Source organism: Anas acuta, chromosome 5, assembly GCF_963932015.1.
Source record: "Anas acuta chromosome 5, bAnaAcu1.1, whole genome shotgun sequence".
Taxonomy (NCBI): Eukaryota; Metazoa; Chordata; class Aves; order Anseriformes; family Anatidae; genus Anas; species Anas acuta.
In genome coordinates this window covers 16,584,469-16,853,729 of record NC_088983.1, presented here as the reverse complement: position 1 = coordinate 16,853,729, position 269,261 = coordinate 16,584,469, and the positions used below count along the sequence as shown (strand labels likewise).

The window sequence follows — 269,261 nt, the reverse complement described above, 5'->3', positions numbered from 1 at the left end:
ACTGATCCAAAGCCCACTGATACCAAACTTGAGATTTTAATGTTTAATGCTTCTGCACCCCATATATGCAAATAGTAAGGTCAAGAGAGAAACATTACACTGTAACTGTATTTATTTCTAAAAAGTCAAATACAACCTTACGTCTGTATCTATTTAAACAGAATTTTCAAACTATTTAACTGCACTACCATTTTCCATTCAAAACAATGACAAAGCATTTAAGCTTTCTGTTTTACGATGTTTTTGGTATCATATGCTTTATATATAAAAATATATATATATATATAAATCTAATGCCAAAAGCATGATACTGAGAGTCTCAAGATGAAAAATCTACTACTGAAAATGAATTCTAACATACAACTGTCAGGCGTGAGAGGAAAAAAATTATTCCCTTAGGAAATCGTAATTCCATGCTGTTCTGTACATAAGGAGGTTCCATCTAGCAAAAGATAGAATTCTATCAACATTTGCATAAAGACTATCAAAGCTTCCCTCCTTTCTTGCCCAGTGCCATTTAAAGAATTACACCTCTTGTAATGTAAAATAGTTTTATAAGTTCCCCCTTCTGAATTTGCAGTGGCTGTGCTAGGGGAAAAAAAACAAAGTGCAACACTTTGTTTTTCTTTTCTAACATTTTTCTTAAAGTAAATAATGTAAAAGCATTTTGATTTTGTGAAAGCAGGTGAAAAGACAGGTGGACTTTAACATATCCTGAATAACTAGAACTGGACAAGGAGAAGTATATTAAATACTGAAGCATTTCCTCAATTCAATTCCCCAAATGCAAATAAGGCAAAAAGTGTGTATGCAGGTTAAAAAATGAAGTTTATTGTGAAACACTTTGCTTTCAAGATAAGAAGTTGGATACAGGAGAACTACTCATTTGAATATACAGAATTAAATATTTGGACTGTTTATAGTTTAAATGTATTAATATGAAGACCATCAATATGGTTTTAACTCAAACAACTGATCATGTGCATGTGGTGAGAATAGATTATCTCTTGGAGTTTTTTTTTTTTTTTTTAATAATGTTTTATGAGTAACTATGAAGATTTCCTAGAAATTAAGCTTATTTAATATAGCACAGTACTGGCTTGTAACATAAACAACCATTTTATGCTAGGCCCCTAAAAAAAAAGTTTGTACTTTTCTTGGCTTCTTTTTTGGAATGTTTTAAAGCCAACTTTAAAGCACGTGGTGATAACAATAATCGTGCAACAATAATATTTACAAATACGAGTTCTGGTGCTCCCTAATTCCTTTCCCCATAATGTTTCTCACTAAGACCCCTGTTTGTACATTTTCAGCAGCATGTTTGAAATAGTTCCTTTGAAATAGTTCCTAAATACTTGAAAAATCTCAAGATTTCTCCAAATAAGTGCAACACTTTTTTTTTTTTTTTTTTTTTTTTTTTTAAATTAAAGAGCCCTGTCAGCTTTGTAATAAAAAAAGCAGCTTGGAAATAACAGTACTTGTCTGAGATAGGGAAATAATACTGCTCGTTTATGCAGAAGTTATTTTAAGCCTAGTCCACCACCCACCATTTTATAAATCCATAATAAATGAAGTAGTCCGATATTAAAACACAGAGACATAACTTTGTGTTGGTAGTACTCCAGTTGAGAAATCTATACATGCCTTGCAGTGTGAAGCCTACAAAGTAATGAAGTATGAAAAATAACAGAAGCACATGCTAGCTGAAAATTACATTTAAACTTGCTACTTTTGTTTTGTTGGAGATGTTCAAATGGCACAGAGCCCAAATATAGGAAGAGAGTAAGCCAGCGGTATATCAGATTAGTTCCAAGCCCAGAAAAAAGTGACAATTTATATAGTTCATATATATATAATACCATGCCTAACAAGAACTGTATTCAGGCATGACTGTATTAAAATGCTTTTTCGTGTTGCCTTCATTGCAAAACCACAAAAGCAGTTTACAGAATTATAGAACTAATTGTATCTGGCAAGTATCACTCATTCCTCCTTACACCTTTGACTTCTACAGGCAGAAAACCACAAATTACATTGGATGGACTGTGAGGAAAACAGTAAACATCTGTCTGATGAAGTATGAATTTCCCTTGAATATCATATCACAATTACAAAATTAAGCAGTTTTTTTTTTTTTTTTTTTTACAGTAAGACTTTGGCCTAAAGCTACAATATGGGGAGAAACAATCTTTCAGCTTCAATAGGAATAGGTTCTAAATCAGTAAATAATGTATTTATGAGCATAGTTTGGACATGTTGAGACATATTTATCATTAAAAGAATGAACACCATGAAAGTGAGATCAGATTTTTTTTTTTTTTATTGACAGCTTCTTGGCAGGTCCACACAACTTGAACTTTAGATTTGGGTCATAAAACATGCTCTGTCAAGAATTAGCATTAGTCTTTTCCTTTGGTGCAATTAACACACAGCTTAAATTGTTACCTCTTAACTCAATGACTAGGCAGCTACGCCAACTTTACCAAACTTGACATTCCTCTGAACGTCAGACCGGTGTTTGTACAGTGATGCTGTTTCTCCACAGAAAGGAATATGGTTAGCCCTGTAATCTGACTCACACATTTGTGCTTTTCAGGCACTGTTACTTTATATTCCTCACATATTAGAACACTTAGGTGAAGGAACTTACAAAGTAACATGAAAGTTCAAATCCAAACCTCCATGCTTTAGTGATTACAAAAACATGTAGTTGTCACAGGTTACAGTTAATACAATTCAAGGGGCTTAGAGTATCATTATCTTTTTTTTTTTTTAATATGACTGCTATACCATATAGCTACAGAAATATTTATGATATTCTTACAACAGAGGATAAAAGGCTCAAGTTCCAAGAACTGGTATCAAGTATGTCTTAACAAGCTTTGCCAGCCTACACCTACTTATTAAATGGAGAGTCTTATTTCAGAATCAGTTTATGGCACAACAAAGGAAGGAAAGGTAAAGCTGTGGATAATTTGCAAACAAGCAAAGAAATAATTCAGTGCTTTACAGACTCCTTTTCTGTTTTCAGTTTCATATAAATTTCAATCAAATCTACATTCTGAAAAATATAGCATTTCAAAATGGCATTTGCATACATGTAACATTTTAAAGCCATTACTTGGCTGTATTACTTTAATACATTACAAAGATTGATTACGTGCATGACAAGATTCCTTAAAAAGCAAAACTTTAAACCAACTTTAAAAAAGTACTGCTGTCTCATGTCAAAAGACACATCTTACACATACCAGTGGTTATGGTGACATTGTTGGAAATTTAGCATACAGAAAACAGAATTCTGCCCATTTATGTTTAATATTCTAACCTATCAAGAAACCATTGCTGTAAACAAAACTTTACTGAGAGGTAAGAGCCCTTTCATGTACAGTACTACTTGATGCTGAATGTAAATTTCCATCTAACTACCATTCAGTTCATACTAACTTTGCTACTATTGTGTAATGATGTAACATCAGAGTATTTTGATAAAGAATTTGGGGTTTATCTTCAAAAGATTATTCTTAAAATGCCTGTGCTAACTGTTAATGCATTAAGTGGTATACAGATTACATACTGTACCTACAACACTTCCATATAATTTATATGTAAACAGAATTTGTATTTCAAGCACCATTTAGGAAAACTAAACTTATCTGAATTGTTGCACTAAGTTGAAAGTCAAGTTTGGTCACCCTATTACACACTCACCCTGGGTATCAAAGCAGATGTGTTACAACCAATAGAATAAACTATCCCCCATCCTTTGCTCCCCAGTTTCTCAGCATCAGAAACAGCATGATAAAAAATTTTAAGGTGCATGAATAAAGGCCATTCCTGAAAAAGCTGCAACATTCTGACAGACACTCAAGAAATATTTTGGAAAGAACACCCACACAGACATAAATATTCATTCTTAAAAGAGCTACTTGCACAGGGGTCACTTCAGACTGCAGGAACGCACGTTGGATGTGTGGCACTAGTTTTATGGCACCCAAATCTTCCCCATCTCCCTTCTCCTAGACTCAGTTAACAGCTCTTTTATACTGAAAGGCCAGGAGAAAGGGTTGAGCTCAGAGAGGAAAAACTCCAGGAGAGGTAAAAGAGAAAACCTGTTTAACCCATTATGATATTTTTACAGCAAAAAGTGGCATAAACAGAAGGAGCAGAAGAAAAACTAAGCTAATTAAAAAAAGTAATGGCAATGTATCTGCCAAAAAGACAAAATGGCAAAGCAAAAAGCCTACTTTAAACATGGATCTGAAACATATAGTTGGAAGTGAAAGGAAAACCACAAAGTGTTAGAAGGTCACAAGTCACTGAACATTCAGTAGTAACATTATAATCTACAATACACTGGAGATTTTCTTTTGAATTGCCAAGCATGAATTTATGGATTCAGGTTTCTCCTGCAGAATGGGTCATTTCAAAAGTGGACAGCAGGACCAAAAAGTTGACAAGTTTATGACTCATTCTGAATGACAAGTTATCTAAGATAAACATATTTTTTTTTTCCCATCTCAAGTGTTTTCTTATAATTACTAATTTATGAACACAGTTTATTATCTATTTTAGTATTGGTACTGAAGGACATCAGCTGACATTTTTTTGTCCCCTTTTCTGTTCTCTAGATAACTCTTCAAAACAATTTAAATTTGCTTTTTAAATGCAAGTTACAACTGCTACACATCTACCCTCAGCCACAGGAGTAGTTTAAGTAATTTTAATGAGCTACTCTTGTGAACAGATACTCTGTAGCAGGAGTGCTACAGTTTCCTAAATTAGTGCAAACTTTTTGATATTTGCAGATTTCCTCTAAATTCTGAGCTCCAGCCTCTTTTCATTCCTGCTTCCAAAACTCTGAAATGAACCCTGCTTGTGCAACATCCACACAGTAAGATTATAATGGAGACTTAGTGTTTTGACAATAGAGGATGGGAAAATTGTGATGTCATTTTTTCTCTTCAGTATTCAAGTGGTTTCTAACAGATTCCAGAGACATGTTCATGGCTGCTTGAAGCATGTCTTCTTCACTCATATCACCTCCTAAAGAAAACAAATGCATATGAATTGTAAGAAATGCACACAGACAGGTCTCAAGTGCAGTTAAATGATTTTTTGTTCCTTCTGTTCATACCTACTGTTTCCACGCACCCTCTAGAAATTGTGGTGTTTTTTTTTATTATTTTTCTTTCTAAAAACTATTTTAATTAAAACTATAATTGAACATTTTACACTTAAGTTTCCATGCACAATAGTTAGAATCAAATCATGCACACAAATTTTGGATCACCAGTACTTAATAGCGACAAAGCTTACATACAGATCCCACCACAGATTACAGTTTCTTGAGTTATGTCCCAGCCAAACTAAGCAACAACAAGCAAAGCCAGAACTCATTGTCTGATAATTCACTCCGAAACAGGATATTGACATTCACAGCAGAATAGGCTTTTCAAATAAAGTGATCCTTTCCTTTACCACCAAAGAAGACTAACAGCTGCAATGCGTAGTCTGAACAGCTGCTGGGGTGAGAAAGCAGGCAGGCAGGCAAGGAAAATTAGGAAGCAGTGCATAACACAAAGGTGAAAAAAACCTTATAAAAATTTCAGAGTTGAAAATACATTTAAAAAACAATACCTGGGTCGGCTTCCAGATTGCTTGAGCTTATAGCTGGCTTATCTTCTATGTTCAGGGTCTGATCTTGCTGCGGCAGCTGTTGTTGCTGCCTGAAATAATTATAAATTTATAAGAAAAAGTTAATATCAGACTTGACAGTATGAATCCTGAATCCTACAGCTCATTGTAAGGAAGGCCAAGAATGAGAAGCAGAAGTAGTATAAGCTGCTGTTTGGTCGATAACACACCCATACTTAAAATCTCTTAAATTGTTTCCCCCTGTTAGCCTTCAGGCTTCTGTTCTCGCAACATTATATTCTAAAATGCACTTTCCCAGAATTTGTGCTTTATCCTCTCATGCAAAATCTAACTTCTCTTATCCGTAGCATTTCTCCCTGGTCTTAATTTCCTTCACCACCAGGAAACAGAGACAAGGAAAAGCTATAACAATACCACAAGAATGTATTAAGAACACAAAAGCAAAGCACCATCTAGATGACTTCTATGCGACACTCAGTAGAGACATCACTACCAGAAGTAGTCTTAGAGCAAGAATATTTTTCTTCAAGAAAATGACTACACAAGTTATATACAGGATTTCACATGGAAATACTGTAATGCATTTATTTGCTTCCCTTCTCAAGATTGATACTGCACTCCTAATAGTTGCTCTATTTACAGGTTTAATTTCTTTATAGGAACCATCTTGGAAGAGCAAAATTCTGGTATGCTATGAAAGCCTGTTAAGAGTCAAAAGTTAAGCTGGACCTCAGTCAGAAACCCACCCACAGCCCAAAAGCACTGAACAATAAGACATTTACTTCCCAAATGCAGTTTTAGTTTTCTATCAGCTACTTTACTTTTCAAAATATGCTTGTCTTCTCCTTCGCAGTTCTTCTGAAGAAAGGGAGTCTGTCTGACTGGTGTGTGGTGACTGAGGAACATTTGTTGATAACGAGTTCAAGCACTCACTTCGACGACAACCTAAAATCAGAACAAGACATATCCTATCAGGTACAGCAAAATGAAGTTTGCAAAAAGCATACCTTAAAAAAGAGTCCCCTCCCCCCAAAAAAAGAAAAACCACACACCCCACACTCCTCAAAGTGACTTGTTAGTGAAATAAGCTCCTAAGCTAATTTCACTGCCTTACTCTCTCCTTAGGACTGTTTTCCTTTCCTCCTACCACCCTTTGCCAATTTGTTCTTGCCTCCTAATGATCAATGCTAACATGAAAGTTGCAACTTTTCAAAAAGTAGGAAGCAAGATGGTAAGAAAGCCTGGATTATCCTTCCAGGCCTCAAAGCCAGTCTATTCAGAGAGCCTGAAGCATATCGAAAGAGTGGCGGAAGGTGATTCCAGTAGCTGCTAAAGCATAAGCAACATGAATGCTAAGCCAAATTTAAATGAGCACTGCACCTTGCATGCTGAGTTGAATGGCTCTACGAAGATCAGCTTCTTCATCTTCCATATCAATTTCCTGCCTACTTAGAGCCAGGGCTCTTTGAAAATTCTCCTCATCTTCGTCTAACATGCTTGTTCCATCAAAAGGATGGTTAACTTCTATTGCTTGGTCCACATCGCTTCTGGGTAGCCTGTCAAGTCAATACATTTAAGGCATTCAGATAGTAATCATACTTTGATATTTAAAGTAAATATTTTGTGCTGATTTAGCTACTTATTTTTAAACTTTGGCAAAAAAATCTATTGTGCTAATATATTATACAAATATTTTCTCAGTTCTATACAAAACATGAAAAAATTGCAATCATAGCCTTCAGCTGTAAAATGAAAATACTGAAACCCTGAACCTATGTGCATATGTTGATGAGAATCTGCTTAATAGGAAAAAGTTCAAAAGTAGTAGTGCTATAAAAGCCAGTAATATTTTTATTTGAACCCACTGCTAGTAAGATAGCTACACCAGCAGATAATAGTGCATGTGGTCTCTTCCTAAGGAATCTTTAATGACTATCCTCTGTAGGCTATACATACTTTTCACATAACTGCCAAGTAGTTTACTGTTTTTATTCCATCAATTCACAACACTATAGTTTACCCCTATGAAGTGGAAGAAATAATAATGAACTCATTCCTTTGAAGACAGCCTTATCCTTTTTTTTGGAAATCAGTATGCAATTTATTCACAACGAAAATGGGATAGAATGATTTTAAGTAGTACATAACGTGCTCTTGAAGTTTTACATTAGCAGTATTTATCACAACAGAGTAGCACACCACAACATTTACAGGTAAATTATTCCTGACGGGAATGTTGTATTATTATTTATATGATGTGGAATGTATTTATGGGAATATTGTCCTTTTCTACTAATGATAAAATACAATCTTAATTGCAGATCAATTACCAATAACGATAGTTTGGTAAGGTTGGCTAACCTATTCTACTATAGTGAGAAAAATCATAATCATCACAGAAACGTATGAACTGGAAGGGACCTTAAAGATCATCTAGTTCCAACCCCCTGCCATGGACAGGGACATCTTCCACTAGGTCAGGTTGCTCAAATCCCCATCCAACCTGGCTTTGGACATCCAAGGACCAGTCACATACAACTTCTATGGGTAATCTGCTCTTATCTATTCGTATCACCTGCAGAAGCATTTTGGTTTTAGCCTCCTTTTACATGAGAGAGTTCATGACAATCACTGCTAACTTCTAGAAGACTTCTAGACTGTGCAACAAAGGAAAAAAAAAAGAGAAAAATTATGGTATTTATTGCACACTTAAAAATGCACTGTTAGTTACTCCACTAATTTGGTTTCATAGTGTGCAATAGCAGAAAACATTGAACTAAAGGTACTTCTAATTACATCTTAAGAGGGTTGTCTCCATGTAGACATTTATCATAGAAACAAATCACACTGCACAGTATTAAAATGAAATCTGTTTACTTTACCTCTGTTCTCTTGACTGTGCTGTCTCTTCCCCAATTAGTTTTGGTCTCTGCACCTGCTGTACCCGAATCATCTGCAAGAGCTGATCAGCCTCACAGTCTGGCAGGTCACCTTTTACTACAAATATGGAATAACCTGAAAAAAAATAAATTGTAAGTCTACAGCATTAAGGTGTACAAGTAAGTACTCTAAAATGCACATTTATACGGAATACAATGTGCAATTTATTAAAATGTAAGGCTCTACCTTTCATTATAAGGACTTGGGTTATTTCACTATTTCAGTAACAAAAGTAAGCGTAGTTAACTGAATTCATTAATTTCTAATAAATAACGATTATTACCTACTTTTAATTAATGAAATTTAACATCTGCAAGTTACTATTACCTTCTTGTTGTAATTGAGCCAAGAAAAGTGCAAGATATGTATCTGATATTAGTTCTGGACCCATCAAGAGAGAGTTCAAGTTAAACCACTGTAATTAAGAAAAAAAGGTTTGAGAGAACAAATTAGTATAAAGATTACTCTGTAATCCATTTCTGTACAATGTGGTCATTTTCTATGACGGAATATCCAACTCAGTCTAGTAAAATAAATGATCAAATTAAAAAATCTTTTGAAGCACAATACCTATACTGCTAAAAGTCTCCCTTCAAATACTCTTCATCTAACAGGAGATCTGTAGCATGGAAATTATTGCATGTTCTCTCCCATTACTCAACACTGGTACCAGGGAACACATCAAAACAAAAATCTAAATATAACAGTAGAGGAATCATAAATCAGACAAATCTAAAATACTCCATAATCCTCGTTTTAAAACTGTTAAGAGATTAATGAAGGAAGAAATTTTTCATAAATTAATACTCTATCTTAATGCATTAGTAGGTACAGGAAGCAAACTGAACTCTTTCCGTTACATTAACTAAACATGATGTCTTTGAAAACTATGGTTTACACCTGGATAATTTTTAAATTTAAAACTTAAGTGAACTCTATAATACATGAATAATATAGCAATATTACAATAGCGGACACCAAAAATATACACAGGTGTTTCCAGTCCCCTGCAGACAATTAGTTGGTAATAACACTTCCACTAGGGACAAATATATTCAATAGGTATGGTAAAATATTCTATCTTTAAAATCCCATATATATATTACTATCAATTTGAAGAACTTTTTTATACCACACCCATTCAATATTATTCAATTTGAACCAGAGAGCACCATTTCAGACAGCAGAAGAATTCTATCTCCATTCTCAAAAAAAAGACATTTGTCTACCTAAACTTCTATATATGCGCTCATACATTTGCAGTCAGGCCCATACTGTAAGTCACCTCTGTTTCAGGTTGAGTATCTACCCTTCTGTCATCGAATCACTTGACTTCTCAGTTAAAAAGCCCCCTTCCCACTGGAGAAAGGTAAAAAAACACATCACCAGTGTAGGAGTGGGGAAAGAATTGAAAGGTTACGTAAACATATATGACAGATTACTGACAAACTCTTAACAGAGTATGGAGGAGAATGGTCTAGTGAACTAATTTTGCTTTTACTATAACAGAAAAGAAGTAGGTCAAAGCCCTAAGTCTATCTTTTCTGTCTCTCCTTTCTCATCACTCTAGATAACAGAACCTAGTGTAGCTCATTGCTTTGTGTAGCTACAAGCCGCACGTACAAGCAAAATACATCCCTCCTCCAACTCAAGAACTTTTAAGCTAGAATGGCATCAAAAATGTTCCAGCTGATGTGGTTGTATTTATACTAGGGAACATTCCCATAGCTTTGAGGGACCACTCAGCCTTTTCAATTTCAAATACACAAGAAACGCCTTTAAACAATATTAGCTATACTTTACAACTAAACCAGAACAGTAGTTTGCTTACTCACAGGAATAATTGCATTTCTGTTAAACTGGATGACAACATATGTAGCCAGCACTTAGAAAACCGAATTGGTAAAGTGACTCCCACCCACTATGTTAGAATTTAAGAGCTTACTTCACAAACAGCTTATGACAAAAACAAAAACAACAAAACCCACCATACCAAACCTACTTATCTATGTTGTGCAGAAGCTTATCCAAAACATTAACTGGCTACTTGAAGAATGACTGTACTGGTGTTACAAGAGACCTGCACATGACTTGAGTTATGATGTATGTACCATGCAGGAGTCTGGCCACCCCTTGCCTTTAATAGTTATTTCCTGCTTATCATACAACTGCTTCAGATTGTTTTTGAAAACAGTGAAAAGCTATGATTCTATTTTCCCCAACCTTATCCTTTGGATACCCTTAAATACTAAGGATTATAAATATTCATTAATACAGCGGAACTTTGAACTTTTACTTCCATCTATTGTCCATTTAAACACACGGGCTACTGGCAACTCATTTTTACAATGTCAATAATGCAGTCCATTAAATAAACTTGCATTTTACAGGAATCCTAATCTTTATCTAAGACTTCCCCCTCTTCCATACAAACATTTTTCTGCTATTCTTCATGCAGAAGAGCAAGAAAAGAACTTGAGAGGTCACACAGACTCTGCCTTAGCAGCAACTTCCTATAGGACAGGTTCACTGGGGAATAAATCCTAGGATCTTTCCCCAGGCTAACATTCATGAAAAGCTGCCTGGCATATTTGTGATATAACAAACAATTACTAAAATCATTTTTTTATTACTACTATTAAAGCAAACTGCAGCAAAAACCTGCAAAAGGCCAACACATGGTCTATTTGCAACCGTTTTTTCCACCCCCGCTCTGAAGTCAATTTTTAAATAAAAAAAAGACAGTGTCACCTGTTTTCCTAACTTTCGAACTGTAAACCAGTGTTCCTTATAATTACAAATAAATGATTTTTCATTTCTGTAAAAAGAAAAACAAAAGGTATAGATAAAATTAAATAATATCGGAGTGCATATTAATGTTTAAGTTTTTTGCTACCAGTAATTTAAACTTGCATAACAAAATTTCAGTAATACAACTGCTGACGTTACAGAATACTCATACTGCTTTTGTAACTTACAGTACTTAGAAAGTTGTCCTTTTTATCGCATCCATATTACTGAAATCTCATACCTGTGATGCCACAGATACTAAGATGTCATAAAGGCACACAGGTGAGGTGCTCATACACACCACCAAAAGAAAAAAAATATAAAAGGCAGAGAGTATAAAAAAATAAACATCAGGATGCAACAGACCTTGAAACAGTGACTTTAAAGACACAGAACTAAATCACTGATTGTCAGTGTTTTTCCATAAAATGAAAGCAGGGTGCTAAAAACAATAATAAAAGAGTCTTACATAGGATCGATCCCAAGCCTCTGATACTCTGGGCTGTTGAAGAGGATTAGTTCTAAACCCCAAACTTTCAAGGCATTGCTTATGACCTGTCAAAAAACAACACTTCTTAATGAGTTAAACCAATCAAATCTAATTTAAGCAACTGCAAACATTTTAGCCACTATCAACACTTGTATTTTTCCTCAAAGTTTTGATTTCAAAACATTGCTGGGAAAACTAGGAATCTCATTATTCAAAATGCAACTGCCACGAATTTACATGCTAATATAACACGCCTACCATAGAGGGAGTAACAAAGCTATGATTTAACTAAGACATGTTAATAAACTTACTCCCCCAGTCAAAGCTGTAATTTCAACTCCCACAAACACTAATATCATCATCTCTCTGCTCTCAATGGACTGCTCTGCCCTCCCTCTCTGCTCAGTGCAACGTCATCTTTCTCCACAGTAATAATTTGAAATTTGCGTCCCTGGAAGGTCTCAGCACCAACTCAGGCTCATTACCACAGGTTACTGCTAGTGTTTTTAGGTTGACTATCCCAATTCATTTTAAAGAGCTGTCTATCAAAGCTTTCTGATCAATCTGAAGACTTTAAACTTTGTTTTTACTATATGGGAAATGAACAGAAATATAACAAAATCCAGGGCATTGGTATAGCTTATAAGCTTTTCCCATATCTTAAGACATCAAAATTGGTATTTCCTCAATACTTTAGATTATTTCAAAATCATTTTGAAAGGTAATCAGCAGATTTGAAAATAAAAATTAACTGAACTCTTTTACAAGAGCTCTTTAAGGCTACTTGTGATTATGTTGTAAGAAATTTTAAATCAACAATTCATCTTCCTTTCAGTCAGCCAGTTACATAGCAAGTGAGCAAAGCAATGAGAGGATAAAAAAGGTAGAATATATGGGAGCGTTTTTTCCAGCATCAGTACTGCAGCAACACAATCAAGAATACAAGAAATGCTAAACTGTTCATCATTTTTCACAGAGTAGAAATACAGTCCTGCCCTACATCAGGCAATAAGACAGAGGCTCTGCTCTCAGGGGATTCTGGAACACTGACAAGCACCTCTCAAAACTATTGAGACAGCCAAAGGTGCAAAGCTTAGCTAACAGCTTAATTCCAGAAACAAGCCCCAGTTCAGTGTTCAACACCTTTTTTGGTGTTCTGGTTTAAGTATTTCCTATTACTTACTTGTCCATTACACTCCTTAAAACAAAACATAAAACTTCATTTCTACTGTGGCTGTAGAGCGCTGTAAAAATAGAAATGGAGGTACTTCAGCTTCTTCCAATCTGCAGATCACTGCGATAACCCTGTAACCACTGCCATGTGCAAAATCACATATATTGCATAAAGAAAAAAAATCATACAGTATAGAACAACACTTACTTGAATTGAGAAGAATCCACTATCATCCATATTTACAGAAGGCTGCTGCTCAGCGTGAGATTGGGAGGGAGAAAAGAGAAATGAGAAATGTAGTGTAAGAATAAAAAGGTCAGAAAGAATTCAACTTCAAGAATAAATAACTTCAAATACGTAAACTAATTATTTCCTACTCCGTGAGACTGATTACAATACCCAAATATACTTATTAATTAAAACCTCAAACATTTAAATTAGAAATGCTTAGTGCTTAAAGGACAGACAGGCATGGAAAATTGTTCCCATCCCTGCCACTAGTTTACAAAAACATAAGGCAAAATTCTTGTCCTTGCCATGCCTGACCTTCCTACCTATAAGATGATGATAATATAGCTCCCCCTCCCCCCCCACTTTTTTTTAAAGGATTACTGTGAAGCTATACTAGTAACATTTAAAAATGACAAGTCTGAAGTACTTGAATGGAAATATCTATAAACTTAAGAAACATTAGCAAAAGAAACGAACCTTCTATAACCACAAAAAATAGCAAGCCTGTGCTACACAATATTAGATGTCTGGCAAATGTCAAACCTCAAATTACAAAAATTTTACCTGTAAAAATGTTCGATATTCTTCACTAGACACTCCTCCCTCTGCCATTCTCATTCTCTCTTCCTCATCCAACTGCTGCGCAATGGAAGATAACTCAACAGGGCTAAAATACTCTCCTTGTAGCAAATTATTCAGGCAGTGCTGAGCACACAATGAGCCTTCTTGCTAACATTGGAAAAGAAAGAAACACCAAAGCAATGACAAAAACATGTTAATGTTTGCTCTGAAAAAAAAAAAACATTCAATTTAATTCTGGCAAACTTTTCCTCCACTCCTCCCCCCCCCAAAAAATGTTTTCTTAAGATGTATTATAGTGCACCCTGTAGAATACAACCCCAATCCTCACCCCACATGTATATGACAGGGTAAACCCACTACGGTATTTACTTCAAATTTATTTTCTTCTGGGAAAAGTGTTTTGGAAAACACTATAAAATTGCCTACGGCCTGACCAAATCACACAAGTACTTTTCAACCAGCAGGATAATGGATTCGGCCCTGTTCTAAACCATCACCATATGAAAAGAGGAAGCTTTTTTGTTCCTCCTCTCTAATTCCCAGTAACAAATATTCTCAGCAACAGAAACTCTTGCTCTTTGTTAAACTTTCCTGTGCACCAGGTGCAGCTATCAGCAATCTGCTCTCCACATGTGGTTAAAGAAACTCAGACCATTAAGACTTCAAAGAGATTAAGAAGTATACATCTACAGAATTTGTTTCCTTCCTTTCAGGTTACTCATTCAGTTCAGGTTGCAACCAACTCGTTTATTGCTCTGAAAGTGATAAGGTGCTGGAAGGGTAGGAAATCTCATTTTCCACATGAAATTTACGAAGAGGAACTAGGTAAGTGAAGCTAGTACATACCTATTGGCTGTAAAATCTTGCTGATAATGATGAGTCAGCAAGAGAAAAAAATGAATTTAGCACATTCAACACTGAAAATATTTTTTGGATAAACTATTCAAACACAAAACACTTTAGATACTTTGTTACATATCCAGCATACTGGAGATTGCAGAAATACAGAATTTTTAGACTGTCAACCCAAGTTAAAAATAAATAAGTTATCAATGGTCATCATTTTGTTGCACAGATTAAAACCAGATCTGAATGACTGCATGTTAGGCTCTACCGTTTCATACGTGCAGATAAAATACTGTTTTTTTAAGAGAGAAATTATGGTTTCCCATCAAAAGCAATCTTTCTCTAAGAAATAAACTGTGAGAGCAAGACAAGATTAACATCAGTTTTAAAATGCATCTTTGTTTTAATCAATGCTCAGTTATATTTCTATTAAAAATGTGCATTAAAACAAACAAAAGAAAAACTCACAGAATGAAAACCAGCTGCCCTCCCCGCCCTGCCAAACCCAGAAACTAAGACAAGGGCCTGCCTTGGAGGAATACTCTTTAGACAGCCACGAAAGCAACATACAAGTCACACGCATGAATCTCTCATGGTCTCCCTTACAGCAGGAACCTCAGAAATTCCCTTTATTCCCGATTACAAAACCATCACTCAATCGATCAGTGAGTTAAAGCTGGAGCAGCTGTACAGCCACGGTACAATGCAATTTAGAAGCGTCATCCTCTGCAGCTCCTACAGCTCATCTTCTCCCCATAAGTAATACGTGTAATTCAAGACACAGAAGTTCCGGTCCTATTTGAACCACATCCCTGCTGCTGGCCATGTGATACAACTAAAGCAGGGGAACCTGCTCAAGAATCACGGGCTTCTTCACCAGAGCTGTACAAAATCATTAGAAACAAATCAGTAATCGGATACCTTTGAAACTGAGTTTTATTGCAGGCTTAAAACACAACATCACTGAAAGGGCCTTTCTGTACTTGTACAGAAGAAGTTCTACCTTAAAACTAAAACAATTTCTGTAAATACAACCTGGATGAACTATAAGTGCAGAAGAGAAAACTAATCTTAGAGTTTGTAAGAGATGTTACTTTCATTATTTTTGCACAGAGCATTCTGTATCCTTCCACAAACTGAAATCCTCCTGTTGAAACCTACCCTGATACAAACTGCTGTGCTGCTTTCAGTGTTTTCAATCATTTGAATGCCATCAAAGAAAGGGCCAACTTTTACACTGAGGACTCCTTAAATCCGGACTAATCCTACATTTTTGCGAATATAACTTCCCTGTTACAAGTGCCACATTGCTTAGGTCTTTGTTTAGTTGAAAGTGTATCAATTTCCTTTATAAACACCATATTTGCTCATCCTTATTTTTAAATTGAAATATCTTTAGTGTGCAAATTCAAGTGGTGTGTGTGTATACATTCAGCATTTTAAGTGTTTTGACAGGACATGAAATTGTGTGCTTGATGGGAAAAAAAAATATCCCCTAAGAAACAAGGCAAAGGTTCAGGTGAGGCTTCCCTATAACAACAACAAATACACGTATTTGGTAGTCTAATTTAAAACAGGCACACGGGCACTTTAGGAACTGCATAACCAACTTACTAATAACCACTTACATTCCACATTCACGTGAGACAAAAACACCTAGAAAACCCACAACCAAACCCAGCAGCAGCTATAAATGACATCTGGTTTATAACTTGGAACCTAGCATGCTCCATCACTTCGATATCAGCAGGTTTTAATTCCAAAACTACAAAGAAATTTTACTTGCAAGAACTTGAAGTTTCAGTTCCCATTTCCTCATGCAGCAGGCGAGACAAGACAAAAGGAAGGTGTGCTTGTTTTTCAACTCGTTGTCAAACCTCGACTGGGACTCAAGGTCACTGTAGCACAGGGTGTACCAGCTGAAATCCAACACTTAGCCCCTGAACAGCAGCTGTTTAACATGACAGTGCCTGGCACATTTTGCTACCCAAACCCAGCCTGGAAGAACACTCCAGGTTCTACTGATTTCAGGAAAGAAATTTTAGAAGTTGTGAAGCTGGCTGACTTTATTTGTTAAGTAAGCCAACAAGTATCCATGAGAACAGCATACAGAGACTAGTGTTTCCCTTAAGACAATGGAAGTGTGAGCAAAGTACGTGAAAAACAGCTAAGTTTCACACTGAGGCACAGACAGCTGGCATTTGGGAACTCTGCTACTTCACAGTAGCTTCCAGAAGCGTGTCCTCCAAAACAGGAAGCTGCCTGGCACCCAGGAGCCCAGCAGTAGGATTTCCTTACCAGCGCTCCATTTCCTCGCTCGTTACACAACCCAAACCGAGGCAGGTTCAGCCCAGAAGCAACCAAGCAACCCCAAACCGTCCTGCTGGTCTACACTGGAGCCTCTCTTCAAGGCACAGCGGCGTGCACCTGAACGCACCCCAGGCCTGCTCCTGAAGCCCCCGGGATGTGCAGGGGGGCGAGGAGCTGCTGAGGCCCGGCCCTGGCGGCGGCTCCCTTCCCCACGGGGCACCACGGAGGAGGAGGAGGAGGAGAAGCCGCAGCTCCGCGCTGCCCTGCCCCTGCCGGGGGGACACCCTCAGCCCGCCCCGGGACTATGGGGGGGACCCGGAGGCAGCGCGGTGAGGCGAGGCCCGACCGCCGCCCCCACCCCGGCTCCTCAGGGAGGGCGCCCCCGGCCCGGCCGGCTGCCCCCCGCCATCGGAGCCCCCCCGGTTGCCCGCTCACCCGCTCGTGGAAGATCGCCTCCATGTTTACTGCCAACGGCCGCCGCCTCCCGTGCCCCCCGCAGCCAACCAAAGCTCGCCTCGCCGGGCGCCGCGCGGGCCCCCTGCCGGCCGGGAGGGGGGCGTGCGCTGATTAACGCCTGGTTAATTAACGCCTGGCTAATTAACGCCGGGCTCCCGGCCGAGGGACGCCCTCGGCTCTTCCTGCTCAGTCAGGCCTGAGTGCTGCGCGGGGCGCGGGTTGGAAGCAGCGCAGCGGGGGCAGCTCCCTCGGCGCTCCGCCCAGCCTGCCTGGGCGGCCACGGGGAAGGAAAGTCCTGCACGTTCAAAAAAAAAAAACAACACCTCCAAAACACAACAAAAACAGCTGTAAAACAACAAAGAAAAACCCCTACCAACCACCTTTTGGGCCTTTGATAAGTATCCCCTTGAAATACACCTCATAAATCAGCTATAAACTTCCACACCGCACAGAGTAATAACAACGTAACTGATTTTTGCATAGTTTTTTTCTTTATTACATCCTCTTTTTCTAGAGTATGACTTACAGGGACAAAAGTTTCTCAACAGTTATGGACTTCCTGGACGCAAATTAGTCATATAATTAAATCATCTTCCAAAAAGTATGTTTGGAAATTAAATTGGCAGTGATGGACTGCAGGTGTTCTTTTCTGTAGCTTCATGTAGTCTTAAGATGAAAACCGTAATTGTATTCTTTCAATGCTCCAGACAAGATAATTAATCAAGTGAAAATATTCCTCATTTCATCAACAGTCTTTATTTCCATGTTGTTTCTTCACCAGGCTTCAACTCTCTGTGGGAAGAAAAACAGAAAAGAGACTAAAATTAGGATGATTTTTGTAGAAAAATTACTAAAATATATAAATTATTCTAGAATACCTTGATTTTGAAAGTTATCTTAAATTTTTAGAGGTTTTTGTAATATGCAGAAATAACAGCTAAATGTCACAAGCAACTGCAGAGTGCTCATGTAACAGTGGCAAGAATTATATCATCTTACTTTTTTACTCAGAACTAATCTAGGTGACAGCAGAGCTTAAAAAAAAAAATCCACCTGCAAACTGATAACATTCCTATGATGAGTCCATGCTATGCAGCATGACTTTTATTTCTGTTAATTGCTTAACCCCATGGTGTAATGTAAAATTAGAACTGATACAGATGATGCACTGCATTAAGTTATCTAAATTCTCCCTGAGAAATTTGCCAGCAAGCTCAAACTGTTTACTATATATAATCGTACCCTGAAGTGAAGATACAGCAATTGCCAACATAAACATTTGTGTTAATTTAAAAAATCATTACTTTTAATAACAAATTTACACAAGCTTTGAGTTAATAAGCGCTGTGATAATTTTAAATTTAAGACAGAAGCTTGCTATTATCCACTGAAAATTAAAATTCAATGACTCTTTCCCACTGAGGTTTCAGAGACAAAACAATGGTTTCTATATTTCATGACTAAGAACTGGCCAGCAGCTAACAATTAACAAGCTTTGGACAGGCAAAGATTTTTGTACTAAAGTGAATATACCTTATTTTTCCAAATTACTTGATTTCAAATCAATAATTAGTTAACTAAAAACTAATTAGGAGCTGAAAAAGATTATTTTCCATTTTAAATTGACAAACAACATTAAGATGCAAGATACTTATTCTTCCACCTCTAGAATCTTCAAGGACTTGGGGTTGGGGACTAGGTAAATTCATACCTATTAAAAATACTTCCCTAACTTGTTAGTTCTTCATGCACTTTGTAACTCTGCTTCCCCCAGTTAACAAAATAATGCTAAATGCATGCTACATACACAGTCCCACACATTTTCTCCTGGCCTATAAATCCCCCCCCCCCAAAAAAAAACCCTATTAGATATTTTCCTTGGAAGTATACTTTACAGTAAAGTTTGAAGTGGTATTTTTACTACAATCCTTCGAGATTTCTTCTTATTAGCGGTATTTCAAAGTTATGTTTGTTTGTAAGAACAGTGCTCGCCACTAACAATACTATACTAAGATTTAGTTAATGGCATGCCATGATAACTACGCTGTGAAGTATGGTTAAGTTTTATTATTTTAAGATGACTTTTTCCTATTCTTATTCATCTGTATGTGTTTACTTTTTATTTTGATCTCATGTACTGCATCCTTCAACTAAGTTTATTTAGATGCAAATCAGTCTTAATATTCACAAATGTTTGCTTTTACCTTGCTTCCACAAATAAAATTTATTCATATCAACACTTATAATTGACTGGTGCAATTGATTATTTTAAATCAGTTATATTGGCTAAATGATCAAAAAGATAGAATTACACATACTTTCTTTTCACAATTCAGAGCACTAAGATGGGTCCTAATGCTGGGATATTCAGAGGGCATCAGTGACCTACCTAAAACCCATCAGAAATGCTTGCTGAAACTTTTATCCCCCCTCCGATATTTTGGTAGTATCACCGATTTTTTTTTTCATATTTAAGACTCTTAATAACAGAGAAGTACTTTAACTCAACTTGGCAAAATAACTGAATGTACATATTTAAAAGTCATAATTAAAGCAGACCTTCTATACAGTAAGCTCTTGTTTCGGAAGGTTGACAGTTTTTCATCGTTCATTCTGTCCAGATAGCATCCAACCACGAATCCTAAAGGAACCAGGATGTGAACCCAGTGATCACGCACAACTTGGGCAAAATTCACCATGGCTGCTAGAAAGGAAAGTATAACAGGTTAAGAGCTGCTAATACATCTGGAAATGGAGGCTGTGGCGTCCCTGGAATATTTATTTACACTTACTAGGATCCTACCATAGGATAATTGATATGTGGGCCACTAACAGGTATGTGGGCCACCGAACACCTCCTATGGGATACATGTGGTACTCAGATACATACAGAATTTTCTTAGAAATAATTCTAACCAGCTCTTCGCCCTGGGAAATAGGATTTTATCCTAAAATGGGAAGGGAATCTCTCTTCTCGGATATTACCGGTGAATCAGTCACAGTTAACAGATCAATTTATTCATTAAAACCTTACCATACGGAAGTTTGCAGCTCTGCAGACCATTAGGAGCGCACTGTCACACCGAATCCCAGAGACGCGCGCTCTATTACCATTAACCAGCCGTATGGGACCTGACAGCTGGAGAAAACGGCTCGTTTGTAGAAACCCATTAGGCGAATTTCGCCGGCCTCCCCAAACCACAACCTCCCAGCTTCAATGGAGATTTTACGAGACACCGAAGAAGTTTATGACCCGTTCCCGGCCCCGGGGAGAGAAAAGGGGAGGGAAGAGGGGACAAGACACAACGACCCCCCCCCCCCCCTCACAGCCCGCCCGCCATTACCGCTCCTCACCGCCGCCGGGCCCCGCGCAGCGGCCGCACCAAGGGCAACGGGCGGCGCGAGCAGGCCGGGAGAGCCCACCGGCAGCACAGGGAGCGGGGGGAGCCTCCTCCCCCCCCATCATCTCTCCGGCCGTGGTGCCGCCCGTTCTCCTTCCACCTTCCCTCCTCCTTCTCCCCGCCCCTCACAAGATGGCGGCCGGCGGCGCCGGGGCAGGAGGCGGCGGTGGGGGCGCGCCCCGCGGGGCTTGAGGGCGGCCGAGCCTCGAGGCAGCGGCGGCGGCTCGGGGGCACCGCTGCGGGGCGTCCCCTCGCCGGGAGCGCCGGGCTGGGCCCGCTGCCGGGCGACCAAAGGCTCCAGTGCTCCGAGCCGGGCTCCTTCTCCTCCTCCTCTTCCTCTTCTTCCTCCTCTTCCTCCCCGGTGAGCCCCGGCGGCGAGGCGCGGCCCGGCCCCTCAGCGGCGGGGTCTGCCCCGCTGGGGCTCCCCTCAGACCCCAGAGGCGCGGAGCTGGTCCCTGCGCCGCTTCTAGCACTCCCTTATTTTATTTTTTAAGGTATATGTCTAATAAACTTCGAAGCTCTCTCTTAACAACAAAAGACCCCCAAGGATCAAAAGTTGGTATCTGGAAGTTAGGGGTTGGCATCTGGTATTGAATGCTATTCACCACCATTGCTGTGCATGCTCTCAGAACTTGAGAGAAATCTGAGGAAAAGGAGGGAGATCTAAATAAATAAACATTTCCTCTGGATTACATAATAAAATGCTTTCTTCCCCCATTCAGATTAGTTCTTTCTGAGATCAAGCGCTTGGACAGAAAAATGACATCGATTATCAAGCTGACCACGCTTTCAGGGGTGCAGGAGGAGTCTGCCCTCTGCTATCTATTGCAAGTAGATGAATTCCGCTTTCTTTTGGACTGTGGCTGGGATGAGAACTTTTCTATGGACATTATTGACTCCCTAAGGAAGTAAGTAGTTCAGACACTTTAAATAGGTCTTGTCTCTGAAAGTTTTCAAAATGCTAGTCTGTGGTATCTGCGTGATGATGTTATATCCAAAGTTGTTCTTTTTTGCTCAAAATGTGGTTTATGTGAAGGGGATAATACTGCTAAAACATCTCTAGTAAATTTTTTTCTTTAGCCTTATGAGTAACCTCAATTAACTACAGTTCTCAAACTGTTCAGAGTTTATTTTAGTTTAGATGTTTCATGTTTTTACATATGTTCTGCTCTGCATCAAGTTTATAGGAGGCTGACCTTGGCTTTAAAGTAATTTAGGATGTTTAGCTAAGTTTTAAATGAGAGGCCTTATTGTATGAAGGCTGAAGATAAAGTGGATCAACTCATGCCCCGTATTTCAAGTTTAACAAACTGTCAGTCTGGAAAACAGCTTCTGTTAGTATCCCAGTCCTGTCAAGACATCAACCTGTCTAGTCTTTAGTACTGAACTCTTGCATGTTTATAGTGAGCTTTCCTGATGCAGAAATTGATTGCTGGTAAAAGACTGAAACATAAAAAAATCTGTGAAACATAAAATATTCTGTGTTTTTTGTTATATATTTTTTTAAAGTAAAATCTAAATTTTGTATACCACTTTGCTTGAGTTATAATTTGGCTTGTTTCAATTTGGAAAAGAAATGTTTTGATTTGATTCTTATCAATATAAAGATTATTGAGACTTGGATCCTGTTATTTGTTTTTTCTCATCTGAAAAAAAGTTGTAGTCTGTTTTAGGTTTTTAGATATATAAACATACCTGCACCAAAAATACTTTTGACTCTCTGGTGTCAGAGTATATATTAAGGTCTTTCTAATCAACAATTTAATGTGAAACTTTTGAAAGTTCATAAATGACCCAGGCCTTGAAGTTACATTTTCAGAACTATATCTAAGTTCTAACGTTACTTCAGAATGTTTGGAATATCTCTGACTTTTAGTTATGTTTTTTAAACCTGGAAGGATTTGAATTTTCTTGGTTGGCATTCAGATTGTGCAGTTGTTTGCAAAATAGTCATGGCTGGAAGTGTATAATTACTTTCAGAATTCTTTTCAGCAACTTCTGTTGTCCTTCCTTTGTAGGCATGTACACCAGGTTGATGCTGTTCTCCTTTCTCATCCTGACCCTCTACACCTTGGCGCTCTCCCATATGCAGTTGGAAAAATGGGGTTGAATTGTGCCATTTATGCAACTATTCCTGTATATAAGATGGGGCAGATGTTTATGTATGATCTGTATCAGGTATATTTAATTCATACTTTAATACACAACATCATTGATAAGGTAGATGGCTCAAGTTTTTGAACATTCTTTGCTTCTTGTTTGTTGTAGTCCCGCCATAATACTGAAGATTTCACACTCTTTACGTTGGATGATGTAGATGCAGCCTTTGACAAGATACAACAGCTCAAGTTTTCTCAGATTGTGAACTTGAAAGGTAAAGTTGTTCTGTAAGGAACAGTTTTGATAAACTGCTTCTAGGGACTCTCTTACTTTCATCAACAGTTAAAGTAACTTTTTAAAAGGAGTATGTTTATGAAGGTCACGCATTTTGCAGATCTGAATTCAGTAACACTGTGCCAATCTGTATCAGTTGAACACGTGACATTAGTAATTGTATATGGAGGTGGGTAGAAGTTCCACTTAATGAGGAGGAGGCTGTGCCAAAGCATATTTAGGCACTGTTTTCTCCTTTTTTTGTGTGTAACTTTTCTTGGAGCTAGTTCACATGTCTAAAAAATACTTATTCATACCGCAGAGCTGCTCAGTAACAAAAGAAAGTTTTACAGAGAACAAATAATGTGCAGATACTAAGTTTTAGCATGTGAATGTTTTAACGAGGTCTTTGTAGACTATGAATGAAACTTAGCATAGCTTATTGCTAGGAACTGTGACATACAGATAATCAGCATCTTTTCACTGTTGCTGAATTCAAAGATCATAATGAAATGGAAACGCAGTTCTTGCACGGACACACATAAGCTGATCAGCAGCAGCTTGTCTCCAAGATGCTGTATCTCCCAGCTCCTCAGTGCTGCCTGCTGAAATTCTTGCCCTGTAATTTGGCATCCCATTTCTATTTTTCTTTTCCATTCTTGAAAGGCTGCTGACCCTTTTTCAAGGTATTTGTAGCACGGATATATCTGTGCTACCAACTTTGACATCTGATAAGTGTTTTAGTGAACAACTGTGTCAAAACACCTTTTTCATATTTAATGGAAGTGATGTGAAGTTTCGATGGACGCATCTAAGAAGATAATATGTGTTCTAATCATTGTTAAAGCGGTGCAGTCATGCAGTTCTAGTTGGTGTCATCGATCAAAGACAATGAGTAACGGTCATGGTTGCTCTAGTTTTACTCTGACAAAGATCAAGGCTAGTATGAGTGACAAGAGGCAGCCGTGCATTTAAAAAAGTAAGAAAAGCGACATGTAGTGCTGAAAAGATCAGCCATCCCTCCTGACTGTAGCACGTAGACACCTTTCCTTGGAATTCTTTCACTTGCCTGTTTGTCGTTCTGGCAGATTTCTTGTTTGTGTAACTTACTTTTTTTTTTTTTTTTTTTTTCTGAGTACTTAGGCAGTGACTGATACAGTAAGCATTTTGTGGTGCAGCAGAGAGTGGTCTGCTTTTCACCAGCTGACTTGCTTTCCTGGGATGTGTTTGTTATGTAACGTGCTGCTGTTTAGGTCTGTAGTTATAGCAGCTTGGCAATGCCACTGAGTACTGGTGGGAGGTGGCGTGAAGAAGTGCTCTTCACTTTAGTTTCTTTTTCTGGAGACAGAGTAGAAATGAATTGCAAGAAGTGTAACATCATGAAGTTACTGGTTAGATCACAAGGAGAGAGATGCTACTGATTTTCACTCTTCATTTGATTTTTTTTCCAGGTAGTAGTTGTGGAGTTATTTATTTACTTTTTATTTAGAGTAATGGATTTTAGTACGTGTAATGTACTTAAAATATCGAGAGGTTTTTAAAAGACGGTTCTTTTTTGTAGGCAAAGGACATGGTCTGTCAATCACACCATTGCCAGCTGGTCACATGATAGGAGGCACAATTTGGAAGATTGTCAAAGATGGAGAAGAAGAAATTGTTTATGCAGTTGATTTCAACCACAAGAGGGAGATGTAAGTTCAATGTAGCTATTTGTATTTCTCAGATGTGTTAGGTGTGCATTATTTTGTGTAATAAATAGGTACGGAAGTAGTAGTGCCTTTCCAGAAATAAGATGCTCATTTCACATGCATTCAGATTAATTGATTTTAAACAAGCGTTAGCTCTGGGTTTCCTCATTACACTCAGATTTATTTATTTGTAAGTTTGAAGCAGGAAACATCTGTATTGTGCAGTTTGGAAAAGCTTTTCTTGCAAGTTTAAGAAGGAAAATAATAACACAAAGCTCATTGTTGTGTAGAGAACATAGACATTGAGCAAGAAAAAAAATGTTTTCTTCTACCTTAGACAATAACTGACAGGATTCTTCTCATGTCCTGACTTCCTTCTTTAAAATGCTTATTTAAAAGAAGAAAGACAAGAAAATGAACACTGAAATAAGATAATTTTTCACATTAATATTAATTAATGTCTTGTATTATGCATCAAGCCAAATTTAATCATTGAAACATAGAATTGTAGAATATCCCAAGTTGGGAGGGATGCACAGGAATGATTGAGTCCAACTCCTGGCTCCACACAGGACCTTCCAAAAATTAAACCACATGTTGGAGAGCATTGTCCAGATACTTCTTGAACCCTGACAGGCTGGGTGCTCTGACCATATCTCTGGGGAACCTGTTCCAGGCTCTAATTTGGGTCTGTTCCAGGTCTAATTAAAGTTATACAAAAGAGGCTTTTGGGGAATGAGAAGAGAAGAAAGTAGAAAAATGAAGCTAATTGAAACTGCCTTTGTTCTTACTAATGATCAATTGTAGATATTAAATATAATTTATGCTATGTGTCAACTGCCTCAAAATTACTTGTACATTAGGATTTTGAATCTTTTTAAACATCCTCTTATTCTGGGTCTAAAGTCTTTTCATTAGGAAGCTCTCTGATTTGTTTATATGTGATACAATAGTTTTCTATTATTGAGGAGTTTGACTTCTGTACATGTAAAAATCTGGAAATTAGCCATTTTATTTTTTATTGTAAAATGTAAATGCGGAAAGTGAGTTTTAGCCTTTTTTCCACAGCCATCTGAATGGATGTTCATTGGAAATGTTGAGCAGGCCTTCATTGCTTATTACAGATTCATTTAATGCTACCTATGTACAACCCAGGAGGAAGCAACGGGATGAGCAGCTACTGAGTATGTATTCTGTTTTGGGGTTCAAGATAGCAGTAACAGGATTTATTAGCCACTGTAAATTGTTTTCCTGTAAGAAGCTCACCAGCATCTAAATTAAGAATCTTTATTAAAATTTAACAAATTTTGATGGTACTGATCCTGTAGGCAAAACATTTTCCTAAAAACAAAGAATTGTACCCTATATAAAACTGTTTGAAAATGGGGTATTTTACCCAGGATTGTTTGATTTCTCAAGGAATTTTTAAATGACCTTTTATAATGCAGTCTTTTTTTTTTTTAAGCTCCATTCTACGGATTGTATTTATTTATTTTAGAAAGTAATATCAAGGCAGTGAGATCTTCAGAACTACCAAGAAAAGTCCAGCTCAATTTAATTGGAAATGTGGTTTTGGCTCTGTCTTGAAGTTTAATTTATTGCTGAGTTCAATTTGCTTTTGACTAATGACTGTCAGTGTGATACAGGAAGGGTAAAGAAAAACACCACCACCCTACAAAAATCGAAGTTGTGGTTTAAAGTGTAAGCATTTTGTTTTATTTTTTTCTAGCTAATGTTTTGGAGACATTACGAGGTGATGGAAATGTATTAATAGCTGTGGATACAGCAGGCAGAGTTCTGGAACTTGCTCAACTTCTTGATCAGATCTGGAGAACAAAAGATGCGGGATTAGGAGTCTACTCTCTAGCACTTCTGAATAATGTCAGCTACAATGTAGTGGAGTTCTCCAAATCACAGGTTTGTTTTGTTTTCATTTTTAAAATGCAATTGTGAAGGGGATAACAGGTTGTATGTTTAAGAGGTTTTTTCTTTTCAACAGTTAAAAGAAAAAAAAAAGCTAAAGACTGGGTGTTACCTTGTTCTAGAGTTGGTATTTGTATCTCAGATGTTTTGATCGAGTAAGACAGTGTCTAGTCATTGCTACTGCTGTACTGCTTGATACTTGTTTCTACTTTCTTTTTAATCACAAGACTTGTCAGTATAGAGTGTAGCTATTAAAAAGTACTCATTTCTGTGGTGTTTCCACTCAGCATTGTTTCTATACACGCTGAGAAACCTTGATGTAATCACACATTTCACCTCTGTACTTAATATCAGGTTTTTATGTTTTTACAGAGCTTGTATTCCTATTAATGATTTTTTCTTAATATATATTTTAGGTTGAATGGATGAGCGATAAGTTGATGAGGTGCTTTGAAGACAAGAGAAACAATCCTTTTCAATTCCGCCATCTCTCCTTATGTCATAGTCTTTCTGATCTGGCTCGAGTACCTAGTCCAAAAGTTGTTCTTGCCAGTCAACCTGATTTAGAGTGTGGGTTTTCAAGAGATCTTTTCATTCAGTGGTGCCAGGATTCCAAAAACTCTATAATTTTAACTTACCGCACTACACCTGGAACATTAGCACGATTCCTGATTGATAATCCTTCTGAGAAAGTTATAGATATTGAGGTAAGAATTTGTCCATTTATCTAAAAGTTTTTGATGTGGGCAGAGTATAAGCAAAACTGATTTTTTTTTTTTTGACCTGCTGAAAATGCTTTTAGTGGTGGAAGGAAATCTGAAGTAAGTATGTTGCATATATAACAAGTTAAGGATAAATTTACATAAAAATAGATCCTACATTAGGAAATGCAAATTGTTTTTCAGTGCTGTGGTAGAATTAATACTTCACAGAGATGAGCATGAAGCTGCTTTTAAGTATTTAAATATTTAAGAAATATTTAATTATTTATTATTAAACAACACTTCTTACATCTTTTTTATTATTAAAAATAATCTGCCATATATTGGGATGAGGGAAGAATCGAGCTAAATGAGTGTAGTATATTGCACCAGAATTAAAAAGATAAGTGAGATTTAGGAATTAGAAGAATACAATTAGTTGTTAGTCATGTTTTCAAATTATTTTCAAGTAGTATACCTGTGTCTGCTCTATGGAAAGTGCTAGTAACTTACAGGAGTCCCCTGTGGTTGCAATGATAACTTCAATCCTGATGATGCAGCCTGCTTTAGTTTTAGATTGGATTGGAAATGTTCAATTACAGTATTAGACTTATTTCTAGATTTCTGCATTATCCAGTGCAACCTATATTCTAACTTGTTCTGTGGAAAACAAGAAAGAAAACTTGATGTTGTTTTGCATACTAGTATAGCATTTTGCAAGGTTCTGGTTTTGTTAGTTACACAAAAGTTTAAAAAAAAAAAAAAAGTTCTCATTATAGAGTATTTGCATTTATTGAAGAGAAATGTGTCCTGAGGATGTTTTGTCTAAAGAATTTTTGTAAAGCCAATTGATTTTAATACCTTAAAAATGCTTTTCTGTTAGTCTCTGCTAATTGATAACATTGTCACGATATTGCCGTGCTAAGGTGCCACACAATTACATATTCTTGTTCTGTATGTGACAAACAAGTTGCATTTGTCCTCGGTACTTAAATATAAATATTATCTTACCAGCAGTGTACAGGTGAAATGTTAAAATCACATCAGCTACTCAAAGTAATGTTAATTTTTATTCTATCTGTAAGTTGAGAAGACGTGTCAAGTTGGAAGGAAAAGAACTTGAAGAATACCTAGAAAAGGAGAAACTAAAGAAAGAAGCGGCTAAAAAGTTAGAACAGTCTAAAGAGTAAGTATGTGGGCTGTTGTGTTCTGCTGTTACTGTTAGAGTTGATATTTGTGTGATCAGCTTGATGCATCAACTGTTTACAGGGATAAATGAAAATTGTGGTTTTGATAGGTTTGTCTGAGGGCACTGAGGAGTCAGAAATGGTTGTCTTTAATGTCATTAAGATAGACCTGTTTCATCTGCTTTTTGTGAACAACTTCTCAGATGCATAAATTGTCCTTGCCCTTAGTGTCTGTTACTGTCCAGTCAGTGTGTTTATGTAATACTAAACCTGAATTAGAAAGAAAATTCTTTTCTTCTTGGAATGCCATTTCAGGGCAGATATCGATTCCAGTGATGAGAGTGATGCCGAAGAAGATATTGATCAGCCAACTGTACATAAGACCAAACATGATTTGATGATGAAGGGTGAAGGTAGCCGAAAAGGAAGCTTCTTCAAACAAGCAAAGAAATCTTACCCAATGTTTCCAGCCCCCGAAGAAAGAATTAAATGGGACGAATATGGCGAGATTATCAAGTATGTAGAGAAAGCAGTGATAGTGCTTAGTAACATGTAACAGCTATGAAATAGTTCAAAAATAGAAGTAATAAAAATAGAAACCAGCATTCTCTCCCTTGCTACACTGTTATATGCTCTCCTAAACACAGTAACATTTGAATGGCTTCTGTAAAACAGTTTGTGCTAAATTTCACAGAAAGCAGACCAGTGGTTCTTGGCATGAGTTTACATCTGTTAAGTTGTATTTTTGCTACGTTTTTTTCTTTTATTTTTGAGAGAGAAGATTTTTATTTTTTCTGAACCTGACTTTTTTCTACTTTAAATGATACAATTTTGGTAAATTTACTATGACAGGAAGGAGCATCTTTCAAGCTAGGAAAATTTAGCAATATTTGTAATATTTGTGTGAGGAGTACATGCTAGAAACCCTCACCTTGCTAATGTTCTGTAGGATATCAAAACATTGTTTTGAGATATGAAGGTAATATTTTCCAGATGAGCTGTGTTCACATGTGAAAATATTGAAGCCAAGTGTAATAAAACTGTTAGCACTAATGATTCTAAAAGAAGTCCGTAGTTATAATGAGGATTATTTGTTTCTATACTGTGTAGTGCTTTGCAGTTACTATAAGATTATTAAAAACAAAATGCCTTTCATCCTTTAGACCTGAAGATTTTCTAGTTCCAGAACTTCAGGCAACAGAAGAAGAAAAAAGCAAACTAGAATCTGGCTTGACAAATGGAGAGGAGCCTATGGACCAGGATTTATCAGATGTTCCCACCAAATGTATTTCAGCAACAGAATCCATGGAAATTAAGTGAGTGGAGTAGCTTTGTTCCAATTTTTGGTAACTTCATAGCTAGGAGGGTACTGTTTGAAAGGCCAATGTGTTGTAACCAGCATTCAGCTGTTTTGCCTTCTTTCCAGAAATACTTGTTCAAGCTGAAACTGGTGCTTTCTTTTTTTTTTCTGAGAAGAAAAAAAAATATTTCAAGCGTTTGGGTTTTTTACATTGTGACAATAGGCAGTAGCTATGTTTATTTCTCATGCAACAAGAGGGTCTTTTGTAGAAGTGCTAATAGGAAATGCATGCCAATGTAGTATCAGCCGTTAATAGTGCCTATATTTCACATTCTGTTTTGCTTTGAATTCTGTTTGTCACCTGTGTGATATAAAGGGATAATGGGAAAATTCCAGTACTACGTGTGTCTCCTGAGTCTATCCTCCAAGGTCTCTGATGCTAGAGGATTCTTTGGAGCTACTGCCGAGATCAGTGCTTGTAGGGAAAATACAGTGTGTTGTGGGGAGCTCGTTAGGAAAATGTTGTGTACTGTATTGTTTGCAGCTGTGTATGTATCCAGTGAGTCTTGAGCTTTATGAGCCTTAGTCCATGCTATTAGAATAGCGGTGTGGATATTGTACAAATTAGGTTAAAAAGCTAGCTTGAAATTAAAAAAAAGTCATATAGGATTCTCTTTTCTTCTCCAGGTTAATCACGATTATTTTTTTTTACTAGTCTTTCTGGGAGTATGATACAGAATCTTATGGCTCTTACTCTTAAGAAATATACGCTTTGGTTCCTGTTTGAGGAGAATTGGAAAAGGAAGAGCAAATGATACAATAGTTTGTCAGCACAGATAAGGAAGTGTGTATGTATATATTGCTAGAAAGGATTGAACTTATTCACATACTCTTAAGTCATGTTTTGATAACTATGTAAGTGAATTTTGGGAACTTAGTGTTAAATATATGAATGTGCTGATATTTGGCAATTCTTTATTTCACTGATCCATAAAATGTCTTGTGATGACAACTTTTTCTGATGTAGAATAATTTTAAAATTTTTCATTTTTTAAATCAAAATTTTTGATCAAATTTTGAGTGCTTCAGAATATTTTATTTAAACTTAAAAATCTGTTATTCTTTTTTTTAATTCAAACTAGAGCTAGGGTTACATACATTGACTATGAAGGACGCTCAGATGGGGACTCAATTAAAAAAATTATTAACCAAATGAAACCAAGACAACTGATCATTGTCCATGGACCACCTGAAGCCAGCCAGGACCTTGCAGAATGTTGCAGAGCTTTTGGTGGAAAAGACATTAAAGTTTACATGCCAAAACTACATGAAACTGTAGATGCAACCAGTGAAACTCACATTTATCAGGTAAGCTACAGGATTTTGTTACTTGTGTAAGTAATGTCAACTGTAATAAAGCTGTACTGGCAGGCTTTCTTATTTAGCTGTTTTTTTCGGGAGAGGAGACACAAAATGCTACATGTGTACACTTGATTTTGACACTGGCAGCTTTTTTCTGTCGTATGGGTAGGCATTTTCCTTATGCTTAAATGAATGTTACTCTGAAGTGCTTAAAACAAAACTGGAATGTGAGATCAGTCCACTTTTGCCTGTAGTGCAGAAGGTGAAGTTTATGTCCATTGGAACATCAGTTTGCTTTACTCTTAGTGTTAGTAGATTAATTGTGTTTGTATTTAAAGTACCGTTGTATGCTACAACTGCTTGGAACTCAGGATTCTTTCTCTAATCTCAAGAGGAGAATTAGCAAAAAAAAAAAAAAAAAAAAAAAGAAAAAGTAGTGCTTGGGAATAAACATGTACAATCAGGGGCAAGTTAATGTTAAAGAAATTATTTAAAAAGGTACATCTGCCTACCACCACCTCTTTTCTGCTCACAAAAAAAAAAAAGTGAGGTAATAATAAAATGTTGCACTTCTTTAATACATTGTATTTAGTTTTCATTGTTAAGCTCAAAATGAGAAAACTCGGATAATTTGTGTGAAGCATATGAAAATTCATATGGTCCTGATGCAAATTTTGAAGTTGTTCTGAGGAAAGCATCTCACATGCAGTTTAGGTATTTGGTCTTTCATGCCTTCTGTACTTTTAAAGTTAATAGAAAAACATCAGTAGAATTGTTGAAAGAGGTGCTTTTGCGAGTTCACAGAGAAAAATCTGTTACCTGTGGAAGCAGAAAGCTCCAGTTACTCAAAATTAACTTGTTTGGAGAATCTTAAAACAGCAGTGTTTTCTTTGGTTTTGTTTGTTTGTTTGTTTTAAAGCTCTGAGGATTGCTAGTGTGAAAGAAATGAGATTTTTGATTTTTCACTAAATATTTGTCTGAATAAAAATTTAATAGCTCCATATTTTGTTTCAGTTTTATAAGGGGATAATTCAGTCTTCAAAGATTAAAATTTTTTGTTTTCAATTGGAAGCTGTCTGAACAGATGAAGTACATTGGAGACACTGAATTAAAAAATAAATGGGAGTGGGATGTTGGAATCCTAATGTCTTTTGGGTGAATTGTGTTGCAGATAGTTAATTAGTTGCAATTTCATTTGTACAGTTGCAGCCTTGATTCTGCTATTGTGATCCTGCACAATCTCATGTGGATAGCAGTCTTTCAGAGTAGGGTTTTAATGAGTTCGAGTCCTGGAATGTGCCAGAGGAATCAGGGTAATGTTTTGGTCACTTAGTCTGATATTTACAACATCCCCTCTTGCAATAAGATTTAATTATAATTTTTTAAAGAAGGTTGAATTTTGGAGCTGCAGTTTCATAACCTGAATGTATCTGTGTAAATTTTCCATAGAATTACTAAGGCCAACTGAAGAATCCCTTGGCCACAAAAAAAATCTGATGTTTTAAAAGATTAAATGATTTAAATGATCGTTCCTGCCATAAATTTAACTTGTTTGCAGTCATAAGTTTCTTATGTTAATCACGGAAAAACAAAAGTTTTGTTCTTTGCTTTTTTTTTTTTTTAAGTTGACTGCTGATATCAAGTTTATACCATCTGTGTTTTTTAAGTATAGAATGTCTTGTCTTAGAGATATCAAGTTCTTTCTCTTTCCAAAAGACTCTGAGTCAAACCTGTGCAGAAAGATGGTGAAAGGAAAACTGCTAATTTTGGAAACTTGAAGTAAGAACTCCATGTGTTTTCTATCAAACCAACAGTACTTTTATTTTTGTGCAACCCAGGTCAGGTTAAAAGACTCTCTTGTCAGCTCCCTTCAGTTCTGTAAAGCCAAGGATGCTGAGTTGGCTTGGATAGATGGTGTCCTGGACATGAGAGTTTCAAAAGTGGATACTGGAGTTATTTTGGAAGAGGGAGAGCTGAGGGAAGATGAAGACCTAGAGATGCAAGTGGATATACCTTCTTCAGACTCCAGTGTCATTGCACAACAAAAAGCCATGAAAAGCCTCTTTGGTGATGACGATAAGGAGATGTGTGAGGAGAGTGAGATCATTCCTACTTTGGAACCTCTGCCACCTCATGAGGTATAGAAACTTCCCTGATTTCTTTCTAGTACTTAGAGGTTGATAGTTATGATCTTATTCAAATGAAAGTCTAACTTTGTTCATGTTTGGTTTTCTTTTAGTTAAGCCTGCTACTGTTCTTTCAGATTTTAAGCTTTTCAATAAGGATGATCTGTTGCATTCACAAACAGTGCCTAGCACGCAGTTACCAACTATCTGTGAATGAGATCTTAATGTTTCGTATTTGTAATTAGTACTTGTGGATTTGTAAATCAGTTACTTATTCACTCTTGAGTCTTGTTCTGTTTTGTTGATACTATAGGAATTACTTCATATACTTGAGCAGAAATACATGTCTTGGAAATTCATACACCTCTGCCTCTAGTAGTGATCTGAGTTCATTAATTTAATCTCTTTACCTTATTCTTTACTCTGAAATGAAAATGATTGCTTGTGTGAATAGATATTATTTCATTTTTCAGTGAATGATTAATATAGCTCCTAATCCTAGAATTACAATACTGTTTTACAGTCCTAAATGTAGTCTGTTTCAGGGGCTAGATAAAAGTGGAGACAGCTCTAAAGTCTCTTCATACTTCTGTGACAGTTGTCATGGATCTGTAGTGATCAGCAGTGCAGCTTACTGCAGCTCTGTCCCTGGTTGTAACGTGTCTCAGAAGGGATCTTCAAGGGCAGTTTTCTATGCAATATATGAGTGCAGAAAGAAATCCTTTATTTACTTGACAAGTAATTTCTATGCTATCCTGTCCTGGAAACATCTTGCTGCAAGTAGACAGAAATACAACCTGCTCAGTTACAGTCCCCCAGCCTGTCCATAGGCCATGCTGTTGCCAACACAACGATGAGGAGATATTTGGAAAAATGGAAGACAACAAGTAGCACAAATATTAAATTTTTGTATGTTGTTTAAAGGTTCTTGGTCACCAGTCTGTGTTTATGAATGAGCCAAGACTATCAGACTTCAAGCAAGTTCTCTTGCGAGAAGGTATACAAGCTGAATTTGTAGGAGGAGTGCTTGTTTGCAACAATCTGGTGGCTGTTCGCAGGGTAGGTGTTCTGTATCTTAAACTCTTTGGTAAATAATATTCTAAATGCAAATTAAATTTCTTGATAGTGTAAAGATAATAAACTGAAACATGTCTTTTGTTTCAGACTGAAACAGGGCGCATCGGATTGGAAGGCTGTCTCTGTCAAGACTTCTATAGAATAAGAGACCTTTTATACAAGCAATATGCTATCGTCTAAAGGAGGTTCTGCGAAGGTGTTTTTACTTGAACTTGTAAAGATGACGAGGAGTTCTCTCAGTTTTGACTTTTTGTAGTTTTCTAATTTATACAAGGGAGAAGTAATTCATAAAGAATAGGTAAACTACCCTGAACATGTAAATAACTGCTACTGTCACTCTTCATAAACTTATTGGTACATTCCATGTTCTTGACTCTCAAACTGTTATGACTTGCCATCTCCTACGTAGTACATTCTAAATGAGTTTATGGCTATGAACTGTTCCTCAGGAAAGGTTCACATTGACAGGACATGTTCTGGTTTGATAGATTCCCTGCCAAAGAGTACAAAGTCATTCTTCTATTCTAAAATAAGATTAAACATGGAACTGGTTTTTGTCCATTTTGGAAGAGGCTTGAGTCCTTTTTTGTTTGTTTGTTTTAAATTGAGTTTAAGTGGGCTATGAAAAACATAACTAGAGTTGACTACCTGAATGTTCCCCCGGTGTTCATCTGTCCGTGTCTTAATGTTGTTGCTGTCTGCTCTTACTTGTTTGTTCCAGTACAGCATTTCATATTCTGTATGAAGTATTAATCTGCAGGATCAAAAAATTGCTTTGAACAGGTACACTAAGAAGACTGGAGAAAATTGTCAGGCAGCTTAAAATCTAGTGATTGTGTGCTTCTGAGTAACTTCTGTACAAACTTACTGGATTTGCAATTTCTCGCTTTGCAGAGTTATGCCAACTATAAAATCTTTTGAGTTCTAATTTTAATATTTTCAAAGACTGAAGCCTTTTTCTGTGCACCGCTGTTTGTTCAGAGTGCCATGAACCAAGTTCAAGAAGATCCTTTATCTGGAGATCTGAGTTCATGTGATGTATTTAATGCTTTTGTGCCATGTTTCATACTATTGCATGTTTTGAAAATGGGATTTATTGTAGCTTTTTATGCTGGAAATTGTACTTACTTTTTAGGTGAAGATGAGTACAGTTTTGTGTGGCTGAATTTCTCGGAAATTAATTTATGCATATAAATGGCCTCTTGAGAGTTTCTTTAATTCCATTTTCTTCCATCTGTGAACCACCAGTTTTGGCAGTGGAGGGTTGCCTACTTGTTTTTACATAAAACAGCAAAGTCATATGTGCTCTCTGTGTATACGTTTAAATAACATCTTTGGACAAAGTGGCAAAAAAAAAAAAAAGCCCTGTGGGCTATTAATGGTAAGATAATTTACCTTGCAATTCATTTTTGACTAATAGTTTATCTGATCTACAGATGATTTATACTGTTTAAAATAGTAACTTGAAATTGAAGTCCATGCTTAACAAAACAAAAAAATCAACCAAGCTGCTAGAACTAGATACTAAAAATGTAAAACACTTGAAAATGTAATGCAAAGTGAGAATGTGTTTTGTTACAGGCAATAATCTTGGCTAGTAATGACTAAACAGCTCAACGCTTCTTTGGCAACAGTATATAAAAAAGGTTTATTTTCTGTTACATTGACAACTAGAACTTCTTAGAAATGCTCTGGTTTTGTAGCTGTTTTGGAGCAGTGCTGTGTAAATCTTTATGATACTGGGTGCTTGCTGGTGAATACTATTGTATTACCGTTGTTGATACTAATGAACTTTATAAAGTGCATTCCTTTTTACATAATTGTATTGGCCTTAGAGCTTTTAACTTGGAGGCTTGGGGAGGGCAGAGATCACTTAAGGTGGTATGGAATATTGAAATAAAATTTTAAAACCTTTAGGAAATGGAACTAAAAAAAAAATGCTGTTCTTAAAAAGGGGGAAAGACAAGACAGCATGATCACAAAACTTTCAATCTTTTTTTTTCATAACTTATTGTTTCAAATCCAGTGAAGTTTAACAAATGTTAGTGTTATTAATTGCTACACCTCCATGTGTCCTGTTAAAGGACAAAGTAGCATCATTGCTGAAGAATAAAGCTCAAGTATGAGCATAGCAGCTAATTATTCTGCATTAGTCTATTCTGCTTGAAATAGTCTGGTATGAAATGAGACCTAGGAAGCTGATGTGCAGGACAACAGGAGTTGTCTGAGCTCTGGGACAGGAGAAGGCTGGATTTGTGGGCTGGTGAGTGGGAGGAAGGGGAAGTACAGGACATCTGTAGTAACATCACAGGCTGCAGCTGTGCTGTGAGGAAGGTGTGCTCTTTGGCTACACATTCCTTACTTGGAGGCACTGTGGAACCGAAACAAATTCCTGTGAATGCTACCTAGTCTTCTATCAGCTTTCTGATAGGTTATTATTATTTTGTTGGTTTGAACTGTAATTTATTTTATACAAGAATTGAACTTCTGTCTTAATTTTCAGTTACCAGTCTGGTTCTTGCTTGTCACTGAAATGAAATTCATTTCTGCTCACATCCAAAAAATGTTGGTGCTGCCATGGGCTGTAAGCTTTGTTTTTGACTCCTGCGTTTTCTCCATAACACCTACAATTTAATAGGGAGTACTATTCCTAACTTTTTTCTCTGTTGTGCTTGAGGGCAAGAACATTAACTTCAATTCAAACCTAGCTTTGGTACTTATGACCATTTTAAAAATATATCCTTCCAAGGGTCTTGAATAATTCAGATTCCAAAGCTGTGTTGACGCACAGGAAAGGCTGACACTTGCTGTGCCCCACCATCACATTTTGCAGTATTTGTGGGTGAATCTTAATTTTCATATTCTTTTCTTCCTGTTCCTATACTACCTTTTAATTGCAGTCAAGCACTGCTTATTTTGGAATAAACAAGCAAGGAGATGCCCTACAAAGCCATTCCCTCCCCCCAAGTAATTATTATAGATGGTTCTATCCCAAAACACATTGTGCAGAATCAAGATTGCTTTAGTAAGGCATGACACACATTAGTATTTCAGTTGGGAAAGTGGAGTGTGTTGGTTGGGGAAAACACTGTAACCACTAACACTTTCAGAGACTTCAGCAAAAGAAATTTTAATGTAATGATCTGAAAAATGGTACAGTGTTCTGTTTCATGGATGTTACATGTTTTTGTAGTTTTAAAAAGTTGTTGGTGATGAAGATGATCAACAGTCAAATCTGCTATCCAGTAAACAATTTTAGGTCTTGATCTGAAAACTGTGTAAGGAACTGATGGAAGTTAAAAATCCATTGAAATTTATTTTTTAAAACACTTGATTTTTAAAAATACTTCAACCGGTTTTAGAACTTATCCTCTGAGACTTTCTGATTGTTATGACTCAAGAAGCAAAAAGTGCATCAGTAATACTCACTTGGTAAATGCAACTTGCTGTCGCATGCCTTTTTTGCTGTAAATGCAGACCAGGATAGTTAGCTAAGTCAATGTGAGCAGCACTAGTCTTAAAAAAAATAAAAATACTTTTGAGGTCTGAAATACTTAATGTAGAAGGAAAATAGAGAAGCAATATTTTAAATACCCATTAATTGACAAGTATTTTGTCTTACATGTAGATAGAATGTGAAAGCTTGATAAATATGGGAGGTATGGGAGAACTATATTGTTTCATGCTGTGTGCTGTAAATTGTATTCTCCTTGCTAGGTTATATATTACCACTGTGATACAAAGTAAAATAAATTACAGCATTTCTGTAGAAGAATGTAGTAGAACTTCCAATAAGCCACAGATCTGTTTTCCTTGAAAAGAAGGGTCCGTAGAAGCTCAAAACATTACAAACAAGCTAGTTCAGCATTTGAGCTGTAAGCAGTAATAACCTGCCTGTTGTTGCATAATCCTCTTAGGTGATGCAAGCTGGATTTGTGGTTCAGCAGCTGAATGATAATGAGCTAAGCATCTGCCAAAAAGCATAGTCTGTCACTGCAGGCTGGTATTCACAAATTTTAGTAATGAGTGCAAAGTTGATTTCAATAGCATACTTGTTTTCTCAGATATTACTCATTTTCAGTGCAGGTTTTCTGAAGTGCTGCAAACCTCTCCAAGAGGTATTTCTGTGGGAGTTCCAAACAATTTTGGAAAGATGGTAGTTTCAGTTTAAAAACAACAAACAAACAAACAAACAAAAAAACCCAACACATTTCTGTCTGATGCAGCCCAAGGTTGGTAGCAGTATCCTAAAATTGGGTTTGGAGAATTGCATAAGAAAATCAAAGGGGATGGTTTTTCACGTGGTAGTGGTTATGGCGCCCTTGCTGATATTTAAGGTGAGGTAAATAAAGCCTTGTATTTATTGTCAAAAAGCAAAGGCATAACTTCCGCAGCAAATGAACTATTCCATCTCCAGCGTGGATTTTTTTTAGATACAATTGCAATTATTTCCTTTGTGGCTAATCAGATGTTAGAAATATTTAAGGTGTCAATTACAAAGACTTAACTTTAAAACACAGATATTAAGTGAGAGCTAGCTCTTGGAGTGTTCAGTTTCTTATGGATGACGTCTTTGTTGGTACCTTCTCAGAGTTGTCATTTAACTCAGTTGGCCTTTCTGCGAGGAGCCTGGAGTAGTTGTCTCACCAGGTCTAAACCGTAAAATTGTGACGCCCAGCACAGTGACTTCCTTGGCTGGTTTACAGCTATGTAAATCAGAACAAAAACATGATCTAGCGTGAGCCAGCTTAAGTCGCTGAAAACGTGTCCTGCTAAGAAAAAAAATGTTTAATAGCTGAGAAATTGAAAGCTAAATTTTTATTAGGGCTTGTTTAAAGTTGTAGTTTTATGGAATGCCATTGCAGGTATTCTAATCTGCAGAAACTGCTGCTTCCTCTCATGATGTCTCTAGTTTAGCAGGAAGAACAATCAGCTGCAGGAGTTCCTAGTCGGGTTTCAGTGATAATACTTTCCTTGAAAAGTATTTTACAGTAATTGCCTCAAAGTTGATCTTTCTCTCCCCCCCCCCCCCCCCCCCCCCCCCTAAATCCAACCAGGTAAGCTCGATAGCGTGCGCATCTCAGTGTTACTTGCAGTGTTTCTTAGAAATAATTCTGAAGAACGGTGGGTAATCTCTTGTTATCTTTAGTAATACTCAAGTGGTTTAGAAAAATTGCACGAAGGATTTTGAAAGATTTTTGAAATAAATTGAATGTAGATAGAACTTGGTCGTCCATAGCACTCAGTAATTGTCACCTGTTTCTTTCCTCTATCAGTTAGGATGCAGTGGTAGAAAACAAGCCTTTAAGGGTCACTTTCTGATGACGTTGTACAATGAGCTATTCAAGTTTTATAAAAAAACACAGTTTAGCTAACTGGTCTGCTACAGATGCTTCAGGATGTGAACTTGAAAATGTTTTCATGATGCAGATTCTCTCAAAAAAGTGGGAGGTAGAACATATGACAACATTGCCACCTATTTTGCAATTTTATTGCATGCCTGGGGCAATGGTTGTAGCTTATCCAAGTAATTGTTTTTATAAGGACAATGTTGGCATCTTCTCCTGTTTCCAAGGAATGTGTTAATTCCTTGAGGTGGGGAACCCTGAGCATGGTGTGATCAATACTTGATACATTTTGCTGCTCCTGAAGAAGCAGCACAGCTGGCAGAGCATATTGCCCGTCACCATGCCAGGCTTGGCACTTGAAAGTCTGCCAGATTGCTTCGTGCTGTTGGGCTAGCCACGGATCCATCGGCAGTGTGCAACGGCACGAAGATAACAGGCATTTCGTTTTTTGCCCTGTGTAGGATCACAAGAATTAATATTGCATTTAAAGAGAGTCCAGCCTACTTTGTGAACCCAGTAGGTATTTGCGTTGTATTACTTGCCTAGGCCAGCCTCCATGCTGCAGGAATCTATAGAGAAATTCTGGTTTTGATGTATTCTGGAAAAATATTCTGTTAGCATCAAGGTTTGGAGTCACTCTGTATAGCCAGCTTTTCATGTTTTATGTAATTTTCTTATGCTTCAGTATTTCTTTCATAATCTCCCTGATTTTACTAATGCACAATATTGCAAATGCAGTATAAAACTAGTCAACAGACTTTAAATCATTTGTATATCTCTAAACCTCTTATGCTGATTAAAAGTGTTAAGGCTATTAGTATTTTTTATGTAACTGGGTCTAAATTTAGTTTGTTAGAGTCAAAAACCACTCTGGTATTGCAAGCCATGATCCTAATCTGCTTCCTGGGAGTTGATGGCAACAGTTCTTCCGTTCAGCTTCTGTGTCTGTGAATCAATGAGTTGAGCAGTTAACATCATGTTTGTCAAAGAAATTCATAGCGACTTTTCATAGTTCGCATTTCTCTTCCAGAAGTGTCAAAATACTACTTTTGCTCTTGTATGAAATGGCATTTTAATTACTTCTTGTACTGTTTTCATTAGTTCTCGATGTTTTTGAAATGTGCTCTGAGTTTCGCTGTGCCCATAGGCTACTGCTTCATTGCTGGGAGGAGGGGACTGCTGAAATTTTAGCTTGCGTTAAATTCTTCTGGTTCTTGTACAGAGCACACAAAGAAAACAAAATGCTATACTGGAAAAATTAGAAATTGTGTATAGTCCATACCTTCCAAACCTAATAGCTGAAAAGTATCAGAATGGCAGCCTCATCCTCTGAAAGTACACTTGTTTGTTCATTCTGTGTAGCCTGTTTGTACTGTTTTAACAGCTTAATTATTGTTTGATTGCTTTTTACATAATGCCATCATAAATTAATGACCTTATTTCCTTTAATATTGTGCGTTGCCTTTGGTCAGTCAAGTTCTGTGGTACTAATTGCAAGTTCTATGTGTATGAGGAATTGCTGTAAAAAGCCAACTTAAAAAAATAAATAAATCTGTATTGGTAATTGAGATATTAAAATGTGTAGTGAAGTAAGTGGTCAGCTTTATGTTCAAGGCAACCATCAGAAAGATTGAATATTTGACTAGCAGTCTTGCTGCTACTTATATATATGAGTGCCTTTAAGCTGGTATACAGAAATGAGTAATTCACAGAATTGCTTTTAACACAAAATTCAAGCTTATTTCTGTAATGCATGTGTGTATGATACCAGAAACAGCTAGAGGCAGCACGGTGTAAGCTGTATATACAAGAGTTAATAGTTGTATACCTAACAGTACACAACTTGAGTGCTTCACACTGCTGGTAATTTCACTCCTACATTTGCAAGACTATTCAGCCGATTGTTTTTTAAGAAAGAAATAGCTTCCAAATTATATAGTTATTTCTTTGATCTGTGAATGGAATTTTTCTTTGGTTGTCAGAACGTGTGCTCTAACAATTTTGAAATTGTTTTTGAAATAAGCTTCCTAGCTACTGGGGGAAGAGTTTTTCCTTAAAGTTGAGCAGCTTAAAGAAAGTAAGCATCTCCTTGAGGCTTGGGAAGGATATCGGCCTTGGTGCTCTTGGTTTGGAAGTAAAGTATAGATGAGGTGAACAAAGAGCCCTAGACAGTGTAGAAGGTAAGGAGAAATGACCAAAACTAATGACTTTTCAAGGGAGACGATGTTTTGCTTTGCTTGAGAGGGCTATGGATGTCTTGCCAACTCTTATCTATAAATTAGGCATAGGTTTAAGGTTTGGGAGGGGAGACTTTTACTGGAAGATCTTTCAGTGTCTGCAAGCCTATCAGTTCAGGAGACAAGCATGGTGTATTATGCTTTCCTACAAGACTTGTTGGACTAAGATATTTACTCTTTTATCTGCTGCATATGCTTTTTTTCATTAACTCTTGATAATAGCATTCTGTCACTTAATAATTCATTAGGTTGTTCAACCACTTGCAGTGTGATTAAAAATTTCCCTTAATTCCAGATTTCATATATAGTTGAGCTCCTAGATAATGAAAAATGCTGAAAAATTTTCCTCATATTAAGTGACTTTTCATGATGATGATCAGCCTTTTTTGAAAATCCTTGAGCTTCCTAAGTTTGTTTAAAACAATAATAATTTCTTTAATGTATACTTCAGTAAACCTTAATTTCTTGTTGCGAGTGTTCTGCCATATTTTCTGTGTATTGTAGCTCTAAAATGGTAGATACATGGGTATTGCACTTTGGAAGTCTGCTGTCTACTTGTGTTTGTGCAAATGTAAAATCTCTCCCATCATCACTGCAGCTGCACCTTACTGCGCAGAGCTTTGACTTGCTTTCTGTCACTGATAAGAACTACTAAAGTGCAGTGCTGGTTTAGTTATTTGGAAAACTGTTAAGTGAGCTGCTTGTCTTTGATTCCAAGATCACTTTTGTCATTGCCTAGCTAATTCATAGCCCTGGAAGTGGTGACTAGCCCAGGACTCTTTGTGAACAGGTGAGAATTGGTGAGCAAGGCATCTTTAATGTCTAGTATGGTTGGACAAGTCTGCACCAGCAGAATGGTGGTGCCTCAAGGAAGACACGAGGGAAAAGAGGGAACTGGTGAAGATGGGCAGATCCCAATTTGATTGTCTAATTATGCTTATGTAGCATCTGCAGAAGAATTATTTTCTGGATCACCAGTTTTACGCTATTTGTGATTTACGTTTTTAACACGCAGTGTAATTATCTCCTCCAGCACAGAGTGTTTTCTGTGTTGCATCTGTACAAGTCTTCTACTCTTTGATCTGCTACAGTGCTTGGGAGAAGAGAAATTACTCTTTTACTAACACAGGTATGTCATTTAGTTGAATAGGAGCCTAGGGTTCCTATGCTACCTATGGAAACTGGAGGATGTGTTTCAAAACACGAGAACCTGAGGTCTTTGCTCTGTATCCACTGTGTTTCTTGCACCAGGTCCTGAGATCTTTGCACAATTCTCCCCCTTTAGGAATGTCTGTTCACTGGTGGGATACAATGGATGAGTGGTGCTTTTGTATAGTAGAGGGACTAAGCTTGAGAGAAGAGTATATTAAAGCAGTACGCTTTATTTTTTTTATCCCAGTTTACAAGCCCATATATTCTGACTTTGTCAGGCACCTCAGTGAGTATTTGCAGGACACTGAGCAGCTACCCAAGACTTCTATAAAGCTTTTTACTCAGCAAACGATGCTTTGTTCTTTCTGCTTTGCTAGGCTTTTCAGCTTGTGGAAATGGCAGTTCTGAAATCAGGTGTAAATTAGGATGTATAGAGTCAGTAGCTCGGAGGGCTTGGTGGTTATGTCCCTAAACTTGTAGGGTATAGACTGCTGAATGAGAGAAGTTGCTGTCCTTCAGGGAAATGTGAATGCCTGTACGTGACTTGGCTGTACTGTATTTGAATTCTTCACTCCAATGGGATCTCTTAGGTTAATGGAAGTTACATGACTCTGCATTGCTGCTTATTCCTTAACCTTGTCTGATATAACTAGTAGAATACATGGAATAAACATCCCTGTGATCTAGTCAGAAAATCTCTTGCATAGAAGTCATGAAAGATTGTGTTGTGCCATGTTTGAACCATGAATTTTACTCCTAGAACATAACTGAGGGGGAAAAAAACTATTGCTTTCTGTCTTGCTTCTGATGAAATGACATTCAGAACTGCTAAAACCAAGTCTTTTCAGAACATTGCATTCCTAGCGATAATGTGGAATTTTCTTTAGCTGTCTTGAATGATAAAAACATCAAGGATGTTACAGATTTTTGAGTACTCTTTGTCATATCCAGTAGCTGTAAAAATAATTTATTTCACAATTCTCTTTGCTAGTTACTATTAGCCACATCAGTAAAGAATATTGTAGAAGACATTGTAGTTGGAGATGAAAAGTAATTTCTCTTGCTGCAGTCAGATGAAATTAGAAAAGAAGAGATGTTTGCACAGAAATTCTCTATGTTTAAAAAGAAATTCCAATACAAATGACTGCATGTTCAAGTCACTGCTTCAAATAAAATATTGGCAATTATTTTGTGTTTGTTGAAGACATTCACACACCTTCTGTTAATTTTTTTTTTAATTTCTGTCTGTACTTAATGAAAAACTGTATATGCTGGAACTTAATTTCAGTTTACTGAAGGCAGATGTGCATGTCAGCATAATGAGCATTATTTAAAGATCTTTAAGGAGACAAGTGATTTGTATAGTGAGGTTATTTTTAGAAGGTCAACTTTAAAGGCAGGTTGATCTAATATTCCTGAAGCTTTGTTGGCATGATCTGTGCAACCTTTCTAATACTTACCAGTTTTTTAGAAGTGTGATTAAGTAAATATGTGCTACAATAACACAAAAGAGTTGGCTGCTGATTGTAACAGTTCAAATGACTAGGCCTTTATATCACCAGTTACCTAATGTGAAGTTTATGTGGTGCAATCAGCTGAAACTGTGCAATGCCAAAACAAAATACTGACTTTTCTTTGGCTTTTATTCTAGCTATGATTTCATGCAACGCAAAGAAGAAAGGTGTTCTTTTAGTATCTTTCTGTATGTCCTATTAGTTGCATTTTGAAAGGACATTTCCAATACCCACTCTATACCCACCTGAAATAAAAAATAATAGGGCTGATGTTACTGAATACCAGTCCTGTGTCATCAACTCATTTGTATGTACGTGACATCTGGTTGTGGTGTCTTGTCTATTGTGTCTGTTTCACCAGGTACAGGCTCCTTTCCCACCTCTGTGCTGTGATATATACAGCACTGTAATGCAAAGTCTGTGCTCGCAGGCTTGGGTGTGTGCGTTGTTCCAGCTGTGGACTGAGACTGGAGCCTTGAATGACAAAGCAGGACATGAATGATGTATCTTCATGTATTCATAAAGAAGCTTCTTTGGAAAAGCAGGATGTATGTGTCTCTGTGACCAGAATAAAGTCTATTTTCTCGAAAGCGCGTAATCTGGAGAGATGATATTTTTGTGTTTGAAATTGCATTCTGTGTCTGAACAAATTGTTGTCCTTTACAGTCTTCAAGTAGCTTAAAAACTTTCACTTCTGATACCCCAACTAAAAGGGTGTAATTTTTTCCTTTTTAACTCCCCTTTATGCAGATATTTGAAACTTCCTGCAGCAAATGTTGATTTGCTTTCAGTATGTGTGTTTTGAAAGCATGAATTCCTTAGCTTGTGTAAAACAAACAAAAGAATCCACAAAAAGGAATTGGACTGAAACAATTCTCATAGCAATAGCAACCTGGTTTCGGTATGTATGCTAAAACAAATGGAAATTTGCAGGAGAAAATAAAATATCCCAAAGATGTTCTCCTAGAAGAGAGAAACAAATCTGGAATAATTAGAGGATTTTCCACACTTTTTGTGTCAAAGACTGCTGAAATGCTATTCTACCTAACATTACTTCAGCATATTGACTTACCTGGTGATGTAGGAGCAAAGGTAGGTTGAGGTTTCCTTTTCAATATTAGTAGTAGTACTAGCAGCAGTAGTTGAGCTGTAACAATTTGAAGCTGTGAGATGTGGAGCACCTTGTGTCCCGGCAGCTGGGCTCTGGCAGAGGCCTGGTGGTGCCCAGGGTTTCGGCGGCTTTGAGTGGGGTGCCCAGTGGGTGGCAGCCATCCCCTGCCCCATGCTGGTGGCAGCCACCAGCTCAGGAATCAAAGGCAAGGATACAAAGATGCAGAGAGGCAATGGAAAAGCAGGAGGAAGGGAAGAGCCATGGGTGAAGCTGCTGCCACAGCACCGTGACCAGCTGCACTGCCCACGGGGCAAGCTGGGAAGGGCTGAGTGGAAATGGCCCTGGTCGTAGGAGGGAGGAGAGGAAGGGAAAAGCTGTTTATGTGAGTGTGCTCTTTGGTTTGATTTTTCCCAATGCTCAGATCAGTGGTCAGAAGTTAGTGTTAACCGGCAGTAAATAAAATTAAGACAAGCTCCTTGAGCTAGGCCTTTGTGTCCCCTCAGCGCTGTGGAGGAAACCCTCTCAAGGCCCACTGATCTGAGGGAGGGGCAGAATTACAGGCTTGTGTCCATGTCTGAAATGGCACCTGCAGTTTATGTTTAGCAACGTTATGGCTCCCATCAAGCAGCATATTTGCTATGAAACCTTCAAGAGGCATATGGGGTATATGATTTTTCCCCAGATAAATAAGTTGGACGGAACATAAAATTTCTTGAAAACAAACAGCTCTTAATTTAGCTGTGCTACTTGCGGTATGGTTAGGCAGGCAGGAGCCAGCTAACATCAAGAGCAACAGAGAAACTTGTCATTTAGGAACAGATACTATCAAAGCGTGAGCTGCAACCATATGTGGAACAAACATCTTTACTGTGTCAGGCGTGACTTCTATTTGCTCTTGTCAAGCTGAGCACCGCAGGGCACCGTGTGCTCCAGAGGGGAAGCATATGGAGGGGTTCTGGCGGAGGTCAGCCAGATCCTGACTAGGACAAAGGGCTGGAAGCCCAGAGCGAACACCCAAGGTTGAGTAGACACAGGGATTCTGATGAGAGTTGCAAGAGAAAAATCCCCTTTTCAGCTTTTGTTCAGAGCCTTGGACGTGAGGGATCTACCTGCATTTCTGTGTGACCAGATATGTGGGCTGGTGGGAGTTCTTTGTAATACGGTGTGCCTCACTGACTGGTTAGAATTGCATTATTTACTCTATTGTTAAATGTCAAAGTACATTAGCTGTGCATCTCTTGCATCTTTCATGATACTGATGCTTTTCTTTGGTATTTCCTTTGGCATATAAGCCATTATTAAACCTATTAGACAAAGAGCTAATATTTTCCTGGGATTGTGGATAGAGAGAAGAGTGTGTTTATGGGGGTGGGAGGCTTTAATCTGGCTGCTGGAAAGCCAGAACCTGTTCAGGGGGGACCTCATCCTGCAGGGAGGGGGATGGTGAATTTTGGGTGATGATGAAATGTGGGATGATGCTGGCTATGCTGGTGTACACGCACCCTGGTCTGAACAAAATTCCTTCTTTATCTTTTCTGTTAGCAAAGTAGATGCGTCAGCTCCAGTGTTCCCAAGAAAGGGGAAGAATACCAGTCAGACAGGGAGAGAAAATATGGAGAAACTATGGATTTTTAGAGTGTATTAAATCATCTAGTCATGGCCATTGTAAATGGCCTGTACAAATCACCCATTTTGTTTTGCAACATAAACATAACTGCTTATGCCGATTACAAGAAGAAAAAAGATTGTGGAAATCAACCTGATGGTTATAGTGATGGGATACAAGTGCATTTTTATTTCATGTTGTGGTTAGCATGTGAATGGACTCTTTTTCTCCCAATTTCTTTGCTTGCCTTCTTTTTGCTACAAGATTTTCAAATCGGGTATTCCTTCTGATGGAGCAAGTTTTCCAACCTTAGAGTGACAGTGTAGCAGATCATTTGCTGGGGACCAACATCCATGTTACAGTAAGGTTAGAGTATTACTTTTGTCCCTGATTCCTACTGCCACAGCAGGGAATTAAAATTTGGTGAATAAATTCAATGAGGGTGTGAGCCCTTTTCCCGATACGTTATTATGTGATGGCTCATGTAGTATTAGTGATCTGATTGTACCTCAATTATGTGTTGATGTGTATAAAACTTTTCTTAATGAGCCTCAATTTCCTTTGAAAATGGTAGGGGATTAGAGAAAGGGGAAAAAAAGTGACCAAAAAAAGTCAAACTTTCCTTGGCTCTGAAATCAGAAGCTTTAAACCTACAATGGCATACAGGGGCATTGATGTCAGAGCATTTCCCCAGCTAAAAGCAAACACTTGTCCATTCACCCCTTGGGTAAGGGAAATTGTTAGGGAAAAAAATAAAAAAAAAAAATCATAAAAAATTGAAAAACAAGGCCGCACAGTGTGCGGAGAGTGGACTTAATTGGTTGCACTGGGAAATCATCAAGAAAAGTCCCTTCTTTTGATTTGACTCACTGCAGACTGTCTTTCTCAAGTTGTCACTTGGCTGTATGTGTGGTAGATTGAATGGCATCTGTTTCATTTTGCTGTAGAAATATGCCTGAACATATAACGTGAAGTGTTTGGTTGATCGCATTTTTTTTCTAGCGCAAGGTCTCCAGGGAATCATCCAATAAAAACTGGCAAGTGCTACTGTTAGGAATAAATGCAGAGCCCTTGAAATCAAATGAAGCTTACATGTAATTATAAAACCCACACAGAGATGGAAAACCAAAGCCAATTAGCAAATGCTATCATTTGCTTCTCTCTGGGAATTTAGCTTGCAGTCTCCACTCCTCTTTGTTAATGCTAAACATGAATGTAGACTTGATTGTTGGTAATGCTATCCCATTTTGCCTTAAGAAATAAGATGCTCCATGCTTCCATGTGCCTATTTTGAGACAGAGGTTCCCCAGATCCTCATGTAGTGGGTTGACACTGGCCAGCAGCTGAGCACCCACACATCTTGGTCAAAGCTCCAAGCATGGCACCCTAGGGTTTGCTATGAGGGAAGCGAACTCCATTCCAGCCAGACCCAGTACACATCATTTGGATACCATCTTTCAAAACGATGTCCTTCCTTGATAGAGAAATTAGGTGCTGCAAGTCTGATGACTGATGAAGATAATAACATTTCTGGCTATCTACAGCAAGGTAAAATGAGGCTAGAGTGGAAAAAAAAAAAAAAAAAGTAAAGTACTGGAAAAGGAAAAAAAAAAAAGTCAAAGAAAGAGTCAAAGTTAGCTTAACAGCTTTGTGGAAATAACTTACAAAATGGGCCTTAATCAAATGTCATGATGATTAATAAGAGACTTTCTTATAAGTTTCTAAGGATAAATCCAAAGAGATGAGGTAAGATATGAGCACTGAGAAGAGAAGGGCTCCTGTATTTATTGCTTAAAAATCAAAGTTGAATAGGAGGCAAAAAGAGAAAGGAGGGTGACAGAGAAAGAAGAAAGCTTACCTGATTAATTCTTCCTAATCATTCTGAAAGTGTGACAAAATATCTAATCAGAAAGGCATTGAAATACTGCCTCGGGAATGGGAGGTAATTTTGTTGAGAGATCTAATACTAATTTTCATCTAAAGGTGGCACTAGCCCTTTGCAGTTGGAGTTTTTGTTGAGAGATGGGAAATGCAGATACCAAGAAGCCCTCAACTAATCCAACGCTTACCATTAACCCACCAGGGCACCGATCAAGTTCTGATCAGTTCATTCAGAAAGATTTATGGCTTAATCTTAAAGCACCAGGACCTGGCTGATTCTGGGGCCATACTGAGGAATCACCAAGGATATTCACATAGTTAAATTCCCTAATAAAGAAACTGCAGCCAGAGAATGTGAAGTCGGTTGGGGTGTTAGGTTGTTTCCAGCAGGTGGAGTTGGTGCCAGCAGCATGTTTGGATGGCAGTGAGCTTGAAGTCGCTGGCGGTATGCAGCACTCTTACATGGGTATGGATGAAAACAGTGTTGTCTCGTGCCAAGTCTTACCAAGGTCTCTGTGTGCCAATGTTTTGTTGTCCCAGAAATGTGGGGTTTCTTTTGGTTTTAAACAATTCAATAAGTGCCAGCAGGAAAAGTGCTAAAGTATGAGTTTATTCCTGCTTATCTCTTCTTTTCACTGTCCCAATACTACATGCATTGCAATAATGGAGAGGACATCCTATAAAACCCAGAATTCTCCTCCTCGACGGTTTTGGCCTTCTAGTAAAATACAGAAGACATTTTCTTGCTGGTATGGACTTCCAGACAGGTTCAGCAAATGGAACCCACCATCTTCTAAACTCACAACTTTCTACGGATGTTATTTCCATGGGCGTCATACCTATTATGTTTTTAGAGAGTTATGCCATACTCTGTTTTTTACTTTATTTCCTAAGTGTTAAGTTTTCTCTGCACTGGCTTTGACAAGTTGGAATAATGCTGCAGCTGGGGAGAACCCCAAGGTAAAACCCTCAGGGAGGATTGCAGAGCAGTGGCTGCTTTGTCAGCACCAGTGATGTGCATGGGCTGTGCTGGGCTGCAGGGAAGAGGTGAGAGCAGCACAGCCCCTGCAGCCGCTATCAACAGGAGGCGCGGTGCTATTGAGACCCTTACCGAGCAACACGTGCACGTGAAGTAGCAGGTGATTGTCTGAGCCAAGTTAAGAAAGATGTGCCTAGGCACGTTAAATCCAACTCGAATAATCTTCATCAGTGAGGACAGCAGATTTATGTTCCTATGAACAGGCTGTGTCTGAAATAGCGGACAAGGCTCCCAGAAGGGATTTTCACAGGCTTTGGCAGGCGGCCTCCGGAGGGATTTTCACTGGGTGGGTGTTCCCAGAACAGATCGTTCACATTATTTTAAGGGAAAGTTAAGAAATGAAAGCATTTCCCCTCTAGTCCAAAGCTTGGCCAAGTGTGAGACTGTTCCCTGTCGGGTTCCTGCTCTGCTGACCCGACTGCAAGATGCCCAACAAATGTAGATGAGGGGGGGGAAAATCTCTCACCATCTAATGTTGGCTGGCTCTGTGTAGGTGTCCAGGGGCTATGTGACTTCTGTATACCAATGTGTACATATTCTGATATACCAGTGAAGCTGAACTGGGTGATGCTGGAGGAATGCTGGGTGCCTTGTTCCCCCATCACAAGCTGGGTGTGCTACCACAAGTGTGCGCACCCAGCTATCTTGAGAGCACGTATAAGAGCACTGAACAGTGACTCATCCCCAGGCCCGTCAGCACAACCTGTGCAGGAGGAAAAGAAATTCAGCCATGGCACCGTGCACAGAGGCAGCAGAAAGGGAGGGTGTGTGTCCAAATGCCACAGCCTCCCTCCCTCTAAACACGTGGGAAACTTCTTACCAGTGGCTGCTTTCCATGGCTCTGTCCCCAGCTGGACACCATTTTCTATGGTGACTATGGAGACAGAAGCTCCCAGCCAGCACCACCAAGCGTTCTTCCTGAAAGAGCCCTGCTCCTGCTGCATCTGCATGCCGTGGGTCCAGCTGGGGCTCTGAGTCTCTGCTGTGCAAAATTGGATCTTGTCCTGGTGGGTCAATGCGATTGACCTGCCAGGCACTTTTCAGGATTGGTTCTGAAAACGCCGGTCTGGTGAGGCAACACAGACTGTGGGAAGCCAACAGAGTTTGGGAATTGCTAATGCTTTTCTTACGGGTCTGAGGGAATTTATGAAAGACTTCTTCAGCCTAAATCTGGTGGCTGCTTAATCCACTCTTGTCTATATGGTAAACGCAAACAGCCCCTGGAACAAACCCTTGTCATGTGGCTGAGCAGCAGATGGTGTGTGGCCCATGTCTGTAGCTCCCAACAGTGCAAGAGGTTCCCACTGCAGCATCTGAGAAAAATGCATCTTCTCTGAGCTGTGCATGGCTCTATTTTGTTATAGTTTTAGGAAACCTTGTTAGTTTCAGGAAAAAATAAAAAGTTTGTTGTTTTGTTTCTGTAAGGACTCTTGCTGTGCCATCTGCTGCCTTTTATTCTTGAACCTGGCAGGTGCTGCACAGCTAATCAACGATGAGTGCCTCTGCTTCACCAGTGGAGGTGAGGATCTGCAGCTACTCACCAGTGGTCCTGATGCCTCCTACCTGGAGAAGCACTGACAGGACTCCCCTGCTTCATGAGAAGGGTGGAGAGAGTTTTTCATGCTGCATAGTCCATAATTTTGTCATTGCTCTCACCTCTGCTTTGAGGGTCTGGCACATATGTTGATGCTTAAAAATACAGTGAGCCTCAATGCCCTGCTGAGGGAAGCAGATTTGCGTACCTTGATGCTGGGGAATGCTGGTTTACACAAGTGCAGATGTTTTAATTCTTAAAGATTTGGAAAATGGGGTCCGGGAGGTTACACTTTATCCATGAGGACTGTTTGGTTCCACATGTCATGATCAGTGGACGTAAGGTGAGAGGGCTTCTGCCACTCTCGCACTCACGTTACCTGCGTTCGGTGTCACTGGCTGTGGCAGAACTACCCCAGGTTTGTCAGAGTGTGGGGCACACGGGCTTCTGTTCTGCCCACAGTCACTCAGCGAGACTTGTACTTTAATTTAACCCATTTAAATCCCGATCAGAAACTTGGGAAGCAATGACAGGCCGCTGTGCTCTACCACCCACTGCTGTGGTTTCTCGCAGTAGTTTTATTCCCTGTTTATTTCAGGACAGAGTTAACTGCTGTTTAAGTGAGATTAGTTTTAAACACGTTGCTGGTTGGAGAATGCTTCTGGATAATCAGGTAAAAACAAAACAACTGTCAGGCTTCTGAGAACTGACTGACAGTCTCTCATAACAGTGGCTTTCCAAATGAAACATAGATTTTTAGTGAAGTGGAAATATTAGAAAGTGCCTGTACTTGAACAAAAACAACATTCAAGTTTATTTTTTAACAGTTGTCTTCCTATGTAGCAATTTTTTTTTTATTTTTTTATATTTTGCTAGTTTGATCTAACCTTTATTAGCTTGTCTCCTAACCACTGTGTGGCCTAAGAAAACTTGCTGGACAGGCCAGAAACTGACAGAATGGTGCTATAGAATTTCTGTCCTTTAATTTTGCATGGTAGAAGCCTGATTCCCACTGTGTTATTTCAGTATGAGTCCATAGAAAATTGGCCTTATCCTCTGTTACCTGTACTAGGAGAATCTTCTTAAAGGTACCCACATTAGGTGTTTATGTCAGGGTTGTCAAATACTTGGTTTGGATTCTTTTAAATCTGCATTTCAGTTTGTGAACATGCTGCCTAGGGAGGCTGTGTGATCTCCGAATTGGAGATTTTCAAGCCTCAGCTAGACAAAGCCACAGCCAAACGGCACCAGTGTTAAACACGGCCCTTCAAGTGAGAGATGAGCCTAAATGGCCAGAGGTCCCTTCCGACTGGCATTTCTGTTATTTTGAATCAGAATCACATTCATGAGCTTTTCCCACAGTTGTGAAAACTTAATGCTTACTTTTACATGAAATCATGAAAAGATGAAGGATAACACCCTAATGTTGAGACCTAAAATAGCAAGCGTGGCAGTGCTAAAGAACAGTGGTGTCTAAGGTTCACTTCAAACTAACTTGAACACAGTCTCAGTAAGTTTCCAATTTGGCCTTGAGACCTAGCCCCCAAAAAAGATATTTTAGAAGCTTATTTTAGGAACATTGGACTTGACAAAGTGACTGACCTTCTTGAGTGGGTCAGGTACAATAACAGAGATCCCTCACAGCTGCAGAACCTTAGGATTCAGCCCTGTAAGGATTTAGCAGGAATAATTCCCTGAGTAACATGGAGCTCCTATGAAATCCCTTGCTCTTTATGAAAGTACGTGGGAAAGTAAGGCTCTGGGCTATATAATGTGCTGCGGAATCACCGGCATAACAATTCTGATCAAAGCTGACACCTCCCATCTGTTTCTATATGCAGTCTGTTCAGCATAAATCATACACAGATGGTGTCGTGGTGTCAGCGTCTCACAGATCATGCTGCAGTCATTGGGTGTTAGCTAGGGCTCAGCTGATGCCTAACTTTGCCACTTTACCCTTAATTGTTGAGCATGTTTCATCCATAGAAATAACCTTTCATCCATCTGAAGCCAACTGCGTGCTGGTTTCCATGGCGTGGGTGGCCAGAGAACAGGTTTTTCTACCAGCCAAGCTGTTCAGCTTCCAAAGCTGCCTGGCTGCAGTACCATTGTCAACAAGTTTTGCAGAGGATCAGGGGTTGGTAATGCATACCGACTCCCTTCAACCCATTTCCCATCTATGCCACCCACACAGCTCGATTCTCAGAGCAACACATGCTTTCACTCGTTCTTCTTACCAATTTGTTAGCTGGGGTAGCTCGTCATCTTGCTTTACTCCACTTGATCCCACAGGGGAAGCAGGCCAGTGGAAGAACAGCCTATCTTCACCTAAAAAACCTCCCCTTAGTCAAGGATTTTGAAGGATTGAATAATGATGATGTAGAGCTCAACCCTTATTATTTGTGACTACTGTTGAACATCTGGCATTTTAATAAGAGTTGTTTCTGGCTCAAAATCCAATCAGTTAAATTCTTCCTCTGATTTCTCCCTGAAGTTGCAGCTGAGTATGTTCAACTACATTTGAATGACTAAAGTTCATTTTTCTCCTTTGTGGTTTCCTCTTTGGCTATATCAGGGACCAACTTTGAAATTCAGTCTCTCTGTCACTGTGATTTAGAGCCCAATCAGCAAAACTGGAGCAAGCTCCAAAATTCCTTAATTCTCCTTGAGATTATCAAGAACCAGAGTCTTGTCTATGTCTGGTTCAGAGAGAGGTTGTTGCATCAAAGCTTGGACGTAAGCCTGGACCCGATCTGCACAAGTGGCTGGGAATCATCTGTTTTAATGAAAAATCTCAGTTTTAATGAGACTTCTATCAGACGACTGGGCAACCACTTCTGGCACTGCAGCTGCGGCTCCGTGGTGCTGAGCGACGTTCACTATCGGCAGCTCTGGCCCCAGAGCCTGTGGCATGAGAAAGATTTTGTTCAATGCAGAACAAGTCTTCATTGGAAGAGACAAAACTTCAGGAAATTAATTCCTCACTTCAGCAGCAGCTTCAGCGCTTCCTGGGTTTCTCTAAAGCCTATGAGTAAAACACCCTGTGAGTGTCAACACCTGACTGTCTTGAAAATCAGAACAGCCAAAGTTCAGCTGCTGTCTTCTCGCTTTGACATGCATGTCAGCGTGCTCAGAAGTGAGGTACCACATCAGTGATTTATTTCAAATAAAGCAACAGCAGACAAAACTCCAAAGCAATTTTCAGCCTGAGTAATCACTGCAAATTTGCTCCAAATGTTGAACAGATGGAATCTGTATATGACTTCTCTGAGTATAAACACAAGCACCCTGTCATATTTCAATTGCTGATGTAACAACACAATGTGGCTCTTTCTAAAGGGAAAGTACATGAATTTGGGGGTCTGATTATTTGTTTTCTCAGTGCAGTGAAAGATCTGGTGTATTCACTTGCAAATAACACATGACAATTGCCAATTGGTTTCACTCCATCCAAATATTTGCTCAGCAAAGTGGTAATATGGGTTCTCTGCAAAAGGTGTATCCTTGATATCAAAACCAATTTATGCTTAATTTGGCTCCGCTGTTGCCATATTTGGTTACTTCCAACATGCAGAAGGGCAAGAAAACACGCCGTAGAAGTGGAAGGGGTATGTGTGTCTGTTCCTTGGTTCTCACCTCCTCCTTGGCTGAGTAGGAAGGAGGCATGGTGGTCCTGAAACAGGGCTCTCCTCGTGTTTCCTCACTTGCTCTGTGACCTTAGGAGAGTCTCTTGCCAATTTGTGCCTGTATGTGTAAACTGGGAATAGGTGCTTATCTTCTTTCTGCAAAATATTTTGAGATCTGTAGATGAAAAGTACACAAATTAATATTCTTACTGTTATGGCTTAAGATGGGGATTTCAAATGAGAAGAGCGAGGTTCTGTTCTTCCTCTGCCACCTGTGTGATCTTGGATAACCACTTGTAGCAAAGGAGAAATAAGGGGTAAGACCTTCCTTGTTCTTGAGGGAATGACTTGAGGCCCTGCAGGCTTCCTGTAGGTCATCTAGGACAAGTTGGCCTGTCCCTTCACAGTTATTCACCATGAAGGACCTGGGCTCTCCTCCCTGCTGCCTCCAGCAGGTGACTAGGACCTCACTTTCCCTATGAATGTATGGAAACTCCATCACTATTCCCTCCCTTGTGGCCTGGCTTTAACCTCTCTATACTTTCTTGTTACTCTGAAGGAGCTAGGATGTTCCCTGTACCTTCTTCCCATGCACTGGTATGGGTTTCCCAGGGCTGTTTTCACCCCTCTAAGTGCATGGCATCACTACTCCTTCCCCCTCTGTCTGTTCTAGACCTGAGTGATGGGAGCCATCACAAGCCCCTCTGCCTTGCTGTGCCTCCTGTGCACCAGGGCTCTTTCTTCAGAAAACTTGCACTGCTGCAGATGGGTCCCTTGAGATTTTCCTGGAGCCTTTATCCCAACTCATTACGTACAAAAACCATCCTGAGCAGAAGAGGGACCAAGCATCCAGACAATTGCTGAAGATGATTGCAGCATCTGCTAGAGCCTCATTAGTACCTTAGCTTTTGGATGTAGTTGAAGGATAGATTTGCTAGCTTCATTTGCTTCCAGCGAAAGCTGCTTTAGGCTTACACATGTAGCCAAGAACCTGAAGGAGGATTTAACATGGCAGGCCTACGTGTTAAAGTTTTACATAATGTTTAATAAGAAAACCAGCTGTCATTTGCTTTCAGTCTGACTGGATCTTCAGCAGTTTCCAGTACTTATGGCAAACTTCTTTGCTGCTGGAGTTGCCAAAGGTGTTAAAACCTCATGCACAGCATAATGTTTGGGAATGTGTGATCTTCTGAAAAGTGTGCAGGAATTTCCAGCTTCCGCTCTTTCTTTTTAGATCCTGCTAATATAATCTACATAAATACACAGACATGCACATTTTCACGCCTTAAGCTTCCTTCTACTTCTCTGTGTTAGCCTCCTCCTCTCCTCTTTAATAGATATTTTAAAAGAGTTTTAAGGCAACTCTTTGCCGTTGGCAGATTCTCATCAGCAGCCTCCACTCGATCCAGTTTTATCTGCCTGATTGTTTTTTGTTTTTATTTTAAACTCTCTTCCACCTTGTTCCCTTCACTAGAAAAGGAGAGAAGAGGAAGGATGGCTACAGCTGTGTTCACAGCACAGGTCTCCCAGGGGACTTCTCTTGTGCTTGTGGAAATCAGTTCCTGGAATCTTTTTTTTTTTCCTTTTTTTTCCTTTTTTTTTTTTTTTTTTTTTTTTTTTGCCATCACTGTCACCAAGTCCAGAAACTGGTCTATGAACTTGCTGACTCTGCTCCTGTGAGCTCTGGGTGATCTGATATTTATCACAGGGACTCGCAGTCTCGCCTTTGAAATGTATCATACTGAAGAGCCATCAGAATGTTTATCAGTAATAGCAGTAGCTGAGAAGTGTGTAGTCTTGGGGCTACAACGGTAATTGCAATACTTCTGCTTTGCCAAGTCTGTCCCGAGTGTGTGTCCTCTCTGACATGTGAGCAATTGCTTTCAAACACACAGATTGTCAGATTTTTGTTGCTCTGATTTTTTTTTTTTTCTGTTTTGCAGTGATGGGTGGTGTGTCACAGCTCACAAGTCACAGGATGGCCTCTTGATTCTCACATGATAAAGTAAAGGAAATCACTTTTCGTGCCCCAAAGCCCTGCTGGTCTTTGCTTGCTAGGTAACTTTTTTTCAGTTGTGTTCTGAGTGGCTGTAAGGAGCTTTGTAGGCCATGTCGCAGCTGTGCCTCAACATCTTTAACTGGAACCTCAACACCCTGAATACTCTTTGATCTTTGCTGGTTATTTCCATTTGACATGTTGCTGCTGTGAGTTGGGAACTGCTGAGTTTCATCCCACTGTCACTATTGACTGGATTTGATAACACTTTGCACTTTGATGCAGCACCTTCCCAATGCTAAGCCAGGTAATTCTGCTAGTTGTGCAGAATTCAGTATATAAGAATTAAGTGAAAGCACATTCAAAGACAGTTATATTCTAAGTGGCAGAAAAAAGACACTTGTTTTCTCTCCACTCTTTGTTCTATTGTGGCTTTCTCCATCAAAAATGCAGATTTTGGAAAGTGAGCATGATAAAATCTTGTGGAAACACTGGTCAGTGATATGTTCTGGGATAAGCTTTACTTTTGGACCTTGTGTAACGAGCTCTGTGGGGAAGGTAGTACTAAATGTCACTGTTTTAGAGCTTTATCTTTCCTCAATATCTATGTCTGGAAGGGACTCTCCAGTATCATTAATCTAATTCATATGGCTTGCAACAGGAACAGACTGCTACCCTGCATGTCTTTCAGCAGAAGCTCTGCTCCTGAGGGACAGGGCATGCCTTGTGGGATTGATCTTGCTTAAGTTTTTAAGACCCAGGTCACGAGCAACCTTTTTACCTCTCCACTGGTGCCACTGAGAAAGCCATCACTTTTTCTCTCCCAGTTTGGTATCAGATGGAAGAAGCTTTACTAAAGAGAAAGGGCATGCCGCTGGGGACCTGACCTTGGTCAGGATGTGATATTGTAGATGATGCTGAAAGAGAGCCTGACCAATTGAAATATCATGAGATCTGTGTGATGGTTCATAAGCTATCTGCTCATTAATCTGTGTGAAATTTAGGTAAAAAGGTCACATTGCATTTGATTGTATCACTCTCCTATACTCACAGTACAGTTTTCCAAACCACATAAATTTCTCTGATTAAGTTTTGTCATATGAATACTATTTAGCACCATTGGCGCTTTTTAACTTTCTGCATGTTTTAAACTACTGCAAATTTTGAAATCCTGTCTATTTCATGGAGTTTCACCATTTGAATCCTTGGTTAAAAAATAGATTTTCCTTATACTTACACTTTTGAGAGATGAAGCTGTGCCAGTATGCCTTCACAGATCCTGAAAAAGGTAATTACAGAAATGGGAGTTGCATTTATGCACCAGGAACCTGGGGAGCTGTGCTGTTTTTAGCTGCAAATAGATACACAGCCTTGGAAAGTTTAGTGTGGTGACTCTTGCTAACAAAGGCATGTAGCACATTTCAACCATAGTGAGTGCTTTTCTTTCCTTTCTCATTATAATTGCTATTTTCAGTATTATTTTTTGTCACATCTTCTCAGATGAAACCCCCACTTAGTTTCTTGCTGGTCTCTACTCTCCACAAGTTTATGTGACAATCTTGGAGAAAGAGAGGCTGTAGTGGGGAGAACAGGACCAGAATGCTGCTGGGTAAGTGCCAACTTAGACACGATGAGAATCTCTCTCTCTCTTTGTGAAAAATGCTAATTAAAAATATATATATATAAATATAAAGATTGCTTTTTTTTTTTTTTTTTTTTTCATTCTCAGCAACTGAACTTCTGGATTTTGTTTTTATTATTTGTTTATTTATTTATTTACTTTAGCCAAGTTTATCTGGATTTTGTCTTTCCAAGGGAAAAAAATATTTCAAAAGAGACGAGATTTACCCAGAGAAGTATTTGGCTGAAGCATACTGTCCAAAAAGTTTTGAAGGAAAAGTTATGGTCAGCTTCAGCCCTTATACTCATGAAGCAGCTGGTCTGAGCCCTAATATCGACTGGATGCAGACTGCAGCAAAAAGCCTTCTTCCAACATTTCTGAAGGCTGCTGGCCTTTCACACAGTATTTTTGTCTTAGTAGTTTCTAGCGTTTGGCAGCTTCGCACGTTACTGAAGCACCTCTCCTTTGCTGTACATCACTAGTGCCATGAGTGCTGTATCTATAAAGGTAAGGAAACAATCTGCCTCGGAGGATGAAAACCCAAGGCCCAGACATCAGCTGAGGCTGAGTATTACTTGATGAAGGACTCTAGCATGCATTAATGTGGCCCACTACAGCTTTTGTGACTCTCAGAGTGTTGAAGTTCTGGCAAGTGTGAGAGCAGCCTCAGTGCTGCTCTGACTTGACCTGGCTCATGACTGCTCTCAGAAGCATGCTTACGCTGGTTCAATCTTCCCCAAGGGCTCTTCTGCAAGCATTTTTTCCCCGCAGGGCTTGTAACCCAGGCATTAACAGTGTTAAGAGTTTATCTCACTTCTCAACGTTACCTGGAGATTTTTCCATGCAGAGACAATGTGTACCTGCTTCTTGGCAGAGGTTTATGGCTTCCTTGTGTTGCTGGAGATGTGCACAGGTATTACTTTGAGAGTCAGGATCCAGTCTAGAGGATCTGGTAAGACAGCCATGAGGCCAGCTTCTCTCCGTAGTAAGGAATTTATATTAATGTTTTTGTTTTCATCAAATATATGACTTAGAGTGAAAGGCCACACATGGTCTCTAGAAACACAATCCAGTCTTTGTTGAGTTGTGAGGTCACTGGTGAGGAAGGTCTTGCATTGCTGATTTCAGACGAGGACAATTTCTGCAGCTGATCTTTGAATAGGTGAGCAGATCCTTTGCCAGGCACCCTAAACCACATTTCTGAATATTCAGGAACAAATTTAGTAGCTTGATATTTTTCCTAGCAAATGATGAATTATTTATGATAATTAAAGCAACTGTTTTAGTCCTCTTCCCCCATCATCTTTTTGTAAATCATTTCATTAATCCATCACATCTGCTGAGAGCATTAAAAAGTGAAAAAGGAAAACCTAAAACTCCATTGCACCCAAAACTCTGTTCTACCTCACTGATTGTTCCCTCAGCCATTAGCTGCTTGGTGCCCCAGTTCAGCAGAGAGGGCCTCTGAAAAGATTTCTGTTGTTTTCCAGAAATCTTTCAGTAAGAACAACATCAAAAAGATGACAGGGAACATCCACATATATTATGCACTGTTAATAGCTGTACCCTCTGTTGGCCTTTTTAAAAGCGACACCAGGTGAAGAAATCTGTGACGACCTGCAACAGAGCAACCTACTTAGCTCTGCTTTGAGGTAGGCCTGTTCTTAAGTAAAGGCCTGCTCAAAACTTTTTACAAACTCTATTCAGCAACTTCTTTTTTTATATCACAGAGAAAGCGTTGGGTTTTGCAAATGTCCTGCTTGCCCGCAATTGCTTTTCAGATTATGGAAAATGGGGCTGTGTGAGAAACTCATTTGCTGTTCTCTGATTGCTTTTCACGTTTTGTCTGGACAAAATGTGTTTCCTTTGTAGGACCATATGTGCCAGCACATTCATGTCTGGCATGCTCCTGGCTCTGCATCATTCAGCTAAGAACCATCTCAGAAAAACAACCTGAAAAGATCATTTTAGATGCAAAATCAACCCTTTAGTTCTGGATAAGTCCTTTTCCACTGTAAGTAACTAACCTAATAGAGGTTTTAGGTGGATATTACAAAGGTGAGCCTCATTCCTTCCTTTAACAGTAGAAGCCAGGAGTGGCAGAGCTTCTACCTTGTTTGACTCAGTTACATGTCTGAAGTGGGATGGGTTGAATTCAGGTTACTGCCTCATGCCGTTAGTGCATCCATACCGGAGTTAAAAACAGCATCACAGAGCACAGGACCCACTTCATAAGCTGGAGGCTGCTCTTGTTATTCACAGTAGGGTTTGCAGCCTTATTTCCTGTCATCTCTCCAAGTTCCCTCTGAAAGCAGAACTAATGTCTTCCGGGCAAGCTTCTGCCTGGTGCTTATTGCCCTCTCCATGCTCTGTGGACTCCAGTGAACCGATTGCCCCATCTCCAACTGATGAAGATTTCCTATTACCCTAATTTTGCCAATAGGAAATTAAGGGAGGGAGAAATTAAGGGCAAAAATACCCATGAGCTTTAGGCTCTTTGGGTAGCAAGATTATCTACACTTTTAGGGTTAGTCCATCTTTTGCTGATACACATGCAGTCTGTTTCAGGGAAAGTGTTTGAATGTGAGGCTCTGTGTCCAAATAGCTAAATAAAACAGCATTCAGTAGTGACCTTAAGCACTGGATAGTAATTATCCATATCACTTAATTCCTCCCTGCCATGGTTGGGCTATGCCAGCTGGCAGCCTGTGTGACTAAGGGAAGATGATTCCCCCGAGACCATCCATAGCAGGCAGGATGGAAGATGCTGCACAGCATCTGGCTCCCTCCTCAGCCCTCTGATGTGCTCCAGCAAGCCTTGCTTCCTCAAACTCTCCTTTATGCTCTTATACTGTGCTGCATGGCACACATTTCACACACATTTGCTCTAAAATTATCGCTCTGCTGATGGGGTGTATTTAAATCCCACGGTTCCAGACATTTTGAATTAAACACTATTCCCTTTCCCAATAATGTAAGACCACAAAACATCGACTTGGCCCCAGAGGAGATGCAAGGCCAAGTCTGTGCAGTGTGGATGTGATCCTCTCTGGGTCTCCCGGCCTCAGTCTTGGTCCTGCTGCTGTTGAGCACTATGGATGTAGGCAGAGAGGGGGTTTGGAGCCAGGTACCTCTGCTGGGAAGTGGCAGGTGATGGAGCTGCAGACTGGGTCTTGTGTCTGACCTGGAGCTGAGGGAGCTTCTGGTGGTTAGGACAAATGGGGAAGAGCCTCCTGGAGCACAGAGGCAGTGGCAAAAGGCTCTTCTTTGGGCCAAGAGAAAAGCAGTTTTGTGATTTAGGCAAGCAGATGGCGTAGCCAAGAGGTAACATCCCAAAGGGAAAGCTGGAGCAGCCATTGCCTGTTGGGATGAGATCTGCACTGCTGGTCTACGTCTGCAGTCTAGCAAGAGTTGCGTGATTCATACGCTCTATTTTAGGTGTCTAAAAGATGTTTAGAGCTTAGTGAAGCAAAGCACATGCTACACAAAGTAGGTAGATAGTTACACTGAAATAAACGGCTTTCCTCTTTGTGCCAAGCTTTCTGGGGAATGTTGACAGCCTGAGCCTGTTTTGATTTTTTTTTTTTTTAATTGCATTTGGTGCCAAAATTAAATGCAGCAGAAGTTATTTCTGATAATTATTTTTGATAATTTTCCTTCATGCAAGTCTGCAAGGCTTCTTCCTCACAGAAACAAAAGATGGGAAGTACCTATTGCTCTGTAAATTCAGTGGTTTGTGTTTCTCACAACCGCAGTTACACACTAGCAACAAGTTGCTACTGTTTTCTATTGTTATTTTTGGAACCTAAACATAAATGGTGCAATAGATGTAGAAGGGAAAAACTAGCCTACTGCTTCAGATTTGCAATGTTTTGAAACCAGTTCCTGAAGCCAGTAGCTCATGTGCTGGGCCCTGGCAATACCAGCAGGAACTGGGTACGTGTGCCTGCCTGCCTTGTGGGGAGCTAGCAGCAAATCTCAGCTGACAGGTCTCGCAAATAAGCCAGGCACAACATCTGTACCTCACAACCTGTACCAGCCCCAGCGCGTCCATTTCATGTGACACACCAGAAGACATAAATCTGACATTTTTAGTAGTAAGCCATTAGCCCTAGGCTCTAATATTTGAAAATAATGGAGACTCTTGTCAACTAATGAATGCAAATTTGGGCCCTGTCAGCGGATCACTGAATGCTAATTCTTTATTCGTGGCTTTACCCCTGCAGTGCTGGACAGCACTGAAGATCCATCTGTAACTGATTTAACCTTTGTGACTCTGTTTCCTTGTCTGCAAAATGGCACTGTGGGTGATCACATTTGCAGAGAAGATTGATTGATGGGAAAACCAGATTACAGCTGGGGGAATGTGGGCAACCCTTTTCTTGTTCTTGTTTTGTAATGGCCTCTTTGTCCTTTCTTTTACATTTCACACTGGGTTCCTCCAAAGGAAACTAAATGGGAAGGGCCATAAGAGACAGCTTTGTACTCATGTGTTGAGTATCATCTGTCAGCTGACTCTAGAAGTGTTTTCACTCAGCCCAGTGGTAGGGTCAGCAAAACTCATCAGATGTGCCTTGCTCTCTTCATTGATGCAGCAGTTCATTCCCTCTGAATGTGGCCCATAATGTCAAAGCAAAAGCCATTGCCATTATTTTGCTTGTTTCATGAAATCTGAATGAGAATAATGTTTGTGACTTTCATTCAGAATCTGAATTCTGCTAGGTTCGCTCAACTGTTTCATCAGCATTGCTCAAATATTTTAGCAACTTCCTACTGAACCTCAAGACTATAATGAAACCTGAAACTGAGTAATTTATTTGCAAGCCTTCCAGACAATTCAGAAAATTATCTCCTCTTCAGAAATGCATCCTTCAGGAGCACGGAAAATAATAGCTTTCCATCTCACTTGCAAAGAAGAATTAAATTTCATTTTTAGTTAGAATTTTACATATTCACATCCTTCCTCTTAAGGGAACTCAATTTGCTAATAACTACAAAGCTTTTCAAGCCCCAGAAAGAAGGCAGAAAAGGCCGTAACAAGCAGACCTTTCCATAGGACATCATGGTTAGCTACATAACACAGACACTGCCCAGACTTTGTGCCTCACCTACAAGAACACCTTACCCTGCTGGGCTAGCAAACAGCAGTGTCTAGCATTGTATATTTGTATTTATACAAACATCCACTAACAACTAAGCACTGCATCTACAGAACAATAGAGGGCCAAGACCCCGAGAGCAGCGAGGCAGAATTTTGGTGCTCAGCCCCAAGCCCAGCAGGAGTGGGGTGCGTCTCTCTTTCCTCTCCTTGCTAAGTTCATTCTTAACCTTGGAGGTTTCTGTTACTAAGGTGTTCTGCAGAAGCCTTCAAAAATTATTTTTGCTAGGGGTAAGCAGGAAAACTGCTGTGTTTAAGTGGAAGGCTGTACTGGGATGGAGTTAATTTTCTTCATGGCAGCCCATACAGATTGCTCAGAGGATTGGTCTGGTGGTGTATTGGGTGTAAGTGGCAAGGGTTTTGTACTGTGGGGGCTTCAGAGGTGGCTCCATGAGCAGATGTCTGGGTTTCTGCTGTGCTGGACACAAACTGTTCCAACTGGCTCCACACTGGGCCCACTGTATGACACAGGTGAGACCTCAGCCAAGCTGGTCACAGGTCTGTAAGAACTTATTTAAGAAGGTGCAGAAAATGCCACAGAAAGGCATAGAGGACAAAAAGAATGAGAACCTGCAGAGGGGACACTAAGATGACGAGGAGGTGCTTCTGATGCCAAAGCAGATCTCCACAGATCTGGCAAGGGAAAAGTGGGAGAAAGAAAGAGCAGCAGAGAGAAATCTCCAGGAGTGCTCTGGGTGAGGACAAGAGACTGGAGTGCAGCAGAGAAGTTGAGACTGGGAGAGTGAGCAGAAAAGGTGCTAGCCTAATGTCTGCCTCCTTGTTTCTTACTACCTGAATCAGTAATCAAATATCTATTTTAATTGCCAACATATGAAGTTAATTTTTCCCAAGTCAAATTTATTTTGCCCATCACAGTGACTGATAAATGATCCCTCTGTCTTTATCTCATCCCATGATCTTTATTGTTCTTGGGTTTTTACTTCTGTTTTTCTCTCTTGGTGTTCTCCCTCTTCCTTCTGGGGGATGAGGAGAGAGTTGAGTGAGCAGCTGGGTGGGAGTTTGACTGTTGGCCAAGGCTAACCCACCAGCAGCAGCATCCTTGGAGCACATCCAAAATACAACTACAGAACAGTTTTCTGCCAAAATTTCTCCTCTTGTGGCTGGAGTATTTGCCTGCAGCATACACTCACTGCCCTCCTCTGCTTAAACAGAGCCAAATTCTTTCCTCTCTGTATTGGCTGTCTGCTGCTTTGACTTTCTGCCTTGCCTTGGAGCAGGGATCAGGATGTGGGACATCCCCTCATCCACCTGTGCAATGAGTCTGCTCAGCAAGCCAAAGAGTTGTATGCCCTTTTTCTCTCATGGACTGTTCAAGTGAGTCTTTGGTTAAAGGGCTAATAAGGCAGGGAAATTATTTGGCAAGAAAAGTATTCTGTTTTCTAGGGACTAGAATTTCCGAAAGTGTCTTTGGCATGTAGCAAAGCTACAGACCTCAAAGAGATCATGCGGGCTTGCATCACTGAGTTCAAGTCCTCACTCCAAATCAGCCAAAAGTGGTGATATGAAATTGTCTAACCACTTAGAGGGATCTGTTTCTTTCTGGCTTTAAACAGCAAATCTCAGAAATGGGATCACAGATGACATTTTAGACCAAATGTAACTGCATATTCTTCTTCACCTTCCTTGTTGGCTAGGTTCAGACAGCTCTTTGCTTGATTTGCCCATTTCCAGAAAAGTCAGCTCTACTTTCTACTGCTCAGTGGCATTGTCTGGGGAGCCCCCAACACCCTACCCATGACTGTGTGGTCTGTCTGGTGCTGACTAATTGACTAATCTGTTCCCCTTTGGATTTAGCCCTTCAGTCCAAGTATCAAATTTGACTTCCTTGCGATTGACCCGAAGCTTAAAAGCAGGTCTCTAGAAAGATGAAACGTGCATGTGTTGTATCCTTTAACTTTGCATGTTACACTGGGACAGATTGGAGACTGCAGCCTCTGAGTTAACAGATTTGAGACAAACTTTTGCAGAGACGTAACTGCATCTTCAGAGTTCCCTACAGAGTCTTCTTTCTGTACTAATCTCAACACAATCTTTTACAAAAGTCAGAAGTTTGTGTTCCTCTTAATCCTAACAAGACACTGCTATTCATGATGCATTTCAATACTCTGGTCGCTATCTGAACAATTGTCTCCTCATGGAGAAAGGCAGATCTTTCTTGTATGACCAGCAGTCCTGGAAAATAAAGCAGACAAGGTCCACTAATAAACTACTTTTGCCATACCTAAACTAGGAAATACCTCTACTTAATTAGCTTGATGGATTATAAAATTTACTCAAAATCACCCATAGAGGTGCACTTGGGTTCACGAAAAGGCTCTGTGTGTGTGGAAGATTTAAACTGAATCAGTTCCTCCTGCAGAGAAAACAGATGTAGTTGTTTTCTTCTCTGGGCAAACAAACCTGGCTGTAGCCTTATGAGGATATAAATCACTGTGAAGACTTCCTGGGAAACTCAGCAGTGTAGGCTGATATGGTATCAGCTTTGTGTCTACTTGATCAGCTGTGAAGACAAGCCTGGTGAGGATGTGGTCTTGTGCAACCTGAGACTTTGTCTGTTATTTTTAGGGGGCTGATTTTTTGACTTCTTCATGTCTTCATTCCAAGTTCCTAAGTCGAGTTTAGTCGTTGACTGTAGACCATTAGTTGAAGTAGTAAGGGTCTGTTTTCTATGTGTTTCCTCTGAGTCATGGGGAGTTGGACAATAAAGCAGCAAGCACTGGAAGAAATAACCAGAGTTTCAGCCTCATCAGATTAATTTTTGAAGTTGTCTTTTTAGAAGTTATCAAATATTCAGATACTAACAAAAACAATAAAATATATATTAAACTATTGAGTTTTCTGTTCTTTCAACAGTAACAGCTCTCTGTACAGGTACAAACAAACAGAGAGATTGGATGAAAACCAGTGCAAACAAGAAAATTAAATTTCAGCCACTGGTGATTGATCAGATGAGCATGAACAGTTGGTCCATCTCTGCTATTATTCTTTCTCAATAATAATACATCTGGCTGAAATATTTGTTCTCAGGTTTTCTGTGTGGCTTGAGTCCTGTCTCTGGGAATGTGCAGTGCTGAGCAATGCAGCTGATTATCATTTTTTTTTTTTTTTTTTCTAATGAAAAAAAGGACATCCTAAGCTGTCCTGATGGTGTATGTACATGTTCTGTTGTCCTCTTACCTGACTCTGATCAGGCTATGTAAGGATCAACAAATACACCTGCTCTTGGCCTTTGGCCCAAACCTGTGTTCTGCTCTCTTTAATTTGGATATTTGGGAGAAACACAAAATCTCTGTGACATTAACTTGGTGAGTACTTTTGAAGTTGAATTATTTTGAAAGGCAGAAGTAGGCTGGAACTGAAACCTCATGACTGAAATGCTATTTTCCTGGGTCGCGCCTTGCCTAAGGGTAACTTGGACCCACTGCATTTTCAGTTGATACTCAGAGAGTCAGAATTACAGCTGTGTTGCAGAAACGCAGATCCAACATCACTGCTGGTAAGATTTCTCTTCTGTCTTCTTCATCTTGGTTGGTTGAGAACTTCTGTTATTGCCCTACATATGTCAGATGATTATAAAACCATAATTCTCTGCCACATCCACATGAAGCATGTGGAGGATGTTTACTGCCCTTGGGCTGCAACAGTAATTATGTATCATATGGCAAAGAAAGAACCCTCTGGAGACTGGAATTTCCTCTAAAATATGAAGCCTCTGGCAATGCATGTCACCTTCTAACCATGTGCTAATCACATATGTATATATGAACTTCTGCCACATCCAAATTTTATTTGGATGTTTAAATGACTGTATTAAAGCTTGTTCTGATTTAAGTATTAGTTCTTAGATGTTATTTCTGGCAGTCAGTGCTTCAATTCTCACCAAACAAGGAAATGCTTTTGACCCAAAGTACAGATGGGGAAACTGCGGCAAAGAGTTCCTGTGTGGCTGCCAGCGGGAGGACTTGGTACATAAGAGGCAGCGGAAGGCCATGCAGATGTATGGCTGTGCAGGAACTGTCTACCCAAGCAGAGCTAATAGGTTTTTACCTGAGGTGTGGGGGAATTGCTGGTGCTTATATGGCTTGCAAAAGAGGAAACCAGGAGCTCTTGTTCTCTGCTCTGTTGCTCTACCTTGTAAACACAGCTTGAGGACCTGGATAGTGCAGAGCCAGGGTGATTTAAATTCATTATTTAAATAGATACAGCAACTATATTATTGAATATCAATGAACTGTTTATGTATGAACTTCCATTTGAAACATTACCCGTAATCAAATACCAGGAGAAAAGGAGCCTTTGTGTTTTCATTGAGCTCCATTGTTTCATTTTATCTCACAGTAACTAACAGTTTCCCCATCTTATTTCCTTTGTATTGAGCCTAAGACCAAAGCAATAACTCTGTTAAAAAAAAGCAATGAATTGTAATCAATTTAATAAACAGCAAAGGAAGTGCTTTGACTAAATGAGAAGCTTTTAGCCACATCTCTGGCTCCTCACCTGTGCATGCTGGCTCTGCTCTGTGCTGCATGTCTCAGCTCCCCTTGGTCTCTCTGCCCTGCTCCATCCCTGGGCAGCGCAGGGCCTGTCTCGCTGTTCTGCCAGTATCTGCTGCTTTTTCCACTCTAGGAGTGTCAGCAGCTTTAGTTTATTCAGCTCACATGAGAAAGGCCTAAATAAATACACCTTTGAGACTTTCCTGGAGCTGAGGGTAAACACCAGAAAAGCAGAGTTTTATTCACTCTTAATCTAAGCAGAACTTATCTAGTTCTTGGTACCCAGCATGGAACATTTCAGTTTATGACTTTTTTCACTTACCACTGCCTGCTCCAAAAGCAAGCAGTAAGTTGGTGCCTGTGCTCGGGCCATTTACTTCCTGGGGCTTTCACATACCAGGGCCACATTTCTGGAATTCCTCCTATAAAGCTCCAGTTATCTGCAAGCTTCTGATGTTAACTATGTAGCAGGCATCAAACTTTACTTTTTGCAGACCAGTTAGGACAATAGAATCAGAAAATCCTGAGCTGGAAGAGATCCACAAGGATAATCGAATCCAACTTCTGGCTTTATGCAGGACCACCCAAAAAACAGACCCTATGTCTGAGAGTGTTGTTCAAATGCTTCTTGAACTCCAGCAGTCTCAGTGCCATGACCACTGACTGCCCTGAGCAGCCTGTCCCAGTGCCCAACCACCCTCTGGGTGCAGAACCTTCCCCTTACCCCCAGCCTGACCCTCCCCTGTGCCAGCTCCATGCCGTCCCCTCAGGTCCTGTCGCTGTCCCCAGAGAGCAGAGCTCAGCGCCTGCCCCTCCGCTCCCCTTGTGAGGGAGCTGCAGGCCGCCATGAGGCCTCCCCTCGGCCTGCTCTGCTCGGGGCTGAACAAACCAAGGGACCTCAGCTGCTTCTCATAAGTCTTGCTCTTCAGACCTTTCACTATCTCAGTTGCCCTCCTTTGGACATACTCTCATAGTTTTATGTCCTTCTTATACAGTAGTGCCCAAAACTGCACACAGTGCTCAAGGCGAGGCCACACCAGAGCAGAGCAGGACAATCTAGCTTGACTGGCTAGCTTGACTGGCTAGCAATGACAAGCTTGATGCACTCCAGGGTACTTTTGGCCCTTTTGGCTGCCAGGGCACAGTATTGACTCATATTTGTTTTGCTGTTGACCAAAACACCCTAGATCCCTTTCCACGGGGCTGCTCTCCAGCCTCTCCTCCTCCAGTCTATACGTATACCCAGGGCTGGCCTGTCCCAGGTGCAGAGTCTGATACTTGCTCTTGTTGAACTTCATATGGTATATGATTGCCCAGTCCTCTACTTTGTCAAGATCTTTTTGCAAGGCATCTCTACCCTTGAGGGAGTCAACAGCTCCTCCCAATTTAATGCAATCCACAACCCTACTCAGTATGCATTCGAGTCCTGCATCCAAGTAATTTATGAACACATTAAAGAGAACTGGCCCTAAAATGGAGTCCTAGGGAACCACACTAGTAACTAGTAACTGGACAAGATATTGCTCTTGGGGAGGAGGCTGCTGTGAGCAAGGCAGACTGCAATTCACCAACTGCTCACATTGTGCTGCTGATCTGGAACACCCAGTAGGCAATGACTGGCAATTGTGTCAGCATTGCCTTCAAGACAGGACACAGCCGGTGCTGACTGGTTCTGCCTATTCACTTCTAAAAGCTATTTCTGATAGGTACAAGGCTGCAAGGAGGACCAGCACAGAAAAAGAGGGAAGAATAAAATAAATATGCAAGACAAATGCTTAGCTGTACAGAAACTTCCCTTGGAATTGGTGGTGCTGTCTGGTTTCCTCCTCTTCCTTTACCTGCCCTCAGCTTTTGTTAGGGGAGCGGAAGGGATGTACTGTGTGTCCTGCCTGTGCTCTGTTCTTTCCATTCCCTGAGGCAGTTCACAGTGCTCGATATACAGGAAAGTAGGAAGATGGGTCCTAGAAGGGGTTCTTCACAGAGAGAGTGGTTGTACACTGGAACAGGCTCCCCAGGGAAGTGGTCACTGCACCGAGCCTGACTGAATTTAAGAAGAGATTGGACTGTGCACTTAGTCACATGGTCTGAACTTTTGGGTAGACCTGTGCGGTGTCAAGAGTTGGACTTGATGATCCTTAAGGGTCCCTTCCAACTCAGGATATTCTATGATTCTATGATTCTATGAAGATGAGTTAAGTCTCATTGTGGGCATTCTTTCGATATCCCATGGGCAAGAAGACCTGTGCCACGGAAGGACAGGCACACGGGCAGAGTGGAACCATATTGCTGAGGTTTTCCTCTCAGGTTGTTCAAAGAGATGTAGGTCTGCAGTTTTGGTGCAGGTGTCTTTAGCAGCAATTTATGTTCAGGGCAGGAAGGCAAAAGAGTAGGTAGGAGGTATGAAACATCTCAGCCTCCCAAGAGGAGTATGACCACTCTGTTGCGATACTGCTGTTTGCTGGGCTGAAGCTGCTTGTCCCAGAGGACTGCACTCAAAATTCATTCAGGACTCAAATCTGACTATCTATGGACCTCAACACTGTTTTTAGCAGTGTTGCTAAACTCCATCACAACTGCTCTCTTACTCCCCCTCCTCAGAAGGATGGGGGGGGGGGGGGGAGCTCTTTTTATGAAGACGTCTGTCCTCCCAAACAACCACTAAATGCAGCGAGGCCCTGCTTCCCAGGAAGTGGCCGAACATCACTTGTTGCTGGGAAATAAAGAATAGATATATTTTTTTTTCTCTGTGCTTCCAGGCAGCCTTTGCTTGCTTTTTTCCCTCTTCCTCTTCCCTTTAATTAAATTATCCTTATCTCAACCTGTGAGCCTTTTTTTTTTTTTTTTTCTTTCCAGCATACTTTCTTCTTCCCCTTTTCTTCTCAGCAGTTGTGGTGGAGCTTAGGTGCCCTGCAAGGTAAAACCACCATAGTAAAAAAAAATAAGAAAAGGAAAGGAACTTTTCAGTTTGGCCTCTTTTAAATTAGAACCATATTTATCAGGCCTCAGATATCTTTGGTACGAAAGCATGATTTTTACAGTTTTAAAATGATGAACTCTGACAAAAACATGGTAGGAAATGTCCTTATTACATATTCTCACACAATCTCAGGAGGACACTTGAGAATGATTATAATGATCTATGGAGCTTGTACTCAAAGGCAATAAATTATTTTGGTTCTTGAGCAGAGAGCAGCCAATATTGCATCCTCAAAGGAGGCCAAAGAAGTGTTTTAAATGCTGTCAGTGGTAGTTTTTAATCCACTCAGGACTTTGTTAGTGCTTGCATATTTTGTTAGATATTTAAATATTACAGTGATGAGCAGCAAGATAAAAACACAAAACAAAGTAGTAGTAATAGCTACTGCTGTAATAGATGTAGTTGGGTCAAGGACAGACTAAGTCCATTTACTAGAGGTAAATTGGTAAGAGTTTACACTCACCTGGACTTATTTGATCTAACAGACTTTTGTGGTGAGCTGCCACTAAGGCTCTCAGAAAGTAACTGTAGAGGTAGAAGCCCCATCTGCTTTGTGTTACAAGTAGGCATTTCAGAAAAGCTTATTGTTATCTGTACATGTTTCCATTGCACAAACAGGTCTCAGATGCACACAAGAAGCAAATGCCTTGTAAAGGGAGATTTTTTTCATTACATAGAAATCAGTTTTCAAAAAAGTATATAAATAACCAACAGAATATATTGAAGGGATAGGTAGTAATTATCCTATTCCTACCTCTTGGTTTTCATGCTGCAGTCTTCAAAACAGTTCTTAAATAAGAAGTATCTATTACCCCCAAGGTGAATTGGAAGTAGTCATGCTTTAAAAGCTGCCTAATTACATATTTAATCGTGAGGCTGGAACCTTTCTGTCTCTTGAATGATAAAGCTGCCTAAAGTACATATTGACATAAGATACAGTCTCTTAAGTAAATAAAAGACAGCTTAAACATTTTCACATTGGATATTTGCCAATGAGACCAGAATAACTCACAGGGGTCTCATGGAGAACGTAGTAATAGGATGGAAGGAGGAAAAACAGGAAATGAAAGCAGGAGACCCGAATGCAGAAAAAAAGATCTTTGTTCAACGGCCTGATCTAGCTATGCTTAATGAAGGAAAGTGTCTTACCAATGCTTCTGAATTGAATTCAGATTGGAGAATATTTGAGACAGATTTTGATACTGGTGTTACAGCTTTTAATCCGAAAGGTAGGCTGGTCTGACAAGGAAGTCAGTAACAGACTGCATGGGCTCAGCAAGGGGAAGCCATGCTTGAGCAACCCAATATGATTAAATGACTGGCTTGGTAGGTGAGGACTGAGAGCAATAGGTCTTGCCCACCTTGATTTCAGTAAGGCTTTTGATACTGTCTCCCTAAAGACGAGAAGAAGCTGATGATGGGCTGGATGAGTAGATAGTGAGGCAGCTTGAAAAATGACTGAATAGCCAGGCCCAGATGGCAGTGATGAGTGGAACAGCCTGTTTGGAGGTAACTAGAGACGTACCCCAGGGGCCAGTAGTAGGTCCAATCCTATTCAGCATCTTCATTAATGATGTGGATGATGGGGCAGAGTTTATCCTCAGCAAGTTTGTGGATGACGCAAAGCTGGAAGGAGTGGCTGATGCACCAGAGGGTTGTGCTGTCATCCGGTGGGCACAAACTGGAACACAGGAGATTCTGTCTGAACATCAGGAAACACATTTTTGCTGTGTGGGTGGTCAAGCAGTAGAACAAGTTGCCCAGAGAAGTTGTGGAGTCTCCATAAAGATATTTAGAGATATTCAAAAGCTGACTGGACACAGCCCTGAGCAGATGGTTCTAGGTGACCCTCACTGAACATGTGGGTTGGGCAAGAAGACCTCCAGAGATCCCTTCCAGCCTCAACCATTCTGTGATTCTGTGACCTTTTTCTGTAAGGTGACTGTGAAGGCAGAGAATGAGCTTATAACTTGATTCAAATTTAAAATAAAGCATCTGTGCTGTAGCTAACTCAATGAGAACAATTTATTGGTGTATTTTTTTTTCCCCAGATCAAATAGTTTGAACTGGGTGCATTAAAGGAATCATATACCTGAGACTTTTGGGAGTGAAGCAGCCACCCACTGGAAGAAGAATGCCTAAAATTAGATGTGGCTGATGAACACAAGCATTTTTGTGTGCCAGATTACATGTTATGTAATCATGCTCATCCTTTGCCACCCACGACTTCCCCTGGAAGCACACCTTGGCTTGGGCAACATGAGAACAGCACTGGAGATCTTGCATCCTCCTTCTTCAAAAGGAAAATGTTTAAAGGAATTCAGCAAAGGGTGAATCTCAGCTGGAGCTTGGGGAGGTCCTATGATACAAGGTACAGCAGGGTACTGTGAGGCAGTCTTAGAGAGGGCAGAGCTGTGCACAGGCACTGAGTAGTTCTTTACAATATTACAGCTCTTCCGGACATGGCACTTGGACTGTCCTCTTCAAAGCACACTCTCCATAATTATATTTTTCACTCCAAAGCCGCATGGAGCTTTGGTATAGGAGTATAATCAATAACCTCTGTCTTTTCTGATGTTTGCTATCTGCTGTGACATGCTGTGTAATATGAAAGCTGCAAGTGTCTGCATCATTTCTACTTTAGCTTGGCACTGAATAATCTGATAAATATCTTAACTTGTTCAGTTGTCTTTAGTTTGTCTAAATGCTTCAATCTAGGCTGTGAATTATTTTACTTAGAGAGCATTCCTCCTTTATAAAACAGAGCACCCTGTATGTCTTCCTTCTTAAATGCCTTTACTATGAAATGATCACAAACACTAAAGCAAATCAGCATGACATTGTGGAAATCATCAGGTGAATACTATTATTTCAAAGTTACTTTCAGATACTTTTCCTAACAATATCAGGGATATATTTCTTGTATTTGACAATGCACATCTTGCTGATAAGCCAGGTACTACTAATGAACGCACCCCGCATGTAAGTGACAATCAAGGAACAAAGGTCTTGGGAATGATTAACAATAAAAGCTAAAGATAACCGTTGACTTCAGATCAACCTGACCTTTACCAGAATGCATTTGGCTACAAAGACATGGAGTAACCCCTGTAATCCTTTAAGTGAGGTTACTTCAAACATAAAGAAGCCATAAAAATAGCACTTGAAATTTAAGAGGTTTACAGTGGCCAGCTCCCTAGACTAGGTGTTCTGAAGAAACATCAAAGAAAAATATCCGTTACACATGAAGCCTGCTTAGGCTCTGGAGGTCATTTAACACCTATAGCACAACTTTCAAGCTGTGGAAAATGCACTTCTCTTTGCTATCTTCTACACAACTGCTTACATCTCAGTTCCGTCTTTCCCTCCCCTTCAATAAAAACAAAAGATCTTATACAACATTTAGGCAACTTTCTCTGCCTTCCTTTCTCTCCTGGGTGCTGTTGCACTCCACTGTAAATATGATCACTGCTCTGCTTTTTCACTTGAACGTTCTGCTTTAACTATGTCAAATCCTAAAGCATATTCTATTTTGGGAGCAACCTAGCTTTTGGCATGCTTATATATCCAGTCCTCAACAACCTGAAAGTAGAGTGATGGATAGTGTCCAAGGCTGCAAATCAGCTTAGCTTGGTTGCAGATAGATATGAGAGAAACACGTGTCTAAAACTGCTTGTAATTTTCTCTTGCCAGGACTTCTTAGAGAGGAAAAATGAAGATCTTAACATATCCCATTGAAAATCTCTCTCATACAGGGTATCTACATCTTCTAAATATACTGTTCTGTTGCTGTTGGTGTAAAAAGAACAGGAAGAACAATTTATACCTTACTGCAATACAGCAAATTGGATTGTGGCTGCTAAGTTCAAGTGAAAGCTTCTTGTATATGAAGAGCTTACAACTATTTGGTTGGCAGAATGCCATATGATCTTATAATTAGAAGGGGACTTCTAGACAGTGACAATTCCTACTTCTCTGCTGGTTGCATGTTTGCAGGTGCAGAATCACAGAGGTACTGAAATGAATAGTAAGGGATGAACAGTGAGGAGGGAAGGCAGGGTGCCTCTGCTCGCTTGTCAGTGCTGCCACTGGCTCCGCATGTGACAGTTTTGTTATGGTAATTTCCAGTCTTATTTATTACCTTGATGTCAAAAGGCTCAGGAATGATGGACTAGGGTCCTAGTGTGGTGGGCACTCTTCAAACACAGAACAGAAGGCAATTTCTGAACCCAACCCCAAGCTTGCCAACTAGTAGTAAAATAAGATCCATCAGGATGCAGACAGATAAGTGGGAATACAGGGTGTCCAGTGGAAATGTTATGCTTAGTATCAGAGGCAGGAGGCTCCAGCTACCAACAGCCTAGCTAGCTGGTAACATTTTGGTGATATCATGACAAAAGAGAATTTAAGCATGTCTGTGGAACTTCATAGGGCTGCTATCTTATGTGAGGAATGAGATACAGAGAGAAAATGAGTATTTGGGTTCCAAATATGTAGTTCCTGACATGTGGTCTGGTTAGAGGCATGTGTTGATCCCACTGAGAATGAATACAGGATGAGCTAGGACAGGGTGGGAGGCTGAAGAGCTGAGGGTGAAGAGATGAGAAAGAAAAGACATTCCTGTAATTCTAGAGGAGGAGAAATTGAAGCATTAAGACAGAAGCACAGGAAAATGATTTTCTCAGAGGATTTTGAAAGAGACAGGTAGCTAGAAGGGATACTGGTAAAAGCAACCTGCCAGGCTGAGATGTAGCTGGGGCATGGGGACAGAAGATGAGACCCAGAGTGACAGGGGGAGGAGAATGGCAGTGTTATCCCAACCAAACAGGGAGGAAGGAGATGGGTTGGGAAAGACTAGCCCTGTTGATTTCAGGTTAGTGATCCCATATATTGGTAGGTACCAGAGAGAGAGAGTTGGATTTGCACACAGACAGGCCCAGGTGGGATAGACTAATTGATCTGTCAAATATCTACACACAGACAGCAAGTGAATTGCTTTGGCTAGTAACTGATGAGATTACCTGGGAGCAAGTGTTGAAGGACAGTAGACAGTTGAAGATGAAGCCCTGAGAAGGGGGCTCAGGTGTCTGCTGCTGCAGAGGATATGAAGGAGGAATAATTAAGGAGGGAAGGGGAGAATCAGGAATCACTGAAGCAAAGCTATGACGAAAAGCGTGGTCAGCAGAAGCAGGCAGGTTGCAGTGGAGAGGACTGTCTCAGAGTAGGTCCTAAGCTGTGCCTTGAGCCAGGCAGTTGGACATCCCAGTCCTGCCATATTTTTACCTCAGACACCCTCTCTTTCCTACCACACTAAGTTCTGCTGGACATGTTTTTAGCAGGAGCAGGCATCAGGCAAGGCCTTTTGCAGGCAGAGAGGAGGGCCTGTCCCCAAGACCTGAGCTCGGCCAGCCACAGCAGGCAGCAGAAGTTTTGTGGGAGTGATCACAACAAAGGCCTTGCACTCTTCTGCCAGTACCTGCTGGAAACAGACAGTGGAAGAAGAGAGGGAAGAGAGACGGAGAGTGCCCAAAACAGAGCTGCTTCCCGGCAAGTTTGCCCACAGAAAGCAGCTGTTTTGACCAGGACCAAGGAGAAAGATGAGTGGGCAGAACTATTTGTGGAGAAGTGCTCCTGAAGTGACACAGGACAACATGGGTATGGACAGAGGCTGAAAGGACAGGTTTGGGACCTTCAGTTTTAGTCCGAGTCCTGCTCCTGGTGTGGCTAGTGAATCCTCTACCCTCCTTGCCATGCAGCTACCTGTTTATGGTAAATGCAGCAGTAACTGGATGGCATGAGGTTTAATTAATATATCTGCAGTGCTTAGAAATCTCTGCATGATTTCTCTGTTCTCAAAGTGCAAAATATTCTTCCCACTTTTCAGAATTTATTTTGGAAACTAGAGATTTTTTTCCACTTCCAGGCTCCTGTTGTTGTTTCAGTTCAGGTAAAAAAAAAAAAAATAATAATAATAAAAAAAAATAAAACTAGCTCCATAAATTTCAAGAAACTTTGCTAGTCTAAAGGAACAGTCTGAAGACCATGAGGTTGTGGGGGGATGAAGGTCTTTTCAATTTTCTTGCTGAAAGACACCTTAATCTAGGCAAACTTCTTACATGCATTAAGCCAATAGACTTTCAGTGGTTTCCCAGGTTACAGTTCATTAGTGTCTGTATCACAGAGAACCAGGAAGCACACTAAAATAAGGACACTGCAGATTTCATTGTTGCATGGTGCTAACAGAGAACTCGCTTCTTGCACAGGCGATTAGACAGGCCATGGTACTTCAAGTATTTTTAACTTTGTGATCTGATGAGAGTTTTAGAAATAGGAGAGCTGACATAAAGGATCAGACGTAATTCCACAGTCTGGAGGATAAGGTGGTGCTCTTCCAAGCTGATGGCGTCTATCAGCCCCTGTAATATAAATGATACCCACGGAGGGGGAGGATTAGTTTATTCAACACCCTGCTGGGTTTCTCTTTCTAGAGCCTGCACGCTGACAGGTTTTCTGACAACAGAAGGGATATCTTCAGGCCTTGGAGACCTCTGGAAAACTGGTACTGTGGACATCAGTCGGGCTGAAACATCTACCAAAGTGTGGTCACAGAAAATAAATGCCCTTAGTGCTCTCACCAGCCCACCCCAAGAAAATACCTCATTCAGCTACACAGCAAACTTAATATGCCATTTGAAGGTCACAGGGAGATTGGGGAGATTTTCTGCATTCTTGTGCATTCAGAGGACTCAATCCTGAAAGGTGCTTCCAGAGGGAAGCCCATGGGGTCTGTGCAGGGCTCCAGAGGTCTCAGTGGCCTACTTGCAGATGCAGTGATCCTGGCACACAGGCCATCTTCCAAGGACCAGGGCCACCAGTAATCAGTCTAGGTGATGGCCTCTCATCTGCTACAGTCAGTGCCTGTCATACTGCCTAGTGCTGCTTCCTGGCTCCCTGTGCTCTCCTCCCTGGGTGCATCTCACCAGCTGTCTTGTTCTAGCTCCCTGGGGCATGCAATCTCAATGGTCAGTGTTTAACAGTGTCCAGCATTGTGGGAGCCTGGCTGTCAGAAGGTGTTCCTGGGCTCCAGCACAATATAACCCTACAGCAGCAGCAGTAACACAAAGAGGCAGGAAGGGACAGTGCACATTTTGTGCTTGACAGAGTTGCAAAAGAACTGCATAGTGAATATACACTAGGTAGCATGAGACCGACTTCAAAGACATTAATAAATAAGCTTCATAGTGATATTAAAAGCTACAGGGAAAAGGTGAGCTTGGAAAATGAAAACCGGTTTCCTCAACCCCTTTTCCAACTGCTCTGCAGAGGAGGAAAAAGGACCTTGGTAGAAACTAGAGTATGTTCCTCCCCCAGTTATTTTCCTGGCTTTGCTGATGGATAGCACAGCTCACTGAAGAGGTTATTGGTACATACAAACATCAGTTACCTAAGCCTATTATTACTAGAATCTGTGGGCTAATTAATGCTTGCATCAGAAGTTAATGAAGGACAAGAATTCTTTACTGCTGATGGTCTCACTAAAATGACTGTCTGGAACACATGAAAAAGCTATTGTCAGTGGCAAATTACCATTACAGACAGCTACATGAATATAAATCTCTCAGAAAAGGTGACATGCTCTTTATTTTGTGGGTTTTAATCTGATAGTGTCCCTGTGGTCTCTGTGCAGCATCTCCCTGATCCACCCATGTGGCTCCTTGGTGGAACCCTGCTCGGTCCAATGTCTCATCATTCTGCAGTTCACGGGGAGCCCTGCATGTTTATCTGCCACCCATGATGTCTTCCTTGTCTCTTCTCAGCCCGATTTTTCTGCCATGACTCATATTATCTCTAAGCCAAATACCCAGATGTAATGCCAGCATTTTAGGCAACATTACTGTCGCTGTGTGTTCTCAGTACAGTCACTGCCTGCTGTAAGGATTTGTGCTGCACTCATCTCTGAAGTAGCAGTGCTGCTGTGTACCCCAGGCACAAACTACTTCTCTTTCAAAGGCAGAAAAAAAGTCACCACAGGAGGAGTGACTAACTCTGGATGAATCTAGAAGAAATAAAATGTCCATCAGCCATTAGCACAAACAAGCCCTGCCTGAAGGTTGCTTGATTTGGTTCTGGGGGCTTGAATAACTCCTTGGGAGACTTGGGATTCTTACTTAGCAAAGGGAACTTGAAGGCATTTTCACATTCCATTTTTTCAGCTGCACCAAGAGTTCTTCAGCTGTCTCAGAGGATTTGATTTGATGTGTTTTAATTTCCACATAAATTGTTCTCTCATACACCTGGTATGAGTCTTGGTGACTGAAAGGGACATCCTCACTTTGCTCCACAGCATGTCAGCCATGCTAGGAAGGCCTCAGAGAGGTAAGCCTTTCTGAGCAGACACAGGCTGTGTGCCCTCCACCTGTGCAAGGTACTTCTGTACAGGGTTGCTAACTTGGGCTTTCATCTGTGTGGTAGCTTCATCCCTCTGATGGATGAGGGCCAGCAGGTCCTTGGCCATGGACTCGAAGGTACTTTAACTCCCCTCTGGTATATCAGGCTGGATAGGAGTGTGCACAAACATTGAGTATTAGAGCACAAACATTGCTTGAATTCGGGTAAACTAAGACTAACAGGATAGGGTAGTATGAGGCTGGTCAACAGTACTAATATCTTCAGATGGGATTATATTTGCTACTCATTTTAGAAGAAATGTGCCATAGAAGCTAGATGTCACCAAAAGCTACTGCATTTTTAATTCCTTTTGTCCTCTCTAGAACATTTAGGGAATTGTTATATAAAACAGAATTTATTTTCTTCCAATAAAAAAATACAATTTTTGCTGGGTTCCACTTGACTGTTTGATGAAATTAATTTCACAATGGGTTGTGACTACCTGCCTGGCTGGGTGTGAGCTGTTTCTCATCCCATCAGGCTGTGGTTCTTCTGAGATTGCTACAAATCCCATGGAAGTCCATAAATCCTGATTTTTACCATTAGACTTCAATTAGCTTAAAGTTGTATAAACCTGTCAGGGTAAAGGGAGCTCCTTGTTCAATTCTGTTTGCTCATTCTGTTTTGAGTGCATTCCTCTGGTGAAAACTTCCTTGACTTCATAATGGCCATGGTGCATCTGTACCACTGTAAAGCAGTCCGTTCTTGACATGCATTTCACAACCAAGTATTTAGTCATCCTGATACAGACAGGATAAGTGACTTGTCCAGGATCATGCAGGAAATATGGAGCTGAGCAAGGTACTAATGTGTGGTTTTCAGTAGGCACTGTTCCTTATTGGAGAAGCTGCTGAAAGATTATGCATAAGAGTTTAGGGAATCCTACTTTCAGGCAGTAGTAGATAAGTGGACAGAGCAATTGGAGAAAAGACTGGCCTCCTGCATGGGCTGGGATGTCTTTCTATCTAAATACTGAACAGCACAAAAGAAAAGAAGGAAAAAAAAATACATATATATATATATATATCAAAGAAACCTAATTATAACAACACCATAGATTTTCTACCCCTGCAGGGCTGGACTTACGGGAGGATCAGTTTAGCAACACTGCTGTGTAGATAAAATGCAAATCAGAGCAAGATCAGCCACACCATAAGCTGAAATTGTTAAAACCTGTCACATGCTTTAACAGGAGCTTCAAACCAAGACAAACCGTATAAAATCCTAGTGATGCTTTAAAAACTGTTTCATCGTTCAAAAATGTCATAAATAAAAGGTTTCTTTTTGATAAAAGATCTGGAGAAACAATAGACCGGCATATCACAAAATAGTCAGCTCCTGGATTGTCACTTCTAAAAAGGTGAATGTGTCAGAAATGATAGGGACAAGATGAATGTGCTTGACTAAGGCTGTTCAGGGAGCTCACATTAACTTTACTAAGAGCCATAGACATGTACACGTGAGCACATTCATCTGCAAATGCAGAGCATATGTGGTGGAGAGACTGTGGTAATTGGTTTTCTCATGAAAAACAAGCAAAATACACTAATATTTGTGCAAATGCAAAGGCAAAAGGCAAAACAAACAGAATGTGAAAGAAAACATGAAGATATGATGGAGAGTGGAAAATGCTGGTGGAAAATGTCATGTGTATTGGGCCATATGCAGTAATTATGGAGCTTATAAATTAGTAAAATGAGAAACAAAAAAGCAGTGACTCCAAAGGTGAGATTATATATAAATATATATATTATATACTATAAATATTATATATACGTGTAATATGATATATAACACCTGCAAATTATTTGATGTGATATGATACGATACAATACGATGCCATATGATTCAATATGATGGAAAGTTAATAATTTGCAAACTCCTGACTGGCCTTAAATGCAGAGGTCAGGCAGTGATACACAAGCAAAAGCAATGGAATTTCAAAAGAGAGTTAACAACTTCTTCAAGATCAAAAAGAGAAACCGGAATTATCACCTAGCAAAAATGATTCATGTAATGGAGAGAAGAACATAGGGAGATAGATTTTGGACCACAGAGAGGATGAGTAGCTTTTACATCAAAGCCAAATAAAAGCTGTCTATTGGGAATGCTCAGAAAACCAGTGTGAACTCAACAGAGAGCCATAGACATCAGGTTCCGTATTGCCAGCAGAATAAAATTCCCCGTGACGTGATGAAGGGTATCTTGCAATAGTGTGTTTCCATGTTAGATTCACACATCTAAGGACTGGGAGCAATTCTGAGCCCTTCAGCATTGCCACTAGGAACAGAAAATGGTTTTGGTGAATGTATTGGAGCTGCAACTCTGCTCCTTTTTACAATAAAGGGAGTGGGACAGACAACTGTTGTCTTATCTAGAGCAGCCTTCTAGCATGGAAAGACAGCAACTGAAGATGAACTATGCAAATAATACAGATACCACCTTCTTCTGAGGTTTCATGAGACCAGAGGGCTGAATACAAGATCTTCACAAGTCTAAACGAATCTCCATACCCAGGTCATTCTTTCAGAGAATATGTACAGCCACTACAAACACAAGGCAAAAACATGAAGATGGAAGATGGTGGCATATTCATTCTCTTGAGATGTGAGCACCGGCTCTTAGACCTCTGCCAAACACAGGAGGGAGCGCCCAGCCCAGAACTGCAGAGGCAGACCCGGTGCTGGGGGTTTCCTGCAGTTTCAGGGGACACGCACACTCCTGCTACAAGTAGCTGCTCTGGAAACTACATGGCAGTAAAGCATGAAGGAGCTACTGTTCTAAACTGAGAGGAAAATGCTCTCTGTTGCTAAGGGAAGTCAGGGCTTAGTTAACTCTATTACTTTCATCACAGCTGATGCATATATATGGATATGGAATATGCCTCATGATACGCATTCATGGAATGATAGCTGTAAGAGTTTATTAAGTCCTTTCACATATATCCCCTTTCATAAACATAATCTTTATGTTGTGCTTTGCTATTTACATTCCAGTAGCTGCCATTCTTGACTAGAGCAGCGGGATGTGTTCCTTCCCTGGCTTTAGAGGCTGGATGCTCTCAGCAGCACAGCACACAGCTCAGTGCCAGCTGATGTAGGTTTTACCTGGTCTCTTATGCTTGTGACATTGGGCTGACCTTCTTCCTGAAGCCATTCTTGACTTATCTTCACAAAGACAGACAAAAATTCTTCTGCATTTTGTAACTATGCTACTTTTAGGTAACAATTTAGCTCTCTCTAGGCTAATGAAGTACCATTTGGTGTAGAGGAAAGTCCAAAGCACCACTATCATGATAACTCTGAGTATTTTTGGCTACTAGCCTTGGATTCTCACTCTGAGACAAAATGTACACACATCATAAATATAACTACAATGTAATGGCAACACTTGCCTTCTGCCTCCTTGATACTGAGGAGTTTGAGACTTAAAATAGTGATGTGCTTGCAGTATGGGTAGTATTAGACAGATGGTGTGCTGTTCTCACTTTGTAAGCGTACAGCCCGTATTTCCACAGACCTACGTAGACGAGCACATATCACCTGCTGCCTGGTAGTATGTGAACACAAAAGGTTAACTTGCTAGGTGTACCCTGGTAATTAGAGAATTGTCAAGTGTTTCCTGCACTGCTGGGCTCATTGGTTCATGTAGTTAATTTCCTAGGGTTTGTTACGTATATTTTTATCTCTCTCTTTTTTTTTTTTTTTTTTTTTTTTTCTTTTTTCCATTTAATAATTCTTGCTGGAATGGAGAAATATAACAGAAACTGATGTGCATGTAAAAGAGACTTCCTGCTCCCTTTCTGTTTGTACATGCAACTTGGAAATTCTCGTTCCCCTCATGCATTGTAGTTGCTGCGTTAATTAGCAGCGTAGCCTATAAACGAGGTCCAGTTTTCAGGGGAATTGTTACATTCCCTTTGAGGTTTCTGCTAACACAGAGACTTATCTCTTAAGTGTCCTAGTTGGTTCTTTGTTACTCTATTTCATATTAAGAAGACAGTCAATTTTGTAAGTCATTCTCAATGGTGGCTGCAGTGATATCACTGTTTGGTTTAAGCACCTTTTCCCATTTAACTTTATTAGGCATGTACAACTTTCCATCCCAACTGTGTAAGCTGTGTAACAATTGTTTTGTTCCCTTTATTTGCAGCTGTGCTTGTAAAAATGTGATTTTCATTTCTTCATTTCTGAAATTTTACTTTTATTAAACTTTTGCTCTCTTAGATAAAATATGTAACAAACATTAGAGAGGTATGTAGGGAAATCTACCGTATAAACAAGCAGTTTCTTGTTCTGCAGATATGGGAAAACTCTTTGTTCAGGAAATTCCTCAGATATAGGAAGGGGAAGAAACTCTGCAGTTTCTCTCCACATGCATTCTATTGGTTTTGCTGGGGTTTCTCCAAAAGAAAAAAATATAATACCGGGTAATTACCCAGAAATGCATTGCCAGGGCTCCATAGAAAAGTTTTCTTTAATTCCCACTTCTCTAAAACAGTGTTGTTAGATAAGCCTCAGGAATGCTCAGAGCACTGAGAAAACATTGAGGCACATTACATTTGATTTTGTATGTTGCCCTATGTACAAATTTATCTAATCAGATGGTGATTTCAGAAGCCTGGATCCATCACAGGTGTTAATATCAGCTGAGGTCTGCAGATTCTTTGCTTTCATCTTTCTCAGCTTGTGTGCAGCAATTTCCAAGTTGATCCAAAGCAGCTACTCTTCCTGGGGTAACTGTAAGGAAGAGTTGGATAATGATTATTGGGCAGAATTCATATATTACTCTTGTTCTTTTTGGCACTCTCTTCTCTTTTCTACAGCTTGTTATGTTGTAAGGAAAAGATTTGATTCCTATTAAGTCAGCAAAAAGAAATCCACTGATTTCTCCAGGAGCTAATACAGGTTCTGTGCCCTATTCTAGTCATGACCTCATCAGGGTCCTGATCACAGCATTTGGTGCACTAAAATAATGTTCAAATGTTACTCACTGAAAAAGTTGCTGAACAAATGAATGAATCCTCAGTCTTATGTTCTTTGAAATGTTTATTATACTGGTCTGGGCATCATTTAAAGCTTCAATGTACTGCTGGCTAGCGAGAGCTTTTTGTGGTTGTGTGGTTGTGGTCACGTGTATGTGATGGTATGGACCAAAGGAAAATATCATCCATGTGAATGACTCTGAGTCCTGTGTATTCTGCAGCACACAGGTCTTGTTCTCTCTGCATCTTCTGTAGGAAAATATTTTAATTCCTACTAGAATTGCTACTGTGAGGCCACTTCTGGAGAAGCAGAACAACTGATAGAGATGAAGAGGCTGATGCCTCTGCCTTGAAGCTATTCTTTGTTTTCCTTTATTGTTGCACAGCCCGTCTAGTCCAACAAAGGTAAATAAGATATTTGAAAAGGTAAATGGTTTCTTTATACCTTTGCTTTCATAATCATAAAGGTCTCCTATATGAACTACTGAACAAAGCCCTTGCCTGTGACTAGTTTAAAGATACCTGCTATTATCTCTAATCTCTGACAAGTGGGCCTGTGGGAAAGAGTGAAAGAGAGTGATTTATGTGGTACTTCTTAAAACTGAAGGGCACTCGCTGAGTTCATCCCAGGTTGCTTCCATCAGCCTCTGTGTAATTAACCCTCATTAATATCAGTGTGAGATTGAAATAGCCCTCCCTCCCAGTATTGTTATGGTAAATAGCATTTCAGATACTCTTAATTTGGGAGAAATGTTGGAAGCAATTAAGTTTCTTAGCACTACACTACAGCAGGAACTATGGGAGACATTGCATGAACACAGACGTGCATGACTGGTCAAAAATTAGTGTTTGCCTGGGGACTGACTGTGAATATAGATGCTCTCTGTGTGAGCAGCAGGAAGGAGCATAATCATATGGAGAGGATGAGAAAAATGAAGAAACAGCTTGCCAGAGGGCATGAAGAGGAACACGGGGAAAGACTTTGGGGGTGGAAGGCTGGCCTGGAAGGTAAGTCAGTTGTGTAAGGAACTGGCTGCCAGTGGCTTGGGGTTCTGATGTGATCAGTGGGACAAGATTTCACACAGTTCTGTAAGTAAATCTAGAAAGCCTCAAATGTAGATGAATGGCTGCATTCCCGAGCGTGTAGAAGAAAAACAACAACAACAAAAACCAATGTACAATAGGAATAGGTAAGCTTTGTATAAATTTTAATAAAAAACTTGGTAAAATCTTTATAGTAGATTTTCCTGTGCATCAGTAAGCTACAATATTTGATACATCTGAAGTTAGCAGTGGATTTGGGTCCAGAATGAACTTCTGAAATGTTTGTGCATATGTGCATTTTGCTTTTTACTGGTCAAAACTTAATACACTAAATTCTTGAAGTCGAATGACATCAGTATAGCAGACAGCAGCAAGGTTTGGCAGGATCAGGATTCAAGAGACAAATGTATTTGAATGTAGTTTGTGTACTGAAATGGAAAGTTACTGAATTAAAATGTATAATTGCAAGGGTAATAAGATGAGAAAGGCGGCTTCCAGAAATAGAAAGATACACATATATATATTTAATTTTCCAACTTTCTCTCCCTAACTGCCATTGACAAACACATCCTTGAACAAACCCATGTTTTTCCTTTTGCTTAGAGGGCAAGGTCACAAAGACCCAAAATACATTCCTCTGCAATCCAGCCCCCACCCATCCTCTCCAAACCACAAAGGCAGGTGCTCAGTGATAATTTCTCAGTGTCCATTTCTCTTTTTCAGTTATGGTGAAAATGGCGTGACTAACCGTGACAAAGTAAAATACAAGAATTACTTAGTTCCTAGTGTCAGTGCTTTAGTGAGAAATACATTTCACCACTCACGGCATCAGAAATACTAACCCAGTCTCTGACACAACAACCCTCGCTGCTACAGTGCTGTGTGAGGTTAGGCTGCTCAGCAGAAGTGCATATTCTTTAGCAGCCCATTAAACTTCAGAGACTTAAAGACTTCAGCTTTCTTCTGAGAAGACATGCAGTGAAGGGGAAAATGTCCAGATCATTCAGGAAAACAGCCTTGCCAAAATTCTCTGAGGATATGCCCTCCTGGAGAAGGTGGCTGGAGCTTCCTAGAAAGAAGTACTGGACAAGTCTGTAACCTTCCGAGCCTGGGTTCCCTAATGTCCACTGAAGGCTCCACTCTAAGCCATGTGCAAATTCAGACAAAATATGGATGCTTCTTTGATAGTGATTCCAGGTACTGGGTTTCTGTGGGGCAGGAGGGAACATCCTGGGCAGGGGGATAGTACCGGCCGCTGCTCCCAGGCTCGCACTGAATCACAAGGCTGCAGAGCTCACCCAGGTGGGTTTACACAGGCTTCATGAAAAGCATATAGTGGAGTTACCACTCCCCTATTTCTCAGTTCTGGATTTCCTTCTGTGCTGTTCTTCTGCATATTCCCCTGTAAAAAGTAATAATCTTGCATATAAATTTTAAAAGTAAAGAGTATGAGATAAACATATGTCTTCAGCAGCTCTTTAGCCTTTCTGTGCAACATTTTATCAATATCAAAACCCAGAACTGTAATTATACACCTGGAGAAAACTCTAGCCATAGTTTCGAAAAGAAAGTACTTTTGCCTGTATGGATTTTTAATGTAAATCAGATCAATTATCATTTCATAAGCAAATATGCATGGTCCTTTATAATACATCAGCACCCAGGAAAAAATGTATGAAGCCTCACTGGGAGAAACTCCCTGTTAACTGTACAGATCTTGAAGAAAAGACTAAGAAATTAGAAAAAAAAAGTTCATGGAGAGGCTGGATATTTATATAACAGGTATCGCGACTCATTAGCTGCTCTAAATTGCCAAAAACAAGCAACCCACAAAACCAAGAAACTACTGAAGGATCAAACTTCTCCAAGTTTCAGGATTGGACCTAATCTCCAGCTACCTGGGATTAGAAGAAGCCTTCCTACTGAGATTCAACTTCTTCAGCCTTTTTTTGCAACCTCTGGTACTATTTGGTGCTCAAAACACATGCTGGACTGGCCAGATTTTGTATTATTTTCCGCCTGCAAATTCTCTTCCCATCTTTAATAAATTACATTCTTCAGTCCTTTGCATGGATGGATGGTCATTAATACTCCTACTAAGCCTATACACACACATATATACATACAGTGTGCAAATTACTTTCATTTTCAAAGACATTTACTTGACAGATCTATGGAATGATCTATTGAGACTTGATAGTGTGTTCATGTTGTAAGTAGTTCAAGAGTGAATGAAACTGCTTCAGCCTCCAGAATAAATATTGCATATGACCTAATATCAGATAGAAATTTGATTTCACTTCCTTAACATTCCTCAGGTAGCAAAACAGATAACGCTGAGAAGTTTAAGAAGACAGTAAAGCTAGAGCTAAAATATTTTATCTCCCTTTCCTCTGAGCCTGCACCTCATTATGGTCTGAGACTGTAAAATGTTTAAATCACTAAATAGCACTAGATTTTTAGAAGCATGATGGCACCTTAGTATCCTTGAGTTCACCAGAGAGATCACAAGCATTAATACCAGCAATTTATTTTATCAAGGCAAAGAGAACAGATTTTCAGTGTTTTGGAATCTATAGTACTGATTTCTTATTATGGCTTTTTATAGCAGCCTGTAAGTAAGAAAAATAGCAGCTAGGACTGCTAGGACACTTACCTGCTTTAAGCAAGCCTTTGAAAACCACCTGTGAGCACACCAATACATGATGCAACCCCTTCCACAAGGTTCAAAGCCAGAGGCACTGCATCAACAAACAGAAAACTGAGTCTGGATGAGGTGTAACTGTACTCACATTCGTTGGTTCAGATACCTGTTGAAACATGGGAAAAAAAAAAAAAAAGGATCAGACCTTGTGCGTGATTATTATTCTGAGAGTGACTTAAAGTATTTTTCTTTTTCCTGGAGGACTAGCTTGCTCAGAGACTTGATGATGAGCTGAAAGCTCTTTCTTCTCTATGAGGAACTGGTCCAGGGTCCATCAGAGTCAGCAAGCAGCAACTCAGAAACACAAAGAAAAGCAGAAGGGTAGAGAGATTTTTCAGATAAGAGTTGAAATGGCTATTTGTTCATGAGGGGTACTTGACGTAAAGAGTAGTGTCATATGTACTTACTAGCTTTCTGCCTGCCACAGGCAGTGCAGCAGTGCAAGCCCTGAAGGCTGGGGGCTGCTGCGTTCCCACCTCACGCAAGTGGGCACGACAGGACGTCTGCCCTGGCAGCCCCAGCACTTGGCAGGGACAGGCTGTGCTAGGCACGGAGCAGGAGGAGAGCAGGAGGCAGCCTCTCTCTGGAAGCTTCTGATCTGTTCTGGGGGACAGAAACAGCAAAAACAAAACTGTGCCCTTTCGTTCAGGTTTCATGGCTAAGCCACTGCCAAACCTCAGCACATTTTAAGGCTGGTTAAATCTTCCAGAATACTTGCTTTTCTTTTTTCTTTTTTCTTTTTTTTTTTTCATATAATTTATTAGAGCTTGGAAAGCTAAGATAGAAAATGCAGTTCAGTTACACAATAGCTAGCTATGTAACATTCACCACAATGATCTATTTCTAGCTTATCAACCATCTTGATAATTTAGGCAGGAATAGTATGATAGATTTCCAACAACAAGAAAAACAAATTGCATAAAACACAGCCTGTCTCTTCCCTTCCTTTGTACTGTCAATGCCAAGAGCATAACTAATTCTCTGAGACTCCTTCATCAGTCACAAGGCTAAATGCAACTCAGTACTTTCTTTTTTAAAGGATTGTGAAATGGACGGAAGATCAGTTTTCTCCAGATAAACATTTATTTATCCAGATAAACAGCTGTACTGTTATCCTTGTTCAAAGAGATTTGATATCCATTGATGGGCTTGAACATCATGGTCTGAATGGTCATGGAGAGCAACTAAATTTCAAGTCTCTGATGTTCTTTTTCTGGTCCTGTTCTGAACAGAACATTTTGTGTGGCATAGCTAAGCATATTGTTTCTGTGGTCAGCTTGCCAATGTGTGAAGTGAATATGCTTTTCATTACTATTTTTATTTTTTTTAACTTATCGTGCTTAACACATAATTGTAACATTGGATTTTCCTTTGTTACCTTCTCTACAGACAACACGTAGTTCGGTAAAGCTGCACAACCTCACCAGAGATGGCAGAGATTATTTTATGATGTGAGCACTGGCAAAGCCAGTTATTCCTTCCCATGCTCGAGAGAGGTGATTGTGGTACTTCAGGACATAGGGTGACAGACTGACAATGGCATGCTTTTATATTTACCTGCAGGGTTGATTTAATACCCACTTCAGAGCATTGGGCATTGTGGCTTTGTGTGTTCATTTGTATAATTGGAAGGGGCATGCCATATCTAGCGGCACTTTTACTTCCACTAATGCTAATCTTCTTTTTCCCATAGCCTGATTAAACTTTGTGAGCACCTCAAATCACAACTCAGCGACGCTCATAGCCTGCTGCTAGCAGTAGGATGGATTTGTTTGAGGAACCTAGCATTGCTGACCCTTTACAATACCATTTCAGTTCCCTGACCTTGCTGATAAGAGGACTAGCACCGGTGGCCATCTCCAAGGAGCGGTGCTCTCTCCTATGCCAAAAAGGACCCAACAGACTTAAAATTCCATACACGGCGACCTTGTTTCCCCGTCACAGGCAAAAAGGTTGCCTCTTGTCACTTGTAAGGAAGCAATAAGTAAAAGCACATGCTCAGCAGCAGCACAATTAATTATACATTTTTTAATTTCAAGTTCCCCCAAAGCACGTCTCTGGATGTAATGTTGGACGACTTTCCTTCATGTTCAGCTGCCTCCTCTCTCCACTGTTTCTATGGTAACACCTCTGAAACATTGCTCCTTTCCGAGGAGGTGAACTGCAGAGTGGCTGGAATATCCGAGTGCTTAAATATTTAAATGAAAACAACAAAAAAAGATGGTGGGGTGAGTCAGGCGTGACAGGTAGGTGACACCCACCATCGCTGCTATTAAAGCGGATGGGGGGGTAGCACTCCTATGCTGTACTCCTACTACAAGCCGAAAAGAGCAGCCAGCGTGGAGGGGCCGGGCTCAGCATGGGCTGTCCTGGTGCTGAGCAGCAGCTGAGCACATTTACACCCAAGGCCAGCTGAAATAGCCTGCTGCCAGCCTTTGCAAGGAACTGAGAATGGCAAGGAAGTGAATTTGCAGGAGTGTCGTATTTGGATATATTTGCCAGTGATTAACATTTCTTGTTAAAATCAGTAATAATTACTAATTGTCTCAGTATTTGAGTGTGACGTCTGTTAACATGGAAATATTGCAAAAAGCAGTCCTGCCAATGCCTGAAAATACGCCAAAGTTCGCTCTGACCGTGACTTTTCATTGACTATAACAAACGTCGGTTATCTGGGTTGGAGGAGGCTGTGCTGCAGACGTTGCAGCTTCGTAAGCTCAGAGGGGACTCTCGTGGAGGACGTTCTTCCCGAAGTGCTGCAGCCACATCTGTCTCTCCCCTGCTACACCGACCCTTTTCAAATTCGCAGTGTAAGACTTGGTCTTCAAAGTGGACGTAGTGTTGCTCGTGTCCCCGTTTCAGCTTGTTTCACTCGCGCATCCGATCTACTTTGATTGAGGTTCTTTTGTCTGGTGCCCCGGAGGGACGTGCCTAACACATTTGCTCAGAACCTTCTCCCCTCTCTTGTTGTACCACAGCTCTTCCTTCCTTCCCTTAAATGCCTCCTTAGACAAACACCTTTCACATCACCAGCCTTCTGAACCAGCCTTCTCTGTTCTCCCCTCTCCTGTCTGATCGTAATGGGGAGCAAATTAACCCTCCTTTCTTGTCCCTTCCACAGAAGACAACATGAAGCAGCAATGAAATAAATGACCTGAATTCCTCATACAAAACACTCCATTGAACACTGTAGCTGCTCACTTGATTCCTCTGATTGCCATTCCCTCCAGACTATCGTTTTACATGATTTTATACACTGAATTTGTCTTCCCAGGGCAAGGTTGTTTTCTTCCTACTCATCTATAAGGGAGCATGATTTCTACTAGCTTTATAGAAATAAATGGCAATAATATTCTCCCCCTTCTGACTGACAGCTACATTTCCTCTTAGCTTTAACATAATAGATTTTCAATAGAATAAATTTTCCTTTTTGAAAATCTGTGGTCAGATGTGGGGGAAAATTCCCAGCACTCTGAGCTCTGCTCACTAACAGTTAAAAAAAGATGCCAGCCAAAGTAGGAGGTGTAAATTTTCTTAATGTTATTCACCATCATTTTATTTTAAAAGCTTTGATAGGCAGTCAAACAGCAGTTTCAGTATCAAGATGGAAATTAAGTTTCAGAGCAAGCCCACTCAACATTAGGGAGAGTTGCTATTGCCTCAGCAAAAGGGAGTGAACAGGCTGACCCGTCAGGGTTCCTCCAAGCATATGTTCCCCAAGCCTCCAAACACAGGCAGTTCTCACCTTTTCAATGTTGTGGTTTCAAGGACATCAGTTGCCAGGACATACATTCAGCACTTGCTTTTATAGAGTTAGAAGTCTGCATTTATTTATTTTACTGAGGATGCATGCCTACTTTTCTTAATGATTTTGATGTACCAGTCTAATGAGGGAAAGGAGCTGCCCTGTTGAATCTTTCTCAGCTTCCCCAACAGGACTGGCACCAAACCTCTTCAGCCTCCAGGCTTTCAAGCACTGACATCAACTGAGGCTTTTTTGTGTGAGAATTCTCCACAGCTTCCTCCTGTGTATTCATAAGATCAGAGCAGTCTGTGGTTTGGGCTAAAAACACATAGCTGATTTTTTTTTTCTCATTGCCATGAATCAATTTTTGCTTAGTTAATGACCCTTCTCGTTCTGAGGGACTAGCAAAGGGGCTGGAAACAGATCCCGGCGGGTATGAAAGCTGCCGAAAAGCAGGGTGTGGGAAGGTGTTTCCTCAGTATTTGTTTTGTATTTCACTGTATTTCACAAGCATAGAAAAAAATTCCAGAAAGAAGACAAAAGGTGAACGTTTTATGGAAGTGAATTTCGTTTGTTTTATATGGGAGAGGAACCCGATTATGGAGAGCAAATAAAGGTGTTGTACAGTGATGGAAGAGAGTGCTGCAGCCAGCCCGCAGAGTTTGACCAGCCGGAATCACTCACATTCAGCATGATGCCACCTAACTAGATTCCTCACAGTTACCGTCAGGCACGCTCAGATTTCCTCAGGCCTCTGGGAATAAGGTTTAGAGTCAATAATAGGCTCTAACCCACGTGTAGATTTAAGGGGAGACTTGAAGAGGAGCAAGTGCTGTTTACAGAGAGTGGAACAAATGAAAAGATTTACACGGTGCCTAGAAGGTCAAGAGGTGAGGCCCAAGGTCATGTGGAGCAAACAGAGAAAAAGAGTCAGGGAAGCAGAGAAACAGGCAGAAGAGAAAGTGACTCCGAGGGCAAAGAGGAACAGAAAATGTCTGGCAAAATGTAAAGCCAGTAAAATCAGTTGAGGCTTGGATTTAGTGGAGGTAAGCAAGCCTGAGAAACTGAGAAAGACAGAAATGGTGTGTGTGCAGGGGAGGATATGCTGTGTAACAAAGTCCCTGTAATGTAACCCCCAGTTTGATATGGCTTTATGCATGCGCATGAGTTCTCCAAATCTGGCAAGCGTTTAAGCAGATGCCTATATCCCTGAGAAATCCAGTGGGCGTTAAATGTAGATGCTGTGATGAATTTGGAGGGCTCGGATGGTACGGATTTAAGGAGAAAAATACTGTTGTTTTTTGTTTTTTGTTTTTTCCAACAAACCCTGCTTTTAAGCCAGATATTGATCAAAACCTTATGGGCAGAAGAGCAACAGATTGAGTCCTACCAATATGCAAATGTCTCTCATTCTCCTGCATGTAAATGCTAGGATCTGCCTTTTCCCGGGGTGTGGTGTGGCTGGCAGCTGACATCCTCACCCTGCTCATGTGCCCAGCCTCTATTGCTACACCTCTTGGCGTCTTTGCCAAGTTCAGTGTTGGATCTGAGGAGGCAAGCAGAGAAACAAAAATCTTTTCTACTTGTGAGACATTTTGGTGGGTTTAGAGGTATGAATAGAGCCAACACACGTAAATTAAATGTGTTAACAGCATATGTGGGACATCAAGAGTCAAGTGATCTTATTCTGTTGTAGCTTAAAGTAGATCACATTAAGAGCCTAGATCTGGCTGGTACATTTTATTCTTCTTGTATAGCAAGATTATACGTAGCACAGGTCTCCTTCCTGGGCTTGTTTGAGGTTGTCTGTGGCAAGTAGGGTACGAGGAACTCTTGCTCGTCTCACCCCTGCATGCTGTGGGAGAATCCCTTTTCTGCCACTGAAACTCCCAGGTAAGGCCTGGGTAAGAATATGGCAGCTCGCTGAGTGCTGAGTGTGGGGTGTAGCCGCTGATGCTCATCAGAAATAGAAAGCAGCATTACCCGGGATTATTAAAGAAATCAGCAGTAGGAAGACTCCAAGTTATAAAATGACAAGGGAGGATTCGGGTGAGCTAGAGGAAGATGTGGTTCCTTATTATGATGTGAGATTGTCTTCTTTGTAGCTTTTAAATTCCGGTTCAAGGTTAAGTGATGTATAAGTGGAAGTAAAACAAAGGCCCAAGTAAAACTACAGAAATAACTCTGTATTAAGAAAAACTTCTGCTTTTGAAGCCTGCAAAAGTACAACATGGTAACACAGTGGGAACTGCATAGGGAAAATGGATGGGAGAGAACAATCTGAGAATGAGTAGAGAGATGTTGAGGCTGTTAGCACAGGGATGAGTCTGCTGATGGGTACCACAGTTGGAGTCCCTGTATAAATCCAGAAATAGCCCCAGCTCAGGACTTACCCATTGCAGAGACTCCCAACATTGGATCTGCTTTGTAACCTTTAGGTACGGTTCACCAAAGGACCTTTCACCAGTGCTTAAGGAGCTAACTGGATATTCCTGCCTGAGATAAAGTTCAACATTTAAATATGGATGTGCTAATGTTCACTTTTGTTTTGTCAAGTCATACTAGTGTGTGCTCCTTTTCTGAGGACCAGGTCCTAAACAAACACAGGATTGCTGCCTTTTTGACAGGAAGGTGGTTACTGACAGCACCAAGCTAAGGTGTTCTCAGTGTGTCCCTTGTATGAAACACCTCAAACAAACAACAAGAGCAGGACCAGTCTTCTCTCTCACCAACTCCTTTTCCTCCCAGCTTCATTTTTATGGCTTTCAGGAGATTTTCAGCCTGTTTTTGAGGAAATTATGTTGGCTTTTCTTTGATACCATCTCCTGACCTTGGGAATACTGGGATGATACTGGGATTTTGGCTGTATCAGTTGGAAAACTGGCCTTGCCCAGGCTCCTAGGGCTGGCCGGGTGCCACTCATAAATGATCACCTTGCAGTCCCCAGAGCTTCTCAGCTGGTGCAGTCTCAGCTTTTCTGTGCTGCAACAGTCTTCATGGCAAACTAATAGCATCTCAGTTTCCAGCTACCCTGCTGTGCTGCTGCTGCTTTTCCTACTCCTTTTAGGGGGTGCCATAGAGAATTCATCCAAGCGTTATACTTCTCCTTTGACTCTCAGCAGCATCAATATTTTCTCCTTAGATGAGCTGATTTCATGGATCTCCTGTGAGACACTTCCCTAATTCAAAGCCTTTTGGCTGTTACTCAGTTCGTGATACTAATTGTGCTTGAGATGAAAAACAAGCAAATTTGGCAGTGATAGCTGAAGCTAGCATTAGTCGGTGCTCTTAGCGAGATATTTTAGTATGGGACATACATGAAAGTTAAATTATCACAATGGTAAGCACAATGACAAGAAAGACAGTTCCTTGTGTCTGGCTTTAAGCAGATAAATGCTATTTAATATTTTCTACCTCTGCACTTTGTTTTGATTATATTTCCCAAATACCTCTAATTTCCAACATGTAATTATTTCAGGAGTATTCCTAGATCTGGTCTGGAAAATATTTTATTCCAATTATAATGGAGACAGTGAGCATCTGGAATATTACCAAACCACTCACTGGAAAGGCATCACTCAGAAAACCATGGGGGGCATCCTACTTTTTTTTTTTTTTAATAGCATTAATGGAAAGATCCCACTGAATTTATAGACAATTGTTCTTGTGGCAGTAAGAGATAATGACAATTTAAGATTTAAAAAATGAATATAAATGAATGTAATGACACCTTATACACAAAACATTTTCTTTTTTGCCTCTGACATTATCACCTTTCATTTGTATGTAACATGGATGTCTCAAATCAGAATAAAGCATTGGGATATCATTCCAGTAATGACCTCCATGTGCTCCAACAGACTCTCAAGGTTTGGGTCCTGCCAGCTGATGGGGGAGAGGTAACTGGATCTGAACTCTGTAGCACATGTCTATCAGACATCCTGTGCAAAGAGTTACCTGATACATTCCAGAGCAAACACCAAAATAAAAGTAATTTGGAAATTCTCTTCTTAAAGTTTAGCATTCAAGAGCAATTTTGAGGCTGCCCTGTGATCACCAGACTGATTAAAAATGCTAATCAGAAGCCTGTATGATTAGGAGATTAGTACAGTCTGAACTTTGATCTGCCTCATTTGTGTACAGAGAGAGAAGACAAAGACACACACACACACACACACACACAATTGCTTTGAGAACTGCTTTCATAGGTAGCAGGATTCCCAAAAGTCTCTTCTCCGTCTCTCTCTCTCTCTCCGTTTCTTGCTTTCAGTTCCTCACAGGGATAGCCCCAGGGTTCCTGTAGTCATTAGCTCTTACCTCCAAAACAGACAACTTTTTAACAGCCAGAAAAGAAAAAACAGCCTATGTCCAAAAAGGCAATATTATACTTGCATTCCTGTAACTGACCATGTGCTTTGAGTTGACCCATGTGATTTTCATAGGACCCGATAGAATTGATGAAAATCCCTCACATGCGAAACTTAGGACCTCTAACAATATTTCAACACCATGCTCTTTGGGTCAACAACCTATAGACAGAAATATGGAATATCTGGGTGTCACAGCCTCGCCTCCAGACCCAAATTTACATCAATTCCAGGCAAACTTATCACTGTGTGTCTTAATGTCAGTAACTCTTCAGATTGGGAATGTTGTGGCTTTGATATGGAGCAAAAGGAAATGTTCTCAGTATAAAGAGCAAGTAAGAGAAAAAAATCGTTGAGCATAAAAATCATAGGCAACCTCAGTGAGCTGTGGGAAGAGATGCAACAACCAGGACAGCCTCTCCAAAGCCCATGGCCCTGATCTGCCTTATCAGTGAAGCAGATAATAAGTTTCTGAAATGTGGATACTGAAAAAACAATGATCCTCAGCAATGCCTTCAGTGTCACCACCTTTATATTGCTAGACATAATCCTTGTGCAGAAGACTACATGCTTGTCAGCACCTCAACTCTTATTAACCACCAAGTAAGTGGATGGCAGCCTGATGTGCACATTGCCATTTCAGGTAGAAGGGGAGGCTTTAGTACTAGAAAAGAGGTGATAAAAAGCCACACAAAGAACTACCTCTCAGGCATTACGGCATGCAGTGGCATCTAACCATGCAGTGGCATCTCTACTGACATGGCTAACCAAAAACTTCCGTGGAGCCTAGAGGGTTCTGATGAAAAAAGTCTATTACAAATAATGGTCCTGAGCTAAAAATCTTCAGTTGCAGACAAGGTAACCTAAGTGAGAATAGCCTATTAGGTGTTAAAGGGCCCTTATTCAGATCCCCATGGCTCTGCTGCCTAATTAGACTGTAGGTTCCTCTGGTCAGGGGTGGCTTTCATTATTCCGAGTTCAACTGTGAGATTTCCTACGTGGGCATAGAGAGAAATAACAGGACACAAGCCGACTTGTAATCTTCTCTACTGCCTTCCTCGTAGCAGTGTGCTGTTACTTCTGCTCTCTCAGCAGCTGTAAAGGGAATGAAAGACAAGAAGACCGCGGCGTGTCTTCGTGCCACTCTTCTAACACGCACTTGTCTTCCTCCTTCAAGGTAAATCACTAAGTCAAAGGCCCATCAGAGCCTTGGTGCCCTTTCAGCCTGGACAGTTAAGGCTCTGATTTCTGTACCTGTGTGCGCACAGGCAAGCAACAAGGCTTAGAAACTGCTGCTCTTTGATTGTCCTGCTTGAGCAATCCCTTTGCATTGAGACAACCGGGCAGCCTTCTGCAGGAGTCTGGAGCAACTTCACATCAGGTCTGCACCACAGCACCCTCAGCACTCTGTGACTGCTTCTCTGGGGCAGAAATAACTCATAAAGAGAAACAAACAAACACATTAGCAGGAGGAAGGGGAAGCGCAGAGGATTAGTGATACCCTGTGTGTCAAGGTTTGCTGTTGTAGGGTATTTTTATTATTTTTGATTAGAACTGCATTAGAAATAACGCCAGACACCAAACGAAGCACTGAGGGAGATCCAAGAAGATTGCGTGAGATCCAGGGGATGCTCGTGAAACGCCGTGCGCTGTAAAGCAGAGGCCGCACGGGGAAGCCCGGACGGGGTCCCGGTGGTGTGCCCGGGGTGGACACCCGCAGCTTTTCTGCGTGCCCCGAGGGGTGCAGAACCTGCGCTGCTCCCAGAAAGCCTCTGAGACGTTCTCGCTGGGTAGCGGGGACCGCTGAATTAATGAAAATACCGAATTTTAGCCCCACAAAAAAGAAGAAAATAAACCCTGGTTCGGGACAGCCTGGGACCGACCTCCGCTCCGCACAGGGCTCGTTGTGCCGGCCGCCCAGGTCAGGCGGGCACGGCAGGGAGCGGGCACTGCCGCCCGCAGCCCCCCAGAGCCGCGCTCCGCCGCAGGGGGCAGGATTAATTAATTTGGCCGCTTAATTACCCCCCCGGGGACGCGCGTTGCCATGGGCGCCCGGGCAGCACCCGGAAAGTTGCCGGGGAGAGGCGGGGAGGAGAGGGGCGGGCGGGAGCTGAGGGGCCGGGTGCCCGCTGCCCGCTCCGCTCCTTCTCCGAGGGCAGCAGGGGAGAAACTTCCGAGCCGTCCGGGCGGGCAGGGTCCGCCTGGATGCCGCCTCCCCCCGGCGCCGGCAGCGGGGCGGCCGCCGCTCCGCTCCCTCCTCCCCCGGCGGCCGCGGGGCGTGCGGGGCGCGGGGCTCGGCCCGGCCCCTGAGGGCGCCGCCTCGCCGCCGCCTCCCGCCTCAGCCGCCGCCGCCGCCCGCCCTCCCTTCGCCACCTGCCGCTCCCTGCCTCGCCGAGGCGCCGGGCAGCGGCTTCTCCCCATCGCCGCCGCCCGCCATGGAGCCGCCCGCGGGCCGCCGGCAGCCCTGAGCCCCGCTGTGCCCCGCCGGCCCCGCGCCGCCCGCCCCGAGCCCGCATGGAGCCGCCGCTCGCCCCGCCGAAGACGGCGCTGCCCGTGCTGAGGAAAGTTCGCAGGAGGCGGGAGATGCTGCTGCAGCAGCTGGGCTTCATCTGCGCCATCCTCTTCTTCGCCTGGTGCATGTCCAGCCTGCTCTCCAGGCTGGGTGAGTGGCCCGGCAGCGGGCACCGGAGGCTCCGCGCAGGGCAGCGGGCGGCGGGGTCGGGAGTGTGCGGCCGGGGGTGCCCCGGCTGCCTCCGGAGGGAGCCTGGGGCTGATATTGGGCTCTGGGGGGGTTTGGGGCGGCTCTGCACGGAGCCCGGTCCTCCCCGGTCTCTCCTGGTCCCGCCTGCCGTGGCCACCTCGCCCCGCTGACCCCGAGCCCCCAGCAGCCGCGGCTGCCGCCTCTCCATCGCCTCTCTCCCACCCACCCCAAATCGCAGCGTGGGTTTGACCAGAAATTCGGTGTTTTAGGCAAGGAGCGGAGCCGACTTCGTGTTTTACAGAGTCCGTTGCACCCGCTGTGCGAGTGCCATGACGGTGAAGTGATGCGTTTGTCATCTGCATCGCTCCCGCTCGTGGGCTTTTGGTTTTGTTTTTCCACCTGCTGGCACGGTTTGGGCTATAAACCAGCTACTTCGGGCCCTTTTCCTGCAGCGTGCTTTGCATCTCCCAGCTGTGAAGCCTGAGGTTGCTGGGACACCTCTTGTGCCCCTAGGTAGGACCGCCAGCCTTCCTTGAGGGTTTAATCAAAATCAAACGAAGCCCAGAGCCCATCTCTGCGTTTCATACAACCATTCGGATGGGCCACCTGCTTAAATTACAGTTGAAGGCAAATTGTGACCTTTAGGAAAAAAAAATCTAGTGGAACTTCTCATATTTTGTAATGCTCTTACCCGTAAATTATTACCTGTTTGAGATGTATCTGGGATGACAACGAGCCATCCATACAAGAATTTAATGCCTTACACTATATTAGCATATAGCTCATCTTAAAACTTTCAGCATCTTTTAACTGAGGTTTCAGAATATACTCCTGCTTTATTTAGAATGGTTTGTCATGCCTGTGATTTTTTTTTTTTTTTTCCCCTCACAGTGGTGATATATTTTTGTAAATATACTGGTTTGTGAAGGCAGCGAGCTGGGTTATGGTTACGTTTAGATGGTTTGAGGTTTTTGTTCCAGATAAAGGTTTTCCAGACCTTTTTTGGGCTTGGGTGAAAAATGTCATGACTAATGAAAGTTTTTAATCTCTGTGGTTATCAGCTAAATCCCTGATAACCTAATTTTTGATGGTATGCTGCATCAGGCAGTTTTTTTTCTTTTCAGCCGGCTAATTTACAGTATATTGTATCCATAAACACTGACCATCTGTTCTTCGTGTTCCTTAGAACTGTGACAGCAGACTATTTTAGCAAATACTCTAGCCAAACTAACTTTCCCAAGCTAAATTTTTTTGTAACAGTCACTGTAGCAAACCACAAGCATTCCATGCTGACTGAGCATAAGTTGTAAGATCAGGCATGGAAGATTTCTTGTTATTAGAATATGTTCATTTGAAATAGCTCAGGTTGAAATGGAAGTGATTTAATTAAAGAAATTTGTTCTTCCTATGATTATTATAATTGTATGCCCCGCGTTATCACAAGTGCTCCTCATGCACTGTATTCAGTAAGTGCTATTGAGACTGCTTCAGGAATATGAGTTTAGGCAAAAGCTCCCCTGACTTTTGAAGATGTTTCTCTTTCTTAAGACCTGTGGGGCTTCGCAGTGCTGTTATTTTTCATCTTCCTCAACAAATTATGCAGGGATTGATGTTATCATGTACACCCAACTGTACTGAAAAGACTGGCCCGTTAATTCAGATTAAGGCAAAATACAACTGCAACTTGTGAATATGCATTTTTATGTTTTAGAAGTCAGTGATGTAATATATGCAAGTGCAGATGACTAAGATTATTGCTCATGTCAGCATAGCTGGCCTGGTTTCATCTGTAGGATCTGCGAATGTTGAGTTTCAAGGGTACAGGTTTCAGCATTTGCTTGCTGCAGAATTATTTTTGGGTTGTGGGTCACAGCCAGGTACTCTGATAGCCAGAACATGCTGATGGCTCTGATACCACACCTTCACAGGCCCTTTTACCCTCTGTAGCTAGGAGCACCTGGCATACACATGTAGGCATGTGCCGCTGTGGCACCTTCATTTTGTCACCTTCACCTTCTGATGGTCTGTCCATGGTCCTGGCCAGCAGGGGCATACAGCCCAGTTAAAGTGATAAAGGAAAAGACTGGTGACAGCAGACCTCTAAAATAACCTCTTTGTATTTAATATAGGCCAAGAATCAGCTGTTGCAGACAGACATGTATTGTCAGAGACATGGAGGAATAGAAGATTAATGGCATCACCTAATGGGACACATGAAGGAAAGAACTGTACAGAGCCAGGTAAGATGGGAAAACTTTATGACGTCTTGTAAGCTCTTGAGATGTATTGTGCGAGGCGATCATGATGAAGCTGCAGGAAACAAAAGTGGAAGCTTTAAACAAATAGTAATAAAAGTGGGAAACTTTAAAAAAATAATAAAAGCACAACTATTCTATGTAGAGAGATTTTGTGTGTGTGTGTGCGTGCGATATAATATGATGACTTTATCTATCAAAAGTAAGAGTCAGTATTCAGATGTATGTATGTTTTGGGGTTGTTCTGAGACTTGTGTTGACAATCTGATTTCTCAAGTTTTCTTTCTTTTGGTTATTACTCCTCTCTAGCTGATGCTGTGTATATTGCAATGGTAATGAGAGAAGCACTCTTCTTGATACTATAGGTAGTGAAACATACAGTGTTTGAGATAACACCTGAGCACAGTAATTTGTACTCATTACCTCTGTGAATTTAATCATGCTTTGCTAGTTTAGTGATAAACTCTGTATTCAGAGTAGGAGTTCATATTTTGTGGAGGGGTATGAGGCAAGTAAGATGGAAACCCTGAAACCCATTTTACTTCAAGTTATCTATTCTGGCCAGGGGATAATAATTGATTGAGAGCAGGGATAGATGACGCATTTTAATACCAATGTTAGTCCACAACACTTTCATCTTCCCATCTGTCTTTCCAGTGTATATTTCCTTTCTCTCTCTCCTTGCTTCTCTGTGGTTTGTGGTGTGTGGGAGATGAGACATTTTGCCAATGGCACTAGCCAAATTAATTTAAAGTTCAGATTTTTTTTTTTTCTTTTGCAATATGACTCTTTGATCAACTAGGCGATGACAGCAGAGTCTGTACCTTCTTGCAAATAGTGACAGCATGAGTTCTGGGATCCTTTCAGTCCCAGGCATTGAGGACTTTGGAGCAGCATTCCCTTCTCTCAGTTACATGTTTGTTATAATACTGAGGCAGCTATCGTATAGAGTCAGGGTTACTGCTGTGCTTATGCATTTTCTGAGAGGAATGGAAGAACATTGCTGAAAGTATGGGCATCCAAAAGCTTTAGCTCTATTGTCTTGATGTCCGAGGGCTTCTCTGTACTTCTGTTAAGAATTTGGTGAGTTAGTTTACTGATGTTTGCATCTGTAACCTTATGACATTGTTGGTTTATCTGTCAAAGTTGTTCACAGATGAGAAAGAAGAGATACAAGACACTTTGGAAAGACGCAATTATTCTTGAATATTCAGTTGTTCTCTGCTATTGATGAACAGCCAGTTAATTCTATTCTTTCCCATTCCTATTACGTTTTCCTCTACATATGTGGATGTATCAATGTGATCATGTGTGGACACATACTTGGTGGCACACTCAAAGCCAAGCCAACAAAAACCACAAAGTTGCTGAAGTTGGATCAGAGAGATGACCCTTGAAGTTTTTGATGGGGATTTTCACTTGGAAATGAGAATTTATTTACAACGAAATGATGAAACTGTTAAGGGAAAACGTGTTTGTTGCATAAATTGCAATACTGTGAGCAGTGCTGACTTCTCCAGATGTTTGAAACAAATCATAGGATCATAGAATGGCTTGAGTTGAAGGAACCTTAAAGATCATCTAGTTCCATCCCACCTGCTGTGGGCATGCCCCATCCTATGGTTCAGCTCCCTCCGGTCCTTAAAAACTCTAAGGTCAGTTTAAGAATAACTGGGTTAAATAAATCCAGCTGGATCATTTAATTTACTTCAAATTCAGGTAGCTGAGGTGCACTTTTCAACCCCAAGAGCTGGACACATGGAAGCTGGGAGGCCCAAATATGCTTCAGACTTCTCATGTTTTTAGAAAACTATAATGAGACTTGTGTTAAATTTACAGTTTCTATTCACAATGTTGGAATATGTCTTTCTTTTTAATAAGTGTTTCTCCAGTTAGAACACAGATTTACAGATCAGACATGTCACAGGTTTACAATTGTGGCATTTTTAGTCACTTCCTGTTATTCTGTAGCTACGTACAGCTTATCTCTCTGGATCTTCTGCAGCTGAAGGGGGGATTGTTGCAAGAGTGGCTAGATGTAAGATAGCTACAAATAAGGGGAACGGGGAACATCTGAAAATATCTGAAACTGATGCTTGTTGGACAAGAACGGGTTTGTAAGAACCCATGTTTGTTATTGCTCAGTAGTAACTTCTACAGATTTTTTTTTTTTTGGTTCCTATCTGGTAGCTGGAGATAGGTTTTAGGTCGTTGTACCTTCTCATCACACTGCAAATCTCTATCAAAAAGGAACAAGTAGAATAGGTCTTCTCCATGATAATGCGGCTTGCGTAATCCTGTGACTACATTTGGGGAAAGTAGTCACAGGTTAAGTGACTTGGCGAAGAGACCAAGTGAAGTGAAAGGCTAAGAGGCTTGATTGAGATCACATGGAAAACTGGTGAGAAAATGTGGGTTTTCAGTTGGGCCAAGCAAACTTTCACTCATCCCAGAAAACCACCCTTCTAAATTTAATGAAAACCTCAGGAATGTGTTTAACATTTTAAATGTCTGGTTGTTTATTTTTTTAATTATTATTTTTATTTTTTCCATCTTAAGAACATAAAGTTATTAGGCATATTTGTTATATGAATATGGTGCTCTGTATGGGCTCCCTTATAGGAAGTACTTATTCTTACCCAAGCCATTTTTGTATCTGCTTTAAGCACTAGGGGTTCTACAGATGCATGTGTGTGTGTGTGGTACATAGCAGTTTCCTTGTGTTAGGTGGATGTTTCTCTATATGTGTTTAGGATACAAGAACTTCATACCTCGGGGAACGCAAGTTCTTGCTGAGAGCCTGTTAATCCTTTGTGTCATTGCAGTGCTGTTGCTGCGCTCCCTTTTTATTAGCTTCCCACACAAGTCTGCAGCTTCACTTCTCTTTTCCCAAAGGCTTTCAACAAAGTTAATTTATTTACCACTTCATCCCCTTTTCTTGCTTACATGCAAATAAAAAAAATCCCCAGTTGTCAGAAGTTGCAGCTATAGAAGTTTATAAGACCATGAAAGCCTTTCAGTTCATGACAGTGGTAAGAAATGCTCATCCTTGGTTGAATACATCTTGGGGGGAAAAAAACTCCATAAGCCTCTGGTAGTAATGTTAGAAGCCCTTGGAAACTGCTGTCTGCTAGAAGCTCAGATGGCCTACGCTGTATGAGATTGTCTCATTTACAGGAGTAGATGATTTTGTATTGTGTTCTTCTGGAAATGTTATTAATACTTCTGAGGCTATTGTATCACAATTAAAAAAAACAACAACCTTTGAAGTCTTTGCAATGTTGCTCTAAATAAGAACCCCAGTGCTCTGACAAAGGAAAGGAAAAAATGTTTTTGTGTGTGTGTCTTTGTATGTAAAGAAGGAAGGAGGATGGGGAGAAGGTAGCAATTTATTTGTTAGCAAAATAGAACTAGAGGGGAAAGGTTTGTCTGACATTAGGAGGCTAGAGGGACTGATATTCATGAATATCTTAAAGGATGCTACACACTTTTTCTGACGGTAACTGTTCTACAGTCCTAGGCAGCTAAAGATCCTACTGATCCAATAAAGGCAATGACAGAACTGCAGCTTGGCTGCAGGAAGGAGATGGAGCACTCGTGAACACCAAGCCAACCCCAGTTCTCATCCGGACTAGGACCAAAGTTAGTGTGCTGTACAGCAATTTTCCATTAAAGATTCTGGCCTGAAACTCCCTGTTGGAAGCTCCTCTGCCATGAAAGGGTACAGCTGGTGGTGGCCAGTGCCAGGACAGTGGGCACAAACTGGAAGGCAAAAGGCTCTGACCCTGACCCTTCAGCTGACCACTTAAAGTGATCAGGAAGGGAGAGTCGTTGTCCTTAGTGTCTTCACAGATCTCGTTAGTTTGCAACCAATTTTCTTGCCTTACCCAAGCTCCCGGTTCCATCTGCCATCAGCTCACTAGCTTGCGGTGCCATCTGCCCAGCGAGTCAGATTTATAGCTTCCCTGCTCCTGTGGCTCGCCTCTTGTTTCACGATGTTCCCATGATCTCTGTGTCTTCCAGAACTCCGAGTAATGCTTCGAGAGCTCACCCCGTGAGCAGGGGTGACCAGGCGCTGCGGTGTTTGGAGCCACGTGGCTGTGCTGGATCATGCTAGGCTAGTAACAACTGGTCTGGGCTCCTTTCCGTTGTGAATGTTTTCAAGTCCTCTCTGTATACATCACAGAGAATACTTTAATGACTTGCTGTGATTTAGAAATTTCTGTTAGTCTTCTGACACTTATCAGTGGGCTGCCTTGAAACTGGAAGAGTCTGTGGGCTTTCCTGTCTGGAGGTTTGTCAGCCACGGACAGTTCATGAGCTGCATTGATTTTAAGCAACCGGGGATTTGGTTCCAGCGTGCTCCTCCTATTGTTATCGGTGGGTAATGATGAATTGTGGGTTGGGGGAAAGGCAGAGGTTAGCATTTCATTCTGAGTCATGCTGCCTTTTTACTTTAGAATTAAAAGGCACATTGTAGCAATGCTTTCTGTTCCTGCAGTGAGAGAAAAAGAATCAGTCCTCTACAGCGAAATAAAGTGTGTTTCCCAGCAGCATGTGTGTAACTTGAGTTCAGAGTCAGGATCAAAAGTCATTAAGTCTGTGTATATTTTACACTGCTAGTTATTCAAACCTCAGGGACTCATGCAGAATGTGATGCATTGTAGAGAAACTCCAGAAGTCTCTACGTACCGTAGAGAATACAAGAGCCTGTTACTTTTTCTGCAAAAATCAATGATGGTGTTCTTGCTGACTAGAGGAGACAAGACTGACTCTTCCAAGTAATTTTCCAAAATGACAGAAAAAGCTGCTTTTTGTACAGTCATAGTCAAGACACTATAGGAAGCATTGTTTTCCCTCATTTTTTTTAATAAAAAGTAGTGCTTAGTTAGATGCATCATTCTCAATGTGTGGGATTTACGCCATTTTTTTCTTAATCCTTATAGACTCCTTAGTGTGTAAGATCATAAACTCTGTGTTAAGTGGTGATCTAAACATACTTTTATTGCTGGTGGAATATATAATTTTGTGCTATGTATTTTTTTTAAACAATGTGGTAATGTATATTTATTTTAAACAATTTGCTCATGATCTTCACTAGATCAAAATTCTATTTCTTAACAGAGATAAGTGCCTTAGACCCTCATTTTAAGGTGGTATTACTAATAATTTCACTGTAATCCCTTGTTTCACGAGCAGTCTAAATTGGTAAGCTCAACGTGACCTGAAGGTTCTTTCACTGTGCATTCACACAGTGCCTAGCACAGCAAGACTACGTCTGACTGAGGTAATACAGACAATAACTGTGTTATTTGCAAATATTCCTCCCCAACCTTTCATAATCAGTCAGACTTTTTCTCTGTCCTGATGCATAGAAAATGTGCAGCTGTCGTGGTATGACAGATTCACTGATAGTGCATACATTTTGACTTAAAATATTTCTTTATTCACACATCTTATGTGAATAAAGAAAGAACAGGAAATTTATCAGCCTTAAATATTCTAGTCTTGTGTTGGTCTAAAAGAAAATGAAAATGAGGAAAGTTTTTTTTTTTTTTAAGAATCTTATTTGCTCATATGAATATGGTATTCAGATATATAGGTGCAATGTCCAGCAAATGTGTATGTACACGTGCACAGATGCATGTATTTATGCAGTGGAAGACTCACTAACCAGCTGGCATGTCACTTATTTCTGTAGCCAATTGTTGTATGCTTGTAAGGTTTCTTTGCTTTGTTTTTGTTTTGATTAAAAAAAAAAAAAAGTTGCTAGACTCACTCTTGTCCCTGTAGATGCTGAGCAGTAAACTTTATTGATCGTGATCTCATTTGGATGGTTCCTGTTTGCAGGGGGAGATAGATGTGTGATGATTTGAAACCATTTTAAGTGGACGTGTTGAGGGCAAATGACAAACGTGTAATGGCAAGTTTTCCATGTGTGGCTCCCAGCGTCTCCTGTTCAGAATTCACACCTACATTTAGGTTGAACTTCTCACACTCTTTGCCTGTCTTATTGATGTGAGCATTTGAAGGGCTGGCAGGTGGATGTCATTTAAGTTAATTAGGATTTTAAATTTTTTTTGTGAACCAGGTTAGGAAATATGCTTTGTTTGAAGCTGAAATTTCAAAAATAGCCAACCTTCTCTCTGAGCTGTTCATTTTATAGCAGTGTATTAATACTGACATCCAAAAGAGTTGAAAGGAACGAGACAAACATCTCTCTGTGCTTGGCTTAACCTGCCTGTGGCATCCCCTGGAGAGCTGAGAACAGAAAGCGAACTCCAGGGTAATTTATCCATTTCCCCAGGTCTAGGCGCCAAATTTGCAGGACGTAGTTTACCACACAGTAAATAAGAGTCTGACTAAAATGCCAGTTAGAGATGTAGAAAACAAGCGCAAATGAAGCAAAATGAAATACGATTTAATTTATTACTGTATATTCTTAAACCCAATTAAGACGTTACTTCCTATAATCTTTATTTCACTTGATTTAAACTTATTTACGGTTGGTTTTGCTCCAGTTAAAGCACACTGGATTATAGTTTTTACAAGGTGTGTCTTTGCTCTGAAACATAGAAGTAGGCTTGAAGTGAAGATGGTGTTTGAGTAGAAGGTTGGATTAATCTGACCTCTGATAGGTCCCTTCCAGCCTCTATTTTCCTCTGATCTGGTACATTAACCAAATGAGCTACGTTTCACTTGGAACATATTTGAAATCCTGAATTGGAGATGTCAAAGTTAACAAGACTGGTGCAGCCGTGTCTCCATGTTGTTGCTGAATATCCCACCCTTAAAGTGGGACTATTCGCGTGAATTTGGATCTGATTCTCACTTGTATGACCGTGCAGACAGACCTTTCTATGTGGAAATCTGCTCCGTTTTCCACCCACAAAAAATCTTGCTGTTGGCATAAAAGGCATGTTTAAATTTACCCATCCTCATCTATGGCAATTTCCTTTTCACTCCTTACTTTTCACCTTACTGTCTCTGATGCCTTGCCACGTACTGCAGCTGAGACAGAAAGAGCTGCTCTCGTACTTTGTATCACGCACAACTGTCACCACACCTTGCTCTAGTCTTGGAGGAGACGGGGTGGAAAGGCATTGCAAATCAATCTGTGTGAGCATTAATCCATACCCTGGGGGCTGGTCTAGGGCAGCGTCTTTACGAGACACTGGATTGTTTGATGTTAAAACACTGGCTTTATTACTTGCTAGTGTAATTTAATTGACTGGAGAGAAAGAAAAGAGAATGTTTTTCATGGGAAGTTGTAAGTGGACACTAGCCATGCTTAGATGGCAGTGCTTTGTAGCCAATTTTAGGCTAGCTGACAAGTCCCATTGCAAGACCTTGCTTGAATTGCTTGTAATTTTGGCAGACTTAAAGCATTTGATGCTGATACAGTGAGTGTTCGCTTCACATGGATTGCTAGTTTAATAGGAAGTGTAAAAGACAAGTGTGAGTGCTTTTGTGTGGCCAGCTTGATAAATTTTAAACAGCCTTTAAGCTGTATGAAAAGCAACCAAACAAGCAACCCCATTTTCTTCCCTTCAAAGAGCCACTTGTTATGTTACTGATGCATACATAATTGTAGACTAAAACTCAAAATTACCAGCTTTGAATTTCTTCTGAGTCACTTTTGAGGCCATCTGAAGTTTCTGAAGCATCTACCTTTGAGTCTGCGTTTAGTCCCGTGAGTTGTAGAACACCATGGAGAGCAAAGATGCTGTCTCTGTGCTTTCAGCATCTCATGGTCCATAGCTTGGACCACACCATGTGGAGGATTCAGGTGAAACTGGACAAGAACAGAACTGGGCTGTGGGGAATTAGGTTGTAGAAAGGAACTGCAGGTAGAAAATAGTCACCAGAAGTTTCAAGAAGGATAGAGAAACTTGGGCTTTAGAGTTGAGTGGTAGGAAAACTAAGGTTATCCACAGCTGGAGAATGGAGTTGGAGGATAGGTGAAAGGGATGCAAAACCAAGAGTGGAAGGAGGCTGAATTTGGATAATGAACTGTGGGAGAATCCTGGCAATAGCAGGGCAAGGAGGCTGGCTCTGGGAACTAGTAAGTAGAGAAAGTGATAAAAGGGGTAAGAGAAATGAAAGTGCAGTGAGAAGTTTGGTTTAGGCTGGGCAAGGAGTCCAGAATGAAAAGCAACAGGAGGCTCTGAAAAGAGCTGGAGTTACAGAAGGGCTACACTTTAGCATTGTGTTTGGCACATAAAACTGGAAACATTCACAGTTTTTATATTGTGTATATATATATATATATATATATATATATATATATATATAAATGGGTTGGGCATGCATTTTCAGAGCCTGTATTAGTGGGAGCACCTAGGTACAAAGCTATGTAGAAAGCTCCACCCAAACCAGACCTTGCTGAGCCTCAGTTCTGCCTCTGAACCTCAGCGTTTGTTTCAAGGGCCAAAATGACTGATTAAAAAATATACTTAGGCACAGTGCACAATTTCATTACAGTAAATTTTAAACTTTGTTCTGCTAATATTTTTGACCCTCATTAACTGAATTATTTTATCAGAAGTTACAGAATTTTCTTATACATTTCTGTCACCATATCCATTACTAGATGTGGTTATCCACCTTAGCAGGCTGAAAATATTCCATGAACCTGCTGACAATTAAACTGGCATCACTCCTGTTATGCAGCAAGGCAAACCCCTCAGGCAATAAAGAGTGATGGTTTCCTTTATTCTTTAAAGTTGACAGACATTGAAGACATTATAGCAGAAAACATATTAGCCTTAGAAAGTGTGAGTCAAATTCATTCCTGCTGGGACTCTGCTGATAAGGTGAAGTACAGCAGAGCAGACACTTCAGGTAGGATGCAGTCTATGTGTCTATCTGCTTGCTCAATTGTTTCCTTTTTTACCACATTAAGTTAATGGTTTAACGTTAATGACAGGTGCTGGATTAACGACTTTAAGAGAGTGACATTCTCTACCCGTGCCGGGGAGTGGTGGCCAACGTGCCTCCATCGTTCCTGCCAACACAAAAGATTTAGACTTCGCCTGTTCAGTTTCCACCCATGCTTGCTTTTTAGGCTATTCTCAGAGCTTGCTGACACCTGATGACTTTTTTTTTCCTTGCATATGATGCAGTCACTTGTTCAGTGGGTTGAGGGTAACGTGACTGGATCCATTGTGCGGAGGGATTTGAACCTTTGAATAGCGAGATGTAAAGATTCACAGATGGTGGGAAATTTCTCAACTTTGGGAATGGTGAAGTTAAAATGGATGAAACTATGTTTAGAAGCTCAAAGAGGCTGAAATGGGAAAAAATAGATTATTTTTTTTTCATTTATTGTGAATCAGCATGTGCTTTGAATTTTGAGTTCCTAGCCCAAAATACAGAGAGAGGCATTGTTTGTTAAGGCATCTGGGAGCATATCTGCACTGCTGTACGCTGCCTTAACTCCACCGTGTCGCTGCAGCCATGGCAGCTACAGCAGAAGAGGTTCTGCCCTGCAGATCTGTTGCTGGATGGTGAGATACTGTTTCTGGGTCAATTCTCTGAACATAATTATTCTCTGGTGAGAATCATTTGTTTAAACACTTTCCATGCCTTCGTAAGGGTTGCATTCCTAGCCTGCTTGTGTTGCACTTCTCTAAATCTGTTGGCAGGATCTTTGGCTTCTGTTGTAGCCTAAAATTGTAAGGCTTTTACTCGCCTTAGGCTTTTCACAAGCTTTCCCCTTCCCTGTTGCTGCTAGCCTTCCTCTGCTTCCTTTACCTGCACTCAAACACTGAGATGAATTTCCAGTATCCGTTTGTCTTTTCTTACTGTCCTGGTGCTGCAAAGTATCAGTATGTGAAAGAATCTATCTGGAAGGCTGTAATTCTTTCCTTTTTTGAATCCCTGTTAACGAGCCATGAGTATCATGGTGCTCTCAGGAGATCAGCCTGCCAGGAATGGCTACACTGGGAACAAGCCAGAGCTGGTGTAGGAATTAGTCCTATTTTAGCCATATGCAGAGTTTACTGTGGAGGAAGAAGAGGAAGGTCCCTCTAGAGCTATAGTGTTGTCTGTATAATATAAAATGAACACCCCTGTTGCTTGCAGGCTGGAAAGAAAGGAGGCTCAGCAATGGTTTCTCAGCAATGTGAGCAAACCTGGGCTTGATTCAAAGGGTTTTGAATATTTCATTTTTGAATTTGGCTTGGGGAGCTTTGTATTGACTGGAGCTGACTTCTGAGGGTGGAACAAGAATAAGTAAAAGTAATTCAGATTTGAAGTGAGTTAGATTTTTTTTTTTTAATTCTGTATGTGTTTACTGTGGTTACTTTGTCTACCAGGGTTGATTAGTGTGACAGCACCTGATAGGAGAGTTCTTACTTGGAAAGACTATCTGGGATCATCTCCAGAACTGCTTTAATCTGTGGATATTCAGGGCAACTAAGTTTAGTAAGTACTGCTTAGGTAATTAAAGGTTGGAGCAGGGCTGCTTTCTCTACAAGACAACAGACTGGTAAAGGGAAGTTAGTCAACTCGATTTACTGTTACCTGCTGCACGGGGCACAGTCTGTTGCCACCCAACTCCAAGTTTGCTTTTCTAATGAGCTAAGGGGGGTTGATGGTAAAAATACCATTGTTCTTCATGTACTCTTGGAGGCTGCACAGCAAGCACAGTTTGCTGTTGAAAAATGTATTTATAACTGCTTTTGAAACAATGCAATCTTGACTGTAAAAAGTTTGCTTTTAAAAATTGTAGACTGGCTAAAGAATAATTAGGTCTCTGCTAAACATCTACTTGTGAAATTCTCTTTACTTACCACCTGCTGCACTAGGTGGCACCTATAGATGATTGTAGAAGACCGATTTGTACATGCAGGAGAGAAGTTACATTGAAAAAACAACAGTTGCTGTGATTATACAAGCTCTTCTGGGTCTTAAAAAGTGCTGTGTTTCTACAAGCTCAGTGGCTTTTGAAATTGTTTACATTTTGTGGACATCATTAAATTATTTATAGAATCTTTTGATATTGCTGAACACTTTCAAAATTCAATGTTTTGTCTTCCATTCCTGGCCCTGCAGGGTTGAATGCTACCTAAAATGCCACTGGCAGCACTGGTCTTCTGGGATGAGACTGTGGATGGGATGGGAGTAGTGATGCATGCGTTATGTGCTTCTTAAGGAAAAATTGAGCCTCTTCACAACTAGAATCCTGCCCTTCCATCCAGTAACTGCTTCCAAGTGTTCTGGTCCTACCACGTTGCTGACTCCGGATCAGACTGTTAGAGCTGAGCACTGCTGAGCAGCTCTGAGGGGGAAAGATTGCACCTCTGCCAGGTACTCCTCACCTGGGACCCAGCTGTGATCTGTGGGTCAGTTCCAGCCTTCTTCAAAGGGTTTTCAGCTATGGAGACTAACTGAGCACATCTGAGGACTTGTGGAAGAGGTGAGGATCTCCTGCATCCAAAGCACAGGGTGGAAAATGGCTGTTTGACAGCCTTGGCTCTGTGCCTCTCTGAGCTACGGAGCTTAGCCTTGTGGCATCTCACTGTGCTCAGGCTGTGGTAGGGGATGATATCCCGTGATTTTGGAGGGTCTACAGTCTACAGACCTGACTTCAAACCAATGTCTTTTGTTACAAAAAGTAGATTCTTATCCTTTATTTATTTATTTATTTATTTATTTATTTATAGAAAGCTAGCTTCCATCTCTGTAGTAAATGAAGATGTTTTTCTGCTTGTCTCATTTGTCTTATTTACTGCCGAAGACCAGATTCAGGTTTTCAGCGTGGCAAGAGGACCAGGAAATCCTCAGTTCCAGCTGTGGCTGCAGCAATGACTGCTCTCTGTGATTCTGCCTATATTCCTTCACTCAACAAAGCAAATTTTTTTTTTTCTTCCCAGGGAGCAAAAAATTAATTGAATTCCAGTTGGGAAGCTAGATCCCTTTATCCCTTTTACAAATATTATCCAGTTAGCTTGGGCTCTGAACATGAAAAGCATCTTCATAATACTAAGCCGTTCTCTTCAGAGAGAAGGAAGATGATCCTGGATTCCCCAATGGCAGATTGACACCTACTTAGGTGCCATGTTATAGTGTCTGATTTAGAGTGAATCTAAACATGGTGTAGCTTGTCAGGGAAACGTTTATCTCTTTCCCTCAAATTATTCAGATCATTGCTCTGATATATATATACATATATTTATTTATTTATTTATTTATTTATCCTAAAAATGTAATTTTACAAGCAGAAAAAGGAGAAAAGGTATCTTTAGTATGGGAAAAACAAATGGATTGCATGTTTTAGAATAGTGCATCAAATTAGGTATTTACAGGAGTAAAAAATTCAAAGTTTTACAGTCATTATGTTTACAATGAGTGCATTTATATCTGGTAGTAATACATCTGTGTGTTAAAGACACAGTAGTCATTCTTTTATAAGGGTAATTACTAAAAAATGATCTTTCTCTTCTTAAGGTAAACGGCATAGCAAACCCTTCCGTGACTTGCTATTTTAGTTGCAGAGTGACTTTATGCACTTAATCTTGGAGAGGCAACTTGGATCGTATTATTTAACAGCCATGGATGAAAGCCTCTTGCAATTATGAGATTAACCGGAGTTACACCATGTTTTGATTCCCCATGTGAATATGTGTGTGTTTTGATGGGACATGTGTCTGACTCCCCCCCTCTTTTTTTTTTTTTTCTCCTGTTTGCTTTAGAAAAGGACTCCGTTAGCTGAAACTCTTTCTTAGAATCTAAAAGGCTTAAATTCCACGTGTGCTCCTTCAGAGGCTGCTGTGAGTGCCAGGCAGCTTTACCACTGCAAAGTAACAGAAGCCAAGAATAGGAATTTGGCTTTGCTGGCTGGTGAGCTGCGTGGTCTATGTTTTATGAGAAAATGCTTCAGATCATTTGATTTTCTTTGAAACAAACTTGGGAAAGGGGTGTGCTCCCTCTCTCTTCTGGGAAAAAGTTGACTCACCAATACATAAAGATTGAAACACAAAATTGCGAGAAAAATCATACTGGTGTGCGACATATACAGTAAAGATAAAAATCTTTAAAACTTCTGCCCTCCTTTTTTTTTTTTTTTTCTCCCCAGGCTTGCCAAAAGTTAATGCTAACTGTAAAATAGCTCTGCCTTTATAAAGCATAATGCATCATTTTATTTGTTTCTGTCGAAAAAACTGAACTTTATGATCTAAAATAATTTTTTTTTATAGGGAAAATATCTGTTGATTCCAATGCTTGAAAATAGGGACAGGCTGGCTTTTGTAACACCAGCACAGCTAGTGTTTCTGCTGTTGTGTAACAGCTATTGATGTGACACTAGAATTTAAACTTCAGAAAAAGCTGATTAGTGTAAACCTCCCACGTAGTGTTGAGGACAGGCTGGAGTGACATCGCTGCTAAAGTGAAATGACCCTCACATACATGATTGCACTTCAGCATTACACAAATAGTCCTATCTCTCAAAGTTAATCTTCTAAATGTATGTCTGGATTTAGAGATTTATATTTATTTACTTTTGGTGTTTGGATTAATTTTTCATTTGATTGATTGGCATCTTGCTTCTTTACTGAGAGGGTTGTGAGGCATTGGAACAGGCTGCCCAGGGAAGTGGTGGAGTCACCATCCCTGGAAGTCTTTAAAAGACGTTTAGATGTAGAGCTTAGGGATATGGTTTAGTGGGGACTGTTAGTGTTAGGTCAGAGGTTGGACTCGATGATCTCGAGGTCTCTTCCAACCTAGATGATTCTGTGATTCTTGCTGTGATTCTTTTTTTTTGTCCACATTTTGGAAACTGAGACTATGGGGTGGACTTCTGCAGTGGTAGCAATAAGACACAGCAAGATAGCAGTTCCTGAAGATCTGTTTTTGTCCCAGGATGAAGTTGTCAAGAACTGGAAGTTTGTTAGGCTATCCAAGACTGAAATGAATTCACTGTAGTTTGAAGGACAGATTTTAAAGTATACTTGTGGTGGATTCATGATTTCACTTGGCTGACTTGAGCAAATGTTTTGATTCAATACCACATTTATACACAAGTCAAAAAGTTAAATGTAATTAAAGTGAAGTCAAAGTTGTTGGTCCTTTCTTGGACTGGGACATTTCCACTGCTTTGAGTATTGGTCAGTAAAAATCATTCAAGTTTCAGCCTGTGTTCAGGTGAAATAGGGTATCAAAGAATTGTGCAGGAATCAAGGATTTTGAGTTTTGTTTTTGTTGCTCTTGTTTTCTTTTAAAATAATTCAGTGGTGTGGCCCTGCTGGCCCTTTCTGTGCTGTTGTTAACATCAGTAGGACTTCTGCATGTCCTAATGCAGCAAATTGATCTGCTTCATCTAGCAGGAGCTAGGGTCTCTCTGCTGGTGTTTAAGGACAGACGCATGAAAGAAACATGCATCAGAATACATGTCAGTGCATTAAACGGGTTTTTAGTGATCCTTATTAACTCCTCGCTCTAGCCCAATGTGATGGAGCATGGTACCACTTGAGTTTCACTCTGTACAGACACAAGTCAGGCTAGTGGCAGTAAGAGCATGGTAAAAATGGCAAGAACTGCCTTGACTGAGTCAACCGAGTCAATATCCATCTAACTCCTCACAGTGAAGCTGAACATACAGTCACAAGACAGCCCTGAGTGAAAGTAAGTGGTGACTCAAGTTGTCAATAGCTTGAAACCAGTGTGACTACTGCTAGTAATATTATCTAGAAGTTTGAGGGGAAATGTGTGTATTTACCACATGTATCGCTGTTTTATCAGTAGTGTACATTAGGTGCCCCTAACTGTCTGACATTATTTTTTGACATTTTTTTTGTCCTGACATTATTAAGAACTGTTACCTAAACTGGGGGGGGAGGAGGGTTTTTATGTTTTTCTGTCTCCTATATTTACATGATCTGTATAGCTAGCGTGTGAGCTGACCATCTAATGACCTTTAGAAATGCAGCCTTTGGAGAGATGAAGAGGGATTTGTTAGTTGACAGATTTGTGCTAGCAAGCCCCAGGTTATTTACGGAAGTCTGGAATTTTGTGCTCTTGGATTTAAAGAATACTGTGTAATTCAGATCAAAGGCAAAGCATTAAAATCTTAATTCCACTGAGAGAAATACCCTTTTTTTGGCATTCTCAGGGACATTATTCTTAATTCATGTTAGCAGTGCACCTTACAAATGAGAGAGAGGAAAAAAAAGTTTCCCCTTAATTTTGGAGTAATTTGTTGTGTAACCATTTTTCTTTCGCAGCAGGACTGCCTAGTAGCCTGCAAAGCTTATTCATCATTATAAATAGTGAATCCCTGTTCTGACATTAGATAATAATGATAAAAAAATCCCAGTTTGCAGTCAGGTATGTGATTTCCTCAATCATAGTTTGCAGCCAGGTGTCATTTCCCCTACTAATTACATAGCAAACACATGGGCACGCTCAGTTTTATAGATAAGCACTGAAATATCCCTGTGTCATCAAAAGGCTTAGAGAGGGGGGAGATAAGTGGGAGGAAGGAGGGGAGCGAAGGGAAAGGACATCTCAAAACTGTTTTTGCTGCTTTTTGAGAAGAGTGCTTAAATCAGTACAGACAGAAGATGCTAAACTGAGTTTCTGTGGACTTTTACAACCAGTTTAAAATTCATGTGTTGTACTTTGCAGAAACATCACAGTGAAACTAATTTGGCTGGTGGAAAGCAAAGTAGCCATGGCCTGATTTGTTTCCCTCTCAGAGAGAGAGATTATGAAAATGAATTACTTGCAGGCAATCTTCTTGTGCTACCTTTTGCATAGAAGTACCCTGAATCATGGTAGATGACTTTGGGTGGTAAAATAGAAACTGTAAATCTCTGTGCTTGAGGCTCTTTGCTGTCCCTGGCCTGTGGAAAAGTGCCAGAAAATGGTAGCAAGTGTTGCATGTGGTCCAAAAGCACCGTGTGCCTACCCCCCACATTAAATTGTTGACCTATTTCTGTGCATCCAAAGTTATGGAACTGACATCGGCATCTTAATAAAACAAAATATTACTGTAGTGTGGTTTATAACCCTAACAACAGACATTGTTTCTTTGTTGGTGAAGTAACTAGATGTATTATTAAAAATAAATTTATTCCATTTTCATTAAGATCAATAAGGAAAATTCCCTTGAACAGAAGAGGGAAAATGGGGTGCAAAGGGAAATTTACCTGAATACTTAAAAATATAGACGGATGCTCAGTGAAATCTTTGGTTCTCTGGACCTCAGGTGGAGTTAGATGACTTTGGCAATCTCACTAAGTGAATCCTTAGGTACCTGAACATCTTGACACTTAGGAGAGAAGCTATAAAAACTTTATGCCATGTTTTTGAAAAACTGTCTCTTCTTTCAGGAATTCTGTAGGCCTTTAAACCCAAATGATGCTTGCAGCACTCCCTGAGAAGTTGGTGAGGGCTTCTGAACACAAAAGGCTTGTTATTTTGACACCTACCTCAGGTAGGTCAGGATGAGTCGTCCTCACCACAGAATCTCTTACACTAAACACAAGGAGGTACTGAGGAGGGGGAGAGAAAAAAAGTCTCTGACTGTAAGAGTAACCGTGTTTAAAAATTAGCAGCTCTGGTGGAGCAGGTTGGTAACCGTAGAGCTGTTTTGTCTTGCTAGCAACACTTCTCCACTCATTTTGGACTGGCTTACAAGTAAATGTGCAAAGATGCAAAACTGTTCTGTTGTATGCAACAGGTCTGTAGCTGGGATAGTTACAGTCCGTACCCTTTGCTGTAGGGAGAGGTGGTACTGTTTGAACAAATGTCTGGTGAGATGAGAGCTCCAGTCTGGGAATTGAGGGATCCAAGTTTAGCTTTTTTAATTAAAATGGCCACAGCAACTACGGCTTATGCTGAACTCAGCCTTACTTACTGTGTAACGAGTACTTCAAGCATACCTAATGGATCTAGCCTCTCTAGGGCCTTTGGCAGATTTTAATACCGTTTCTCCCTGCTAGTGGAGGGTGGCGTTGCCCAGGCAGAAGCTAGCTGCTGCTTTCCCCCAGGTGAAATTGCCCAGGGAACCTGCAAGGTAAACAGGGAGGTGCTGAATTCCTGCTGTCTCCAGGGATGGGTAACTCCTGGTGGAGACTCGCTGGATCTTTTCTTGAGACTTAGTTGCTCAAATTCTGTATTACTCCAGACTTAACCCTAAACTTTGTGGTTCTGATCTAACTCAGTGTCACAGGCCTCACTCATGGAGTTGGACTAAAAATACTCTTGTGTCTCAGAAAAATGTAATGAAGTTGCATGCATTAGACTGAAACATTGTGCTAAAGTAATGGAAGCTACAGAATGCCATCAGAAAGACAGCCATAACGACAAAATACAAGGCACTAGGCAATTTTATATAGCTGAAATACACTTTAAATTGTTTCTCAAATTGAACATTGCATTTGAAATAACTCCTCCTTGAAAATATTTAAGGATAAAATTACATACCCTTCAAATGATATACCAAATATTCTGCTACAGATATCAGGTCTACAAATATAAAATAATATTCACTCATTCAAAAACAGCGATAACTGATTTTTTTTTATAATCATCATATATTTGTCTTTTCTGACAGTACTGAGTACTCATCATTTAAAGTTTAGTTTCCTATAATATAGATCATGTTGGTTGTTTATGATGCAAGTAACTCCCATGTAACATTAACCACATGAAGTCCAGACTGAGCCATGCAGACTGCTTACTCTCGGTGGAGATTGGTGTTCCAAGTACTTTGAGCACTGATGGTTGGGTGAATCTGGTGCATCTCCCTTTTCTAAGACAAGCTCCCTTCATAGTTGGTGTTACACAAGAGAAATTCTATCCCCAGGGACAATTCTAAGTACATCTTGGTAAAGGCCCAGCTAACATGGTAGAAACACGGCAAACTTCTTCCTTCATTTATTGCATTGTATTTCTTTAAATTTTGCCCATGACTTTCAATTTTGTTTTGTCTTAAGCTTTTGTGAATTGCTTTTGTTAAGAGACCTTCCTACTACCAATATGATGTTGGAAGAAGTTGTGTATGTGTGACTTTGAGGGGAGTTTATTTGTCTCATTTGTGTTGCTGCAAGCAACACAAAATGTTCTTATGAAACAAGTGACAATGGGTTGTTTGGTGTAACTGGACCTTTCCATTATTCATTTCTTGTTGATTACATGTAGCAAAGAAATTTAGAAAGTCAAAATTAGGGTACTGTGTTTACTTTTACCATTTGTGTGGGGGGAATGTGGTTTCAAAATGCCGGCTGATTCTTTCTCTTGGGGTCTGGCTTTGATGCTGGACACACTGAGTGTTTGGGGACTTTTGCCCTCTCTTTGCTCTTCCAGGACTTGCAATTACTCACTAAATGCTGCTATGGAGTGCTCCAAATTTCCTTTTCCTACCAAGTAGGCATTGCTGAGTCTCACTGAATGGCCAAACTCTCACTAGTTGGTGGCCAAACTAGTCAGGCAGTTCCCTCAGTGAGGCGGCCGAGCCACTGCGCTGCGCTGCGTGTTGCTCAGTGCCCCAGGCAGCAGCTCAGCACCCTGCTCGAGACTGAAACCTGTGCTGGAGGATTCGGTTCTTCAGGAGTCCAAGTCTACAGAGCCCAGGATTTGTCCTTAGACATTGTATCCCAAATCATCTTACTGGTTATCTTCCACTGCGTACCGCTTGGGCTTTTTTTTTAGTGATTTCCTTGTTCATCTACTGAGCGTGCACACAAGGTCCATCAGTAGTAGCATTCTGTATTTTGTTCATCCATATTTTTAAATTCTGGTTTTGGATACTTTCCAGTATCTATATTCTCACCATACACTACCACTGGTTGCTGTGTGAAACATCATTTAAAAAATGCCTGGACTGTAGGCTTTCTGCCTGTGGCACTGCTTACTGGTCTCACGTGCAGTCTGTAACAGCTGAGTAACAGATGTAGCCATTAGACTGCATAATTTTGGGGCAGTGCTTTTTCTACCCAGAGAACATAAACTGTGATAAACTCAAGGCTCTTTTCGTAGCATGTACCTCTTTTTAACTAGAGAACTTGAACTGAGTGTATTTTTCATGGCAGTCGTAAGGAAATTGTACCACGGCGAGATTGATGGGACACCGTCTGAGCATCTCTCCCTCTGCACTTCCAGCCCCCTCTAGTGTTCACTTATATCTTAGCCCTCTTCTGGGGAATGTCCATAACCTTCCAGTCCCATATTTGAACACCGACCTGGTTCCGTTCTCCCGGTAGTATAATAATATTTCTGAAGTTGTATGTTATGATTGAGTGTAGTTGACCAGAAAGCAAAAATTACATCTTTTCTGTAAGAATGCGTGTTTGAAAAATCAAAGGAGAAATATTTTGTTCATTTTCTTTTCTCTAGTCCTACCATATTGTGTGCTCTCTCCTCATTGTGAAAAGCAGCAAGTCCACCTCACAGCAGTCACATGGGTGCAGTGTAACACAGGAAATAGAAAATTGGCTGACCATGTAAACTGATAAAAATAAATGAAAACAGCATGTGAGTAGAGACACTCAAAGAAAAAAAAAAAAAAAAAAAAAGGAAGTATGAATTTTGAATCATAAGAGACAGGCCTGCAAGAACAAGTCATGTTACTGTGGCATAATAACCAAAACCAAACAAACAAAACCCAAAACAACTGAAATAACCCTAGGGCTAAAAAACCTTATTGAGAGATGTATGGTGTGTGTCATGTGCCTTCTCTTTGATGCACAAATGTGTGGTGAGTGACCGAAGCAGGAGCAGAACACACGGCTGTGTTTTGTGTAATGTGAACACTTTGAGTAGTGCTTCCAGTGTTTGAGTACGGGGGAGCAACAGAGGTTATCTCAACTGAATGCTAACAGAACCTGTATAGTTACTGTATCCATCTGTGTTTTTGTTTGCTCTACATATTCAAGCAAAATTGCTATAAAATGTCTAGAAGGTTGTATTTTTGTCACTTTTTTTTCTTTTTTCTGTCCCTCTGCTCTACTAAGGCAGACTGCTGCCTCAGTAACTATAAGTCCAACAGCACAAGCTTCCAAGTGACAAATTACTATTAGTATGTTTTTGCAACCTCATTAAATGATCTAAAATAGCTTAATTATGTAATTCTACATCTGTGGATGTTTTTAAGGAAATATTTTAAATTTATCTGCCAGCCTGATCCCATGCAATACATAATCAAATTATGGTCCTAATTCAGGAGAGCATTTAATTGCATTGCTAATGGGCTCTGCTGAAGTCAGAAATTTTAAGTGTTCTTTAACTCAAAGAAAAAAAAATTAACTTCTGATTTTGAACTGATGTTATTGTGAAGAAGGGATACCCTTTCGCAAACTGTAAAACAATGCTGTTGAAAAGAAATACTGCTTTTATAAACAGGAATAATTTTTAATTATTACCTGTTCCATGCATGCTTTGGAGTACACTCAACATTGACAGAGAGCAGTGCCTTGAATCTTAAGGAGCGAACAGCATGTCACTGCCTCATTTCTTTTGTTCTAAATTTACAACTGGAGTCAGAGGTTCTGCTTGCATGAACCACTGATCTCATCCCAACTGTTTTCTCCTCACCTGGACACTCCACAAATAAGGTAGTATCTGCAGAACTGGTCAGCAGGTATTGCTCCAGCCTGAAAGCTCAGCGTGTTATGTTAAAGTACCATTTCCACGTAGGTGGCCTGCAACATTCTATTCTCATGTGTGAGCACTTCATTTATGAGATCTAATAAAATGAGTAATATTAAGTAATTTGTTCTCACAACACCTCTCCTCTCCCCAGAGGCAGAGTGCTATTATTGGATGTGTTTTGCAAGTAGAGACCTGACATCCAGAGAGCACAGGAGCAAACTTAAGTACATAAAGGACTTGAGGCCATGCAGAAATTGAAACAAGAAAGGTTCAAGTGGGATATAAGGCAAAGAATTTTCACCAGGAGGAAAGCCAGGCATTGAACCAAGTCGTCCAGAGAAGTTGTGCAGTTTCCACCCTCGGAAATGTCTCAAGTAAGTGCATGAGCACTGAGCAATCTGGTCTGATTTCAGAACTTACCCTGCTTTGAGCAGGAGCTTGGACTGAAGACTGCACAAGGTCTCTTCCAGCCTGAATTTTCCCATGATCACGTAATCCACAAAGCCCAATAAGAGAGAAAAATGCCAAAATGTATAGCAGAGTTCTGGCATGAACAAGTAATGAGTATTGTCTGTGCTAAGTTCAGTATCCACATTATTTGCAAATCTGAGGTTTCCCTGCAGGAGTGTTACGGAGCATATCATTCCACTGAGGTTAGCCCAAAATAGGGAACACATGGCCATTTTCTCTCAAAACAATGGCTAAGGGAGATAGCAGTCCTTGTAGTCTGTGTAGCAGTGCAGGAGTGAGAGGCTTGCTTGGGGAATGCATTGTGAACATTGTGAAACAATCCTTGTTTCCATCACAGCTCTGGTGGATTCACAGCAACCTTTCCCAGGACCTAGAATCATGCCCTAATGACAAGAGGGATGTGGGTTAGTGATGGGGCCCTGAAGGTCAGTTTGATGGTTGGACTTGATCTTGAAGGTCTTTTCTAACCTAGGTGATTCTGTGATTGTTGAGTAGTCTGTCATTGAGTGCAGTCCACTCTTCTGGCTAAAATTGTATGACTGCAGTCAAGAAAGAAGTACTGGTGTGCCTAAGGGTAAATGTGGGTAAAAGATTAATTTTTACTTAGCACAATGTAGAGTTCACTACTGCTTCTCTTTCCTGAAACAGGATAGATTAATCTCTGACAAAGAAAGATAGCGAGCAAGCGGGCACCTTACTCTCTAGACTCTTGATTCAAACAGCAAGTTGTGATGGGGAAGGCAGAAAGGGAATTAGTTTTACTTACCCTAGGTACTGTCACTACCACCTCCTCTTCAACATCTGTGTCCAGAACAGAGACAGACTACAGAACTTGGGAAAGACAGTGCTTACTTCACTAGTCCACCTGTGACAACACTATTCCTGCTTCTAGGGCTGGTACTTGGTACATCGGAACGGTGATGGCTGGTGTCATACAGACTAAGCATCTCCTCAGCTGCGGGCTTAAATAACTGAACCTTCATCTAGACCAGAAGCTCTTAATCTAGATCTGTTTTTATGGCTGAAATTAAAGTTCACCATCTATGTTTTCTATATTTTAAGCAATCCAGAAATAATTCCTTGTTCTTCATGGGTTGTTTGAGTACAGAATGAGGAATCACTAACTTCTTCCCTCAACTTTTTTTTTTTTTTTTTTTTAAATGTCTTCAAAACATTCCTCTGGGCAAAACCAGAAGCTTTTTTGGTTTTTTTGCTAAGACATTAGTTTTGTAGGTGTATAACTTTTTAACGCATCTCTTAAATTCCTGCTATATTAACAGTAATAGGAATTACACCTACCCAAAACATATGTGATACAAAATGAGCAAACAAACAAACAAACAAACAAAAAAACAACATTTGGATCTAGTAAAAAAGTAAACAGTTGAAAGAGCACACACCTTTTTCTTATTATAGAACTACCACAGGTATTTTTTCTGTTTTTCACATTGATTTTTCTATTAAGCAAAAGTACTAAATAAGTATTTGTCAGAAACTGAGTCATCTGTGAACACATGCTAAAAGAGACAAGATTGCAAAGTACATTTTGATCTAAAAAGCATTGTAATTGTGAACCATCAGAAGCTTTCCCAAACATCTCTTGAAACAGCATACCTACTGTACTTAGTTGTGAACTAAGCAAGATAATACCTGCTGTTTGTTGCTACTAGAGATTACTAGATGTGCTCTCTTATGGTGTTAAAGCATCTAGCTGAAATTTTGTTCCCAACATAATAATTTTCAGCTGCAAGCAGAATAAGGGGGGTATTTTGTTTATGAAAGGGAAAAAAAAGAGGAAAAAAATATTCTCTATTCTATGATGAAGCACCGAATATTAACCAACAAATTTGTAGATATATAAGAGGCAAGAGGATGATTTGCTTGAGGACACTGTTGCTATTTTGAAAATGAGCTTAGGAATGATGTTGGTCTGGGAGTTGTCTACTAGGAAATTGTCTTTTGATTCTTGATACTGGCCTTCTCTGCTCATCAAAACTGCCTTAGGGCCTAATTCAAAAAAAGCTTAGAGATATTATTTGAGTTAGTTTCCTTCTGTTGATTCAGCTCAACATGCTCCATAGGTTTTTGCTTTGGACATTTTGCTTTAGATTGGGAAAGAAAATGTGTTTCAGAGAGTCATCTTGAAGATATTATAATTGCAATTCTATATCTGAGAACCACTTTTATTGACCAGATTACATGTAAAGTGTTGGCTCTTCTGTTGCAGTAGTCAAGGATTTCTCCATCTAAGCAGGATTTTCTAATTATTTATATCTAAATATTTAAATATATTTAATATATATTAAATTTAATATAAATTAAAATTAAATATATTATTTATATAAATACAATTAAATTTAAATATATTTAATATATACTTTATATTTAAATATATTCAATATATATAATTCTTATATATATTAAATATTTATATCTAAATATACACGGTTTCCTGACAAATTTTCCTCAGCATCCAACATACCAAAGTCAACCAAAGAAATAAGGGTGAGAGACAGAACTCTTCCCGCTGCTCTCATGTTTGGGTGTTACAATTACATACAGTGCCTCCAGCATTAGATGGCATCTGTCTGCTGTTGTTTCTCACGCTTATCAGAAAGAACATGGAGTTCGTTATCAAGACAAAAAGCAATTAGGCCATAAGATCTTTTTGAATCATCTTTTGTAGTAATTTTAGTCATGATGTCATCCAGTTCTCGCCTAGACACAGGAATTAAAGACAATTCCTGTACATCCAACTGAAGAGACCAGAAAGAGTATCAGGACAAGAGGAGTGAAGAGCAGAATCTCTGCACCTGTCCTCTGTTAAATACACTCCTTTGCAGGGCCTTCTCACAACATGTAAATAACGTGTTTTTTTTTTTCGTTTTGAAGTACTGTTGATTCCAGGTTTCTTTGAAAGTCATTTGCCCCTGCTGTCATCCTCTGGGCTCCCTCAGCAGTCTGTCATGGGTATTCTTTTTTCTCTTTACTCTCATCCCGCAGAGGCAGCAGTGACTCACATCTTTCTTTTGAGTTGTCCTCTGACTGTCACCAAAACCTAGCAGCTCCTAACCTGTCTCTTCTCCAACTGTATTGGAAACTTTCCTTTTATTAGCATGCTGTCAGCTGTTGTGAAATTTCAGGACAGACACAGCCTAAAGCTTCATGGTTTGTAGCCAAACACATTTTCTTTTTTAACATGATTATTAGGTAACAATAAGGAGCATGTGCACACACACTACCAAAGGTGTGTTAGAAAGGTCTGTTCCTCAGCAAATCTATGGTTCATCTTTTTCTCACTCTCTTTTTCATCCGAAATGTAGTTACTAATGCTGAGCTGCAGAATCCAACCATTCCCGTGTTATCTCTGAATTTTATTCTTCCTTCATTCCCAACATGCATTACCCCTGTGCTGCTCCTGGGTCCAATACTATTAATGCATGCAGCTTCATTACTGCTATTTTCGGGTATGGTAAACAACTGAAATCTGTAAACACAACAGTGACCTTTCATGTGCATGTTTTTGATTTGTATGTATATTAGTAATAGTATGAATAAATGCTAATCCAGATACATTTATTTTTTTTCTTGACACTGAAATCCTCATATTTGAAACAGTCTTGTTCTTCTGGATATGAAGAAGGCTACTAATGACATTTACCATAGCCTTTGGCTTCATTTTCCTTATAGAAATTATTCATAAGTATGTGTTTGATGGCAGAACTTGACCTTTTTTTTTTTTAAAAAAAAAATCTTTTAAAATGTGCTATTATCACGCTAGCCTGAGATGACTCTGAGTATACATAGGGGCTTTTTGGATTCAGCTGTTTTCTTCATTATTCATGATATGAATTCACAGCAGTATTAAACTGTTTTGCATTCCTGACACCTGGGTAGTGCAGCTCGGGTCCAACACCTTGCCATCAGCCAGACAGGATCATATAGTAAGCACTGGCCCTTCATTTCAAGGGAAACTGCAAGCCACAGGCTGTTCCCAGCCTTAGTCATTGTAGCCGTTCCGTCGTGGTTAACCTCTGTGTCTGAATGGTGAACCCCAGAGGCAGTTGTACAGCCCAGGAAAGGTTTTCAGGGTATTCTGAAAAGATGTGGTGAGGGATGTTGCTTTCACTAACTAGGCTGCAGCAGGTGCTTAGCTCTGGTAGAGTACCAAGCAGTGGCATCAGTCGTGCTCTTTTTGGAACAGCTTGAGATTGATTTGTGATTTAACAGCACTGGTGTGGGCACGTACACCTAATAATTTCCCTTGTGAAATAATGAAGAAAAATGCAGGTAAAGTTACATGCTTCATATACAAAACGTGGTAAACTGCTCTTTTACCAAAATAAGAAGTGGGTTATTTTTTTTTTTACATTTGATAATTGCTTTATGTTTACAAAATGATGTCAAAGTACATTTCTGGGTCTAAGGTATTCTAGCATAATAGAAACATCAGTAAAACAAGTGTAATGTTTATGTCTATAATATGTAGATATACTGCAATGACCCCCCAAAACCCCTATCAGGAACAGAACCTGCTTTTTGTAAATAGTTATGGAGATAAACCCATGTCTGCTTCTGCGACTCAGGAGCACCTGTCCCTCTCTAAAACACCCCATCATCCTTTTTCTTGTTACAGAACAGATTGCCTCAATTCCCATATGCTTATCAGCAATGCAAAATAATTTGTTTATTAAATAAGTTTTTGGAAGTCTTGCTGGTTTGTATCTCATCGTGTCTTAAAGAGTAATGATGCAGAACTGTGCCCAGGCATATGAGATCCTTACATCCTATAAGCTAGTATAACTACTGTAGATTTTGAAAAACTACCACTTTCATCCCTCAGGAAATGGAAATTGCAAGGAGGTCTATGATAATTTTAAACTAAAAAGCAAATAAGTGTTTTAACAGTGAGTGTAATCCAACTTCAAGAAAGATTTCTTAAAAACATAATGTCTTGTCTTTAAACCAAGAGTGGATTAATAAAGCAAGGATTATGTGGGGTTTCCTGGCATAGCACAACCTGCAGTCAGTTAAGTAGGCAAATAAAATACATGATCAGAAAGGTCCTTTCTAGCTTCAAAATGTGGAAATCTATTAAAACTGATTGGAAAAGAGGAAAAAGCACTTGCTGTGACAGAAATTTATGCTAGGATTTCACCTCTCTAATTTTTGCAAGTTTTTGAGGACTTGAACTGGTAGGAAATACTAAGAGGACAGTGTTGTGTTTCTGAATCCAGCATTGGGAGAGCACTGAAGAAATAGTCCCTTATCGTTAAGAGATAACAATTGCTTTTTGGAAGAGCACTAGCTACCATTTAGAAATTGGGTGGTAAAAAAATCTTGTCCAGTGTGTGAAAGTTACTGCTGCTTGATTTGATTTTAAAGTTTTTGATTTGGTTCTTAGGAAATGGGAAAACATGCTGAAATGAACTTGAAGAGTAGCTGAGAAACTGAGTATCCTCCCCCATCGTGTTTGGGGACTACAGATGTTAAGATTCTTGAACATATGAGCAGTCGTATCTGAGTTTTTTTGCTTAATCATTTCATCCTTCCTGAAGCAGGATCGCCCACAACCGGGGAAGGGGATTCTAATAATAGACTAAACGATTTTCACTTTCTCCTTTATAACATCAGAAAAAAAAATAGTAATGGGTAAGCGGGAAGGCGTATTGCCAAGATCCCTCCATGCTAGGAGTTACCTGGGTGTTTCATATGGCCCAGCTTACACAAATAGGCAAAGCATTCCACTGCAGCTTGTTGGACACCTACATACATTCAGCAATTCCAAGGTCAGTTGGACTTTTCTAACCCTGTTTTCGCACCTATTTGGTGTTATTAGATAAATGTTTAGATTCTTCTGGTATTTAAGTAGAATGGGAGCCTTCATTTGAACCACTTTTCTGGCAGTTTGTACTACGTTTTGTATAAAATCATCCTTATCTGACTTTTGTGGTAACTTGGAAGGTATGTTTGATAAACTGTTATGCATGGAAGTTTGGATTTTGACTATTGATTATATGGCTTGAATAATAAAATACATTATTCATTACTATGAGTCCAAAAGTACTTGATCTTTTCTCTCTTTTTTCTTTCTTTGCTTTGTATTTGGATGAATCACATGTGACACACCAAAAGAGAAATTAGAAATTTCCAAGGCAAATTGGATCTTACAGCAGAGGTGAAAGGTGCTTGTCAGCTTACTTTATCAAAAGCATAGATCTAATTAGTTTTTCAGGCTAGTGACAAGAGGTTACAGGTATTTTGCTCACTTAATTTTCTTGCAGAGGGAGTAGTTTCTTTGAAAAGAATTTTCAAAATTGCCTGATATTGTCTTACTTAATTTAATTGCTGGCAGATGATGATGTTCTGGCAACGCATACTTTCAAACTTGAAGAAAAGAAATTGAAAAAATAGGCATAGACTGGTCCTAAGGGAAACTTTAATGACTTACCTACACATGAAATGAAAACTGAAGGGGATAAAACACACAGTAAAATGAATTTTCAATCACCACTTGAGCACTGTGTATGTTTGTGACTAACAGTCATGCTTTTTTTTTCCATTGAAAAGGAACCCTCTGTGTTTCAGAAGAACCTGGCAGGTGGTGCCTTTTGGGGAGCAGATCTTCACAGTTAAGAACAGAACAGAGGAAGTTTACTGGTTTCTTTAGGCTCTTTCAGCTTGAGTGACAGCATTAATTCTCAGTCTGTTTTTAGGGGGTTATCTTACCAGACAATGGGTGGCTTGTGTGCACAGGCATTTTGCATATGGACTCGGAACTTGTGCAAGTGACGTGGCTTTACAGATTCCGTTTCTAATGGCATGACAATTACAAAAATATCTATTTAAAAATTGCCAAAAGTGTCTGGCAGAATTTGAGGGGTAATTAGAAACTTAGCAAGCCTGTGATTGTAAATAAAAGCCCGCCTGCAAGTTGCTTGACCTTTAACCAAACTTGTGACAATGACATAGCAAGAATTTAGATAATATTATTATTTAGTGCTTTAGAAAGCAGTTGTGTTGATCCTTTAGTGTTAGTTTCACCTTTTCTTTTGTACACATTTATAGTGCGATATGACAGTGTGTAGTGCGATGTGCCAGCTTTTTTGTGAAAGTTGAATTGTGATTGGTTTTCAAGAATGATTTTCTCATTATAGGATGGGGACAGCAGACTATCGGACTATCATGAACATGGTCTTGTAGAATATATAGACACCAGCTTCTGGCAAGATTAAATAAGAGTACTAAGTTCTAAATTTCAGCACTTTTGTATGACTACATAGATGCTAGCTTGTGCTCTACCTAGCCAGAGATGCAACCCCTACCAATAGCCTGGGACAAAAAATAAAAATATGAGCACTGTAACATCTGCACGTTAAAAAGAATTGGTGTGGCTGAATGCATCAACATGTATTTTGTCTCTGGCTGATGGAGCGAAAGCTTTGGGGACAGATTTTCTGGTTCAGGATAGGGTTACCTTCTGGGCTGCAAGTGCACATTGCCAGCTTGTGAGCCACTTCTGCATCAAATCTTGAGAAATCTGATTATACATGAATTATGTCTTCAAAAATCAACAATTTAAAATGAACTAGCAAATGAAAAGCACCAAAAGCGTGTTGCAGTGATGAATTCCGCACTGGCTGACAGGTAAATTAGGTGAGCTGGTAGGTTTTGTCCACTTGAAATTTGTATCCATGGCAAGCCACACCAGGTGGTGCTGTTATACGTGAGCTTTGTAATTCTTATTCCTAGCCAGTTAATGCTTTCTTGGGAGGATAAGATGTGTATTGGTACTTTTATTTTTTATTCAAAATTCTCTTAAAAGGGAATAGTACAAGTGGTAAGGGACTCACCTGGAGCCTTGATCATATTTTAGAGATGATTCTTGAAGCCTAGTTATTCTGCTGAGATTTGTACAGGAATAGATTTCTTAACATTCAGTTTGACTACCTCATTTTGGAAGCAATATATTTGGTTCAAATACATGTTTAAATGTGGTGTACACCAGCTATTAATAGAAATTATTTCTATTAATATTATTCTCATCTTCTAAGCACCTAGATTGTGCTGGAAGGTCTGTCTTTGGCCTTGCATCAGCTAGGGGACAGAGATGTTAGAAAAGAGTGCACTGGATACAGCCAGGTAATAGTAATCACACCTTTTATGACTGGAAAACTTTCTATTTTTCCAGGATTCTATTTATTTTATCTTCATCTCCTTTCTCTATTCTTCTTCATCACTGTCTTTTCAAATGTTATATACTTTATTTTTCCTTTCTTCATCTTTTGAGGAAGAAATGGATCAATAGAAATTTTGAAGTCTCTTTGATTTTTAAATACAATACTTGAAGCTGAACTTGAAGCCTGTCAATATGGCAGCTTTTCAGCTAGAGAGAATTATTCTGTTTTACATAAAGTTTGCAATTGGATTCCAAGTTAATTGGCATGTTAGAAATGTTTAAGTTGAGTATTTTACTCAAAAACACTCAAAGTAGATTCTTAATGGATTTTTTTTTGTTAGATCCACTGATTGTAGTATCTCGTATTATACTTCATATGGAAACTACAGAATTTCAGACATTTTCCCCCTGGTATCATGGAATCTGAACTGTCTAGCTGAGATTTTCAGTTGATTAAGGGATTTGGACACAGTATTTCAAGAAAATCAAGACAGGACTAAATCCTCCAGTCATCTGTGAAAAACGTTCCATCTTCATTCTGTTGCTACTAGGTATTCCTCCTCTATTCTGTGGGTTTGTGAGACCAAGAAGGATGCTTCTGGCCTCTTAATTGCTTCCTGTTATTGTATGGGGTGACAGCTGTTGATCTCAGTTCCTGTTGTGACCAGAGTTGCCTTAAAATAATTGGTTTGGAGAACTTTTAAAAGATGTGAATAGAAGGAGAAGGGAAAATTATTATTTACAGCTCCATTGTAATACAGGGGGGAACTGTATATTGAGAAGGCTAAGAAAAATGTATAGGAAAATTTTATTTACCCTTGCTCTGGTCAACAATCCCTTAAAACAAACAGGCCCCAGAAAAAAAAAAAAGAAAGAAAAAAAAAAAAAACAGCAAAGTCTTAATTATTTTCTTCTAGCAATGCTTCATAAGTAGTTTAAACTTTGTTCTAGTTCAATAAGTGAAAAGGGACTTGGGTCATTGTTCCCTCTTGTATTTTTCTTATTTCTGGGGCTCCATAAGTTTATAAGGTTACAAATGGAATACCTAGAAATGTTTTTATTGCAACTGAAAAAAAACTCGCTTTCCCAGACCTTGGGAAAGTATAGCAAATACTTGCTTAGTATAGTGTATGTTTATGTTTATCCTTGTTTGAGAGGACATACTTACCCGTGCTGTGAGGTACTTCCCTACGTTAGGGCTGGAAACAAAATGTAAGATAGTGACTGAGATGCAGTAAGGTCCTACAGGTACTGGACCTGAGACAGGAAGGCTGTGGATTAGAAGTGAAATTTGCAAATTTGAAAACCTGAAATCTGAAAACTGAAAGCAAATTTGGTGCACAGAGAGTGAGAGGCTGCTATAAGCATGGGTGGTAAGAATGAAATGTGAAGCTGAGAGATGGAGAAGTGACAGCAAATGATCAGGTTGGTTAATTACTCAAGTAAGCATCTATGACCATGATGTGCAGTCCTGGTTTCGGACAGCTATTGAGTAAATTGCCTGGGTATAACTTTGAAAGTAATATTTGAAATTCTTCCCTTCTTACTTTGATATGCAAGTACATGTTCTTAAGGATGGCTGTTCATTACAGCACTGTCTTCTAATATGTCTCCACTATCTCCATGTATTTCTTGCTGTGTATTTCAGTAAAAGCTAAAGAGTGCACATAATTTTAGATCGAATTCAATGTGATCTCAGATGATTGAATTCTTTTTCTATCTTTCCCATCTTCAGGAGAGGAGCACAGTTTATAGGGTTGAGGCGGGGAGAGGGAAGATGTGTTATTGGGTTGACTAAGTGGGATTTCACTTGTACAACTTGGTAGCACAGGTGTTTCATACCTCAGCTAACGTGGTATCTTTCCTGATTATGCAATTCAGGGAAGTCAATGTAGAAGAGGATGCTTCTAGTCATTCAGCTCCATTTGTTACTCAGTGCAGTCAGTTTGCTTCAACTTCAGCTGATAAAAAGCAGTATTGGTTTTGGTCCTGTAAAAAAAAAATAGGTTTTGGTCCTGCAGCTCAATGATTCTTTTTGCTAGTGGAAAGGCAGATGCTAATAGGATCAAATAAAGTGTCAGAGTTTGTGGGATTCAACACTTCAAAGCATGAAATGCAGCATTGTCTAATATTGTTTTCTCTAAAACCACAATGGCTGTTTGTCCCTCTGCTCAGCATGTGCTCACGTTACAGCGTATTTATTTCTTTGTTGAATTTCTATTTAAGAAAAAGGCAAAATGTTGAGAGCATTGTTTGGTATCACTGAAGTCTGAAACATTTCCAGCAGAATCACCAATAAAATACTCATGCCTAAGCGTAAATACAAATACATATCAAAAGCAGAAAAACACAGCTAGCTTATGCCTGTGTGATATTGTTAGCTAAGCTTTTACAGATTGAAGTAATACCAAGTCCAGCTAACAAATATCTAAATGATCCAGGCCTCCTACATCTTGTCAGATGTCTTGAAATTGTATTCTTTATTCTTACTGATATGTTTGTCTGGTAGCAGGGAAAGTATTTTTTTTTTTGTCTTTTTGACAATATCACGATTTTAAAAAATTTCAGCTTGCCATGTAATGTAGATACTATTATTTAATGAATATTTCATTGCAAAACCCATTGGAACCCAGTCATTGGAAGAGGCAAAATGGTGAGAAGGGAAACAGATGATCTGGAGTGGTTTATTCAAGGTCACGTGTCAGGCTAGTGCCAGAGTTGAAAATAGAATAGTAGTCCAACTGTTATAGTTTATTAATTAATGCTGTTCAAATGTCAGCCAAAAAGTAAATTAGATTTTGGCTGAGAAAAGATTCTTAAATCTAAAGAAAAATGATGTCAAATTGGGCCACAATGTGCAGTGATTTTTTAAGGGGAAAGCTACCATGAAAATAATTGGGATTAGGTAAATACTCCTGGGTTTATTTTACTGTGTTTTAGAATTCAGTATTGCAAATTATCGAAGACTTGCAGATCACCTGCCTTCAACTACCAGTTGTACTTGACTGAAGGCTCTTTCTACATTACTTATTATTGTGGGTTCTTTGCTGGGAATTACAGCTGGGCCATTTCAGTTAAAACATTCTGAACACCTGGGGTTCCCATAGCTTCACTCCTAAGGAATTACAGGGGCCAGCTGCCATTTGTTCACGTGCCCATCTTTTTAGGCAGATCACTGGGACAGGCTGTGATCTGTCTGTATGCTTCCTCTCTACCTCTGTTTCTTGCCTGCTCTTGTCTTCCTTTTTATTTTGGTATAATTCAACTTTCTTCCTTCTGTTGCCTTCTCTCCTTTATAACATCTTCAGCTCTGCTCCAATGTGTTCTTAACTTTTCTGATGGTAACTTCCAAATATGTTTATCTCTGCCTCCTATTCACACATTTTTCTCTTCTCAGATTGTGAACCTTCAGACATTTCTTCCTGGATGTCCTCAAGTCTCGTTAGCACATCCCTCTATGTTTAGTCAAAACGGTACATCATTTTTTCTCTCAGTAGTTATTCCCTACTGTGCATGTTTTGTGTAATTTCACACTCCTCATTTTATTTTCTGTGCTTCTGTCTGTATGCGCTATACTTATTTCAGTCATCTTTCTTAGCTGTCTTCACAAAAAGTCTTTGATTTCTTCTCTGTTCCATGCTATTTTTTCCTTGAGACTCTTTACTGCCATAGCTCCTTCTTTAGCAGTAATCTCTTCGTTTTTATGTAATGTAATCAATGATTTCTTGTTGTTTTTATGATATTAACTATTATATTATTATGTGCATACCTTATACAACTAGTGTATATACAATAATTAGTTTTAAGAATGCTGTGGAGATAATGCTCTAGTTCAACTTCTCCTAACAGGGCTTGCCATAATGAAGGGATGACTTTTGTTGTACCCTGATTTACAACTCCACCTCATTGGATTTGAATTGGGAGAAAGTGCTTGCTAATTAGGCTATTACTTCAATTACTTTTAACGTTTACATGCCAATTATCTCACTTTCATGTCTCTGGGATGTCAGTGTGGTAGCGCTTAAAAGCTTACTGGAAGTGCAGCTGGCATTTAGGCCAAATACATGTAAAATGGCTTTGTGGAATTTCCTCCAAAGGGTTCATAGAATCAGAGAATGGGTTGGTTGGAAGGGACCATAAAGATCACCTAGTTTCAGGCCCCTGCCATGGGCAGGGACACCTCCCACCACCAGGTTGCCCAGAGCCCCATCCAGCCTGGCCTTGAGCACCTCCAGGGATGGGGCAGCCACAGCTTCTCTGGGCAGCCTGTGCCAGTGCCTTACCTCCCTCTGAGTAAAGAATTTCTTCCTAATATCTAAATCTTCCCTCTTTCAGTTTAAAGCCATTCCGCCTTGTCTTATCACCGCACCCCCTGACAAAGAGTCCCTCCCCAGCTTCAGGCCCCCTTCAGGTACTGGAAGGCCTCTATAAGGTCTTCCTGGAGTCTTCTCTTCTCCAGGCTGAACAACCCCACCTCCCTCAGCCTGTTTTCACAGGGTGCTGCTGCACCTTGATCATTTTCATGGAACAGTCCCTTGCTGTAGTCTGTGTTGCTTGACCCAGAGCTATGCCAAGCGCGGGAGCTGCAGCTCCAGCTCCAGCTCCTCATTTGTGTTACTGGGCACACAAGTGGAACTTTCTTCTTGTCAGATTTGTTATTAAGGGAAAATTAATTATTTGATTGCATTCTTTTTTTTTTTTTTTTCATGAAAGGTGTTTGGTGGAAAGCATGACTTGGTGAAGTGTGTGTGCATGTGTATATTTTTTCTGTGGCTATTAACATTATTCTGTATCCTGTATCTGGATTACGATGGTGCTCCTGCTGTCATTACTTGTAACGCTGCTTTTTCACTGAAGGTGAATGTTCTGATGCTTTTATGTGGCTGCAATTATTGGCAGGAAAATCCTCAACTCATCTTGTGATTGTTCCTGTCAGTTATTCACGGGTGCATAATTCCCTCATTAAATGTTGTGTGAACAATTACCGCCCCCTCCTCAGCTTCTTCCAGCGGTTGCGGCCACCTCCTCAGCCTGCTGGCACAGCTGTGCCACCCTGCTTTCCTCGGCAGCAGCTCCAGCCTTTGGTTTCCAAACAGATTTCCTCCCACTTGATGTGGTGGCAGAGCAGCCCTATGCACAGTTTACACCATCAATCCTCTTTGGCTGCAGCCATTTCTGTCAGTTCTATACATTACTGAGACTTGTTAAAGTCTGCAGTTACTCTGCATGTGTCAGAATCTGTCATTTCCTTACATTTTCACCACTTGCAGCTCAATCTTAAGTGTAATGTGCCTCATCCAAAAACTAAGGCAGGCTTCTTTTGCTGTGAAACACCGTTTATGTCTTAGAGTCCTCTGATGAGCTCCTGTATTCCAAATATTTCCAAAAATAACTGAATTTATTTATTATCCTAACTACTGCAGCCCTCCGTGATTAAGTAGGAGGGGTATGGCTTGGCCTGGCGTGTTATCGGTGCGTGTTGTTGCGGAATTCTGGAATGCTTGGCCATAACCATTGCTTCTTTAAGGATTTATGTTCAGACTGCTTTCTACGAGGAATTTATTTTAGGTGTGGCAGCTCTTTTGGCATCATATTTAAAGAGACTGCATAAGTAATTCAGATCACGTCTGTCCAGGGGGGTTACCTCCGGTTCACCCTACAGTCAAGGGGAACATAGTGACGACAACACCCAGATTACAAAACAGAACAAGGAGCCTGCTCTGACAATGAAGTCCAGGTACTCCTCCCCACCAGCTGTGTAGAAAGCAGTACCTGGTGGTTCTCACCATTACCTGCTAGCTCAGCTTTATTTTGCCTATGCTGTTTTCAGAGTAGCCCCATGAACTGGACTTCTGCTAACCTTCCTTGTGTGAATCCAATAGGAAAGGGCACCAGTGCCATTGATTTTAGATAAAGGTTAAATGTCAACATGTGTTACTCAGTGCATAGGGCTTTGTTTTGCTTACCGCTGGTAGTTCCTTGTGATTCTTCGGTGTAAATACTGCTGTAGTATAGTACTAGAGTGTGATTTTGCTGTTTTGTTACAGCTTGAGTTGTCTTCAGTGAAATAATCTGCAAAGATAAATACATATTTTTTGTCCTTCTTAAAAATAAGGTAATTATGAGCTTCGTCAGAGCACTTAATAGGTACCTGACTCCAAATACAAGAAGAGTCTACTTGAAACAGGACTGGTATTACAGCAAAAACTTCTGTAACTATTGGTGTGGATTTGGGCTGATGAATTTACAGAGGCACACAACTTGTGGCCTGTTACAGAATCTGGGTCTCTGATTTGTGCCTTGAAGGTGTTAAGAAATGCAATGAAAAAAAAAAATGTTTCTGTTTTTGTTGAGATGTACCATGCACACAATTTTTTTTCTACTTCGGGATCTTTTGTCTAATCCTAAACTCATAGTTAAGAACAACGTTGTACGCTTCATGTTTGCACTAGTTATGTCTCTGAACCTTTGTAATTACAGAAAAATTTGTGGGCTAGAATCTTAAGCTGATGTAAATCAGTAAAGCTCCATTAACTTTAGTGGAGTTATACTTCTTGTTTTCATTATTAGCCCTTCAGCAAAAATATGGTTAAGAGATGAGAGTTAAAGAAAAGAGAGATTGAACTGAAATGAGTTTTACTGGAATTTGTTATGTCTGCCAAGTACAAATATGATAAAATCCCCATGTTGACAAAAAAAAAAAAAAAAATCCATACAATTATTTTGCTCACTGAACCATTTAAGCTGTTGATTCATCTGCAGACCCATTTCAAAATCTCCCAACTGTTAAATTTAGGGAAAAAGCTGAACTGAAAAAAACGAGCTGTTACTTGGTCATCTGCCCACTTTGTATTAAACCAAAATGTATGCAGTAAAAACAGGGAGAGGCTTGTCTAGTGGATGGAACAACTGCTGGAAATCAAACTGGTATGTATCATCCCAATTTTGGCATTAACCATCCCATGCGGTTGGGAAAATCATTTAGCTTGTGTCTTCAGTGCAAAATTAACTTGAACAATCTATCTCGGATTAGTTTAGCATAGATGTGAGTGATTACGCTGGAAAATAACTCAAGAACTTCACACTATGATTGAATGACTACAGAGAGGTTGTGTTAGTGGCTGATGAGAAGCGCTCTGACTAGTGCTTTCTGACAGCTTGAGTTGAAGCACTGCCATGCTCAAGTAAAGGATTGTTAAAGGTATAATCTATTATTAAGCAAGAGAAGTTTACCAGGTCTTACTGTTTTACAAACCAGGTGCATTCTGTGTGCAGTACCTGATGATTACAAGGTAGCAGAAGAAAGATTTTCCCAGAACAAGAGAACAGGAAAATGGAAAGAAGCAAAGTTGAAAATTCACCTGGTAATGTCCCTCAGTGTTTGTAACTGGCTTGCAAATTCTTCAGCCCAAGTAAATTAAAATACTTTGGTCAGCCAGGTCGCTGCATTCCTCAGCTACATGCATCCAGGCTGTTAAAAGAATGTATTAATAGAACAGAACAGAATAGTTCTGGTGGAAGGGACCTTCAGAGATCATCTGGACAACTGCCTGACCACTTCAGGGCTAACCAAAAGTGAAAGCACATTACTGAGGGTATAGTTCAAGTGCATCTTGTACACTGGTCATACACAGACAGTTTGAGGACTTTACTTGTGTTTAGTCTTCCATCTGACTGGGAAAAAGATTGGTGTTACGTGATGCAGTGGCACTATAAGTTAACTTAATAGATTTAGTAATCCAACATGGGCATATAAATAACTTTTGAAGTGCTAGCTCTGGCTACCTGGGCAGGTCGGGTGTGATCAGATCACCTGTTTGAAGCCAGGACTCCTGCTCTGCTTTCTTTCCATCAGCTGAAGACAGGTGGTGTTTGTGGTGAAGCTCTTCTCCAAGTACTCTCTTTGCTAGTCCATATTTCTTATTTTGTGACCGTGCTGGTCTTTCACATTCCTGCTCTTGCAGCATTTTTCTATCAGATTTCTTACTAGGATTCTGGCTCTGTTTTCTGGCACAGAAGCAGAACTACCAGCCACCACCTTAATTCTACTTGGCAGCCTTTTTTTTTTGCATAACAGTTTGAGGCAAACATAAATATATATATGAAGACAGAACATATATATAGTCTATGTGTTTCTAATATATATTAAGAGGTGGGTTTTCCTCTTGAATTCAATCTAAACAAGTGGTAGGACAGCAAAAACAGTTTGGGAACCACCTGATGCGATGTAACGAAGATGATACGTCTGTATTTTAAGAAAGAAGAGCAGTGCAGCATAGTTCCTATCTGGGCAGGTGTGAAAGCATTCTGTACATTTTGCAGCTGGTTTTATCTCACTTGGTTGTACTGCACTGAGAGGCACTGTAAAGTGAGATCAGGGTAACACTGGAATGCAGCCTCATTCACAGCAAGCTAAAAAAAGATCCCTTGAATGAGCTATTTCTAATGACATGGATTTTGCTGGGCACATTTGGTTGTAATTCTTCTTGAGAATATTTTAGATGGTACTCCTAGGGATCTTTTAATTTGCTCTGTATGGTCCTAGAAAGTGCTTTATAATATGTCTGTCTTAAATACCTGCTGCTGTTTGGTGTGATTAGGCGAATGCTTCGTTTTCTTATTTCTTCTCTTGTCAAGAATTTAGTGCATATATTTAACTATTTTTTCCTTCCTTAACTTTCACACAGTGTTTCTTTTCCTTCCATGTTCTGAGACTGCATAATTCCCTGTCTTCATTTATATAGTTATCGCGGTGATATTTATAGACATGATTGTTTCCCACGGGTGTCTTCTTTCTCAGACTCCAGATAAATGTACCTTTCTTGCTTCTCAGCACCAGACAATGTAGTTCAGTGCCTGTGGAGCCAAGTGCAAATGTGCATTGGATGCAAATCCGTTTCTGAGGCCCTGATTTGAGATTTTCTGTTACCCCTTAGTCTGCATGCATGTAATATAGGAAAACAGTGTAGCCCATTCTGGAGAGGATTCTAGATACCACTTCCATCAGTTTGCCACTCAGCCAATTAAATCTGGAAATAAATGAGAATCTGCTGGTACTCTTTAAATTCATTGCAGTTCTCATGGCTGCCCTGGCTTGAGAAGCACTGTTCTTTGACTCGATTTCAGACAGTGTACATGTATGCAGGGTCGTGACAGTGTGATGCTTGTTTTTAGAAAGCAATACTCCAAGCCCACACCTAGAGTATTTCTGCAGTAATGGAGGAATTCCTGAGCTAGCTTTAAGTGCGCTAGCTGTGGTACCGCCAGTGGTGCAGCAGAAGCTCCAGCTGCAACCTAGGTATGTTGGGCTTAGACCACGTGCACTGAAAGTTGTGCTACTGTATCACCCTCATTGTTAGTAGCTGATCAGGCTAGATTAAACTATCGATGTGTTTTATTAAACTGTTCATTCTTCTGTGCTTAAGTCCTGAAGTCTAAAAAAATCCTTGTGCTAATCTATGCCCTGACATCACTAAATCAATTTACGTTTTGTTCTATCCCTACTTTAGCTTTTGTTAATATCACATCCTGTTGAAGCCTTTGTCATTGTACTCGGTTTAGCATATACGTTGCTCAGAGTAAAGATTATGTCTTTCCTTTATGTGAGTTGGTATGAGCTTCATGGCAAGATTCATTTACAGATACCAGTTAATCACAGAATTGGATTTCATGTGGACAAAGACTGCACGAGAAGGACTATAAATTGGGATTGTGGAATTACTGTAGTTTATCTTTTTACCTTCCAACGGTGTTCTCTCCTGCTATATGCCTCTATTCTGGATTAAGGTCATTTTTATTCTGGAATAATGACTATTCACTTAGGAAAAAAAAATATCTTTCCCTCCAATAAATCTTACTACTGCTTAATATGCAGACATATCTCCAAATCTGTTAAGAAGCTGTTTTTTACTTACCAGATTCCATATCAAATAGTATCTCATTAAAAGCAAGGTTTCTGCCCTATGTGGTAGAAGCTGGGGCTGAAAAGTGATCGTTCCTGAACTCCTCCAGCAGCAATTACAGCTCCTGATCGTATTTCTAGAGCAAGCAGGAAATGCCCCCAGGAATATTGCCTGGGGGGGAAAAAAAAAAAAAAGCACAGGACTGGGGAAATCTGCCATTTGAAAAATGATTTATCTAGCAAATGAATCATGACATAGAAGCTGGCCAGTCAATTCTTGGTTGCCTTAGATGGGATTGCTTGTGTGGAAAAGGTGAGTAGGTTTCAGCCTATGGTAAAAGAAACATGTTGGCATCATTTTACATCATCGGGCTTCTGACGGTGTAAACCACATGCTGACATGCACATGTCTGTGACTGCTGAGCTGAAGCATATGAACAAGGGAGTAATGCTGCTAATCCTGCGGATTCAGGAGGCGTAAACCTGGCCCTGCAAAACAATGATGTGTGCTTAAAAGGAAAACAAAATGTCCATGGCACTTTTGTTTCATTTGTCTTCTAGGATTAATTCTTTTAGATTTTTTGGGCTTGGGCCCTTTTCTGCAAACACAAAGGCTAGAAGCAGATTTTTTGTTTTAAATGAAAGCCGAGGTTCTTACATAACTGCCTGATTCCAGGGCTTTGGCTTCAGGAAATGTAAAAAAAGCAAATATCATATGGTTTACAATAAAGTAATGAGAATTGGCTACACCGCATGAGCATGGCTCAGAGGGAGAAACTGTTGTGCTTCTGTTTGTCTGTATGAAAATGAGATTTTCAAATCACCAAGGGGTACTTGGAAAAAAAAATCCTAAACGTTTGACTCCAAAGCCTGAATTCTCGATAAATTCTGGGTTTTCTAATGCTTTTTTTTTTTTTTTTTTTGAGAGAGAGGTTATGATGTGCAACTTGAAACAATTTTACAGAATTCTGCTTCCTTCCAAAATAAAAGCAAAATTCAAAGAATTAATCAGCTGACCTCAGTTTGTGGCATTAACAGCCTGCTTTTTGTAAGAGCTGGGCGCAGGGTCCACAGTGAGTGAGTTCTTTAAAAATGTTGGCTTGTCTGTGCTGAACCTTTTTGGGAATCTGGCTCCAGGAAGGTCACCTAATGAACAACCTTAGAGGGGTTTCCTTTGCCTTATTATTGTGTCTTTGTGTTTCCCCTGTTCCTTCTTGATTGAGGGAGCTTTTTGGATAAAGCACATGAAAATGCACAGTTGGAAACAATCCTGAATTGTCAGGGAGTGGAATAAATGTTTCAAGAGGTCTTTTTACTTCTGCCTCCTAGCATTTTCCTTCCATAACCAGAAGGGGGAAAAACACATTAAAAAACCCTGCTTAGTATAGAAACTTGAATATAGAAACATTATCCATGCCTGACCTTATTTTATACCCTTCTCTGTTTGGTCTCTGTAGGCCTGACTTTTTAAGTCTTCTGTTCCTTTATTACCTCTTGCCTGTTTGTTTCTAGAAAACCAGTCTATTGAACTTAATATCCACTTGGTAGAAGACATCAGCTATATCTTTTGTGCTATTTCAACTTGTAGAGCGACACAATTTTCCTGGATGGCTAAAATTCCTGGTTGGATTGGATGTCAGAAAAAAAGTAAAAATACATATATTTTAAATGTTTTATTTCATTTTCTTTTCCATGCATTTGGGGAAAAAGAATGGTGTGTGCCAATACAGCTGCTTTTAAATGAACCATGCTGCAGCTTTTACTGAAGTAGAAGGGATTCAAAAGCCTGTTATTATGCATTAACTGTGCTGAAGGCACAATAACACAGTTTCATTTAAAGTGCACTTCTATTCTGAAAGATAGCTCTGGCAAAAAGACCTCTTGGGGTTGCTTATTTCTTCCTTTTTAGTGTTTTCTGTATGCAATCTGTTCACTTGTCAAGCAACCGGGGAGCTTTTTAGCTACCAGCAGGTCAAACTTATTCTGTGGTCTGCCTGTGATCAAGTCAAATTTTGCCAGTTTGGATGGGGCTGTCACTTCTGCCGTGGATGTGTCAGGCAGGGAATAGCCTCACGTCGGTGATGTATACCATTATATTCTGTGTTAGTTGAGGTGTCTCTCCAGCAGGTATGAGGAGGTAGTAACACCCTATCTTAGTCACCAAAGAAAGATAAGAAAATAGAATTTTGTTGAATAGAGAAATATGTTTATAGTGAATGTGCAAGTAGCAATGTTCATTGAACAGCATCAATGGTATTTTCTAAGGAAAACTGTTAATTCCTTGTACTCCAGGTATATCTGTTCATACAAATAATCATCTTTCATATTCAATCTAACACTGTTATCAAGCTTTTCTTTCTGACTTTGAAGGGCAGTTTTAATCCCATTGTTACAAGGTGTCACTGGAATAACAATACAGCCCAGAGTTAAAATGGATGACATGCCAAATGAAACTCTCCAGATGTTTTAAAGAGAAAGGAGGCTTCAGCCTTGGGCCAGATTCCCCCTAACTGATCCATCTTACTTGCATACTGCAGCAGCCCAGAAGAGAGGTTCTCCCAGCTATGAAACTCTGCTGTGTAGAGAAATCTGTCGAAGACATCTTCTGTGGTGGCTGTTCCTTGCACGCTTGATCAAAGAGTTGTTTTGGGAGCAAGGCAGGAGGCAGTAGCCTGCTCTGACTGTCAGGCTGTCCTCAAGGCAGAGTACAACAATAAAGATAAAGGCAGCTGCAGTGTATATTCAGTGAGAAAACCAGGGAGTTACAGCCCACCTTCTGCAAAAAACTCTTTCTTTTGTGCCAAATGGAGTGTTGTTTCAAAGGGGCTTACTAGTCCGCAGTGTCTTAAATTTGTTATACTTTCTGTAATCTTTTAAGTAAGTGCCACAGCGTGCCTGGTTGATTTTCAAAGCCCTCTGGTATTGAAGCCAGACTATCATTTTCCCTGGTTTTACAGCTTACTAATAGATTTTTACTGTAGTCCTCGCAGACGTCGCTGACATTGCAGACACCGCAGCCTCTCCTTGGCAGCAGACTTCTGGCTTTGTTGCACAGAGGTAGCAGATGAGGTTTGTAAATGGATAGGCTGAACAGTGCTTTCTGTAACAAGAATAAATGCTTTCCATCCTTTAGTTCTGGAAGATATTTTAAAGTCTGAGTAGGAAGAAAAAAAAAAACAAAAAAAACTGAGACCTCTTTGAACTTGAGGTTATGTTACAAACAGCTCATAGAAAGCAAGTGATGTTTGATCCTCCAGTCTGCTTCCAGCTGTAAGGTTTGCCTGTGAAAAACATAGGAATGATTTATGTTTTTCCTTTTGGGATGCCAGGCCTTTTAATAACTGTCCTTTCATATGGGAATCACAGTACAGATAGTTAATCCACTCATCAACACTTTTCCAAAACATTTTTTCAAATCAGGTGGTGATCTTGCCAGGGATCTACCTTTCTGTGTGGATTTAAGGACACAGACAAGCGGAGTCCAGAACTCTGCATAGCCAGATGGCTCCCCCCTCAGATAAAAAAGCCTGTCGGCCAGAGAAACCATCAACTTTCAGGAAACAAAAAATAAGGGAAAAGTGTATGGGAGAGGGGAGGTGGAAGGTGTAAAGTTCAAAGTGAGAAGCCAGAGGGATTAAATCCAAAGTAGAAAACAAGTTTCTGTTAATGGCTGATCTCTGTAGTTAATGAACAGAACAATCATCGGGTAGTCCCATTTAAAGCTTTTTACGTTATTCCACAGTGGTTATTCAGTCCTGAATGGATTATAAACCAAATTATTCTCCCCTAAGATGGAAACTGGTGTATCTGCTGAAACACCACTAGTGCTGGACCCTGCTGCTGTCTGAACCGCTGTGGCATCTTTGGCTCCGAGTACTGTTAACATAGCTCAGGCAGGATGAAGTAGTAATTTTAACACACACACACATACACAGAAAAAAAAAAAAAAAAAGTTGAAAAAAGGCTGTAATATCCTGGCTTAAGAACATGAGGTGTACAATAAAAAGGACAACAAAGGGGTAATTGATAGAGGTTTGGTGTCCTGGGATGGTGTTTTGAAGAATACATGCATGCTTTGGGGAAAAACCATTACTGTGGTCATAGCAGATGTTTGCTGAGTTCAGAACTTCTGTGATTAGTCACTGAGACCAACAGCTTATTTCACAGAAGCACAAGCTAGCTGTGAAACTGAGGCAAGTTTAAGGCACGACACTACACTGAACTCAAATCTTTAATGTAACATGTTAGACTGCACCAAAACCCGGTGTGGGTAAGTTCCCCTTTGTTCTGCACTAATTTGGAAATGTTCATGTTATTAGTTAATTTGAGTGGACTTCACTGAGATTGTGAATCGTGGAAGATATTTTCCAGGAAGGTCCCAGATGTCTTCTGTGGGACTGCTACTTTGCAGTAGTAAGGTTGAGATGCAGCTGTGTGAAGGCAACAGGCCAACGCTACCCGTAAGAGAAAATAAAGTGAGATAACTAGCTGTTCCCAGAGAGGAAGGGAAACTAATCTTGAAGCAAATGATCTCTAGTTCTTTAAAGGCAGCTTCCAGAGGGCATATTGTCTGGAAGCCAGGGGAAAAATAATGCCAATCGCAGACCTTGGGGTCCTTTTTGAATTACCTTGAGGACATTAAAAACGTTAACACAAGGCTCAGTGTACATGAAATGATACACTCCGATGTGCTGATGCATCCTCATGTTACAGTACTTGTGCATCCATGTGTCATCCCTGACTCCTGTGTGTCATCGCTGTCTCCCCAGCAATTTTCTTTTTGTTGGCAGATAATTGTTAATGGTTTTATTTTTTTTGATCCTTTGACGTTGCCTTAATGAGTGCAAATACTTTCCTTTTTTTTATAAAAGAGAGAATAAATTAAATACAAGTCCAGGCGAGGTATTAATGTTATTTTTTATTATAGCTAATCCATTCTTGTGTTGAAATTTTCCAGTTTCATACTGATGGAAGGAGGGCTTTGAAGGATATTTCATTAATGCACCATCCTATTACAATACATACATTAAATGGATTTAATAGTTTAGAGTTGAGTCAGTTATTTGCTTCATAAGCTGCCACTTACCACCCCACAGATAATCCTATTTGGCAGGTCTCTTTTAGTTGACCAAGGCAAATTGAATTACTATACTACAAAGATAAAAATTTGCTCATAATTTCTACTGTTTGCGAGGTGAGGGCTATGGAGGAGGATTGTGACTGTGCCTCCTGCCATCTGGTACTTTGCCTGGAAATAGAAAGCTTGATCTTTGGCTTCGCACAGCATTACACTGATTATGCACAAATGTCTCTCACAAAAGTTAGGAGGTGTTTCATCTCCTTTTGCAGCCCTTTGCTCATAGGCTTTGTTGCTGTTCAGGTGGTATAATCTGGGAAAACAGTGTGCTGAAGAGTTATTTCTAAAGGAGTTTCCTTGCAGATTTGTTACAGGCAAATGAGCACATTGCTTTGAGTTGTCCCTTCCTGAATTGCTCTAACTCTGGTGCCTAGATTAGTATCCAGCAGAATCTGAGCTGATTTGAGGGAAAATCCACATCCCATCCTGCTACAAAAAACTGGAAACAGCTGTTAATGTGAGTGGGAGCTTAAAGCTCAGTAAATCGTGTTTTGTTTTGTTTTTTTTTTTTAATTTTATTTATTTATTTATTTTCCGGATGACACCCAGGATTATTAGTGAATTGTGGTGGGTTTTGTTTTCTTTTAGTTTTGGTCGTTTTAAGACTTTTATGTTACCAGCTTTCATGCAGAAAATGTCTTACTGAGTATACTGTCTTCTCCCCTGACACTTCAGAGCTAGCAGCATGTTAGCGAGTGGAGTTAGAAAGGGTTATTTTAAAATTTGAGTTGTATGTAATGTTTTTCATGAATTTAGTTTTCAAGTAATTCTGAAAAAAAAAAAAAAGTTTTCAGGTACTGTGGCACATTTATGATTTTCTAATGACTATTAAAATTTCCTCTACCATTTTAGGGAAGTAGTGTTAAAATGGAAGACTTTACGTGACACATTTTGTATGTAAGTACGCTAGTTTCAGTGTGATATTATGATCTTCAGGTTGACTCTGTTTCAACTGTTAACACTAATGCATAAATAAAACAAGTCAGTACTTTCCTATGAGCATAAGGGTCCCTGCACAGAGTACAGAGTTACAAATTAGTGTAAATTACAGTACCGAGGTGGCTGTCACAAGTTCACCTCTTGGTGCACAATCTGCTGGCATGTTGGCACCAGCTAACGATGCATCACCTGCACGAGAGGTACCCACAGAAGCTCCTATCTGCACGCAGTGAGGAGCTGGTGTGCCGCGGCTGAGGCACAAATCCACGTGCTGGAGTGCAACACCAGACCTTAGGAAGATGCGGCTCTGCCGTGTAAAAAGGGAATTGCACAGAAATAGAAATACACTAAGTGTGGAGTTGGCTAAAGCTGCTTGCAGTGCTTACACAAATGGCATGAAATTGGAAGATTCAAGCTGGCTTGTGAATGTGATTATAGAGAGAGTTTAAGTGAAAATGCTTAATTCTGCCTCCTGTCCATCCTTCCCCCCTTACATCTCTGCCCTGGGTGAGTCCGATGGTGGACACCCCTGGGAGACAGAGGTACGTAGCACAGCTCCTAAATTTAACGTGTCCTGAAGTGTGCCCCAGGACGTGAGCACCAAGATGCAGGCATTAAAAGCAGAAGTGAATTTCTGTGTATGTCATTTGCCTAACCCCCTTCCTTGCAGAGGCAGTGTGGAGCCGGCTGCATGCGTATTGTCAAGGAGCTACAGCTCCCTTCTCCCTGGGAGGAGAAATTAAGGGGGTGTGACAGGCTTGAACGCTTAGCAGGTATTAAGAGGCAGCATGTTCCTTGCCTCTGCGAGTAAACCGAGAGCTGATAAGGTGAAGAAATCACGTGTTGAGGCAGGTTATAAAACCACCACTCCACGTGGCTGCTGAGATGTTCTGTCGGGCTTAGGAGATTTTGAAATTTGACTTTGCTGGCAGGCTGCCTCGCGCAGTGTGCACAGGGCATGTGGGAGCAAGGCGCCGATGGCACCAGCAGAAAGCTGCTAACAGCCTGAGCACGGGCAGGTGTCCCTGGCGTGCCCGGGTCATTCCTGGCTGCTGCAGGCCACATCTGCACCCCAGAGCCATGCAGGCAGCTCATGCCCTGCAGCTGCTGCTGTGTTCGGCTCTAGGCGTGCTGTTTGCATCCTTGGCCAAACACTTGTTTCTTTGCCGCAGGCAGCTCAGCCAGAGCTTTATAGCAAAGGTGAGGCATCCTTGCTGTCGGGGAATAATCAGGGATTTTTGAATGTTTCATCACTCAGAGAAAAAGGTGGCAGTGTCACCAGTGTCATGCTGGTGGCTGGGTAAGCTTCCTTTGTTTCCCCATGCGTGTGGGGAGAGGGAGCAAGGTGCAGACTGATCTCAGTTCCAAGATAGATCTGGCTTTCTTGGTGCCCTCCCTTCCCCCTCAATAAATCTGTGCTTGATAAGATGAGCTGCAGGAGTCATGGGTTCGCAGCAGTAGCAGCAGGATAAATATTTCTGTATTTCTAGCTGATTTGAAGATGATTGGTGTATGTTCTCCTCCTTTTTTTGGCAAAGGTTAGTCCCATTAGATGTACCACTCTTCATTTCAGCTCCTCGTCCCATCTGTTCTGTCTCTTTTCAGTGGAAGCCGAGGAGACGCGGCTCCCACTCGTGCTGCCTGATAGCTCCGTCTCCCATCAACGAGAAAATATCTCGGCGTGTAGTGGAGCGGTGCCCTCCTGCACAGACACGTCGGGTTGCACCATGTGGGCAGACGAGGCTCTCTCAGGCTGTGACAGTGGCATGTCCCTGGGGACGGCCTGTGGGGATGAGAGAGCACCGCTGCCCTGGGATCGGGGTGAGGATCCCCAGCACTAAGCTAGGAACCAGGGGAACCCAAACAGCCTCTGCCTGAGCAGCCAGGTTATCAGAGCAGTAGGTAGGAAAAATAAATCCATGTTTAAAATCTTAAAAGTTCGATACAATCAGTAAATAAAGGAAAATACATGTAGGTAGGGGATACAGAATTTAGAGATGACCATCACACAAAACTTATGATTGTCTGGGTAATAAAAACATAAAGCAAATTCTTTTGCTGAAAAACTCCAGAGTTTGCCTTGGAACTCACTGGCAGGTGGCCTTTTCATTAGAGAGGGAATCTTATTCACCAAAGCCCAGATTCTTGCTTCATTTCCCTGACTTCCAAAGATTGTGCAGTATCTGTATACGGGCACCATGGTACTACATCAGTTCTGTTTAGAGAGGAGCATTGCCTTTGAGAAAAGCAGTCTTTGGGTTAGTTGAGGTAAAAATACCTCTTTGAGGCAAAGAGATATTTATTCCAAGTAGTCATTTATTAGAAATACAACAGCGCCTTACTGTGTACAAAGCAAGCTGGTTTGCAGTGCAGCTGGTTTGCTTTTGCTTGGCGATCAGAAGCCTGGGCTCATTCCTCTCGTCTGGTTCTTACTTCTGGTAGCAGTAAGGGGACCCGTGCTTCTGTCACCAGGCACTCGTGATGGTGGGTGCAAACCTGTGCATTATACACAAAGATGTACCCCATGTTAGTGTTATGTTAGTATTGCTAGACACTCAGGTCTGCTTTGTTTTTTTTGAGGGGGGGGAACTGGATTTTTTTTTTATTTTTTGTGGATGCCCCATCCCTAGAGGTGTTCAAGGCCAGGCTGGATGGGGCTTTGGGCAGCCTGGTCTGGTGGGAGGTGTCCCTGCCCATGGCGGGGTCCCTTCCCACCCAAACCATTCTGTGATTATGATTGACGATTTTCTCCCAAAGAAGAAGACTCCTTAATGTTTTTTTAGTTAATTATAATTTTAGTAAACATGAATTGTTAATAGCTGGATATTTATTTAAAACCACATGCTCAGGGCACTGATTAATTATTCCCATACTTTATTTCATGTGGTGGGGAATAATTCCTGTGAGAAATTTTGCTTTTGGCAGCTAGTGTAGCCGACAGGAAGTGCTTAAATTTGATGATATTCCAATATTACCCCAAAAGGATATTCCTCCCTCACTGCCATGTGGGGGGAGCGATGTTACTGAATTTTACTATATTGCATGCAACTATAATTGTACAGTATACATTTAGAGTACTGTGGATATACATAGTAATATTGTAATAAGTGATATAGAATATTAATATATTGCTGTAGGGAACCTGGTTGGCTGTTACATGTCTATAAGGTTCTTTTGGCATCTTAAAATGTTTATCTGTAGATAGAAGCATTGCAGATCGCTGCGTCTTGGCCAACAGTTTGTGGATTTTCCTGCACTGCCTTCCAGTAACAGTAAGAACGTCTGCTCTAACTGCAGGGTCTCAAAACTACAGTGCAACCAGTTTTCTCCCAGTTACTTTTATATTTCCACTATCATTTCCCTTGTTTTAGGGTACATGATGAAAAACCTACGTGAAAGGAAGATGGTTTATTCATATATTTTTATTTTAGAAATACTTGAATTTGTTTGGATTGGTGGGCAAATGTCTTTTATTTCTAGTGTGGTTTGCCTTTGTAGAGCAATTCTGTTTTGTGAGGCCACAAATCTCCTCAGAGTGCAGATAACAGGGCATGATGACTGGAGATCTCTAGCAACGCAGACCCACTTTCTTGGAACTGCTGCTAAATACTGATGTGCTGATTATCTTTAGGCATGGAAGTACTCTGTGTACTCTTGAACAGTATTGTGTTATCCAAGGAGTGATTGAGTATTCTTGTGCTATTGTGCTGATGCGTTTGTGTGTTTATATCCACTGTTCCTTTCATTTTTCCTGATTACAGAAGGAGGACCAAGAATAGAAGATTGACCTATGATTTGGAGTATCAAAAGTATTTAAACATAATGTATTATAAATATACATTTATAACAAATGTATAAATATACATTTTTTCCTCTGAAATTTAAAAGAAAAGATGAACCTTTATCTTGGGAAAGCTCTGTTCATCCTATTAAGTGTTGATATTAGTTCCAGTTGGAATACAACAGTAAGAGCGGGTCTTATTGAAAAGCCAACTGAAAAACCGTAAAGGAATTGTAGTTAGTCATCATTGTGGAACTTTTATTTTATGCTAAATACTTTACAGACTGTTAGTAGTTTTAAACAAAACTGTAGCAGTTTTCAAATAATAGGATGGAGTATTTAGAGAGGTTTTGTAAAATGACAAATTTGACTTTTGGAAGGAAGGTGACATTTATGTATATAAGAACTTAAACATTGCCTGCTGCCAAAATGTTCATTCAAAAATAATATATTTGTGGTACTGGACACTAAGCAAAACCAGATTAAATCTTTACCTTGGCATGCAGGCACTGTTCAAGTCTTTCTCAAGCCAGGCACATGCAACCTGTACAGATGAGAAGGGCCATTTCTATATTTATATAAAGCTCAAAGACTGAGGAAGTAAAAAGTAATTCAGGTCTGAAACTAGAGGATCTTCTCACTGCAGCTAAGAAATACAGGTGTGTTTGGTGATTACAGGTAACTCAAATTTAAGACACTCAAAAGAAGTTTAGCCTTCAAAGGGTCACAGTGCAGCATTTCCTGCAAATTCAGCTGTTTTATAGTTCTTGAAATTCAGTATCTAAAAACATCACCCAAATTTTTGTGATTTTTTTTTATTTTTATGTTCGTGGTTACTGTTTGCAAGATTGTATCAAGCAATTGAGAAAATAAGCCAACTGAAATTGAAAATGGATCCACATTAAGTAATATATTGTACTTTTCTCAAGCTTATCTTTAAGCTCACAGACTTGAGTATGGGGAAGATGATCATACGTCACCTCTGTTTCCTTTGCTAAGTTTCCGTACGTTATGTTAAGTTCTTAAGAACCTTCTGAAGCTCACCTTGTTGTCAATCTCTGCAATACAGCTCCTTGGTGAAAGTAACACCTAGTTCTGAATAATAATTTAATGACTTCAATGCATTTTGATTTCAGTGGCTGAAATAATTTTCACCCTTAAACATCCCAGACTCCTGCCTGAGTCACTATATATCTCTATTCCTGTCTGTCTTGTCATCCTGGAAGTTCTTATCTCATATCTTTCTTCAGCTCTTTGATTTATTTGTTGTCTTTGTCTCCAACATCTGGAATCTATTTTTTGTTCTGTTGCCTCTGTGTGTAACACAAATTCTTTAACTGAGCTCCACACATCTTCACTGTCACCCAAAATCAATCCCCAGTCGTGTCTTTGCACATTCCTATGGTCCACCTACCAGTTCTGTCTCGTCCCTTCCTTTGCCAGATATAGATACTAGACTTTATGAGAAAACACTTGAAATCACTTTTAATCTTTGTGAAACAGTTTGTTGTTTGAACTGTGGAGCTGCATAAAGGTTTGTATTAAGAAACTGGTGGAGAGTTACAATCATTGCACAATATTTCAGGGCAAGGCACACTTAAAGCCAAGAATGTTATTTCTGGATGGGTTTCTGTGCCTGTGGTGATCACTTCAGAAGTGTATTAAGATGAGACAGAGTAAAAACAAGGCAAAGAATATGAAACTCTTAGTACACAGGAGGTTGGTTTAAGTGGTTGGAAGGATAGTACTCAGTGACACCTATGTATCACTTCTCTGTTTCTAATAGAGAGCAGAAAAGAGATTCTGAGGTGGCAGGCTGTAATGTACTAAACTGGAAGATACATTCGTGTTTGGTCATATATTTCTACAGATGTTATTCTTCAGTCTTATAGTCATTTATAGATGCTGTAAAATATGTATGTTTCTGTTTCAGCCATTAATGAATTTCCTGAAGATGTATTTACAAATAAAGAACGGCAGCAAGGAGGGGTTCTGCTTCACATCATTGCTGTAAGTTTTCCTCTACTGTGCTTAATTTTTGTTTTTCTTGTATTTTTTTATTTTTTAAGATGTCAGTCATCTTAGTGCCCTTACTAAATAGACATCTGTATTAAGCAATCTAATAATTTGATTTCATTCTTCTGGTATGTCTATATGGTACAAATGCTCAAAAGGAAATATTTATTTAAGAAAATGACGCGGGTCTGAATTTTCAGTGTCTGCACATTCATCCTCTTGGAGATAAAATCCTGGGCCCATGGATCACAGAGGGATTTCTTCCACTGACTTCTATTTGTTCGCATTTCATCTTACATAAACAGAGTTTTGAATTCCTTTGTTGATGACATCATCCACGATGTGGAAGACTCTTGATTCTCCTTCTTTTCTATTGTGCCTCTATGCAAAAGATGCAATTGTAATATAAAACAAACAAACAAAAAACAAACAAACAAAAAACACCACCAAACTGAATAATATAGAAAAAGTCATGTGGAGGTTTATAATTTATTACAGAAAAATCAAAACAAATAAGGCCTGCAGGGTCCAGCTTTCCTTTCCAAGGTCAGGAAAAAAGAAGCTGTTTTTGATGGGTAACAGAAGGATTAGGCCTACTATGCAAACAAGAAACATAAATCCATGTAGGACAGTGGGAGAATCATGTGTATGCATGAAATCAGGGTCAATACTGAGAGGTGTGGTGCGATGAGCCATGGTCAGGTGTGATTATTTCTTTTGTGTTGCTAATCAACAAAGTGTTGCTTTCTCTTCAATTATTGGTCCAATAATCAATTGAAAATATTAGGGAGGAGTATGTAACTTGGTAAAGCCCCTACTGGTACTTTGCTGTCTATGAATTCTTTTGAGGCACCCTGTTCTTACAAACTGTGGTATGTCATATTCTAGGGTCTGGAAACCATTCTCATCCTACATGTAACCCTGGTACAAAAATCTGCTTTTATGCTGTAATTTGATCAGCAGAGATATTTTTATTTGGAATGGGATAGAAAATGAAGCTATATATTCTTGCTAGTCTGAATAAATATAGCATTGCATTTTTCTTATTTTTATGTAGAGGAAGTATCTGAAATATTTCCTGAATTTATTTTCTTACAGGCTCTGTACATGTTCTATGCTTTGGCTATAGTATGCGATGACTTCTTTGTTCCATCCTTAGAGAAAATTTGTGAGGTATGTTAACGGACTTTATTCCTCTTTTGAAAATTAACTTAGAGAACATCAGAGAACTAAACATCTTGTGCCTCCATTGTTTGGAGTTCCTTCCTCTGATTTTTTTGGCCTCAGTGGTTTTCAAGTGATTTGGGCTTTCCAACAAAAATCTAACCTGCGATCTGGGCATATTGGTCCCCCTGGCCACATTTGAAGAGAAAAATTGAAAGATTTAAGGTGATCAGCTGGCAAAATCCATTCTTAAATACCTGAAGCACGTAGATAGGATGAATATGACATATGGATGAATTGAGTTTATTGCTGTACTCCTAGTTTTGAAATTTACTTGTGAAAAAAATCATGCATAGACAAATTAATGTGTTGGCTGTGCAATTTTAATTGCACATCTGCCACTGTATCAGCATGGGAAAAGTGCTTATGTGTCCTAGGATGAAGTGGAGAAAAGAGAGAAAGGATAGAATGCATGAGAAATGCATATCTTGGTTTGATATAGAATGAGAATACATATTTTTATGTCCAAAAATTTAGTAAATGTCTTTACATAATTGTTGAGAATATGTTGTAAAATCACATGTAGGTTTCTAATTAAGGGAGATGATAAGAGAGGGTAGAGTTTGTACTTGGCAAGAAAATGTTATGTTAAGTAAGGCTTTGGTGAACTACTACAAAATGCATACAAAATACAAAACCAGATTTTGTTTCCATTTTGATGGCAAAGTGGAAGACTCATCTCCTTCACTTTTAAACAAGTGCATATGACCATTTTCTGAAAAACTCCTGTAGCTAGCAAGGGAGGTCTATTTTCTTATGGATAAATGCACTGAATTCCAGTTAATGTTACTTGGAGCCATGTACTTCTACCTCTCAATAGAGGGACAGATGGAAGAATAAAGGAGGCAACAAGTATCAGCAAAACGTTCAATAAGGATCTTTCCCTTTTCAGATGTTCTTGTCTTCAGCATGTACCTTATACACTATATTTAAGTTGTACCAGTTGAATTGTACCAATTAAGTTGTAATTGATCTCTCTAAAAAATCATTGCCTCTTTTCTCCTATTCTGCTGAACACTGAGACAGCTAAGAATTCAAACAGTTAGCATGCTTATGTTTGAGCTCCTTCAGCTCAAACTGGTTACACTGATCTGGTTAAAGATCACATGGTAGAGTAAGAGCTTGTGTTTCTGTTTTTTCAGGTTCTGTAGGATGCCATTTTTATCAGCTTAAAATGTTGCATACTGACTGTGAAATCCACAATTTCTGTACTTTTCCTTATGTCACTAACCACTTCTCTGTCCTTGGAAGAGAGGTGATGTACTAACAATGAGCCTGGAGACTCTCAAAACAAAAAGCTTCTCCATGAAACCTTCTTCATAGTTCAAGGGAAAGATCCTCAGTATGAAATTGATGCAGCTCACTTGTGGAGTTAAATGTTTCTACTGGTCTTAGAAGTCTGAAGGATCTATATCCTATTAGAGTTTAAGAGACACTGTCATAAAAATAGATCTAACTACTGTGCGCAGGCTCTCTGTGTCTAATTGGACTAATTTTGTGTGTGTCAGTGGACTCACTTTTGATTAACACAGTCGTAAGTGAAGACAGAATTAGGCCTGCTGTTAATAAGATTCATTCACAGAGATTATATTTTTCTCTTGTCAATTTTGAAATTATAGAGACTTCAGGAATTGGCCTTAATTCTTGAATGATTGTGTTTAAAGTACCAAAAGTGAATTCATGAATGCAATTTGAGTTTACATTCTTTCTGAGTCTGCAGAAATGCTTTTCTCTAATCAGCTACAACTAAGCCACAATCAGATAATCGGTTATTTATAAGTACGTAGTTTCTGATACCTCGCTGGCTTAGGGTAAAACATTTTACTTGTCCAAAGTCTGTTTGCTTTCCCAAGAGGCAGTGTCTTGATGAAGAATGACTGATCATTCTTTAATAGCACTGTGGCCAAAAACGATGGGCTTCTATCTTTGCAGCTACAGAAATGTGCAATACAGGCAAAGTACCAATTGCTTACATAACCAAAACTTCTCTTCCAGAAACTACATTTGAGTGAAGATGTTGCTGGAGCCACATTCATGGCTGCAGGGAGCTCCACGCCAGAACTGTTTGCATCTGTTATAGGTATGGAGACCACACACTAGTTTTCATGAGATCTGTTAAAAAAAATCAGCAGCAGATCAAGAAGAGGTATCCAAAAGTAATACTATTCTTCTGTCAATTTATAATCAGCAATTGCAGCTGTCAGCTAGTCTGTGGTTCATGGTATAATTAACTACTCAAAATATCTCATGAAACTGTGAATCTCCTCTCAAAACACAGGGAGGAATGGCTGATTCTGAGCATAGGAAGTAAAAAAAGAGATTTATTGCAGTCCCCTGAGAGAGAATTTGAGGTATTTGATGCCTCTTTTGCTTCTTTCTTCACAAATAAAGGGAATTAATTTTAGCAAGGAAGTAGGAGAACAAAGAACAGTGGAAAAGAACAAATTAATGTACAGATAAGTCAGATCTGTTAAGTCGGAAGGACATGATGTTCTGTGTACATTACTTACGGATTTTTTCAAGTAATCTCTGTACTGTTAAGGATTATTTTTATAGAAAGGAGGTCTAGATGGCAAAAACAGTAGCTATTAAGAGAAAGAAGGGCATTGGATTACACTGGTAGGGAAGGAGGAAAGCAGCAAATATGATACATCTGTTTTTAGTAAAGCTTTAGTATTTTTCTGCTACTATAGTGACTGACATTCTTACACACTTTAGGGGAATACAGTCTAAAGGAGTGCACTATATTATGTCTAAATTATTAAAAAGCGGTTTTCAAATATTAGTAATTAAAAGCTAGATTTAAAGCTGGAGATGGATCTCAAGACATACTAAAAATGTCATGAATAACTTATTTTTGTGAATAACTGGATTGAAATGATGGGAACTAGATGGAAGGCAAAAACAGGATGAAGAAAGATCGTGATCAATTTGAAATCAACAAAATGAAGTTTAATATCAGCAAATGAGAAGCATAAAAGAAAGGGAAGTGAACATATATGTAAGGGGAATAATAACTGGTTGGAGAGCTATATATCTAACAGTGCCTTGATGTATTGCAATAGAAGCAGATGTTGAGGAATAGTTGATGGTGGGATGTTGCAAATAACAACTGATTATATGTTGGGCCCATTTATAAAGCCTAAGTGTTATAAATTATCCTGCTTTGCTCAGTTCTGCTAGACAGCACTTGGGATATTGCATCCAGTCTTGTTACTGTGCTTCAAGAGAGTTGCAGACAAATCAGAAAAAGTGCAGAGATGAGGAAAAAATGGTAAGATGTTCAGAAATTATTATATTGAAGTAAATCTTGAAAAAAAGGTGAGCGTAAGTCTTTAAGTCTCTCTTCAGTGAAAGATTTAAAGTACAAGTAAGATACAGTTTCTAGTGCATTCAAGTTATCTTCTGTCCTGTCACAATGCTGAAGATTACTCTAGGTAATCCATGGAGATCTCTTACAACCCTTAATTTTTGTCATTCTCATACAATTATGTTACCAATAGGTATTTGAGGGATTGGTGTGTTCAGTACTAAAGGAAATGTGTACTAGAACACATTAAGTGTGAATCCACATTGCCCATTGAAGTCAGAAGGCACACATTACTACACACAGATAGCTATCCATTTTTTTAGGAAATAATCTATTATTACCATGAGACGTTCTGAGAAGATGCTAAATATTGAATGCCTGAGAGAAAGGTTTCTGTGCTTTGTTATACTGTGTGAAATGAATTTCATGCTCCTGATGTGATTGAAAATGTTTTTCACTCATTTGAATAGATTATTACACCAGTAGCAGCCAACCTGTGAAATGCAGGACTTAGTGTAGAGCTACCTAGCTAAGAAAATTATTTAATTTTAATAAGCATATATGTGTAGAGATGTTCAGCCAAAAATGGGGAGCTGCTAGCTAGATTAAAACCACAAAATATTCCATGGAGAAGTGAGCATTTATTATAAAGCTTGTTTTCTAAAAAATTCCAAATGATCTGTTATTCTTGGGTAGTACGTGTTCTGAATAATTGTCTGTGGCCTAAAAAGAATGCTTATTTTGCTCATTCTGCAGGTGTATTTATCACTCACGGAGATGTAGGAGTAGGGACCATTGTTGGTTCAGCAGTTTTCAACATCCTCTGCATTGTTGGTGTCTGTGGACTGTTTGCAGGACAGGTTAGTAACACGTGTATGTTTGTGGAGTTCAATTGCTTATATTTTAGGTGTTTGCATGAACAAGTATTTAAAACATATTTAACGTATTTAAAAAAAATAAAGAAAAAGAGAACCATTAATTTCAACAAACAAACAAACAATAAGCTGGCATGGGGAGAAATGTCAATTTGGGAAAGAATTTACATATACCGTGCAAATAGCAAATGTTTCCACAAAGTTCAGCTGAAGTTTCATCACTCTGAACATGTAGTATACAGAGGAACCTGATTCTTTTTCATACAAGACCATGTCCACAATGAGCTGATCAGTTGCCTCTGTTAATCCTTCCTGGTACTGATTGTGATCAAAGAATCTGGGACTCAGGCATTAGATTTAGTCTATCTACTCAACGGACTGTTAGACTGTACATCAATTCTGTTCTGTATGAAGTCCGATATGTCCACAGCTGGAATGAAGTGGGAACCATTGTTTTGCTGCATTACAATGAATTGTACTTCAGAGTTGAAATTATGGCAAACTAAAATATTATTAGTAAAAGAAAAAACAAACAAACAAAAATTTATTAGTTGAAGTTTCTGTATGATTTTTATCAGTGGTGGTTATCATAGATCCATTGTTTAACAAACTCCTATTAGCATAAAACTACTACTTGTTCCAAAATTGTTAGTTGTAATTCTGCTCACATACCTAAGTGATTTCAAGGTGGAAACCTCTGTTTTGTCTTTAGAATCACTTAATTCTGTTGTCTAAAGCTGTGATATTTTTCAGGTGGTTTGTCTCACCCAGTGGGCTGTGTTCCGGGACTCTGTGTACTACACGTTATCTGTTATTGTACTTATTGTTGTAAGTAGTTTTCTTACCAATTAGAGTGTTTCATTGCTTGAATTTTTGGAGACTGATCTGCCAAGCACGCTAGTAAACAATTTTTTCCCAGCTAGTTTTAGTGGCATCCAGAAGTGAGTGCTAAGCTCTACAATGTGATACAAATATGAAACCTTCATACAGCCCCACAGAATACATGCCCACCACATCTGTCAGTGTCCATTCATGTCGTACCTACAGCCTGTAAAGTTCTGCAGACTAGTAGGCTCTTGTTACATGGTGCAGTTAGCACTCTCTTCTGACTGAGGGGACCGCTAGTGGAGATACAAAAAAAAAAAAAAAATTTAAGCTGCACCTCTATTTTAAATAGACAACGTGGCTATACCTTGCTTCTACAGTAGTTTTATTTTACAAGTTCAGGGTAATTTTTTCTAAATAGAGCAATGTGAGGTATCACTTTGTTTATCTACAACAGTGTAGTAGATCCTGAACGTATGCTTTTATAGTGTCCGGTAGCAGAGAAGGGAAGAAAGCCTGATTTGTAATAAGTATAGATCACTAGCAGTCCAATCAGTTACAGGAGCTACACAGCATCATAAAAACATAGAATGGTTTGGGTTAGAAAGGACCTTTAAAGATCATCTAATCCAACCTCTTGCCATGGGCAGGGACACCTCCCTCTAGACCAGGTTGCCCAAAGCCCCATCCAGCCTGGCCTTGAACACCTCCAGGGATGGGGCACCCACAGCTTCTCTGGGCAGCCCGTGCCAGCACCTCAACACCCTCAGAGTAAAGAATTTATTTATATCTAATCTAGATCTACCCTCTTCTGGGTTAAAGTCATTACCCCTTCTTCTGTGTGCCCTTGAAAAAAGTCTTTCTTAGAAGCCCTCTAACTACTGAAAGGTTGCAAAAAGGTTTCCCAGAAGCCTTCTCTTCTCCAGGTTAAACATCCACACTCCCTCAGCCTTTCTTTGTAGAAGAGATGTTGCAGCCCTCTGATAATCCTTCTGGCTGTCCTCTGGACCCACTCTAACAGGTCCATGTCCCTCATGTGGCCCCAGAGCTGAACACAGCACGATCATGTCAGCTGCACCACTCAGCTTGTTGTCATTCACATCTTCCTGAGGGTGTGCTCAATCCTGCTGTCTATGTCATTAATAAATCTATTAAACAGTACAGACCCCGGGGACCACTGCTCATCACTGATGTCCACCTGGACATTGAGTCATTGATTGCAACTCTCTGCGTGCAGCCATCCAACCAATTCCTTATCCACCAAATAGTCCTCCCTTCACACCCATATCCCTGCGATTTAGAGACAAGAAGTACATAGGGTGGAGTAAAATGTGTGTAACCACTTGGTCTAAAAGCAGAAGTGAAATGTCTTCCTCTTTTGCTAAAACTAACTATTAAAAGGACTCAGAGCCATGTTTCTTCAAAATACATGATTTCACTATAATTTGCAGGTGCACAGCATGTATGTCTTTCTCACACTCACACTTTTAATAAATAATATTTGTAACAATCACTGAAAAGATCCAAGTTTGGTGCTTTGGAGCTGTGAAAGTTTTGGTTAGAAAGGGTCCGAGAGGGAAAACTCCAGTAGCTTCTGTGTAGACATGACTGATATTTATTAAATAAATTTGAATGCTTTTCAAGATAGATCAGAGATGTACATTTATGTTTCCTGTTTTTTTCTTCTTCTAGTTCATATATGATGAGAAAATAGAATGGTAAGTTGTATAAGCTATTCCTTAGAGTGCCGTATTCACCATGAGACTGATCAGTTAACAGAGTTGCAGTGTACCTAGATTTCATTCACGCACCGTGTACCACATCTGGATTTGACACCTAGGAAATCCAAAGTATTTTCTTTGGTTATATCTTTTATGATGATCAGGAGAAACTAAGAACATTTTAAAACTTGGAAACATTAACTAAGTAAACAGGCTATACATAAGACTCACACGTGCAGGGAGTATAACCAAAGTTCTTCTGTTCTTATCCTAGTTGTTAACGTTTAGGGAGGTACTAGGTGTCCTAGAGAACAGTACAAGGTGGGATCCTAGTGGAAGATGCCTGAATTGTACCAGATATTTAATGCACATTCCTACATAAAACTTATGAAGGATACAGCTGTTTGAGTGGCCTTTAACACTTTTTTTTTCCTTTTTTTTTTTTTGTCTCTCTGAGGTGGGAAAGCCTTATACTCATCATTATGTATTCATTCTACATACTTATCATGAAGTAAGTGCTTTTCTGTTCCATGTTCCCTTTAAGTGTTGATTGACCATCATTCTTTTGGTGTGTTTTTATCCTTGGCCCTTGACAATGCAACTAGTCATGTTTCTGTTTATGATTCCCTGCTTTTTCATGCTTTATCAGTTTTGTTCCAAGTATGTGCTCAGCCAACAGCAAATATTTTCATGCATCCTTTTCATAGTGCACTGAGGTGAAGTAGCTTGCAGAAGCAGTTGAGAGGAAGTGACGTTATACAAAGATTATTGAAAAAGTCCACAGGATTGTAAGTGCACAGCATGTCAGCAGTTACACATATGCTGTAACCTCTGGAGAACAAAGACAGATAGACAGCTAAGCATGCACTGATCTTCAAACTATTTCATACAAGATTGTGTATGACATCCTTCTTGTGTACTCTCACAGCCTCTTACAGGAGAGTCAGAGATCTGACTGCTACTGCAAGGATCTGTGAGTCCACCTTTAACTGGAAGTTGCTGAGACTTCTCCCTTGGTGTCCTGCCCTGACAAGACACCTGTTCTGGAACCTCAGCCTCCCATCTCTCCTACCTCAGGTCTTAGCAGAGTTCATTGACAGCACTCTACAGCCCCATCCTAGTGCTAAAATTCTTTAGGTTATGGTCAACAGTCCCAGAAACACTCAAGTGCCTGTCGTGGGGAACACTGTACTGAGAGAGACAGTGAGGTGAACTGAGAGCTGGTGCAGGAGGAAAGAGCCCATTGTACACTGAATGTCCTGACTCTGAAATCCACAACTCCAGTGTTCTGCCTTCACTGAATCTGCTCTTGCTTTGCTATTATCCTGCCAATGAATTGGATAGTCCTTTCTCTTAGCTTCGTATTAGTTGTCAGAGAACACGCATCTACGCTTTGCTGCTTGCCTGCATAAGTTGTTCTCAGACACTTAAAGTTTGATGAGGAAATCCAGCCTTTTCAGACCGTTTTCCACTTTCAGGTACAATGTGAGGATGCAAAATTTCTTCACGCTCAAAAGCAAGAATGTTGGAAATGGTGACACGGTCAACAATGAGCTGGAAGATGGTAATAAATATTATGCCTCTAGTTATGATGACCCATCCATTCCATTACTATGCAAAGGTAAGGCTGAGCAGACAGGACTTGGAAAAAAATAGTTCACAGGATATCCTTTTTATTTCTCTTTAATGCTGATTAAAACAGTGTTATGACTCAATCTTACATGCAAATATTTATTGGATTAACTTGAAAATTCAGTCAGATCACCAGTTGAAAAAAAAAATCAAAATGTTATTTCATGGAGATTGGAGATTCTGAACACAGGCTGCTTTGCACATGGCCAGTTTTGTTTCCTTTTTCTCTCCTGTTCAGTGATGAGCATACAACACTGTGAAAGAAATATTTATTTATTTATTGCCAGGAAGAAGGTTATTTTCTCTTAAAAAAACAAACAAACAAAACTAGTTTTGGACTAAGAGCTGAGGCTTGGGTCTTGATGGAAAGACATGCACAGATCAGTGGGCAAGAGGGATTACATGTTGAGTTCAGATTTTCAGGAGACTGGTTTTGACATGACTAAATAGTTCTGCATACATTGCCAAGCACATATGTAAAATTGAGAAATGCAGGTTCTTTGCATTCTGTGTCTTTATCATAAAGGGGAAGAAGATAATACCTATCTTTGGGTACTGAAGGTAAGGAAACATACCTGGGTATATTTTTTTTGTAACTTTGTTTTTATCATTGTCTTTACCCCTTCTCTATTCCTTTCCCTTTTTTCTCTGTAGAGCAAAATCATTGCTACGTTAAAAGCTCTAACCATATAATTCAGTGAGCTGTTGAGCTACTTTTAATGAGTGAGGTCTCCTTGCTGTATTCTTTGCAAGCATCTCACATTCTGGGAGACTGAACTCAGCAGAAATGTAGACAACGTTTGGAAAGGTCTTCATTTAATAAAAAGTAGTGGCAAACGGGAATTTATAGCATATGCAGAGGATCCTGCTCTTTCCTGCTTTTAGTGTTTAGATGGGGTTTAGTGTTTCAAGGCAGGTAGTATCAAAGATTTATACAATGACAGCACAAATACTCTGGTCTCAGTTATGGTGTTTAGACAATAGTTTAATGTTGATTTAAAAATACTTCTCAAAGTAGCATAATTAAGTTAAGACGTCTTCAAAATATTTTGATCTCATTTTACAATGAATTTTTGTGCACATAGACTGTGATGTAATGGAGTTGGATATGGAGATATGGCCATACAAGGTTTAGAAGATACGTGCTAGGGAATTTGTTACTGACGTATTCCAGTGGGGACACAGGAAAAAGGTGATCCAGCAACAGAATACAGATATTAATGATTTTTACTTTTGAGGTGTTTGTTGGGTTCTGATGTCTTTAAAGTTGACTTAAGTCATACACTTTTAAGATTCATTCCCTACAGCCACTCTGTGGTAAAGGTATGATAACACAGACCGCTTGCCTGTCCACCTATTTCCTTTCTAGGAAATGTGAAAGTTATTTACTGCTTGTGAAGAACATGTAGAACTTCTAGGAGAAACAGCAAGAAAGCTAATGAAAGCCTGGGCTCATGAGAATGATTTTTCTATTAGTTGCTGTTCACACCAAATTTCTTCTTTAATTTTCTTAAAAGATGCACTGAGACTGCAGTTCAATCTGATTCCTTTTGCCTTCTCCAGTACCCATTACACAAATATACGCTGCATTGGAGGGACCATTGTTTGCAGTGTGAGAGTGTAGATATTACCACAGGTAAAGAGTGGAGGACATGAACCATGAACAAGAGGCTAAGGAGATTATGTGGCTGGCTTCACAAGCTGAGCTGCATTTTCTTCAGCAGCAGCTTTCAGAAACAGCAGCAGTGCTAGTAACTGGGAGAGAACAACTAGAGCTGTCCTCTGCCTTCTGTCCAACCAGTGGTTAGCAAGTTTCAGGATCCACTGAAAAACCTCCCTTGGCTTCACCAAGGTGTAGGTCTAACCATAATGATTTTCCACTGTGGTGAAATCTGATTACTTCCCCACAGAAAACAGCTTCTTTGGGAGAGGAACATTTGTCCTACCAAGGATGTTTTTTTTTCTGTTGCTCGATGTGCACATAAAAGGGGAGTTCACAGTATATACTATATAGCTCTCTTCTATGCTTGTAAGTTTTATTACTTTCCATAGCTTCCAGTAGTACATTATAAAAGCTCCCACTACTGGAGTTTTGCAGAGAAAAGGGAGAGCTTTTCACCAATTTCAAGGACCAGTTCTACACACATGGGTTAAAGCAAAGTTTTAGTACTTTTTGAATAATAATTCATTATAAAATGCAAACATGTGGCTTGGGTTTTACTATATTGACCCAAATTTCCACCAGGTGGCATGGTTCGATGTCTGCCTAAAAAGAGAAACTTGGAAAAATGTGAGTTTCTGAACAGTGTGATGTGGATACCTGATCAGGAGTCAGCTAAAGTCAGCAAGAAGCTTTCTGTTGACTTTGACAGGGCTGTTGGTGATGACCCTCTGTGGTGAGGTGGAAGTTTAGATACTCTGTTAAAAGGAAAAGCTGTTCTCAGAAGATATTTGCCTTAGGTATATCACAAAGGAGAAGTGAAAAGGCTTTTCACTGTCACACATTTGTAAAGATGTGGGGTTTTTGCAATTTTTAGATGGAGCCCATTTGTTTTGTATGGGGCCAAGATATGTATATTTATGGGCATATGGAGTGAGACTGAGGAGCTGTTAAGAAAATATATGAGCAATTTGCTGCAGAAACTCAAAACAGCTGCAGTTAGTCATATATATATATATATATATATATACAGTGATATATTTTACATCATTGCTGAGGTTTTATCAAAGCTGAGTATGTTTTGTTACTGTCTCCTTATTGCTTTAAGAAGCAGTTCCAGAGTAACTGCAATGCTTTCATGCTTTTTTCACAATGCTTTAAGATAAAGAAACACTGTGCAGACTTGACTGAAGAAACTCACTTGAGAGCAATTAATCTGATGATACTGTTTAAAACATGTCTGACCTTTTCTCCTTAGCAGGATTGCTGTCAGACATTGCTTTTTCTTTGTCTAACTACATACAGCAAATGCTAAGCTACTGTGCTTGGGTCATCTTTGTCAGGCCTGGTTTCCAGGTAGCTTGCCTGGCTATATTTAGTCCTTCACAGGAAAAGCTGCTATGCACTAGCTGTAAAGTAATTGGAATGGCTGGGCTTCTCATTTGTATGATCAGTTGCAGTACTCAGCAAGGTTAATTTGTTTTAAATGTCAGAAGGGGGTGGATAATTGCTCCTTTATGTTTGCATTACCAAATGCAAAATGACTACTAGTTCTGTTCTCCGTCAGAGATTTAGCTGCAAGGCGAGACTACAGAGTGCCTTCTTGGAGGACACATTTCCTTGTGGAACCAAAGATCTCTTTATGATTCCTCAGGTGACACCAGCGTACTCATTGAAAACTCCTTTTAGTGAAACAAAGCAAGACACTCAAATGCAAGAGGGTAAAAGATGTAGCCATTTACATCTTCATTTAGATTATTCAGAGGCTTGCTGGGTTTTTCTTGTTGAATAATGATGGAAGGATGCTTTTTTTAACTTCAAATATGTCAGAAGATGCTTTGAGACAGCAAAACCTTTATTGCATGATGTGATTTACATGCCTGTGTGGATCCAGTCTTCTTCCTGAAAAACAAAAATATTTCATCACTGTAACAATGTGAACAATACAATGTAGATTTGTGTGTTTAGAATAGGTCCATTTTAATTTCTTTGTTTGAGTTGAATGTTTCCTTAGATTTCCTTTGCTTCCTGGCTGGAATCATGCACTAATAATTATCTTTCACTTCTACCTCCTAAATTCTCTTCCTCTTCTTAATGTAAGTAACAATATAAAAGGGGAGTGGGAGGGTGAAGCTAAGCTAAGCAAAGCAGTAAAAAAAATCAGCAAAGAATTTTTTTTTTCTTAACATATTGTTACTTGTAAAAAATATTTATTGCAGTCATATACATATCTTCTGCCCTGCTTTCTAACACCACATGGGTATGTCTCCTGTCTGCTGAGCCTTGCTCTACGTGCTACGTGTAGTCTGTAGCATTTGTGAGAATATTGGTTTGTTGTTAAGCTTTCAAAGTCCTTGCCAGTACCTGTGTTGATTCCCAATATAATTTTGTCTCTCTGTTTGTGTTCTTACATCATAGAACAAAGCTCTTAATCTTGGTACAATCCTTTATATTAACAAAGACATATTTAAGACATGATTTTTTTTCTGGACAATTGCTGTTTATCATCATTTCAAGTCTTGTCATGTTAAAGATACTGATAATATTACGTGAATTCCTTTCCAAAAGGAGTGAGTACAACATTAGGGATTCCTGAATGTGCATCAGTAGCTATTAAGCACCCTAATCCAGTAGGATAGCTTTATAGGTTTCGGGAGTGCAGTCTATGTTTTCACAGTGCATGTGCTTCTGGAGAAGGCTTACAAAGCTGTAGTGGGACTTAAGCACAGAAAACTGGTACTACAAAAGGAGTAGCTGGGTAAAAGCTATTCCCACCAATCTGAGAGTGGGTCGGTGGCTGCCTTAGTCGAGTGAAACCCCCTTCCAGCATGTGGTCTAAATGAGGTACTCCTCCAATGAACAGGTTTACCAGGCTGCAGAAATATTGCAGGAAAGTCAATGGATTTGCATTCAGGCATTCAGATTAATGTTACCCTCTGCCTGGGCCTGAAAACAATGAATCTGGGTGACAGGAAGCATGGATCTTACTACAGCTAACTCTGTCCATTGTGATCATTAGTGAAGGGGATGCAGCAGTATGGCAAAAACAGTGTTGTGATGGTGGATGAGATCATCTGCTCCAGTCCTCCCAAATACCGGTTCCCTGAAGCTGGGTTACGGATTATGATTACAAATAAGTTTGGACCACGCACCAGAATGCGGATGGCAAGCCGACTCATCATTAATGAGGTAGGTTCATTATGAAAACAGTAAATGACTATGAAGCAGAGAGGGTCATGCTCATTCTGGAATTCAGATTCTGCACTGTTTCTAGGGCCAGTAGCCACGTCACAGCAGATGTGAAGATGGGTTCCCAACTGGTGGTACTGCTTGTCTTAATAGGAGGGAAGTCACTGAGAGGGACTCCCTTCTCTCCCTGCCAGAAGATATTTGTTTCAATGTGTGTGTGTATGTGTGCACATTCAGAATTTATCTGCAGCAGAAGAGTTGGTTTTGACAATTACAAAAGTGGTAAAGCTAAGAAAAGGTAACGGACAGGCTAACCAACAAGTGGTAAGAACTGCTTAGCACTACGTCACATCACATCAGGATGTGATCACATCAGGAACACATCAGATATTTGCCTGCCTTTGTAGTCTTCGTAGTTGTCAGCTCAAAATTAAAATGGACCAAAATCTTTTCATGAGGGGAATTTGCTTTGAAAGGTTTCAGTTAACTCTTAATTAATATACTGTCACCACCATGCATTGCTAGTTTCATACCTTGCAGCTGAACTGACAGGATTGGCCAAGTGACACTGTTCTCAGCTTGCATGAAATACTTTGGATGTAATTTTTAGTCCTGCCAACCCTGGCTTCTTTGAAAGCATGATTTTATCCTTTGCTGCCTACAACATCAAATATGGGAGGTTTTTACTCTGGCAAATAAATTAATTTAAGTAATTTAGGAAATACAAGCTTTAGCAAATTCCTAGAATCTGAACATCATAACACAGTTCATGTGTCTCCCCAGCATTGTGAACACCCCACCAAAGGAATGCAGCACTCTAGTATATTTGTAACAAAAGCTCAATTTAAGAGTAAAACAGTGAAATATTTTTAGGTAGTCAGCTTGTTGGTGTACAGTCAACAGCAGGGGAAGGTCTGATAGGGCACACAACAGCAGCTGTCTCTGTTAAAAAATTTCTCTTTTTAAAGTAATTCATTGGTCAGAAAAAAATATATATTTCTTAATGGCTATGTGCCCAGAGAGCTGATACTTGCTTGCTGTTCAATATCTGCAAAAGGTATTCTCTATACCAGGATATTTTGGATCTATATTCTTATGTATTCTCACTACCAAGGTGTTGCAAAGTATTCAGATACAGTTTTCTCTATTTTTAATTACTGCGTGTTAATACTGGTTTCAGATTTCTTTCTTTTTTTTTTTTTTTTTTGGATGTTGTGTGGTTGCTTTATTTTTCAAGACAATTGAGAGGACTTCATAGAAGTTGCAAAAGTTTGTCATTAAAATAACAGCACTTACCAATCCTGCATTATCTCACCTAACAAACTAAATTCTTTTTATTTTCTGCAACAGTGTGAAGTTACTGTTACATCTCACATTCTCCAGTGTAGTAACTGGTATATATAACAACATTTAAAACCTATCATTGTAATTGTACTACATATTGTGAATGTAACAGTCCTAAACATGTCTGTATGGGCAAAATACAAGCTTTGTGAGAGCTTATATACTTGGACTAGGACAACAACAATTAATCTTTCTTTCTGAACTAGTACAGTAGGGGCTTTACATTTACCTCAAGGAATGGGGATGGGAAGGAGGCAGAAGAGTTTGACCTGACTAGGAGAGATCTCAGACAATGAGTCATTTGTAAGCCATCTTTAGTAGTGCAGAAATGTCTTGTTACCACTAGATTATGGTGCTGTCACTGGTATGAGTAGGAATTGCTGAGTGAGAAGTGCTTCAGAATAACCATGTTCATTAAAACATAGTGTGTAAGAACAGATACTGCAGCTTTGTCAATCATGGTTTGAAATGCTCATGCCGCTAATTTTGAGTTGCATGGTTAACACTGACAAAAAGACAGAAAGGCCACAGATGGTTTTGTTTGTTGCTGAAAGAGGAAGGCAACACAAGAGAAGCATCACGGCTCACATGACTGGGGCTGGACAGAAAGCATAACCCAGGGTTAAGAAAGTCAAGAATAAAACTTACAGCAGTTTTGTCTTTTACACTATGCAGCGTCAGCGGTTAATCCAATCTGCCAATGGCTCAGGCAAACCGCTTCAGAATGGGAGACATGAAAATATTGAAAATGGGAACATCCCTGTGGTGAACCAAGAGGAGGAAAGTGAACAGGACAATCTGTCTCCATTTTCATTGCCAGGTGAGTTTTATTTTCCAGATATTTAGAGCAAAGAAACAGAAGAGAATTAAAAGGCCAAACACTGGGTTATGGGAGTAGACAACATATGCAGACAGGAGAGGAGGAAAGGGTTTGATTTGTCTGTCTGGAGGCTGGATTTGATGACAGTAAAACAGGACCATAAGCTACATGATTAAAAGGAGATCTCAGGAAAGTGTTTTCCAGCCATCATACACCATAGTGGTAGAAGTGCTGGTTTGCCAGAGGTAAAAAGAACGCATGTAAGGCAGGTGTATATTCAAAAACTTGTCACGCCAACCTGACAGTCATTGCACTGCTAGTAATTTTGAATTGAACAGTTAACACCGGTCTACTGGAGATTAATGGGACAGAAGCAACTAGGTATATAAATATATAATAACCTGACATTATAACTTGAATGTACGGGAGGTTTGGACAAAGAGAAAGAAAGATTTAAGGGGAGAAATAGTGTTTAATGTTTTTTTAAGTTGATTAAAATTCTTAGAGCAGCATTATCTAATAATACCTTCTGAAATTTTTTGGAAACTCTCTGGTGTGAAGGGCTATATATAACCAGTTTCACTGTGTTGGAGACCACATTGTACATTACAGGTTGACTCTCCCTCAGCTGTTTTGGAGATTAGACAGCAGAGATTAGATAACCTATCACAGGTATGTAGTCACTAGTATTCCCTTACACACTTACTGTTTAACCGCAATATTACTTGGCATAAATGATTATCTGATGCAGAGAAGAAGGAAGAATTTTCTACATCTTACATGATTCTAATTTCTTAGAGGTTCTATTTGCTTGACTTACAAACATCTCTTCCAAAATGATGGTGAGAGAACAAACATTGAAGCATGCTATGCAGAGACTGGATAAAAACATGTTTTATTGTGTTACTGGACTATGTGCTCTTACAGGAGCTTCTTACAGACAGCAGTTACAGGCTTTCGTCGGGGATGAAGAGTGGAAACAAACTGATTCATAAGAAACGCCCATTAGATGCGTTTCTGATAATAACAGCGTGAAAAAACTATTAATATTCTATGGCGAAATAAGTGGTTCCATATCTTAATAAATCAGATGTTTAATAGACCAAATGCTTTGAACTAAGAAGGGAGTTATGAGTTCTGTCATTGACCTTTTTTAATGCAGTTTTCCTGTATTTTTGAGAGTCTTTCAAGATAATTGAGATGTAACAGGCCAAAGCGGAACCATTGTTGATACAGTTCACACTGGAATGGAACGAAAGTTCAGCATGAACTCAAACAGTTTGTGTAAAAGTAATAAAGTGATTATTTAAAATATTCATCATTATTTTCAGGTTTTGTTACTCCACTGTTTTCTGGAGATGATTTTCTATTGGTTGGATCATCATTCCTCAATTGTTACGCTGTATTTCAGTGCCTGGTAAAATTATGGAGAACTGTGTGCAGTTTTGGTTGCCACAATATAAAGACTATTAAAGCTTGTGCAAAGGAGGACAGGGTGAAAGGTCTGGAGGGCAAGACGTAAGAGGAGAGGCTGAGGTCCTTTGGGGCACTACCGTATAAGAAGGACATAAAACTATGAGAGTATGTCCAAAGGAGGGCAACTGAGATGGTGAAAGGTCTGAAGGGCAAGACTTATGAGAAGCAGCTGAGGTCCCTGGGTTTGTTCAGCCCCGAGCACAGCAGGCTGAGGGGAGGCCTCACAGCGGCCTGCAGCTCCCTCACAAGGGGAGCGGAGGGGCAGGCGCTGAGCTCTGCTCTCTGGGGACAGCGACAGGACCTGAGGGTACGGCATGGAGCTGGGACAGGGGAGGGTCAGGCTGGGGTTAGGGAAAGGTTCTGCATCAAGAAAGTGGTAGGGCACTCAGACTCCCCAGCAACAGGCCGGCTGAAGTTCTAGAAGCATTTGGACAACGCTCTGAGAAATGTAGTTTAATTTTTAGGTATTCCTATCTGGAGCCAGGAGTTGGACTTGATGATCCTTGTGGGTCCCTTCCAACTCAGGATATTCTATGATTGTATTCTGATAGAGAATTCTTCTAATTTTCCTTTCAAAAGTACATTTGTAATAACCTTGTGGAAAATGTAAAGAAACAGCATTATTCTTTGTTGCTTAAGTACTGTGGCACAATCAGTAGCCTAAAAAAATCCTGACATTTGAAACTGGCTTTAGAGAAAATTTTCCCAGAATCCCCTCTATTTTTCTTTTGATATATTTTCAGGCCAGGAATAAGGCACATACATTTTCTGAAGATCAGAACTTCATGTATTCTTTCAATACATAAATAGCTCTATGAAGAATAAGCACTGAAAGGACTTTCTGCATCAACTGCTTGCAGTGTGATAAGTAGAAAATTCACTTTTTTTAAGAACTGCAAGAGAAGTGGCTATGAATTGGCCCAACCCCCCTTTTTTTTTTGTTCACTTCTTTAGTCACCTTTTTTAGCTTAGTTTGGATTTTGACTTTCTTTCTTCAAATTGTATGTTCTATATGCTTTTGAAAGAACAAGTGTTTTTTGTTTTTTGGTTTTTTTATTGTTTGTTTTGTTTTTTGTTTTGTTTTGTTTTCTGAAACAGAAATACACATAGATGAAATTTAAAGCATTGCATCATCTTGAAGTAATGCCCTGTTATCATTTGCTATCTGTAAGGTTTGCTCATTATTCTCCTTTACACCCTGTGGTGGTGCTTAGTAATAAAAGTAGGTCTTTAGCATACAGAAACGGAGAAAAATAATATACAGAAATAGAGAAAAAGAATAGTACATGAAAACAGACCTAACTAGTCTCTTGCCTAGATTCCATATGTCAAACATCCAGAGATATTCACCCCCAGGGTGTGGCTCAGGCCTGTCTTGGAACAGGAGGAAATACATAATTTTTATGGAAACTACATATGTTATCATGCAAACCAGCCTTTGCTTTTGGTTTCTACGTGGGAAGAAATGTTCTCTTTAAAAGAGGAATTCCTTTCTTGACCTAACTGTAAGGCCATGAGTAATTATCTTCCAAGACAAAGGTTCATTTGATGCTCTACTGTTCTATTACTCTACAGTTGTTTGGAAACAGGTCTTAAACTCCAGGGGAAAAAAAAATGAAAAAAGGATAAGAATAAAGCAGGATGAAACCAAGCAAACATATGTTGACAACAAAATGATGTATAAAAGCCCTTGCATAGCTCAGTAGTGTTTTAGAGCCCAGACTCAGAAAAACATTTCTGTGTAGCTCTTAATGGATGCTTAAATCCCATTCATTGTCACATGTTCAAGATCCTTTAAAATACTCGGTGTTGTCAGCTCCTGCTGGTTTCACAGAAATGAAGAATTCCTTCTCTTATAGGATTGGACCATGGATGCTTTATGTAAGTCATGATGGTGTTAGCTAAAATAGGAATATTAATTCCTGGAGCTAAAATAAGATAGCAATAAAGGAGATTAGCAATCCTGCGCATTTTGATATGGATCCAAAATACACAGACAACATGTAGGAGAGAAGCAAAAACTAACAGCATCTACTAAAAATGTAGAAAATGGTCCAACCAAATGTTCATCTACCCCAATATTCCAAATGCAACCATGACTTTATGAAGAAGTCTTGGAAAGAATGGGACAGGACACGTTTATGTGATATTACCCTGAAACACATTCTGCCCTTCAGCTATTTTCAGCTCAAGGAATTTCCTGGACTGGGTGTGATTTTTGAGCATTAAAAAATCCCTAGTGTATTTCTTCTTCGTTAATTTGCCTAGTTCTCTTTGCAAACATTAACACCCACAACATCCTTTGGCAAGGAGTTTACAGCCTCCTTTTACTAGCATTGAACCTGGCTCCTACTAGCTTCATTGGATGTCTTCTTTTATTGGAAAAGACAGTGAACAAAATAAATTCTGTGCAACTCACTGACACTTGGGATGCTGTGGACCTGTATGATATCCCCCATGAAATTATATGTCTTTGAGGCTGAGCTAGAGACAGAAAGCAGTTCCAGGTGGAAATCTCTCTAGTTTATATCACTGCAAACACTGATGCAGAGAATTCTCTGCAACATCCCTGTCTTCTCTCGGTGCACCTTTATACTTTGTTCACCAGTGAGTCCAGCACACTTCCAGCTCCTAATGTATTTGAAGTAAGATTTACTGAATTTTTTATTCTTCTTTGTAGTTGTTTCCCAGACTGTTTTTTTCTCCTGTGTTATGTGCTTTTGCCTAAATTCAGAAACATGACTGACTTAGGAAGGAACTAGTTCCCATAGCTTCTTGCATAAGAGAGAAGTTCTTCCAAGAAGTTATTTGAGAGCAGGACTTCACTGCTGTATTCTGAAACGCTTTTTTTGCAAGAGCTTCCTCTTGCCCACTGGCTGTGTAGTGGTACATCTACCACAGAATTTTATTTTACAAGTGTGTTTCTGGGGCAGATCTCACAGTTTTTTGCATGTACTGCAATTTGATTTGCGTCATATTCTTGGAGCTCACGAACCAAACTTCATTTGTAGAAAACTAAACTGGAAAGTGTGTTCCAGGGGAGCAACTAATGTGTTCTATGTAAGAGGAGGATATGCAGGAGAAATTGGCAGAAAAAGAGGCACGGAATTAATTTAGTAACTCTATTATGTTTTTGCTCATCACTTCACTCTGAAAGAGTGAAAAGGAACTTGAGAAAGTCTATAAATCTTATTTCTCCCTTAAAAATATTGATAAAGTAGGCAACAAGGTTAAAACATAAAAATAAATCCTGCCAAAATCTGAAGTCAAATAAGGTATAGTGAGCACACTGCTCAATTACTTTTCATTGCTGTTCTATATTGTCCTGTGTAAAGCTATAGGAACTCTGAGAGTAAAGCTTGTTTCTGCAGATGGTGCAAATTTTTTTTTTCAGGACCAGTTCCCAGTGTACCAAAAATGTGTTTTGAAGAGAAAATTATTGGCATAAATCTGGGTATGCAAAGTGTGGTAAAGGCACAGGCTCAGAATAGAAATCTGGGTTGTTTTGGGCAGATCTCATGGTCTGGAATTTGGAACTTGTATTCTGGAAAATGAAACTTCCGAGAAGAGTGTTAGTATTTTGGAAAATAGTCTGTTTTGGAGGAGAAGTAAAACCTCAGTATTTTTCACAGGGAAAAAAAAAAAAAAAAAAGAAAAAAAAAAAGTTTTCAAAGCTCTGTTGCCGAAGAAAGAATTGACACAAGAATATTTGTTTTAACATGTCAGCTGTCCACTTGGAGGGCTGACAAAGGTCAGGCTTTCTTGGACACCTTTCTATCCACTGTGCAGGCTGGCTCCAGCATGTTAATACAGAGTCTCACTTCCACGCTGCCTAGGGAAACTTGCAGAGCCGAAATCAATAAGGATTTTCCAAGAAGGCGGAGGGGCAACTTCTGTGTCAATTTGCCCGACAGTGAATTAAAAAACATTTTCTTAGAAAATTTTGATTTCTCAACAAAGGCATTTTTCAGCGGAAAATAATTCTGATGGAAAATTCACAGTGTATCCAGTTTATTATATCTCTTTTGGTTGCTCCTATGTTAAGTCCCATGATCGGACAAAAAGATATATTCCTCTATCGTGTTTTGGATAAAGCACATGCTGAGGAATGAATTAAGCTTTCAGGTTGGCTAATTTACATATACTAATTTTTTCTAGTCACTCTCAATGCTGATGAGCCACAGCACTTTCTAGCAGAAATGTGCTCACTTTCTGATTTATTACAAAGCTCCCAATGTGGAGGTGTGTGTATTGCAGCTGCACATTTTCAGGTCAAGATTTGAATTAATATTGCTAATGATACGTGGATGTAAATTTAATCTTTGTAAATACAAAGCCTAATTAGGACCCAGGGGATGGGTGATTTAAAAATCACTTTTCATTGGGAAAAAAAAATGTCTTCATTTTTTGCTAATGAAAAATAGTAGAGAACTGTAAAAAGATAAACGTTTAAAAAAGGTAATTTAAAAATTAGGAAGTAGAGCACTGAAAAATTCTACAGCAATAAACATCCTAGGCCAGCTGGAAGTGCCTTGTTTTTATTGTAATTTTACTGTTGTCGAAAGCCAAAACAACAAACAAACAAACAAAATCAACAACAATTAAAAAAAAATCAGAAAAATAGAAATCAGCAGCAAACTCTAGGAAACCTTCCTCATTTTACAGATAGATTAAATTAGAGAAAACCTTTCCTGTTTCCAGCTTACTTTAAATTAGGAATGTATAGCATTTCATAACAATAAAGTTAGGAAAAATCCTATATGCCAGTTAGACTCATGCTTTTCAGGGAAATTATACCATTCTTTAGATCGTTCATCTACTAAATTGTGTACAGAAGACTTCCTTTTCACATTGAAAGGTGTAGACGTTCTGAAGTAGCTAATATGTGGAGTGAAGGTCTGTGCTTGATTGCTGCCCTTTTAAAGGGAAGGCTAAGTGAAAAAGCTGTCAAATTTAAGTGATTTAAATGTTTTAAAGTAACTTGGATCTGCTCCTGGCAGCATAGTTGCATTTGGAAGTTCTGTTTGAGGCTAGCTCTCGCTTGGTCCCGTGGGCTAAATGTTCATTATTATTTGGACCATTTTAGGTGTGTGCCTCTGGTTCAGCTATAGACAAATGGGATTTCATTGGTGTGATCGAAGGCAGTTCTGCATCGCAAACAAAACTCCAATAAATGGGGAGAGTCAGGAGACAGAAGTCATTGTACCTTCAAGGGTACAATCCTGATCTGAATGGAAACACGGGGGTAGTTTCAGGCTTTTGCTGAAAGTTCACCTCTACTCAGTGTGAAGATTGCAAATAGGATAATATTTTTCCTACAAAAGGCAATTTCAGTAGTGCCTTAAGGAAATATTCCTTTCCTCTCAGTGCTACAAGGTGTGCTGTTAACTTCTTTCACCAGTACGCTGTGTATATGCAAAAGCAATTATTGTGATCAACACTGGAAAGAAGAAGGGCCCAAAATGTACTGACATTTACCAAAGGGCTCTTTGTGGTAGGGCTGCCCTTTATTATATGTTTTCAGAAACATTGTAATCAAGCTCTTCTGTAATGATGTGTTCTGTAATAAAGCAGAAATATTCTCTCATTATAGTCGGGGTGGGGGCTCAGCAAACAACATATGCCTTTCCTCAGTGCTATGAGCTGCTGGAGGAGCCTTCAGGCCCACGGCTCACAGGAGTGCCATTAAAACAACTGAGCTCACATCTTGTAATGGGACTGTTTGTGTATTTTTACAGAGCAGCAATGTATTGAATAATAGCCTTAATGAGGAGGATAATTTTCTTCCTAAGCAACAATCACAAAACAATTTGTCACGAACTAAAAGCCTAACACAATTTCACAAATTTATTGCTAAATCACTTTAATGATTATTTCAGAGTGGGCAGTCAAAAACGAAGAGCAGCACAAGAAGTAGTTTCAAAAGAGCGAAAGAAAACAAAATTTTCATGCTGGATATGGTTTATGTATTCATTTCAGCCAGGTGAAGTGAATGGAAGGCATCAAGTTCATGAGGAAATGAAGTTTGGAGGTTGCTGCTAAACTTACTAAATTCTTACTAAACTACCATGTCACAGCATAAGAGTGAACTTCAGCATTGGGTGCCACACAGGTTCCATGACCCAGCATAGTAGGAGGTGAAAAAAATGGTCTTGGGTAGAACCAAGGCCAGCTCCATTTAAGGCTTTATCTGAAGGCTTTTAAAAGCTGGCAAGCCCTGGCACAAAAGAGAAGCCAGTGTAAGGTGTGTCAGGTAGGTGTTTTGTTCATGATAGTTCAGAACTACTCCAGGCCAACTGCCAATGGCCAGTCTCCTCTGTTAACCCTACAAAATTATAATTTCTGTTCCCTGAAGTCTGACACACATCCATGCAATCTGAACAAAGATACGGGACAGGCAAGTAATTCTCCACCAACATTTCTGTTTTCCTGGGTCTGAGCAAGAATAGCAAAGCCAGTGATAAGGCACTGTGAATTCTCGCAGTTAAGTGTTTCTTAGGTAATTAAGGACATTAGGCAGGATCTCTGACACAATACATATTCTCCAACAGAGGCTGAGAACATCTGTTGATTCCCAATTTGTTCTGCAGGCAATTTTGTTTCTCTTATCTGTGTTATCGAAAAGACAAATGGTCTGAATCTCCTGTGTGTAGCACCTCTGAAGTCAGTCAGATTAAGCCAGCATCAGATCAGAATCAGATCCATTTTTTTTTTCCTGTCAAACTGTCGCCCACTCACCCTGCATTTGGAATTAACTGGGGAAATTACCAGCCTGGGCCATGCTGACTTGTTTGACTATGAACCAGGCTTAGCAACATGGGTAGACAAAGAGTACAAATTAACCAGCAGGAGTCTTTTAATGATCCAAACCAAAACAAATAAAACAGAAGGAGGTATGAAATACCATAGGATATTTACAGTCTCATTAACAGAGTTAGTGAGATGTGAGCTAACAAGTGCCATTTCTTTTTCTGGACAGAACAGAACGATTACTGTTTTTAAAACCTGTATAGCAGTATATGTAAGCAAAAGGAAAAAGGACTTCCGTGTAATATCTGTTATGCTTCCAATGTCATGTACAAATTTAGAAGCAGAATTGATGAAGGAGACTTTAGTAGTTTTATGTGGTGGAAGTTCCACAGCCACAAGCTAAAAGGGAGTAAAGAGCCAAGCTTAGTCTAAGGTTTCCTGGTGGGCTGATGGCATCCTAGAATTTACAAGAAATTCTCAAGTTAAGGAGTTTATTCATACCTTAGCCCTAGAATACATACCTAAGTAAAACGAAGACCTGCATTTGCAGTTTAATTCAACTATTACGGAGTCTCATAAATTACAAAGATGTTATTAATTTTAAAAGGTTTAACTTTTGATTTCTTTATATCTGGTGTACGTTGCTCCAGAGGACAGATTTAATTCTAACTGAATCCATTGACAAAAACTTGCATTGAAAAATCCTTAATTCCAAAGTTTTTGCAGAAAGAAAATTCCTGGTGAAGTTGATGGGAGTTTTGTTAGCTGCCCTTTATAATTGAATTAACTTCACTGAAAGATGTATCTGATAATTTCCTTCAGTGTGATTACCCGTTATATTAAAAATGACATATTTTATCAGATCATATACATATCACTGTCAGTTTATGACGAAAATCCTTACTAGCAGAATTCTAAATCTATGTAAGGAAAACCCAAACAAAAACCTCTGTGCAGTTATCTGTGATACTTGGATTTATCCTGATTAACAAATTTGTTATCCTACTTGCAGGATACTTTATGAAAGGTAAGTGCCACAGAGATTTATGACCCAATTGTAAAGTAATTCTCTTATTTGTATTGAGAATTACATGCACATTTACAATAATACACATTTTTTGACAAATCAGAAGGCATGTACTTGTCTTCATCAGTAGTGACATTTGTCTGGTATTGCTCACCTGTTGATTTCAGGGATCTGTATGAGGGAAGTCATTGTCTCCAGTCTTATTTTACAGAGGATAAAAGAGATTAGCCCAAGGTGTGCAGTTGGAGGGAGTAATGAGTATAGGTCTCCTAAGTCCTAGTTTGAATTTCTTGCCCAAGTGTCCACAGTTGGGTATGTGAAATGAGTTTATCGTGTTCACAGGTTGGATCTGTGATTCTGTTTTCTTTGAAATTATTTTCTCTTGCTGCACAGAAGTTGCAGGTCATTTTAACTACAAGGATTTCCATCTTCCTTCTAAAAAGTCAGGTTTCTTGATTGTTTGTTTTTATTTGTGCCTCTGAATTAATAGTAACGGAGGTATTTGAAAGAGCAACAAATTGGACCATTAATTTTGGTTTTATAAGTAGCCATAGTTTAAAATCCTTATAAATCCTTCTTGGATTTACATATACTTAGGGAGGCTTAGCATTAAGATTCTGGATGTGCATGCAAGGGCAGAATTTGATTGAGATTGCAAATAGAGAGCAAGCATAGATGAAAGATACACTGGAAAATGAGCTGACGTGCACGGCTGTAACCAGCTTTCAGAGATCTCGTCATCTGCTGTATTCAAAGAAATGTGAGCCTGGGATAGTGATGAAAAAAATAAACTGGTTCTCTCCTTTCTTTGTCCTGCAGATGGAAAAATGAACAAAGTTAAATGGATTTTGACGTGGCCATTGATATTCTTGCTTTTTTGCACCATTCCAAACTGCAGCAAACCGCGCTGGGAGAGTTGGTTTATGTTCACATTTGTCTTATCCACTCTCTGGATTGCCTTGTTCTCCTACTTCATGGTGTGGATGGTAAGCACGTGTGGCAAGGCATACTGTGCTGAGTGAAATGTGCATCACAAAACAGATTGTAGATCTATTGTATATTTGTTAAAGACATATAGTCATAGTGTAGTCTCTTCAGTTTACACTCTTTATTATTATAATATTAGCTTTATTCTACTCTTTTCTGCACAAATGTTTGGGCCTTTCCTATATAGGGCCCAACATGGTGCATGAAGGTGCCAGCTCAATTTTCAAAACAATGTGGGCATCCACATCCTACTAATGAAGGGGAATCTAAATGGCAGCATTCAGTTCACAGTAGACTTCCTGAGACACCTTCAGAAATTTGGCTGTAGGCTCTGGTATTGAAACATGCTGAAAAGGCAGATGGATGGAAAAAATTGAAGTGCTGTAAAACACCTCAAGTAGAGTGGAATAACGCAAGAAAGTTTTTCTTAGTGAAGAGTATTATGCTTGCGTGTACGCTTCCATTTGCCCTAGATCTGTGAGAAGTTGTATATCAGATGTAGATCTGTAAATTGTGACCAAGGAGCACACTTACTTGGAGATTTGAATAGCTTCCTTTTTTTTTCTTTCTTTTCCTCTTTCACATTCTTAAGTTTACATTTGCAGTCAGAGAAGAGACATGACTAAGAAAGCTTCTCAAAGTAGTTTCTGTGATGGAAACAAAAATCACCGTAATTTTGAAGTACAGAAAATTACCTTTTTCTATTCCAAAAGATGCAAACCCAAGAAGTTGCATATACCTATCACTAGAAGATAGGTAGGATGTGCTGCCAAAGAATTCATATGCTCATTTTTCCTTTTAAAGGAAAATATAGTGAAGAAACAGCCAGCTTGCTTCGTGCTGAGACTATGCATACATGTATGTCTTATATATATACATACTCATAGCCATATATATATATATATATATATATATATATATATATATATATATATATACTCTTATAGGCATATATACGTAAGACTTTTTGTTCATGAGCTCCTTACCTGCAAAATATTTTTGGACAGAAAACATCTCTGCCTTCTCCAAATGTGTCAGACATTTGCAGACTACTTTACATTTATGCTTCCTCTCACAGAAGATTCCGTGTTTTCTATATATGTGATGCACAATGTTTTGCATTATAAAGTAATCCCCCACTCTCTTAATGCTGAGAAATCCATATGCCAGCCACTCATTCCGCCTGGTATAATGGTGCCAAAGCCACACATTCATTTCGTACCATATGTCCTTTGTCAGACCATGCTCTGTACCTTGGTTCCATTTGCAGAAGTCCCTTTCACAAACAAGAGACATACACACCAAGGCTCCTACACCTCTTATTTTAAGACACACACAGACCTTAATAATCTGTTACCACTTGCAACAGAATGATGCCTACTCTTCTGAGCCACAGCTTGCCCCTGATAATGTGAATGTTTGTTCATGGGTTCCTAAAGAATACCTTTTCCTTGGCAAAGGGTCCAGTCTTCCTCATGTAAGAGACTGGCAAACTACTTCAAGAAAACAACACAGAGACTTAAAGGCTTTCACCCTTAGCAGTCTGTGCAAGGAAGCAGCTGCCTGTTCCTGCTTCAGTCCTCTCACTATCACAAGGCTATTTCCTTTGCATGCTTGGCTGCCTGTTCAGCCTTTTTTCCTGACTCTTTTTCAGTCTTCTTTGGATGTTCCAGCTAAATACTATTCCCTGTTCTCTCCCAGGAGTTCTGCTACAAGTTTCAGCCCTCCCCTAAGCACTTATAAAGCTGCATCTGGATTCTCAGGGGATAGTGTAGCCAGACACGCTCACTTTGGGATTACATCAGGAGTCATTCAAGAAAGTGTTTCCTTCTTCATGTGTTGGAATATAATAAGTTCTTCATATTTCTGGCCCTATATCACAATATAAATTGACTCCAGTCCTCACGAGAAAAGAACCAATAAGTATCTTGCCATTTTGGGAATAAAGTAAAAACAAAACCATGTCTGTGCTTTTCCTTAAAAAATCAGTATGTCCTATTCAAATTACAGAAAATGGTGCTTATTTTTTGCTCATGAAATGTTGAAGAGTATGACCGAAGTACTTTTCCTTTTTACAAGGTTGATTTTAGGCTGGTTATTCCACAGTTACTTCATTTGCAGAAATGGATTTGAGTCTAATTCTGCTAGGGTCCACATCAGAAATCAAAGTTAAGGGTCTGCCACAACTGTATTGGATTGAGGAGACTTTCCAAATATGAGAGGTTAACCTACTTTCCTCACTGTTCAGGTGACCGTGATTGGATACACGCTCGGGATACCAGATGTGATCATGGGCATTACTTTCCTAGCTGCAGGAACAAGCGTCCCAGACTGCATGGCCAGCCTAATAGTAGCAAGACAAGGTAGTGTGCCTGCGGGAGCATTCCTGCAATGTTACATACTTGCTCTATTATTAGCTACCTCCATACAAACAAATCCTCAATGCAATTTTATTCTTATTTAGTTTATTATTCATTCTCACTGTTTCAGGGCCCAGATTAAAAAAAAATTGCTTTGTTAAGTATGGTGAACTAAGAAGTCATCCCTGTACTGTTATCTTTTGCTTATTGAGACTGGGCATGGCCTAGCATTCTTGAAGGTCACTCAAAACTCAGATATCCTATGCATGGTATGTATCAGTCTGGGTAAAAAGATACAAGCCAGACAAAACTGGCATATCAGCTATTAAAAAAAAAAACTGCATAGAAGAATATGTGCTAACGAGCACTAGCCCATGTAAAACTTGTACTGATTTTTAGAAGACCTCCTCTACCCAGGGAAGTGAAGTGGTTAAGATGATCAGCTCCTAATTTTATTCTTTTCCACCATTTGTATCTCCATAGTCTGTTTTTTCCCAGATAATGAGATCTCCAGAACACATCACTGGGCAAATAACAAGAGTTCTGAAGTGATAAATTAAGTACCCCAAGGTCCCATATTTGTAGTTTGAGATAGAAATAATGCTCTTAAATGCCACTTAATTAAAAAGAATGATCTATTTAAAATATTTCATTCTTGAGTTTCTATTACCTGTTTTGTGCAGGAAAATCTCACAAAAGCAGAACAAAAGTATTCAGGATTCTTATGGAACAACCTTTCTACTAAATTAGCTTTCCATATGTAGTATTAAATGAACAGCTTTTTGAAAGAACAGAAGGAAAACATTACATTTTTTAATTAACAGAGTGCTGCTTTAAATCAGTTCTTTAGTATTAGGCAAAAGTACTGAAAGAATTATTTCCTCTGAAAGTGAAGCTAAGCAGTAGCTTGGGAAAAAACAACCCCTCTTGTTCAAGGACAGTGTTTTTGCACTACTTGGAATCCAGGAAGATGGTTACAAGACAGATCGTAGACAAATATCTAAAGAGTGGAGAGGGACACTGCCATAATACGGATTGAAAGCACAGCCTTTCTATGAGCATCTCCCTTCAAGCAGAGACTGTACTTGTGATCCGGCAGTGTCTGTCTGTGCTCTCTGTACTCTAAGTATTTGTAGGATGTGTCCCATTTATGTCAGAGTTCCTCTTCTTTCCTGGTGTGTGTTTTGCAGAAAGGAGTTAATAGTTAAGCCAGTGCCTTGGGGAAATTAGACAGAGAAGAGTTCTTCTGCCTTCCTCACGTTTATTGATACTGGTGCAGTATGAAATGGCAGCCAGTGATAGGCATTAGGACTGGATTATGAGTAATGCCTAGGGACTTCATCACCATTCACTCTTTTTTTATTTTTATTGATTGTTCCCACTTGATTGTTCCTAAAGTAGAGTCAATGCTGATTAAACCCATACCCCACAGAAGGGCTTAATATCTTTGACTCCCATCTGGTTGAGTTCTTTCCTGGACCAATTTTCATCATTTATGTGAGCTGCGTGTCCACAGACTAAATCCAGTAGACAATCTCCGGTTTCCCTGTGGCTGCAGCCTGTCTAGAACACAACAGCATCAGCTTCATTTTTGAACTGGCATTGAACACACAGGCTGAATGGATACCATACACTCAGTAAAGCTTGCCAAGCCACAAAGAAGATGCAGTTGGAGCAAGCAGTTATGGAAATGATCTCCCTACCTCACTCTGGCCAGTCCAAGAGGGCTTGGATCAATGCCAATCATTCCCCTTTAATTTCCTCTAGAAAACGAAATATTGATCCTATCCTTTGTTTTTACCTGAAGGTTGTTTTTCCTTTGCAGGCCTTGGTGACATGGCAGTATCCAACACAATAGGAAGCAACGTCTTTGACATTCTGGTGGGCCTTGGTGTTCCATGGGGTTTGCAGACCATGGCGATTGATTGTGGATCAACTGTATGTATCCTGGACATTTTTGTAATGTGTTCTTTTTCTCCATTAAAAAACAAACAACCATATCCTTAAAAGAAAGCATGTAAATTACCAACTAATGAAAGAGCAAATGCTGAGCATGTATTGGTTTCTGAATAAGGTGCTATTTCTTTGCCAAGGAACCAGAAGTTACATAAACAATTTTCCTTCCACAAGCTGTAATTAATTCACAGTTTGCCAACTTGAGTACATTATATTCTATAGCAAAAAACAGGGCCATGTATATCTGTTCATGGCACAGTCATTTTCTCACTGCAGTCTCAAGCACATCTGCCTTCCTGTACCTTAGTATTCTTGTAAGGCAAGAATAATGACATACCTCCATCATGAGGATCTCTTAACAGAAAATCCATTAAAAATGCTGATTTTATTTACTCATTTATTTATTTCTATGGAGGAGGGATTTCTTACACGTTTATTTTAAATCCCAAACCTTCCCATTCTCCATTATGATAAATCTGTCACAGGTTTGTATAGTTTCAAATGTGTAAGTCAGTCACTATTCAAGGCAGAAGGTGGACTACCATAAATCAATAAATTGATTTCTGATCTCTAAAACACAATTACTGTATTCTGAATGTTTTTATTTTTTTTTTTGTCTAATTCCCACAGGTTAAGATAAACAGTAAAGGACTGGTCTATTCAGTTGCACTTTTGCTAGGATCAGTGGCGCTGACTGTAAGTATACGTGTTTCCAAATGTTACTCTTCAGAGTATTCTGATTGCAAAATAATCATTAACTATTTACTTTACATAATCTGGAAGGAAAATTTTAAAGTACTTATTATCCCCAAAGTATCCATTTTTATGTGCCATTCCTATAACAGTACCATGAGTAGAAGAGCTTCCATTGTCCTCTGTGAGGACTGAAATCTGACATTTGGGGCAGAAGAGATGACAGATGTATGTAGGTTCCCATTGATTTCAGTGCCAGTGTTGAAATTATGTGATCCAATAATACTCCTTTGCTCCTGTGTCCAGCTGCATACCCCAGGCCTGCCTACTTTATGCTATGGCAAGTCCCAGGTGTGTTTCATCCCTCTTTTTATCCCTCCATCTCTGATTTTCAAACCAGCCTAGACTAATGAAGTGTTGTAGCCAAAACCCGTCATGAAGACGTGTCTGTGAGGACTGTGAACTTCAGAACTCTGAATAGGCATGCTAAATGTCACTCAGTTACCCTTAGAACACAAGACTTGTTAAGGTGAAACAATAGTTCTGTTTCAAAAGTCAATTTTGCTGGTACTTAGGGTTCTCTGATCCTGCTGACTCCCAGGGAGGCATCTGTGGAAAGAATCAAATCCCAAAGGTATAAAAATACCCATTTATACTAACATCTTACACTGGCTGCCTGTGGAGGCTCTTGCAGAGGAGGGGATCATCACGGGAGTTTCTACACTGTTGCATGGCTAGGTCTTAGAAAACTCCACATCACCTGTGCACGACTTAAGTGGTGGAATGACTGTTCACTTTGCCACTAACTTCCTAGTGCATCTAATAACGTAAGTGGTGGGAGCCTATTCTTTTCTTTTCCTATCTCCAGTTCCTATCTCCATCATACTGCACGGCGCCTGTGAAACAACAAAGATGTTTTTTAGACACTTGTATATGACGTTGCTGCATGCTTACTGGTAACCAGCACTTTGGAAAATATGGGAGGATTATGCAGATGTGTTCCTATGCTAGCTGCTCAGGGTTTTCTGAAAAGACTCTTTTCAGCCATATCATTTGAGTTCAAAGCATCTATTGTTGTCTCATTTGTTCTGCTGGATACCCTGATTCCCCCAGATCCTCCCACAGAAAAACTCTTTGGAGAGTAATTGTTCAGAAGCACTCAACACCACTGAAAATAGGAGCCTTCATGCGGATTTCATTGCTTTGCTGCTTGTAACTTGTAACTCCCCTTAGTTCTGGAGCTGAGTAAAATATCAAAGAAAGCAGCTCTTCTGAAGCTGTTGAAAGAATGAACATTAGGTGCTGGTGATCTACTGTAGGATCTGTAGGGGAGCACTTCGGGGAGAGGCATATTCAGGGCATTTCTTTAGATCATAGCCAGTCAATGCTGCCTGACTAGAATGTGTCCCACATACTGAAAATGCCCCACATACTGAAACTGAGCACCTAGGGTCCTGTTTCTCTGCTCCATGAAGAACTTCTGAAGTGACCTTAAAGCAGGTTAATTTAATGTTTTGTAAAGGGATCTTCAGACAAAAGAAAGGCCAGAGTTTGAGTCATTGGACTGTGTTTTTACATTCTTTTCCTTGATCAGGAAAACATATGTTGCCTTTTTATTCTGTAAAATACCAAGAATATATTTTTATCTTAGTTCAGAATCTCTAATTCAAAAGGCTCTCATTTTTAGCTTATAATTGTCTCCAAAAGTCTCCTTTGTGGCTTAATTAACTAACACTTTGTTTGCTTGCAGGTGTTTGGAATCCATGTAAATAAGTGGAAACTTGACAGGAAATTAGGCATCTACGTGTTGTTTCTTTATGCTGTTTTCCTGTGTTTCTCTATATTGATAGAGTTCAATGTCTTCACCTTTGTCAACCTCCCTATGTGCCGAGAAGAACTTTAAACTACAATAAGGAGAGAGACTGCAATTCTTCTGATTACATGTGCTGTAAATGACAGGAGACATTTCACATTTCTACCTTCTTTCCATCAGTAATTTGAGTGTCATTCCTGCTTCTTCAGCTACCAAGCACTTTTACCTGTGTGGAAGGAAAGCATACCTTTCTTGTAACGTGCTAGCTCAAGGCAACCAAAGCATTTTCCTTCTCTTTGGATATTGCTGCTCAGTCATAAAGCTGTGTGGATCTTACGCAGAACTCTCAAATGTCCCCATGTATGGGACTTTCTGTTGTGATTTTCATTCTCCTGTTGCAGACAATCAAACACCACCTCCAAGGTTAACAAGAAGACTGGAGAAAAATCTTTATAGTTCTTTAGCTTTTGACACTTACTTTCCGTGGAAGGAAAAGAGGCAAGCTCGAAACTTTTCTTGGCTTAGTCAAAATGTCTCAACTATAGGACCAGAAAGTCCAAGGCACATATCATGGCATGCACTGTTGAGGACATCATTTCCCCTTTCAAGTGCTCTGCTTATAGAGGAACTGCAAGGACAGTTTTGATGGCAGTGTTGCATATTTATCATTCTTTTCAATGAAGATGAACAATGCGGCAGAGAAAGAAGAGGAAATGGTTGTATGTTGTATCACTTCTGATGATGCACACTAAAAGTTTGACTATCTGCATATCGAAGAAGAGAATTACATGCAGAAATTTATACTTGAAAAATAATGTTTTACCATTAATAAGGAATGCTGTATATATTAGTATAAACTAACATTTGTGGAATATTACATCATGAGAAATATTTTGCATTGGCCCTCGTATGCCCATTTTGTAAATTTAGAAGAATCTAAACAAATAAAATACAACTGGGTGCTCAGTAACTAACAGTTATTGTTATCAGCTGAGAAAAGTATCTGAACATAATCCAGGCTTTCTGACAACAAAACCCACCCTGGTTATGATTTGATTTGTTTGATGGGGGAAAGAAGCTTATTTCATCAGTCAAGAAGCTGGTGTATTCTCTACTCTATTTATTCCCAGAAGCTTAATGAAGGTGGGTGTCTGACACTGAGCAGTGCAGATAAGAAACAGGTAGACAAAAGCAAATCTGTCAAGAGAATGTGGTCTTTGATTTGGTTGTATGCAAGTTTTGAGGCATGATATACTTCTTCTTAACCCCCAGTAGAAGCCAGGTTTTGATATCCTATCCACCAGCATAAATCTGATATAGGGAACTACTCTGGATATAAATGACAGCAGGATCTGGCCCAGAGTATTAAAAATAATGGGTAACATTCCATTGTAGTAATCATAAGACTGCAAATCACCAAAACAGTGTGCATATTTTGCATTGCTACTTCAAAATATTTTAAAGCTGTATACGAATGAAAGATCACAGAGTTTCTAAAGAAGCACATTTAACTTTATACATAGATTTTTTTTAATTTTTTAATGTTTATAAACCAAATCTGCCAACTAAAAGTTGATGCATTTTTAAATATATTAATATATTTTGCACTTAAGACTACATATAAAAATTCCCATTACTATGTCAATGAGAACATACTAAAGAACCTTAATAAATAAGCACTAAATCAAAAAAGTTCCTTATCTTGGCATATCTGACAAATAATTCCATTCAACTAGCTCACACATAGGACACTGTTTACACCAGGCAATGTGTTTACAATTAAGGCTATTTAAAATTTATTTTGATACAAATCAAGGAGTGTATTCTGCTGTTAAACATTTTTTAGGAATTGAATCCTTTCAATGTAATGCTAAGGAAAAAATAGCAACGTCTTCATTATTTGCTGTACGTTCCATGACAAACGTCAGTATTAGCACCCGTTTAGGGTTTTTCACTTTAATAAGGTAGTTAGGTAGTTAAACTACCAGTCCTAAAGATGGCAACAAATACAGCATTACTAAAATGCTTTATTGAATAGGCAAGCATGACAGTAAACACATTTGTCCTCAAGTATGCAGATGACCCTGTTTCCTGGCATTCAAGACATTTTTGCTGTGCTGTAGCAGCAAAGCTGAAGAGGTGGAATTCAGTCTGTGAGTTCATGGTGGAATTCATCTTGGAGTCTTCTGTTGCAGAAAGTCTGTGAAGGAGCATCTCTCTTTACTCTTACTCTCTTCCCTCCTCTTTCAGGAGCACAGTTTGGTGCTGATACTCCTGTGATAGCTTAGATATGAGGCTGAAAGGAGCAGAGGTAGAGGCAGGGCTTGGAGAACTAGTTGCCTCCAAGTAAACATCTGCTGTTCTGTGCACAGTTCAGGCAGCTCAGGTGTATTTACACTACGGAAGAGTGGTTCCAAAGCCTATTGAATGCGGACTTATCAGCTGAGTTGATTCTAATGAGGACATCAACATTTACAGTTCCAGATCCAGCAAATTGTACTATACTACATATTTCTGATTCAGGTAACTTTAAAAGACTAGGGACACCCATTTGTTCCCTAGCAGCTGATCCCCAGCTCAAATATGCATGAAATTGTGTTTGCTAATGCCATGAATCATTGAGACATCATTTGGAATTATTTTGCCTAAATTGAATATCACCTGCTCCAAAAACTGTGAGTGTTCTGTTGTAGGAAGAGACTGTCTTGGAGGGTAACAGTGACCTTAAATCACATGGCTGGTCCTGGCATTTTATACTCTTATGTAAAACACAGACCAACTTCAGGACTATTTCTATGGATTGTAATGCTGCATTTCCTGAGGCAGTCTCGTATGCATCTTGTGTTATGAGACAGGTGTCATGCCATGCGTGTCATGCTTGACATTAGTAGGATTCTCTGACATAATGATGTGACCAGGGATATATTGCTTGCCAAAGAGATATTAGATGCTGTATCAGGGCCTTGATGACACATGATCGTATGAAGTAGTTAGAGTCTCAATATAGTCATTACCAATATGCTAAAATGAATAAAGATGGTAATTATAGGCCGAACCATGCAGGTAAACTAAATAGCCTGAGAAAGATCTGTTGGACAGGTTGTTGTATGTCAGATACCCACTTCAGAATGTGTCAGTAATTCAGGAGAATATTGCTGAGTAATAGCAGAATAGTGCCTTTCACATGTACAGAAAACAATTTGCTTGTGTGGTCAGGAAACCACTACAAATTTTGCCCTTTCCCAATCAAGATAAGGGGTGATTTGCACTTGGCTCTCTGAAGTTACTGCAACTCTACATTGCGTCTGTTCAGGTTGTGTCTGCAAGATTTTGTAGCCATATTGTTTTACTGTCCACTGTAAAAGTTAGCTGGCTGAGTTTGGCATGTGTGCCACAGCGGTGTGTAAGTTAATATTCAGTTCAAGAGTGAAGAGAAAGCTGGTGGTTGTGAGAGGAAAGCTGTTACTGTGATCTGAAAATCGCCAGCGTACTAACACTGAAAAGTAATACAGAACAGAAAAAGATAACCTTTATCCAGCAAAGCTTAACTTCAGTAGGATTGATTCCATGCTTAAAGCTAAAAACATATCTAAGTGCCTTGCTGGATCGTTTCCTAAGATGACAGCTGAGCATGGTTTCTGGGGTTTCTATCACATCCAGATCTTTTCATATGTTACTGGTTTCGTAGTCTACAATTTTAATTTTTCCCTCAAGTTAAAAGCTATGGCCGGAATCTATGGACCTCTGCTCTGCTGATACCACTTTATAGTCCCACTCGTGTAAATAAGAGGAGAACAGGTTCCTTGTCTCAAAGGTTTCAGAGCTGTCCTGGTGTACGAACAGGACCATAACTGAAGTACAGCTGGCCAAGCAGAGCTCCCAGCAGCTCTTTTCTGCTGCAGTTCCACTGGAGTAGTACAGTCCCACAGAGATGATCCATCAAGTTCAGCAGTGTCTGATCCCATACAGACCATAACACTCCCACTGCATTATAAAGTTGCGTGATCAAAGTTCAGCTGCTGCTACTCTGAGTCCCACTGAAAGTATTGCCTGAATTAAAATTTCAGGCTTGGGATCTACATGCCTAAATCTAATTCTAAGAAGCTACAGCTATGGTTTCTCAATGACTACTGATGATCTAAGGGCGGCTCTCTGGGCTTGAGTCCAGCCTAGCAGAACACCTGAAGTCTTCCCAGCAGGTACAGCAGAGTCAACATCCTTCTCCTGGCTCAGTCACTGGCGTGCCAATGTTATTTTACTTTATTTTGATATGTTTGCTGCAGCTGTGACTAATGCATAATTAGTTTCTGGTTTTACATTATATTTGTAAACATTCTGTCAACATGTAAACAAACGGAAAAGGTCTTTCCTACTCCGATCCTTATACAGCAATTATAGAGAAGGCTCTATTCTTTGATTTCCTTTGTGACTGTGCTTTAATTACACACACTTGTTTTTATTATGTTTGCTCTAGTTGCACAAATCCCTCATGAGTTTGGGTGTCTTCCATTTTTGGATCTCTTGCAATTGTAATGTCATTCATTTGTGTACCGCTGTTAGATTTATTTTTTTATTTTTTTTTTGGTAGAATGCTTTAAGCTGTATAAATACTGCCTGATTATTCATGCTAAGGAAAGATCAGACCTAATGTAATATGAAACAGACACTAAAGTAACACTGATAGCCAGGTGAAACCAAAGAATCTTGCAGATTGAAATGCAACACCTTTGGACATAATGTTCTGTCATTGCAAGTCTCAGATCCTTCAGTTACTTGTGTTTAAGCACTCAGAAGAAAAGCTCTGCAGTTCACCCACTTACTACACATTTGTCTTTATATTTCTTTGAATCTGAACTCTAGACTTTTCAGTCTGTTGGGTGGTAAGATTTATATGATGGTTACACGGGTAAATGACAGCATTTAGTCCCAGCAATTCTGTACCAAGCCCCTTATTTCCCCTTACTACTTTCTTGAACTATTTTGAAAACTGTATGCAAGTGATCAATGTTCTGCTGAAAAGAAGAATGTCATTCAACTGATAGGTGCATTCTAGTTTATGACCTGATATGCACAAGTTTAAAAACCTCTTTCGAATAACTTGAGAATGCATTTTCTTATATTTCCCTTGCGTGGTGTCCTCATATTTTCTCCACAGAGAAAGCTGTGAGATCCTCTACATCCCTGTCCCCAAATTTGAGATACATGTAGCTCCTTCTCCGTAGGCTGACCTGTAAAATGACGGTGACAGTTTGTACATCCCATGTTCTACTTGCTACCATACTTCTGCCATATAGTACACTGTCTGAAAGAAATGAAAGAGCATAGGAACATAATAACAGTTGAATATTTTCTTACGAGAATTACTGAATTTAATTCCATTTCTTTCTTACTTGCACAAAGAATGTATGTGATTGTTGCTGTCTTATCACTGAGATGATCTTGGTAAACTTGAAAGACAAATACAATGGTAGGTTTATAGCAACAGGGAAGTGTGACAAAATCTAAAGGTTATCAGAATATATCAAAACCAGACAGGTAAAGTCTCTGGAAAGCCTAATACCAACTGTGATGCTTCTTTTCAGCGGGTTTTGCAGCAAGATTATTGTCTTCACTCATATCCCAGTTGGGTATGCAAAGAACACTTGTAGGTCTGCTTCCCCAACAGCATCACTGTTCCAAATGGCTGAAACTGCAGCAAAGTTACAACCAAATTCTGGCCTTCTCGTTCTTGGAAGGGATGCCAGCGCTCATTCACGTCCTGGTAGTTGGCACAAATTTTTATCAGTGGAACTGAGAGTAGAATTTGGCTCCCGCTATCTCCTCCATTGCAAGAAAGTATTTGAAATCATTTATGATCACTAAAATAACTTCTGAACCTTTTAAACTTCCCTGTGTTTCATACTTGCAGGCATTTGCAGTGCACCCTTAGGAGGTTCAGTACCTCTTAAAATATTATTACAACTTTCTAGAACTGCTTACTCTGAAAACAGAAAGGGATGAGTTTGTAAACTGTAAATAACACAAATCTATTTATCATGTTATTTATTTTTTCAATGACTGTGACCTTATGCACTGTGAATGCTCTGTGATATGGGGTCCTTTGTACAGATAAATATGTCATGAAATCCAAATGGATTTAATGTGATAATTTGTTACAAAATGTTGGCATGATAATTGATTATTTTTGTTGTGAAAATTTTAAAAAATAGTTAACTAAACATTTATAAAAAATTCTAGCAGTCAGTATTGTAATGCACTATATTATCAACATATGTACACTATCAATAAATTATATAAGAACAACTTGAGTGTTTGCAGTATTCTTCTCAGATGCTGAGAACATGTGAAGCATTCTCATATATATTGTTGAAAATCTAAAATTTCAGGACCCAGCTAGAATATGTGCCTGCACTTTCTTGGTGAAATTTGGTCTCTGCTGAACTGAATGACAGAAGGCTCACACATTTCATTCAAGGGAGTATCACCTGGATCAAGCTAATTTTGGGGTAAGTTAAGTTTATCAATTTGATTCACAGTGATTCCGAAATGCGTGATTTGCTCTTTTGGGACAAGATGTGTTCATCAAGAATGTTTCAAGAAACATTTAGACAATGTTCTCAGATGTATGGTCTGATTTTTGTGTGCTCCTGTGTGGAGCCAGGGCTTGGACTCGATAGCCATTTTGGGTCCATTTTAACTCAGGATATTCTGTGATTCTATGGGCTGCCTATCTCAGGGTTTCAGATGTCTTCTGCTATAGGTATGCAGTCTTTAAATGCAGTTCTCTGAAAAAAAGGAACCAGGAATTACCTTGCTCATGTGCTAGTTTATCCACAATTTCATCAGACGAGAGTCCTCCCATTAATGCTCCTATCCAGTTTACTGCGAGGAGATAAAGTGTGACCTTATTTTTCTTAACCGCAGTGCATGCTTTTGGAATCCCTGTTGCTGTATAAACCTGTGATTAGCCACTGTGTTTCTGTACATCAACAGAAGAGCCCTTGTGAATTGGAGAAGAGCAATACCATGCATTCTTTGACTTTTGCACAAGGGTTCATTCTTTGGTATATGCTAGGCTAACTGTTTCTAGGCTGGGGAAAGGAAAAGATTCCTTCTTCCATACAGAACTAACTTCTGCAAATTGAAATCTGAATATAGAAAGTACCCATTCTTCTAAACCCCCACACGTTTGACCTCATGACCCATCGTGATCTGTTATGTAATAGGCTCTATGAAAGGCACATGATGTATGGGTTGGTGACACAACAGGCATGACAGTTCCTACAGGAATATACCATATTATTGGTGCAGTTGCATCCTACTGTGTGGAAGCAGAACTGCTGTATAATCTGTGAATGTGCTGAAAGCACTTGATTACAACCAAAGTGCATGTTGCACTTAAGGGCTTCCATCATCAACCATTTTTAAACCTTCCCAACTCAGCTGCATAAAAATAATAATAATAGAAAAGAAAAGGGCTGCAAAATGGTGTGGTTTAAGATGGATAGGGTGAATCAGTCCTAGAAAAGCCAAGAATACCCCCTCTGCCCCTAGCACACACTGAAATTGCAGTAATTTTTAGGCTGAAAATTAGCTTCATAAGTACATTGCATCTAAATATCCCAAATTATTGAAAAATTCAATTCTTTCTCTAAAACATACTTCGCTTGGATGAATTACAGAGAAGTGGCATATTGCAGTGTCTGAACATAACTTTGTCAATTAGCTTTTGTGTAATTCTATACCGAATACAGTGTCAGGCTCCAAACCTGCCCGATCTCTGGCTTAAGAAAAATACTTAGCAAAGCTCCCACAAAATCTCTTACATAAAAACTTGTCTTCATTTTCATATTTTTAATATTCTACAGAAATGCTTAACTGCATTGCAAAGATACTAAATATTTTACAGAGAAAAAACAAGAGAGAGAGAGAGAGACTTTGAAAATAACTTTTGCCCAATATCTTTAACACAAATAATTTCAAAACTTTAAAATTCTGAAAGTGTACATTCTTTAAACTGCAAGTTGTGTGAAAGATTTCACAAGAAACAACAACAACAACAACAACAACAACAACAACAACAAAAAAAAAAAAAAAAAAAAGAAAGCTCCCAAATTGAGTGAAACTGAAAACTGGTATTCTGCTGGAAGAAACTTAGTTCTTTTCCATCATGCAGCCCTCCAGTCAGGCTTTTGGACTTTCTAAATGAAACCCTTCCAAAAGCTAGAAGATACATCTTCTAATACCAACAGGTTTGGTTGAAAAAAACTTTAGAAAAGTTCATCTTGAGATGCACAGGTGCATCTTGATGATGGTAGTGATCCCTCGCACTCCCCCTAGCTCAGTGCCAGCAGAACTGGCTCTGTGCTGTACATTGAGGTGTAGTCACCCTCAGACTGATACGCTGACAGCTGCCTGGCATTTCCATTTCCAGTGTGGGCTGCATGGCACAGCCTGCTTACTGGACAATATCTTCGAAAGCTGAGAAATTCCTTCTGAAGATAAAAGGAGCAAAAAGGTCTCCCTCTCTGTTCCATGAATTACTTTTCTCCGCCTCTGCTGCATATTTCTGCTGTATTCTTTTCCATTATGCATTCTCCCAGCATCCAGTATTTCCTGAATGGCAGAGCTGCCAAACAGGAGTGCCACCAGCCCCGTCTGACAGCACATCTGTCAGTCCCCAGCCTCCACAGCTGGTCTATATTTAGTTGGGTTTCCAGTACGGCAAACACCAGTCAACCACTTAAGTAACTCCAGGTCAAATGTGCTCCGAGACTATCCGGAGCTTCACAGCTTGGATAGCTACTCATTTACCAGCAGTCTCACAGCCTAACCATTACCTTTTGCTTCAACTAGGAACTTTTTTGCATTAACTGTCCTCTGCCTGTGTTAGATATTTCACTTTCTCAGGTCCTGTGTAAATATAAAGGTTTCCAAGTTCCATCTGGTTCCAGTTACTCAAGCAGTAGAAATACACATGCTTCAGGAATTTGCAGACGGAGACTTACTGCCTTGCTGCTTATAAAATCCTTTACAAAGTTCACCATGCTCTGTTGCCTACTGATATACCTGTAGTCTATAAAACAATTTCCCGCAGATTTGCTTACGTTACAGAAACAAACTGGAAGCTGGCACTCTCGGGCCCTTCTCTCTAATAAGGCTAACCTGCCTTCACTACTAAATATGGCTTTATAATACACACGCGCACGCACACACACACACACCCTTGACCACCAAAGACTGCCTCTTCCTGAAATCCCCCGTTCATATAAATACAGGAAGTAGAAATAAGAGAGGCTAAAATCAGACCTTCTTGGCAGTTTGCTTTCATTTCAGTGCTTGTTTAGTTGTCTGCCCTCCGATACTACCGAGCCTGAAGCTGGTTTCACACATCCTCCCCCTGCAGTCCCTTGAAATACCATCTTCAGTACAAACCTAAGGATGTGGAGGTTCTGCTCAGCGATGGCAAGGAATTGCTTTCTTTACCAAGGAACTCTAAAGCCACTGTGAAACAGAAAGTATCTTAAAGTTTGCTGTAATGATGAAAACATCAGCCGGAGACAAGGGAGCCGGGGATGACTCAGGGTAAGTCCTGAAACTTAAGTCACTGTTTTTAATAACTATGTCGCTTTGCTTTGCCCACTTAACAAAGAGCTCTTAACTGCATTTGCAAGCTGGCTGGGGGGGTTTCAGCTACACAATCGCTATGGTGCGGCACGATTGTGCTGTAAGTTACAGTATTTCCTTTAGCTAACATGTTCCAGCTGAAAACAAAGTGCGATACCTTTGTTTAACTCCAGTCTCAGCTATTTAGGGAAGAATAAGCACAAATTCCAAGCTGCAATTTAGGGGAAAGGACAGAGTAAGGGAGTTCTGTGCTATTTGGAAACGTGACAAATCCTTCCTGGGAGGCTTGCTTTGTTTCTACTGAAATGCTGAGAATTGGGTAAGGGCTCGTCCCTACCAGCTGGTGCTCACTCCAGCCCTACCTAGCGAAAGTTCACACAAACCATGTCCGCAGACTCCCAGGAGACTTCAGACGTACTTTTGGTTAGGAAAAAACTCCGGGCTTTCCTTGCTCCTGGCAAACAGGCACAGCACCTTGCAGGTTCATGCTCCAAGAAAACATAGTGGGAGAGAAAATAGGTTTTGACTGGGAGGACAGTCAGCTGCCGGGGCTCCAGGATCAGGCTGGAATCTGCCCAAGGCTCAGTTATATCATAAAGCTGATGCTGAAGCCGAGTGTTTCTGTTTCCTGTTGAAAACAATCAGGGGAAAATGACACAGCTGCTGGAACTTCCAGTCACCCCCTTGGAAAAACACCTAATACCAGATATTAAGAGTGCTTTTTATCTGCCTGACACACTTAGAAAGACTTTTTCCCACGAATGAAAGCTCCTAGCTGTGTCTGTGATGGGTGCAGTAGAAGGAGCTGTATAGGTGGGTGGTTACAGTGTACTTGCATTTTCAGTCACTGAGTGTGCTGCAACTCTGTCTCCTTTGGCTTGCAGCACACACAGTCAAAAAAGAGATAGAAAAGCTGCTGACAGGCTGCTATAGCTCCACCATAGCACTGTCCCAAATGTGCACATGGAGTGCAGGGGATGGAGGGAAAACCCTACATTGCAACTGTCACTGCTTTTGCCTTCAGATATTTACTGAGTCACAAGGAACAACATTACACCTGGTCCAAGGTACAATTACTCAGTTCAACTCAATGCTAAACACAAAGGGGCAAGGATCACACGGTCATAAGAAAACAAACAAACAAACCAAAAAAAAAAAGAAAAAAAAAAGAAAGAAAAAAGAAGAACCCAATCCCAGCTCACCGACAAGTAGATAGCAATCCAAGGAATAGGTACTTTGCAGATATTCCCTGCATTTGTGATAGTTGAGATGCCACATACTGAGAAACTGAAAGATTTATACTGTTTATCTCTTTCTTAACTTGGTTGAAAGTTAACACATGCTTACAAAGATTTGCTTTCAGTTTAGCGTTGCAGGAGAAAATAAGCCACAAACCCTAGATTTGGGCTGTAAATAAGTAGATGAAGCATGAATGGGCACAACGCATGTGTTCTTCATAAATCTATGAGCATCTGAATAATTTACCAACATACTTTTATTTCATTACCTGATTGTCTTTATTTACAATCTATCTCCCACTCTTAAATAAGGACTTAAGTAATTAAAAAATGTGTTTCAACTTTGTTTGCATGTCACAATATTGCTGAAGATCCTAAAAAGAATTACACTTCAGCGAGCATAGCTTGTATACTTGCTGTGCTGGTACAGAAGTAGAAATGTGACTAACTGATTAAATGTGACTTTTTGGTTATGTTCACATGGAGTTAGGTACATATTCACAAAATATTTGTAGATAAAAATAGTAGCTCTCAAAAGAGATGGTAACAGAGGTAAACTGATGATGGAGAATTTGGACCCAATTTAAAATTCTGTGCACAAAAATTTCATGAGCAATTGCTGAGATTGTACCTTTGTCCACCTGGGTTTTAATTATTTAATTAATTAATAATTTATTGTGAAAATTGTGAGTTATGAAATGGGAAAACTTCCTTACATGCACAGAAACTACGGTAGTGCTAATTATCATAGGAGTACCCTGGCAACTTGGAAAGTGCCTGTGTATCTGGTCCTTGCAGTGACCAAAGGGTCTGTTTTGCATGTAGCAAATCCCTAAGGAGGTTGTGCTGACTTACACCTCTGAAATGGCAGGAAGATGCTGGGAAGAAATCTGCATCCAAAACCAATAGCTCCTCGGAGACAGATGTGGGGAGAAGGGTAACAAAGGGCTGGATAGAAATCAGTCTAATCAGATTCTTCCAAAACGGGTTGGAGAGGAGCAAGGAAATTATAACCAGTTATCCTAAGCTAGAGTCAGGCTAACTCAGCTAGGAGCGTTAATAAGTGATGAGATCACAAAACATCTGGAGAAATGTGAGCTGATTGAGCCTGGTGACCACGGTTTCATGAAAAGGTATATGCCTTCATTCCAACATCTGGGAAATGTATGGAGGAGATGATGAGAAGAGCAGACAGGAGCCGAGACAGACATGATCAGCAATACGCAAACATTAAATAGTCATTGAGGACAGTGGCTGGTGCAGGCAGTTGGGATGGGTTACAGCAGTTCTCACTTGTGGGGCACCAGGCTAGCTAATGAAGTGATGACTGTACATCTTTTTGGAGACACGTCTTTTTGGCACAAAACCCACATCACAATTGACATTGATTTCATGCAGTGAATGTAGAAAGAAGAGGCCAAGAACTGGAGGAGTCTGGGAACCAAACGACTCTCATGGGCTCACAGATCTGAGCTCCAGAGGGGACTGATTTGATTATCTAATCTGATCTCCTGTGTAAAGAATGCCAGAGAACATCTCTGGTAAGCATCCTGTCAAACCCGTCCTTTATGCTTGAATGGGAGCTTTTAAATCCTTGTAGGCCGAAAAAGCTCTCCTGCCCAGGTTACACACCTGGCTCTGCAGTGGGGTAAGTTTAATATGAACATTTTCAGGCTTGAATTGAGAAAACAATTTTAAAGAAAAACACAGCTCTCTTTGAGAACTGTCCTATGAGAAGAACTATAATCTAGGATGGTTTGAATTGGTGAGCAAGTAGTGTTGGCCTCAGAAGGTCTTAGGCACAATGCAGTGTGCTTCTGAACAAAACCCTCAGCCCAGTACATGTGGGGAGCTGTGCTGAAGTGGGGAAGGGACAGTTCAGGTAGCTGGAAACAAACCAGTGTTATCAAATCTCTCTGATGTCTGTCAAGCTCTGATAAAGAGGAAGATTTTCCTTTCCCACAGGATGGTGCTTCTCAGGAAGGAAATAACTGCGTTGCACCAGGATCAGGATATTATTGTAAAGATACAAAGAAAGAGGTGTTCTCTAAAGAGGCTTGGTGCACTCACAGAGTGGACTTATGTCTCCCAAAATTCAATTAAGAGAAAAGTGTGTTTGCAACCACACTGACTCATCGTGTGATCGCCAGCCTCAGAAGGTGCTTTGAGCACTTTGTGCAGTGGTGCTGGTGCTAGCACAGAAAGCGACTGGCCCTTCAATACCTCGGGTGCAGACCACACTCAAAAAGTTGTCCTTCAGCAGGGAGCTCCTCGTCATTGCAGACAGTCCAATGCCAGCGTTCATAGGAATGGGGGCATGAACGTAAGCCGTGAGCGATCTTCTGTTCATCTCCTCTCCACTACAGTTTCAGCTAAAGATAGTTTCTCACTTCCTGTCCTAAATGGCTACGTGCTCTCTTGATTTTCCAACCTAGAGGCAGCATAGGCTGAAAGATGCACACGTGTCTCACTCTGTGTACAGCTATCCGCGCTCAACGGTGTGTCCAGGAGGGTGGCTGTGAGGACTGCTTGGCGCAGCTTTGGGTTGGCTCCATCCCCTGCCACACCATGTGCACATAGTTCATGTACCTCAGAGAGGATCTATTTTGTAGTATTTTTCCTACTAAAAATATAGTAGGGCTATATTTTTACTTATCCATGATTAAGTATAGATGGTTTCTCAGAGATCAGCAGCATAGGTTTGTGAGACTCAGGAAGATCTCTAAATTGACCTGAAAAACAGACATTAGATACCTAAAACCTGTCTATTAGAAAAAGAAGCTGCAGCAAGGTTCAATTCCCAGAGCCTTAAGTGCTTGCCTGCTTTGATTGCTAAAGAGCACGGAAACCTGAGTTAGTGAAACTAGGACAACATACTGTCCATCGCAGAGATCTTTAAGCATTATAATTTTGGAAGGGAGTCGATTTATTGCATTTGGGAATAGAAATAAGTAGTTCTTTGGGGGGGTCATTAGAAAGAAAAGGCAGCTGTTTGGAATGGCTGACCAAATTCTGGTCACAAGAATTGTGACAGAACCCACAGATGGCTCTGTGAGCAGAGGGTCATTGAAAGCCCTGTGTCCCTGAACACTAACTACACTTTTCCAACTAAAGTGTGAAGCATTCATACTACCAAAGAAGATTTCAGATTTACTTTTAGAATAGTTATGCATCAAAACAGAAAACAAGAATGGGCAAAGTCTGTTTTACCACAGAAAAGTGTCTTTAAGGCTTTCAAAACACAGTGGAAGCAGTTAATGCACAGCCATGCTAAAAAGGCACTTACGCAGCAATTCTTGGCAAGAAAGCACTGGTCTAAGGGGTGGTCCATGATCCACCATGTGTCCTAGATTACTTTCCACTTTTCAGATTATTTTTTTTCTGTGGTGCTGAACGGGTATTTCATCATAGGTAACTAAAGTGGAATCTCCACAGTAAATCTTAGGGCCAGATTTGCACTAGGAGTAGGACCGAGACTGAATCACTTGTTTGGCTTTAATTCAACTTCTGTCCACCCCACCCACCCCTTACACACGTGCCTTGTAGTGTTCAAAGGAGCTCCTGTGACCTCTCACAGCTGGGTACAGTCCCTAGAGAGTCACTTCTCTTGTCACCAAGTACAAAATCCACCTGCCTCCTCCTCCTCCAGCTTCTCCACCCCAGGGCTCTGGCTGGCTGGCCATTCACAGCAGAGCTAAGCCCCAAGGCAGTGGGATTGTGAATGGGTTTCTCGCCAGGGGCACTGCAGCCACATTAATTTGCCTCCGCTGCATTTGGATTACTGAACCAGTTTGAGGCAGGGGCCCTAACCAGCAATGAACCTGCTGGTGCTCATCCGTACAGAGGACTGGGGATGCTACTGCAATACAGATAAGTAAATAAGTAGGCCCCTAAATAAATGATGCTTATTTTCAATAATCACCCAAAAAGTCAAGACCTGCTCAGTGATCTTACCCTCTCTGTACCACAGTTATCCCAGATATAAATTGTAACTGAGTAACAGCACTATATCATCCAAGCAACGTAGGAATTGATTAACTGAAATTTGTTAGGAGTTTTTAAGTTGGCAAAAGGCAAGATGATACTGATGTTTGGGAGAAAGGCTTGAAAAACATTCTTCTGTTTGGAGGAGGTCCTTTTATCAGTTTCTCAAGGCTGCAAAGTCTGTAGTAGAAATCCTGCTGGCCAACTAATTCTGTCTGGCTTAAGAGAAATAATTTGCTCTTACTGTTCAGTTTGAGGATGGAGAGAACAAAACCCTGCTAGTCCTTGGTTCTCCCAGTTACATTTGCCCAAACTTTAAGGGGTTTGTGTGTGGAGAAAGAAGTGATTTTTTTTCCCTTGTGAATATTTGTGGTCATTATCTCTGAGCTGGAGGGGGCTGGAGTGCTTGTTGTGTATTTTATAATGCTAAAAACCTTCAAACATTAGTATTTGTGCAGGGAAGTATGTGACAAATTTGTTCTTAAAACTTGGGCAAAGGTAATACATAAGAGATTTTTAAAAGGTTCTTTCTTCTCCAGAATTTGCTGAATGAGAGGAGGCAATGCCCCTACAGCCCTAGTGGGAATGGCGTGGGTCACTACCTCTGTTATCAGAGCTGTAGGACTTACTCAAAGCTGGGCAAAATTACTGGAATTACTAGCCATGGACTGTAGGGGTCATAACACTGCATTAATGGAGTGAAACCTATAGCGGCTGCCCTTGAATTTGAAGAGCAAATTGCTCTGGAAGGTATGTATATATTACTGAGCCCTGGCCAGCATACCCACCAGTCAAACGAAGGTGGGCAGTGCTTCCAGGAGAGCCAGCCAGCAGGGGAATACTCTGAAAATCACGTTGACAGGGGCACGGCACATCAATACTTCAAAGCAGTGCATGTAAGGGTGCTGGGCACACCCAGGCTCCAGCATTGGTCTAGGTGGCTTGAAGAAAAACTGCAGTGAGAAGATCGCTGACCAGGGGCAGACCTCCTGGGGAACTAACCACCAGAAAGGGTGCACAGCATTTGCAGGGGTTGAAACCTGGCTGTCAAATCTCTGTTAAGCTCCTGCACAGGGTAGAGTTGTGTGTCCATGCGTGAGGGTGGCACCCCACCTTCTGCAGAGGGACAGTGGAGACTGGTACATGAGGCTGCTCATGCACGTGCTGTATTTTCTGCCAAGACCCTTGGCACCCCACTCTCTCCCTGCAGCACTCTGGTATCGACAAGCTGCTTGAACAGTGTAGGAACACGTGTACAACCCCCACCTCCCCCTGACTGAAGCAATCCCCAGGCGTGCACGTGGCCGAGTTGGAGCTTTTTGCTGGTGTCAGTCCGGAGCAACTCCAACAGAGAGAAACTGAGACAGAAATCCCTTCCAGGCTCTTGGGTTCTTGCTTCTCAGACAGACAAGGCAAGCTTTCAGCTGGTGTTTTTTAGCTGTGAAGTTTGTGTGTGTATATGTGTGTTTAAATGCATAATAAAACAGCGCTGCAAAGCAGCTGTGGTCAAGCAAGCAGAGTTATTTAAGCTGTGCAAATATAATAGAGCAACAGGCGTCACCCAATATGGTAAATATCGTAGCCGCAAGCCTTTCCTTTGTCCATTTTGTGCCTCTCTGAGCTATCTAAAGTAATTCTACCCACTTCCAGAAATGGGATCTCTAAATCAATGTATCTCGCCAGAGTGGGAATGCTAAGGTAATGCTTCCCTCGAGGTTTCAGCTGTGAGAGGTTTGGAGTGCTTAGCTCCTCTTTGCCTGCACCCAAAATAGTATAAATCTTTTTGCAAGTGAAGATGATTACTTGAGCAGCAAAGGATTAGCAGATGTGAGCACTGCATAGCTGGTTATGCTAGTCACATTTTCCTAAATAGATATTCTATTAGATGCACACGAGCCAGGGAGTGCTGAAGAATGTAGCTCTTTTCAAACAGATGAATATATACATGCGTATCAGTGTGCCTTTCCCAGACTTTCCATCACCTTTCTGCTGAACAGGGAATATGGTTATGGTCAAGTTAAGGATTTCTGCTTTCTGCATTACTGATACCTTTAAAAGGAACAAAGCTTATTCATTAATCTTAATGACGCTTTATGATTAATATAAAGCCCTTGTACGTATAAAGAGAGGATCACAGGATGTTTCACAAATGTGAAACAGCAATTAGCTGAAGACAGATATTTACTACAGCTGCTGTAGGAAGGGAAATTGAGGCACAAGCTTGTGGAGCTGATTTGGTTATAGTCACTCACTTAGTAACCCTTCAATCCTTGTAATGCATTTATTCCCTGGACTTGCTCTCTACCATCCTTTATATTTGGGGTAAGGCCAGAAACAGAATCCAGTTCCCATAAATCCTTTTCTTTTCAGTTTTCTGCTGGATTAGGGTGCTGAACCAATTTCCTTAGTGGTTACACTGCCTCTAGATCTGAGGCAAGAGAAGCAGCAAAAGCAAAGAGGGGGGAGTGTGTGCAAGTGCGGTCCGGGGACTGCCCTTTCAGCAGTATCCTTGCCATTGCCCTGGATTAAGAGGAGCATGAAACTATGCTCTAGAGAGTTGTTCTCTGAGCTGGACTGCAGTCCTGGCTCAGATCTGGTCCTGCAAGGGCTGGGGCTGCTGGCATTTGCTCTCTGCAATTTGTCTGTGGGACAACACTGTTTCTGGTGGGGTTGAAAGACCTGTCTTAATACTTGAAGTAATTCCTTGACTATGTTAATTAGTACTTTCCATTTGCTTTTGCGAGGCTAATGAATTGTTTGGGAATTTTAAATGTTTTGTTGAAACCAAGTAAATATGTTCAGCCCTTTGGATGCTGGGGAAACCTTGCCAAATGTAGGGAGTCCTCACAGCTCAGGTGCACTCCTCCTGTGGCGCTCTGGAGAAAGCCAGTTTTATGAAGCCTCTGTCTTGTAAAAGCAGCTGCTGGGCAGAACTGGGAGCGGTTGCTGCCCCTTATGAACTCAGTTAAGTTGTGTGCTGCTTGGGAAACTTCACCAAGGAAACAGAGACCGAAAAATAGCAGTCTGGAGACTGGCAGCCCTGCTGGCTACCTGCAATGCTGTTCTGCAAATTGCTAGCAGACTTGTAGGCAAAAGAAGGTTGTCCCACATATTTGGCTAAATGACAGCCCGGGACCTGGCCCAACCTTTCATCTTGCCTGCCAAGAATTTTTTCTCTCTTCTCTCTTTCCTTTGTTTTCCCTTGAGTTCCCTCCAAGGAATCTGTCACTCATGATACCCCACACAAAAAAAAACAGAAACCAGGCAAAGCCCAGAGCTTCTCCTGCTGAATCAGCAGACAGGAGTGAGGTTGGCTTTGGGTCACTTTCCTTTCTGTCTGGAGAACAAACATGTAACACAGGGCATTTTGGTATAATTTTGTACTGAGTTCCCATCCTGATTCTCTCTCTGGCAAGTTACTTTAGACTGGAGCTCATTGGTAACTTTTCCAGTCAAAACCTAAAGTGACAGTGGTGCCCTCCCAGCAGGGATGGGGCCTTGGGACTGGGAAACTGTGGTGGAGTTTGCCTGAGGGGCTCTGTGAAGAGCTGGCTGTGAGAGGGATGGGTGGTAGGGGCTGCATGGTAGGTCCCTGGACCTGGGATTCTGGCATCTCCCACTGTAGCTGGACCTAGCTATTCAGATCTAGCCTGGGTTCATCCTGCCTGACTTTAGGAGCTAAATTGTTGTGTTTGATTTAGGAACCTGTGCACCTGTGAGCATCTCTGGCCTTACTGGAGGAGAAGCAACAGCTCCAGGGAGTAATTCAGGGTGCCTGGTGCCAGTGGGGTGAATCCCTTCCAAATGTCTGTGCTTCGCTGAGCTGAGCAGGGAGCTGGGCCAGAGAGCTGTGTCTAACACGAGGCCTTCTTCTGCCCTCTCACCCCCTCAGTCGGATTGCCTCAGGTCAGAGACACGACGGTGGCCTGGAGGGCAGGGGAGAGGAGAGGAGGGTGGGTACAGCACTGGTGTTTTGGGGAGGACATAACCACGGCAACGCTGTTATGGATTGTCTTCAGCTGCTGTGAAGCCGCAGCCTTTGGGTCATGGTTTATTTATATCACAGCCCTGGTGGCCAAGTGACTGTAAGCACTGTTAGATGAACAAGCGAGGGTTTAGCTGGGGCTGTGGGAGCTGACAGACCTACCTTGCTGCTTGGCAGGTTTTGCAGCCACACGCTGAGCTCCCAGCTGCCGCAGGGACAGATTGAGGTGTCTGACACATCTCCAGAGCCAGCCCTTTGGCCCCAAGCTGTCCAAGCAGCACAGGATGGTGAGGGCCATGCCCACCAGCAGGGCAGGTCACTCAGCTTAGCCCTGCAAGCCAGAGCACCTCTCTCATCCTTGCACAGGGGGACCAGCGCTCTTCACCACCTTTCCATAACCCTGAAATCCCCAACAAGACATTTTCTTCTTTGTCTTCTTCCCCTGAGAAAGCAAATCCCTAACTTCACATCAGTGTGAATGCAGGCAGGGATCCTGTCAGATCCCTGATAAGCAAGGAATAAACACACTTCTCCAATGCCTAATCAAAATTTAATATGTGGAATCTGAAACTGCTGGAGTAAGGATAAAAGATGACAGAGAGTAAGTTCATAAAGTTAGATATTATTTTTTTTACTAACAGCACCATGTGTTGAAATGCATTCACACTGAAATTGGAATGAAATCTTACCCAAAATATGAAAATTTGTGTTTAAGTAAGTTTACAGATCAGTGGCAGAATGACCGGTCTGATGACCCTTCACCCAACGGGAGGGGCACCTGCCTTGAAATGCTGAAGGCCCATTTCTGCTCCTTGAGATATCACAGGACAAGAGTTCAATGGATTTATTTCCCTTAGTGAAATGAACATTTCTATTTGCAAATCAAGACTGAGATAAACTTTTGCAGGTCTTTCTTAGAAGAGGGGAAAACTGCTTAGCTTCATGCAAGTCTGTGTGGTTAGTGCCTTGTATCTCATGTATCTCATATGACTACACTAAATTCATTCACAAGGTGAGGAAAGACATTGCATTTATAACTGTTTTTTAACTTTTGTAACATTTTATAACTCTTAAAGGAATTTTTCCTCTGACATGTTATACAAATTTAACTCATTTTTAATATATAGGATTTGAAACATAAAGGTTCTATTTAAGCAAAATTGCAATATATTCTTAACTAATTTTGAATTTGAGAATTTCTCCTTTATTTTCTATTTCCCTTTCCCCTCTTTGTTAAGTGAACACAATTTAGAGAAAACATTCCCAGGGATCTCATTCCTCTCTTCCTTCCTGGCCTGATGAGCTGGGAAAGGGCGAGGTAAAACCTCCAATAGCCCTGGCCCTTCAGTCAAAACAAGGTACTCTGTGCTTCCAGCACTTCACATATTTTTGAAAGGCACAGAACAAATTCATCTGTCTTCTGTCCAGCTGGTGGCTCTGCTGGGCCCTTCTAGTGCTCTGACGCCACAGGGAGAGAAAGGTTGCTGACTTTCTTTTGTTCTTACAGCCTAGGAAATTGTTTCTTTTCTTCCAAACATTTGTTTCTGGTTCCTGCACCTCAAAAACCTTTCCAGAGAAGTTAAAATAGAATTACCCAGCAAATACTTTTGCAGCTTTTTGTTAAGGAAAATGTGTTTTATTTGGCTTCTCTGGCCTTGGCAGAAATGACTTCTGGCTAGTCCTTCATTTCAGAAGCTCTCTTCTTTGCAGTGAAAGGGCCTTGCAGAAGTACAAATTATTCTTCATTGCATGCACACAGAGAAAAATCTTCAGTTTTGCTGATATGCTGAAATTCCTAAGAGAATAATTTGGGTTTGAAACAGGCAAAGGTCAAATGACCTAAGAGCTCTGATTATGAATATGGGGGAGAAAGACTTAATACAGCCACTGTCTGTTGAGCAGTAAGAGCAGTAAACCTTGCAAAGGGGTAATTTGCTAAGGCTGGAATGTATGTTTTGACTGAGGAATAAGAGAAAGACGGCTGATTAGATTGAGTCAAACTGTGGAGAACAAAAAATTGTATGTGCGAGGTTAAATAAAGATAACTAGCATTTGTGAGTTAAGTACAAGCTAATTCGCATTGCACCAACAGAACATGTTCGCTCAAGCTCACTGTGGTGCTCACATGCATTAATATCTGCATTAATTTCTACATTAATAATTGCAGGAAACAGGTGGACTGAGGAAAACAACTTGGACTGGGTTTTGAAAGAAGGCCTCTTCCTTCAGGGAACTTTTGACATTTGTTCTTATCTTATTTCTGCCCAGGTCATGGCTGTCAGTGATGGACTGCTGGTTTGTTAGTAGGGCTGACCTGGGTATTAGCAGCAACGTGAATTAGTTTGCATTTTGTTTTGTTTTGTTTTGTTTTGTTTTGTTTTGTTTTGTTTTTGTGCACATGCAATTCTTTATAATATACATTAAATGGAGGGGCAGGCCTAATGAACCTAAGAAGCATAGTGAAACTAGTAACTTAATGAGCATTTAGGCACACCCTCCTACTCCTTGAAAGGACTCCTGCAATTCACATTGGCTGACAGGACCAAACCAGAGGCTTTGACAGGAGTTTTGCCACTGCTTCGTTGTGGTTGCTCATTACTTGATAGTTTGATACACCAATTCCTGATCTTCCAGCTGTACAACTAGTGGTTGCACCAGTCCCTGCATGGAGTATAATAGTACTTTCTCATACTTTGTGATTTCTTGTGGCTTCTGTGACCAGGATGGTGAGTACCTGGTGATTTAATAGCAGATGAGCTCTCAGACAGGGTGATGACTTGGCCAACAGCTATGAACATATACAGGTGGGGTCCAGCTGGGGAGAGGTGGATACCTGCAGTCTGTGTGTACAACCCCCTGCTAGTGTTCACAGAGGGGGGCATTTTGGAAATCCCTGGTGGGTAACAAAAAGCTCACCGAAATGAGCCTTTAATTGCAGGGTGCAAACCTTCACTGCTGAAGCTGAGGGTGTCTGTATCAGAAAGTGAAGTAAGCGATCAACAGAGATGTTTGGTGAGCTATGAGGTGCAGGGGATACTGGAGGAACGGACAGTATTTAAGGGACCATTGGTTTGCCTTACTGCTCACCTTTTGGCAGCTGGAACAGCTGCTTCCTTGGCTATTAATCATGGTGATTTGCAGGCTGGGAAATGCAGGGCATCAACTGTAGATCAAAGACCAAAGAGATGGAGGGTGGACATAAAAGCTAGAGTGGAAACAAGGAGAGCAGTGAGCAAGAGGAAGTGCTCTGCCAACCACAGGTTGTCCGCAGACCACAGTTTGAGAAGCACTACTTCCTGAGCCACACATACATCACTGAGCCAGACCAGTAGCACAAGCCTCCTGCAAGGTATGAAGGGCTACTGAACAGCCAAACCTGCTTCGTGGGACACACTGAGCCTGTCATTGCCACTTCCATTATCCAGTTTTTCCATACATCTCAGAACTTTGCAATGCAGGAACCTCCTTGCTTAACTACCTACATCTTTTCTCTGACACTTGCCTGCCCACCCAGAAACTTGTTTTATATTTCTAACTGAAGGGCGCCAATCAGCTAGGTGTGATCTCTGAAGACCTCAAAAACTTTCTTCTCTCACTGTTTTTTTGGTTTATTTTTTCATCGTTTTTGTTTGTTTGTTTGTTTGCTTTCTGTTTGTTGGTTTAATTTCTGTCTGGTCTCTTGACTCTATTAAAAAAAACAAAACAACTTTCAGTAAAGTCCAAATTTACTATGTGGCAGCATCAACTTTTGATGGATAATGTTAGTTCTTTTGCTATGGGTTTTTCCATGAGTCACTTTTCTGCCCTCCCATTTTCTTAATACTCTGCTTTATGATTAAATGACTCAAGAAGTTTACAGATGATGGAGCTCTCTCAGTAGGTGTCTGGGGTACCAGACTCCATTCCATCAGCTTTTGGGAGATAAAACAAAACTTAAGCAAGGTCACCTAACACAGGTCCATAAATTAAATGAATCCCTCTCCTGCATTTTGGATTAGTTTGTTCTGAACTGATCAAAGGAGCAAATATGGACTGACTTGTGAAAATGAAGAGAAGACATTGAGAAATGACCACGTCTAAGATGGAAGCAAAATACGTTTTGAGGCCCTTTAGCTGTGGCGCTGCTTAACTTCCAGTAAGCTGAAAGAACAGCACATGAATTCACAAGTGTTGAAACAAAGATTTTTAATCAGTCAATCTAATTGGAAGTGATATTACACCACGAAAAGCATGGGTAGTTAAGTATGTGGAATGGGTCTAGCTAAGGAAACCTTGTTGCACTTTTTTGCTGCTACTCTTCTAACTCTGATTATCCCTTCTTCAGTGGGCTAGTTCAGAACTTCATACCCTTTCCAGCATGAAAGTGACTGGGAAAAAATAGATTCAATGATCTGCCTCTATCACCAGTGGCAGACTGAGTCCAACTGGGCTGGTTGTGACACATGGTATACATGTAGAACAGGGCTGTGAGTTTTCTGTCAGTCTTTTTAGTTGTGCGATCTCAGCACTGTCATCTGATGCCTTCCATGAAGCTCCTTACTCGCAGCTCTCTCTTTCAGCCTCAGGAATAACCAGCATTGTCCAGCTCCTTCCACCAGGACTGGTGTGCCAGCGTCAGGAGATTCTACCTTTTCCTCCCTCTTCAGCTCCTTTGAGCTTTGTAAACCGTATTGCTGTACTTGAAGGGTTTCCACACAGGTGAGCTTCAGACACAAACTGGCTTGTTCCGAATAGTATCCCTTCAGGTACCAGGAGGCTTTGGTGCAAAAAATTGCTCTTTACCTGGTACACGGAGTTAAGGTCTCTTGTCCTTCTTCAGCTCCCCCAGTAACAAGCCCACTGGCAGACATTTTAGCAGCTGTGGTGCCTGCTCTGCCGTGAATGCAGATACTCCAGTGCCTCTTTCCTTGAGGACAGCACAGCAAACCACTGCTCTCACTCTCTCTCTTAATGCCTTCTAATATTCAAAGGAAGAAGCAGAAGCAATAGTAATAATAAGTAATAATAAAAGACTAGTTGCTAATTCTTATACCTGATTGATTTAAACAAGGAAAGGACCTCGGTCATTAGTAATCAGTGCACTGCAGAGCATTTATTTTCCGATTTAAGGTTCAGATTTAATAACACCTGGTACATCTTCTCAGACCTGTTCTGGTGGCAGGGAGAAGCTGCAAATGTACAGGACTGCAGAGGCTGGTGGGGGCTGGCATGGACGGAAACTCTGACCTACCTCATCTGTCAGTCACCACTGCTATTGCACACAACTTCTGTGCATTTCAGCTCCCTCTGGGCTGTTCAGAGTTTACACGGTACAGCCCAGAAGCCCTTAGCATCAGCAAGTCCACAGAAACGTTTCTGAAATCCCTTGCAAGGGTATACCCAGGCCTGCATGAAATTTAGTGGCTTGAATCTCCTTGCAGTTCTGATGATTTCTGGGAATATTCAGCTGGCAAGTGTGGCCCAGTTTCTGAAGCAGAGGAAGCATTTTGTTGGTGCGCAGTCACTGTGCAGTAATCCAAATCACCATTGTCATTATTATTAACCAAGCAACCTGATAACTTCTGCCAAACTGGGGCAGGTGTATGCATGTAATCACTGTGCAATTAATTAATCTGTGTTGCCAATCAATATGCAACACGTAGTCCCCTGCATCCCAACTGAGTTCAATTTAGCAGAGCGATTTAGAAGTACTTTGCAGGGAGAACTCAATAAAAAATGCAGAGCTGGCAGCTCTAAGGCCAGCTTTGCAGCTTCACATCACACGTAACAAAAATGAGCACCTGCCTGTACCAGTCAAAGGATTTTGCAGGACGGTGGGAGAAGGGGGAAAGAGTTAGTCAAACAGCATGTTGTTTCTGAAAACTGTGAGCTTCAAAATCATCCAACGTGTGAATTCTGAGTGAGCGAAATAGCAAAGGCCGTCTGCTCGCCGCCACGGCCCCGCAAATCCCTTCAATTGGCAGCACAGCGAGAACCCGGGAGCTGCCTGTGCTCCCTCCTCTCTCTGCAGCTACCAGAGCTACCAGGGAGCCAGATTAAATTGGGGGATTAAGCAGTCCCACAGCCTGGCATCTGGCTTTTTGTGACAGCTGCACCCAGGAAAGAAGTCAGGCACTGGTGCCATAACTGCGTCAACTGGTGTGTCATGGGTCACAGCATCACAGCTGGAAGAGGTCTGTCAGGTCATTCACTCCCATTTCTTAGCCAGCATTGAATTTGGCTCAATAAAGTGTTTGCTAGTGCTTTAAATATGGTGTTTTAAGAGATTTGGGCAATGCAGCTCTCTCCCCCTTCTCTTCGGAACTTACCTGTCATCTGTTATAGCTCACTGTCAGGAAGCGTCTAGCCTAACATTCCCCTGTTAATATGACCTCCGTAATGACTCCTCTCTTCTCCCTCTTATCACAGCCTCTCCTTTTGCTGGGCTGTCCTTTCCTGCCTGTGTACAGGAATTACAGCCTGCTTCCTTCTTCTTGGTTGGGCTGGCTTTTGTGGGAAGGATACCCCACACCAGGGCTCTCATCCCTGAGGGTCCCCAAAAGGCTGGGTTCCTCTCCTGCCAAAAAGCCTCATCCACTGCCTTTAATTATCTGCACTGAAAATCCCCTCACACTCAAATCACAAGATGTTTCCATTAAAGCAAATCTTTTCTGACTGTTCAATTTTTATTTTGCATGTCTAAATCTGGAATGATTTTCTGTTTTTCATCTGTTCTCTAAAGCCTGGATTATGAGCCCAACACGCATCCACATGCTTTGCAAGTGCGGTTCTGTTATTTTTCCTCACCAGCCAGTTGTTCCTGGTGCCAAGCCCGCATTGCTGCTGTGAGCAGGGCTCCGTGCAGGCGCTGTGCCTGCCGGAGGGAGCAGAGGGCTAGGTGCCCTGGGGAATGTTGGGCCTGAGCTCGTCTCTGGGTCCAAGCCACTCTGTATCATTTCCTTGCCTTTGCTGATACCCTCAGTTCCCTCCAGGTGATGGGATTCATGTGTATTGGTGCTTTGCTGGCCCTCTTCTTTTCCCATTACATTATTAATGGGTAATGAAGTTCAGCATCACTGGAGCTAGTGCAATGCACATCACCTCCTGGTGACACAGGAAGGCATTATCAGCACTGGCCTCCTTTTGTCCTCAGTTTCACACATCCTTGGCAAGAACAGATTCGCATTTGCATGACTAATATGTGGAATAGCTTTTGCTAACAGTGTTATGGAGTATTTCGCTATAACTCACCTGCTTTTTCCTTCAGCTCATTACTTCTTTCCCATTACCAAATATGACTGTTCCCATCTAGCACACACTTTCTTTTTGCATGGTTACTGGGTGTTTCTTTTAGTTTCTGCTTTAAAGAAAGAAACCAAGAGGTGACGGGGGTAAACTTCCAAAAGCTGCCCTCCACTGTTTAACTCTGTGTTTGCTGAGATGATGCTGATTAAAATCATAAGTTATTGTATCAAAAAGAGATTTCCTCATCTATGTGACAAGCTGGGTGTTTAGCACAAGTGAAAATAAAGTTATTTCTATTTCCTTTTTTAAGCATAGTTCTCTCATTCTTTTTGCCTTTGCCATAACATTGAAAATGTATTGATTAAAATCATGAATCTGTGGGCTAATATTCTGAATCAGCAATTGGGATTGCAGAGGATCATACATTTTCTAAGGAAGCTGTCTCCATAGGGTTGCAAAAGAAAAAAAAAAATACTAAAAATAAAATCTCACTTGGTTTTGGGATTTCAAAGGCTATTTTTATAAAAACTAAATTTTGGGCTAAGCATGCTGTGTTAGATTAGGCCTTTGAAGGGACTCTCTTTTAGTAGTTTAAGTCTGACCTTGTTTGAAATGCACTACTTTAAGATCCATATCTTTTTTTTTTTTTTTTTTTTAGAATCACCATTGTCATTTTAAATCAAGGAAAAAAAAAAAAAAGGAAAATTAAAAGACTTGAAATAACAGTAAATCAAAAGCAAGAGTCCTGCTTTTTCCAACTCTGACATCTAAGCAGCAAAACTGAGACAGAAGAACTTTGTGCATGTTCTCCTACATTTTCTCTACTGTTAAAACCAATTAATCAGATGAGTGATGAGCACATATCCATGCATCTATAGCCTTATTCAGTAGAGCTCTTAAGACCAGAACTGTCAGCAGTCCCACTAGCTGCAGCGTTAAGCACCCGTATAAATGCCTTGTTGAATCAGTGCCGCGGCTAGAAACCAGCATTTGATACCATTCTGCCGTTAGACTGTGGGGACTAAAAATGAACAGAATTAGCTCTTTGTCTCTCTGATCAGGACACAGATCTAAAGCAGAGCATACCCCAGATCTTTAGGATTCCCAACAGCACAATTTCAATGTTCTTGTATCTTGTCCATAGCTGAGAATAAGGTCTGACTGGGTGTTGCTAATGTGGTACCACAGGATGGCCCCTCTCTTGTCATGCAACATCTGTTTTTATTTACTTGGAACAAACAAACCTTCCAAAGAGTTCGCTGTGTTTGTGTCCTCTGCGTCTTGTCCTGCAGGACTTGCTGGGTCGCACTGAGGAACCGAGCGCTATCTGCAGGGCTGGGCCCGGAATTACTCCGATACCTCTTCTGTAGGGGACAAATTTCTGCAGAGTGCATCCTCACACCGTCTCCTCTGAGCCCTGTGCCCTGTGACTGGCAGCGCAGGTGGAGGACTTCCCAAAGGCAGCCGCAGGCCCTGCGGGGCACATGGGCAGGGACGCGTCCATCGCTGCAACCACCAGCCACCGCCTGCAGCACAGGCCCGTGGTGCAGCCGTGGAGCTCTCGCTGCTATTTTTAGTCAGCGAGATGTCTTGGTCTGCCTTTCTGCAGGCTGCCGAAGGGCAGCCTCACTGGTTGTACAGCAGGGCTGCCAAAAAGGGAGAACAGCTGAGGTGCCTCTGGCTACTGCTGGCAGACTGCCCCCGAGGGGCTCTGAGAGCGGGCGAGGCACCACACGGTGCCTCTTCACAGCTCCTGCTGATCTGCCTTGCCTGAGCACCGGTACCCTTGCTCAGGCAAGGTAGGCAGAGGAGCCAAAACCAACAGCCCGCAGCAAAAAACACCTTGCAAGCTTGTGGTCTGAAAGCCAGGTGTGTATTCTTAGTGTGAGGCAATGTTCCTTGGGACCTGTCTGTCGGGGCCTGTGTGCCCAGTCTGCCTGTGTCGTAGTACAGCATCTTCAGTCTGATGCCCCTTGTGCATAAGTGCCCTGTGTGTGCATGTCTGCATGTGTGTGTTTGCAGTCCTCACTCCCCCGGAGATTTCCACCTGCCATTCTGCTTTTACAAGAGACTCCCTTGCTGTGTTTCAGCCCCAGCAGCGATACCAGTGAAGACGGGAAAGAGACACTTCTCTGTCGGGCCACTGCCCTGCGAAACTGCCTCTCGCTTCCAGGAATCAGCATCCTTGATAAACTCATCAAGACCTGTCCTGTCTGGCTTCAGCTGAACATGAACCAGGAAAGGGCTGGGGCGATACTTGGCAAAGAAGCAGCAGGGGTAAGTCCAAAGTGGTTTTTGGTTCAGACAACCACATTTCCTGTCCCTGGTAGAGCTGTTTAGGGGAGCAAGCAGTGTTTCTTTTCATGTGGAAGCAAAAATATTTAGCAACTTACACTCTGTTTCCACTGCCACTTGATGCTTTAGCCACACACAGTGGCACAAGATAAACTTAATGGCTTTGGGGAGCAAGAAATTTTGTCTGCTTTTATTTACTTAGCATGTACTTTCATGGGGATGCCATCTTATTCACCCCAAAACCAAGCACCTGTGCCTGGCTTTTCCTGGGCTCATGCTTCTCTGCAGACACCCTCTCATCCAGCCTCCTGCAATATTTTTCGTACAGCTGTGCTTACATTTTATTTCAAGCAAGAGAATTTTTAAATGAATAGTATAAAAATAATAAACAAACATAAATGAAACAGCCTTACTTTGCAAGAGAGAAATATTTCCAGTCAAGGCTGTATCTGGATTGAGGAAGGCCATACAATTCTCCAAGATCTGAAGATTTTCAGAGACATTGGCCAGGTGCAGAATGGGTACAAGGAAGTTGTGTTTTGTTTTTCTTTATTAACCTCTGGCCCTCTGCTAGGCACAAGGATTAACTCTGGAGGGAGTACACGAGCACTGTGGTTGCTCAGATGTAGCCTGAACTCAGGGAACTGGAGAGAAGGAGCATGAAGAGCCTCCTTGGCTCGAGTTTGAATCCATCAGGATTATAGGAGGTCTTCATGGGGCATAGTGGATGAGTGCATCAGGAAATGAGCAGAGCAGAGAGACTTTTCTTAGGTCTTAGGTTAGGCTGAGGAATTGCAATGGAAGAGTTTGTATGTTGACTATTCAAATTTGGAGCAATAAAAAAAAATCCCTGAAGAAAAGGCTCTGAAATTCTGGAAGCAGCTGGGAGTAGTTTCTATTGCAGTAACTAATATTTGGTGCCCATAAGCTAAACATTTGGAAATAGTGAACTTCTGAAAAGCTCAGAGCTTGCTTCAGAAAACCAGCTCTGCAGGAGAGGGAGCTCCCTATTCACGGCATCTTGGTACGGCGGGTGTCAAATGGACCGAGCTGATGCCAGAGCACAGCAGGAACTCGCTGCTGATCTGAGGAGGTGTGGGTCTACCCCTTGGCTGGGTCAGGGTAAAATCTGTCACAGGGCTAACAGCTGGCACTGCTGAATGACCCCAGTGGTGGGATTGCCTGACCAACATGGGCAGCAGCTCAGGGCCCTGCACCTCACCCTAAGCCAGACTTGTCAAATCAGCCAGGCAAATTATGCTCTAGAAATCTTTGTCCTTCTGCACCTGCTAAAGAGGGAGACCTGAGTCACTCTGACAGAGCCGTGTATGGCCCTGACCTCCCAGGCTAGGAGCCACTCCCTGCAGGCAGGGCTGTTCCCCACCTCTGACCAGCTTCAGGGCTGAATCTTGTCCCGGTTCCTCCTCCTCACACCTTCCTCCATCATGGCTCTGTGCAGGGAGGAACCGAGCTGGCAGGTCAGAGGTGTCCCATGGCAGGGACCGGCAGTGGGCAGCGCCTGCTGTGCTGTGGGTGCTGTGTGGGCTCTGCCACCCACCTCCCAGAACACAGCCGAGGCCTTTCCCACCGCCAGTGAAAATGGAAGAGACTGGTTGGCATGCCGGTACTGACCCGGGCAGCAGGGCTAGGTACAGCTCAGAAATCCCACCTCCCTCTCATCTGAGCATCTGTGGTCCAATTTTAGCCTTTGGAGCCATGGCAACTAGGCGCGCTGATCAGAAAACAGAAGTGATTCATTTCTATGTTTCACTTCTCTCCTTGTTTTAATTTCAAATGAAACACTTGACCACTGCAATGTGAGATAGTGCTGTCTAAGACCCAAGGTAGCAGCAGCAGCAGCCTCTCGAGGCGGGTTGGATGGACCATTCTGTCACACAGGTTGTAAGACCTGAGGAATGGAGAGCCTCTAAGGCTCATGCTTGCAGATACTCTCTTATGTGGAAGGTGAGTGCTGCACTGCATTAGAAATAACCATGTTTCCATCATGAACCTTGAGCCATGCATTTACTTGGATTTTTCTGCACTGTCAGTGGACCTGAGCCTATGGGATTTCTTTTGCATGGTAGAAGCCAAGACCTCATTGTGTGAGGTTGCAAACCTGCTGCAAGGCCGTGTGTTTAACATGGTTGCTTTAAAGTGCCTTGGGATGACCTTAAGACTGCAAGTCAAGCAGAGAAAAGTCCTGGCTTCGAGAAAAGCTCCTTTTAAATTCCTCTCTCAATGAATTAATGGTTTCTTGTTAGATTTTCACTACATTGTAATTGATTAATCATTTTATCAACTCACACTTCTTTCTAATATTAATATCCAGACTCCAGAATTAGCCGTTTTTTTAATTCCATTTTTATGAAAATACTTTGACTCTCTCCTGCTATCAAAGAACAGATAAGAGTGCAGATTACTTTGTCTTTGTATCTCCAGCTTCAAGGTACAAGCTAAAAATATACTTCACAATGAGCTCTAATTAGAAACATGGTTGGGAGCTCACATAATGCAAAGAACAAGAGACTCTTATTTTTCTTTCTCCTTTTCCTTTCTCCTTTTCCTTTCTCCTTTTCCTTTTTCCTTTTTCCTTTTTCCTTTTTCCTTTTCCTTTTTCTTCTCCTTCTCCCTCTCCTTCCTTCCTTCCTTCCTTCCTTCCTTCCTTCCTTCCTTCCTTCCTTCCTTCCTCCTCTCCTCTCCTCTCCTCTCCTCTCCTCTCCTCTCCTCTCCTCTCCTCTCCTCTCCTCTCCTCTCCTCTCCTCTCCTCTCCTCTCCTCTCCTCTCCTCTCCTCTCCTCTCCTCTCCTCTCCTCTCCTCTCCTCTCCTCTCCTCTCCTCTCCTCTCCTCTCCTCTCCTCTCCTCTCCTCTCCTCTCCTCTCCTCTCCTCTCCTCTCCTCTCCTCTCCTCTCCTCTCCTCTCCTCTCCTCTCCTCTCCTCTCCTCTCCTCTCCTCTCCTCTCCTCTCCTCTCCTCTCCTTCCTCAGAATCATCTAGGTTGGAAGAGACCTCCAAGGTCCTCTAGTCCAACCTCTGACCTAACACTAACAAGTCCTCCACTAAACCATATCGCTAAGTTCAACATCTAAACATCTTTTAAATACCTCCAGGGATGGTGACTCCACCACTTCCCTGGGCAGCCTGTTCCAGTGTCTAACAACCCCTTCAGTAAAGAAGTTCTTCCTAACATCCAACCTAAAACTCCCCTGGCACAACTTTAGCCCATTTCCCCTTGTCCTGTCACCAGACATATAGGAGAACAGACCAACCCCCACCTTGCTACAGCCTCCTTTAAGGTACCTGTGGAGTGCAATAAGGTTGCCCCTGAGCCTCCTCTTGTCCAGGCTGAACAATCCCAGCTTCCTCAGCTTCATTTCTTTTTCTTTTTTTTCCTTTTTTTTTTTTTTTAAATATATTTCACTGGTCCTGTTGGGGTGCTCCCATCCAGAGGCACCTAGGCAACCTGTGGGGGTGGGGCTGGCAGGAACCTTATGAAATGGGACAAATGCCAAGCGCTGTCCTGGGAAGGCAGAGCCTCTGGCAGCAATCCAGGCTGGCACTGCCCAGCTGGGGCAGCTCCGTGGTAAAGGGCCTGGGGGTGCTGAGCACAGGACAGCGTGCTCCTGGCAGTATTGAGTGTCAGTGGCATCCTGGTCTGTATGAACAGGAGCATGGCCAGGAGATGCGAGGAAGTGGTCATCTGCCTTGACTCAGCACTTGCTAGACCCTGTCAAGACACTGTGCCCTGTTCTGGACTTCCCAGTACACAAAAGACATTAACAAACTGGAGCACGTTCAGCAGCAGATCAGGGACTGGAGTGCTCATCCTTTGAGGAGAGGCTGTAGAATGGGATTTGTTTGACCAGGAGGAAAGAAAGCTTTGGGGACATCCCAAAGTACCTAAAGGGAGGTCATAGGAACTTCTGGACCTGTGATAAAACTCCACTATGAGACACTGTGGTCACCAGAGCCTTTGGCCTTATGTTCTATGTATGTACACTTGAATCCTTTCCTTCTCAATGTACAAGTGATTCTCTTGCTTTAAACATCGACTGAGACATTCAGGGTGAGTTCTCCATGAATTAGGGCACTTATGTGAGAAACATCACTTGGCAAATTGGGAGTGCACCTTTCTGCTGTTCTTTTAGTGAAACAAGAGGCTTAAGTGGGATATCAGTGATGCACAGAAATCTTGCTGGCTCCTTGGCAGGGCTGAATTTCACCTGAATAAAATGTCCCTTTAGTCATTATTTTTGTCATGTAAAGTTTGACCAAGTGGAATGAAGCTAAAATAAGAACATTTAAAGGCAGATTGAACTGATAAGGGACTTCATTGTCAATGACCTAAATTAAACTTCAGAAACTCATGTAACATAGCTAAGCTCTTGATTCCTTTTCTCCTTTTTCAGATGTTCTTGGTTAGGAAAGAGGGCAATGTGAACAACATGGTCCTTGCAGTCCGCCTGCCAGTCCAAAATGAGGTTCCTGATGTGCTGGAGTACACCATTAAAGAAGAAAAATCAAGTAAGCTCTTTACATTTTTTTTCTCTTGTTCTGGTATTGTACAGAATCCTCTTGTGATTACCATGTGATTACCAGCATTTATGTAATCTCACTTGCAATGCTCAGGTTCCTCTTGTGAGGGGCAACAGATTTTGGTGCTATGGTGTAGTTCAGTTAATATTTCCTGCAGCTGCTTTACCTCAGCTCCCCTGCGGTTCTGCACCTTTTCTTATCATTTACTGACACGCAACAGAAAAATAAAGCACCCCAGACGAGCAGGCCAGTGCTTTGATCAAATGAAAGGAGCTGCTTTTCACCAGCTGGAAGTCCTGGGCAAAGTGCAAGGCCCTGACAGACTAACCCTTGTTAACTCGGCAACTCTGCTTCTATTTCTGCCACTGAATTGTTGACTGCGAGCTGTCTGACGTTTATTACATTCCCTTTGCACACATCTTATATGGTCCTATTGAACAGCTGGTTACTCCTAAACTGTTTGACAGTTCTCAGTGCCTCTCTGTCTCTGGGATGCAGCTGGATCTTGGGCCTGGTAGTATCAGTGTTGCTCCCAGACAGCCAAGCCTGCTGCAAGGAAGCGAGGATGAACCTAGTTCACAGTCAGGCACATCTGCTGCAGCCCTTGGTATAAACGGATGTGCAATGCATGTGATTTCCACTTTCCAAGTAATATTTGCAAACATGGGAATTTTAGGGTAGTTCATACAAACATGCACTTGGAAGAGTTCACCAAAATGTCTTCAGATGGATCATTTATATGAAAACAACCAAATTGTCCGCCACTCTGCTCCTAAGCCATCCCCCTGGGGTGTATGTTTTACTCTCTTCTAAAACACCGGCACTTCCGCTGGTCAGTGCTGTGGTTTATTTGTTCCCCCTTGCTACTTGCTCAAATTGTTTTTGTCCTTCCCATGTACATTTCTTTACTTGTGATGCCCCTGCATCACAAACAGGTGTTAAAGCCAGAGGGACAGCTGAATCTCCTGAACTGCTCTAATATCAAGCAGAGGCCAGGGGCTGCCAGTGTTGCTCCTGCACAGAGCACAGCTGCCTGCCTCCTGGAAGCTTTCTCTCTTATCTGTGTGCACCTCGGAGCATGCACTTGGGGAGACAGCACATGCGTCAGTGCTCCTGAACAAGGGCAGGGGGAGCAAAGCTTTTGCCACAACTTCAGGTGCCCAGATTAAGAATGTAGGGGCAACGGTTAGCTGCAGGATGTGGAAACTTTTTTTTTTTATATACACTTATTTGAAGTTGAGCTAGGGCTTAGGTTTTACATTGCGGAGAATTACTTTTTCTTTGGGGATAAAAGTTGAAAATTTGAATCTTGCCATCCTAAAAATGTCATTTATAGAAGTGTTACTGCCTCACTTGTATCCTATGCCATAAAATTTGATTTCTTTGAGGACAAGCAAAATGAAGTGTAGTATAAAAATTTCACTGTGAGTTAGTCTAGTTGGAAAGACTTTTATGTTGTGGTTTTGGAACTTATTTGCTTACTACTTCTAACTTATCACTAACTTAACATGAAGGACATGTTCAAAGACACAGCTCTCACAACAGTCTTTAGGAACAAGACTAAAATCAGTTTCCACTGCTTTCATACAAGTTGCAAAGTATGTGGGACAGGGTAATTAAAAATTAGCTCTCATTCTAAGAGCAGGAGAGCTGCCACTACATATGCAACAATCGCTGCAGCCATGAGGCTGGTGCATTCCTATGGAGGATATTCACATTATTTTTAGTTTGAGTTCAGTCACTGTTGAACTGTAGAAAGCATCATTTCTCCATACTGCACCATTTTGACAGGAATGCACTGGGCAAGCAAATGATCGTGCTTTTGCTTCCTTTCTCATTTAGTGTAAGTAGTTTGGCTTTTGAGTTTAGAGGAAACAGAATGGATTCTTATTTGTAAAGCCAAAGGACTATATTTGGTTCAAGGGGAGATTTACATCTGTGGTGTCTCAGAGTAACCTAACACATTAGCTTTTATTTATGTTTTTTGCGCAACTCCAAGCCCTTTCTAAAGTTTCTTAGAAAATGAAATTGTATGATTTCAGAATGCTTTAAAAGAGTTACAACTAGAATCTGAGCTTCCCTGCTAAAGACACTGCTATGTTTGGATGGCCTTAGCTTAATAAAGTGCACTTCAATCTTCCGTGTTGCTACATAACACTGCGTAAGGGTAGGAGAGCTCTGAGTGTGCGCAGTGAGTAACTGCAGACCAAAGATGTTATCTTGCTTTGTAATGCGTGTTTATTGCAAACAAAGTGCTACAATTCCTAATAGTGTGTAAAATACACCAGCTGTATAGCTGTATACCACTGTAGACTGGCAGAGATTTTCCAGGCATCTAAGTCTTCAGCTTCAGAAAATTAAGGACTTTTTAGTTCTTCCATGCTTCCTCAAAGGAGGCTTCAGCCTCCCACTGAACATCACAAGGAGGGAGATAAACCCTCCTAATAGCTACCTACTCTTTGAGTCTGTATGAAGTGCAGCAGAGCTGGTGCTCTCCCAGTGTTCAAAGGGAGTAGTTGTAATTCCCCTGCCATTCAAGAATCCCCTTTCCCAGCTGTGTTGGGGACAAGTGGCTTCATTTCTGCTGCCAGGCTCCTAATATTTTCTCTCCGAGTTGACACATAAGCAAAGAGCTGTGTAATCTACCCCATGGAGAGCTACTTACCCCATTTTGACAGCTGACTCCTCATAGAGGGGATAAAGAGGTGGGAACAGGTTCTTCTCCCTGTTAGGTCAGTGTGGCCCATTCGACTCCATGGATTTGATTGTTCTCAGCAGGACACAGTCAGTTGTAAAGTGAAAGCTGAATTTGCCTTGACATACATAACTCAGACTTCATGAAGATTCTCCCTTCCAGTTAAAATTCAAGTTGCAACCCACCTCAGCTTGCTATTTTAGAGCACCTTGCCAGCTGCTTCTTGTCCTCCTTATGAGGACTCAGCACAACCTCAGCATCAGAGGTGACACAAAGGAGCATGCTCTGTCCTTAGAGGGATACACACAGTGATATGATGGTCCTGTGCCACCTCTGCAGTGATACCTGTCCCTCATTTTCAGTATATGCAGCTTTAAACGACAAGTTTTACTCCTCAGCTTTTTGTAAAATTCTACTTTCCTGCCATCCTACTTTCCAGATGATATCTGAAGAGGCTTTCCCCAGTATAGTAACGATGATACAGAAGTTGCAAACCAGCCTCCAGGGTCCATATATAGATGGCCATTCACTGAAGCACAAAAAGGGAAGTTTCCTAGCCAAATAATGGTGCTTCATTGTTTTGCTCTTTCCCCATATCAGATCTGCCTTGTTGATATTTGATGAAATATTTAGGGAAGTATATTTTTTTTAAGGGGAAACCCGAATTTAATTGTGATTTATTTATTTTTTATGGAAATCCCCAAAGAGCCCACTAGGTAGGAAGGTCAAGAAATCAGTCTTTCCATTTTTTCCTAGGGAGTTTTCACCTGTTTTATGAAGTTGCTCTCAAAATTATAAAATAGGAGAATAAAGAGAGTGGATTTTAAAAATTTCCTTCTTCATCTTTGGTTGTCCTTCCTTCAGTGACAGCTGAAGGTGTGATAGTGACCGAAGAGTAGATGCCATGTGGTTCTTCAGAAGACTGAGAAACCCAACAACATTCAAAATCTTGGATCTCTGTGGTTTTGCTTCTTGTCCTGAAGGATCCCTTACTTCTCACTCAGATACACCATAGCACAGTGAAAATCTTCCAGAAAGAAGGCATGCTACAATATTTCTTCCATTTAAAGATACAACTTTGAGAGATAGCTCTCAAGCTCTGCTAAAATCTCAACCACTTTGGGTGCTTTCAGCCACTTCACACCAAAACAGAGCCTTAGCCTCACGCACCTCAAGACCTGAGCACCATTTCCTTAGATTCTTACCTTCAACTATAATTTCATTTTTTCAAATTCCCTTGTCAGCTAACAGGTCATAACCTCAGGTCTTGATTCTCCTTCCCTTTACATGTATCTGGCCAGAAATCATGCCACGTGTCAGTGACGTTGCAGCAGTATTAAAAAGAAACGAATCAGATGTGAGTTGACAGTATACTTCTCAGGAGCCCTGCCTATATGCTTTAGTGTATAACATGTAGTATTTGTTTTCTCAGCTCTTCTGTACCAAAAAAAAGAGGATGTGATTCCTTTCCAGATATGTAAAATGAAGGTAAATAGAAGAAGTATCTGCCGTTGCAAAGAATAGGGGAGAGCTTATTATTATTGTGTTTTATAGAAATAATTACGGAATTAATTTGCCAAGTCATTACTGCATAGTGAATGCTAGACAATAAAGGGAGGTGACAAGTGTGAAAATCAGAGTCCTTCTCTGCTGAAGAAATTCTTTTCAGAGGTGTGAAGCTACATGCAGAGAGGAGCCACACAGACTGACTCCACGTGGGTTCCTCCAACCTATTTCCTTCTGAAACCTGCTCTGAAATCCCAGTGTGGTGCTTCACAGAGAGGGATGCTGGACTCTCAGATACCCAAATATGATGAATTCAAATTATTTTAAGCATAAACTAGCAAGAATTAACCCTTCCCAGGGGACCTGGATTCCCAGGTCTGCTCCTGTAGTCCTGACGCACAGCTTCAAGCCTAACCAACTGTGGAAGAGATGCAAAATTGGAGTTTGGGTTTTTAAAGATGAAATTAAACAGCTATTCTTCATTTTTCAGGCTTTACCTCTATTGGCACAGAGTACTGAAAATGCCTTGTTGAATCTTCTCTTAAAAATATCCTTTGCAGTAACATCTCTCCCTCTGGGAGCTCAGTCATTACAGATAGACAGAGGAGGCAGGTGCTGGACCTGTCACGGTGGTGACCCTGAGCTACAAACACCGTTTTCCCTTGAAGTCTGTATGAGCACATTTCCCCTTGCATTTGTGAGCTTTCTGTTCCCAGCATGGCTTCCGTGCCACCTTCATCTATCCCTTGGTCATCACACTGTACTCCAAGTGATTCATTATTTTCCTTTATTTCTCCCTTCCCACCGTCATGGCTTAGCTGTTTCATCTCTTTGAACTGGTTTTATCTCTGCTGCTGTATTTCCCGCTGATCTCAGCTGGACTCAGCTTTGCCATCCTGCAAGGTTGTTCACAGGGGCAGTCACCCACCCACTCACAGAATCACAGAATCACAGAATCACAGAATTTCTAGGTTGGAAGAGACCTCAAGATCATCGAGTCCAACCTCTGACCTAACGCTAACAGTCCCCACTAAACCATATCCCTAAGCTCTACATCTAAACGTCTTTTGAAGACTTCCAGGGATGGTGACTCCACCACCTCCCTGGGCAGCCCGTTCCAGTGCCTAACAACCCTTTCAGTAAAGAAATTCTTCCTAACATCTAACCTAAAACTCCCCTGGCGTAACTTTAGCCCATTCCCCCTCGTCCTGTCACCAGGCACATGGGAGAACAGGCCAACCCCCACCTTGCTACAGCCTCCTTTAATGTACTTATACAGAGCAATAAGGTCACCCCTGAGCCTCCTCTTCTCCAGGCTGAACAAGCCCAGCTCCTTCAGCCGCTCCTCATAGGACTTGCTCTCCAGGCCCCTCACCAGCTTCGTCGCCCTTCTTTGGACCCGCTCAAGCACCTCGATGTCCTTCTTGTAGCGAGGGGCCCAAAACTGAACACAGTACTCGAGGTGCGGACTCACCAGAGCCGAGTACAGGGGGACGATCACCTCCCTAGCCCTGCTGGTCACAGTGTTTCTGATACAAGCCAGGATGCCGTTGGCCTTCTTGGCCACCTGAGCACACTGCTGGCTCATATTCAGCCGACTGTCCACCATCACTCCCAGGTCCTTCTCTGCCTGGCAGCTCTCCAACCATTCCTCACCCAGCCTGTAGTTCTTCTTGGGGTTATTGCGTCCCAGGTGCAGGACCCGGCACTTGGCCTTGTTGAACTTCATACAGTTGACCTCAGCCCATCGGTGCAGCCTATCCAGATCCTCCTGCAGAGCCTTCCTACCCTCGAGCAGATCGACACGCGCACCTAGCTTGGTGTCATCTGCAAGGAAAAACCTGCAGGAAATCCTGCAGTGGAACCTAGAATCTCCACAGGGCTATTTGGGCATCAGCAGGTTTGTACTCTGCAGTGTCCATGTCCGTGTCCATGGCATTGCCTTTCTCAGAGCCTTCTCACTTGCTGGCAGCCAGTGACTTGTCCTCAAAACATTCTCTTCCCCCAGGGGAAGTTCCCACTGAGGTGGAGGTGACGCAGGGAACAAATGATATGGCCTGAAGCGGTTTGTCACTCATAAAAGTGCTGATGTGGCAAAACACCTTATTTGGCCTTTCTTAATTTTAGATTCAGCTGAGGAAGTGCAGGCTGGATCCAATGCAAAATGCTTGAGGCAAACAGCTGAGATTTAGAAAACTGGAATAGAAGGGGTCAAGTAAAACATACAGCACTGGTTTACCTGCCGAGTTATGTATCTGCTTTGACCAAAGGAAATCTGTTTTATGTGAAAATTCATGAGAAGCTGACCACTTTGTGCATTCACCTGCTGAGTCCTGCCTGTTGAGACAGCGACAAATCACATGAGGTCTAGAGGCCCTGCTGGGGTGCCAAAACAACAATGCAGGCAAGCAAAGGTGTTCCTGTGCACACAAGATTTTAGGAAGTGTGAACTGAATCAGAAAAAAAAAAAAAAAAAAAAAAAAGGAGGAGGAAATTTAAGGGCTAAGCTTTCAAAAACTACTTCCTTGCCTTAATAGACCCAATTACGTGCAGTCCCTAATGCCATGAAAACCAGCCTAACCCTCAGCAGACAGCTCTGTCCATCAGTGCAAAGCTACTTCAGCCACCTCTACATTTCCATTTCTCCTTGCCAAGCACAGATGGGAAACTTTTTGATAATTAGACCAAGCCATTTGCACAGGATAAAAAGGGCATATACAGTTGTTCTGACTGGCCTGTATAGGTAACAGATGGTAATTAAGCAATAGTAATAAGGCAGCAGTGTGTTTACAAAGGGTCATTAGAGTAACATGGGGATGGACTTTGCACATTTCTGCAGGCTTAGTTCTAAACGAAGCTCCTGGAAGCCCAGTGGGCATGCCTGGCACAACGGCAGAGCTTAGACACAAAGGATGCAAACTCCTCCTTTGTCCCTGTGTGGGTCGGCAGGTCCATGTGTATGAGGGCACTCACTGGGTGATGCTGGGCAAGGCATGGAGGAGGAGACAAACTGACTAGCAACAACTCAGCAGATGCTCTTCGTTGGGCCAGACCCCTTTGTATGCTGGTAATGGACTTGCCTATTGCTCTTCATTGGCACCCTGGCCACTGTGGCCAGACATAGCCTGCTATGGCAGATTTCCCTATTTTATTTTGTTAACATTTTTTTTAATACATGTTGCTGAGGCTGGATTAGCAGCTTTAGGGCCCAAATCCTCATTGTTTACCTGGCATAGGATGGTCAGCAGTGTCTTCTCACACAATCTCCAGTAAAGTACTGCTCAGATGAGGTCACGGGAAAAAACGGGAGGATGTCTCAGTCACTGCAGCTCACTCACAGTTTAGCTTCTTCTTGAGCGTAGAAAGTTGTGTGCATGATCTTTGTGATATCAATATATCTGTGGAAATGTTGGCAGCTTTCGCAACAGCCTCATCAGTTTTGCAAGTCTTTTTGTTAACACCCTGTCTGCTGGAATCAGGAAGCAGAGTGAAGATACGAAGAATTAGGGGTTTTTTATTTTTTTTTCCTCAGAAAGAAAGCAAGCTTATAATCCTCACAGCTGCAGAGTAAAACTAAAAGATGAAACCAGAAACTTTTCTGTAGACTCAGAAAACAGAGCATATAGGAAAATAACCTATAAGAAAACAATCCCATTTTAAAAATTCATTTTAATTGCATTTAATTTTGATCCCTTATGATTTGACATGAAGATGGAAAAGATGGAAATCTCTGGTACTGACTGAGGTCGGAATCTCCAGATCTTCCACTTGTTAGGTACATACAATGAACTGAAGTATGTGCTTATATTCCTGACAATGACTTCTAAGATGAAGCCATTTATTTGGGTAGCACCTTCAGATTTTCACTGGAAGTAGAGCTGTAGGTTTTCCAGACATGGCTGAACGAAGCCTTGAGCAACTTGGTCTGACCTCTTGGCTGACCCTGTTTGAGCAGTTGGGCTTGGGCTAGAGGCCTCCTGGGATCCCTGCCAGCCTGATGGTCCCATGAGAAGGAACCGAGCAGTGACGCTGAGTCAGCCCACAGGCGAGCTGAGGGCGGATGGCACGCCTCAGAAGGAAGAGCAGCAAAAGCCGTTCCCACCCTCTAAGACCCATTTGCTGGGAGAAAGAGCACAAAGATTTACAGGGCGTGATGGAGCGGGGTGGGCGTGAAAAAGAATAAATAAATATTTCCTGGGTTAGTGTACCTCCTGTGACAGCCACAACGCATAACCTTCCTTTCTTTGGTAGATACCTTGTGTATGGGGGAAAGGAGAGAATGTGCTCTGCCTACCCGATCACTGCGCATTTCCAGTTGAGTTAGCCCACATGACATATCTCAACGTGCTTGAAAAGGCCCAGTAATGCCCTACAGATGAAGTTTAATGCCTCTTGGCATATTGCAGGCTGAGGCAGACTCCATCATGTGGCGTTAATAGCACTAAAAGGTGTCTGGGCTGTTTTGTGCAGGTGCTAAAGGGACTTTTCAGATGTTCATCCTGTTCTCTTTGCAAATAGAGCCTCTGGAGACAACCTCTGACTCATCAAAGAATGGGCAGAAAGGTCCTCCAGAAAGCACATGCAGTTATTTCTGTTCCCACTAGTCCTTCTCCAAAGGGTCACTTCAGCCGAAGTGGCCGGCCTCCTCGAATGGAAACCCTGCAGCTTTCAACACCGGAAAGAAGAATTCTTCGTACTGTAAACGTGGGCATGAAAAGCACGGTAGGGCTATTTATAGCCCTGATTTCCTCTGAATAGATGAGAGACTAAACCTGACATTATGGACTGAAAAGATAAAGTTATTTATATTTTTGATGCCCCATGCTGCTAGTCGGTGATCAAGCAGACAAAGAGGGGACTGCCATGGCAACCACTTCACGAACCACCATGCAGACTTGTCTACCGGCCAGAAAGGTCACTGAGCATCTCAAAATTCAGGTTTACTGTAGAATGTGATTTTAGTGTATATATATATATAGAGAGAGAGAAAGAAAGCAAAAATGTTTGTAGTCCCAGTAACTAGTAGCTAGGGTACTGCAGTCACGACCTCAAGCAGATGGAAACAGGTGGGGGCACTGATCCCAGGAGAGGCAGGGGCCAGGTTTCAGTTGAGTTCAGGCTGTAACACTGTGACAACACCACTCTCACAAGAAGCACTGTCACTGTCCCTCATTTGCTGGGTACGTTGTGTCTGTGTCCTCGTGCCCCTCTGCTCCCATGGTGCTCTCCCCCATGGCCGTCATGGAGTGAGCAGCACAGGCGTGGGGTGCAGGAATGGGGCAGCACAGGGGGCAATGCTTCGTTAGCCAGTGGTGCTGCCATGTGCTGGGCTATGTGAAATAAACCTAGAGGGAAGAAGGAATCGATATTGGGATGGAATCCCACCAATATGAGGGACATCACAGCTGTTTCATAGGCTGAAAGCTGGGGCATGGGTTGCTGTAGGTGTCCACCACTGGCCCCAAGCAAGCCCAGCTTGGGATCAGTGCTGTATTTACAGGGCTGCAGAGAGGTGCTTTGCCTGCCAAGCACTCAGCGCTGTAACCCTGCCTTGCTCAACACTGCTCAGACTTCTTCCTGGGCTTTCTGTGTACCCTGACAGGCAACTCCGCTGCCATAGCGGGAGGGAAGCCAATTTTTCCAGCTTACTTCAGAGGGATGTTTCCCTTTATTGCTGTTTGATGGAGTGTGTGACTGAGGCAAAGTAAGAAATTATTGTCAGTTCTGGACGTGACTAGCTGGAAAAAAGCAGAAATGTGTGGAGAAAATAATAACAGACATATCAAAGCCCGCGGGAGAAAAGCTCCCTCCTCTCTTCTCTCACCAAAAATGCCTGATTCCCCTAATTCCATCCCAATTAATGAAATCATACATTTCAGCAGCAGAACTTGTCCAAGACTTTTTTTTTTTTTTTTCCAAGGATTAGTTGTTCAATGAATAATAAAAGTTTGTGTATTTTTAGCAGTGGTAGCTGGAAAGGCTGAAGACGTAGTTCACCTTAAGCTTCAGATTTTAAGCAGTTTAATTGCATATAAGGAGGCCTTGGGGCATGCAGGCTAGTATCCTATTTTCCCTATAGTAAATGAAATTACTCCTGTTCAGCGACGTAGGTGCCTTGCCGTTAAGGAGAGTAGACTGCCGAGTGCTACCTTGTCAAGCAGTTCCTGTTGCTGCCGATGGTTTTCTGCAGTACAGCTCTGAAGACATAGAGCTACCCTACTTATCTTCAGATTGGCCTCGCTCAGACACAGATAACAATCTGCCTGCATCACCCAGTGTGCAACATGGGCTAATTTCCCCTGTTTATGTGTCGTTTCTTGATAACAAGAAAAGTCTACCATCATTTACACAGCTTCTTGGGATGAAAAACTTAACGTCAAAGTGAGTCCGCCCCATGGCACAGCATCACTGGGCCCCAGGCCTGACCCCAGCTCAGGGCGTGCAGTTTTGTCCTTGCTTTCTGCTGGATCTCAGCTGCACCCACAGCCTAGATGTCTTTCTCAAGGTTAGTCAACCTGCCCATGGCAAGGACGAGCTCTCTGTTAACCCTTTCACTATTAACCCTGAAAATCAATTCGGTTTCAAGGAGTTCCCACTCGGGAGACCACTCTGAAGTAGGAGCCCAGAGTCTTGGTTTGGTAAGAACCATAACCGAGGCTTTGGGGGATGTTGTAAAACATGGTATGAGGACACATTTTATAACCTGTTGTGCAAGTTCATCATTTCTCTTCTAAATGCAAACGTGCACAAGGAAAGCAGAAAGTCTCACGAAGACTCCCTTGCCTGAGCTGAGTTCCATGTCTGTTTGACACACCGCTGATTTTAAACATAAAACACCTGTGGGGCTGCTTTTTCAAGATGTAACACTGCCAGGTTTCTGTGTGGTTTGCAAGTTGTTTTGGAAACATTCTGGTTACTTATAGCGGTCGTTAAAAAAAAAAAAAAAAAAAAAAAAAAAAAAAAAAAAAAAAAAGCTCTCATCCTGAAAAGTTACCTCCCCTCTCTCCATGCAAACATTTTCATTTTTAGCCTTTAAACTAATAGGATTGTAGGGAAAGAAGCTCTCAGAGTTTTGTTAGCTTTGTTAATCCTCACTTTTTTTTTGCCTTGTTTTGCACTCCCAAGGGGCATAACGCAAAATCTGTGTGTAATCAGAGCTAGAGAATACGCATGCTGTTCTAGAACAATATTGGTTTACCCCACTCTGCTTAGTACCTTGAGGATTACCTCAAAATTAGCTTACCTGTTTTAAAAGAGCAACTCTAAATCTGAACCCACAATACCAGTGCCCCTATCTGAATAGCAAACCAGAACAAATGATAAATATTTTTGCCTTTGAACAGTTTGCTATATGAAGATGTTAAAGAAGAATTTAGGCTTGCAAATGCAGTAAATAAGAAGTGCTCAAAGTACTATGAGAGCAGTAAGGACCTCTTACTTTGACCTTCGAGTAGGATCCTCCAAGTCAGTGAGAATACAATCTATCCTACTGAAGAGTTTAATCAGAAGACCATCTTCAGCCAGGCTCACAATCAGGCAAGATCACTGCCCTTGGAAGCAGACGTATCACTTTGTACATCTATTGCCTGCCATGCTGCCTCTGACGTTTCAGAGTGGGCTCGTCCCTTTCTTCACTCACCTTTGCGAAGTGTGGTCTTTCACCCTCTTCCTGGAAGTCTCTCACACAGAATGTGGTTCTGGGTACCAGATGACTTCCCTTAAAAATTTTAGAAAACTTCCTTTTTCTATATGATTAACCTCAGTCCTACAGTATTTCATGATGCACCTCACAGCCAGAGAAATGCTCTTTTCTCCATTAACAGGAAAAAAAAATGGTGCTTGGTAAAATGTGTATGTTTCATAAGATGTGTTTTTCCCAGAAGGGTCGACTCTCAATATTATCTATACAGCCTAGAAATCGCTGCTAGGAACTAAAGCCCCAGAATTACAAATACCAGCATCCTTTCTTGTTACACAGGCCCTTTGTATATATGAAAGCTTCATTTACCGCACAAGGTTTTACCAAGGATATTTGCCATCTGAGAGCAAGTACCTGCACTCAGTTTGACTTCTCAGCCCCTAGCCCTGGCAATCTGAATCACCACGCTGAGCAGTGTAAATCTTGTGCCATCATTGTAATGTCTAGGTGGATGCTGAGTTACCCGTGAAGATGTGGCTTCTCCAGGAATGATCCCACAAAACTCAACTGCTTACAGCAGGGAGCACTCCGATGAAAGGTGTCACCCTACCCCCTGTGTGTAGGGTGACACCTTGGAAGGGTGGTCCTTGGAAGCCACCTCAGTCCTCAGCATTTCAGAGAGGCCACGTTTTCCTCCCAGTCCCTGCTGTATGAGAGCAAGAAAACAGACCCTGCAAGGCTACATCTGAAACTCCAGGTAATCTCATGTTGTCGTCTGGTAGAGGGAAGGAGTCCTGGATTTTCCCAGCTTCTGGTTGAGGGAACATTGCAAACCAGGTATAGGATTTCCACTTTAAGATGTTTTTTTGAGTTCTGCAAAAGAAACACAGGCTGAGGATCTGACAAGAAAAACAAGAGCTTTGAATCTCAACAGCCATTAGCCAGATAGATTGTGCTCTGCTCTTAAGCCCTGACACGATGGGTAGTGCCCATGGGTCTGCCAGGGCTGTTCACATGGATACTTGCAAGGAAAGCACTGAGGAGCTGTGACACTTTTCTTCTGGCAGGGTTAGCTGTGCTTGAAGTACCCTTGAGAGCTTGAAGTACCCTCTCAGCGCCTGCTGAAATCCTATTCACAACAAGGAGGAAATAGAGCAGCGAAATGACTGTAACGCATTCCTGCTCAAGCATCCTGCAGCAGAGGCAAGGAGTCCAGGCAGCAGCAAGAATTTGTGCTGAACTACAGGCATGGAGTTTTAGTGTGCACCGAGGGGCTGCCCATCTGCTTGGGTGAATGTGGGTGAAGCAGAGCACAGTGTGGTGGCTGAGACCCCCATGGCTATGAGACGTGAGGAGGGTCTTTTTTTCTTAACACACGGTGCAAAGGGAAACCGTGCACTTTGCTAAGTGTCCCTTCCACTCCACTCACCTCTGGTGTGACAGGACTGCAAAGGCCTACATTTTGCACCTTCTTTTTTTTTTTTTTTTCACTGAATATTCATAATTTCATTCTTTCTAATACAATTACACCCTGTGGAGAACGTAGTTTAAAGGCAGATTTCTTTTACGGTCTAGACCCAAGCTCATTAACACTTTATCACTTTCATAATTCATTAGTTTCAATTTCCCAAGAACTGCCACCAGCAGTGATTTTTTTCGTCATTGCCAGAAAGATTAAACTCTGTAGGAAACCATAGAACTGTAATCCTGTGAGAAAGCATGAGTTGGATGCACAACAGAAGACTGTCAGAAGTCCAAAATAGGGAAGTTTCTGGTTTCTGCTCTTTCTCATTGAGGAAAAAATAATAATAAAGGAAAGAAACAACCGTCAGCTTCATGAAAGAGTCACTAGAAAAGACAAGAAAGACAAAATAATCCTGGGTTGCCTAAGACAGGCTAGAACTGCAGCAAAAAGGAAACTACATCTTAGACATCAAATGGAAGAAGCAGAAACAGCTGATTACAGAAGAAAAAAAAAATGAAAAGGCCTTGAGAAAAGAGAACAGATAAGCACTGATGGCGTTTTACAGGAACACAGCATGGGTCATAGAGTGCCGCTGAAAAAGTCTTTGAAAGGTAATAGAAGAAGCAATGTCGGGGACAGACACAGGAGCTCGCCCACAGAGCTCTTGCAGACATGAAGACACCACGAACACCATAAGGACTTCTGCCAACATGATCTAAATCTCCCTGTCTCTAGCTAAAGCTCTTTCTCTTAATACCACCAGCAGCCTAGTGCATGAAGAGGAGCCAGCAGGACTTTGCGTGTGCTCAGGGAACAGGAGCAATGATGTGAAGGGAATGTCACCCCCTGACATTCCTCAGGAGAGCACAACAGGTATGAGAGCCGGGCCTGCGCAACTGCTCCTGCCACCGGCTGTGTTCACACCTTCCCTTGGAGGCGTAGGAGCATCGGCATCTGGAAGCAGGGCAGTTGGTAACCTCTGCCTCGGAGACATCCCACGTTCGTGGCAAGTAGCAGTAGGTTCATGGCTGAAGGTAGCTGAACAGGCAGCAAAGCCAGTCGGTGCTGTTCACTGGCAAAGGTCAGAGCAAGCAATGTCATGGCAACTGAGGTATTGAGTGAGAGACATATCAAGGAGAGAAATGCCCAGGAGAGGTCTGGTTAAAGGACTGTGGAATTATCATCTTAAATCTTAAAAAATGGAATCACTCCCATGACACCAAATCTCACAGCTTGCCAGAATCTGGAAAGATACAAGCACATCTCAAGCACATCGAGGCTGGACCTCTGAGGATGGCTGTGTCCTCAGTAGTCCCATGTAAACACAACTGCTGTAGAATAAGAAATTCACATCTTTGAATTCAGATGTCTCCAAAGGATTACAGAAATATCAAAAACAGTGAATGGGACTAACAGCTCCATTAGAGAAGAAGAAGTTGAGGTAATTGGGTCCCATGAGCCTGTATAAGCAGCAAGAAGACGGGAATTGGGGTGGTTTGTCCATGTGACCAGAACAACAGGACTTGCAAATGCAAATCTGCAGGGAAAAATCAAAGAGGAGAGGAAGGCAGAATGCCCAGGGACAGTATGACTCAAAGACATCAGCATCCAGATAGAGAAATGATGGGGAGTTCAAAAGAGAGAAGGAAACTGGAGGACAGATTCCAGTCAGTGCCCAGAGACGACATTCTTCAGAGCATGTTGGTGAAGTGAAAGGGAAGATGAAATGATCATAAATATTTATGGCAGTGTGTAATCTGGCTATGTCCTGCTCTCTTACCACTTAGTAACAGGGCAGAAAACGGAGCACAGTCAACAGAGAACCACTAGCACATGTTACTAAAGTTTCCATCACCCCTAAAAAAAAATAATTCTGGTATCTTTGTTTCAGGCTGCTTAAACCTGATCTCCACATTTCCCCTTTTGTTCCCTGAAGGTGACATCTTTTCTGTGGGCTTCTAAATATTAGGCAAAACTCAATATGCTGTGACAATGTCTGGCTCACAGAGCCCAGCCTATTTTTAATATTCTTTTTCATCATATTTTTGTCATCCTGATGCTGTTCTGGTGAGAGGTGGAAATTTGCTTGTACTTCTGGTGCCCTGGGTGTAGTTTATGAACCCAAGAAGGGTGGATTTTGCCTGCTGCAGTTTTCAGCAGGATTGCACCAGCCTGGCAGAAAAGTGCCTGCTTGTAGCTTTAGTAGAAGTCTTGAGTTCCTATGTGTGACAACACCGTGATCCCTCCCTGAGCAGCAGTGCTCATGCCAGTGAAATGTCCCCAGCTGATCCCAGCACATCCACAGGCAGAGAAGAGCACCTCTCCCGGCCTGTCACCTCCAGGCAGGGTTCCTTGAGGCGTAATGGCACTGGGCGAGAGAGGCTATGTCCCCAGCAGTCAGCAGAGCCCTTTTAGCTGTACAAACTTGCTATTTTCTGCATCTTTCCAAGAAGAAGAAACACACAGCAGGACCCACACTGCAAATTTCTCCAGTGGTCTCTACAAGCGAGACCACCAGAGGTGCTCCCACGCTGAACCATCACCTGCCCCCACAGCAAAGCCGTCAAGAAGCAGCGCTTCAGACAGCAGGTGATTGTGAGGGAAAAAAGCAAGTTAAGGAAAAACTCTTGCTGTTTGTGTGTGTGCTGCAGCAGGGTGTGTACCCCCACACCAGTCCTCGCGGTGCTGTGACCCTGTCACTGTTCAGAAGCAATCTGGGGCAGAGTACTGGTCCTAATGGTGGCAGTGTCTTGAGTAATGAGACATCTAAAGCAGTGCCTTTCTGTTCTTACCTGTTCCTGGCCACCCCAAAGTGTCCCATCAGAGCTGTGCATCTCTGTATGATGAATTCTTTGACACCTAGACTGCCTTAGCTGTATAATGCCTGGTGATTTGTGGCGTTTTGTGCTATGTAATTATATATGGGAGGAAATGTAACTGTATGGTGACAAGATGCTTCTATGTGGATACTCCTCTCCTGACACTGAGGTGCTTGGACTAATCCTTTGTTAAAATCCAGCTCCCAAATGGCAGCTTCCTGGCACAGAAACAATCATTAGTCCAAATCTGAGCAATCTGCTTGCGTTTGTAAACATCTACAGGTGCAGCGTGCTCTTTTACATCCACCTGCAACTTGGGATGCCAAAGCGAACATGTGGCTCTCCACAGAAAAATGTCCTTAAAGCCGGTGTCTGCACAAAGGGCTGTATTTAATTGCTGAGGATTTGAGGGAGTTCAGAGACTCTTGGGTTTTGCTTAATTCTCTGAAACAGCACTGTTTTTGTTGTTGTTGTTGTTTGTCTTTATTTCAGTTTCCTGTGTCAGAGCTGCAAAGCAGATGGATTTCAAACTATTGGAATTGCTCATGGTAGATGTTTAATGAAAGCCCCTGACCGAAACATGATTCTTATTAAGCAAAAAGAAAAAAGAAAAACAAACAAACAAAAAAACCTTGCTGGATATTTTTTTTCCCCCAGTTATGAGAGAAATGTAAGGAAAAGGGGTTGTTTTGCTCAAACTATGTTTTAAAATCCGCATTGCAGCATGGTGTGAGTGTGCATGCTGAGGGTGATCTGTTTGTGCTGATCCAACACACGCTGATGGTAAGGACAACTTCTGAGAACCGTGCAGTCTTTGCGTCTTTAAAAAAATGCCGACATTGGTGTATTGAGCCCAAAATAGCAACCTGCAGGGTCTGGGCTAGGACAAAGGGAGAAGTAAAAGGAGGAAATGCCTTGTTTGGGGAATGAACTGTGAGGCTGAGCAGAAGGGACAAGGCTTGAGCACTTCCTTCCCATGGGAATCTCTGCCTGTGGGCCAAGGAGAGCCAGTGTCTTCCTACCCACCTGTGGATAGAGAGAGGGGAGCCAGGAGCTGCCTAAATACCTCCCCTCCTGCAGATGCTGAATGCCGTGCTTTGTAGGGGAAGCAATAGCCAGGCAGGGCAAAGAGCTGGAGAGGTTTCACAGGGCTGTGAATCATGGAGAGCGAGGAAGCTGAATCACCACAGCTGAGCTGTGCATGGCCCAGGACACAGCGCCAAGGGCGGCGCGGAGCAGCGGCCGGCACTGGTACATGGGTCCAAGCTGGTGCTGCTCCCCAAGGGCTCCAGATCTCAGCAGACAGCTTTGAGAAACCACCACAGATTTCCTTAAATCTGTACGTTTCTGCTTGTGATTGTGTGCTGGGTACACACATGCACAGATAATTTGTAAATCAGAAGCAAAGATGGACACTTCTCTCCCGCAGATCCATCACTTTCTCCCTGCCTTGGGTTCTTGGTCAATGTGAGATTTTCTCCATCAGCCAGGGAATATTTTTCTAGTTTAGCAGCCAAAATCTCCATAATAATGTGAGATTTGGGCTGCACAATGCCATAGCATGCTGTTATAAAGGAGGTCATAGTGAAGAGCTCTGCGTCATGCTGTAGATTGCATTTTGCCACTTAAAGGAAAGTGCTTTGCCGTATAACACAAAGAGAGGGGAAAGACAGGGGAGCTAGGAATATGCTGTGCTCACACTGCCTGTGTGACCCAGGGCAGAGCCCACACACATCGAATGAAACAGTAATTTCCATTTCTGAACTTGAAAGCACTTCGTCCATCCAGCCCAAAGCAGATTGCAGCATGGGGAGTTGTAAGGACAGCCCTACATAGATTGCAGATCTGCTGTTCCTTAGAGATAGATGGACTTGTAATGAACCATTTGGCTGTGTCCTGTTTTTTTTCTTCCCATTGTTTCTATTACTGTCACAACATTCTGACATCTTGAGCTAACTTTTCAGTAAACCAAGCTGAGATGTCTTTTCTCTAGTGTTTCCCTGGAGAATCTCAGTGTGCTTGGCCATCTGAAGACAATTCCTTATGGCTCTTCATATTATTCCTTGCGAAGACTGGGCAATCACACAATACAGGATGTGTGACTGAAACCCAGCCAGCTTTTTGTACCATACACCTTAAAGCAAAGAGTTGATGACTGTCTCTTTTGTTTTTCCTCAGTCCTGTACCTGGAAGGATCTGTCCTTGTATTCGAGGATATCTTCAAACTGGTTGCCTTCTACTGCGTCAGTAGGTGAGTTGGATTCATTGCTTCTACAGAGGGTTGCTTCTTTCCTGGGGTGGCTGTCCCTTCTGCACTGCCTTTGCCCATAAGCCTTTCCCACAGCACAGCCACAGCTGTCCCTGAGTTTGCTGGCAGCTTTGTCTGAGGAAGGTCTGTAGGGCTGCACTCACAAAAGACCAAGGCATAGGACAGGGGCTAGCAGGGTACAGGAGCATAAAGTTCCTGGATTAACCATCTCTTACTAAAAGCACCTTTAAACATCTACACACACCTGGCAGTAACTTGGCAAGGCTGCTGGCAGACTGTTGCCCATGAGAGATTCGGAGCACTTAGTCACTCTCAAGAAAAGCTGTCCTGAAAATAATAATAATCTGTTATTTAGCCAAAAAATAAAATAAAGTGATAAAAAGCAGACATTCCATGTTTTCACAGTGAAAAAATAGCAAATGTAGTGGGCACAGAGATGGGGAAGACCTGTGAGGTCTTCTTTATTCGAGCGAGGTTTGCTCACCAGCTGTTGAATCCCGCTATGTGATTACACCTGCGTGCCTGCAGTCTCCTCTGATCTGTGCGATTGTGCCAAGCACATTGCAGCAACACCTACACACCAGGCTTGGCCTGTCCCTGCTTTAGCAGGCCTGGTTTGGAGCTGGATGTAAACTTCTGGCCTCATCATGTAGACTCAGATTACTCTTAAAGAGATTATTTCCATTTAAGAGAGGAGAGCAGACTCAGGATGTGTTTACAGGGCAGTCGTGCTATGACTTGTTTAGCTCACATGGCTGGAGCAATCTATCTATGGTATGACACAGTGCGCTGCAGCTTACCCAGAAAGACACTTGCACTGTTCTGGGGGCTGCTTCTGCCTCCAGCTGAGTTCAACACTGCTGGAGCAGGACTCCTACCCGCACCCGATGGACCGCACTCTCTCAGCACCATCGATAAAAAGTCATTTAGCCATCTAGATATGCATAGGCCCTATGGAATAGGCATAAATTACCCTGAACCCCACATAAAAGACTTTTGTCCTACTGAGGGAGCATGCAAGAATGCTGGGCATTTCCAGGCAATTGGCTTGTGGCAGGGAAAATTCTGCTCGCTTCTGCTTTCCTGCAGAAAGGATCGTGGTTTGAGAATGAGCCCCAGAAAACAGAAGAAGAAAAGCTTTTCTATTAGTTCCTGTTATATCTTGTTACTTTGGAACGTCAAATATGCATTCAGATGCTTGAGGAGATTTCTTAGCTTGCTGTCAAAAGATAAGGTGAGTCGGGAGTCATTTTCCTGACAGAGCCAGGTAATGAAAAGGCTGCTTAGGCATGGACCTGCTATTTCCTGGCAGCTTGTAGAAGCAATCTGTGATAATGAGCAGAGAGGCCTGTTCTCAGGGCTGTAGTAAATAGTAATCTATAAATATCTGGAAACAGTTTATCAGGCCTCACAACCTCTTTCCAAAAGAAAGTTTGGCCTCTTCTACCATGATGGGTAAATTACCTTACATCACAAAAATTACACCTGTAGATAACAGGTGACATGGTGGCTTATCTGCAAGCTGCTTGCCCCATAAATAAAATCACAATTTTTTTCTACTAATGTAAAGTGTTCATGCTTCTTTACTTTAGACATATTTTTCTACACACACAGAAAAAAATTGGGCACATATGACTCAAGCATGTAACAATAACAAAGAAAGGAGAAGGCCTGCGGGCACCCCCTTCCTTTTTTAAACCTGGTATCTGCCATGAAGAAAGCTCCTGTGGTCAAATCTGTTAATGCCAAATAATGTGACAACAGAGGGTTCAGAAAAATGCAAAGAACCCGTGGTGTACACGATATATCAGTGAAATATGTATCTGTTAACAAGGCAAAAATAAACCTCCTGCCTTCCTTCATCTCTCCACAGAAGTGTCCTCAGGCATGCAGTCATGTTTTTTTTTGCTGTGTGTGCTCACATAGCAGAGACTACCAGCTCACATCACCAGCTTCTTCTAAAATAATTTTCTGCAGCTTGCAGAACATTTTTATGTGCTAAAACTTAAAAGTGGAAGTTGCCCCTGCCCCATTCCAAGAGGCTATGATTGCCAGCTTTTTTATCCTTGCTAGAACAAGGACTGAGGTAGGAAGAGGTTTAGCAAATTGTCATCGGGCAAGAGGCAAACCTAAGCACTTGACTACCAGCCCAAGAGCTCCATTAAATTATTTCAGACACAGGGTGTGCTTCAATGAAGCCCAGCTACCATCCTCGGAAAAACTACGTCTTTTTTTCAGTGCAAATACAGCATGTTTTAAGAAACCAAATAGTCATAAATCCAAGAGCAGAGAGCTCTGTGTGTTTTCTCTGCACCACACAGCACCTCACCACTGTCTGACCTTCACCCGGGGGTCTCTCCTGCTCAGAGGGGACTTTCCTAACCCCACTGTGTCTCACTGTGTTGCTCTGCCTCACGCTTACACTGACTGCTGAAAGAGGAAGCAGGGTGAGGAGAGAGAGGTATACAGAAAAGAAAAAAAGACTGCAAATCTCCTCCAGGCCAGAAAGAATGGCTTTTCTAATGATACTTCATTTTCTAATTACCTTCACTTTTCATGGAAGGTATTTCGAACCCTGCAGTCTCCCCTGATGTGGCATTACTGCTGTTTTCAGAGGGGGAAGCCAAGGCACCGTGATTAAGCCAGCGGCAAGGCATGAAGCATCACCACAGGAGCCAGTGATCTCTTATGAAATCAGAGCAAGCCAGGCCAGCACAATGTGCACGATTCCTTGCTGGCCTCAGGCAACTTTCAGTACTTTTCAGAACAGGGCTGAAATTGTCAGCCAATTCAATCACTAAACCAACGGTGAATTATGGAGTTCCTAGCAATTGTGGGGTTTATTCTTTCATTAGTTTTTCACTGTTTCTTTTTTTACAGAGATTTGCTGCCCTTCACCCTGAAGCTACCACAAGCAATATTAGAAGCCAATAGCTTTCAAGATCTTGAAATTATCTCTAGTCTGGGGATAGGTAAGTCCCTCAAAGCACTCAAGGTTTCTCTGAGGCTTGTAAGAACCACAGTGCCTTCCACAGATATAATGCAACTGGTGAACAGATGAGCTATTGTCTCCAGAAGAGATGAGGAAGCCTGAATGTAGGAAAGAAAATATTTGTTATCTTTAGGTTCATGGAAGAACACTGAAAAAAAGCCGACCCACCCCTTTGGACTTAAACCTCCACTGGACTTCCATGCAGGGCATGGTACCTACATTTTCACCTGCTGGGGCAAAAATTTCAATAGCTGAAGCATGGCACAGCCTCTCAGGATAGCTTACACACATTCAAAGTAGCTGACATCAGAGGTATATGAAAAGAGGAAAACATCTTTGTAATTTCCCCTTCTGATAAGTCGGGGCAATCTGGATGGAAATGTGATATTTTTCTATTTTGGTATGTCTGCTTCCTATTGCTGGATTTCTAGCTGGTAGAAAAGTGCCCCAGTGTGTTCTTTTGCCTCACACCGATAAGATACAGAACAAAATGTTATTTTTAGTGACAGCACCAAATCAGGTAATTTTAGATCGTAAATATAAAATTAAAGAGTTGAAAAATGCAGTTGTTAACTAAAAGCACTCTCTTTCCTTCCTATATCTTCCCATTAAATGCACTCCACCTGAGATGACTGTTGCAGATAGCAAGTGCCTATCACGTTCCTATGCTTTTCAGTTTCCATTCAGCTGTTGAAAACAGTGAAACAATGCTGGAAACTGAAGAGTTTGCTCACTTAGAGATACTCAGAAGAACACCTTGGGGCTTTTGGGATCTATTTTTGGATCTTCTGCATTAAACCTCCCAGAAGGGATGGGCAAAACCCTCTGGTTTCAGTTCAACCAGCTTCGTTGAATTTTACCAGCAGATTTGCCTCTTGACACTCTCAGCATCCTCTATTTTGAATATGTTCCAATTCTTGAATATGGGAGTCCAACCAGCAACTTGAGATAACAAGTTGCGAACTTACTATCAAGTTCATTATAACAGGTGTAAACTTTTGGATTAAAACATAAGAAGTGCATCATGATTCACCAACCTTCTCTCTCATCTGAGAAGGTTGTGATTCAGGGAAGTCTCCGGCAACTTCTGAAAGGATTAACCAAAGCACAAGCACCAAAGCAGTGTTGGTTGTATTCTTCTCTCCTGTACAATGGTGGTCATAAAAGTAGGGATGTCTAGAGGTTTGTTTGCCACAGGACATTGCATGCTAGGGAAGCTTTTGACAACTGAGAAAAAATGCTATTGTGTAGAGATTTTCTGGGAAATTATGCTAGCTTCTTGGAGTGTCGTGCTGTCTCAGTGAGGTTAAAGAGGATGAAGTAATGAGTGGTGGTGTTTGCTGCTTCCTGGAACAAAATCTCACGGGTACAAACAATATATGCTGCCTATTGTGGCACTCCCAAAGGAACCCCAGTGTTGTTTGAAATTCTAGTATGTTGATTTTTATTTATTTCCAAGTGATGTGAGTTTTTTTGGGGGGAAAGAGGGAAGGGATGAAAATAAGAAGTCAATCTGCAAGCTGGATTTTTCCACAAAGGGCCTGGCTGTAAAATATCTGTCAAAGCAGATATACTGCAGGGCCTGTAGTCCTGACCTCACTGGTATAAAAGGTGTCTTCGCAGCAGAATTAGTGTGACTGCAGTGCACAGAGAGCACATATCTCCTTCACACAAGTGCCAAAGCCTCAAAGAACTTCTTAGTCATCCCTCCCAGGGTGTAAGGTAAGGGAAGAACCAGGACAGCAATGGGAGAAGACCAGACTGCCCCTTCCTTTTGCACAAAACAGCATGGCTGGGCTGGGGAACACCCTTCATGAAGCAGCTGTGTAGTCCTTGGGAAGACCGCCACGGCTTCATCTGGTCCTTCACAGACTGAGTGGAGCATTGCATTTTTGTCACAGTGTTTTATCCTTGCCTAGTACTGAGAAAAATAACCAACTTCCCTTTTGTAGATTGGTTTACTCACCATTTCCTCAGCCCATGAGATTCTGCAGCATTATATTCTGACTTCCAGTTCTCTGCATTTGCTGATACCCAAAGGATTTAAAGCAAAGGAAATCGTGACCTAGACAGTCTCATGAGGGGCTTGGTAACATGGTACCATATGTGCTGTTGCATCTGCATGTCTGCTCCTGAATTCTGTTGTCAAGAGTGCTGCTGTTCCTGGCAACACTTTTATTTTAAGCTTCTTTATTCTCCTCCCTCTCGTGGTAGGGAATCAGAGAATAAAGCTGTGCTAACCTCAGCCTCCTGAAGAAAACATGGGGACATGCTCATAAAGTCAAATTAGCCATGGATACTAGCCTGGGTTGCAAAGGGCTAAATCAACAATTTCATCCTGATAGGAATGGAAGAGCTGGTGTGTAACACTAGCTTCTTGCATCCTTAGTCTACCAGATTTTTTATAAGAGATGCTGTTATCATCTCCATTTTTCAGCATGGGGAAACTGAGCCACAGGCAGTCTGCTGCCTTCCAGGGACAGAGTCAGAGCAAGTACAACATGCTTTCAGGAGAGCGCGAGACACAGAAGGTGGCCAATGGTTTGACTTTAAACATCAGAGCTTCAGAGGGTTTTTCAGAATTTGCATTTTTTGAGCAAGGAAGGGGCTGTGGACACAGAATAACTGTCTTGCTAATGTAGTACAGAAAGACGGCTGCTGGGTTGCAGTGGGTAAACTGACCCAAATAAAATTAAAGGCTCTTCACCGCCCTAACATGACAGTCATGGAGGAGCCTTTCTGCTCCAAGTCTGGCACTGCACGTGACCTTCCACTGCTTTAGTGACTTGTGGCCACATTCTTCACTTGGCTGTGGGTGCCCTAGCTCTCTCTGTAATGGCAGATGCAGTCATTTAATTCACTCATGCATGTAGCCTGCTCTGTAGGTATTCTGTATGAATGCCTGGTCAGAGGGAGCAGAGGCAGCTAGGAGCCAGCTGCCCACCCTGCTCTGCCTGCACACCCATGGACTGTGCCTGGGGGTGACATTTCTGGCAGAGGGAGGCACTGGAGGGAAAGGCAGAGGCTACGTAGGGCGGGTCGTGGTGGCAGCAGAAAGAAGATAGCTTTGCCAGCAACTGCGTTGAGTTGGCTGCAAGCAGGAAGCCACCAAGAGTCACGTCTGCACCGGGGAATACATTTAGGAGAAGTGGTCTCTCTTTGGGGATGTAGTGGAGAGATTTTATCTGAACATGTTTCACTCCACAGTTCAGTACTGGCTTTAGTGAAAGTGTTTCTTTGCTCTGTTCTAGGCTCTGCTGTAGCCTTCCTACCTGAGAGTCCCTCCAGGCGTTTCTGGGTGCTGGCTTTCAGGAGGAGGCCCAGGGCTGTAGCCAGCCCAGCCCTGCATCCTCATCCCTGTGATGGGCTGGGGGCTGCGCTGGTGCAGCCGACAGGAGAGCAGGGCCCTGGCCAGGCTCTGCTGAAGGCAGAGTCCTGAGAGCTGTGCTGCAGCCCCAGGGCTGCCTGCTGGGCACTGGGGCCATCCCATGTGTCCCCTCCTGGGCTTGGCAAGTGAGGATTTTGCAGTTAGGCAGCTGCAGGCTTGGCACCAGGCATGCTGGAACAGTTTAATGTAGTTATCTGCATCTCTGTGTTTTTGGGATTTCCCATCTTCCCCTTGTCCCTAAATCCATAGGCACATATGCAGTCCTCAGCCAGGGAACACCCCATAGGATTTTACCTCTTTCCTTGGTTAGAAAAACACACGACTGGGAAAAGGAGAAGAGGTTAAAAATATACTGAAACTGCTCAGAATACATACAAACACTTTATGATTTTTTAAAAACAATTTATTGAAAGACAAATTCCAATAATAGATTTGTGACACGTAAAATGACTTCTTGCATCTGAACCACTTTCTTTTTCCAGTCACAGCTGATGGCACTGACATACATAACTGTTCTGTAGTCCTTCAGTATAAAACCCTCCTATGTACACAGTCCCATGCACCAGCTTTCCTCTTTCACACCTGCAGGCAGGCAGTCTCAAGGCAAGGTGCAAAACAGAGCCTGGGCATGGCTCTGGATAATGGTCATCCAGAGCTGTATAAGTTAATGATAAATTTGATCTGTGGAAGTAATACAAAGTCATGTATTTCTGGAGTGGTTGTATTGCAAGGCAGGATCAGACCCCACCACATGAGCTCACTGCTGGGTGGAGTCGTCTTCATCTGATGACTCTGGTGCTCCCGGCACATTTTGGGTCCTGGCTGCACAGCCCCACACCTTCCCACGGTCAGCAAGAGGCAGACAGAAGTGGCCTGGGGTCTTCACTCACCTTTGCATTTTGAAGGCAGTGATCACTGAACAAGCCCCAGAACATTTTTCTCAAACATTCATATTTGCTACTTGCACCTTCCTGCTCATACTGCACAGGCTGCACATTAATATCTCTCACTAGAGGAGCATTGTGAAGAAATTGGCAAGAAATTCATCAGTTTTCTGATGAATTTCTGATGAATCTTCTGAAACTTTCCCCTGGTTTCATACATCTCATGCACATAAAACAAGCAACCCTTTCTTCATACTGCTTAGTGCAGAGGTGTGAAAGATGTGTGCCATTTCTTTTAACAAAAAGTAGGACTTCCACATACAGTTAGCAGCTAAAATTCTCTCAGGGAGTTTTTACATTCTTCTTCTTTTTTAACTTTTTTTTTTTTTGACAGACTTCTGGGATTCCTCCTTAAATCGTGGAACAAGAGGCGAGGGGTTATTCCACCCTGCAAGAGACTCTGCTTTCAGCACTGCCCAGGCAGACAGTTTAAGATCTACCCAGTGTTTTGCAAGTAGCACAAACCACTGCTCATGTGAAATTGAGCTGTCAATAGGAAATGACAGGCTGTGGTTCGTGAATCCTATTTTTATAGAAGAGTGCAGTAATCCTTTTCCTCCAGATGTACCTCCTCCTAAAGGCCGCACTGTGAGCGTCGATCTGCCCCCTGACACCACGCTCGCTGAAAGGAGGTCTCCCCGCCGCCCCCCCCCACCGCCCCCTTCTCACGCTCACGGTCAGAAGTCTTCTCTGAAGCTCCCGCGGGATCCGATGACGGCCTGTGAAGAAAACCAGCTGCTTCTTCAGCCACTAGGAAAGAGCATCAAGGAAATGAAAATTGAGGGCGGTGACGGTGAAGAAGAAGAAGGGAAGCAGAGCGGCTCACTCAAGGAGTCCCCGGCAGCGAGCCCCAAGAAGGGTTCCCAGCCCTCCGTCCCCCCGCGGAGACGGCTCTGCGAGAGGAGCTCAGAGGAGAGCTGCTTGGGTAAGCCTGGAAGTTGTGAAACGCTGAAAGGGGAAGAGGGAGAAGGAAAACAAGACGCGAGTACAGAGAGCAGAGATAAAAAGCTGCTGTGCAGAAAGGCTGTAGAAATGCCTGGGGAGGTTCCTGAAAGGGCTGTGTCACAGTTTCAGGAGACAAAGCCTGAACCTGCAGAGAAGAAGGAGCACATGCCTGATATACAAAGTAATGACATTAAGAATGGAAAGTCACCTCCTATCCCTCCTCCGAGAAGGAAGAGGCTCTCCCAAGTACCGAGGGTCCCCAGCTCCTGCCAGTCAAAGCAGAGAACGGTGGTGGAGCTGGCTGTGTCTGCGGTGCAGGTGCAATGCACGAGTGGCTCAGCACCTGTGGCAGGTGGTGCAGCTTGCACAAACACTGAGACTGAACCAGGACGTGGACGCAAGTCTGTGATCTCAGCCGAACTGAAAGGTTCCCACTTGTCTTTGGAAGGCCTGGGAGGCAGTGCTGTAGCTCAGGCATCAGCGTCCGAGCCAGACTCCTACTCCACCAGCAGCACCGAGGATGACTTGGACATGCTGAATAGCTCATCTGGTAAGAAGACACGCTCCATGATATTGGACAAGGCCAAGAACAGGCTGTCCTTTGTCAGCCTGTCCAATGTCTTCACAGTCTTTTTGTCGAATGATAGAAAGCTGCAGAAGAAGATAGTGGAGCTGGCACAGGACAAGGATTCGTACTTTGGCAACCTCGTGCGGGACTACAGAGTATACAGTTTGGAGATGATGGCGAAGCAGAGCTCCAGCACAGAGATGCTACAAGAAATACGGATGATGATGACACAGCTAAAGAGTTACTTAGTGCAGAGCACTGAGTTGAAATCTCTGATAGACCCAGCCACCTACACCGAGGAACAGTTAGGTAGGTGTTTGTGCTTTACTCATCCTTGGGAAGGATTTGGGAGAGTGAGGAGGGAGACAGAACTGTGCAGACACGAGTTCTGCTTTACAGAAATTATAAGCCATCTCCCAAAAGCTGAGGGGTTTAAATTGAAGTCTGCTCTGTGGTTGCCAACATTTGGGGGAGCATCTTTAAGAACCAGGAGTCCAATGAGGGGGAAAATACCATTCTGAATGTTTTAAGGGGATGAGTTTAAGCAGGAGAAATGTGTGTTTGTGTGTTAGAGAGAGATGTGTGTATGTAAATATGCATAAGCATGCATAAAAATATGCACACAAATATATAGCTATAGAGGCATGCACAAAGAGCTGTGTTCACTGCAAATACAAAAGGCCAAGACCCTGCATAGCTCTGTTCCCCCTGGCTTTCCACATCCCCTTCCCCACACTGCAGTGAGGATGGAGAGCTCCCTGCCTGTGGCAGCCAGCTGGGGACCAGTCGCTGTCCAACAAGGAGGGACAAGACTGCAACGATTTTGAGTTCAGGTTGGAGGAATCATTTGATCCAAGTCTGTCTTTGAGCCTCAGCACTGAGGCATTGAAATGCTGCATGCTGCAACACTGCTGGCTACACAAATGCAGCATTCACACCTCTATGCTACAGAAATCATGTGCCTTTGGGAAGAAAAAATAATAATCTTTTTGGGTGCTTGAGGGTGTTTCACTCAATCTGCTGTGAGTCATAATTTGCCATTTATCTCCTTGTTAAAAAATAAATAAATAAAAATAGACTGGCCTGGCCATTTTATGTGTGTTCAGGAAGGAATACACAAAGGGGTTCATTAGGGAATATGCACTCTTTTGACTTAAAACTGTTTGCTCAGGACCTGGGAACCAATGCAGAGCTACTTATAAATCCCTAAATTGTCTCAGAGCAATCTGGGAGCTGGAAGGCTCCCAGCGCAGACCATGGCCAACTACAGAAGTGGCCAGGGTGTCCAGGCGATCCTGCAGCTCCGGTATTAGAGGGGGGCCAGCTCAGTGGTGACCCAGAGGTGCCCTGCTGTCAGTCTCAGCAGCCCCTGCTGACTTCTTTCTCACCCAGCAGAGGCCTTGAGATGACCCTGAGGCCTTCCCAGCAGAGCAGACCTGCTGCCCGCCCCTTGACGTAGCTCCGAGAGAGGAACTACAGTTTCACTTCTCACACACCTCGTATTACACCTGGGACTTTTCTCCCAGCAACCCCTTTCTTAGAGGCAGAGTGGGTGTCAGCACAGAAAGTTCACTATGAGTCTTGCTTGGGGAAGGTGGAGAGGAGGCAGAAAGAAGAAGTGTCCTTGTTCTGCTTGGTAGAGCTGTGTGTGTGCAAGGATTACTGACATGCTTGGTTAGATCCAGCCCTGTTCACTTGCAGTTCCTTAGCAGCACAATACGGCCCAGTCAGCCTTCTGTAGAGGACAGGGTTTCCCCTTACGGATGATTTACCACTCAAATCCCTCCTGCCTCAGGCTGATTTTCTGAGTCTTTGAAATCCTTGCACTTTGTATCCCTAAATGTCACTGCCTTCTGTTTCATGCCTCACTGACTGAGCAGACGGCTCCCTTGGCAGTGACCTTTTTGCCACAGTGCAGGGGTGACAAGCAATCCTTGCAGCCCTGCTAGCTCTGCCACTGGTGTCTAGGAGGTGGACAACAGACTGAACGGCACTTTCTCACAGTCTCTCATGGTTCCTTTTGTCTCCTGCTGGACGTTAAGCAAACGCTCAGCCCACACAAACAATTTCCTCACACGCAGGTGGCGTAAGAATTGACTTAAACACCAGTAAAGTAGAGCTACTTGAGCAGGAAGGGTGAGAGGCTTCTGACCAGATTTTGGTGTCCGCCTCTGAGCTGGTGGCTACAGCCCCTCTTCAGTCAGTGTGGGGAAAGGGGCACTTCAAGGATTCAGTTAATTTCATCCCAAAGTAAACAGACAGGTGAGAGAGATGTCTGAAGGGACATGAGGTGAATCCCCCCAGGACTGACTGTTAGCTGGGGTTCCTGCCCAGAGCTGGCTTTCCTGTGGCCTGGCGGAGCCTCACTGCTCGGCAGGCAGGCAGGGCATGCGTACTGGGGCTGCTGACAGCTGGAGCTCTCCTATGGCTCCAGCAGCAGAGACTGTGCAGTCATGTTGGTCTGCAGCCTTTTCAGACTTCTGGTGGGTGCCAGTAACGAGCCATTTACTCTCTGAGTTGTAATTTCTGTTCCCTGCTCATGGCTATTCAATAGTACATGAATAACCATGTTTTCTTGGGAGTTTTACTGGCACCCGTACTTTGGTGTTGATTATTTACCATGAAATTTTGTGTTCTCCCATCTCTATGCAGATGCGATTGCTGAGTCATCGTTGTACAAATGTGTCCTTAAACCTTTAAAAGAAGCCATCAATTCTTACTTGAAAGAAATCCACAACAAAGATGGATCTTTACAGCAGCTAAAAGAGAACCAAGTTGTGATTCAAAACACAACTACCACTGACCTCGGTGTCACAACCAGTGTGCCTGAAACTGTTGTGCTAGAAAAGATCCTTCACAAGTTCACAACCATGCACAAGGCCTACTCTCCAGAAAAGAAGATTGCCATCTTGCTGAAGTCCTGCAAACTCATCTATGACTCCATGGCTCAGGGAAACCCAGGTACAGCACTGCTACTGACATGGTATTCCACACGGGTCCTTTGCCAGGTACCGCAGGAACAGGATTTATGTTACAGTCGATGTGGTAATATCCAGACTGTGTGTGTTTGGTATCAACTCTTATATCTTGGTGTGTTTGGTATCAGCTCTTCACAGATTGTGTTCAGATTGCGCTGGTTAGTTTCTGTGAAGTTCTCTGCACTAATAGCAGATACAAGGTGTTTCTTGGTTAACTTTAAGCTCCATAACTCCAGGGATCAGATAATGTCTGTAAGCGTGTACTTTATGGGTAATAGCCATCTTGCACAAGCCTTCATGCAGCTCTCAATAAATCCCCAGAGCTCTGTCCCAGCTCATAGCAGTTTAATGGTAACCTATAGGCATGGGTCTTTGGGAAGGGTCTCTTGATTTGGCCTTTACAAAGTTTTGCCTAAATTGAAGAGGAGATGCAGAATACTGGTACCGTTTGTTATTAATTCCTGATAGTCCGGTAAACTCCAAGAGCCACTACTAAGCTTCTGTGGTGTGAGGAAGTCCGTACTCCGAGTATAACTATAACTTGGGCCTCAGGCCAACCGCTAAATGCACGTTAAGCCCTTGGCCTGAAGACAGGATGCATTTTTGCAGATAGACCAAAAAACCCTTCCTCCAGGAGCCCGCCTTACCCCTTTAAGAGCTTTCTTTGTGTGTTGGGGAGCTGATGAAGAGTCATATGTAATTGGGAGAGTAGCCAGATACTCATTTGCAATGACCTGCAGTTTTTCAAGAAGTTACCATCCACAAAGGTTCTGCTCTGCTTTGTTCTGTACCAACAACAGCCATGGGGCGTTCACTCAGGAATTGTCCCTTGAGCTTCTTATAGGGGTCCTCCCTTGGACAGCATGCAGCAAAGTTCAGCAACTGATCTAGACACATTAACAGCAGAACAGGAAGCCACACCGGGGCTGAGCGTAAGCTGCAGGGCAGATAGGACCTTTGACTGCCTTCACCTCATATGAGAAGATTTTGGCGCATGTAGGGCAATTTGCTGTAACTTTCTAAAAACAGCTGTGTTACTTCAAGTCTGAGAGAATATCTGATGTAGATCAAAGACTCAAACACCTCATTAAAACCCACATAGGAGACACAGTCTCCTTCCGATGGCGCTGGCACATTATGTATCTGCCTCAGCTGGCTCAGGGTTGGAATTTCTCTGTTGCAGGAAATGCTGTTGTGTCATTTTATGCAGCAGAAATTATGGGTCAGAGAAACAATTCAAAAAACCTGAAATGTTTAAAAAGGTTGGCATTCATGAAATTAGATGATTGTGGTTTGTTCTGCTAACTGAAGCACTTCATTTCAGCCATCTCGAACTGTTTTCTCATGTCGAGTGCTGCTGCAAGTGGGATGGGGCTTAAAAGCCGGATTCTGCTGTGTGCATCCAATTCCCTGTCCAGTATACATGATCAATACTGCACATCAGGGTCTAGTCAGAATAAAACTGGCCTGGCTTTAAGGAAATTTACCCATGTGAATTTATGCCCTGAGAACAGGGAAATGCTATAGTCTAAGTCATGGCAGAGACTGCACTCAGAGACAAATCCAGCGAGACATCCTGTAGATACGGTTAGAAATGAAATGTGCGAAACCTTCTCACCAGAATGAACTGACCCTAGATCACCAGTATTACTTTGATTTTCCACCTGGCAAAGACAAACTGTTCAGCACACTGAAATATTTTTCTGATGGAAGATTCCCAGCCGGTGCTGTGCAGAAAAAGTATGCTGTGGGCTGCTCAGACCAGATGTCGTTGGGTAGGAACCCTTTCTGCTCTCTGCCCACCTCGAAAGCAGCCACCCAGGGTCCCTCTTGCTTTCAGGCAGCCCCAGGGCAGTGCACTGCTCTTAGCACCGGAAGAGTAGCGGCCGTGCTCTGTTTCCTGTGCAATTTGTTCTTCTTTTAGTTCCTTTTACTCACCACTGAATTAGAGAGTTCCCCCCTCGTAGAAGGTCCGAGCGTGTGGAACACAAAACTAATAATTCCCTCTGCCACAGGACTAAAATCAGTCTACCTCTGTCAGAAAAATTATCTGCTCCATGACATGATAATTACTTACATTGTCTGGTTTAATTTGAAATTCGGAAGTTCAGGCCAGGCCTTTTTCCACTTTAGGTTGACAATAGAACAACTGGCCTAAGAATATGGTTTCACATCTCAAAGAAAAGCACAAATACCACCAAATCAAACACCGTTTTTTTTTCAGACCCCCTTGAAAACACAAATTTTTCAACCTATTGGGTTGAAAATCGGCAGTTGAGGTTCAGCCAAGGTTTACCAATAGGTACTTCAAAACTAGGGGTAGGCTCAGTGAGAAACATCTGCCCTTGCAGCAGTGCCCATCTTTGTCATCTTTGTACTGTTGCAAGAGTTACAACATTCTGAAGTCAGCCTTGTCTGACTCCATGTTTAGCCTGCTGTTTTGAGAGAGGAGGATTTTTCTGCTTTGGTTGTCGGAGTTTTAATAGAAGGTTGCAATTTATATTAGGTAACACAATCTGTCTGATAAGTTAGCTGTGACAATTTGTCTTAGATCCTTAGAGTATGGGCTCAATGGGTCAAATTCTCAGCTGGCATAAACTAACATTTCTCCCTCAAGTCATAGGCCATCAGTTTGTGGGTCTGATTCATCAGAAGGAATCAAGAAGGCAAGTCCACTGTCATTTTCAAAACACCTTCCTCCTAACAGACCTCTGAGTGCAACTACAAGATGTAGGTGTACATTGAGCAGGACTCATCTACAGCTACATCTAGCTGTAGGTGGCCACAGATGGGTATCACATCTAACTTCTCATTATAGACAACGGGGACATAGTCGATAGAGTTCAGTTGATTCATCTGGCTTAGATGTAGGTGTCTGTTTTAGGGTGAGATGACTCATGGCAAACTCCACTGACGATATTGATTAGTTCATCATTGGCTATAAAAGGAGTTTAGGGGTACTGGTTCAGATGCTCACATACACAGTGTAGGCAGCAGTATTAGTAAGTGTATCCCCCCCAAAGGGACAATTATGATAGCACTGTGATGTCTCACTGAGCTTTACCAAGTTCTGTGAAAACTTAAATAACTTCAGCATATGCCTCCATGAATGCAACCTACAATTTAAAGATGTGTAACCTGCCTGCTAAAAATACTAGGAGTAGTTAGGGAGAATAATATGCATTAACAGAAGAGAAGAAGGGGAGTTTGGATCTCCTTTGCAAACTGGCTGGCATCTTTTACTCTACGCACTAGAAAAAGTAAGAGGCAGGACTCAGCAGGCACTGTAAGCTTCCAGCAGTCTGGCCGCTCCAACATTTGGAGGGCATGCTCCAGTAACCACAGAGAGGGCTGGCCACATATCTCATTTATACAGAAGCATTGTAATCATACATAGGAAAAGCTGCTTGTTGTTTATCTTCCAGAAATACCTTTCCTCAGACAAAATGTCAAGGGATATTGTATGTTAGGAGTACAATCTCTGCCTTTTACTATATCAAAAGCACAAGTGACATTTGTGGAATGATAATTACATGCAAATTTGCAACATGTGTGATGTGCACTGGCAGCAGTAAGAGTAGAGCTCCAAGCCCTGTGCTACCTGAGAGCTGCTGCTTGGCAGAAGAGAACTGATGGAAATGAAAAAATAGACGAGCATGGACATCAGTTTATGAAGAAACACTAGGCAAGACAAACAATCCAAGCTTGGTCAGTGTGTGACCTGGGAAGATCAGAAATAGAAATGCTCAAAGCATGAGTTGGAAGTTTGAAAGATACTTTATAAAGCCTGCTTTATGATGGGATTCAAAAGGAATGAGGAGAGGAACAGTTTTCTTACTGCAGCTTTTTAAAGTTGTGGACTAAGATTACGAAGTTTCATTGCTGAAGTATCTTAGAACCTCACAGAGGGCTGGACTACAGTTCAAACCCAGTTCTGTACTAGAGTGATGTTGGCTAGGTGGCTGGCCCTAAAATGTCCGATTTAATAATTTCCATTGCATAATTTTGCCTGGTTAATAAATAGTCTTCTTTTGGAGGAAGAATATAGATAGATTATATATATATTCCACTGCAATCTTTCTATTCCCTAGATTTTAGGATGAAGTTTGTCATCCTCTGTGAAACTGAGCAGCTGGATATAGTTGCCCTGATGTGCTTCTGTGTGGCTCTGCAATTGGCAAAGGCATGGACATGAAGCAGTGAGCCTTCAGTGTGGTAGCTGAGCCTGTGGAAACTGGCCTCAGTCTGCAATATGCCAGTGCTAGAAAGTCTTAAAATTAAGTCAGAACAATCCCACTGCATTGCTCACTAACACATCTCACTCCTAAGGAGGAATATAAAGCTACACATTACAGTTTTGCTTTGCTATCTTTGGGAAAATGGTATTTCTATTTAATTTACTCTTAATGAAGGTTGATGGACTAGAGATTATATCTTTCTTCTGGCTAGTGCAATTGTTACATTTGAACTAAAAAGTCTGTTCAAATTTTTCCAGGGGAATGAATTTCCCTGATCTGTAGAGCATATGTTTTTGAAATGGATTCATTCTGTCTGCACGTTTTAACTCTCTTAATTCAACTATACCACAAATCAAACCTGTCTGAAGTAGTATGAGACAAGCAACAGTAAAATGCTAGTGAGTGGAAAGATGGTCACAATCTTTTCCTATGAGCTTGAACAAGTCCCAGTTAACCTTTCTGTACGTTAGGTTTCCCAGCTATAAACTGAGGCTAAAATTCATATTTCCTGGACAGCTGTTGCTAGACGTCATTCTAGTGGCTATAAAATACTAGAGCAAGATGTAGAGCATCATCACTGTCTGCTGGTTGTCAGGATACCCATGGAGAGAGAAGAAATACATGAATGTGCTACAACAGGCTGTAATTTCTTTATGGAGGTTTGGGCAGAATTCCAGTTGCTTTAAATCATGTATTTAATTAATACCCATTCCATTCAAGCGCTGCATCCCAGCCAGGAGCTGACGTTGTATTTGCTTTGCTATAAACATAATAGGATGAGTTTGTGGCAGAAGAGAAGGCTTATTTTAAGCTCCTTACAGATATTTATGAAATAAATGTTTCCTGATCCTGCAGGAAAGGTGGGCAAATAAAGCAAGCAAGTCATATCTGGAGTAGGACAATGCCACCTTGAACGAGCAAGCTCAGTCCCAGTGCCACTGCGAGCACTGGCAGGGTCAGGGCTGGGTTTAACCCCATCAGCTGCAGGCCTTCCTCTCTGTGAGAGACCCCAGGCCGAGACAGACACACAGGGCTGGGGAATTGGCTCTGACCCAGTCCAAAAGTGGAGCTGAGGAGGCAGCAGCTTCAAGCTCTGCTTGAAGCTTCTGGTCAGATGTGAACTGCTGACAGCAGCTATCATCCCCACAGAGGGGCTGAGATATGGGGTATGTCAGAGCTGTCCTCACTGCCCACTGTACATCTCCAAGGTACTCCCTGAGCCTGCTGTGACAGCCAAGGCCAGGAGAGCTTCAGCCCTGCCCTCTCAGGCACCCAGCCCTGGCAGTCAGTGGCAGGAAACCATTGCGACACCTTCAAGGAGAAGGCATGATACCTGCCTGGCCTGCCCAAGGCAACACGGGATGCCCGTGGCAACACATGGAGTCAGAGCTACATCCTGGGTGGCCAGCTCTGCTTCTCCCTTGGTGCTTTTTGTTGGTGCTTCACACCTACAGCTTCTGCTGTCTTCAGCTTTAGCTACAGACATAAGTATTTAAGATTCAAGCTTCATATTCCCACACATGGATTAAAATAGAGTCTAGTTTTTTTTATTATTTTATTGTTTTTCTTTTCTTATTTTTTGTATTTATATATTTTGTATTATATACTTCTTATTTTTTGCCTTATAAACTGCTGGGACTCCAATAATGTTTCTATGAAATTTAAAATTGAGAAAGGGTTGCAATAACAAGGGCTGGTGGGCAGAGCAGCTAAATCAGCTTATAGAAATGAGATAGGGAACAGTGAAAAATAATGGACTCAATGCCTGCTTGTAAACACAACCACTTCTCAGACAATAAAAAAGAAATAGAGAGATTCTGTAGATGTTCTTGAAAAGTTCTCTCCATTTCAACTTCCATTTCAGTTGACACTAAAAGTTGGTGGCTGGTGACACCAAATTGTTCGGTTCCAAGTTCCAGTTTCCACTATGAAATGGCTGACAAATAACCTGTTGTCTGGTTGTTTATCTCTTTCAATGATTTAAACAACAATAATAACAATAATAAATCAGCAGATTTTTTCTCAGTAGATAAGAACCCATGTTGTGAACTGGCAACTTCCTTGGATGCCCTAGTAGATAAAATACGGATTGTTCATGGAGGAGAAATGGTAGGAAGATAAAATTCTGCAATGAGTGCTGCACTGAAAATCTCTTGGCTTTCAGGAAATCAGGAGCACCAATTCCATGCCACTTGTCAGTAACTACTACATAGAAATAAAAAGTTTTTAAAGCAGGGAAAAGATGAGCCCAACAAACTCTAATGTATTTCATGTTCCATTATACTGTGTCTATACAGAATTAACTCTGTTGGCATCTGATTTACTCAAGTCAAAAGGAAAACAGGGCTTTTCTCAGTGTAGTTTTTCTACTGAGCTTTCATGTTCTAGTTGAGCCATCTTTTTTTTTTTGCTACACAGTACTAAATAGCTGTAATACTAAGCTGATTCTATTGTGTTTACATATATGACAGTAATGAACCAGACCCTTCACTGAGCTGAAGCTTTCGCAGAGATATAAGCCAAGGCAACAACAGACTAACAAAACCCCCATCCAGATGTTAATGAAACAGCAGAGTCCTTTCATAGTTTGGGTGAAGACCAAGAGCTGTGTTGTTTAACTAAAGACAGCCACAATAGAGCAAATAGAGCCGAAAGCGTTAATCCAGCTTTCATTCGATAAATTGTCTGTGTTGTGGCACATACAGACTCTGTTAGAAACAGATTGAATTACAGATCTGAGCATCTCTTATCCTCCAACACTTTGTTTTAACTGGATCAACTCTCTGTTCACTAGAATATTACTGGGTTTATTTTAAAGCCACTCTTTTTTTTTTTCTTCTTTTTTTAAATCAGGGTCTAAGCTCATGCTTATTTGAGGCTTTAAAAGAATATCTTTCTTTGCCAGCAGAGAATCTGCGTCAGCTATGAATGACAAAAAAGGGAAAGCTGGCTCATGGCAAGGATTTGAAATAAGGCAGTGGGAACATTTGAGAAATAGGAATTTATTCCTCACCGTGGAAGGGCATATGGACTACGGGTCAAAAATGGCCAGGGCATAACTTCACTGCAGCTACGCCAAGAATTGCTTTTATTCTTTGAAATGAGCCAAGGAGTTCTCAAGTGAGACACACCTGGCCAGTTCCAAAGTGGTGAAATCAACACCTCAGATGAGTAAAACTGCTCACAGTCTGAGGGAGATCATTCAGAATGAATGCACTCTGAGTTTAGCTTCAGAAGAATGGTCAACCCTGAGTGTTGGGAAGATAGGCCTGTTAAGCAGCTTGGTATTACATGTTGTCCGTGATGGATTTCTGACCTGTTGGCAGAAGATGAAAGCATTATATACATATTTCTGTGAAAGCATTAAGGGAAGTTCTCTCTGTTCTTTGCAGTTTATGTGGTGAAGCTTCTGTTCGAATTTCAGCATTTCATTTTAAGTAGTAATTATTTATGATAACTATTAACAAGTATGCTTTTTTTGTCCTCAGAGATCCCAAAGAGCTTTTATAGATTACATGTAAGATCACTTTGTTGACTTCTTTGTTGTTTTAAGCCCAGGAAATCTTGAGCCCATTAAAATCTGTTCCTGTAACCCCTTCTGAACATCAGCTCCAAAACCTAGTCTAAGTCAATGTGAAGGACTTTTTGTTTTCCCAGCTAGACACTACGTCTGGAAAGATATTTCCTTTTAGGTCCTAACTCGTGGGAGACTTTAGTTAATTAGGAACATGTAGGTGAATTTTTGCCTTCTGAAGGAACATAAGCACAGAAGTCCTCAGTTCTAAAAACTGCTGTCTCATATTCTCTTTTTTTACTCTTCAGTCCAACACAAAGAGCAAACCTAAGAGAATAAATACTCCTAACACATGTATACAGCTTTGCTGTCAATATTGCAAACATGAACTGCACTCTTAATGGCAGTGTCAAATCGGAGGGACAAACTGGCAGGATTCAGCCTTTGAGCTCTTCAAGTGTTGTCCCATGTCTGCGATCCATGAAGTTTAAGTTATTCTCTCTCTAGTTAACTAAGAATGACTGAAATAGAGCCCACTAAAAGTGTTCCTTTTTGTTAATAATAATATTTTTATTATTAATAATAATATTTTTATTATTATTTTGGGCTTGAAGCAAGTTTACTCACTTTTTAAAGTGAGCTAACTTTTCTTGCCATTTTTTTCTTTGCTGGTAGTTTCAATCTTTAACTCTTCAGATAACTTAAACTAAAGTCTATAAAAGACAGTTGGGTGAGAAACTGTCACTGTTGTGCCTTTGTGGTGAGTTTATTGGGACCACTCTGTGTTTCTCTTTGCTCAGGAAAGCCATATGGTGCAGATGACTTCCTCCCCGTGCTCATGTATGTGCTGGCCCGCAGCAACCTGACTGAAGTCCTGCTGAATGTGGAGTATATGATGGAGCTCATGGACCCTGCTCTGCAGCTAGGTGAAGGTAAAGTACAATGTTTGCTCCTTGAATATTCTCTTTGCAAATTATTATTTACCTTACTTTAGTGTTTGTGAAGGTAGGGCAGCAAGGCTCTGGTTTTGTGGATAAGCTTTGGGCAAGCTTTTCAAATCCGAGGCTTTAAAATGACTGTTAAACACTTCAACTCTTTTTAGCAGTGTCGTGACCTCAGACACAAACAAGAAAAGCAGGGGCCCAGCACAAATGAGATCTGAATTGCTGGATTAGTAACCTAAACAGGGACATCTAGTGTTCCTTGGCTGAAAGGCTGAAAAGTCAAAAGGTCTTTGCCTAAACCTAAACTGCTGCAATACATTGTGCGACTTTTATTTACTCCTCTGAGATAAGAGAGCAGTTCTTAAACTGCATTGTATTCCTATGGCCATACATCATTCTCATTCCCTATATGAGTAGAGTGACCCTTTGACAGTGTTCTCTGGCTGAGTATCACAGCAAGGTAGAGAAAAGAAAGTGAGGTTAGAGAGAAATATTAGTTTTGGATGTGAATAAAGACCTCTGCTATTGGAGGGGTAAATATCCTAGGGATCTGTGGGCCTTTAGCATCTCAAATACAGCTTGGGAAGCAAATGCTACTTGCAGTGACAGGGTTATAGACTCTGAATTAGATAATTTTTCACCAACTAGTCACTAAAACAATATGAAGGACTTCATTTTAGAACTTGTTTGGGTAAGTACTGAGGTTGTAGAAAGGAGTCCTGAATGAACAACAGCAGACCAATTTTATTTATATTAAACGAAAGTGTCAGTCTGTAGCTAGGAGCACATCTACCCAGCATGGTGCAGAGGTGAGCAAAATTAAGTACTAAGAGAAATAACAGTAGCATACAATTGCATTAGTGAGGGGTTTCTGCATAGGCTGATATTCCTGCTGAAAAAAAAAAATGTTAGCAGAAAAAAAATGTTATCCTAAGCACAGCATTTTGCTGACATAACTAAGCTGTTTTTGGTAACTACACTGCCCACAGGTTCTTCATTTCAAAAGGGCACACTACTGAGCTGTTTGCTGAAGTCAGCTGGATCGAGGAACTCAGCGTATCAAAGGCAAAGCTGGGTGGAAGTTCTTTCAAATCAAAGATGCAAAGCCTATGTGAAATCTATACTCCAGCTGAAGTGGAAAAAAATCTGTAGGGAAGTTCCAGATCACACTAGCTGAATAACCACTTCAGAAATGGTACTGGGAATAACTGCAGACACAAGGAAAGACAAAAAATAGAATGGCTTAATGAAAACAGCTCAGAGATTGCAAATGGAAACTGTCAAAAGTCAACTCGATTAGGGACTTCCAACATTAAATGACAATAGATTCAGGCACAGAAATAAAATAAAAATTAAAGGAAAGCAGAAGTGAGGAAAACTGAAAATAAGTCAGACAAATATATAAAATAATTTAAATCTAGCCTCCAAATCAAGAATTTACTTTGATCAAATTTTAATAATACTGATGTTGGCTACTGGGGAAAAGGCAAGGACAGGAGATGGGGAACAGATGTGTGGAAATGAAGATGCTGAAAAGGGAAAACAAAATTAATTCTTATTAAATAAATAAAAAAAAAAAAGTAATGAATTCCTCTTGGGTGGGGGGGGGGACACTGGAAGATCCCCCCTGGACTCTGACCAAAGGGAAGCACCAGGTCACCAGTCTGACCAGGGGCACCCCTGAGTCTGCCACAGCAGGAGGGATACTAAAAGGGAGACAAGGAAGGGTATATTTAAGACGGGGTAAGTGGCACCTGCAGGCTTGCAAGCTTGTTCTCAGATGTGCTTTATGGAAGAAGGTGGAGGAAAAAAAAAAAAAAAAAAAAGAGAGAGAGAGAGAGCGTGCCATGTTTTTAGCATGTGCAGTCCTTATATACCTGTGGGATGTTCTTCATTGGATCCGCCCGAGCACGGAACGATAAATGACAGCGTCTTTGTCTCTCTTAGGCTAATATTTAATGTTTCTCTAAAAACACTGCTCAGACAAAACGCTCTCAGCCGCTTACGCAACCAGCTGCAGACTGAAGCTCGCCAAAGCCCGAGCGCTGCGAGCCCGCTGCGGGCAGGGGCTTTGGGTGATGTGGAGGCGCCATCTAGAGGCGCCGCAGCTCTGATGAAGCACTAAAGGGGAGAAATTGCCAGCTCAGGGACAATTTCCAGCTCTCCCTGTGCTGCCGGCAGCTGACGTGAGGGCAGGAGCAGCAGGAGGCTGCAGCGAGGCCTGGCCCGGCATGGGGCTGACCGGTGACACGGGCACAGCCGCGGCCTGAGCCCTCGCCCCGCCGGGACGGGTGTGCTCTGTCCCACGGGAGGCCAGGGAACACCTCACGCAGCTCTCCAGGCTGCCTCCTTGCCTTGTTCAGAGGAGACATAGAGCTCTGCCCTCCTGTCAGGGTCTATCTTCAGCCCTGTTGATAAGCATGTTCTTATCACAGCCCAGCTCCTTCCCTGGCTGCTGCAGTTGGTATTTATTACTCGTTTCAGCCAACACCATGGCAGTCAGGAATTTTTGAGGAAAATGGACTGGCTTTTAGCGTTCCATCACCTCTTTCTCTAGTTTACCAAGATTTATCCCACTTCACTTTTAAGAGTATAGGAATTTGTCTCAGACATCAGGGTTCCCCATCTAGTCAATAGATGTGGAGGGAGCGGGGGGTGACTTGTCCTTCCTTGCAGGTCTGAGACCTCCTTCAGAGGTGCTGACCCCACAGGGAACTGGGGCTCTAAACATTTCATCAAGGTGGCTGAGGTCAGGGGATGAATGCAGGCCTTGTGCTTTTCCTGCAGAGCACACTGTGATTGTTACCATTGCCTTGCATCGTGGGGACTGCCCAGGATCCCACATTACAGACCTACTGCATTGGCCCCATCGAACACCTCAAAAAAATGGACATGCCCCAGGGAACAATCCATCTGTGGTCAAAGGTGGCTGGTTGGGTTTGTTTGTCCAAGCTGCTTTTGTAGTAGCTTAGCTTTGGTCTGTGGTGCCCCCTAGGACATCTACAATCTCAGGAGCCTGGGCAGCTGACATTGCTGTGAAGCAGAACAGGATGGAGGCCACCACGACCTGCCTGCAGGCATGGGCAGTGCAAGCATTAGACAGGGCCTCTGCATGGGCACAGGCAGGAGGGAAGTGGAAACGAATGGCCCATGCAGGTGTGATGCTCATCCAAGACCTTCTCCTTTTGCAGGCTCCTATTATTTAACCACCACCTATGGGGCCCTGGAGCACATCAAGAACTATGACAAAATCACCGTAACTCGGCAGCTGAGCATGGAGGTGCAGGACTCCATTCACCGCTGGGAGCGGCGGAGGACACTGAACAAGGCCCGGGCTTCCCGCTCATCAGTGCAGGTAGCTGGCGAGACTTCCCGGGGAAAAGGCTTGCGAGATGAATGTGCTCTATCCATATATAATCATTTTAAATATGATAATTATTTAAATATTAAATCAACACAAATCACTATTAAGAGAGAGAATATACTGTGCAAGATTTCCAAATCTTAAACAAGCAAACCTCATTTGAACTACATATTATATACAGAATGCATATTGAAGTCTTGAAGTACTCAACTAAATCATTTTAAATATGACAGAAAAGTGATTTCATTGCTTATTCTCAAGGACTGTGTGTGAGAATCTTCATATCGGGAGAACTGCAGTGGGGAGGGCCGTCTTCTTCATGGCCCTTAGGGCCTGGGGAAGCCAGGGGCTAAGCTGAGGAGATGTGAGCAGCATAAAGATGTGAGAGGACCAGAGCAATCCCAAGGGCTGGTCAGACAAGCAACTTCCAAAACCTGTCTTCTCCTGCCCAGCAGTGGAGCAGACCCCGCACGGGCTGATTAGCTGAAGAAGTGTTAGTTGTGAAGCCCACACTGTGAGTAGCCCAGTGAAGATGTCCCCATGCACCAGTCGTACAGGTGCCTCTGGTCCTCCAGCCACGGTGGGGCTGGAGGCAGGAGCAAGCAGACAGGGTGCCCTGACAGCCCCATGTCCTGTGATCAAATTTTCACCCACAAGGAGGCAGCAAAGTCCACGTCTCAGGTTCTGCAAAGCCTTCACGGGGCAAAAGCGAGCAGTGTCAGTACCGTGGTGAAAGCCTCAAATAAAAATGTTGAAAGAATGCCGAGTGGGAGACTGTCTAAATAGCTGTGTAGCAGCACGGTGGAAATATGCTTTCCACAATGCAGTCAAAACAGTTCTGGATGATCTCAGAACATACGAATGGTGGATGGGACACATAGTTATCCATCCATCCCTAAGTGCTGATCTGACAGTAGCTCATAGCAGCTACATAGCATGGAGCATAATAACTGGGCCAGCAAATGCCACATTTTTCCCAGAATGTTTCCACAGTTTCCAGCAGCACAAGGGCTGTTTTTGCTTCCTCTGAATGATGTGCAATGTCATAGACATGCGAGCCCGCCCTGGCAGGGGTAACTAGCTTGCGGGCATGTTCACCATGCCCCCACATGCCCTACTGGCTGCCTTACTCATCTATAAACACAGTTTGGAAGCCCATAGTCCAAATATTTGGCAAATGTGTAGGATTTAAACAGTCTGAGAGTCCGCAGCTCTCTCACTTCTTCTGGGGAACAGGAGTATTTTCTAACAGAAATGGCTGGGAATTTTTTGAATGTCACAGATACAAATTAAATACACAGGTTCCCCCCCTGGCCAAAGGTACTATAGATTTCTGTACCTCGTAAGTTCAACAGAAAGTCTTCCTGTCAATTGTTACTGTCTGAAACAAGATACAAGTAAATCAGCCTCCTTCAGAAGAAGCACAACTTCTGCTGTTTCATTACTCATGAAAGGAAGTTCGGAGGCCACTCTCTCAAGATGCTGCTTAGGTGACAGTGGAATTTCAAGGGCCACTACAACACCAATCCTTTCCTGTTTCTGTTAAATGCTGGGTTTTCAGGCCAAGTCTCTGAGGTCTGTTATTTTTTTGCATCCTGTTTCTTCAGGAGCTGTAGAGAGACAGCTGTACACTAAAGATAGTCACCAAAATCAGAAAAAAAATTCTTCATTGATTTTGACCTTTAATCATATGTCTTTGTGGGACTAATTATTTAGAATCATAGAATCATCGAATATCCTGAGTTGGAAGGGACCCTTAAGGATCATCAAGTCCAACTCTTGACACCGCATTTGGTTAAGTGCTTGCTAGCTTAAGTATTCACTGATTCAGAGCTTGTTCTTCAGAGGAGAAAAAAAATAATAAATTAAAAAAAAATGCATTGGAAGATGACTGGAGGATATTTGGGAGCATTTATGTGTTCTAGGTAGCTAGAGATTTGGGGCTAAGTATTGTCTCCTAAAGTCATTGTGTTAATTACAAGATCTATACTCATATTCCTCTTCAGGATTTCATCTCCATCGCCTTTCTGGAGATTGGTGCTCAGTCAAGGACACTTGCCTCTCGGAGTGACACCACAGCTGAGCAGCTGAGCCAGCAGTGTGCTGAAAAGTTTGAAGTCTCCCATCCCAAGGACTATGGACTTTTTGTTTATGTTGATGACCAGTGGCTGCAGCTGGACAAAGAAGCCCTCCCCCACCATATCAAAGCTTCGCTGCTGAAGAGTGAAACCAAGAAAGATTTCCATTTTATTTATAAACCAATAGACCATAAAAAACCACCAGTTCCAATTGTCAAAGACTCTTACTTTTCCTAAGGGCTGTGCTGCTCTTTTGTTGAGTTTGCCATCCTGGAAGGGCTGGATAGTTTATTTCATGAGATCCTTTGGTTTCTGCAGATCTTAGAAGGCCTCTGGTGCTTGGCCTTCGACACAGGGTAGATATGCTAGTTGTAGATGCTGTCTGAATACAGAGCATTTCTCAGTGAAGTTCATTTGCAGAAATAAAAGGAGCATTCAGGAGAACATTCATCCTGTGGAAAACTTGAAGCATCAAACCTCAGAACCTCCTGCTGACAACCAGTTGTTGTCACAGAATGTAAATGGACAGAGAAGAATGAACCCAGAGGTCTTATGAATGAACCCAGAGGTCTTGTGAATGAACCCAGAGGTCTTGTGGAAGAGCGGACATTTACCCCAACATAAATTATGGCAGGTGTGAACCATGCCTGTGCACAAGGCCTGTGAAAGGCCTGCACACACCTCGATGCTGTTTGGAGGTAAGACTGCATTTACGCCACGTAACGTCTGTTCACCCTGTTTGAATAAACTGAGTCTTGGCTGATGTGTTTGGTGGCGTAGGAGTGCCACCTGTAGCAGAACTCCATCTCTGTTTTGCCATCTACAACATGTAATTGCCTTTAAAATCCACATCATTATAGACCATGCAAGAGGATCCTGCACATTCACTAAGAAAATATTTTCTGCCATCTATTTGTCACTAAAATCAGGTGGCTTAGGCATTTTCAGCAATGTGTTTTTTTAAAGATTGAAAGTCATCACCATAAATTTTACATGTATAGCAGTTTTAATCATATTGGTTGCACATAAGTGTTTGGTTAATTGTGTATTTATTTCCATGTGTGATATGGTGCAATTGTTTTAAAATAAACATTTGTAAAGAACTTAATAATTCTCCCAGTGTGGCAAACTAGATTAAAATAATCTTGAAGTCAAAAAAACAAGAATAAAATATTGGTCCCTTTTTGCCCATTTGCTAGTTTCTCTAGTGTTTTCATATCTGCAAATCCCATGAGGTTATTACTTTAATAAAATCAGGCAGTTGCAGACAGAACTTGCTAATTCTCTTCTCTACCTCTGCTTTCAGTCATTCGGTCACTGCAAACTTACATTTCCCTGCAACCTAAATTTCTGCAGAATAAAGTGAAACTGCAAAAATTCATTTCATGAACTCTGAAAACAGCTTTTCAGGACTGGATAATGGCAGTGGAAGCCTCAATTGTGAGACAGATCCTTGTCTTCCGGGTGCCTTCCTTCAGGCAAGACTCCCACTACCAATGCAAGAGACTGGCTTTGTATGCGGGAGGTAAGCAGCCTCCACTGCAACGAGGCAAACATGGGATGAGGCCTAGCAAATCTGTGATGAGAAAGCAGGGAATGTTTTACCGTGGGCTTGGCTCAAAGCTGCTGGTGTTTCCTCCCATCCAGAAACAGAACAAGTTGGGCCACGTTGCCTGAGGTCCCTGCCTTACGCCTGAACCTCCAAAGGGAAAATGGCATCGCCTGTGGCTGATCACGTGCTCGGTCTCGGGCTGGAAGTGTCCCCGTCTACATGCACTAAAAGTAGCATGCAGTGGCCAAACGTGCACCGAGATGCCAGACCAGCACTGTGCATCTGCTGGCCTGGGCTGTGTGCCCGCAGCATTGGGCAGGAATAACAACCAAGAATGAGGAAGAGTGAACAGCAGCAGCCCTGGTTGCCAGGCCACCACATGCAGAACTTACAGGGTGTTCCACCAGCACTGAGCTGACTCCACTCTCAGTTTTCTGGTTATTTCTACTCGTGCGCAGCTGTCGGCACCCCCATGGTGCCTCCGGGCTGCCCACCTGCAGGGGGCTGTTGCTGAACCCGCGTGCTGCCATCAGCCTCTGGTGGGGCAGCCTGCTGCTGCCTGGAGCCACTTACAGCCCCCTTTGTTCTTTTGCACCCACTCTCCCAAAGGTGACCACCACCGCCTCTCGCCTCCTTTCCCACCCAACCAGGGCTGGGACGAGCTCCCCACCTCACTTCCACCCACCTGCCCATGGGTATCTCACTGGGACAGGTCTGTGTGTGGTGGGTCAGGGGGATTCATCCTGCCACAGAGGTCCTGCACCAAGCAGCAGGCCCCTGGTGTCACAAACAACTGTGCATTCACCCAACGAGTGGAACACAAGTTCACAAGGTGAGGTGTGAGCGATAACATTGACCTAGAGCAAGGTCTGGTTTCCACAGCGCACAGCCAGGCATAAAACCCATGCAAAGATTTGCATGCAAAGCCTGAGGATGTGCAAATCAGCCAGGACAGAATGAGTTATAGCAATTAATGAATTACGCTGTGCCCTTCTCGCTGTCCGCTGCTACAAGTTATTTAAGTCCTGGGAGTAGGCTTATAAAAAGGCTTTCAAATAGCACATGCAAAACATTCATTACAGGTGTTACAGCTGCAAAGAGCTCATTTGGTTTGCAAAGGTTTCCATGGATCCTCCTCCCTTCCATGAACTCAGGGGATCAGTCGCTTTGACGCGGGCACGCCCCATGCTGGGCTCAGAGGGGCTCTCAGAGGCCACGGGCCCCCAGCCTGGTTGATCACACTGTGCAAACCACCTGCAGACTTTGCTAAGCACACACCCCTGCGGTGGAGAGACCTGGCTCCTCCAGAGCCCTACCACTGCTGCCCTTTGCCTGGGCACACAAGCTGGGAGATGACCTGAGTGGTGAGATCCTGGAGGACCAGAAACTCTGGACAGAGACCGCTGCCACCACTGGGCTCACAGCAACGTGGTGGGAATCAGGCTCTGCTTGCCTGATAGCTCATCTGGACAAATTCACTGCTGTTTTGGTGACTGTGGGAACAACCTGAGTCCCCATCAGCATGTCCCTGCCCCGGATGGTGGTTCCTGGGCTCCTGCACCAGTTTCTGCTGGTGTCTGACATTTCAGCTGGTGGATAAAAACATCAAATGTGGGAATGAAATGAGCACTTTTAAACACTGCATGGGATTTTGTCCATTTGCTTTCATCCTCGTGCTGCAGACCAGGTGAAGAGGAAGTTGTGCAGACTGGTGATCTGCGGCTTCCCCTGGTTAGTCAAGATGGTCACACTGTGACTCATGCCCTGGCCCTCACATGAGCCATCAGCAGACAAGTGTTTCAGGAGACTTTGACCAAGAAGGATTGTGTAATCTGGCCAAGGCCTCCTCAAACACTCATTTCCACAGGAAGGTTGTGCAACGATCAACCCTGTACGTACGAGCAAAGGATCCTGGTGTGAGAAAGGAAGAGAGACCCGCTGAACCCAGAAACCTCTGTAAAGAAAAACACAAAAACCCCAAGTGGTCACTGTGTGCCCAGGGAACCAATCTGTCAATAATTCACTGAAATAATTACGCTAGTAGGTCATGTATGACCTGAAATACAAGCCATTGAAACCAGGGGCAGTTCTGCTGAATACAGGAGCTTTGGGCACCAGCACACACCAGCCCCCAAGCTGGACTTTGAAAGCCAGGGCCGGGCTGTATTTTCCATCAGCTCCTGGGGACATTCAGGCTGGAGGCCTCCAGCCCAAGCCCTGCCGAAAGCAGGGCTCCCCGGGGTGCTCAGAGCCTTGTCCTTTTTGTGCTGCTGAAGGCCCCACAGCCCCTCAGGGGCCCTGCTCCAGCACTGCCACCACTGCTCTGTGAAAAATGTTCTCCTCAGCCGCTGTGAAGCCCCCGACTGCCCCACCAGACCCCTCCTGGGCGGGTGCTGTCACAGCAGGACACGGCCTGTGTGGGAGTGATGTGGCATTTCGGTTGTCCCCTGTCTCTTTTGGGGTATCCCATCCCTAGGAAGGAGGAGGCATCAGAACTGCCCGTGTGCCCCGGTGTGATGTGCTGCTGAGTGGGGAGGTCGCCCTGTGAACACGGGAGGCTCCTTTCCCTTCCCTGCTCCCCCAGACCTTTTCATGGGGGCAGAGGCAGCACAGGCACAGCCGTCCGGTGCTCCTCTTAAGCCATCCTCCCAAGGGAAGACACGGCATGGTTTGGGCAAAGCTGAAATCCTACTAACCTGCTGGAATCCGTAAAATAAGCCATCATCTCCAACCCCATGTGGACTGCCACTTGCTTTAGCATTAGTGGAAAAGTAGGGGTAGTTACAAGCCCTGAAAAAACCCTCATCTGTGCAAGTCTGCATCACGTCTTAATAGCATAGCATATACCTGCTGATGCCCTCCAGGTCCTCGCCAAGGAAAGGCTGTGACAGCTGCGTGGTTTGGCACAGAACAACTGGGAAAAGGGCCCTGGACTCTGCCTCTAGCACCTGAAAACGAGGGAAGGAAAAGCTGGCTGGTGAGGAAGGCGCTTTTCCCAGGACTGGGGCGACACTCAACCATTCTGCTTGGGAAAAGTGTTGGTTTGTGTTTTTTGGTTTTGTTTTCTCTGGACAACCCAGCTTTAACTTCGCCCTGTTCTGGTTAGTGATGACAACAAGCTGGGAATTCGCCAGTTTGGCTTATTTTGCAGAAGCTGTTGCAGCGCAGCGTTCTAGGAATTGCAGCCTGAGCAACCGCGTGCCTGAAGGAGGAGCGAGGGCGTCTGAGCTTGCACAATGCACCACAAGCTGCTCTGCGGGACAGGGAGCTTGCACAAGCCTCAGGTCATTTTCTCATCGGGTTCTAGCACCATCCCAAAATAAACAGCCGGCCACACAGGCATTAAGCCAATCTGATGCTATCTGGAGACCTTAAAATAAATGTATTGATCAGTGCAGGTGGAAGTTGTTTGGCTGTTTTTGTTTGTTTGCCTGTTTTTGTTTTCCGTTCTGCGGAGTTGTTTTCCTGTGTGACTGCAAAGGCAGTGGGTATCTGGATACAAGCTGGCAATTCAACAGCACCTTAATGCTTTTTGTGGTGTGCAGACAAGAACCTGCTGAATCTCCAAGGCCACAGCAAGATCTCCAAATTGCCTCTTTTAGTGTATCCCTAAG

At 41.2% G+C, this 269,261-nt stretch overlaps 5 protein-coding genes and 3 long non-coding RNA genes across 16 annotated transcripts; 4 read left to right on the top strand and 4 right to left on the bottom strand.

Moving 5' to 3' along the window:
• Window positions 1-2,297: 2,297 nt before the first annotated feature.
• On the bottom strand, window positions 2,298-17,723 carry ATXN3 (ataxin 3). 3 transcript variants are annotated; one of them, XM_068682917.1, is made up of 11 exons: window positions 17,457-17,721; window positions 13,848-14,012; window positions 13,260-13,304; window positions 11,858-11,943; window positions 11,350-11,416; window positions 8,926-9,013; window positions 8,541-8,673; window positions 7,039-7,214; window positions 6,480-6,603; window positions 5,641-5,729; window positions 2,298-5,046 (listed from the first exon to the last, which is right to left on the bottom strand). In XM_068682917.1, exons 1-11 carry the CDS (start codon window positions 17,478-17,480, stop codon window positions 4,952-4,954), a joined length of 1,092 nt encoding a protein of 363 aa, XP_068539018.1. In that variant the 5' UTR covers window positions 17,481-17,721; the 3' UTR covers window positions 2,298-4,951. The 3 variants fall into 3 exon arrangements, with proteins under 3 accessions (XP_068539018.1, XP_068539019.1, XP_068539021.1); XM_068682918.1 differs by lacking the exon at window positions 17,457-17,721 and adding an exon at window positions 17,010-17,376; XM_068682920.1 differs by lacking the exon at window positions 2,298-5,046 and having other exon boundaries at window positions 5,648-5,729; window positions 6,441-6,603; window positions 17,457-17,723.
• A 223-nt stretch (window positions 17,724-17,946) lies between these two features.
• Window positions 17,947-20,977, bottom strand: NDUFB1 (NADH:ubiquinone oxidoreductase subunit B1). 3 transcript variants are annotated; one of them, XM_068682921.1, is made up of 3 exons: window positions 20,822-20,977; window positions 20,037-20,181; window positions 17,947-18,269 (listed from the first exon to the last, which is right to left on the bottom strand). In XM_068682921.1, the coding sequence occupies exons 2-3, from the start codon at window positions 20,174-20,176 to the stop codon at window positions 18,233-18,235; spliced, it is 177 nt and encodes a 58-aa protein (XP_068539022.1). In that variant the 5' UTR covers window positions 20,177-20,181; window positions 20,822-20,977; the 3' UTR covers window positions 17,947-18,232. The 3 variants fall into 3 exon arrangements, with proteins under 3 accessions (XP_068539022.1, XP_068539023.1, XP_068539024.1); XM_068682922.1 differs by having other exon boundaries at window positions 20,037-20,178; window positions 20,822-20,952; XM_068682923.1 differs by lacking the exon at window positions 20,822-20,977 and adding an exon at window positions 20,589-20,751.
• Window positions 20,978-20,995: 18 nt separating this feature from the next.
• Window positions 20,996-36,435, top strand: CPSF2 (cleavage and polyadenylation specific factor 2). 2 transcript variants are annotated; one of them, XM_068682916.1, is made up of 15 exons: window positions 20,996-21,239; window positions 21,601-21,786; window positions 22,897-23,056; window positions 23,147-23,252; window positions 24,813-24,942; window positions 26,008-26,123; window positions 26,669-26,856; window positions 27,279-27,569; window positions 28,649-28,749; window positions 29,066-29,266; window positions 29,914-30,066; window positions 31,193-31,418; window positions 33,251-33,550; window positions 34,463-34,597; window positions 34,703-36,435. In XM_068682916.1, the coding sequence occupies exons 2-15, from the start codon at window positions 21,638-21,640 to the stop codon at window positions 34,793-34,795; spliced, it is 2,349 nt and encodes a 782-aa protein (XP_068539017.1). In that variant the 5' UTR covers window positions 20,996-21,239; window positions 21,601-21,637; the 3' UTR covers window positions 34,796-36,435. The 2 variants fall into 2 exon arrangements, with proteins under 2 accessions (XP_068539017.1, XP_068539016.1); XM_068682915.1 differs by having other exon boundaries at window positions 20,996-21,372.
• Window positions 36,436-86,612: 50,177 nt separating this feature from the next.
• LOC137858152 (uncharacterized) lies at window positions 86,613-89,790 on the bottom strand. Its single transcript, XR_011097523.1, has 3 exons — window positions 89,517-89,790; window positions 89,062-89,215; window positions 86,613-87,807 (listed from the first exon to the last, which is right to left on the bottom strand). It is a non-coding gene; the product is annotated as an uncharacterized lncRNA (long non-coding RNA).
• Window positions 89,791-99,352: 9,562 nt separating this feature from the next.
• Window positions 99,353-193,164, top strand: SLC24A4 (solute carrier family 24 member 4). 4 transcript variants are annotated; one of them, XM_068682913.1, is made up of 18 exons: window positions 99,353-99,883; window positions 102,052-102,162; window positions 153,117-153,193; window positions 154,298-154,372; window positions 156,419-156,503; window positions 158,490-158,593; window positions 159,362-159,436; window positions 161,126-161,151; window positions 161,612-161,665; window positions 162,633-162,775; window positions 167,466-167,635; window positions 169,655-169,799; window positions 179,872-180,038; window positions 182,288-182,402; window positions 184,225-184,337; window positions 184,986-185,051; window positions 185,624-185,682; window positions 186,799-193,164. In XM_068682913.1, exons 1-18 carry the CDS (start codon window positions 99,736-99,738, stop codon window positions 186,815-186,817), a joined length of 1,752 nt encoding a protein of 583 aa, XP_068539014.1. In that variant the 5' UTR covers window positions 99,353-99,735; the 3' UTR covers window positions 186,818-193,164. The 4 variants fall into 4 exon arrangements, with proteins under 4 accessions (XP_068539014.1, XP_068539012.1, XP_068539013.1 ...); XM_068682911.1 differs by lacking the exon at window positions 185,624-185,682 and having other exon boundaries at window positions 99,358-99,883; XM_068682912.1 differs by lacking the exon at window positions 185,624-185,682 and having other exon boundaries at window positions 99,359-99,883; window positions 162,633-162,718.
• A 2,802-nt stretch (window positions 193,165-195,966) lies between these two features.
• Window positions 195,967-265,206, top strand: RIN3 (Ras and Rab interactor 3). Its single transcript, XM_068682909.1, has 10 exons — window positions 195,967-196,446; window positions 215,010-215,196; window positions 219,623-219,737; window positions 238,052-238,124; window positions 241,023-241,114; window positions 245,801-247,288; window positions 249,632-249,940; window positions 258,510-258,641; window positions 261,845-262,008; window positions 264,024-265,206. Exons 1-10 carry the CDS (start codon window positions 196,400-196,402, stop codon window positions 264,330-264,332), a joined length of 2,916 nt encoding a protein of 971 aa, XP_068539010.1. The 5' UTR covers window positions 195,967-196,399; the 3' UTR covers window positions 264,333-265,206.
• LOC137856968 (uncharacterized) lies at window positions 244,904-246,274 on the bottom strand. The gene is made up of 2 exons (XR_011096903.1): window positions 246,142-246,274; window positions 244,904-245,412 (listed from the first exon to the last, which is right to left on the bottom strand). It is a non-coding gene; the product is annotated as an uncharacterized lncRNA (long non-coding RNA).
• Window positions 249,953-255,926, top strand: LOC137856969 (uncharacterized). The gene is made up of 2 exons (XR_011096904.1): window positions 249,953-251,151; window positions 251,187-255,926. It is a non-coding gene; the product is annotated as an uncharacterized lncRNA (long non-coding RNA).
• Window positions 265,207-269,261: the final 4,055 nt, after the last annotated feature.

Bases quoted from the DNA above. Each gene is read 5' to 3' on its own strand.
- ATXN3 (XM_068682917.1), bottom strand. From the start codon at position 17,480: ATGGAGGCGATCTTCCACGAGCGG. The intron at 11,417-11,857 runs GTAAGACTCTTT...TTCTTTTTACAG, and splicing joins AGGCTTGGGATCGATCCTAT to AAATGAAAAATCATTTATTT. The intron at 7,215-8,540 runs GTAAAGTAAACA...TTGACTTGACAG, and splicing joins GCACAGTCAAGAGAACAGAG to GCTACCCAGAAGCGATGTGG.
- NDUFB1 (XM_068682921.1), bottom strand. From the start codon at position 20,176: ATGGTGAATTTTGCCCAAGTTGTGCGTGATCACTGGGTTCACATCCTG. The intron at 18,270-20,036 runs GTCTGCTTTAAT...TTCTTCCCACAG, and splicing joins AAGAGCTTACTGTATAGAAG to AGAGTTGAAGCCTGGTGAAG.
- CPSF2 (XM_068682916.1), top strand. From the start codon at position 21,638: ATGACATCGATTATCAAGCTGACCACGCTTTCAGGGGTGCAGGAGGAG. The intron at 21,787-22,896 runs GTAAGTAGTTCA...CTTCCTTTGTAG, and splicing joins ATTATTGACTCCCTAAGGAA to GCATGTACACCAGGTTGATG. The intron at 23,057-23,146 runs GTATATTTAATT...TGTTTGTTGTAG, and splicing joins TTATGTATGATCTGTATCAG to TCCCGCCATAATACTGAAGA.
- SLC24A4 (XM_068682911.1), top strand. From the start codon at position 99,736: ATGGAGCCGCCGCTCGCCCCGCCGAAGACGGCGCTGCCCGTGCTGAGG. The intron at 156,504-158,489 runs GTATGGAGACCA...CTCATTCTGCAG, and splicing joins ACTGTTTGCATCTGTTATAG to GTGTATTTATCACTCACGGA. The intron at 161,152-161,611 runs GTAAGTTGTATA...TGTCTCTCTGAG, and splicing joins TATGATGAGAAAATAGAATG to GTGGGAAAGCCTTATACTCA.
- RIN3 (XM_068682909.1), top strand. From the start codon at position 196,400: ATGATGAAAACATCAGCCGGAGACAAGGGAGCCGGGGATGACTCAGG. The intron at 219,738-238,051 runs GTAAGCTCTTTA...GTTTTTCCTCAG, and splicing joins CATTAAAGAAGAAAAATCAA to TCCTGTACCTGGAAGGATCT. The intron at 262,009-264,023 runs GTAGCTGGCGAG...ATTCCTCTTCAG, and splicing joins CTTCCCGCTCATCAGTGCAG to GATTTCATCTCCATCGCCTT.